At 30.6% G+C, this 288,358-nt stretch overlaps 22 protein-coding genes and 1 long non-coding RNA gene across 69 annotated transcripts in view; 16 read left to right on the top strand and 7 right to left on the bottom strand.

Moving 5' to 3' along the window:
- The window catches only part of LOC111678357 (structural maintenance of chromosomes protein 4), a 5,896-nt gene extending 5,684 nt beyond the window's left edge, over positions 1 to 212 (bottom strand). Inside the window, exon 1 of the mRNA XM_023439653.2 lies at positions 1 to 212. This exon is cut by the window's left edge and continues 403 nt beyond it. The gene's annotated coding sequence lies outside the window, so the exon portion shown is untranslated.
- A 1,920-nt stretch (positions 213 to 2,132) lies between these two features.
- On the top strand, positions 2,133 to 60,521 carry LOC111678368 (BUB3-interacting and GLEBS motif-containing protein ZNF207). 4 transcript variants are annotated; one of them, XR_006941622.1, is made up of 8 exons: positions 2,133 to 2,332; positions 2,631 to 2,938; positions 3,678 to 3,960; positions 4,035 to 4,443; positions 6,205 to 6,546; positions 13,619 to 13,760; positions 15,405 to 15,712; positions 16,170 to 19,119. XR_006941622.1 is itself a non-coding variant. In XM_023439665.2 (7 exons), the coding sequence occupies exons 1-7, from the start codon at positions 2,292 to 2,294 to the stop codon at positions 15,518 to 15,520; spliced, it is 1,641 nt and encodes a 546-aa protein (XP_023295433.2). In that variant the 5' UTR covers positions 2,133 to 2,291; the 3' UTR covers positions 15,521 to 16,117. The 4 variants fall into 4 exon arrangements, 3 of the variants coding, with proteins under 3 accessions (XP_023295433.2, XP_046812442.1, XP_046812443.1); XM_023439665.2 differs by lacking the exon at positions 16,170 to 19,119 and having other exon boundaries at positions 15,405 to 16,117; XM_046956486.1 differs by lacking the exons at positions 13,619 to 13,760; positions 15,405 to 15,712; positions 16,170 to 19,119 and adding an exon at positions 9,627 to 10,138.
- LOC111678361 (protein yellow) lies at positions 60,522 to 69,995 on the top strand. Its single transcript, XM_023439658.2, has 2 exons — positions 60,522 to 60,950; positions 68,628 to 69,995. The coding sequence occupies exons 1-2, from the start codon at positions 60,653 to 60,655 to the stop codon at positions 69,743 to 69,745; spliced, it is 1,416 nt and encodes a 471-aa protein (XP_023295426.2). The 5' UTR covers positions 60,522 to 60,652; the 3' UTR covers positions 69,746 to 69,995.
- A 2,808-nt stretch (positions 69,996 to 72,803) lies between these two features.
- LOC111678365 lies at positions 72,804 to 76,351 on the bottom strand. Of its 2 annotated transcripts, none has more exons than XM_046956500.1 (9): positions 75,934 to 76,351; positions 75,740 to 75,871; positions 74,368 to 74,527; positions 74,079 to 74,285; positions 73,869 to 74,017; positions 73,678 to 73,808; positions 73,463 to 73,616; positions 73,283 to 73,399; positions 72,804 to 73,220 (listed from the first exon to the last, which is right to left on the bottom strand). In XM_046956500.1, the coding sequence occupies exons 1-9, from the start codon at positions 76,033 to 76,035 to the stop codon at positions 73,083 to 73,085; spliced, it is 1,290 nt and encodes a 429-aa protein (XP_046812456.1). In that variant the 5' UTR covers positions 76,036 to 76,351; the 3' UTR covers positions 72,804 to 73,082. The 2 variants fall into 2 exon arrangements, with proteins under 2 accessions (XP_046812456.1, XP_023295430.2); XM_023439662.2 differs by having other exon boundaries at positions 73,283 to 73,396.
- A 1,744-nt stretch (positions 76,352 to 78,095) lies between these two features.
- LOC124419453 lies at positions 78,096 to 105,002 on the top strand. The gene is made up of 3 exons (XM_046949051.1): positions 78,096 to 78,205; positions 78,294 to 78,479; positions 104,508 to 105,002. The coding sequence occupies exons 2-3, from the start codon at positions 78,441 to 78,443 to the stop codon at positions 105,000 to 105,002; spliced, it is 534 nt and encodes a 177-aa protein (XP_046805007.1). The 5' UTR covers positions 78,096 to 78,205; positions 78,294 to 78,440.
- Positions 97,823 to 98,564, top strand: LOC124421465. Its single transcript, XM_046956721.1, has 3 exons — positions 97,823 to 97,928; positions 97,986 to 98,303; positions 98,368 to 98,564. Exons 1-3 carry the CDS (start codon positions 97,866 to 97,868, stop codon positions 98,539 to 98,541), a joined length of 555 nt encoding a protein of 184 aa, XP_046812677.1. The 5' UTR covers positions 97,823 to 97,865; the 3' UTR covers positions 98,542 to 98,564.
- A 16,275-nt stretch (positions 105,003 to 121,277) lies between the features above and the next one.
- On the top strand, positions 121,278 to 144,946 carry LOC111678371 (myosin heavy chain, muscle). 33 transcript variants are annotated; one of them, XM_023439676.2, is made up of 18 exons: positions 121,278 to 121,480; positions 122,671 to 123,051; positions 123,317 to 123,460; positions 124,842 to 125,222; positions 125,306 to 125,369; positions 125,449 to 125,547; positions 125,904 to 126,007; positions 128,999 to 129,406; positions 131,721 to 131,891; positions 132,452 to 133,041; positions 135,777 to 135,894; positions 136,420 to 136,683; positions 138,797 to 139,006; positions 139,278 to 140,164; positions 140,701 to 140,779; positions 141,153 to 142,328; positions 142,429 to 143,334; positions 144,526 to 144,946. In XM_023439676.2, exons 2-18 carry the CDS (start codon positions 122,848 to 122,850, stop codon positions 144,604 to 144,606), a joined length of 5,886 nt encoding a protein of 1,961 aa, XP_023295444.1. In that variant the 5' UTR covers positions 121,278 to 121,480; positions 122,671 to 122,847; the 3' UTR covers positions 144,607 to 144,946. The 33 variants fall into 33 exon arrangements, with proteins under 33 accessions (XP_023295444.1, XP_023295454.1, XP_023295453.1 ...); XM_023439686.2 differs by lacking the exon at positions 131,721 to 131,891 and adding an exon at positions 131,032 to 131,202; XM_023439685.2 differs by lacking the exons at positions 131,721 to 131,891; positions 135,777 to 135,894 and adding exons at positions 131,032 to 131,202; positions 135,141 to 135,258.
- A 146-nt stretch (positions 144,947 to 145,092) lies between these two features.
- On the bottom strand, positions 145,093 to 151,503 carry LOC111678370 (cytochrome b5-related protein). The gene is made up of 4 exons (XM_023439667.2): positions 151,253 to 151,503; positions 150,854 to 151,184; positions 148,705 to 149,087; positions 145,093 to 148,635 (listed from the first exon to the last, which is right to left on the bottom strand). Exons 1-4 carry the CDS (start codon positions 151,333 to 151,335, stop codon positions 148,131 to 148,133), a joined length of 1,302 nt encoding a protein of 433 aa, XP_023295435.2. The 5' UTR covers positions 151,336 to 151,503; the 3' UTR covers positions 145,093 to 148,130.
- Positions 151,504 to 159,094: 7,591 nt separating this feature from the next.
- Positions 159,095 to 163,681, top strand: LOC111678374 (cytochrome b5-related protein). Its single transcript, XM_023439712.2, has 4 exons — positions 159,095 to 159,723; positions 162,229 to 162,559; positions 162,633 to 163,015; positions 163,081 to 163,681. The coding sequence occupies exons 1-4, from the start codon at positions 159,557 to 159,559 to the stop codon at positions 163,598 to 163,600; spliced, it is 1,401 nt and encodes a 466-aa protein (XP_023295480.2). The 5' UTR covers positions 159,095 to 159,556; the 3' UTR covers positions 163,601 to 163,681.
- A 3,726-nt stretch (positions 163,682 to 167,407) lies between these two features.
- LOC111678366 lies at positions 167,408 to 176,200 on the top strand. The gene is made up of 6 exons (XM_046949049.1): positions 167,408 to 168,135; positions 168,197 to 168,368; positions 168,426 to 169,178; positions 173,727 to 174,487; positions 175,112 to 175,283; positions 175,367 to 176,200. Exons 1-6 carry the CDS (start codon positions 167,438 to 167,440, stop codon positions 176,126 to 176,128), a joined length of 3,318 nt encoding a protein of 1,105 aa, XP_046805005.1. The 5' UTR covers positions 167,408 to 167,437; the 3' UTR covers positions 176,129 to 176,200.
- Positions 176,201 to 177,208: 1,008 nt separating this feature from the next.
- Positions 177,209 to 177,923, top strand: LOC111678376 (U6 snRNA-associated Sm-like protein LSm7). Its single transcript, XM_023439714.2, has 2 exons — positions 177,209 to 177,290; positions 177,356 to 177,923. The coding sequence occupies exons 1-2, from the start codon at positions 177,270 to 177,272 to the stop codon at positions 177,671 to 177,673; spliced, it is 339 nt and encodes a 112-aa protein (XP_023295482.1). The 5' UTR covers positions 177,209 to 177,269; the 3' UTR covers positions 177,674 to 177,923.
- Positions 177,924 to 177,954: 31 nt separating this feature from the next.
- On the bottom strand, positions 177,955 to 185,550 carry LOC111678367 (chitin deacetylase 1). The gene is made up of 5 exons (XM_046956324.1): positions 184,969 to 185,550; positions 179,525 to 179,767; positions 178,989 to 179,460; positions 178,404 to 178,926; positions 177,955 to 178,244 (listed from the first exon to the last, which is right to left on the bottom strand). The coding sequence occupies exons 1-5, from the start codon at positions 185,276 to 185,278 to the stop codon at positions 177,966 to 177,968; spliced, it is 1,827 nt and encodes a 608-aa protein (XP_046812280.1). The 5' UTR covers positions 185,279 to 185,550; the 3' UTR covers positions 177,955 to 177,965.
- Positions 185,551 to 187,962: 2,412 nt separating this feature from the next.
- On the top strand, positions 187,963 to 194,771 carry LOC111678369 (serine-rich adhesin for platelets). 2 transcript variants are annotated; one of them, XM_023439666.2, is made up of 3 exons: positions 187,963 to 188,129; positions 188,936 to 190,563; positions 191,012 to 194,771. In XM_023439666.2, exons 2-3 carry the CDS (start codon positions 189,049 to 189,051, stop codon positions 193,787 to 193,789), a joined length of 4,293 nt encoding a protein of 1,430 aa, XP_023295434.2. In that variant the 5' UTR covers positions 187,963 to 188,129; positions 188,936 to 189,048; the 3' UTR covers positions 193,790 to 194,771. The 2 variants fall into 2 exon arrangements, with proteins under 2 accessions (XP_023295434.2, XP_046801835.1); XM_046945879.1 differs by lacking the exon at positions 187,963 to 188,129 and adding an exon at positions 188,430 to 188,568.
- Positions 194,772 to 195,379: 608 nt separating this feature from the next.
- Positions 195,380 to 197,026, top strand: LOC111686975 (chitinase domain-containing protein 1). Its single transcript, XM_023449381.2, has 4 exons — positions 195,380 to 195,798; positions 195,868 to 196,051; positions 196,116 to 196,719; positions 196,789 to 197,026. Exons 1-4 carry the CDS (start codon positions 195,520 to 195,522, stop codon positions 196,928 to 196,930), a joined length of 1,209 nt encoding a protein of 402 aa, XP_023305149.2. The 5' UTR covers positions 195,380 to 195,519; the 3' UTR covers positions 196,931 to 197,026.
- A 400-nt stretch (positions 197,027 to 197,426) lies between these two features.
- LOC111686974 (ovarian-specific serine/threonine-protein kinase Lok) lies at positions 197,427 to 201,444 on the top strand. Of its 2 annotated transcripts, none has more exons than XM_023449378.2 (7): positions 197,427 to 197,901; positions 198,061 to 198,218; positions 199,292 to 199,400; positions 199,468 to 199,724; positions 199,906 to 200,086; positions 200,148 to 200,382; positions 200,452 to 201,444. In XM_023449378.2, the coding sequence occupies exons 1-7, from the start codon at positions 197,691 to 197,693 to the stop codon at positions 200,756 to 200,758; spliced, it is 1,458 nt and encodes a 485-aa protein (XP_023305146.1). In that variant the 5' UTR covers positions 197,427 to 197,690; the 3' UTR covers positions 200,759 to 201,444. The 2 variants fall into 2 exon arrangements, with proteins under 2 accessions (XP_023305146.1, XP_023305148.1); XM_023449380.2 differs by having other exon boundaries at positions 197,430 to 197,847.
- Positions 201,445 to 203,534: 2,090 nt separating this feature from the next.
- LOC111686976 (ATP-dependent RNA helicase WM6) lies at positions 203,535 to 207,136 on the top strand. The gene is made up of 8 exons (XM_023449382.2): positions 203,535 to 203,694; positions 203,891 to 204,156; positions 204,218 to 204,438; positions 204,518 to 204,701; positions 204,938 to 205,056; positions 206,038 to 206,169; positions 206,230 to 206,632; positions 206,707 to 207,136. Exons 2-8 carry the CDS (start codon positions 203,958 to 203,960, stop codon positions 206,718 to 206,720), a joined length of 1,272 nt encoding a protein of 423 aa, XP_023305150.1. The 5' UTR covers positions 203,535 to 203,694; positions 203,891 to 203,957; the 3' UTR covers positions 206,721 to 207,136.
- Positions 207,137 to 209,537: 2,401 nt separating this feature from the next.
- On the top strand, positions 209,538 to 212,031 carry LOC111686977. Its single transcript, XM_023449383.2, has 2 exons — positions 209,538 to 211,275; positions 211,365 to 212,031. Exons 1-2 carry the CDS (start codon positions 209,701 to 209,703, stop codon positions 211,704 to 211,706), a joined length of 1,917 nt encoding a protein of 638 aa, XP_023305151.2. The 5' UTR covers positions 209,538 to 209,700; the 3' UTR covers positions 211,707 to 212,031.
- Positions 212,032 to 214,802: 2,771 nt separating this feature from the next.
- On the top strand, positions 214,803 to 238,697 carry LOC111686978 (sodium-coupled monocarboxylate transporter 2). 6 transcript variants are annotated; one of them, XM_046951307.1, is made up of 12 exons: positions 214,824 to 214,866; positions 215,929 to 216,123; positions 226,366 to 226,478; positions 228,319 to 228,468; positions 228,543 to 228,702; positions 234,347 to 234,412; positions 234,477 to 234,528; positions 234,680 to 234,747; positions 234,818 to 234,972; positions 235,045 to 235,303; positions 235,364 to 236,067; positions 237,580 to 238,697. In XM_046951307.1, exons 3-12 carry the CDS (start codon positions 226,366 to 226,368, stop codon positions 237,731 to 237,733), a joined length of 1,881 nt encoding a protein of 626 aa, XP_046807263.1. In that variant the 5' UTR covers positions 214,824 to 214,866; positions 215,929 to 216,123; the 3' UTR covers positions 237,734 to 238,697. The 6 variants fall into 6 exon arrangements, with proteins under 6 accessions (XP_046807269.1, XP_046807263.1, XP_046807257.1 ...); XM_046951301.1 differs by having other exon boundaries at positions 214,824 to 214,951; XM_046951298.1 differs by having other exon boundaries at positions 214,833 to 215,086.
- Positions 231,862 to 234,328, bottom strand: LOC124419978. Of its 3 annotated transcripts, XR_006940963.1 has the most exons (4): positions 233,995 to 234,328; positions 233,309 to 233,919; positions 233,050 to 233,172; positions 231,862 to 232,939 (listed from the first exon to the last, which is right to left on the bottom strand). It is a non-coding gene; the product is annotated as an uncharacterized LOC124419978 (long non-coding RNA). The 3 variants fall into 3 exon arrangements; XR_006940964.1 differs by having other exon boundaries at positions 233,050 to 233,789; positions 233,866 to 234,328; XR_006940961.1 differs by having other exon boundaries at positions 233,050 to 233,919.
- Positions 238,698 to 240,219: 1,522 nt separating the features above from the next.
- Positions 240,220 to 241,897, bottom strand: LOC111686979 (metallophosphoesterase 1 homolog). The gene is made up of 5 exons (XM_023449386.2): positions 241,302 to 241,897; positions 241,070 to 241,236; positions 240,685 to 240,891; positions 240,484 to 240,620; positions 240,220 to 240,419 (listed from the first exon to the last, which is right to left on the bottom strand). Exons 1-5 carry the CDS (start codon positions 241,730 to 241,732, stop codon positions 240,243 to 240,245), a joined length of 1,119 nt encoding a protein of 372 aa, XP_023305154.2. The 5' UTR covers positions 241,733 to 241,897; the 3' UTR covers positions 240,220 to 240,242.
- A 958-nt stretch (positions 241,898 to 242,855) lies between these two features.
- LOC111686972 lies at positions 242,856 to 243,987 on the top strand. Of its 2 annotated transcripts, none has more exons than XM_023449376.2 (2): positions 242,856 to 243,345; positions 243,416 to 243,987. In XM_023449376.2, exons 1-2 carry the CDS (start codon positions 242,980 to 242,982, stop codon positions 243,923 to 243,925), a joined length of 876 nt encoding a protein of 291 aa, XP_023305144.2. In that variant the 5' UTR covers positions 242,856 to 242,979; the 3' UTR covers positions 243,926 to 243,987. The 2 variants fall into 2 exon arrangements, with proteins under 2 accessions (XP_023305144.2, XP_023305143.2); XM_023449375.2 differs by having other exon boundaries at positions 243,404 to 243,987.
- A 2,094-nt stretch (positions 243,988 to 246,081) lies between these two features.
- On the bottom strand, positions 246,082 to 248,821 carry LOC111686970 (cleft lip and palate transmembrane protein 1 homolog). Its single transcript, XM_023449374.2, has 3 exons — positions 248,445 to 248,821; positions 247,222 to 248,193; positions 246,082 to 247,069 (listed from the first exon to the last, which is right to left on the bottom strand). Exons 1-3 carry the CDS (start codon positions 248,475 to 248,477, stop codon positions 246,143 to 246,145), a joined length of 1,932 nt encoding a protein of 643 aa, XP_023305142.2. The 5' UTR covers positions 248,478 to 248,821; the 3' UTR covers positions 246,082 to 246,142.
- Positions 248,822 to 250,508: 1,687 nt separating this feature from the next.
- LOC111686969 (ubiquitin-60S ribosomal protein L40) lies at positions 250,509 to 251,574 on the top strand. The gene is made up of 2 exons (XM_023449373.2): positions 250,509 to 250,660; positions 250,971 to 251,574. Exon 2 carries the CDS (start codon positions 250,971 to 250,973, stop codon positions 251,355 to 251,357), a length of 387 nt encoding a protein of 128 aa, XP_023305141.1. The 5' UTR covers positions 250,509 to 250,660; the 3' UTR covers positions 251,358 to 251,574.
- The last annotated feature ends 36,784 nt before the right edge of the window (positions 251,575 to 288,358 follow it).

The following is a 288,358-nucleotide window of genomic DNA, read 5'->3' as shown; positions in this document are numbered from 1 at the left end:
GGTCTTTTCTACCAAAAATACTGTTTTTATTACTGGTTATTACAACTAATTTAGGCTGATAATTAAATTAAATCGTCACTTGTTACATCTAATTAAAAAAACTTAATTTAACAACTATTTGCACAAACAAATGCTAACAAATTCATATGCAGTATAAAAAAAAAAACAATTGACAGCGGCGAATATAATAACGCTTCGATGAAGCGTTGATTTTTAAATATGAACGCCAGAGCCCTGCGCCGACAAACTGTATCGGCGTTGACGGCTAATAATAAAAATTCGGCAACGGCTTATAACCGGTTAAATTTTTATCTGTGTTTTTGTATAATTCGACGAATTATTAAATAAAGATATTGAATTTTGGAAAAAATATTTTTAAAATCGAAATTTTTTTAATTGTCTTTACAAAATTCGCACTTAGAACTTATGTCGGTAAAATCATGTTTGATGTTATTAATCATAAACAAATATTTGTTTACTTTCAAGTATACTACACTTATTTAAGTTCTCTATGAAAATTGTTAATATATTGTTATCCCTGTTCACACGATGCAATTATTCGTCATTTACACTCCTTTTCTCCCCCAATTAAATACTGAATTACATGATTCGCCATACATTTCAGCTGCGAATTACATAAGCTTATTCACATGATACAATTATTCGTCATTCACGCTCTCTGTCTGTTCAAAAATTTCGTTGAAAATTACACAAACTGTATGACCTGGTTCACACTGGGAAACTTTAGTTGAGAAACTTTTGATTTTGTGTATGAGAGAAAGAGATGGTTAATATTTCTTTCTTTTTCTCTCACACACAAAAATCAAAAGTTTCCTAAAAAAATTTCCTAATGTGAACCAGTTCTATGTAATTTAGTTTGAATTATCTACGAATTGAATGAGTTCCATCTCTAATTTTCATCAGGTATTTATTATAATCAGCTGTTTGTTTTCATTTGTTGGGGATAAATAATAATTAAATTAAAAATAATTGAAAACTATATTTCTTAATTTGTTAAAATAATGGAAATACTTATAACAAAAATATCACAGGATTACGAATGTGCCGTGGAAACGGTTTAATTGGTATGTAATTGTAATTCAGGGGTAGGGTTTTATAAATCGACGAATAATCGAAAGTCGACTTTGTAAATAAAAATCGAAAAGATGGAAAGTCGAAAAAAGTAGAAAAGTCGGCAAAAGTCGAAAATAGTCGAAAAAAGTCGGAAAAAGTCGAAAATAGTAGAAAGAAGTCAAATATAGTCGAATGTTGAAAATAGTCCAAAAGACGAAAATAGTCGAAGAGTTGAAAAAAAATTCGGAAAGTCGTAAAAAGTCGAAGAGTAGAAAAAAAGTCAAAAATTGTCAAATAATCAAAAATAGTTGAAAATCGAAAAAAGTCGAAAATCGTCGATAAGTCTGAAATACTCGAAAATAGTCAATAAGTCGGAATAATAGTCAAAAATTTGAAAATAGTCAAAAAAAGTCGAAATGTCAAAAATAGTCGAAAAGTCGAAAATAGTCAAAAAGTTGAAAATAGTTAAAAAAGTCGGAAAAGTCGCAAATAGTGAAAAAGTCGAAAAGATTCGAAAAGTCGACTATTTACAAAATACTAAAAGTTGAAAAGTTTAAAACCGACTTTTGAAAAATGTCGAAAAGTTGAAAAATCGACTTTGCATGAAATGCAAAGAGTCGAAAAGTGACTTTTACTTAAATGCAAAAAGTCGAAAAGTAGACTTTTCGTTTCAACTATAAAACGAATTACGATAAAAAATAATAAGTCATTCAGAAATGTGTTTTTTTCGGTGTAAAACAGTATAATCGATTTATTTTAACATCACAAAAATTATCATCCCTAATTCAGCATCTCATCTCTAGCAGCCGTACAAAATTCTAGATAATGCTACCACACTTAAAAAATGTATGTATTAGAAATACTAAAACTACATTAAATACACATAACTAAGTTAAAATGCTAATCTTATTAGTTTTCTTTACAACTTAAAAATATTTTTTAATAGAAAACGATTATGAAAAATTTTAAAATCTAAAAATAGTAAAATAATTTTTTAAAATCTGGCAACTCTTTGCATTTACAGATCAGAATGAAATATGTAAGCCATTTTGTTTTGTGTGCTGAATACAAGAAGAAAAAAGTATTTTTGCTGCTGCCGTTGGTGACCGACGTCGAAGAATCATATTTTTCTTCTGATTAGCAAATAAAAATATAAAATTAAATACAACTTTATAGATTATATTAAATATAAACTATATTAAATAAATCTACACAAAATGGGACGTAAAAAGAAGAAGGCATCGAAACCCTGGTGCTGGTATCCTTTTCAATAAAACAAAAAGAATTTCGTGAAAAAAATTATTAGTGAAAAAATAGCTAGGCGTTGTAATCTAATGAAAAAGTGTTGTGTATACTTGTATTTATATAACCTAAACTAAAAATACAATACACTCCGGGAGGGGGTACTGTGCTCTTGTTTACGTGTGTGTTGTGTTGGCTGTTCCCAGCAAAGAAATTTTGCGGGAAATTCTCTTTTCATATAAAATTTTAATTTTCAGCAACGTGTCTTGTTCTATTTTCTTGGTTGGTTTCCTTAATTTATTTTTGTTAAACAGGTATTGCAATCGTGAGTTTGATGATGAGAAAATTTTGGTTCAACATCAAAAAGCAAAACACTTTAAATGTCATATATGCCACAAAAAACTGTATACAGGTCCCGGCTTATCCATACATTGCATGCAGGTGCACAAGGAGACCGTAGACAAAGTGCCAAATTCATTGCCAAATCGTTCAAATATTGAAATTGAAATATTTGGTATGGACGGTATACCCGCTGATGATGTGCGTGAGCATGAAAGACAAAAGAATGGCGGTAAATCCGATTCGGATGATGATGAACCTCAAGCAAAGAAAAAAGTTGAAAGTAAGTGTAATGTATTGAGTGAATTTGTTTTATTTATTGGAAAACGTAATATTTGCCCACAAATGTAGACCAGTATTACTTAATAGTGTTCTTAGTGATGAGTATTAGCATAAGAGTAGGGTTTTATAGTGTATATATGTATAGCAAAAACTTGGCGGAAATAAGGTATAAATATAACTAAAATCTGAAATTAGAAAGAGATGTCAGGAAAACGTTTCGTACGGAGATTTCTTTGTGGCAACTAACAGAAGAATAAAGCGTAGAGAATAGATCATTTCTATTATTCGAATGAATTTGTGGCCTAAACAGTACTATTTTGGGAGAATAGGTATGTAAGTTTTGTTGTTGTAAGCGGCATGGGGCGACGAAAATTTCTCGACCACTCTTGATGGTGGATGACACCAGCCCAAATAAGAGTTGCACCTTAGTTGGATGGACATGGTGCAGTCGGTTTTGGCAAACTGTGGTCCGGAATTTAATTCAATTCCGCCACAGACCAAAAGGATGAGGAGCAGCAACGCCGGTATGTGTTGCTCCGCAGCAGCCGAATAATTCGGGTCATTCCGGTACATAAAACCGTCTCTCGGGGAAAGCCAAGAGATCAGGGGGTGTGATATACTTAGCATAAGAATGACACGTGTGACCTTTCTTTCTAATCGTTTAAATGCAATAAAAGCTATAAGAAAACAATTTAAAAAATAGTTGACAATCATTTTTAATATTTGTATTATTATTTTAGTACCACTTACGGCTCCACCTCCTCCTATGATGATGCCCCCTAATATGATCCCTCCACATATGATGGGTCAGTATGCTCAATACGGCATGATGCCGCATATGGCAATGCCACCATTTATGGGACCTGGTGGTATACACATGATGCCTCCGCATATGATGCCACCACGACCACTATTTCCCGCAGCCATGGCAACTACCTCGGCGGCTGCAGCAGCAGCGGCTCATGTGGCAGCTTCTGCGCATGCAGCTGCCGCTCAGCAAAAACCAACGTTCCCTGCATACAGGTAATTTTTAAACAAATACTTGACTTTTTAGAATAAACTCGTAACCTAATAACTGAATGTATGTTTGTTTTTAGCAATGCTACCATAAGTGCACCACCCACAACAAATAATCCAAATGCAGCTGCTCCTTCATCTACCACCGCCTCAGCAGCAGGCACATCATCTACAACGTCAGATGCCACCAGTACCACAAACAAAAATCAAGTGGTAACAAATGCTAGTGGTGTTACATCGAAAATTATGCATCCTCCCGAAGATTTGAGTTTAGAAGAGATAAAAGCCCGCAAAATTCAACATAGATTAAGTGCAAGTGGTGGTGCCTCCGCAACGAGGTCATCCTCTACCTCAACGCCTAATACAAGCAGTCATGGTACGAGTATTTACTCATCAGCCGCAACCACAGCAACATCAACGTCTTCCACGACGACATCGCAAGCCGCATCAGCTGCTGCCACTGCAGCGGCCATATCAAAGGCACAGGAAGTGAGTTCTTATTATAGATATAAAAACTATAGTCAATAAAAAAAACAAACAACAGATTTACCTATGAAAACTAGAAACAAACTGTTAAGATTTAACAACAACTACAACAACAAAAGTTAAAATATAATTCTTAAAAAAAAAGAAAACAAAACACAAAAAAATTAACATTCGCATCGGCAAAAATGCTCAAAATTGATAGCAAATGAAAAAATCTTAGTAATAATAGGAATGAAATTCAGTTTTTTGTGTAGGTCTTTTAAAAATTACTTATTAGTGGGGAATGATAGTAAACAAGTAAAAAGATATTTTTTTTAAATATAATTTTTTAACAATTTCAAGTTTTTGTATTTTCAAATGACGTTACGTTTTTGTATTTATTTCTAATAACAAGAAAATTAAATGTATTGCTGGTCATTTTGCTCTATTTTAGAAAAATTTCTTTCCATAACATTATTTCAAACTTTTACAAAATCTAAAGCATAAAGGTCTTCGCAATTGATATTGTTTAAAATGAATTTGACTTTTCCATTTTAGTTTTATACTAAAAGACCCCTCTTACTAAGGCTTTAAAAGTTGACAAATAGCAAGCCAAAAACAAATTTAAACATTTTAATACTGAATGAAATCATTAAACAAAAACAAATTTCCAAAAACAATAACAAAGTACTTACAGGCAGACAACATATTAATTGTTAGCAACAATTAAATTTTTATAAATATGCAAAATATAGTTTTATTAACATTTTCTCTTCTTCTGAAGATATCATTTATAGACTATAAGTTTTCTATGTAACTTCTATTTGATTCTTAGAATGCCTTCATGCATTTATTCCAAAATATTTAAAATATTTTTATTTTTGTTAAAATTTGTAAATTCTTCGTAATAAAGTGATTTCAAGGCATTTTATTCGCCTTTTTTTATATGTTAGCAACAATAACAAAATATTTACTTGAATAAATCTAAATAAATAAAAAATTGCGTTTTATATTCAAATTTTAAACATAACAATGTTTTATTTAGTTTTCAAAATGTTGCAAGTTTTGAAAAGTTTTTGCCGACATTAAACAAAAAAATTAAAAAAAAAACATCCTCATTTTTTTATAATAATATTTTTTAATATGTTTCTTAAAAATATTAATTTAAAAGATTTTTTTATATATATAAAACTTAACAACAAAACTACATAGTGTAAAGAAAACCTTAAAACAAAAACGAAAACAAAAAAAATATGTGTGTGTATTTTTTATATTTTACGAAAAAGGCAAAAAATTAAATTTTTATTGTGAAAAATAAAAAGTTTGAAATTTAAATTAAATTAAAAATAACTGAAAAGAAAAATAACAACAATAAACTTAAACTCATAATGAAAAACTAAAACAAATTTATGTTTCTTTTTCGTAATTTAAGATTTTAAAATAGAAACCATTTGAAATGATCGCCCTGGTAAAGATTTTAAAATGAATAACATAAAAAATACCCACCATAGTTCTGAGACATTTTTTTCAATAGTTTTTGATTGCAATTAATAAAACAAATCTTTACCCTCTAACTAGAAAAGAATAGAAAAATCAAAAACTACAACTACAAACAAACAACAAAAATATTTGTAATAATTTCTATACTTTCTTCTTTTCTCTTTTCCTGTTTTTTTTTGCACTCTCCATTCACTTACAAAATTTTTCCTCACACCTTTACATTGTGTGGGGCACGCGTGTGTGTATTTGCTAAAAAATATAAAACAAATCCTTATATCAAAAAAGGCTGCTACTATGGTTGCTGTGGCTCAGGCTCAGGCCCAGGCACAAGCTCAGGCCCAAGCGCAAGCTCAAGCCCAGGCTCAAGCTCAGGCCCAAGCGCAAGCACAAGCTCAGGCTCAAGTTCAAGCACAAGTACAAGCTGCCCAGGTTCAGGCACAAGTTGCTCATGCCCAAGCCCAAGTTGTTCAGGCGGTTGCCGCTCAACAACAGCAACATCAAAAACAACTACAAGATCTCAATCGTGCTGTCATGATACAACGCATGCAGGCCCAAGCAGCCGTTGATGCTGCTGTCGCTGCTCATGTTGCTCGTCCCGCTGGCCCAGCTGCTGCAGCAGTTGGTATGGTAAGTTTGGATTCCATTTTCATAAATTAACTGAAAATTTTCCAAGACAAAAAACAAAGTATAGAGAAAAAAAAGAAAGTTACACATATACGAACCATTTCTTCTTTGAGCATCATTGACAATTCTTTATACACAATAATGAACTCCAACGAAGTTAAGGAAGATTAGGAAGATTAATATAGGATATATACACATTGTATCTTAGGCCAGCTGTTAGGTAACCAGGGCGATGTATAATTTTTTTATAAATAATTGTTCAATTCACAATCGCTGTTGTACGGTTGTACGGTTGTATTGTGTATTTGTGTTTGTTTCAAAATATCTTATTTAAAAAAAAAATTTTGACATACAAGGCTACAATAATACGACATAGCTTGTGAATTGGACAAATGTTTTATGTTTATTATTTTTTAGAATTTTAAAATATTTCGTTAAACAAATCTCCTAATATTTTCAGCGAAAATAATAGAAAACTCCGATGAAGAGAAATCTTAAAATGTTGGAGATAATCAGAAGAATAGAATAGTTTGAAAGAGGATGTATACCACATCAAATCCGATGTAGTATACAGCCCTATCGGACCTGTTGTGCGCTCCTTATCATAAAAAAGGGAACTGATTGAATAATTTTTCAGTTTTCAGAAACTCAGTTTCCTGAACGTAATTCTAATGAATTTTTTAATCAGTGTTAGTCAGGAATGTTATTTCCGGAATAATATCACTTTCAAGATACTTTTCCTATACTTTCACTTTAAGATAAGACTTTAAGATAAAGACTAAGCAAATACAATTCATCAGAATCGGAATTTTCGATGCTATCTTCATGTGACTTTAAAACACTCTTGCAAGAAGTACTTATTCCAATTGAAAACATAGTTGCTATCAAATCACCATGTTAGACTCTTTATATTTGCAAGACAAGACTAATTGCTGATAGTTTTGGTAATAATTTCTTTCAGAGATCACTCTTAGTAAGTTATTATTAATGGAATTTTGTCGATTGCATCTAAGACGCTTAATTTATAAATGTTCTATTGACTAAATGTTCTAATGACTAAAGCTAATGTTCTATTGACTAAACTGGGTTGCTTTAACCCTCTCACAGACATACATACACAGCAAGTTTGTCAGAAATTATCTGTGTTTTCCTGATAAATGATAAACTTCCCTGCTAAAGTTATTGGAGTATATGATCCTTTTATGTCATCCAAAAACTACTCTTCTGTAAACATTATAAATGTACATTATCCATTTAGTACAGCTATGTTAATGCTGGCTGGTCCATAGCCTTCCTTACATGGGACCATGTTTCACGTAATCCCAAAATTTAAACAAGGGAGTAGTTTTGGGATTTACCACTGTAATTCATGGATACAAATTTTTCAAATTGCAATAAAAATTTTATTTATGAATATTTTTTAATGAAATTTTACAGTTAGGTAGATTTTTTTACTCAAAATCCAAAATTAAATAAAAATTTCGAATTTTCTTATTAGAAATCCCGGAATTTCCAAAAAAGTTTTAAAAAATCCCAAAAATGAGATTTTTTGGTTTTTTGCCTATTATATCCATACCAGGGGCGGGGTTATCGAAACCTGTTACAAAATGATTAAGAACATATTGGGTCATATAAAACAGGTCACTATAATTTGATATCGACTATGCAATTTGAGAATTTTTGCTCAAAATTGAATTTTCCATAAAAAATAGGGTTTTTTGGATGGACCTTGTCCCCTCGGTATGAAAAATTTTTAGGGTTTGTTTCATTTATCGTATTTTATGTAAAGTCAGCTTTCCAAAAAGTATAAATTCTAAATACATCTTCTTAGAAACTTTTTAGATAACTTAAAAAGAAAAATATACTTTTTTCCCAAAAAATGGCAAAAAATCGCTTTTTTTAATTTTTTAAATTAAAATGCCTATAACTTTGGACTCAGTCAAGATTTTTACATTATTATTTCACTGCTTGATATATAAACTTGGTGTTAAGCGAAAAAAAATGGCGAAAATCGGGAATATTTGGACCCGCTATTATCAAAAATCTAAAGTAAGGACGGTAAAAATTTTAAAATTTTAATTTTCAAATGCGAATATCTCCTAGACTATAAGAGATAATTTACTGCTACGACAATATTTTTTATAGTGCTCGATGAGGAGATTCTATATACGAAATTTTTTTAAATCGGAACTCAAATGAAGAAATAGGATCGTTTTAAAAATTTAACATAGCCTAGGTGTTCTAATTTGAGGACCCCCGCCGGGCCCCTGGTTGGCCTATAAGGTCCAAGTTTAAAACCTAAACTTGGCAACACCTCCTCTTTGTGCATACCAAATTCCATTAAAATCGGATTAACCGTTTAGAAGTTACCGAATTATTTCCCTCTTTTTTGTCCTATACCACTGTGTAGCGTTCGTCCTTCGACCAAAAAAAGAGAATGTGTCAAACGGACGGACATAGCTAAATCGACTCAGAAAGTGATTTTGATGATTTACAAACATCAGCACAAATGCATTATATACTCCCCACTGTAGTGGTGTAGCGTATAACTAGATCGTTCACATTTAGAGAAACCGATTCTTAAAAATGAATGGAAAAATTATAAGATTTGTGTATTTAAAGTTAATTTAACTATTTACCTTGATTCTATTCTTCTTAAAACTAAAACTTACAAATTGTAAACGATTTTTCTCATTGTTTACAAATTATAAACGATTTTGTTTTCATTGTTTACAAATTGTAAACAATGAATGAATTTAAAGTTACTTTAAGGATCAAATTTAAAAGAAAAATGTTCTTAAATTGTTTTTATTAGTTTTTCTAAAATCTGGTTTTAGTAAATTGAATAAAAGCAAAGCAAAGTGAAATTAAATTTATGTTAATTATTATATAGAATCTTATTCACAACAATTTATCACAGGTTAATAAGACCATTTTTAATATAAAAATTGTTTAATAAACCTATTGATAAGTTATTATGAATAAGGCAGATAGATAGTCTTCAAAACGATAGTATGTCTTAGGTAATTTCTTATAATAAAACTTTTATAATTAAAATAATTCATAATTGGTATAAATTGCAGAATAAAATAGTTTCATACCACAAGACCACTACATTTAACTAGCACAAACAGGGCCCAAAATGCAAAAATTGTATGTATGTATGTTTGTATGTACAGTAGTTTGATTCGAAACGAATAAAATGAAAAGAAAAGTAAGAGATAACCATAAGACTACTCTACTACTACTACAAATAAACAAAAACAAAGTAAGTGATTTAGTAGTGAATAATAATTAAAATAATTTAAAATACACACAGACAAGTATTAAATGATATGAAGTTGTTAAATATTTTTTTTAAATATATAAATCCAAATGCTAAATTAGCAAACCAAAGTAAGTACAATTTTTTCAAATTATTACTATTATTGAATTGTCGTAATGGTTGCTGAGTTGGTTGATTGATTGATTGATTGATGGATTGAAATGTCTTAAATTTAATTAAAAAAGAGTAATAATAATACACATATATCTAAATGTTTTTGTAAATTGTAAATTTTAAGCAAAATAATATTTTTTTGTATATGGGGCAGTTTTAGTGTAAACTTATTATAATTTTCTTTAAATGCATTTTACAAAAAAACAAAAAATTAAATTAAATCTCAATTAATATTTAGTTTTTATAAGATTTTCTCAAACTAAATAAATTATGCTTATTTATTTATGAGCAACGTATTTAAATTAAAACAAATTTTTTTGTTTTAAGGCAAAACAACTCATTAAAATCTCTTATCTCTCTCGCTCTCCAAGAATGAATATGAAAACATGATCTCTCTCTCTATCTCTCTACATGGTTACAGGTTTTTTTATTAATAATTATTTTTCTTTTATCAAAATTAATTCATTTAACAACATTTTACTCATAATTCATGCAAAATTTCTTATTTTCATTGTGAAATTTTATTTTCATTTTTAAATTTTATGCAGATATGAACGGTTTAAAGGGGTTTTACATATTGAAATGCACTTTGGATAATATTGTTTCGGTTAATTTGCATGTTTAGAATCAAATTATCCAGACGTTTAGTAGTGAAAAAGGAATGTTAGACGTATTAATATTCTTTTGTTATTTTTACTTCATTTTATTTAGAAATATGTCCTATTCACAATCGGTGTTGTACTGTTGTATCGTAGTATGTCCTAATTTTATTTATTATTAATTTGTTTTTGTTTCAAAAAATTGTATTTGGAAAAAATTTTATTACTTACAACTCTACAACAATATGACATCGATTGTGAACAATAGTTTTCTATAGTTATTTGCTCGTAAACCATACATTCTTATGAGTTTGGACGAGTCGCATATTCCAATTTATGATATTTCTCGACTCAGCTCCATCACTCCATCAAAAAAAGAACTTCCCGAGAAGCGAAAAAGACTACATTGCGGGTCTACGATTAATATTACGATGTGTTACAAACGGAGTGACAAAATCAATATACCCCCATCTTCCCCCCACTGGCATATTTCCTTAATGAGTGTCACATCATGGTGTATTGCAATCCGGGGGTACCAATACCTGTAGTCTTCCGCTGGTGTTGACAATTTACTGCCTATCCTCGCATAAATTGAAAAGAGGTCTAACCAGGGCACCACATAATCTGGAACTACGGTTGACCAGTTGCCCGCAGGACTATGTCATGACTGGTCAGTTGGTTGAGGTTCTGCCGAGATTCCCGTGGTTAAAACCCAAATCGCGGGAAGAGGGTGCTTGGTTAAAAGATTTTTAAGATACATTTCTATTATCGTTCCTTGATGCTGGAGCGGTACAAATTACAGAGCATGGCTGTGGACTAATACAATGTAGGATTTTAGCTAATAACGAAAAGATTGGGTATACGAAGTGGAGTTTTCTGGTATTTTTTGATGTTTTCTGATGCTCTCTTGCATTCTATAGAAAGAATGGAGTAACTGATGGATTTGACGGATGGAGTTGGTGAAACGATTTGTTAGATTGTATTAGTCTAGCAAGAAGGCAACGATGGACGTGGTGCAAGGTCGTCAATGCCCTCTTTTTGAGTTTCCTACATGGTTTAGTGTATGTTCAACTTATCACAGTGGATCTTAGTGACCACTGATATAAAGTCTTGTCAATTAATTTGATCCGTGTTTCGGACTACCAATTACATCCCTCTGGTTGGGCAACATTATGTTGGGGTAGATTGTGCTACACCTGCTTTTTCTTAAAGTAACTACTATGGCAAGAGATTAGATAGCAAAGTGCATGTACATGGACCGGAACATCCATATACAAAAATTGCAAACTGCGTGTAAGATATACAAAGGGGCAGTGATGACTTGTTCACTTTTTACCCACCCAGTGGTTGAAGAAGTACCAACGTGAGATAGGGCCACACGCCAGGTACTTACGTAAAGCACTTCAACTTCGTACCCCCATCTTATTTTGGTGGGTATACAGTTGTGCTCAAACACATACTATCATAGTTTTATTTGTGTTGTTAAAGCAGAAGAGAACAGAATTCAATTCAAAATAAAAATATACTAATAAAATTACTACAAACTATAAAGTATATGCTTACTGTCAAATATTATTGACAAGTGTTAATTAGCAACTGATTTGATTTTGTTTTGCATATTGAGAGCAAACCAACTGATATTGTTCCTAATAAAAAGGAGAAGAATTAAACATATAGAGTATGTGTATCAACTTAGAGTCAGCAGAATTTTCTCACCCTATCACGCGTGCTATGAAATGGCAATCTTGAGCATCTCTGGTATAAAAATATACCTTAATATATTCATCATTTTTACAAAAAGTAAATAAAATTCACTTAGTGCTACTTTTGTAATAGTGATAAATGTTGGATGTACTTTGTTTTATTTTTGTTGGGGATTCAAGAAACTTTTTGAGAAGGAATTCAAAATTTTAATTTCTTAATAACGTAACCAAAAAGATCCTTTTGTAATGTAATTGAAATTAAAAAAATCCTTTTATTATTCTTAATTAAAACCTATTCATATCTGTATAAAATTTATATTGGAAGTGTAGTATGTGATATGGAGATTATGAAGAAAACTGGTTAGTACACATTTACTATTTTATTTTATCACTTATAAGTTGTTTTATTTATATATATATTTTGTTCAGACATCATCAAAAGAAAAGAAACTTTTACATACATATATCATGTATTTCATAATGTTTTTCATCAAAATCACAAAATTTTCTAATGTAGAAAACTTTATGTTTTTAACTGACAGTGAGTACAATTTATTGATTTAAACAAATGAAAAAGATTCCTAAATTTCAAACACTATATGTCGCTTTCACTTGAAAAGACGACGAATAGTAAGTACGTTTCATATTTGTTTTACTTAATTTACATATGTATTCCAAACTTTTTGATTATACCTCTACTACTTACTACTTCTATTACCAAAAAAAAACTTATCAACTTTTTAAACAAACTGCCTTTTTTTTAAGTATTCATTGTAATGCGAAGCAATTTACTTTATTAAAAAAAATTATAATGAAACAAAAACCAAAAAAACTATAATACACTTCACTACTATTGAACTACAAAAAAAAAAAGAAAAAACAAAATAATTATTTACATAAATTATTATTGAATTAATATTATTATTGTTATTATAATTATTGTTCTTATTATTATTTATAATTTATTATCAATTCTAAGTACCAAAAACAAAAAAACAAAAATCTAAACAAAAAACAATCCTAATAACATTTAGAAATTTACTACATAATATTATAATTATTATAATAATTATTATATATATATTTTTTGTGTATAACTTAAATTTTTACTAGACCTCAAATTGTGTGGGTCCTTATTTTATTATTAATTTTTGTTTTTGCTTTTGTTTTACGTTTTACAACTGAGATTTCTATTAATGTCAAACTATTTTCTATATTTCTTTCGTTTCTTCGTTTTCATTTTGGTGTTTATGTGTGCTCGTCGTATGTTTGTTGATTGATTGATTGATTGATTGGTGGGTGTTGTTGTTGTTGTTAATACACAAAAAATATAGATGCAATTACCCGGTCAAATGCAATTAGTACAACCCATGATGCGACCTGCAATGGCAATTGCAGCCCATCATCCCCATCATCCTGCTTTACTTGGTGGTAATTTATTGAGAGCACCCTCAGGTATACCAGGAATGCCAGCAGGTGAGTTTTATTTCATTTAAAAAAAAATCCATTTTTATACCCTTCAGATTCGTCTGTCCATCTGTCTGTCTGTATGTTTGTTGAAATCAGTTTTAAGAGGACCCCAGAGGACCCGAGATCCGAATCTTCAATAATTCTGTTAGACATGCAAAATCGGTCCATAAATAACGGAGATATGAGCAAAAACTCTAGACAACTTCTGAAAATTTCATTAAAAATTGAGTTGTTTTTTTCACATGCTCAAACAGAAATTGCAATAAACATAAACAAAATACATAATCATATGGTAAATTTTGTTATTGTTCTCTTGTTTATAAAAACAAGGCAGAGCGTGAGCAGCAGAGTAAGAGTAGCAGAGCTAAAGCAGCACTAGTGTGTTGTTATTGGGTAGAGACATGAAATTAAGTATATATGGAGCCTGGCTTAAGTTGGAAGCCATAAAAGGGAACTTTTTGGTACTTTTGCGTTTTTCAAAAGGTACTTTATGATTTTACTAAAATATTGGTACTTTATGAATTTACTATAATATTAAACCTAGAAATATGAAATTAAGTATGTAGTGTCTGAATTAAGTGAAAATCCATAAAAGGGAACTTTTTGGTACCTCTTCGTTTTTCAAAAGGTACTTGTTGAATATTTTATAATATTGAACCTAGGAACATGAAATTAAGTATGTATATTCGGAATTAGATGAGAACCCATAAAAGGAAAGTTTTTGGTGCTTTTTCGTTGTTCAAAAGGTACTTTTTGAGTTTTCTATAAAAATGAACTTTGAAACTTGAAATTAAGTATGTAGAGTCGGAATTAGGTGAGAACACATAAAAGGGAACTTTTTGGTACTTTTTTTTCGTTTTTTAAAAGGTACTTTTTGAATTTTCTATAATATTGAACCTAGGAACATAAACTTAAGTATGTAGATTCGGAATTAGGTGAGAACACATAAAATTGAACTTATTGGTACTTTTTCGTTTTTCAAAAGGTACTTTTTGAGTTTTCTATAATATTGAGCCTAGAAATACGAAATTAAGTATGTTGAGTCCGGATTAGACGAGAATACGTCAAAGGTGATTTTTTGGTACTTTTTCGTTCTACAAAAGGTACTTTTTGAATTTTCTATAATATTGAACCTAGAAACATGAAATTAAGGTTGTAGAGCCCGAATTAGACGAGAAGAAATAAATGGGGGTTTTCGGGCCTTTTTCGTTCTGCAAAAAATACTTTTTGAATTACCTATAATATTGAACCTAGAAACATGAAATTAATTATGTAGAGTCGGAATTAGGCGAGAACCGGAAAAAATGAACTTTTTGGTACTTTTTTTTTTTTGTTTTTTTAAAGGAATTTTTTGAATTTTCTATAATAATAAACTTAGAAATATGAAATTAAGTAAGTAGATTCGGAATTAGATGAGAACCCATAAAAGGGAACTATTTGGTACATTTTTGGTTTTTGAATTTTCCATAAGATTGAATCTAGAAACATGAAATTAAGCATGTTGAGCGCGAAGTAAGACTTTTTTGACTGTTTTTTTTAACACACTATGATGAAGGGTATATAAGATTCGGCACAGCCGAATATAGAACTCTTACTTGTTTATATAATAAAATTATTAACAAAAAAAAACAACACAAAATTTTCTTTTAGGTCTTTTAGGTCCTATGCAAGCAATACCTATGGCCGGAATGCCAGGTGCAATACCCGGTATGGGGGTTATGTTGCCAGGAAATCACATGTTACAAATGATGCCACGTTTTCGGTGATCATATCCAACAGGACAACTATGTCTAGCGCCCGTTGCAAACGTGCCTATGTCATCAATCCTTTATCGAGACTACAAAGATTAATTCAGAAACAAAGCACTAATGGACAACAGCACTTTTTTTTAACCACTTTCCACCAGCAACGTTTACCAGATGTATGCTCGCGTTTTAGCTGACAGGAAGCCAACGCAAGTAAAACAAAACAAAAACTTAAAACGTAGTAATATTCTAACTTCAATTAGCCACAAAACATTGTATAGCAAGCACGCCTCATTAATAAGCTGAGTAATTAAATTAAACAAAGAAAAAATAGGCCAATTTAAACTAAACTTAAACATAAACAAAAGAAAACAGTTCAAACTAAACCTTCTACTACACATCAGTCTAAAACATATATAGACATTTTCTATATAAATCATCTATAGGAGTTTTTCTACTACAACAAGCAAGTTTTGAAACAAAATCTTTCTTTCTTTTACAATTTATGCAATAATTTTATATTGTTTATTATACTTTTATTTCTCACTTAATGTTAGTTATTTCTTCTTTATACATATACTATACATATATATATACATATATTTTAACTTATAACAATTTATATTTTTCATTTCATCTTTTATTTTTTTTTTGTTTTTTTTTTGGCAAGATTTTCTCTTAAGAAGCCAACATTGTTTTTACTGCAAACAAATGAACAAAAAGGCTGATTTCTTATTAGCAAAAAAAAAAACTTCTTAAAGTTTGAACAAAACAATGAACACAACCAAACTTTAAAGCGTTAGTATTATAATTAAAAACATAAATATATACAAAAAAAGAAAAAGAAAACCAAAATGAAAGGGTAAATATTAAATTTAATATTATAAACGTTTGCAATATAAAATAATTAAATTACTACATTTACTACAAATAATAAGGATAAGGGTGATTGATATATGCCAAATTTATTTATATCTACTACAAACACATATTATTACTCTAAACAATATTTAATATTTATGTTTTAATATTTTCTTTATATTGTTTTTTAATATTTCATTTTTGAACATTTGTCCTACCGCCACATACATACATATTTCTTTATATATTATTTTACTCTTAATATATAATAGTTTAAATACATAATTTGTATACATTAAAAAGTTTTCTCATATTATGTACTAACTAACCCCTTAATTACAAATCACAATTTGTTTAAACTACTGCTGTACAGTTCACATTAATAACCTATCATACACCTCCTCCGCCTATCTATTTTAGTCAACACCATTGTCTGTAAACCCCATTTTCTGAACATTAATATCCATTTTGTTTTATTTTATAAAGCTTTTTTGGTTTAATTCTCTTTTAGTTTCCCTCTCTCTCTCTTTTTAAACCTTCTTTTGTATTTGTGTGTTCTTTATCTCTTTTTTAGTTTTTGTATTGTAAATTTGTTTTATGCCACATATTTCCCCCACTATTTTTCCTTAATAATAAATAAATTACATAGCTTTATGTCTAATAATTAATATGATTGTTTTTTTGTTTGATTTTTGAAGATTTTTTAATTTTAAATCTAAATATTTTTATGAAAAAGAAAATGTGCGAAAATGTATGAAATGCAATTGTTAAGTTAAAGTTGATTGTTTGGCTCTGGCATTGGTTCTCTTTAATACTTCATTGGAAACTACTCTTGTAAGCCTTGCAAGTCTAGCAACTTGATTTAATAAAACATATGAATAACTATCAATTGCCACATTTGATGAAATTTAAAAAAAATTGTTAAAATATGTCTGGGAAACTTGATCTAATGAAATTTAAGTTCTCCTTTACACATTCTTGGAAACTACTATTGTAAACCTTGCAGGTCTGGAAGCAAGATCTAAATTTTTGAAATGATTCTAGAACATAACATAGCAAGGGTACTGTACCATAAAAAGGTGCACTTTCACTCGAAGACCATAAGGAGCATTGTGATTCCTATTCATAGAGATACAGACTAAAAGAAAACAAGAAAGAACGAAATACAATAGATAGAGTGAAGATTTGAATGTACACAAGTCTATTCGCAAAGGGATTTCAAACCAGAAACATTAACAAGTAAATTCCCTAAGTAAAATTCCCCTGATAAAAGCGAGTAGATCGTCAGGGTTGGGGATGTTTCTTTTACCACATAAATGTTAAATGACGAGAGTGCTTGTGTGCTTTTGTTCTCATTTTAAATTTCCTTGAAAACTACTCTTGTAAACCATTAAATCCTTGAAACAACTCTCAGTACTTAGAGGATGACATTTGCATGTAATGCATTGTATTGGCACTAGGAAAAAGGTTGTACCAGGTAGAATGATGTAGTGTATGTGTACATTCCATTAAAGCCCTCTCATATTGCAAGTGAAAAGAAATGCTACTTTAGGAAGTTTGTTTCACATGCGGACAGTTCGACCAAAGAATTGTTTTATAATTCTAGGAAATAAAATGTATAAAAAGGTGCACCTTCATTCGGAGACCATAAGACTATATTGTGATTCCCTTTCTAGAATGTAAAGATCAAAAGATAGAGAAAACATAAACACTAGAAGAAAACAAGAAAGAAGGAAAAGGGAGGATAGATGCTGTAGTGTTTGCAAGTAACAGAAAAGACTTCTGGCTGACGTTTAGTTTAAGAAAAGTTATGCACCACAAAACGGTGTACGGAGACCATAAGACCATATTGCCATTGCCTTATAGAGAGTGAAGTCAAAAGATAGAGAAACAAAAACACTAGAAGAAAACAAGAAAATAGGTAAAGAGGAGAGATAAATTTAAACAGTTCTATTAAAAAGAATACTAAAGAATGAAATATGAAAGATTTTAGTCTCGTTATAAAACCCAATAGGAGAATGAATAAATTCTTTTTTAAAACTTATTAGATGGCGAGCGTTAAATCCCGCAATTTCCCCCCATATCGTCATGGAATCTATTTCCTTTTTATTTCACCCGAAATTTCGTATTATAAGACTGTCATCTCTAGTTCCTCTGCATCTTGGCATTACCTGATATAGTCCGGTAAATTACAGTTCTACTTATTGACCACTTAGATCCCCAATTTAGCAATGCCTCGTTAGCATGCCTAGCAGAATACTTAGACTGTTTTTATCCAGTCCTATAAATATTCTGGTAGCCCTAATATCAAGTGTTGACCATAATGCCTTCGATATTTTGCAATTCATTCTACTATTCCAGGGCCGGTTAAAGATCATGACGGATTATCTCGAACTTTAGTTTGAATTATTTTAAATTGTTGCAGTTTAAAGATTACACAGGCCGACAAAATTTGCAGTTAATCAAAACTCTGAGACAAAGTTTTGATTCAGTGAGTAATCTCGAACAAGAATGAAGATATGTCAGAGTTATTTTAAAGCTTACAGAATAGACTTTCAGATTCCATACAACATATTGCAAATAAAGTTAACTACAACTAACATTACAACTAACAACAAAGTCTTAAGGATTTTAGTGAAAAGTGTTGTTGTTTTTATACCCTACACCACCTTAGTGAGGAGGGTATATTGGGTTTGTGCTGATGTTTGTAACGCACAATATTATTGGTCCTATACCCTATATAAAGTATACCAATCGGCTCAGAATCATTTTCTAAGTTGATTTAGCTATGTCCGTCCGTCTGTCCACATAAACCTTGTAATCAAACTTCAGGTCGCAATTTTGAAGATAGTTCGATGAAATTTGCTGCATGATCTTCTATTGTCCCAGGGACGAAGCCTATTGAAAATGGTTAACATCGGTCCTTTATTTCACCTAGCCCCCATACAACTGAACCCCCGAATAGGGCTCGAAAACCTTGTAATCAAACTACAGATCGCAATTTTGGAGATAATTTAATAAAATTTGGCACATGATCTTCTATGGTATCGTAGACGAAGCCTGTTGAAAAGCGTTTACATTGGTCCAATATTTCACCTAGCCCTGATACAACTGAACTCGCCGATTTGGTTTTTAAGTTTATTATTATGTTGAAAGGCCCCCATCAAAATTTCACTTAAATGTCCACAATTTTATTCAACAATAAACGGCATAAGTATTAGTGTTCTATAAATCGACTTTCGAATAATCGAACAATCGACTTTTTGTCGAAAAAAGTCGAAGTCGACTATTTTGTTCCAAAAACCTCGACTATCGTCTGTGAAAAAAGTCGACTTTGTTAATAAAAGTCGAAAAGTCTGAAAGTCATAAAGTAGTAAAAAGTCGAAAAGTCGTAAAAAAGTCGGAAAAAGTCGAAAATTGTAGAAACAAGTCAAAAATAGTCAAAAAATTTAAAAAAGTCAAAAACTCTAAAATAATCGGAAAAAGTCGAAAAGACGAAAAAAGTCGGAAAAAGTCGAAATGTCGAAAAAAGTCGAAAAGTCGGAAAAAGGCGAAAAAAGTCGGAAAAAGTCGAAAATTGTAGAAACAAGTCAAAAATAGTCGAAAATTTTAAAAAAGTGGAAAAAAGTCAAAAACTTTAAAATAGTCGGAAAAACTCGAAAATAGTCAAAAAGTCGGAAAAAAGTTGACTATTTATAAAATACTTATAGTCGAAAAGTCTAAAAGTCGACTTTTAATTAAATGAAAAAAAGTCGAAAAGTCAACATTTCAACTATAGAGCCCCAATAAGTATGTATATCTGTGGCAAGGTACAATTCAACTTAAATGCTTTATTATGGCAACAAAATCACATTTTATTTTTGTAAAAATTGTATAGTATTATATTGTCGGCCTCGCCTGAGTGTATTTTCTTACTTGTTTATAAATTGCATTCATATTTATCGTACATTTTGTTTAAATAAAAAAAATAAGTTTTTTATTGCCAAATGTCCTTCATGCAATGAATTTTTTTCAATTATTTTCTACTCCTTAATGTTGCCATTGTTGCTGTTGTTGTTACTAACCCTGTATGCTAAATGACAAATAGATAAACATCTAATCTAATAATTACATACATATAAACATTTAGCCTACACACGCTTGTACTTTTTTTGTAGTAGTATTAAAGAAATTTTAATCAAAACAAAAATTGTTTAATTAAATTAACATTTTTTAAATAACAATTATAATAAAAACAATCAAAATAATAACAATTTTATTTAATTTAATACTTAATGTTTTCTTCGTTTTTTTTTCGTTTGTTTTTTTTTTCTTTCTCCAGTAAATAGGAAAATTTACTCACACACTCAACAGGTTCCTACGAAAACTCTGCGTTTTGAATGACTTTCTAAAATTGAATTGAAATATTCAACTCACTCAATCCTAACTAAAAGAAAAAAACCAAATACAAAACATGAGTATTACTAATTTATGTTTTAAGCAGTGGATGAGTATATTTTTAAAAATTTCTTTTTTTTTCTATTAAAATAATACTTTGTTTATTTATTTTCCTTAAATTACTAGTTGTCGTGTATGTTTGAAATTTGAATTTTAGTATAAAAAAACTAAAAGTTAATTTGAAAAAAAGCTTAATTTTATTTAATTAATTTAGCAAAAACCAAATCAACATTAATACATTAGCAGTAAAACCTTTTTTTTTTAAATGTATAATGTAATCCTAGCGTGTTTTCCACCTTCCCCCACTAACTCTAGACTCTAGACGTTTGTGTTTGAAACTATTTCTTCATCCCTTTGTTCGGTATGTTAAAAATTAAATTTATTTGTATTTTAGAATTTATTTTGAAAATTTTTTTTTATTAATATTCCAAATTAGTTTTGTTTTATTATTTAAATAATTATATTGTTTTAAACATTAAAAACATTGTGGAATTTCGATTATTAAGAGAAGTTTTCATAATGTTTACTGCTGTTGTCTTCAAGAAAACGTATTGAAATGTGCCGTTTTTTTTTTTAAAAATATATCATTTTCTTTTAATTGTGTCGTTTTTTGTTTGTTCGTGTACTACAAAACCTTTGGAGGATACGTTACGTATATTTACGTATGTACGGTTAGTTATGTTAGTGATTGATTTATAATGCCTGGAGTGTTTTAATTTTCTTTTCAAATTCAGTAAGTTTTTCATTTTTATATTATTTTTTTGTCTTCATAATTTGCGTTTTTTTCTCTTCATTACATTTTTTTTTAAAAAAGAATAATTTCACTTTCTCACACACACACATACTGAATAAAAGGTAATAATTTTCATATTTTATATTTGTAACTATTTCTTTATTATTTTGTGGGTGTAAAAAGTATTTATCTAATTGGTTTTGGGTACAATGGTAAACATATCTTAATTCTAACAACGAAATTTTCACTGCAAGGTAATACAAATTTTGTTTTTTTTTTCTTTAATTAAAAACTCTAATTCTGTAGCATTTTATATTTCATATTCTTTATGAATTAATTTTTAGTTTATTTTAGGGATTTTAAAGTTTGACGCGTTATTTCTTAAGAACATTTATACGGTGGATAAATTTTTTATATGGAAATTATCATCCCAATTTTGCATTTCATTTTTCTGTTTGGTTGAATTTATATTCTGCATTTCAATTCGACACTAAGGGCTAGTTTCTTGCTACTAAGTTAAACTGGGTTTAAGCTGCTGTTATATTAAACTCGCCACAAATTTAGAGAGTCTTTTAACGATGATTGTCTTTGTCAGTAATGGATTTAAGTTCAGTAGTATTGCCAACTTTTCACTCAAAAACATAAACAATGAACAGCTGTTATTTTGCAAATAATGTAAAATGAAAAATTTCTGAAAAAAAAACTAAAAAATATATATTTAAAGCTATAAGTAACGTTACTTATTACTGAAAAACACAAAATATAGCTTTAAACAAAGTATGTTTAGAGAAAAATCCGCTCTAAGGGCGAGTTTCTTACTACTCAGTTAAACTCGCAACAAACTTAGGAGGACTTTAACCGATGATTGTGTTTTTCAGTTATGGATCTAGGATCAGTTAACTTTGTTAGTATTGCCAACCTATTTAACAATGAACAGCAAATATCACTTTTTTTAAAATGTAAAATTTTAGAAAAAATATAATAATATCGATTAAAGAAATCAAAAGATTACTATATACTTAAAATATTAAGTTTTTCTTCTTCCGAATTCATTATTTTATTGTTTTTGTTGATTGTGTGTTCTCACTTATAACTTAGGTTTAATTGGCCAATTACACTCAGTTAAACTAAGAAAATAAGTAAAGTTACGGATTACTGAAAAACACAAAACATATATTAAACCAGGTTTAACCAAATAATGAAGATTATCTTTATCAGAAAAACCCGCCCTAAGTCCCAAAGTCGTAGCTACAAACACGAATACACACAATCCTAAAACATTCTATTTCTTACAATTTTGTTTTTTGTTGGAAAACCCCTTTTTGAACCGCTTATCGAAATGCAGAATAGGTCGGTACATTGATTGGTTTTATAACCGTTTATATCAGGTTGTCTTTGTAAACTTATTTTAGTGAAAGAATTTCGGGAAAATGTAATTTATATTTTCCAAAAGAGAGATTTCGAATATTAAAACGATTCCAATTCTTTATTTATGTATTCGTTGTAAATCCATTTGGAAGACATAAGGACCATTATGATTTTCTTCCTAGAGTGTGAATATCCAAAAGTGGTTTCAACATGCAAGTTTTAGTGCCGGTCCACACTAGGAAACTTTTGTTGAGAAACTTTTTTCTTAATTCTCTTTTGAAGTTTCCTTAATGTCCACACATAGAAACTTTTGTTTCAGAAACGACGTATTAGACCTGGTTCACACTGGGAAACTTTTGTTGAGAAACTTTTGATTTTGTATGTGAGAGAAAGAGATGGTTGATATTTCTTTCTCTCACACACAATAATCAAAAGTTTCCCAAAAAAGTTTCCTAGTGTGAACCAGATCTTAATTGCATTGATTTTATGTTGTACGAACGAGAAGAATTACAAAACAAGTTTCCGAGTACGGGAAACTCTGTACCGCGAGAGAGATGAATGATATTCTTTCTCTTGCTCTCTCAAGCAAAATCAAAAGTTTCCCAAAAAAGGTTCCTGGGGTGGATTCAATTTACTAAAAAAAGACTTGTGAGAGAATCTGAATCTCCCTATAAAGTTAAGTGGAAGAAATGACTAATTGCCCTGATAAAACCTATTAAACCAGTTTGTAATGGAACCTCTTTTCAACCCATTTAACTCCAAAATTTTGTATTATATAACAGTGTTAAATTAGGTGCTCAACCATCTTTAATTTCTCCGCATAAACCTGGTAGTCTGCGAGGGTTGTATTCCGTAATTTTCCCCCACTTCGTCATGGAATATATTTCCCAGACATTTTGATATGAAATTCTGCATCTTCGCAACTAATCCGGTATGCTACTATCCCACTTACTGTCCCTAAATATAAAATCCATGTAGGTAGACTGCTCCTATATAATCCTATAAGTATCGTGGTAGTCCTCATACTAAGGCTGACTTCCAAAACGTACCAAAGTTTTAACACAAATTCACTGTGTTATTTAAATCTTCTACACCTGTACAGTTTCAAAACATTCTAAATATGATTTTTATATTTTCACGTTCTATAAAATGTAAAGTTTTGTTTCAGTCAGCTGTTTGTGAAGTTTCGTAATACTTGTCAATTTGGTTTTGAAACAAAAACCAAATTTGGTTATGAAACAAACTCTAAATGAAACACTCTACCTTGTTCGTATACAAAGCAACTGACGTTTTGAAAGTCTTCCGAAATGTTGGTCATAATATTGTGCAATCCATTCTGTTATTCCAGGACTGATTGATGAATTCTATCGAAAATCATACTATAATATAGACAAAGTTTAGTTCATGGGTAGTTTCGAACTACTTCGATAACCGTTTCATTAATAAACTATTTAATTAGATAATTCAAAATCAAGATATATAATTATTTATCTGCCGTAAAAAGTTCTAAAAACGTTTAATGAAAACATAACACTTTATCGTCGTTTATTTAAAAGTCGTAACACGCATATATTTAGTGGGTTTTACTCGAAATAAGTGCTAAATATATTTGATTTCTGTAAAATAAATCTAATAAATTCCTTTTGTAAGTACAATTAAAACAAATACATTTCTTTTTATAAGCGTACGTACGTTCATATATGTTTAAATAATGCTTGATTGACATTTTCACATTTGAATTATATTTCTACATTTGAATGACAAAAATCCTAAATTTGTTTTCGAACGTCCCAGCACTTTTTTTTCGCATTAATATGTAAAATAACAAGCAACATACATACATACATGCCCCTTATCCATCATTTGTGTATTATAGTTTATATCCAGTCCTCGCTTTCCCAACTAGTAAATAATCATCATCATCAATCATACACTTGTAATTGTATTGTTGTTCATTATTATTAATACAATAGAATAAATAAAATAAAATATTTAAAATTAGACAAATCACATGTAGAAAATGAAACCCTGTAGAGAAATGTAAACAATTAAAATTTAAAAATATACAAAAATAAACATAATTAGTAAAAAGTCTAGGTATGTAATAATTTCATCTACTATTTCCTATATATTTAACTATGTACATCATTCTCTTTTTGTCTCTGTAATGATCGCTCTTTTGCTCTTTATTGTACCATACATTGTTTAGTATGTATTTAAGTAATGCCTTTGTTAATTAACCAATTAATTAGTTTTCTTGTTTTTGTTTAAAACAAATAGCAGACAACAAAACAATGCAAAAAATTTTACTAACAATTACATTTCAATAACTAATTAGACCTGGTTCACACTAGGAAACTTTTGATTTTTGTGAGTGAGAGAAAGAAATATCAAACATCTCTCTCACACACAAAATCAAAAGTTTCTCAACAAAAGTTTCCCAGTGTGAACCAGGTCTTATTTTTATAACAAATACATTAGTAGTGTTCGCGTTCATTTTTGAAATGAATAGATTTTTATCATTATTGTCAACACAAAAGAAATCTGACTAAAATCTATTGCAAAGCGTATTAAGCTAAATTTCCAGCTTGATAAAGTGTTTTGAGTTGTGTTTTATGAAGTAAAATAAAAACCTTATTGTAGTTTGATTATTAGAAACCAAATTTAATGTTTAAATAGTAGAATTTTGAGATTAAAATCTTTTAAAAATTAATATTAAATCATGACCCCCAAAATCCATTTAACATAAGAATACTAATATTAAAAAAAAAACAGTGGTTTATTTGAAATTTTATGGATCTATTTACAGCTTCAAAATCAATTCCTAAACATGTGCCATAACTTCCTCATTTTCTACATAAGGAGTACTCCTCAAAATGACTACTTTTTATGGGCCTAATTAACTAAATTACTTTTAGAGGAGTTTATCTGTTGATTGCTTACTATTCTGTAGAGTTGACAATTCTATGGACTAGACGACCTACGTTTCTATGTATTAATCTGTGATCTAGGCTATGAACTGATATACAGTAGTCTTATCACAAAACATCTGATTATTCTATGAATTAGTCTATGGTCTAACCTCTGAATCAATCTTTGTACTAGTCTATACACCGATAACTTAGTTTATAAACAATTCTGTAGAATAATATAAAGTATGTCATGAGAGTAAACTTGTATTTTGTCTATTCGAACCATTAACAGGTTCATATCCACTTGAAGACCATAAGGTCCATTGTGATACTCTTCATAGAAAGAGCAGATTCAAAGATAGAGAAACAAGGCCTGAGAAAAAACATAAATGAAAACACTTAAGTAAAGAGGAGTGAGAAATGAAAAAATGTCGATTTCTAAGGGGTTTCAAAACAGAAAATTTACTTTCCTTAAGAAAAGAAAGAGATAGAATCTGAGTTTCTCTAAAAAACCGAGGGTCCTGGTCCCTAATCTGAGATTATGTATTCTAGGACAGTGGCTCGTTCATCTGTATTTCCTCTTCATCTTTGTTAATCTGCATTAATCCTATATATTTCTGTTAAACTTACTAACAGTGGCCCTAATTGAGCATTCTTGTCGGAATACTTAGAATGCACTTATCTAGTTTGATAACTATCCTATTAGTCCTTGCATCAAGTGTTGACAGCAAGGTCTTTAATATTTCGAAATTCTGCAATCCGTTTAATGAGGTTGCAGACTTTAAAGGTAAACAGCCTCATTATGTCTCTAAGGGCATTTCTAATTTTATATTATTTATTCTTTTGTTAAACCTGGTTTAACAACATATATCTTCGACATATATCTTCATATAGGAAGCTGGAAACCTTTAAACACTTAAGTTAAATTTGAGTTGTGAATGGTACTCCACCAGTAAATTTCAATAGCTTTAATGGTCGTCACCAGGGTATAAACAGTTGTGGTTTAATGGTCTTCACCAGGGTTTAAACAGTTGAGTTTTAATGGTCTCCACCAGGGTATAATCGTTTGAGTATTTTATGGTCTCCACCAATAAAACATAACCTCACTTGAGGTGATACGAAAGCACGAGGTTAATGTAGACAACATATAACTTTGAACAGTTATATGAAGTAATACACTACACCAGGGCGAGCGAGATGCAAAACTGTCGAAAGCCAGGCAACAAACACAAGCTTGAACGCGTTTAAGAAATAATCGCGATGACGCGAGAGTTGTTCCCCAACTCAGACCTGAATTACGACTGACAAAAGTATTATTTGCAAAAAACAGCTGTTCATTGTTTATGTTTTTGAGTGAAAAGTTGGCAATACTAACAAAGTTAACTGAGCTTAAATCCATAACTGAAAAACACAATCATCGGTTAAAGTCCGCCTAAATTTGTTCCGAGTTTAATTTAACAGCAAGTAGTAGACTTAGAGGTAATTATAAATCAGCGACTATTTGTCGTGTTAAGTCTGTTTTTACCCGATCTTTTTAAAACATTCTTCAAAATTTCATTTAAATTTCAATAAAACCACTGCTTAAGAAAGTAAATAACAAAAAAAATAAATAAATTCTAGGAGGTTGTAAAATGTAATTGATATCAAATTAAAGAAAACTTTAAATTGTATATTAATTAAAAGTTAAACACACAAAATTTGGCACGTATTAAGTAACCATTATTGTCATCTCTCTTTCACCCTATTTCTCTCTATCTATATCTCTCTCTCTCTTTTAAACTTCATTATATCTTCTTTACTAGTTTTGGGCATTAGAAAAAAAACAAAACTGTAAGGATATTGTTTGTTTTTGTTTTAATTAAACATTTTCTTTTGGAATTATACTCTCTTGCACTATTATAATATTTGTATGTCTTAAACAACATACAAATAAACACATTAGTATATAACAACAAAAACAATAATAAAAATTATCTTACTACATACAAACATATGACAATTATAATTATTTCTAATGATATATATATAAAATACATTACATACAACATTATTACATTATTATAAACATACTACATTTACTATATATACATATATTCTGTATTGTATTTCAATTTCAAGTGAAACAAATATGTGACAAGTGATTGCCATAGGTCATTTCATTCTTCTTAATCTACAATTATTTCTTATACATTTATTTTCTCTCTTTCTCTTTCTTTTTAGTTTTTTTGTGTAAATTTATTTACTTTTTAGTTTTTATTTTTTTTAGAATATCTATTATAAATTAAGAAAAAAATGTGTATAAAAGTTGAATGAATGCCTCTATGGCTTTGCGTAAAATTAATGTTGGACTTGAGGCAAAATATGTTTTTGTTAAGCATATTTTAAGCTGAAAGTACCTCAAAGTGTATTCAGACAGATTTGAAAAGGGGAAAAGAAAACAATTGTTAAATATTTGTTTTTTATATTTATTAAAAAATATTTTAATTTAATGATTAACAAAAAAAGCAATATTTGTTTATATTGTGATTTTAATCAATTTAGCACTTAAATTCTGTAAATTTTATCAAAATTTATTTGTTATAATAATGGTGAAGGTTTTTGTTTTAAAGTCTTGGTTTTATCTTATTTTGTGATATGTGTAGCTTGATTTTTACATAAAAACTTTATATTATTTTTATATATATTTTTTTGGAAATTCTTGTAGTTTCAGATTTATAGCTTGTTCTTTGTAAATTTTAAACTAAAATTTTAAGTGATTTGAAAGAATACTTTGAGAATAATGAGCAATGGACTTATGCTATATATACACGGTTGTTAGATCTTACAACGTAGACAGTAAAATGTGCAGAAAATATCTAATAAAAGTGTCAACTTACAAATTTTGTTTTCCAATATTGTCAGTAATGCTTTTTCTGACAACGTTGCAAAAGAAAAATTTGTAAGTTCAGACGATTGTTAGACATTTTTTGAACATTTTACTGACAATGTTGTAAGATCTGACAACCGTATATTACAGCTTTTAGTTACTTAAGACTTAAAAAGGTTACCCGTATTTTTCTCTGCCGTATCATTAAAAAGGTTATTATTTTCGGAATTATTGCTGCCAACCCCACTTTAAATCTGAATCACTTTCTAAGTCCCCCAATCTGTCTGATCATTAAAAAGGTTATTATTTTGAGAAATATTGCTGCCAATCCCACTTTAAATCTGAATCATTTTCTAAGTCCTCCAAACTGTCTGCTGTAACTGTAAATCTTCTTCACATCGGATCACATTTGAATCATTTTCTAAGTCCTCCAAACTGTCTGCTGTAACTGTAAATCTTCTTCACATCGGATCACATTTGACATTTACGATCGAAATGCTTTACGTGGACACCTGCCGTGTTGGACTATTTTACGGTGCTCAACCATGGAATGAGTTTTTTACGACTCACCATTGACCCATTGGCAATTTACAATTTAATGTAGAATTTCCAGTCTAGTATATGTAAACTTTTCACGAGATGTCTAATCTCTTGTCATATTAGCCCCGTTGGAGATTAACAGGTGTCATGAGACAAGCTTAATTGTGGCCCGACAAAGGTAGAGCCGCTAGAAGGGGCGTACCCAATATCAGGTGAGATCACTCCATTGGTGCTTTGAAAATGTTATAGGCCTTACAAACATTCTCATCATATTAAGACTTCCTGGACCTTATATGTCGCCCAACTATACTTCTGAACTGGCTTCGGATGTTTTGGCAACAGCACCTAGGACACATCTATATTTAATTAAGAGTCTAATTTCAAAGGCTATGAGTATGTTTAAAGTCCAACACACTCATCCATGAAGGACCGATAAATTAAAGATTAAGGTATTACAACCCCAAAACGTCTCAACCATCTTCATGCGACACTTCAATCATCACACCATTCTTCCTTCCGAAATCTCAACAGATACAACTTAGAATCCCTATCGTCCATCAGATACAAGTATCCGATCCAACACATACCCAATCTTTGCATAATCAGCTCAGTTCCAACATTTTATTAAACCACAGCCTTGTCCTGTGGTTGGTTCCGCTACTAGAAGCGGTAACAGAAACTTATTCCGAAAATGTATTTTTCACCGTGTATCAATATTTTAACCAAACACCCATTTCGTGCGAATTAAGGTTTAAACCACAGCTATTACGTGAATCCCCAAAGAACCTCAACCAACCGACTAGCCAGTACATAGACCTGCGGTCAACTGGCCAACCGTAATACCACATTATGTGGTTCTCTGGTTAGACCCCAAAATGTCAAATTATTCCAAGGACTGGACGAGAAGTGAAATGATTTCACCAGTTTACAGTCCCAGCAGACTGGAGGTACTTTTATCACGTATTTTCCCCGCGATTGCAATAACACCAAATGAAGTCATTCATGCCCCCGGGGGCAAAGCATAAATTTTATTTTAAATTAAATAATAATCTCTTAAATTCTATTAAATGGGATCCATTTCGTCTTTTTCGAATACTTGAAAAATCGCTTCATAATGATTTTAAATCCCATACTAGATATTTTTGCGCAATATAACTTAATTTCAAAAATTCGTTTTGATGGAATTTCGTAAACAGCTGTTCCCTACAAAATCAACTATTGTGAATGAATTGTGCACAACAAGTTCACGATAGCAAGTTTCTTGAAACACATTTGTTAGCAGAATCATTGAAGTTCTCTGTTCTCTTAGACTTGGTTCACACTGGGAAACTTTTGTTGAGAAACTTTTGATTTTTGTGTGTGAGAGAAAGAGAAAGAAATATCAACAATCTCTTTCTCTCACACACAAAATCAAAAGTTAACAAAAGTTTCCCAGTGTGAACCAGGTCATAGAACATAGTCCCCCAGAAAAAGAGGCAGATTAAAAAGTACTGAACAGTATTAGCGACGAACTCTGTTTTAGAATATCATCATCTTAGGCATCAGAGTTGGGAACATTTTTTTGAACTAAAGTATTCTTATCAAACACCTAAAATTTGTTAATTTCTTTAAATAATTTAAACAAAATTATGGTTTTTTGATTATAAATTTAAATTTCTTACGTTTCTCTCTATCTTGCTCTGTCTCTTTCTATTTTATTAGATTAATTTGTTTAGTGGAAATGTATTTTTGAAAAGTTTAATTTTTTAAACAGAATATGTATTATATTCTTTATGCTAATTATATACAACACATAAATATTTTATAACAAAAAAATACTGTCTGAATAAGCTCTGGGCGACACTTGAGTAAATGGTAATAAAAGCCTTATTATTAAAAGCCAAACTAAAGAATAATTAAATGTTTCATCACATCAAGCCACCAATATCACCAACAACCAATCACTACCCCTTTCACCCACCAACAGTTTAATAACAATAATAATATAAAAATCTTCCCAAATATGTTTTCTATATCTCTCTATGTGTCTGTACTATTTACGTAATATCTTTGTTACATTAAATCCTTACATTTGTGGAATATATAATACAACTCCCCTCCTCACATTAGTTAAAATTATACTTGATTATGGATTCAATGTCGCGTTTGTTTTGTATTGCTAACATAACGTAACGTAATGTAATGTAATTTAATTTAATGGCTTAATAATTAAGGTCTACCATATGAAAAAGTGTCACATTAATTTTACTGATCGACAAAGTTCCTTGCCCCTCATATTATTGAATATATTATAAAATATTTCAATATTTGAAGCAAGCGATGTGTTTCGAAACACATCACAGTTTGCTTATTCTCTTCTATTTATTTGTTTGTTTGTTTTAAACAAAATACGAAGACAATTAAGTAAAACTGTTGGATTTTTCGGTCCTTGTCACATGTTTTATTTTAAATTATTTGAAAAAAAACTAAATATATTTTTTTTCAAACTTTATCTGGTAAATAAACTCTTTTTACAGGTTTGGTTTTAAGATGCTTATTTAACCGTTTTAATTATTTGTAATATTAATTATATTGTTGAGAAAGAAAATAAGAAAAAAAGAACAAAAACAAAACTAAAATATTGTTAAATACTGAGTAAAAGCAGCCTGGTTTTTTAATTAAATTAAGTTTTACTAAAAAAATACCTACATATATATTGACACTTTATGATTTTGTGAAAATATTTTTTATTTTGTTTGCATTTATTTTAAGCTTTATTATTATACATATTATTTAGTTAATATAATTTTAATTTGAAAAATATAATTAAAACTGTTCTGTATTTCAAATGAATTAATATAAAATTTGTTGTTTTCTTTTTATTTTCTTAAAAAAATCATTTGGTTAAAAATTCAAAATCAAATTGTTTCCTTAGAAAGTTCGGCAACAAATTTTGTTGCCGAATATATTATAAAATGGTGGTTTAAAAAAATATTTTAAGTTAATGCCGATTCACACAGGGAAACTTTTGATTTTGTATGTGAGAGAAAGAGATGGTTGATATATATTTTTCTTTCTCTCACACACAAAAATTAAAAGTTACCTATGTGAACCGCCACTTAGATTTGATAAGGACAAAACGTTATTACAATGGGACTTTGTCTGGATCTATGTTAGATATCAGGTTTTATCAAAATTTGACAACAAGTAGACTTGTTTTGACATGATCTCACCACCCATCAGTAAATTATTTCTTTGATCTTATCATTAAAGTACGTAGTTGAATATTAAGGAGTTAAGTGCACTTCACATGATCACACTTTACGTTGGTAAAGTCTAAGTGAAAAGTAAATTGAAATTCCATCCGTATAACAAAAAAATAAAAAATAAAAGTCGTGTGATCGTGTAAAGTAGGCTTAAATAGTTTTTTAGACCTTAGTACAAACAGTGGAATATTAAGGAGTAATGGAATGAATAAAAATCTTCTGATATATTGACCTTTTTTGGATTTTTTTAATTAAATGGCTGAGCTCATAGAAACAATAACGCCAGAGTGTTCTATTGGTTTAAAGAAAATCCTCCAAGTTGTCCTATATCTTAATATAGGGAGCTGTCAACCTTTAAATTATATCCCGGGTTTTCAATGGTACTCTACTCTACCAGTAAAGTTTAAGAATTTTAATGGTCTCCACCAGGGTAAAAACGCTAAGATTAATAAATGATATAACCCGTATTTAGGCGTGATTCCACATGGGAAAAAGGATATTAATTTATGACTATATATATTTCAGGGTTTTATCTGTGATAGCCTGAAACATGGAAATTTATGTTGGTCCGTGGCTTCCGGTAGGTTAGGAATTTTTTTACAAGATCTACGAGTAAAGGTTTTTTAAAAGCGATAGCCCGTGACATGGAAATTAACCTTTGTTGTCACCAAAAATAGATCACAGATATATATATATATAGATATCTGTGATCTATTTTCTTAGAACATCCGAAATCTTAAACATTGTGTTACTTATTACATTTGGAAATAGCCATTATGGACTTCCAGTTGCATTCATCGATTTATAAATAAAGTTGTCTTCGTTCTTTTATTACGTCCAAAAATAGTATTTTATTTTTTCAAATTTCAGGACATAATATAAAAGATAAGGTGTAGAAATTTTGAGGTTAGATCCGGATTTAGCGTTCTTTAGTATAGTCAATCTGTGCTATTATATAAGGATTATATATGATAAGGATATTTGAGAGTTTTTATATATATGTTTGTAATTTCTATAATATAATTTTCCGACCCTATAAAATATATATATTCTGGCTCCTTATAGATAGCGGAGTTGATTTAGCCATGTCCGTCCGTCTGTGTGTATGAATGTCGAAAGATTAACGTGAGCACCTGCCTTGACAGCCTTATCTCACAGTGGTCCACCATGCGCCCCCTGAATTTCTCTATGAAGAACTCAGGTAGCAATTTTTGTACATGGATGTCCGGTCCATGTACAAGCAAATTGTTGAAGTACTCGAGCTATCTAATCTCTTGCCATATCAGCCCCGTTACGGAATGACAGGCCGCATTGGAATTAATCCGCATACCCCGACAAGGAAAAAGCAATCACTGGTCTAAATCAATAGAAGGGGGTGACGAGTCCCAACATCAGGTGAAATTAATCTTAAGACAATGCGGAAGTGACCACCCTTAATGATGTCATGAAAGAATGGCATTATTAAAAATGCAATCTCCATCATCTAATGACCCAATCCAGTGCATTTCTTAACCTCTTTAAGCCCGCGCAACCATAGAGACATATTTGGTAGTCCGAAATACTCAACAAAATGGATCAGGATCCCTCTTTTAGGAACCGATCAATGTAACAAAGGAAGTAGGATTTTCCAAAGTCAATTAATTTCAATATTTGCCCTGACAAATAGGCAACAGCACCGAAGAACTTCCCCGAAGCGTAAAAAGGCATACCAAATCAGTACTAATCTCCAATATATGGAGACTTTCCCGATCTTTCACCAATTTTAGCATCAGTTCCATTTCCATGATCATATAACGATCTACGGGATGACAGGCAACCATTGAATACTGACCTGACAATTCCCCAGCATATACTGGCGTCCCACTACACAAACGGTAAGAGATACCGATCGGGTTTTGGAATCTAGCATATGCTGCTTTGTACACAGACCTGTTCGAAGGATATATCAGTCCTTAAACCAACATTCTCTCCCCGCGATTTTGGGTATTAAACCACAGCCACTACGTGGATCCCGAAGGAACCTCAAGCAACTGACCAGCCAGGACATAGTCCTGCGGGCAACTGGCCACCCGCAGTGTCAGATTATATGGTGCTCTGGTTAGACCTCATGCTAAATCATTCCGAGGCGAAGCCAAGGATACATTTGACATCACTAGTTTATAGTCCCGGCAGACTAGAGGTATTGGTAGCACCTCTTTACCCGGGGGTTTGTAACACACCAAGGATTTATCATGGAAACAAAAGGTACTTTTTGAATTTTCTATAATATTGAACCTAGAAACATGAAATTAAGTATGTAGAGCCCGGATTAGGTGAGAACACATACTTTTTAACTTTTTTTGGTACTTTTTCGTTCTACAAAAGGCACTTTTTGATTTTTCTATAATATTGAACCTAGAAACATGGAATTAAGTATGTAGATTCTGGATTAAGTGAGACCCATAAAAGGGTATATAAGATTCGGCACAGCCGAATATTAAACTATTACTTGTTTTTTATATTAAAAGTTCCTAAAATTTTGAATTTTATGAAATACAGAACAGAAAGTCATAAAAGCTTTATTAAAGTTAAAACAAATTAAATTAAAAAAAGAAAAACCTAATATAATAACTTTTAATTTTGTTTTATCATGAATGTGCTAAAAAAATTAAAGCAATATTAATTATAAATTTAATTAAAATTTATTTTTTAAGCAGCCTTAGAGGAATAAAAAAAACAACAATTTCCCACAACTTGTTACACAATATTGTAAGCAATTTAAATTTATTATACAATTTCCTAATTAAAAAAACATTTGATTTTTTTTTAATATTATTTGTTTTGTTTTTTATTAAAATATATAAATATTACTTATTTACTTTATTAATCTTTTAGATAGTTTTAAATTAATTATTTGTTATATTGTTTCTAAAGTTTTCTTTTCTTTTTCACACTTAGTTGGAAACAAATTAAATGTTGTGTTTATTTTAGAAATATATAAAATTAAAAAAAAAAAAAACGAAAATAAAGGGAAATTTCTTAAAAGAATTAACAATTTATTACTCTTATATAATATTTAAATACAACCATTACCAACTCATAAGTAAGTTTAAATAATAAACTATTGCAAAGAATTATTTATTCACTTTAAATTGTTTTGTAATAAGATTTAAAAAGAAAATAAGAAACTTAAAGACACTTAATAAAAGTTCTTTAAAATCTAAATATATAATCATGATTTTGTTATATAACCCACACTTCAACTGTTGTTTTATTTCAATTCAAGTTTTATTTAAACAATATTTATTAAATAGTGTTTTTAATTATTAAAAAAATAAATGTTTTTTTTTAATTTATTTTTTTTTTTTTGGATTGAAACTATATTTGATTGGCTGCATGATTTGCATTTTTATTGTAAAAAACAAAATATTTTGAAAATTTATGGACATTGATTTACGATATTGAGGAAGTAATTATATTCAAGGGGTAAGTAAGTAGCCAATTTTATGTATAAATACTTTTTTTTTAATTGGAGAAAAAATATCATTGAAATATTTGTATGTAGATATTTTGAAAGCTTTTTGTGATGATTCACTTTCAAAAACAATCTACTATCATAAGAAGATATACCTGCCTTATCTGTGGTTTCCAAAAATTCCCAATTTGTTTAGGCGTTACTTTGCACTTAGATTAAGAAACAATTCCCAGCACTGACCACTTAACCGACCACTTGTGGTGGCCCTAGCCACCTGACTGGCCCAGGTGACCAACCATCAATAATCGTCACTCTACACCCTATAAAGAGATAGTCAAAAATAGTCAAAGGATGGTAATTTCCAAATGGGTTCTTGGAAGTCAGTCACATTACTATCTTTTTAACTGGCGCTACATTTCTTGCTATAAAACTAGGCATATTAGTAGAAAGTAACAATTATTTCTCCAAAAGATGGGTAAAATAACTACTTTCGGAAGTTCAATAAAACGAAAACAACTTTTAAAGAGTCTAATCTCTAGATTACTTGGAAACAATAAAGAGACAATTGCCTCCGCTCTCGCTTACAAAGGGGACACTATAGTAACGACTGTCTTCATTCTCGATTACAAAGTGTTTATTTGTGACGAAAGACTAAAAACATACGAATTGGAGTCAGCCAGGTGGTAAGATATTAATGAAACTAAAATTTAAAAATTTCAAGTGTCTACTCTCTAGAATACTATGGTACAATAATGTGACGATTGACCCGAAAGATATAAATTTGAGTCAACCAGATGGTGGCATATTAGCAGAAAGTAATAACCATTTATCGGAAGTAAAAAAAAACAACTTTTAAGAGTATAATCTCTAGGTTACTTGAGGACAGTAAAGTAACGACTGTCTTAATTCTCGATTACAAAGGGTACATTCGTGAAGAATGACCCAAAACATACGAATTACAATCATCCAGGTGGTTAACCATTAGTGGAAATTACTGTCTTTTTCGTATGCATTGACTCATTGTCGAACTGCTGGGTTTATTCGGTCTACGACACATTCGTAATTAGTTTTGACAGTTCATCGCCATGTTGTTTTTTTTTCATTCATTATATTGTCATTGTTTGGAATGTAATCGAAAATGAAGACAATCGTCACTTTAGTGTCCTCTTTGTAAGCGGGAGCGGAGACAGTCGTCTTTTTACTGTCCTCAAGTAACCTAAAGATTATACTCTTAAAAGTTGTTTTTTTTTTGTACTTCTGAAAGACAGTCGTCACTTTAGTGTCCCCTTTGTTAGCGAGAGCGGAGTCAATCGTCTCTTTACTGTCTATTTGTTGGTTGTAGAGTGACGATTGACTTTCTCGTACGACAAGCCCATGTTAAAATGGTCGGTCACCTGGGTAATCAGGTGGCTAGGGGCCACCACTAGTGCTAGGTTAAGTGGTCAGTTCGGGACTGTCTCGTCGAACTGCTGGGAAGTAATTCAAGTGAACGTGGTAATATAGTATTAGTTAGTCTTATTTTTGTACAGTGTATCATCTTTAGATTAAAAGTGTCATTGTATTAATACTCATCAAATTAAAAAAAATTAACTTTGAAATTAACTTTTTTTTAATAAAACGTATCTGTAATCTTAACAGCCCATTACTTATTAAAATTTATAATAAAAATAAAGTATTAAAATTATATATAAAAAAAACCGCAAACACATTTAATAGTACATAAATCTACCTACATTTAAATCATTAAAAAAATACCCAGATAAAATGATATTTGACAGTTTCAAACTAAACGAAATGACAGCTAACAACACAATTTTGGAAAACCCTATAGAAATAAATATAAATTTGCTAGATATTTTAATTAGATTGTAGTTAGAGTACTATGAATTAATTTCATAATTTATGTGGGATTTATGTTTTATTCTTTATTATTTGTTAATGGCCTAAATTAAACATAAAAATGTACAGCAAAAAATCGAAAAAAAACAGATTAAAATTAAATTAATTTCTAAAATGAATTTTAAATAATACAAAATGACCTTGAATTGTTTTGTAAATAATATTGACAACAAAACAAAATAAATGTGGGAAAGTTTTTTTGAAAAGATGAATTATGAATTTTTAAGTAGAAATTATAATTTATAACAGGTAGAGTTTTAGATGATACAAACAAATAAACGTCATTTTAAAGGATTTTAAATATTCAAAGAAAGTTTATATTTTTTATTCGAAATATATAATTTAATAATTATAATAATTTTTAATAAAATCTTTTTTTAGATTTGAGAGCTGTCACTTCAATCTTCTATTGTTTGTGAAAATCATTTAATTTTAGTTGATTCTTAACCTATAAAAAGATAAAGTTACGGTGCAGGGCCTAAATAACCTAGTACCGGCGGCAAGTGGTGATCCACTCGCGAGTAACGTATCGTCATCATCCTGCCATCGTGAGCATAATACTACTACGGAGAAAGCTCTAAATATACCACCGTTTATTCCCCCCGGGGCATGTTTCCATGATGTCCATCATAGTGTATTGCAATTCCATACCTCTAGTCTGCCGGGACTATAAACTGGTGATGTCAAATGTATTCTTGGCTTCGCCTCGGAATTATTTGTCATGAGGTCTAACCAGAGCACCACATAATCTGGCACTACGGGTGGCCAGTTGCCCATAGCACTATATCCTGGCTGGTCAGTTGGTTGAGGTTCCTTCGGGATCCATATAGTGGCCGTGGTTTAATACCCAAAATCGCGGGGAGAGAATGTTGATTTAAGGACTGGTGTATCCTATACCTAATGGTTTGGATAAATCTCTCTTCGAACAGCTCTGTGTACAAAGCAGCATATGCTGCTTTGTTTCAGAACATTTGTAACGCGACTACAGTGTGTGCCGGTTTACACAGAAAAGCTTTTTTGGAAAACTTTAAATTTTTGTGTATTAGAGAAAGATATATCAACCATCTCAAATGTTTCCCTGTGTGAACCGGCACTAACTTGTTAAATGAAAATAATATTTCAACTTTTTTGACAGAAGCCTATAACAGGTTGCCGCTTAAAACGCATATTGTATACTTCCACATTTAGAGTTTCTGTGACAGGTCTCTGAACTAAACTTGTTCCGATTTTGATTATCAAATGGTTACATTTATAATATTTCCAAGCCCCATTCGTATAATCAACAACAAACGAGCTAATAAGTATATTAATCCCTGTTAACTTAATACCTCATTAAAATACTGCAATAAGTCGTTATTTATAATTGCTTTAAAAGCAACATTTTGAAATTGAAAGTCAAGATTAATATATTGTACATTAAAATATTTTTTAATAAACGGGAATTACGAATGAGTCGAACACCAATTGAATTTATTACTCATTTTCAAATATGTTTTATTATTTAGTAAAACAAAAAAGTGGTGTTTTCTGTATATGAGTAGTGGGTATAAAACCACAACGTATCAATTTCTAAGAATTGTTCTGTATTTTATAATGAATTTGTTATACAAATACAAACATAAATACCGATGTATATATATTTAAATAAAGTAAATAATCGTGTTTTGTGAAATTCTAAACATAAGTAAAACTTACAAAATATATTTATTTAAAAACAGTTGTTTCATATTAATACTATCAGTATGTTTTGCACTCAGCGTTTCACGGAGTTTTGAGTGATATCATAAAAAGACGACACTACATGATAGTGAAACAAATAGAACAAGTAATAAGAAGTCTTGTTTAGATGTCAATTTTAAAATACTTCATGATAATAATAAAATCGGCAATGTATTTACTTAGGAAGTGGAGCTTAGGGAAAAGTACCTGACGAATGTTAAATCGTTTAACTCTACAGGGTTTAATTGAAAACAAGGGCGAGAGAATGCCATAAAGTCACTTTTAATAATGGAACAGAGGGTAGGGATACTAATTCCAAAGAAATAAACTTAACGAGAGGAGGACAACAATGAATGTGTCCAAATATTTTGGAAGCGATGTAAAATTGATAGAATGAAGTTAGTAAATTAGATAGATAGATAGATAGATAGATAGATAGGTAGATAAATAGATAGATAGATAGATAGATAGATAGATAGATAGATAGATAGATAGATAGATAGATAGATAGATAGATCGATAGATAGATAGATAGATAGATAGATAGATAGATAGATAAGTAGATAGATAGATATATTGATAGATAGATAGATAGATAGATAGATAGATAGATAGATAGATAGATAGATAGATAGATAGATAGATAGATAGATAGATAGATAAGTAGATAGATAGATAGATAGATAGTCAGTTAGTTAGTTAGTTAATTAGTTAGTTAGTTAATTAGTTAGATAATTAGTTAACTAATTAACGGTATAGTAATCGGTAGTCTGTCTGTGTGTCCGTGTAAACCTTGTGCGCACGCTACAGGTTGCAATTTTCAAGATAATTTGATGAAATTTGGCACATGCTGGTTCTATGACGACGCTATTGGAAATGGTTAAAATTAATATGTAGATAGATAGATAGATAGTCAGTTAGTTAATTAGTTAGTTAGTTAACTAGTTAGTTAATTAGTTAGTTAGTTTACTAGTTAGTTAGTATGTACATAAAGAGTCATAGGTAATATACACCTAGGACTCTAACGGGCCCTAACCAGGTGGGAATCGAACCCACCACCTCCGGTCTACCAGACTAGAACGCTAACCTTCCGGAGGATACATAGTTAAGTGGAAGACATGAGCCGCCACTTATTACCGAACGGCTCATAACTTTAGGCGATCGCATACTAGATACGCGATATAAAACGATCCTAGCTTTCAGACAAAAGTCCAAGGAATGGAATGCGTAAATTTTTGAAGAATAAATGTGGCGTCAAAACAACGAGGGATCATACGAGATGACCCTTGACTCCTCAAAATGAGCAAGTCTGAGTTTGGCATTATGCTACGTATTTTGAGTGGATGATCTCGAACGTGCTGATTCATGTGGTGAGGACAGTGAAACTCTAGAGCATTTTCTTTGTCACTGTCAAACTTTCGTTGAAATTTCGGAAGTTTTATTAATAATTCACGAATACGGTTTGAAAAATTCTTCAAAATTACAGTTAGGAAACTAAGATTTTGGACACAATTTTTTCCCGATTTTTATACTCCCAGAGTGAACAGAATTTATTTGTATAGTAGAATAAACCAGTTTCCATTTATGCGTATATAAAGTCCATCTATGTGTATATAAAAACCGATAGAAAATTATCAAAATTGATACAATCCGTTGATAATCACCTTTTTAATTTTACATCGTTGTCATTTCAACAACGAATTGTTGACATTTCTTTCTGAGAAATTACAAAATACTTTGGTGACAATCTGATATCAAATGTGTATAATTTTAAAAATTGTATATTAAACAGTTACCGTGTAGATGAATAATCCGCATTTTTTATCTCTTTTCCTATACAGCATTAATAATAGAAACACCCTAATGTTTAAATACACTCAAATGAATGTTTATATGTATTATAATGATATTCAAATAAAAAAGGAATATCCCCCAGTTTTAAAACTTTTACATTCACCCATTCATATTATTTATTGTAGTTCATTTTAAACATTATCATGAGTCAGACTTTATGTTTGATAATACACAGCTCAATCAGCCAGCCAGCCAGCCAGCTAGTCAGCCCGCTTATAGCTACATATTATGTAGTAGAGCTGATCAAACAACTTGACGTCATAACTTTATGTGGAGATTCCACAATTTACCACAAACATCTAAACAAAATAACGATAGAATTTTATTTTTATTATTATACCCTACATCATATATAGTGGGGAGGGTATTATGAGATTGTGCTGATGTTCGTAACATCCAAAAATATTGGTCATAGACCTACCTTAAAGTATACCAATCGGCTCAGAATCATTTTCTGAGTTGATTTATCTATGTCAGTCTGTCCGTCCGTCCATTTGTCTGTGTGTCCATGTAAACCTTGTGCGCACGCTACAGGTCGCAATTTTCAAGATAATTTGATGAAATTTGGTTGAAATCGGTATATTATTTCGTCTAGCCCCCATACAACCGTACCCCCGAATCGGGCATTTAAGGTTCATAATTACATTAAATGTTCAATTATGTCAAAAAAAAAAAATCTGCAAAACTTAGTTTTATAGAACGATAAATTATACTACTGATTTTAATAGTGATCGGGCCTCATTTGACCCTAGCCTCCATACAATCCCCCTTTAGTAAATTTTCTTGAAGGTCAAAATTCACATGAAGGGTATCATAAAGTCGGCAATGTTCGACTATACATTCATACTTGTTTTTTAATAAACTTTTGTGATAAAAAAAGAGAATAAACTAAACAACGTAATAATAGAGAGCGATAGAGAGGGAGAGAGTAAAAGTATAAAAAAGAGAGAGTTAACTATAGGGAGTTTAACCGTTAAGCTAAAATTGTATTTTTAAATATTAACCAGGGTTTACTGACGTTATTAGGAGTGCAAGTGAAATACAACTTTTAGTTTTATTGTGAACATTGAAAAGGTTGGTTGTGTTTTGGTCAATAAATCATTAATTAAAAAAATAAAAAAAATACAAAAAACTAATAAAATAACGTAAAGTTTACAAACAAAATCTGTTAAAATATATGAAAAAAAATGTTTATAGTGTTTACCAAATAAATAAAATAAACTTATTAAAAGTCATTTGGAAAGTGTATAAAAAAAAGACAAAACTTAAGTTTTTTTTTTAATATACATACAACAAAACCTAATATTAAGTAGTGCGTAAAAAAGTTAACTTTGTGTTGTTGCTGTTGTTGTTAGAGCAACATTTATTTAAATTATGGTCAATATACAAAACATTTATGTAATATAAATACAAATACAATACCAACTTATGTAGATGAACTGTTACCAGTGTTTTTTTAATATTTTAATTTACATTTTATTTATAAATAAAAGAAAACTTGGCAGACAATTTCAAAAAAAAAAAAAAAATAATAAGCTTTTGGGAAAATTGTTGGCCTTTTAAAATTTAGTTATTAACATGTTTAACGAAACAAATTATTTAGCTCATTAACACCTTTAAGGTGTAAGATATTCAAACAATAACAAAACTGTTAATTGAACTTCTTTTTAAATAGTTAATTTGTTTATTTTCTATAACAACAATAATAATAAATACTTAATTGTTGTTACAACTCATTTTAACAATTAGCGGTGTTTTCTTTACATTTTCTCTTCTACAGCTTGGCCTCCTAAGTTTCATTATTTAGAAACTAAATACTTTAGATGGTTAGTTAGTGACTGAGTGAATGAGTGAGTGTATAAGTGAATGTTTGTGTATTTCACCGGCCATTATTGATTGAATGGCATAAACAAGTGAATGACTGAATTAATGAATGAATGCAAGCAAATATATACAGTGAATCAACTAAGTTTTTTGCCTACCATTTTTTTAATAGAATTTTGTTTTTTATTCACAAATAAAGTTGGAATAAACAGATGAAAAGTAAATTTATGTTTTCGAATTAAAAATAGATAGTGTGTAGAATGGGAAAACCGTGAAAAACTATAAAAATACAAATTTTGGTGGATTTATTGTAGCATTTTATTGCTTTCCATCTGAATTTGCATGTCAATAAAGTTTTTCGCATTTTTAGATTTCCAGTTAATTTCGTTGGGTTTTTGAAATTATTTTTAATTTATTTTAAAAATTGTTAAGTGTTTTTCAATTGCTATCTTCAAAAATTATACAGAAAAATTATTTATGAAAAATGTTTAAAGGAAAGTAATGCCCCAATTCCGATGTAAAATATTACTTTAATTTTTAGAATAAGTGTAAATCAATGAAATACAATTATGAAATATTTATCAAAATCATTATAAAATATTAAATAAAGTAATTGATGAAATAAATTAAGGAATTATAAGAAAAAACACATTGAGTGCTCCTTCAAAATCTTTAACTACCACAGAGGAAAGGATTGTATCCAAGAAAAACCATTGATTTATCTTATCCAAAGTCTATATACGAATTAGGAAAAACACTATGTTTAGATGTTATTCTCTAAACAGACCTTCGGAATTCTTCCGTCGATGATCTAAATCTTCTACTGTCTCTTCGACTACCTGACACCTGCACGGTCCATCCATATGCCATCTATACTGCCGCGAGAAGAATCCGGGAACTAAATCTCGAAAGTTCGACTAAACATATATACTTGGACAGCCTTGCATTAATCAATTCTCTTAACTGTAATGTCATTAAGTCGGGATGTCTTCTCAATTGCATTCAATCGTTGGCACAACTGACACAACATCACGTTGAGTTAATATGGGTTCCAAGACATGAGGGCAACCGTGTAAATGAAATATCTGATAAATGCGCAACCAAAGGTTCGTCCCTGAACTTAACCATTGTGCAAAAGTATATTAACGCTCCCCTGACGACCCTATCAAAACTGATAGATAAATGGGCTCTGAATAAGACGAAACTCAGGTGGTCAAATATCAGCACTTGTAGAATATCGAGACTTCTCTGGCCCAATCTGACAATAGATAGGACTAGGACTCTCTTATATCTTGATAAGAACTCGATTAGGCTTCTAACTGGTATAATTACTGGGCACTGTATGATATATGTCAGAACGTATGGGCTATCAAATTTATAGCTAGTGTAGAAGATGTTTGGACGAAGAGAAAGTGGTATCTATGTGACTGTAAAGCCTTACAAGAGTACAGACTACTATATCTGGGTAGAGCTCTTTTTCATGATCAGTTCTATTAAAAGTACAGGTTGGTTTACATGAAGACCAGGATTGTCGAGAGTTTTAACGTGAGCACCTGCCTTGACGGCCTTATCTCACGGTGGTCTTTTTCATCCACTGGGTAGAATTGAGAACGGTCTACCATCGCCCCTTTGTTCTTCAATGAAGAACTCAGATGGCAATTTTTGTACATTGGCTTTGACCGGTCTATGCACAAGTGCTTTGCTGGAGTACTCGAGCTATCTAATCTCTGACCAGTGGATGGCCTCTGTTGATTTGGTAACAGCACCTAGAGACGTAACCGGTGGACCGAAGTACGATCCATCAATAAGCCGTAGACATTGGTCTTACTCTCAGGGACACACTGGGGTAATTCTGATATGAATAGATACTGTGAACATATCTGGACAAGGAAGGAAAATTCAATGGTATCATATGTATGTATATGATACCTTTCATCCATCATCATTCAACACAGCACACATCTCATTCATACGACGCATTCATAAGAGAAAAACATACGACACATTCATTAGGTAGACGGCGCGCCGAACCTCACATTCATCCCGACCCTATACAATTAAAACAAACTCATTTCCGACGCTTAGTCCCACAGTCACTTCATCTATGGGATATCTGTTGTTTTCGGCAATCAAAATATAAGATATTCTTAAAGAAATAAAATAATAAAATTATTTAATTTTTCTAAAAATAATTGTTTAGATAAAGATTTTTCTAAAAATTTGAAAAATTTTACTTAGGCAAATTACTTAGTTGATTCACTGTATATACTATGTAATAATTATGCATAAATGTATATTTGTATAAGTTTTTTTAAACAAAAGTACGGATGTGTGTAACAAAAAAAAAACAAATTAAAAATCTGCATGCAAATGTATGTGCGTGTGCTAGTGTGACAATGTTTGTTTAAATCAAAAGACTTAAGTAACAAACTTGATGAATATTATTTTCTATACAACAATTCAATGGACGACCAAGTTTTGTTTTTGTTTTTTTTTGTTACGAACAATTTACATATAATTTTTTTATTACCTTTTTTTCATATTTGTACATACATATTTAGTTATTGTTTGTTTTTTTCTTTAACCGCACACTGCTTACATACATATGTATGTATATACAACAACAGTTCATTTTGATTTGATTGTTAATTTTCAAATACATATGTTTATATGTAAGTTTCAATGTGTGTTTTCAATTTAAGTATTTAGTGTTTTTATTTTTTTTTACTTTTTTTTCTATGATGCAATCAATTTTATTGGCATTTGTCTATTAGAGACCGAAAGAAAGTCAGTGCGAACAAATAAAAAAAATGTGAATGTTAGTTCGTTTGAATGAATTTTAATAAAAAGTATTAAACCCTAACCTGTAAATTGAAATTAGGGTGCCATTTTCTTTGTAGATTTATAGAAATTATATATTGATTGATTGATTGATTACACTAGTTTACAACGATTTTGCTCATTATATAAAACCTATATGGATTTCTTTATTTTGTCCGTCTAAGTCCAGAAAAAATAATTTAAAAAAATCTACAACGTCAAATATTTAAATTATTCATAAAGTGAGAAAAGGCTATAAAGATTTAAATTAAGAGGAAAAAAAGTATTTAGGAATGTATTTAATTTTTGCACAAAAAATTTTATTAGTCTTCCTCACAACTCTCTAACAATAGATTCCTATCACAAAAAAATTACGTTGCAATATGACTCACACTTCCAAGAGCTTTTCGGAAAAAGTATAAGTGAGAATGTAAGAAATGATCTATGAGGCATAAATTCAGATCCGTAAGTTTGTAATTCAGGAATAAAATTTCAATATTTTTATACCCTACACCACTATAGTGGGGAGGGTATTATACGTTTGTGCTGATGTTTGTAACATACAAAAATATTGGTCCAATACCCACCTTAAAGTATACCGATCGATTCAGAATCATTTTCATTCGATTCAGAATCATTTTGAGTCTATTAAGACATGTCCGTCCGTCCGTCTGTCCGACTGGCTGGCTGTCCATGTAAACCTTGTGCGCAAGGTACAGGCCGCAATTTTCAAGATAATTTGATGAAATTTAGACCAAGCATGTTTTTTGGCACAGGGACGAAATTGAAAATGGTTGAAATCGGTCCATTATTTCGCCTAGCCCCCATACAACCGTACCTCCCGATTTGAACTTTTTATGCCATAATTACGTCAAATATTCTATTATCTCTCTAAAAATTGGCACAAATACGTTTTAAATAAGTATAAATGACACTGCATGACTAGCCCACATACAAACCCCCCTTCAAAAAATGTCTTAAACGTCTAAAATTGACTTGAAACCATTTGTATCGCAATGAAACTCAACAAAACTAACTGTTATTTAAAAATATATTCTTTTTCATCAAGGCATGTAGGAAACTTAGTTGTGTGCGACATTTTATTTAGATACAATTATATATTACATAATTTTGATCTCAAAAACCCTTTTTGTGGGATTCAGTTGTATGGGGGCTAGGTGAAATAATGGACCATTTTCGCCCTTTTTCTTGCGACCTGTACTTTGATGAAAACGTCTACATGGACGTTCATCCGGATCGACAGACATTGTTTAATCGCCCCAGAAAGTGATACTGTGTCAATGGGTACTAATATTTTAGTGCGTTACAAACAACGACACAAATGCATAATACCATTCCCTCTATAGTGGTGAAGGGTATAAAAATAATAATTATATGTTTAGAAAACATTATGATCATCACAACCATGTTTTTTTTGCTTGCAAGAATGTATTGTTGGTATTTGACTCTACAATGATCAGTAAGCAATCTTGTTAGTACTCTGAGATCCACCGATCATTGTCAGTGTGACGTAGTATGAAGTCAGTTTGTTATGTTTACCCAGCATCCTATAATAATGTATATTTTGTTTTTGAAAAAAGAACACTAATTTTCTCACATGAACTGTAATGAAATAGAATTGAGAACTGATCAAACATGATCATGTAGAAGCTAACTATAGAAAAGATAGAAGCGATAGAAAAATCTATAACTTCCAAACTATAAGCCCATTTTCAATGAAATGACACGTAAATAAAGTAGAAATGTTGCCGAACTTAAGTATATAATTTGGGCCCCATCATTTTTAAAGTAGGTCATCTCGAGTACATCAAATTATTTCTACTTTTGTATTCCAATTTCAAAAAATATATCAAGCTTGAAATCAGTCTGTCGAGTACTACGAAAAATACTTATTTAAGCAAAATCTTTATTTTTTGAACGCCTCTAATGTATATTTGTGTATATTTTCATTTAGAATTTAAACAATTTCTATGATCTTTTGAATTTTAGATGCAATAAAAAAAACTTTACGTTCTAAATCGTTAATTACTCCATTGGATGTAAATAAATTAAAATTTTTTTATAGTTTATGTTAATTTATGCTTGTCTGTATGTTAGTATTAGAATAGAACAGATTTACTATTTAAAATATTTTACAATCCGGTTTGTTTTGAGATATTTTCTACACAACATCTTTTTAGTTGTGGAAGAGAATATTCTTGGGTTTTTTCACTATTTCATTCTAGTTAAAACCACTTAAATTCTTAAAGAGTTAATTTAAATAAATAGTTGGTTATTATAGGAAACCTTTATAATATTTATGTATTTATTTATTGGTTTTAAATATTTTGCTACTTCAAAAAACAAACATCTTGGAGAAGCTAGGCATGTGTGGGTTTTAAGTATATTATTTTCTAAAAATTACACAGGCCAACAAAATTTTAAAAAAAAGTCAAAATCCAGAGAAATATATACACTTTTCTTGAGGAATAAGAATAAGTAGAATCAAAATCTGGTCTCTCCATTACATCATGTTTTCCAGATATCGTTTCATAAAGATTAAAAGCCTCGTTTTTGATCATGTTTCAGACGTTATATAGGAGCGAAGATATCACCATACGATATCTCAGAATGGTCAAAAACAGGATTTTTTCCAATTTTAAGTACACTCTAAGACCAGATTTGCTGTTTGAATTTAAAATTTGTTGGCCTGTGTTATTTTTACATTATAAATTACCACACCTTATGAAAAAAAGGATTATACATATTTAATGCGAAACAAATATTATTCAATTTAAATTAATTATGCATTTATTAATTAATTAGTCATGCATTTAATTCCATTGATTAATAGCGTTTTCATTATACCTATTCAAGTTTCAATGGAAGAAGAGAAAACTTAAACTTCCGACTCTGACTTGTACAAACATTTTTCTCTGGGTTCAAATACATATTCTGAACATAAATCTTATTAGATTTATTAAGATTTCAAACACCGCCAGCAATTATTGCTTTTGGCGCCGGTAATACTTTATCTCGAGCTTTATCAGAGATCACACTATACGTGTTGTTATAGATGGGATCCCATCAAATGAGTTCAATATTAATTCAGGTGTACCTCGACGTTTCGCTCTTTCCCCAACTTTTATTTTCATAAACGAACTTCCAACAAACTTCCAACTCTATCTACTCTTTAGTCGATGACAGCATTATCTACCATTCAGATTCATTCAGTTATAGGCCAAGCCCTTTAGAGATTAGAGCAATGAGGAAAAATATGAATGTATCGCTAAAGAGCACTTCACATGATCACACTTTACGTAATGAAAAAGTATAATGAGATTCCATCCGTATAATAAAAAAGAAAATAAAAGTCGTATGATTTATATTTTCTGTGTTTACACGATTGGTATTAAACAATAACAAAGTGAGATGAAAACAGCTGTTTTGCTTTTTTTGTATATGTTTACATAAAAATACATCCCTGATCTAATGCGACCTGCTTGTTTTCTGAATCATTTCAAAAAATGAAGAAAGCCAAATTTTTCATCCGTATTCTCTCTCAATGTGTGATGGTTTCATTACATATTGCGTTTAAACGATCCCATCGGTACTCTTCTAATCAAAATGTTGACTGATCATATTACTTATATGATGGTGTAAAGTCGGCTTAAATCGTGACTCTGAATGGGGTCGTATTAATAGAGTAAATTTCAAAGCCCGCAAGACTTAATATAGTTTTTTAGCACATAAGCGCATGGCAGATAATGTTGTTTATGTTTATGGATGGTATAAATATTAAGGAATCGGAAGTTTTAGGCATGAAAATACAGTGCGATATCCGCTGGACTAAACATATTTTTAAGTGTCAAAAGATGCATTCAAGTATCTGGGTTTTTTTAAAATGGTCTAAGGTTTACATCGCTCCATAAGATCTCCTTACTATTTAAATAACTTATATCGGACCGAAAATAGAATACAATTCTCATATATGAGCCGGAGCTTTAAAGTCTACTCGACCGCGTACAGGAGACGGCGAAAGTACTTATGGGTGACAGTAGGTTATCTAGCTATATTGATTCACGCGGACTGAATTTTACTGTTCTATCGATATTACAATGGAGTGTGTTCCTTTGAAATTAGGAAACTTGTTTCCGATACCCATATATTTTTGCGCTACACACGACTCTTATCAAGAACACACCCATTCGTGATCGATATTGAGCCGCACAATGAATTAGAGAGAGAATTAATTCTTAAGCCGATCGCTTGTGGAACAAACTTTCTGTATAAGTATTACCTGCCAAATATTGATCACGATAGGGTTCCAACAAAGATATTTATTACCTATATGTAAGGTTTGTTTGATATTGAAAATGGGCAATATCAGTCCACGTTTTCGTATAGCCGCCATAGAAGTAGCGTTCCGGAAAACAGTTTTAACAGTCATAACTGGTTTAAAAATATCAGTATAACGATGTCTCATGTGGACTTGAATCTTGAAAATGCGAGTACAGCGATGAAATGCGACATAAAAGAAGTTTTGTATGAGTCAACATGTCTAAACTATCTTTTGTGTGGATTGGTATATAATTCACCCTACTCCCATAAAAGGTACTCTTCAGAAAGTTGTTTTAACGCTGACTTAGAAATGAGAGAAATTCGACTTAAAAGAAGTTTTGTATGAGTCAACATGTCTCAACCAACTTTTGTACCAATCGGTCCATATTTGTCCTAACCCCCGTAAAAAATCGCCTTTAGAAAATGACTTCAAACTACACTACTGGCGTAAAAATACGAGTATGGCAAAGACGAATACAACCCATTTATTTGTTAAAATTGGAAAAGTTGTAAGAAATTGTTGACATTTTCCCCATTTTTAAAACTTTTTAAAAAGAAAATGTTTGAATGGGTTTAATTTTCAGTTAGGAAATTTAATACCAAGTGTCTCAGTTTTTCTATTATAAAGAAAAATACGTCTGGAGTATTTAAGAAATAAGTTCAAACACCTTTTATGTTCTACATTTATCTATTGATTTATAATGTAAACAAATCAGATATGATTCTGTAAACTGTTATTTTAGTTTGAAAACTTGTTTATGTTTAGATTTTGTTTTTGTCATAAATCAATAAAATAAAAATTTAATTATAGGTTTTAACACTATTTATGTGTGTTTTTAAATGTGTAATTATAATGGGCTTGTTTCTAAATGTTAATATATTCAAATTGTTAATTTGAATAATGCAATGAGTGAGAAACCAAATAATTACAAACATGCAAGTAAATAGTAAAAATATCAAATAAAATTAAACTTTTAACATTTTAATAATGCAACAAAACTTCCACAGTATTAATAATTAATATAAAAAAATCTCAATTTCACTTTCATTCCAATCTTCTATATATTTAGCATTTAAATTTAAATTCTTTCAACAACTTTTAATTTCGTATTTTATCAAGTACATATGCACTTGTGTCTCACTCACCGTAAACTTGAATTGAAATCTTGTTAAAACTATAAAAAGTTTGTTTTAAATTATAGTTAAATAAACTACTGAATTGCCAACGAAAAAATTAATTTGTGTCATAAGAAATCAAATTAAATATAAATTAAACGCGTTGTAAAATTCGAAAAATGAATAAACTTAAGAATTAACGTTTTAAACAAAGTGATTGAAATGAATACGAATAATAAATAAAAGAAAAAAAAATAACAATTTAATTTGTTAAAATACAACAAAGTTTCAAATTCATCAGTAAATCTTAATAACAAGAATTCATTAGAGCAGCACTACTACTTACCGCACTATTCACCTCATTATCTTCAGTTTCAGCGACGTAATTATCACTACAGGGTGTTACAAATATTATAAAATTCATATGAAATATATAGTCTATAGTCTAGTCTAAAGTTTAGTCTAAAGTTTAGTCTAAAGTCTAGTCTGAAGTCTAGTCTAATTCTAGTCTACAGACTAGTCTATAGTCTAGTCCACAGTCTAGTTTATAGTCTAGTATATAGTCTAGTGTCCAGTCTATAGTCTAGCCTAATATATTGTATAGTATAGTATGTAGTCTAGTCTATAATCTAGTTTAAAGTCTAGTCTGTAGTCTAGTCTATAATCTAGTCTATAGTCTAGTCTATAGTCTAGTATATAGTCTAGTCTATAGTCTAGTCTATAGTCTAGTCTATAGTCTAGTCTATAGTCTAGTCTATAGTCTAGTCTATAGTCTAGTCTATAGTCTAGTATATAGTCTATTCTATAGCCTAGTCTATAGTCTAGTCTATAGTCTAGTCTATAGTCTAGTCTATAGTCTAGTCTATAGTCTGGTCTATAGTCTAGTCTATAGTATAGTCTATAGTCTAGTCTATAGTCTAGCCTATAGTCTAGTCTATAGTCTAGTCCATAGTCTAATCTATAGTCTAGTCTATAGTCTAGTCTGCAGTCTAGTCTATAGTCTATTGTATAGTCAGTCTATAGTCTAGTCTATAGTCTGCTCTATATATAGTCTTGTCTAGTCTAGTCTATAGTCTTGTCTATAGTCTAGTCAATAGTCAGTCTATATTCTAGTCTATAGTCTAGTCTATATTTCAGTCCATAGTCTATAGTCTAGTTTATAGTATGGTCTATAGTTTAGTATGTAGTCTAGTTCATAGTCTAGTCTATAGTCTAGTCTATAGTCTAGTCTATAGTCTAGTCTATAGTCTAGTCTATAGTATAGTCTATAGTCTAGTCTATAGTCTAGTCTATAGTCTAGTCTATAGTCTAGTCTATAGTCTAGTCTATAGTCTAGTCTATAATCTAGTCTATAGTCTAGTCTATAATCTAGTCTATAGTCTAGTCTATAGTCTAGTCTATAGTCTAGTCTATAGTCTAGTCTATAATCTAGTCTATAGTCTAGTCTATAGTCTAGTCTATAGTCTAGTCTATAGTCTAGTCTATAGTCTAGTCTATAATCTAGTCTATAGTCTAGTCTATAGTCTAGTCTATAGTCTAGTCTATAGTCTAGTCTATAGTCTAGTCTATAGTCTAGTCTATAGTCTAGTCTATAGTCTAGTATATAGTCTAGTCTATAGTCTAGTCTATAGTCTAGTCTATAGTCTAGTCTATAGTCTAGTCTATAGTCTAGTCTATAGTCTAGTCTATAGTCTAGTCTATAGTCTAGTCTATAGTCTAGTCTATAGTCTAGTCTATAGTCTAGTCTATAGTCTAGTCTATAGTCTAGTCTATAGTCTAGTCTATAGTCTAGTCTATAGTCTAGTCTATAGTCTAGTCTATAGTCTAGTCTATAGTCTAGTCTATAGTCTAGTCTATAGTCTAGTCTATAGTCTAGTCTATAGTCTAGTCTATAGTCTAGTCTATAGTCTAGTCTATAGTCTAGTCTATAGTCTAGTCTATAGTCTAGTCTATAGTCTAGTCTATAGTCTAGTCTATAGTCTAGTCTATAGTCTAGTCTATAGTCTAGTCTATAGTCTAGTCTATAGTCTAGTCTATAGTCTAGTCTATAGTCTAGTCTATAGTCTAGTCTATAGTCTAGTCTATAGTCTAGTCTATAGTCTAGTCTATAGTCTAGTCTATAGTCTAGTCTATAGTCTAGTCTATAGTCTAGTCTATAGTCTAGTCTATAGTCTAGTCTATAGTCTAGTCTATAGTCTAGTCTAGTCTATAGTCTATAGTCTAGTCTATAGTCTAGTCTATAGTCTAGTCTATAGTCTAGTCTATAGTCTAGTCTATAGTCTAGTCTATAGTCTAGTCTATAGTCTAGTCTATAGTCTAGTCTATAGTCTAGTCTAGTCTATAGTCTAGTCTAGTCTATAGTCCAGTCTATAGTCTAGTCTATAGTCTAGTCTATAGTCTAGTCTTTAGTCTAGTCTATAGTCTAGTCTATAGTCTAGTCTATAGTCTAGTCTATAGTCTAGTCTATATTCTAGTCTATAGTCTAGTCTATAGTCTAGTCTATAGTCTAGTCTATAGTCTAGTCTATAGTCTAGTCTATAGTCTAGTCTATAGTCTAGTGTATAGTCTAGTCTATAGTCTAGTCTATAGTCTAGTCTATAGTCTAGTCTATAGTCTAGTCTATAGTCTAGTCTATAGTCTAGTCTATAGTCTAGTCTATAGTCTAATCTATAGTCTAGTCTATAGTCTTGTCTATAGTCTAGTCTATAGTCTAGTCTATAGTCTATTCTATAGTCTGGTCTATAGTCTAGTTTATAGTCTGGTATATAGTTTATAGTCTAGTCTATAGTCTAGTCTATAGTCTAGTCTATAGTCTAGTCTATAGTCTAGTCTATAGTCTAGTTTATAGTCTAGTATATAGAGTACACAGTCTAGACTATAGTTTGGAATATAGTGAAGACTTTTCTATCCTACATTTAAAACTATGGTCCATTTAATAGTCTAGTTCTGGCGCGAATACACGGGCAGAAAAAGTGAAACTACAAATATCATTTTGAACGAAATTCCCAATATTTGATATACCCGTTTTATAGTACAACAGCACAGGCAACAAATCGGTTTAGATATGGCAGCTGTGTTTCGCAGTAATTTATTGCAACAATAACAACCAAAAAAGCCGGCTTTTTAACTTCTCCCTCTACACTTGTTAACAAAACGGTGTGTGGAGTTTGCAAATTTGGACAAAAAAAAATTATATACAATTTTTTTATAATGGTCTTGGCAATGAGTGAGTGAATTGTGATGAAAAGGTTGCATTTAATATTTTGGCAATTTTTTTTGTGGAATTTTAAAATTTATGCTAAAAAATCAAGTTTTTGAAGTTAGTGTTTATTGTACACTTAGAGGAATTTTTGATTAAAAACCAAAATAAAATTTGTGAACTAGAGATAGTAAATTTATGTACATATTTTTTTAAGATTTCTATTAATTCTAGTATTTCATTTGTATTCTAGAAAATTTTTATAGAATTTCTTATTAAACGTGTTTATTATTTAAAATCTTCAAATTTATTTATTTGTTGAGTCGTACTTTATAATTTAAATATTTGTTTAATTACAAATCCATGTTTTATAAGGAATTTAGATATATACAACCTAAATGCGAAAGGTACTAAAAAAGTTTAAGAAAATTGTTAGATCTTACAACATTGTCATGCTTTTTCTTATAACGTTTTAAAGCAAAAATGATAAGTTCACACGATTGTTAAACATTTTTTGAACATTTCACTGCCAACTTTGTAAGATCTGACAAGCGTGTTTCATAGATTTTAGTATTTTAAGTTCTTAATCTTATAACATTGTCATGCTTTTTTTGATAACGTTTTAAAGCAAAAGTTATAAGTTCACACGATTGTTGGACATTTTCTGAACATTTCACGTTTCACGTTGTAAGATCTGACATGCGTGTTTTACAGATTTTAGTGTCAAAAAGCATTAATATATTATAAATCTTGGGCAAAAGTTTAAAACCACTTAACTCTAATTTTTAACGATTGTTACACATTTTCTGAACATTTCACTGCCAACGTTGTAAGATCTGACAACCGTGTATTACCGCTTTTAGTATTTTAAGATCGATATCGAAAAGCCTTAAAAGAATAAGGTTAAAACCACTTAACTCTAATTTTTAACGGATATAGTAAAATGATGTCAATTATCTTCGGTATTGTCTCCATTATATGGAATTTGAAAATTATGTTAGTTAAGTGATGTTAACGTTTTACCAGTGATTTTTTGCTAAGTGTATAAACTGTTTTGGTTTCAAGTCATAAAAAATTTGTTTTTTTTTTTGCAATGTATACCTGATGTATATTTACCTTCATTATTTACCCGCTCGTAAATCTACAAATACATGTACATTGTACATATCTCGTCAATATTATTATTAGAAGTTGTGGTTTTTCGTTATAATTTTTTTCAACGTTATTTCGGGTAATTGAAGTCTTGTTTTAATATCTGCTATACATTCCTCCTCTAATACATTGTTGAATGTTCAAAATCTGTTATTTACTTTTTAAAGGTCAAATAACTTAAGAATCACTTAAAGAGTTAATGATTTTAAAGTCTAACTACGTAGATTTTTTTGTTGATTCAAACTTTTTTTGTGCGAAATAAATTTTGAAAAATTAAAATAGTTACAAACAAGTGTTCATGAATATAAAATTTTCTTACATATTTCTACTGACATTGACAACTTGAATGAATAGTTGTTGTCGTTTGATTTATTTATTTTTTTTCTGTAATTTAAATTTATATTCAATTATTGAACAGTATTGTGGTTGTGGATAAAAGAGTTTATTTTGTTAAAGGGTTCTCTACTGGTATGATAAATCTAAGAAATTTACATATTTGATGTTTTAAACATTTTATTAATCATAGCTGCTGGTTATCTACCTGAAAATGATTCATAAAAACTTCTACGAAAGAAAAACAATCAGAATCAATCATATTTCCAATTCAGTTTTGTAAGTCATCTTCTTAAAAAGTTAATACGCAATAATAATCAATACTAAACACTGTGTTAAATTAAATTTTTGAGCTTTTAACTACTGCTGTCTATCGATCGTTAACACTTTGGCAATATTTATCGTATTGTGTAAAATAACTACATACAAACATATAATCAACTTTTTTTCAAATGTGATCATGTAATAGTTACATGCAATGTAGTGCAAAACTGAGGCAACAGTTATAATTGATTAAGCAGATTTCTATTAATTTCTATTTGTAGTCATGCGTAACAAAATTTTATTTAATACAAACAATAATTTCTTGGTTATCAATGAAAAAGTGGTTATTCATTAATTGCACTTAAGCAGTAGGATGGCGTCATTTATATAAAGTCAACAATTTCGATCTTAAATGTATTTACATTTAATGTGAGTTCACTTTTAAAGATCTTCTATATATTCTCTGAGAGAGTACTTTTAATTACTTTAAGGGCCAATCTTTAGGTGAAGGATTAGGAATTAAATTAAAATTAATCATTGAAAGTTGTTTTTGAATACTCAATCAGCTAATTATGTTTAATAGTTTAAGCGCCCAATGGAGTTAGTTTCAACTTGAGCAAGAAATGCAAAAGTGTAAACAGCTGATGCAAAAAAAATTAATAAAATTTTTATTAAAATAAACATAAAAATGTTTGATTTATCGATTAGTATAAATTATGGAGACTTCACAATATATATTTTTTAGTTTTAAATTGTAGTTTTCATTAATTTTCATTATTTATTTACTATCTTCTTCTTCTTTTTTTAAACGTGCATTGTTTTGATAACAAACAGTGACGTTTTCTGTTGTTTTGTATGGCAACATTGCGAAGTTTAATCTTGTACTCAAAAACATCAAAGGGGATTAACATCAAAATCAATTTATTTTTAGATTATTCTGATTATTAATTGGAATTTGATTGCGAACTCATATAACCGCCCTAAATTAAAAGTTCATTACTCCCAGATAACCTGATTTACACCAGGCGCAATTTTTTGATTATCTATGAGAAAGAAAAAGACAAAAAGAAAATATGATTCTTCTTTTCTCTTTTTCCTACAAACTGATTTACAAAACATGTGCAGGAACAGCGTTCCTTTCAATATGTATATTTCTTACTCTTGTCGGATACATTGATAAATTCAGGGGATATGGGAACTATGTATTGATAGCTTTTCTTGACATATAAGATGCTTTAATTGACGTTGAAACCATTTGCATCTGTCAAAAAGACAAAACATATGAATTTTCTCTCCTCTTTCTCCTACAAACTGGCTTACAAAACATGCGCAGGGACAGTGTTCCTCTCAACATGCGTAAATCTGTTGAGACGGCTCTTCAAACTTTGGAATACTTTGAGAAATCCAGGGGTTATGGAAACTATGTATTGGTCGCTTTTTCTGACATGTAGGACGCTTTTAATTACGTTCAAACCACTTCTATCTGTCAAAAAGACAAACAAAATTGTTTTCTCTCCTTCTGCTCCTTCAAATTTGTTTTAAAAAAAATGAGCAAGTGCATATTCGCAATATGCATACACCAAGGATAAATCTCTTGAGACAGCTCTTCTTACTCTTGTCGGATACATTGAGAAATCCAGGAGCTATGAGAACTATGTATCGCTTTTCTTGACGTTGAGTCCACTTCTATCTGACAATCTTTCTCTTTCTTTACAGAGTTTCTTTCAGAGTTTTATTATGAATCCTCTTTAGGTGACACACTTATCTCTTAAAGAGTGATAAGATATACTCCAGGGTGGCGTACTTATGGAAAACTGCTATCAATAGATATCTGATAAAAGTATACTCTCTTGGCCGACAATGTAGGATTCGCGGTATCAGCCGATTACCTTGAAACTGGATCACAATAGTTAGAACAAACTCGAAAGATCGTAAGCTCATGGAATGTTAAAAGCGAACCTAGTGTAAATGCAAGAAAACCTAACATGAGCTATTCTTCGGAAAGTACAAGATCCTTAATTTTCCTTTTTCTAAATGGCGAAGTGTTAAAGCACTCGGATAACGCTTAAATATCTTAGATAAGAAACAATCTTGGAGCACTAATAAGCTCTCTGAAGCATCTGAAGCTATTACGGCGTTATATGTTTGTAGAAAGGGAATTAGAACATGCTGTGAAATGCCATTGTATGAGGCAGTTGTCTGGTGGTATGTGCTTGAAAATACTTTACACAGACAGCACCATGGAAAGGTTATGAAATTTAGAGCAATTCTCATAACTGGTGATATAAGAACAAGTCCTTCTTGTTCTGACTTCCAGTTGATCTTATAGCTAAACGAAATAATATGTTTACTACCGCCAAATTGAGCTTAATAGTTAATTGTATCTCTTTAAGACTCAATGATGCCTGCAGTATCATTCAATCTGTAGGATCTCAGTGGTAAAGAGGGAGTCGAATTTTCTAAGGTGCAATTGGATATCTAACAGAGATATCACAATTTATACCGATAGTCAAACTGTTAAGATGCTAACTGGTGTGTTTATTCACATCTAGAAATGTCCATGAACGTCTCTGAATAAGATGGCGAGACATTCGAACATTACCATAATATGGGTCAAAGGACATGGGAGTATGACAATAGTATTGTTAAAACAAATAGATCCACGCAGGTCTAATTGTTTTTAAGTCTTTATAAGACCGTTTATCGACTTTTGTAGAAATTAAAAATGATAATGAAGTAGATACTGTATCTCATCTTCTCTGTATCTATTCTCCCTTGGAAGAGGTTTGAAATCGAACTCTTGGGTCGGCCTACTTTGGTGATTTATTCGAGTTATAAAATGCGCTATGGACCTTATAGATTCACGCTGATCTTACTATTTCCTTACCCGCATATTCATAAATGCTTAATAATGTTATTGATGATTTATAGTGGGAATTTTGTATGGAAAATGCTCGTAATAAACCTAAAATAAGCGATCTCATTTTCTATGTATCTATCCTCTCTTGGAAGAGGTTTGAATTTGGATTCCTGGTTCGGTCTATTTAGGCGATTTATTCGACTTATCAAATGTTCAATTAGAATGTCTTATGGCGTTCGACAGAATAAGTGTGAACGCATCTTTATAACTCGTCTTTATTCTATGTTGATTTTGTCAGTTTCTTCAGTCTTTGTTCTTTCTGTCTTCTCTATTCTCTCATTCCATTATCTCTATTATTCTTACAGGAATTTTAATGTTCAATTACAGGTGAATTATTTATTTATGAATTTAGATAACTGCAACAGAATTCCATTCTGATCGAAAGTAAAATTTCTATCGAAATTTCATTAAGTAATGCAACCGTTTTGAAGTTGTCAAATTAAATTTTCAAAACTATTTTGGATTATATTTTCCAAAACTAAAAAAATCATTTTCTAAGAAAATTTTATTAATTACTTATTTGTTTTGCTCTCCAGTGTATGTATCAAGTAAAATACTGTTGCAAATTTACCAGTCTATTCAACCAGACGTTGTGTCTGTCTTTTAATCTATGTGTCTGTATATATGTTTGTTTGTCTGTCTGTCAGTTTTTGTATGTTGCTGTCAAGTTTTATGATAAACCCGAGGTTTCTGAAGTGATTGTCAAGAGCAGTGTTTTTATTAAATTAATAGATTAGAGTTTTAACTATTATATAGTTTTAGTAAATGCGTGTGCAAATGATTGTGTGTGAGTGTATTTTAGAGTTTATGAAATTTTGTCAGATTTTTCAAAATCAAAACAAATACAATATCAATATTTTTTTTTGTAGAAAACTTGATCCGGTATTTGAAGGTTATTTGTATTAATTAAATAATAGCAAATATGATAATAATACCATCAAAACGATTAAATATTAAAAGTGTATAGAATATTTTTAATATTGAACTAAATTAATTTGAATATTTTTAAATAAACGTTATAAATTAATGTATATAAATAAATTTAGTTTTATTTTTTACTAATTATTTCCTTTCTCTTTTATTTATTTTTTTCTTTTGCAGATCAATACAAATCTGTGATAAACCAAGAATCCACAAACAACAAAAAGCAGACAAATTTTTCAAGAATTAAATTAATTTACAAAAAAAAAAAAGAAATAAATTAAAAATCTATAGAGAAATTATTATTCATGTATTAATTGATTTATGTGCATTTTGTAAATTTTTACATTCCAACAACAACAACAAATAGTAATAATGACTAATTTGTGGACAAGATCAACAACGACAACAACAATATTGTTTGTCATTTTGGCAACACATTTAATCGGCCATGTGCATTCAAATGACAATTTGCGTGTTGCATACGAATGGAAAGAAATCGATTTTAAATATGCCAGTGCTGAGGAACGTTGGTCGGCCATTGAAAGTTTTGAATTCAAACCTGAAAATGTCATACCATTCGGCATTGAGGTATATCAATCAAGACTGTTTGTAACTTTGCCACGTTGGCGCGATGGTGTGCCGGCATCATTGGCCTACCTTGATCTAAATGGTAAGTTTGTTACAATGTTTTATGGCTCTTTAATTGGTCGTTGAACGTGAATTTTTGAAACAACTCAATTAAATTCGCTTAATAATAGAGTATTTTGTTTTTGTTAGTAAGACAAAAAAAGTAATTAGAAAATTTAATTACTTTACTTTAATTATACAGGTATTTAGCAGCTATTGCAAATGAAATAAATCAAACAAATTTATAACGATTAAGATATGTATGTACGTGTACATATGTATCTGTTTAAATAATACAATTCAGTATTATTATACTATTTTTTCGATTGATTAACATAGTTTGGCTAAATTTTAAATAAACATTTGTCCTATTCACAATCGGTGTTGTACAGTTGTATCGTAGTATGTCGTAATTTTTATACCCTACACCACTTTAGTGGGGAGGGTATATTGTTTGTAACGCACAATAATATTGGTCCTATACCCTCCTTAAAGTATACCAGTCGGCTCAGAATCATTTTCTAAGTCGATTTAGCTATGTTCGTCCATCCATCCATGTAAGCCTTGTAATCAAACTACAAGATGCAAATTTCCAAAATAATTCAATGAAATTTGGCACCTGATCTTCTATTGTCAAAGGGCTAAAACCTATTGAAAATTGTTAAGATCGGTCTATTATTTCATCTAGCGCCCATACAACTGCACCCTCGACAAAAAGTTGCAAAACCAAGTTCTATACTAGCCTTGATGACCCTCATGAACTTTATAATTATAGGGCCTTAATTGCTAGGGTCAATATATAATTTCATTCTTATTTTATAATTGAATTGTTTTTGTTAAAAAAAAAAAAATTATTTGAAAAATGTATATGACATACAACGCTACGACATCGATTGTGAATTGCACAATTGTTTTTTGTATTTGAAGAAAGTTCTAAAAAGACCTAAATGGTCTAATTGGATGTTTTAATAAGATTAAGAAGAAAGAAGGTATAGTCACATTAGTGAAACGATATAAAAGTATATAACGCATATATATGCAGAATTTCAATGGGTTAATAACATTTATTAGTCAATTATCGACGTTGTAAGTATTACCCGGAAGTGTATTCTATATGAGAGGTAGAATGAATTTTTCATACATTTTTTCCATATAGCGATTCTCAAAAAGTCAGTTTAGAGGTTTTGGCTAAGAAACTTTCTTATGTCGAATTTCATCTCTATTCTCGTACTATTTTGCCAATAATAATCGTTAAAGAACTTTTCTGAAGAGGACCTTATATGGAACGATCCACAAAAAATTGGTGATAAGAAACTTACTTATGTCAAATTTCATTAATATACTCGTATATTTAAACCAATTAAAGAGCATTAAAGTCATTTTCTGAGAGGGCCTTTATTGAGGGGAATACGACATGAATGATGGGGGTATACGGTGCTTATCCGCTCGTATACCTTGTGTGAGTCTGTTGTATGTTGTTCTCTTATGAGTGTGTCGGATAAATGAAAAGTATGCTGGATTGAATGGTGATGGATGAAATGTATCTTATACAATTGATACCATTGAATTTTTCTTCTGTGTTCGGAGTAAACTATGCTCATATCAGATTTACAACCGAGAACGGGACCAGAAATTCAATATACGTAAATTGCCACCGGCGTGAAGAAGCACAAGGGGACGTTGGTGAGTCGCTTATCCACTAGTTAAACAACACCACGTTAAGCACATCAATATTAACCGGGACTATAAATTGGTACAGTCTACTGCCTGACGTAGTCCTTGCATAGATTGAAAGAGGTCAAACCAGAGCACCGCATAATCTGGTACTACGGGTGGCCAGTTGCCCGCAGGACTATGTCCTGGATGGTCAGTTTGTTGAGGTTCCTTCGGGATCCACATAGAGGCCGTGGTTTAAACCCAAATTCGCGGGAAGAGTAAGTTACGGTTAAAGAACTGATGTAAGGTAATGTCAATATTTTGGATAAGAGGAATGACTGTGGGACTAAGCGATGGAAATGACTTGGTATTAATTGTATATGGTACGGGATGAATGTGGGGTATCTGGTGGGCCTCACCCACCCCTCTACCTATAATAAATTTGTCGTATGTTTTTCTCTTAAGAATGTGACGTATAAATGAGATGTATGCTAGGTCGTATGATGATGGATGAAAAGTTTTATATACAAATGATACCGTTGAATTTTCCTACCTTGTCCAGATTTGTTCAGAGTATACTCTGTTCATATCAGAATTACCACAGTGTGTCCCTGTGAGTTAGAATAAAATTTTCGGCTTATTTGATGGATTCGTACTTCGGTCCACCGGTTACATTTCTAGGTGCTGTTACCGAATCAACAGAGTCCATCCCATCTGCGTGGTTGTATACGTAAGTAATGTTTTACATCTCGGAAGTTAAGCAACGAAGCAGCAATGTTCTGAGATTAGATAGCTCGAATACTTTAGCAAAGTTCTTGTACCATGTACAAAAATTGCCAGCTGAGTTCTTCATGAAGGGTTCAAGGGCGATGGTTGACCGTTGTTCAAGTCTACCCAGTGGATGAAAAAGACCTCCGTGCCAGGTACTCATGTAAAGAACTTCGACATTCATTCATTCCTGAAATCTTGGGACCATGAACAGATTTAAAAATATTCTCAATAATATGTATAAATCCTTGTAAAAATAAACCAATAATGAGTCTACAGATCTATTAAGAATCGTACATTAACTGCAAAGAACCAAATAACTTTGTTCTAGAAAACAAAGTTATATGATTCGTACGATTAAAATTTACACTTTCGTCAAGAGTAAATTCTGCTTGACATAATATTTATTAAATTCTATAATATTTTCATGATGAGTAATTTAGCTAATTTTAAAAAGTCTAGTAAATTTTGATTTTATTGAGGAATTTCATAATTTTTATTTTCTCCTAAAATAAATTATTTAAAAACAAACACTTTTTTAAACCATAATTTGTTTTCTTAAATAAAATTTAGATTTTTTTCATTAATTAATAGAAATGCCGCTACCAACACCAACACCACCACCTACATACAAACATTTTAATGTAAAATTTTTGAAAAAAATATTTTTTAATAAAATAAATATAAATGAATGTACAAAAATTTCTTTTGATAATTCATTTATTTATTTAAGTTGTTTTTTTGTTCTTCTAAAATAAAATTATTAAAAGAAGAAAAATAAAATTAAATTGTTTGGTGAGCACACCACACACCTTAATTTGGAAAAAAAAGTTCAGTTGCCTTGATCTAAAAATGTTTTATTTGTAATAAAAAAAAACGAAAAAATAGAAAATAAAATAATTTTAATATTTCAATACAATTTTCTTTGGTTAATTTTAGCATAAAAAATTGTTTTAATTGAAATGAAAATATGGGCAGAAAATTTTTTATTTTTCACAATATTTCTTTTAATGATAAATATTTTACTTAATGCTAAATCTTTCAAAAACAATTTGTCATTTGATTGAAACTTAATTGAAGATGCTCAAAATTTTTATACAAAATTTAAATATATTTTGCGGATATTTTTTTTGAAATATTTGTTTACTCAATCATTGTCTTACTAATTGCGCATATTAAGAAAATTATTTAAAACGTATTATGTATTTTTTTCAATTCATTTATTTTTAATAATTGTTTGTGATTTTAGATTTAAACTTAATACAAAAGATCAATCACCTTTTTGTAATCAATTTATTTGCACTGACTAACAGTCATTTTTATAAAGAATACTGAACTGGAATATTTACGACTATTTATACGCTAAACGATTAGTTAAACTCTCGTAAATTTTATATAATTTGCTAATTAGTTGTTTAAATATAACAAAAATTATTTGAACCAAATAAATATATATTTATGTACATATATATGCATGTTTACATATTTACTTTCATTATTATGCTAATTTATTTTATTATTATTTGTTTGTGGTTAAATGCAATTTTAACACAATTTTTTAACACAACAATTAATTTTATTGCCATAATTAACATTAACAAACATTATTTAAAACATTTATTTGTATTGAATAAATAACAATAACAAATCTTAAACAGAAACATCTTAAAAAGTTTGGACAAAAATTTCCTAGATTTAGTCATTATTAAACTGAATACTTAAAAAAATTTACTTGAATTATTGGGGTTTTGATCATGAACTTGTTTTCTTATTCTTCTCTATTTGGTTATATCTATAAATAATTGTTGTTATTGTAATTTAATATAGAATTTAGTATAGCTGATGGTTGTTATTATTAGTAATTTTTTTTTTTTGGCAAAACATTCGTAAAAAAAATAATATAATATTCTGATTAATTATAGATTTGGTAGAAAATTTGTTTTCTTAACATTTCTTAAAGTATATTTTCACATGTGTCTTCACAAATATGGATAAATCGAAAGACTTTGTAATTACACTGGACAACGATAAAAAACTTTTTCCAATAAAAACAAATCCTCATGTCTGTCTACTTGTGTTCCAAATGTTTGATTCTGTAACTTGACTGATTATTGACCGTCCCTGCACATAGTCTTTAAGTTGTAATACATGGTTGTCAGATCTTACAATGTTGTCAGTAAAATGTGCTGAAAATGTGCAACATTGTCAGAAAAAGCATCACTGACAGAAATGTCGAGAGTTTTAAGTGAGCCTTGACGGCCTTATCTCACGGTGGTCTTTTTCATCCACTGTGTAGATTTGAGAACGGTCTACCATCGCCCCTTTTTTCTTCAATGAAGAACACAGGTGGCAATTTTTGTACATGCACAAGTACTTTGCTGGAGTACTCGAGCTATCTAATCTCTGACCATTGGATGGCCTCTGTTGATTCGGCAACAGCGCCTAACCGGTACACCGAAGTACGATCCATCAATAAGCCGTAAACATTGTTCTTACTCACAGGGACACAATGTGGTATGAACAGGGTATACTCTGAAGATATCTGGGCAAGGAAGGAAAATTCAGTGATATCAAATGTATATGATACCTTTCATACGACACATTCATAAGAGAAAAACATACGAGGCATTCATTATAGGTAGACGGGAAGGTGAGGCCCGCCGTACACCTCATTCATCCCGTACCATATACAATTAATACCAACTCATTTACAACGCTTAGTCCCACAGCCACTCCTCTGTGGGTTATCTGTTGTTTTTTGGCAACAGCACCGAATTTATCCCGAAATATTGACTATTATCATGCATCAGTCTTTTCTCCCCGCGAATTTGGGTTTAAACCACATCCACTAAGTGGATCTCGAAGGAACCTCAACCAACTGACCAGCCAGGACATAGTCCTGCGGGCAACTGGCCACCCGTAATACAACATTATGCGGTGCTCTGATCTGACCTCTGGCAATCTATGCAAGGACTAAGCCAAGCAGTAGACTGTAAAAAATTTTTAAGTCCCGGCCAGACTGGAGGTACTGGCCACCTTTTTATACCCCGGAATTGCAATAACACCAAGGCGGAGGTCTCGCCAAGGTAACATGCCCTTGGGCGGAGTATCACTGACAATGTTGCAAGACAAAAAGTTGACACTTTGTTAGACATTTTCTGCACATTTTACTGTCAACGTTGTAAGATCTATCAAAAGCGGGTGCGGCACCTCCCATATGATATAAGTACACAAATTCGTATAACAGGTAAACAATCAAAGATAAACATTTTGAATTAAGAGAAATCCAAATTTTTGGATTAGGAAATAGCTGGATAATAGAGGGTTTGACACTTGTCATATGAAGTAATGGAGTCCAATAAATATATATATTCACATTTGTATATAGAGGCGACTCCAGTAGTTTTCACCAAAAAAGATAATATGAAAAATCCTAAAGAATTAATTATCTATTTTGCGATTAGGGCATCGAAGCATACTTGATATAGGTTAGGTTATCACATGTAGCCGTTTCGGCTTTACTTGGGTCCATGTTGATCCCTTTGTAATAATACCTGTAAGAGAAGAAAGAGAGATATAGCAAGTATTTGTTCAAAAATTGTGAACTGGGAGCCAAGTTTATCTGAATGAATGTGATATAAATCTGATTTATAGATTTTCCCAAGAATTTTTCTGACGGAGATCGTATTAATATGGAAAACAGCTATAAAGTGACACTTTATGTTGATAGTCAGGTAGATCTTAGAGTTTTGAAATTTCATACGTTGCATTCTATCTTGGTAACTAGATGTAAAAGAAGTCTAGAAATCATATATTGTATCATGAAAGCAGTCGAACTGGCTAGACATGTCTCGGATCAGGACCTTAATAGTAAAGACTAATCTCCAAAAAATTCCGTTATAGTTTCTACGCACTATAGCCGAAGTTAAAGCAACCCGATTAATTAGTATTGGACAGTAAGAGTATAAGGACTCTAGTCCTATAACATGCAGAATTTATGTAAGTTGTGTGAAGACAAAGAAAAGTAACGGAGGGATATAATTTTTGTTATTATTATATAGGAAGTATATTCCACGTAGAACTAGAAGATGTGAATTAGGTGACTCTTTTGGTTTCGTTATTTAGGTAACAGAGATTTCCATATTATGACCATTTTCTTCTTTTTTTACCATTTGGAGGGGAAATTTACTTTTCACATCTATCGCTCTCTTAACATTTTGATTTCTTTCCGTATTCTTTGCTCTTTTAGAGCGGGTTTTTAAGTTGGCAATCAAATGCCAATTAATAATAAGATTAGATAATCTAAAAATAAATAGTTTCTGATGTTAAGGCCCTTTGATGTTTTTAAGTTCAGCTGTGTACACTTTTACATTTCTTGCTCGAGTTTAAACCACCTCCATTGATCGTTTAAACCAGCAAACAAAATTAGCTGATTGAATATTCAAAAACTACTTTCGAGGATTAATTTTAATTTAATCCCTAATCCTTTGCCTAAAGATTGGCCCTTAAAGATTCACCACTTTCACATCTATTGCTCTCTTAACATTTTAAATTCTTTCCATATTCCTTGCTCTTTAAAGGATTCACTATTTTGGAGACCTTTAAAATTCTTAATATTAAGTCTAAAACGTTTTTTGCAAAATTGGCTTTTGTTGGTTTCTGTAATTTATTTAATAATTTATATTTCCACAAATATTTATCTAAAATATATTTTTGTTTACTACAATTTTTACGCATTCCAGATAAATATATATTGAATGTGTTGGTACATATGTATGTGCATTTGTTTACAAATTGTATTTTTAATTTTGTAAATTACGTTTTTGTTTCAACAAATTGTGTTTTCCATTTTTGAAAGAATGCGTTACCAACCTATCTTGTTGAATGCTGTCAACAGTGTTACCGTTGTCTGAACAGTGTTACCTTACACTTGTTGTGATCCTTTTCTAAAATAAAGGAAATATATCATTTTGTATTGAAATAGGATCCATTTCCTTACCATCAGCTAAAAAATAATTTGATAACAATATTCCCGTCAGTATGCTCTCCAACAACAATGTGAGTGTGACTTACTTTGTCTCTGTAATCATTCGAAATAATCAGGTCTGTCAGAATTCCATTCCGATTGAAAGTGGAATAACTAAATTAGAGTATCTCTATTCTCAAACTTTATAATCATACCCAAAAGGTTCGATAGGACGTTTCTTAGACATTAAATAATAGATTATATTTTTATTTGACTAGATTATTATAAATCTATATATAAAATAATCGCCCTTTCTAATTTTCTTTACAGACACTGCAACAAAATCCGCCGCTCTAATACCTTATCCCAGTTGGGAAGCACACAATCTCAATGAAATGAATCCAGAATTGGTATCACCCTTTCGCATGCGTGCCGATCGTTGTGGACGTTTATGGGTGTTAGATTCTCGTATTTCCAGTGTATTAGAGGAGACCATGCTCTATGGACCTGCTCAGCTTTTAATATACGATTTACACAATGACAATCTACTCAGACGTCACATTTTCCCCGAAGATCAAGTTAAAGAAAGTTCATTTTATGCCAATTTGGCCATAGAAGATGGTGACTGTGATAACACCTTTGCCTATGCAGCAGATTTGGGTAGCCCTGGTTTAGTGGTTTATTCGTGGAAACAGGAAGAATCTTGGAGAGTTCAACATAATTATTTCCATCCCGATCCATTGGCTGGAAATTATAGTATTGGTGGTCGTGATTTTCAATGGGATGATGGTCTCTATGGTTTGGCTTTAAGTAAAATGCAACAAGATGGCTATTCCACATTATATTTTCATCCTTTGAGTTCGACCATGGAATTTGCTGTCAGCACCATGATTTTACGCAATAAAACTTTAGCCATCGAAGGTCAAATATATAAAGAATTTAAAATATTAGGCTCTCGCGGACCAAATGCTCAGGCGGGTGCTTCATTTTTGGATCAATTAACGGGAGTTTTATTTTATGCTTTGCCCAATTTAAATGCCGTTGCCTGTTGGAAAACTTCTAATCGCGCCTACACCATCAAGTCTCAAGGTCGTGTCTATATGAATCCCATTGAAATGGTTTTCCCCAGTGATATTAAAGTTGATGATCAAGATCGTCTTTGGGTGTTATCAAATCGTTTGCAGGAATATCTCTACGGTGAACTCTTTCCAAATTCCGTAAATTTCCGTATTTTAACAGCTCATGTTAAGGATGCCATTGAAAATACCGCTTGTGATATTAAAACCAAACCTCTGCCGGAAATCATTAATAAATTAGGCGATATTTTAAATACGGCCTCAAATAACAATAGAAACAACAATAATAATAGATCAACATCTGCTGGATCACAGGTGTTGTTGGCGAATTTGCTTCTTTTGGCAGCAGTTCTAATGTCGTTGTTGAGGTGATAAACCTGTTGGAAATTTGATCTTGATAATTGTTTTAGGTTTTAGTTTTTAAGGCCATTTAATATTATTTTAATTATATACATATTTTATTCTAGTTTTTGTATAGTATTTGTTGTAAATTTATTGAAAAATGATTTATTTAAATGTTAAAAATTACCTCAGTAGTAAACTAAATAAAGTATCTGATTAATTCGTATTTTTAGAGAAAAATTAAAAATAAATTAATAAGTTATTAATAATATAAATTTAATATTATTGTAATTAATTTTATTAGAGTTATCGTAACAAAGTTTAAACGCACCTGCAGCAGAGATATTTTTAAGTTGATTTACAGTTTATCGGGTTCGTAGGTGAAATGGAGCCAGTGGGTACTCTCTACGGATTTATTTTTCATAACACTAAGATCCGAATGATGCAAATTATTGCGTCTATTTTTGTTGGATATGTTAAATATATATAAACATGTCCCTTTAAAATGTTAAAGGCTTTTTCACTTATCCCGTCATTCCAGTTTTCAATGATTTTGTTGATGTTTTCTGATTATATGTATCTCTCGAATGGCTTTAACGATATTAACCTTATAATTTGGATTGTTTCAGTTTGCAAATAATTTTGCATTATTTCCAAACTTTGTTCAAGTATAAATTGATTTATTGTAGCCCACTGATATAGAATTAACAATTTTTTATGATCAGCACAGAAGATGGACCATGTTCATTTAGAGCATTGTGTTGGAACTAGAAAAAATAGGAAGTCTGTTCCACATACGAACAGAACGGCTGAATAATGAATTTTCCCTGTAATGTGTTGAGCAATTCACTGGGCAATCGAACACAAACGAATGTAGTATTGATGAATGTCGAATAATAAAACCTATTGCCCAGATATCAAATGAACACATTTTATTGTAATATCGATAGAACTCGATTTAGAGAGTGAATACAGTTAGCTACTCTACTTTCAAGTCATCTATTGTAAATAATGATCAGATGGAGAGAAGTATGTCTTACTTTAGTCCAGAAGACATCACACTGTAATTCAAAAGTTTCTGATTCCTTACTATATCCACTCATAGATAAAGATGGAACCATACTCATATTTAAGCTAATAAGCTACATTGAGTCTTAGGGAAGTTGAAATCGAATCTATTAGCTGGACAGGATAACTGACTGATTCCTTAAGATAAAGATGGAACCATACTCTTATTTAAGCAAAAAAGCAACATTGAGACTTAGGAAATCGTTGAAATCGCATCCATTATCTCGACCGAATAAGAATAGCACACATTGCTTGAACTCGTTTGGTGAAATTCCATCCGCGTATAACAACTCGTGTTGGCCTTATTTCAGGATGGTATTATTCAACAACTGGGTGACCTGGGTTACTTCTTTTCCGTTTACAACCACGGAATCAGCTCTGTTAAGTCGGCCGCTATATCGAAAGTACAAACTGTGGTAAATCTGGCATTAATAGAGTAAATATATCTGAACATGAAAGGAAAATTCAATGGTATCAGTTGTATGAGATTCCTTTAATCACCATTCAACCTTTTCCCATTCATTTGATACACCCACTCTAGAATATCCCTACCGTATACCTTACATTCATACCCTGTATCATATACACTTAACACCAACTCATTTCCCACAGTGACTCCTTTGTGGGGTATGTGTTAACTTCTGCAATAACACTGAATATATTTCCAATTATAGACTTTATCCCATATCAGACTTTTAACCAACATTCCCTTCCCGCGATTTTAAATTTAAAACACAAACCAGCCCATCCACCTATCTAAAACAAAACAAAGTCTCAAACTCGGCCCTGAGGTCTTAAGATTTTGTAGTTTTCATTGCAATGAAAGGCCGAGGATACAGTTGATCATCATTAGTTTATAGTTCCGGTAGACTAGATTTATTGTAGCTCATCGTTTCCTCGGGCTTGCAATAACACCAAGATGTAGTTTTTCATCAATGTGACATATCCCCGGGTGAACAAATCGTATTGTATGTTCTCTGAGAAATCGAGAGAAAAGCTATTAGTTTTAATAGGTATCCACCATGTCACACTCTTTCAAATGCCTTGGAAATATACAGAGCTATTACTTTTCTTTAGCCAAAAGGTTATAGAACATGTCAAAAATATATACTGGACCTAGTGGAACATGTCAAAAATATATACTGGACCTAGTGGACAGCTATATACAAACACCAGATGACCCTATCGTTTATCAGACATACAAATCGTTTTGAACTGTAAGACATTGATTGCAGTTAGGAAATCGTAGTAAAGCTTAATTATAGAGCTATAAAGTGACAGTCAAAACGGGTCTATGGTTCTATCTTAAAAACACAGAAACTATCTACCTATATACTACACAAATATTCAGAATAAAGTTCTTACCATCACGGTATGCGTAAAATAATTTCCGACTGCTAAAACAACAATTTGAGCGATATCAACCTTGCATCGTAGGGGTATCAGAAAACTTGATTATAATCGGGATAATGAAAGGTAGTTAAACCCAACCCAAAGGTAGAAAACAATATTGTTCTATTATTCCAAATGCTAATATTTACTGAACATTAATATTAGACAAATTTAAATATTTTTATTATTAATTAAAATTTCCAGGAAAATTTGTATTAGTTCTACAACTAGTTCTAGAACACATGATTTTAGCCTGAACTAGTTCTAGTTTGGCGTTGAGACCAATATTCTTTTTTAGCGTTTTTTTGAAATTATTAAGATTAGGAGTAATTTTGAGAAACTGTTGTGGAATTTTTACTATTGTACCAATGTTATTTACAAAACTTACATACATATACATTTTCTTACGTAAAATTTCATATAATACTTCCGCACCTCAAATTTTTTAAATATTTTTTGTAAGGTTACCATTTACTTAGGAAGCTCTTTAATATCTTGTAGTTCAGTGGAATGCAAAAATATACATTTGAACACGTTTTCTATTTCGATAAAAGTTTATAAATTTTGATTTTTTTTTAATTTTTTCAATTAATTCCAAGAAGTTGTTTCAAAACTAGTATGCGTTCCATTGAACTAGTGCAGTAGCAATGTATAACTAGTTTCAAAGAACTAGTTCCTTGAAAACTATTTAGAAGTATTTAAGAACCACAACAGTATTCTAATCAGCGGGTTCCAGAATTAATGGCGACACTACTAGATCCAAGACTGTTGTTTAAGAATCTGAAGTGGTGCTGTTTTCACTCGTTCTAGAACTAGTAGTTTTTAGAACAAGTTCTAAAGTTTTTCCTGGGTTATTACATTTACAATATTAATAAAAATATATTGGGGCTATATGTTAAACAACATTTTAATATTTAGCTTTATAAATAGTAGCGATATCAACTGTAGTTTCTGAATCTTTATCCAACTCTTCATGGTCCTTAATACGTTTTTCATTTTTATGTTGCATTTTCTTAATGACCCCACCGCATAACAAGAGAGTTATCTGTAAATATTTAAAAATTAATATAAAAAACATAATTAACATTAAATAACAATATAAATTACATGTTCTAAAATGCCAATTAAACCCAAGACAGATAGACCCAAGAGGAAACCCAAAGAACCGCCAACATCGGCTATAAATTGTGTTGTATCGTAACTTGGTCGCTCTTCGATCATCTGCTAAATAAAAATTTACATTATTTTTTTATATTTAGTAAATAGTAATTTACAATAAATCGTTACGGATATTAATTTTGTGGTATAATATATATAGATTTGAGTATTGGGTTCGGCATAAGCAAAACTTTTACGATTTTGAATGTAAGCGGAAAATATTCTCGATTCACAGGGTTGTGCACAATTACAGTCGACACGATCATCATCGCTATCATAAACTCTGAAAAAAGGAGATTGTTAGGCGATACATTTTGTAATAAAACTTATTTCGAAAGTCTCACTTTCCATATTCGCCAATAAGTTTCATCATTGTCTTGTAATTCGAACAGTGAGGCCAATGAGCATCAGGCATCCAGGGTCCAGAACAATTTGATTTTCTACCCAATTCATGCCAAATACAAATTTCACCACACTTTAAGCAATTATTTTATGAATTATTATTTATAATTGTTATGATCGTTTAATAACTCACCTTTAAATCACTGTAGCCCTCTTTTCGATTACAATAATTTTGTTTCGTTTCAATATTTGAAAAATACTGACTCTGTAATTTAATTTCGATATCTTCATTTATATCGGCAAATACATATTCCACCCGACCCGAAGCTTTCATATTTATCTCTAAATAATAAATTACTCAATATGTTATTACAATTTGATGACTTTTGAATTATTTTTATACCCGTAAAATTTTCTCTCATATCATGTATATATAAATGCCAACCTGGCGGATTTTCAAAGAATCCCGTCTTTATTTCTTCTTTAGTAAGATGGTGTTTTAACGTAATCGCATAACCGGTCGATTTACTTGCTCGTTTGAGAGATATTTTTGGTCGTATCGTATGACAACGTCCCATATAGAAATGTAAACTATCCGTGATTTCCACAACTTGTTGTTGTTTTATTTTATATAAAATAATTAGGAATCTAAATTATTTAATTGATTTATTTTTTCTCCCACAACTACTCACATTCTTCGAATCCATTTAATCCATATTGGTATTTGGAAAATGTTTCACTTTCATTAAAAGTTGTATTTGTAAAAAAATCCAATAATTCAACATCATCATAAGGATAATCAGACCAACAACTGCTATATTTTGGATGTGTACAGTCATTACCGGATATTTTCTGGAATTTTTTTTTATCAAAATATGAAAAAATAATTTTAGATTTTGTTCGGTTTTATTATATGATAGAATTGCGGAACGCACAGAATGCTAGTGAGATTATCATTTGGAAATCTTAACTATTCAGTGAAGAAAGTATTTTTTGTTCAGACATACGCTCTAAGCAACTCTATAAAATAAATATACAAATATATGATAGTATGGATCTGTGGATCTTAGTTATCGATTTCCTTTTGGGTTACAATGTTTATTTGACTATTCGGAAAGAATATTATAATGTCAGTGCGGTATCAACGAAATCCCTTACCGGAACTAACACTGTAGGTGCTAAATGACTATTCGGGAATGTTGGAAATTTTTATTAAGTATGGAACTAAAACTGAACTAGAACTGAACTAGAACTGAACTAGAACTGAACTAGAACTGAACTAGAACTGAACTAGAACTGAACTAGAACTGAACTAGAACTGAACTAGAACTGAACTAGAACTGAACTAGAACTGAACTAGAACTGAACTAGAACTGAACTAGAACTGAACTAGAACTGAACTAGAACTTAACTAGAACTGAACTAGAACTGAACTAGAACTGAACTAGAACTGAACTAGAACTGAACTAGAACTGAACTAGAACTGAACTAGAACTGAACTAGAACTGAACTAGAACTGAACTAGAACTGAACTAGAACTGAACTAGAACTGAACTAGAACTGAACTAGAACTGAACTAGAACTGAACTAGAACTGAACTAGAACTGAACTAGAACTGAACTAGAACTGAACTAGAACTGAACTAGAACTGAACTAGAACTGAACTAGAACTGAACTAGAACTGAACTAGAACTGAACTAGAACTGAACTAGAACTGAACTAGAACTGAACTAGAACTGAACTAGAACTGAACTAGACCTGAACTAGAACTGAAATAGATCTGAAATAGAACTGAACTAGAACTGAACTAGAACTGAACTAAAACTGAACTTGAACTGAATGGATATACAGTATTACTTAGAGATCGTACATGGGTAATCCGAGCATTCCAGAATTTTTGTCTCTACGAATAGTTAGAGGACATTAATTGGATCCCTGAAAAGTCTCATTGTAGATTCACTTGAATATCAGAATAAATTTTAAAATTATACATTAAAATATAGATCCATATTTTATATATTTGTAACTAATATACATAAGTATAACCGAAATTATTTTACTCACTTTTAATTCTTTAGTTTTATAGGGAGGATCACGACATATTGTTATAGCTGGCATTTCAATCGTTTCGTTTAAATTGTAATAAGAATGTGTGGATATTGGCGGATTATCCAATTTTGAAAAACACTCATATAACTACAAGAAATATTTTTTAAAAACTAATATTTTTAAATATTTATTTTTTTTTAAGAAAATACCTGCACAATAACAATAACACAACAGATGAATAGAACTAAATAACGAATAAGTTTTGCCGGGTCCTTTAACAGCCAGGCTTTCAATTCCGACCAATAGCCCATTGAAATAAATGCAGCTACTAATTCGAACCTTAGCTACAGAATTGAGTTTAAGAACTGAATGTTAGTTTGATGCAAATCCATTACCATTAAAATTGCTTCGCAAAACATCTTGTTGAAATTCCCACGTAGAATATTGATAATAGATAACATTTGATAACAAATGTTTTTCTCCCGTTTTTCTACTTTTATTGATTTATGCTCGTAAATGATTTTTTTATCAATTTAACTGTAACTATATGTTGTACTAGATAAATCGAAATTTGAGTCGATTTCAGGAATATACAATAATCGATGTCCATGCCAGACATGATTTACATGATTTTTCACGAACACTCGTGGATAACTAAGTACAAATAATTGGGAAATATATTGAACTTTTTTTGTACACATACCGAAGATGACACTTGAACATGGAAGAGATAAATGGGAAAATTTATATGCTACGGTATTTTTTTTATAAACCGTATCATTGATAAAAATAATATTTGTATTATCTTTATTATTTCCTACATCACTTTAGTGGAGAGGGTTTATTGGGTTTGTGCTGATGTTTGTACATACAAAAATATTCGTCTTTACCCACCTTAAAGTATACCAATCGGCTTAGAATCGTTTTCTGAGTCGATTAAGGTATGTCCGTTCGTCTGGCTGGCTGCCCATGTAAACCTTGTGCGCAAGGTACAGGTCGCAATTTTCAAGATAATTGAAACACACTCTCTTTTTTGGCCCAAGGACGAAGCTTATTGAAAATGGTTAAAATAGTTTTTAATAATTCGCCTAGCTCTTATACAACCGTACTCTCCCAAATAGGGCCTTTGGGCTCATAATTAAGTTAAAAATTTTGTCAACAAAATCGGAAAAATTCAGTTTTATTGAACGTTTACTAATTTTGTAATGATCGGCCCTCATTTGATCCTAGCCCGTAGACGTGAGTTCCTCTATAATCATTTAAAACGAATGGCCCATATTTTCCTCTACTCCCCTTTGAGCCCTTATGTAAAAAATCTCTTTTTTTGCCAAAAAAGTGAAAATATTCCGGAATAAAGCTTTTTTTTAATAGTCGTCATTTTTAACATACTGGTGTAGGGTATCATATGGTCGGCTATATCCGACTTTACATTCATACTTGTTTTCTTTTTGTAATCGATTGTGAATTTAGTTTGTGTATAAAACTAGAGCCACAAGTTAAAATTATCTTAATATACATACTACATATTTGTATATATGAAAATGTCAAGAAAGCTCAAGTTATTATTTTCTCTAAATACATGTGCGATAATGGCAGTATTTTTTGGACGTCGGTTTTTGAATTTGTAAGTTCATACTTCGAAAAAAGTATTCCTTTCATTAAGAGCTAAAGGCACAACTTTCCGTTATGTTGGTTTTTAATCGTCCATGTCCTATCTATTTATTATGGGTATAAATTATTTAATTGATTTCACAGATAATATCTCCATAAAATGATTGTGTTAACTAATATTTATTACTTTACGTTTCGAATGTAATCATCCGTAAATATATATATATATATATATATATATATATATATATATATATATATATATATATATATATATATATATATATATATATATATATATATATATATATATATATATATATATATATATATATATAATATATATATATATATATATATATATATTTTATCATTCCCCCCATAAAAAAACCGATTGTAAACAAGAAATACTTAGTTAACCTATAAACATTAGAGTTTCCCCATCAATAGATTAACTCTAAATTTAAACAAATCCCATAACCAAATTATAAGCATGTTTCCCTAAGAGCGAGTTTTTGAGATGACAGTCAAATGTCAATTAATAATCAGATTAGTTAATCTAAAAATAAATTGATTCGGATGCGTTAATCCTCTTTGATGTTTTTGAGTACAAGATTAAACTTCTCAGTGTTGCCATACAAAACAATAGAAAACGCCACTGTTTTGTTATCAAAACAATGTATGTTTTATAAAAAAAGAAGACAACTGTAAAAAAATAATGAAAATATATTATGAAGTCCCCATAATTTTAATGTTTATTTTAATAAAATTTTTTTCGGCTTCACGTTGGAATGATTTGGCATGGGTTCTAACCAGATCACCAGATAATTTGGCACTATGGGTGGTTGTCCGCAGGACTTGTCCTAGCTGGTGAGTGTGTCAAGGTTCCTTCGGGATCTATGTAGTGGCTGTGGTTGAAGGACTGATATATCCTATACCTAATTCTCTCTTCAAACAGGTGTGTGTACAAAGCAGCATATGCTGGATTCCTAAACCCAATCAGTATTTCTTACCGGTCGCGTTTTAGGACACCAGTATATTCTGGCGAATTTTCAGGTTATTATATAATGGTTGCTTGTCATCTCGTAGAGCGATCTTTGTAATCATGGGAATGGAACTGATGCAAAAATTAATGAAAGATCGGGTAAGTCTTTGGAAATTCCTATTTCCTTTGTCACATAGATCGGTTCATAAAAGAGATACTGATCCATTTTGTTGGGTATTTCGGACCAAATATGCCTCTAGGTGCTGTTGCCGAAACAACAGAGCCATCTCAGTAGTGTGGTTGCGCGGGCTTAAAGAGGTTAATGAATGCACTGGAATGAGTCAGTAGATAATGGGGATTTTAAATAATGCAATCTTTCATAGCATCATAAGGGTGGTTATCTTGCGGTATATCCGGAAAATCGATTTTACTTGATGTTGGAGTTTGTCTTCCCTTCCATTGACTTCCAGTAATTGCTTTTTCCTTGTCGGGGTGTGCATTAGGAATGTCTGTCATTCCGCAGCGGGGCTAGTATGACCAGAGATTAGAAAGTTCGAGTACTTCAGCAAAGTACTTATACATGGAGCGGCACATCCATGTACAAAAATTCCCACCTTAGTTCTTCATTGACGGATTCAGGGGCGATGGTAGACAGTGGTCAAGACTACCCAGTAATTGAAAAAGACCACCGAGAAATGAAGGCTGCCAAGGCAGGTGTTCACGTTAAGCACTCGACATTCGTGTACCCTGTAGTAGTTTGATATTGTACTTTTTGTTCAAAGAACTCCGCCAGATTATTGAAGCATAAGTTTGAATTACTCTAATTACAATTTTATAAAGGCTATGTGTCGCCAAGTACCGATGAGCCTTGTTGATCATATCCTCTATGTGGTGTCTCCATTTTAATGGATGTTATAGTGAAACTTAGGCTTCACTTCTTACCTATGCTTCTACCACCTATCACCGATGTCTTGTTGGTTCCATGTAATGTCTAAATTTATTGTCAGGGTTTTAGCTTATTACAAACAGGATGAAGTGTATTCAGGTATTTTTGTCTTTCTTGAGAAAAAGCAGATTCGGGTTTCCGAAATCGTGATGATGTTGTTGTTGTTTTTAGCATACAAATTTGTTGGAACTATCCAGTGTATTAGGTAGGGCCGTTTGAAAGACGTTGTCAAACTTAAACTCTATTACCCGATATTTGGCGACTGCTAACAATAAAATCAACCCTAATATGTATATCAACTAATATCAACAAGTGAGATATGATATCACGTATGAATATATGCATGTACTACATATGAACATTTGGCTTATAACGAAAATGAGGCCCTGTCACTGTGTGGTAGCTAGTAGTGTTCTAATAACGAAGACCTCTTTCTCGGTATATTTTGCTGCAAAAATCTTCCGCGGCGAATCAATTTTCTAAATCCATTTAAAAACAAATTTTAAACGAATTATTAAGAAATATTCAACCTATAGGTAGTACCGTTTTGAAATTTTCAAACATTTTATAAAACTTATAACCCTAATGAAGATACAATGATTGAACAAATGTTTGTACACAAGTACCCTTGTTTTTTGTATCATGCCATAAATATGAAACAGTTATAATTCAAAAACAGACAATGGCTAGTTTATCCATTAAACTATGTAGTGTCCATTATTTAAAACATTTACTATAATTGCATAAATTAAGATATGTTTTATCTGCCACATTTGTTTTCAAAAATCTATAAAATTTATTATTTACAAGATTATAAATCGCTAAAGGTAAAATACAATATTATAAATATGTACTTATGACATAATTTATATTTAAATGACCCATATTTTAAAGAAAAAAATGTTTGTTTTTTTTTTTTTTTTGTATAAAAATAGAATATTATGTTTGTTCATTTCAAAAACACAATTCTTAGTATTCAATGAAACAAACAAATTCTAAATTTGGAAACAAAATGTAGATAAGTTATCCATTAAAAACGGCCTGTGATCGGAACGTATAATTGTATATACAATGTATGTTTATAATAGAAAGAAAAATTTTATAAAATATACACCAGAAATATATGCATTTCTTATATGAATTATTTAAGTCAATATACTCTCGAGTCCAACAAAACATAGCAACAACAGCAGGCAGCAATTGAATTTTTTTAACACCCTGTAGGAATTTCACATACTAAAACATTTTGTTTTGGTGTTTTTTTTTAAATTTCTTTTTTTTTTAAATATGTATGAAATCAAATACTCATGGTGTTTGTACATATATACATTAGCATGATTCCAAAAATATGATTACTTTATAAATTTATTATAATTTTATTGTCATACGCATTCAAAAATTTAAATTTCCTCATATTTTGATCGTCTTATTTAAATAGTAAATTAGAGAAATTCCATTCATCCACAAAAACTTTGAAAGCAAAGTCGATTCTTTGTCCAAATTAGAAAATTTATTAATTTGAAAAAAGACGAAAATGCTAATTATATTGAAACCTGCTTCCTGGCCAAGAATATACTGGCTGCCGACAGAGTTAAGTATTAAGGTTTAATCCTTGAAATAAAAATGGATACATCACATAGAGGATATGATCAACAAGGAGAAGCATAGCTATTATATTTCGCCCTATGCATAGGCGTGAAATGGGGACTTAGTCCTTCTATGACTCTATGGCTATAATAAGCGTGATTAGACGTTATGGTTTGGAAAACAAGTCTAATATGAAACATGCCATGAAGTCTCCATAGGCGTGAAATGGGGACTTAGTCCTTCTATGACTTCATGGCTTTATATAAGCGTAATTAGACCAATTCTCTCTTATGGATTAAACAAAAAGTCTAATATAAAACTTATATGGGGGTTCACATTGTTATGCTATACGCAATCTTCGGGCGTACCCTATGCGTTAGGGCAGACACAGAAAATATCGGAAAATTTGAAACACTAATCCCAAATAGAACGTTATGGTCATGCGGAGCATTAGAACAAATCAATTGTTACACAAATGGCTCTAAATTTGGAGACGAAGTGGTCCTTGAGGTTCTATTTTAAAGAACCAGAAACCGAAACATACCATCGTTTTGGCTGATCACAACACTAGCTTCGTGGCAGAAGTCCGAGCAATGACGGAATGCGTAAATTAGATCAGATTAAATAACCCATTTAAGCCCATTAACTATTAACCGACAGCCAGATAACATTAATGACGAAAGCAGCTGATAACGTTAAAGGTTAGTCTGATGGTACCTACTTTTAAGGGAATGTATGTCAATGTAAAAAATGGCTATTTTACATTGAATATTGTCCTAAATTAGCCTGTACCTAATTCAAAAGTATTTGGAAACCTTTTGTAATTGATTAAATAAATTTGTAAAAACAATTTAACTTGGAAAAAATCTAAATTTTAATGATCGGTCTAATGTATTTACACTACAAACATTTATGTATCTGCTTATTATGTTATTTGTTGTTGCTGCATTGTTGTTTTGTTTTATTTTCTAATGTGAATCTTGGAGTGATTTTTTTGTGATTATTTGTTGTTGTTTAGTCTATATTTAAATGTATTAAACAAAAAAATAAGAAAAGAAAACAATTAAAAAAGTTTAATAGGTCAAAAGCGACTATTAAATGACTTACACTAATTGAAAATAGGTTTATCTATCTATCTATCTATCTATCTATCTATCTATCTATCTATCTATCTATCTATCTATCTATCTATCTATCTATCTATCTATCTATCTATCTATCTATCTATCTATCTATCTATCTATCTATCTATCTATCTATCTATCTACAAACCCCTTGTACCCATTCACCGATAGTGTAGTGTATAAGAAGAAACGCAAAATACATATGAAACAAAATGATATCTACTTAGTACAATTAGACATGTTTGTGTGTGTCGTGTCATTTGCAACACTTTATATTGTCACCTGGAATTCAATAAATAAACGCATTTGCATTTAACTAAAAATCGTAACATTTCACATTCTTAAAAAAATCTTTTTAAATGTAACGAGTGGGATTATTGCAAAAGTTGAAAATGTCATCGATACAAATTACAAGTCCGGTTAATTTAACAGGTGCTTTTGATGTCAAAGTTTTCGAAAAGGTATCTGTATTTATGTTTCCGACATTACAGTACTTGCAATGTCACCACCGTTTTAAGATAATGAGTAAAAATATTAATGAAGAAGTAATAGAAAGAGGGTTACTTTTTCGGTGTTAGTTTTCCACAATCTATCATCCGAGTGATTCTTCTCAATTTTTGGACATTTTAAAATTTTGCTTTGTGTAGGGTATATTATATGGCCGATACCCCCTTTATATCATTGTCTTTTTATTTTTTCTTATTTAAAATAACAAAATATTTACGTGTACACTTAAGTATATAATTTAAAAAAAAAATAAATATATAAAATAATATGCTGTCTAAATTTGACAATAATTTATTATCTAAAATATATATGTATGTATGTATGACGATTATATATAATTGTATTTTCACAAACAACTAATTTAGTGGTTGGCATCCGTTTTAGCCTTTCTTTCTACTAGATTGACCTGTAATTTTAAGTTCATGTTTTTTACTATGCTAAGTTTTTTTATATAGAACTACCTTTTTTAATTCCGGCGTTGTCCGAGGTTTTAAGTGGTTTCATAACACTATACATTCTTTAAAAACATATAAACTTTAACAAGCTTAATGGAAAATATTTTGGCTTTAGTAAGGAGAATAATTTTCACCCATTTTTACCCTCTTTGAATAGATCTACCAATGTTACAAATTTCAAGAAAATCGGTCAAGCCGTTTAGGCGTGATTGACGAACAAACAAATAGACTTACAAAGCGATTTATAATATATATTAGGATTTAATTAGTGTATATTTAGTATAAATAATAAAATTTTGAGAATTATTTGTTTAAAATCCTTTTATAAATAACGGAGTTATGGGCGAACAATCCATGAAATTATTGCTAAACAAATATGAAATTAAAATCGGGCGTGGTCGACTATACAATACCCCAAATCAGTTATGGGAATAAAATATGATGAACTTTTCATAATAAAGAGCTTTAGTACCTTGTCTCTGATATTAGAGAATTATGGTTATTTTAGCCATTTTCTTAAAGGTACTTTGTATTAGGATTAGGGTTAATTGAGACCCGATTATTATAAAATTCGGTAATATCATCAAGGCTAGTATAAAACAAAGACTAGTGGTGTAGAATGTATCTATCTATATCTAAATATAATGTGTGTTTGAACTTTAAATGGCTGGGCCGATTTTTCATAAAGTGACAGTGTCGTTCTGTAAATATAGGCTAATAGGCCTATATGTTCAGGCCTAGCCTAGATACAGACGCACCTTTCATATAAAGAAAGGTAGAGTCGGACTAGCAATAGTGGGCGTGGGTAAATATGATTGGAGATTTAATTTTAAAATTTTACACAAAGACAATTAACGTGCATGTCATAAAGGTCTTGGTACCTCCCATACGAATTGAATATAACCATTTACTGGATTAACTGGACTTCGTCCCTGGTCTAATAGAAGATCATGTATCAAATTCTATGAATTATCTTAAAAAGTGTGATCTGTAATTTGATTACAATTTTTACTTGGACAAACAGATGGACGGTCATTTGCATCATATCTTATTTCTCAATCTTAAAATATAAAACTGAAATTCAAAAAATCTGGTAATTTTTTTCTTTTTCAAATGAAACGGCAGGTTTGAATGTTTACTTGGACAAACAGATACATCATATCTTATTTCTCAATCTTAAAACTTAAAACTGAAATTCAAAAAATCTGGTAATTTTTTTTCTTTTTCAAATGAAACGGCAAGTTTTTCTACGAAAAACAAAGAAATCTACTGATCTGGCAAAAAGCTGTCCTGGTTTTTAATAAATAAATGAATATCGATCAGCCAAGGAGTTTCGATTCAATTTCCTAAAGAAACTCAAAAAAATAAAGGTTTCATTCAACACTTTCAATTCTTTTTTGTTTAACAAGTTATTAGTCCTTTAGTAAATCACAATTTTGGTTTTTTAATATAATTCTCTTTGAATTATCCTTTTAGAAAAACAGGAAACAATCATCTACATGCAATCATACACTACAACCAGTGGCAGTTGGAATACTGACAACTAATTCAAATTTGCTTAACGGTCGATTCTAAAAAAAAAATAAATTAAAAATACATAAAATCATATGAACGAGAATAGTTGACTTATTCTGATATAAAAGACAAAAGAGAGTGAGAGTATTGTTTTTTTTCTAAAATAGAGGGATCCAAAGGTAATAATTTTAGACTTTAGGCATAAAATTTTGGAGAGGAAACTAAACAACAATATTAATGAGATCAGTGGAATATTTCTATATGGATATTTCCACAATTATAATTTTCTTTATATCACTCTCTTTGTTAGAAAATAAAAAAAAATTATTTAAAATAAATAATTTTTGAGTTTTGTCTATGTAGTGGTATGAAAATTTTGATCGTTTTGTATTTATTCTAGTTATTTTTAGTGTCAAATTCTTTTTTGTAAATATTTTCTTAAAATTCTAGAGAAAACTGAGTAAAAAAAAATACATCAACAACAACAAGAAAAAAGTATTCAATGTTTTTACGTCATTACCAAGGGAATTTAACAGTTCGACTGGTTGGTTCAATTGTATTCATAAATTTTGTTTCCTTGTATGAGTTTGTTTTTCACTTTTTTCGATACAATTTTATATCTTTTCACCAAAGTGTTTGTTTTTATAGAATTTCCTATTAAATATGTTATTTTTGTTTTTAAAAAAAAGTAATAGATATTGGAAAAAGATACAAATAATATTTGATTATACATTTTCAATGCGAGTACAGATTTAATAGATAGCAATATGTTTGGATATTTTGATTTTGCAGTAGTATATGATGATGACGTACTTGAAATTTACTGCTTCGATATAAGATTTTTAACAACTTTAACAACATTTTTAAAAGATTTTTTAAAAATAGAAATTTTGAAAATTTGAAAAAAAATATATATAGAAAACAACTTAATCATCAATGAAAATTGTGTTAAGACATTTATGTATTTGATGACTAATATTTTGTGTGTAATGTGGAATTTAAAGTTGTTGATAATTTAGAAAAAAGTTCTCCAAAAAAAGAACTTCCAAAGAAGCGAAAAAGAAGTAGAATTTACTCCATGGAAGTACTGAAAAAGATCTGAAAAAGTGATGATTTTAACAAAGGCTTGTCCCTTTTTATTTGATACCAAATTCATTACATCTGAAGTCATTTTCAGGAAGTAATTTTTATGTTCTTTTTTTGGAAGTTATTAAGAAGTGAAATTGTAGTATTATAGAATACAACTAATTTGACTTAAATAATATTAACTTAAATAAATAAATTACACGCATTTATAAATCAACTTCAAAATGAAATGGGATAATTCAAAAAATTTCATTACAAAAAAATTACAATTTTGAAGTCAAAAAACAACACTTCCACAGAAAGTTAAAGAATTCACTTAGTGGAATATACACTCTAAAAAAGTTTATTAATCATTTTCTGTTTCTAATAAAACTAGTCACCTGTATCGATCTTTATCAGCCCTCTTACTTTACATTGGAATAAAATAAACAAAACTGCTCTTTCTTTTTCTTACATAGAAATTACTTAAATAATTGTCTGAATTTAAAATACGTATAGATCTCTACCATGATTATGGGTCTACCCAATATTTCCGGATTCAAAACCAACTCTTACTCAATGCTCTACTAATAAGTTATTGTATCATTCAATAGAATGGTTTTTACACAAATGTAAAAATCGATATTTCCTTAAAAAAAAAACATCTAATATCGACTAGGGTTAGAACTGCTAACTAATTACTTATTAAACATACGCTATAGATAATTGGAAAACGACCACTTATTACAAAGTAATACATGAAATAACTACATTACTCATTACTAAAATATATTACTGGAAAAGTTGACAAGAGGAAATTAATTCTTATTTTTATAAAAATTAGAAGAATATTTTAACAGAATGATAGGTAGTTTTATAGAAAGTCTTTATATTGATGACTTTCTGTATACGGCCTTAGGTTTTAAAGTCTACATTGGCAGAGAGTAAAAAATAAGGTCTCTTACTGGTTTAAATCGTTTTTTATACATGTGTCAGCATATATGCGTGTGGAATTAAGAGTGTAAGAAAGCTCTTTGCCGATCAGGGTTTTAAAGGATTAAGGTAGTATACTGACAGTGCGAAAAGAAACCAATAATATTTAATGAATCAGGGTTTTAAAGGATTAAGAAAGTATACTGACAGTGCGAAAAGAAACCAATAATATTTAATGAATCTGAAGGGACTTCGTTTAAAACAAACCACCTGTCAGATGTATTATTATTATTTAGTTTTAAATCCAGCCTTTAGCCGTGAGACCTTTTAGGATTTCATTAGGCCTAAACCCAAAAATCTCAATTTTCACTTGATATGAGAATACCAAAAGAAATAACATACGCTCACTGCTGCGATATCATTCGTTGAAGTTGACGGAGGGGAAGACATCGTAAAGTCGAATCAGGAAGCAATTTTAAGCCGATTAAAACATCTTCAGGTATTTCCAAAGCATAATACCCTCTGCACAATGAATATACCAAAAACAAAAACCAGTTTTTAAGCTTTAGTTGAAGATGTCTCGAAGAAGAAGGAAGACATGTCTGATTTTAAGCCTCAATAGAATGGGCTTTCAGATAGCATATAAAGTTGTCTTGACGCTGTTATAACGTCTCATAAAGGGTGATTTCTCAAATTTCAGGTTACGATATCTAAAATCCCAGCTGCTCAATCTAACAGGGTCCTGGGTTTCGATGTTTTTCAAAATTTTTCGGATTGTGTTATTGCGGAAAATATAATGATGACGAAGCAGACTTAAGAATACATACTTTGTCATTATTCAGATTTTAAGTTTAGTACAAAAAGTTTTTGGTCATTGAAAACTTAGTTACATAAAGCTGCTACTATTATTACGATATGATGAAAATTTACGTACATTTTGCGACAGCGATGTGACACAAAAACGACATGTCGAGGAGAGTTAGAACAACTAGTGTCATTGAAAAGCTTTTATAACAAATTTATGATTCAATCTAAACTAATTTGATACTTGAAACAAATAGACGTGGAAACAGTGATTTCGCCATTACTTTTAGAAATATTTCTAGAACTGTTCTACAGAAGGCGAATATAGTTCTAAAGCTACCCTAGAACTTGTTCAGAGGGTGACAAAATCTTACAAAACTCATAAATGAAGTACAAAACCGAAGTTGACAATTATGAACAAATTACTCTCAGCGCTAAAGTACAACGAATACAATCTAAAATCAAGAGTTTTAGAACTAGTTGTGGAAGTAATAAATTTTTCCTTAAACCAAAAACTATATTCAATTATAATAATTTTTTTTTTAGAATGATGTAATAATTTTTTTTAATTTCTTAGTTGGTGACTGAATTACTGTAAAATGTTTTCCTGGTATAGATCATGCCCATCTGTGAACGTTGTATATTCACATAAATTTACAGATATAATTAATTTTGAATTAAAATGTTTATTAATTGTATGAAATTATTTACACACATATTTTTGACAAATAAAATTCACAGACAACTAAAGGCGATGACGATATTTTTTAAAGTTTTTTTTTCTTCTCTGTTTTAATTAATTTTTGGCGATGCTATATTTAAAATAAAGTCTAATGAGATTAGATTAATTAGTACGAGCGATAGTTTTGATCCCTTAACTCTTTTACGTATACGTGAAAGATTTTGAGCGTAATTTTGAGTACACAGCTAAAGTAAATCTTTATTTACAAAGAAAAATATGTTTTACAATTTGATGGCACTACATGCTAAAAAGGATGAAAAAGGAAAAAAATATCCTGTGATATCCTTCGAAAACAAAATAAAGTGTGTCGTGAAGTCATATCCAAAAAATATCCAGCGGTTTAGTTTTGTGCGTGAAAGGGTTAAAGGGAGGTATACAGTCTTAGTCTTAAGATCGGTTAATATATATAAAGTATATTTTATTTATTGAGTTACTTCACCCCCAGGGGGCATGTTATCTTGGTGAAGCCTCCACCTTGGTGTTATTGCAATCCTGGGGTATAAAGAGGTGGCCAATACCTCTAGTCTGGCCGGGACTAACAAATTGTTTATAGTCTGCTGCCTGGCTTATTCCTTGCATAGATTGAAAAGAGGTCAGACCAGAGCACCTCATAATCTGGTATTACGGGTGGCCAGTTGTCCACAGGTAGCTATGTCCTGGCTGGTCAGTTGGTTGAGGTTCCTTCGGGATCCACGTAGTGGCTGTGGCTTAAAACCAAATTCGCAGAAAGAGTAAGTGACAGTAAAAAGACTGATGTAAGGTAATGTCAATATTTCGGAATAAGTTCGGTGCTGTTGCCGAAACAACAGATAACCCACAGAGGAGTGACTGTGGGACAAAGCATCGGAAATGAGTTGGTATTATTTGTATATGGTACAGGATGAATTTGAGACACGGGGGGCCTCATCCCACCCGTTTACCAATAATGAATGTGTCGTATGTGTCATATGTTTTTCTCTCATGAATGTGTCGTATGAATGAGATGTGTGCTGTGTTGTATGATGATGGATGAAAGTTATCATATACAAATGATACCATTGAATTTTCCTTCCTTGTCCAGATATGTTCAGAGTATACTCTGTTCATATTAGAATTACCACAGTGTGTCCCTGCGAGTAAAAACAATGTCCTCGGCTTATTTGATGGATTCGTACTTCGGTCCACCGATTACGTCTCTAGGTGCTGTTGCCGAATATTAGCTAGCTCGAGTACTTCAGCAAAGTGCTTGAACATGGACCGGTCAAATCCAATGTACAAAAATTGTCACCTGAGATGTAACAAATAAAATGACAAAATAAATACACCTTTAATTTTAAACGTAATTCAGAAATTTATAATATTTGTATATATATCATGGATTTGTTTTCTCTTAAGATGTAATTATTAAAAGAACAGAAATATATGAATGTCTGTCTCTAGTATATGTTAAAAATTTTGTAATAATTATTTTAAATATATTTGTTTTTACACGACACTGTGAGTCATAAACATATTCATTTTAGGTTCATAAATTTGAGTTTTTTTCTTTTGGTGACTTTTAGTGAAAGAAAATTTTGCTAAAATACACACATTCTTCATGCCTCTAAATCAGCAAATACGGGTGTAATAAACAAAGAACTATAAAATATTTTATAAAATTAATATTTCTCGTTAAAATCATGACAAAATTTTGATTTATCATAAATAATAATGAATAGTATGAAATATGTATTAAGATTAATGAGTATATATGTATTTATGAATATATGTATGAATGTATACATAAGTATGTAAAAATTCATCATCTTTAATATTTAAATAAGAAAATATTTAGACAATTATATAACGTCCGTTAATCTCAAAGAAGTGTAAAAACATGTTTAGTTCGCAGTAAAACTAAAACGAAGTACTTCCTGTGTTAAGCCTGTGTTAAAATCATCACTTCTTAAGGACTTTTTCAGTACTCATTTTTCATTGTCATTTTTCTCTTTTGTATGATTGATTGTGATTTGTAGGGAAAGGAAATAGTAGGTTACTGTGGTATTCCTTTTCAAAACTGAAAAGATAATTCTAATGGCTATAGATCAATAAATTTGTCATCTTATTGCTCTGGTCGGCGTTCAGGTCTGAATAATCTATATCATCTAACCTTTGCAAGGTCCAAAAAAACTTAAAGCAAGATATGTCAGTATAAACACAAGTGCATGACTTCTATGTTCGAAGATACACTCTGGTGCTTCATAAATATAGTCTATGAAGTTAAGTACTTGCCCAATGAATAGTAGGCAAGCAAAGTTTTGATTAGGGGCCCAACATTTTTATGCAACATTATAACTTAAATAAGTACTTTTCAGGGACAGTAATATAGGTACCAAGATAATATCAGATGTTCACGATCCTTATCGAAGCCATACTATAATATATCACATGGAATCAGTCGTTTCTGAACGATCTAGTCAAAAATGATCTAGTTTCCAACCCGCAATGACAGAATTGGTATGTTTTACCAGAATATAATAAAAAAAGCTTCCAGATTTAAAACTAATTCGACTGTGTAGAACAGTTTTGACATTTTTTATGAAAGCCATACATTCTCTCTCGTGGAAACGTAATGCTTAGAGTCGAATGAATAAAGCACTATGTTCATCGCGGTCATAAGACCTATTTCGATTGTTGGGGAGCGGTGGACATTCAGATTCAACATTCTATTCTAAACAAGGTACAAAGATTGCAATTACTGTTTTTATGAACTATACCACTCAGGCTAGTTTAAGATACGATGTTTACTATAAATCCCCTTTGATATACGCATATATCAAATACACATCTGCATTTACGCCTTAAACTAAGGGACAATGTGATCTTAATCTTTACTGATGCTTTAAAGATAGAAAGAAGCTTGGAAATTTTCTCCTATTGCCTAGACCTTTTGTTGTCTCTTCGGCTTCTAGATATCTGTACGGTTTCCTCGCGGAAAATTTGACTATATATTTCTACTTGGACAGTCTTTTAATAATCAAGGCTCTTAACTCCAACGTTATTAAGTACAAATGTCTTATCTGCACAACTGACACAACCTCACATCGAGTTGATATAGTCCCGGGGCAAGTGGGTATCCAGGGAAACTGAGTATCTGATAAATGCGTAACCAATGGGTCGTCCCTAGACGTAAATCTTTGACAAGGTCTCTTAGTGACCAGTCAAATCGGAACTCAGTTAGTCAAATTACATCACTCTTTATTCCTCTGGCTCACTTTGTCTTTTAGTAAGAATTCGATTTTGACTCTCACAAGTAGAATCACTAGGCTGTGTGTTTGGATTGGACCCATGTTGAAACGTATGTGTTACCCACGTTATAGCTATTACGGAAGTTGTTTTGATGATGAGAATGAGGAAACGGTACAACACCTTCTATGTGACTATCCAGCATTACAAGAGCGTAGACTAGAATATTTTGGTAGAGCTCTTTTTCACAAAATGGACTATCTCCGAAATGTGTCACTAATAAATATGTGTAGATTTATTATACCATACACCACTCTAGTGGGGAGGGACTTAAATGGACGCAGTTTTTTCTTTTCAACAATAAATGGCTTAAGTATATCTGAGGCAAGGTAAAATTTCTTCTTGCCGCCCATTATGGGGCCTCCGAGTAAACTCGCCTTATTTTAGACTACAAGCTCTTGAGAAAATATAATTCTACACAATTTTACTGTATATTCTGAGAAGAAAACCTTCAAATGGATTTTTAACACTTACTTTGTAAATAGGATGTATACAGCGGTAATAAGACATATACATTTGTTTGCTGTCTTGTTTTACTTTGAACAATGATTAGAACCTTGCTCGTCTTGACATTACAAGATCTATGTGCTCTACGCTCGGTAAAGCCTAGAGGCAGTGTTTGGCGAACCTGCCCTCTTTGTAAGTAAGGGCAATCTTGGGGCAGTTGGCGAAATATATTTAAAAGACAGTTTTGATGTTTCAAATCAATGAAATCGGGGACCAGCTGATATTTTTAAAAAGTATAATTTTGTAATTTAAAAAAAAATCTATATAAATTCATTGAAAAATTTTGTTTGTTCAATGCATCTTAGAAACGTCTAATGCAAATAAAGACGTGTGTAAATGTTTAATAGAGCCCATAATTAAAAATCGAATTATTCTTAATTAAAAGCATTTCATTTCATAAATATTAATGCGACTGAATGCCTACGAATACGGGTACATATAGAAAACAATTAATATATTGAACGGTCTATTTAAAATGATTGTGAATGGCAGGAGGTTTTGTACTATTCGAACTCATGCTACGGACAGATGGACAGAACGACGGATACAAATGTTTATAGTTTCATGTAAAAATTCTAAATAATGTCGTGTGTGTTTTTTGAAGAGCGATAAACATGTTGTGCCTACCGTGCAGCAAAATTTTCATAGTTTTTTTTTACTTCTATCTATAGTTCGTTTCAAAGCAATGTATTCAAATGGACGCATAAATAAATAAGCAAAAATATATATTCACATTATTGGGGATTGTAATGACCACACGTTACCCATTACGAGAGTGCAGTACAAATAAAACAGCAAAAGTGTTGCACATTTGAGAAAAGTAAAAAATAAAGAAGAAAATAATCAACAAAACCAACATGTAAATAGACTCGTGGTTACAAATGAATTAATTTACACTTAAAGAAAAAAACTGAATTAGTAATTTAATTTGTATAAAAATATTTTTAAAATAATTTTTATATTTCCAACTTACATTTAACATTTCTATGTATTAAAATGCATTTAAAACTATTACAACATTATATATTTAGTTAATTATTTCTTTAAGTGTATTTAGTAGATATTTTTCAGATAGTTTAGTTTTTAGCTAATGCATTGGATGCCATCCAAATTGTTAGTTTATAAATACTCATGATCAGGATCGTCGTCGGTCAGCATCGTACAGATTTTTTGTTCTATTTTCAAACCTCATCATGCCCTACAACTGTGTATACGTTTCTTGTCTTTTATTTGCTAAAGTTGTTGTTATTGTATGGTATTTTTATAAACTGAAAAATACTTAAATTAAATGTTTTAATTAAATTTCAAAAACAATTCAATAGATATTTGTTACCAAGGCGGACGCATGATTACATCTGTTTTTTCTTATTACTAAATTTAAACGATTTGCTACAACAGCAACGAACTCGTTTTCTAAATTCAACTTCCTCATAATTCCCTTCCTTTCTTTATAAATATATATGTGGTTCCGCATTAATGCTTAATTGTCTTTCTTAATTTAACAAATTATTATTAGATACGAATTAACAAATTAATTCATTTATTAATTTTCTTTGTTGAGAAATTGTTTAATTATAAAATTTACAAAAGTTAGTCCTAGGATCGCCCTACCTTAATCCTTGCTCAAAGTGATATTCACACTCCCTATCAAAATTGTTAGATGACTGGGCTTTGAGAGTGACGTAACTCAGTTGATTAAATATCACCACTTGTAGAATATCGAGACTGCTCTGGTGCACTCCGCCAACAGATAGAACTTCGACTCTCTTGTCTCTTAGTAGGAACTCGATGAGGCTTTTAACTGGTATAGTCGCTGGGCAATTTACGATTGGATATATGTCAGAACGTATGGGCTATCCAATTTATAGCTACTATTGGTACAGCTCTTTTCCATGATCTAGACTGTCTCAGAGATGCGTCACTAGTAAACATAATTAGTTTTATTAGGAAAACCGGCTGGTTTTCATAAAGACCGCAAGAACCAAATAAATGATCAGGGATATTAGGCAGGGAAAACATTCTCTTAATACGAGGGAAGGGCAAATTTTAAGGGTATCATAATGGGCCACAAGGCCTCCGTGGGTCTACGGTTAGCTTCTGATTCTGAGCAATGAAACCAAGCGGAGCATTTGCCATTTTAGTGCCTTCAAGTAATGTGTTTAATTTTTACTGTTCTCAAGTAATCTTAAGCAACTATTACAAGGTCTTCAATCTGTTGGTCCAGTTTATAAATTTCATTTCAAATTTTTAACAAGTTATGATAGAAAATCCATAGAATTCCTTGACTAATATCAAAATTCAGATGGAGTAAAAACCTACTATAGGCAAACGAGAACATTTGTATATATAACTCTAATCAAATTTCTCTTTTAGAAGGGATGAAGAAGCCATGAATACTGCCTTCAGCTGTGCTCAGCTATTAAGATCCACGTTTCCTGGGATAAAGATAACGGTGACCAACAGTGTTATGTACTTAGGTGTAATACTTGGGGGTACCACATGAAGGATAATAACAACTAGGGTTCTATAAATCGACTTTTGAATAATCGAACAATTGAATTTTTGTCGAAAAAAAAGTCGGAAAGTCGGAAAATAGAAAAAAGTCGGAAAGAGTCGGAAAAAGTCGACTTTGAAAATAGAAGTCGGAAAGTCGGAAAAAGTCAAAAAGTCGAAAAGTCTAAAGTAATCCAAAAAGACCAAAATAGTCAAATAGTCGAAAATAGTTGAAAATCGAAAAAAGTCGAAAATCGCCGACAAGTCTGAAATACTTAAAAAGTAGAAAATAATCAAAAAGTCGAAAATAGTCAAAAGGTCGGAAAAAGTGAATAATAGTCGAAAAAAGTCGGAAAGTCGAAAGGTCGAAAATAGTCAAAAAGTCGAAAAAAGTCAAAAAGTCGAAAAAAGTCAAAAAGTCGAAAATAGTCAAAAAGTCGAAAATAGTCAAAATGTCGAAAATAGTCAAAAAGTCGAAAATAGTCAAAAAAAAAAATCGAAAAAATATCGGAAAAAGTCGAAAAGTCTACTTTTTCAGACTTTTCGAAACCATTTGAGCTTAAATCTATAACATCCATGTAAACAGTTTGCGGAAGAATGGGCAGGCTTTCATGAGATTAACTTGCCACACCCAATATGAATTAAAAAACAAAAATTCATGTACAATTAGAGCTAGAAACCTCAAGTTTGCACGATGAACTGTGACATCCATGTGAACATTTTCGATAAGTTCTCGGGCTTTCAGCACCTTCCATTTAATTAAATTACAAAAATTCACATATCGGGGAATCTGTTAAAACTAGAATCTTCCAAAATCATAAAGTAGGTTTTTTATTTATATACACTTTTGGCTAGGAGAAAGTACACTGGCTATAGCTAGTATTTAATAAAAATAATAAATTATTTTAAACAACATTATCGCATATTAAAGTCTTTAGGGTGTTCAGTAAAAAAAGAATTCTTAAGACCAACATAACCAAAAATTATTTAAACAGAAAGTGTTCCAATAAAACGTTAACCAAATGTCATATTTCTATATAGAAAACTATATTTTAAAATCTGGTTGTTTTTTTGAATCGAATACCCTAATTTGAATACTTTGTATTGAAATTTGCGTATTTTTTGTTATATTTAAATAAAAAAAATTTCACATAATATTTCTGCAGATGTGACAAAGACAGTGGATCAAATAAATAAATCTTGAATAGGATGTTGAATACGACTGTTAAATTTGTTGAGGTTTAAGTATATATAGGGTATTCAATTTCCAGTCGATTTCAATTCAAACTATTGAAAATAAATAGAGATATTTGTAAATTTTATTATTATTTTTTTTTTGTTTTTAATTTATGGATTAATATTGTGAAAAAAATTTCAATTTACTATATTTTGCATATAGAAAAGAATGAATTAATGTTTTTTGGGATTATGTGTGTCTGTATTTCAAAATATTGAATTTATATGTTAAACATTTTTATACCTATGCTGTCTAAAATTCAACGAATTGAATTTTTGTACGTGCCAACCATATTTCTACAATACTTTGTAAAACATGCCTTTTAGAAAAAAAATATATATAAAATTAAGAAAAAAAATCAAAATATAGTGTGAATTTTATTATGACATTTTTGTTTATCATACAGCCAAACAAACTGATATACGTACATATACATATTATATATCACACATACATATGTACAATTTTTTTTTAAAATTTAAGCAACATCAAATATTTCTTTTTTAAACATTTAATTTATTTTTTTTTTTTATAAAAAAATATCAAATATTTATGTTCAAATTTTATGAATTCAGCAATTTTGTTGCATAAAGTACATATCTGTCATGGTTCTTTATAATTTATTTTTTTTTTAAATTTTGACCAATAAATTTGTATGTATAATATTTCAAAAGTTCTACGTCTTTTTTGATTTTCTAGAATTTCTTAAACAAAATTTAACAAATAAATATTATATACCTAATTGAATTATATCTTTTAAATATGTCACACAATATGTTTCCTTTGCTATACAAAAAAAAAAACTGACCTAAAATAAATCTACATCTAGAGAACATGTTCAAAAATGGCAATTTTTCAGTTGTTCAGATCAATTGTTTTGTAAATTCATTTCATTTCTCTGGCGCTAAAATTAATTTTAATTTCAAAAATACATTTTTTTCTATATTATATTTGTTCATTTTAAATTTATCCTACTTAAATATGGGTCCAATCGTCTGTCTTGGATGTCATTTTGCAAGACTTGCGATATGGTGCCGTTACCGGTTGCCAATTGTTTTAATTGCTTAAATTTTTTTCAAAAATATTTAAAATTCTCACCGTAAAAATAATGTAAATAAAATATCTGTATTTTATTTTGTTTACTCATCTGCATCAGAAAATACCATAAAAAGATTAAATATATAAATTATTTTAAAAATAATATGAATTTTTCTCCGCCTTACCAATGAAATACATACTCTATGATTACAATTCATTATTACCTAAAGGTATAAACATATAATAAAGACATTCCCAATGCGATTACTTCCACATTATATAATCTTAATGTAAAAAAAATTACATAATTGTCCCATTCACAATCAGTGTTGTATGGTTATAGCGTAGTATATCGTATTTTTTATTATTGATTTGTATTTGATAACCATTTTAATTCGAACAATTCGAAATCGACTATAAATTGATATTTGCTGCTTTTATGAAATGGAAATTTAAAAATCTAGTCTATAGTTTAGACTATATACTAGTCTATAGTCTAGTCTATAGTCTAGTCTATAGTCTAGTCTATAGTCTAGTCTATAGTCTAGTCTATAGTCTAGTCTATAGTCTAGTCTATAGTCTAGTCTATAGTCTAGTCTATAGTCTAGTCTATAGTCTAGTCTATAGTCTAGTCTATAGTCTAGTCTATAGTCTAGTCTATAGTCTAGTCTATAGTCTAGTCTATAGTCTAGTCTATAGTCTAGTCGATAGTCTAGTTTATAGTCTAGTCGATAGTCTATTCTATAGTCTAGTCTATAGTCTAGTCTATAGTCTAGTTTATAGTCTAGTTTATAGTCTAGTCTATAGTCTAGTCTATATATGCACTTATCTATCTTCTACGAATGAGAGTTAATGAATAGTTGTAAAGTCTTGTGATTAGTCACCCAACCAATTTCTTTAATAAGTGAGCTTAAAAACTTCCCAATAATGACGCCATTATTATGGATACAAAAACTTTCGTAAATTCTATGAAATCACAATTCAAAAAAAATATTGTTTTAAACCTAAATGTTTTTGTATGCATATTGAATTGAGACTACTCAATTAGTGTTAACGTTGTATTAACTAAAATATATAAATTTGTAGTAGTAGTAGTAGCTTTTTTTGCGTTTTTATGATCAATATCAATAATGATTTAATAAAGTTAATAATTTTATGACAAAATAATGTGCATATGTGTATATTATTTTAGCCTTTAAAATAATTCACAATTAAAAATTGTTTACCTAAAAATAGTTTACCATATAAATATAAATTTTTTTTGAAAAGGTAATAATAAAACAAAACGTTCAAAATAAAATAATGTTATTTTAAAAGTTTAGTGGAAAATGTTTAGCGTTTTAAAGTATTTCTGGATTTTACAAATTCTTTATGTGGTCGACGCAAGAGTGGTACGTTTTATTTACTATTTTATTAATTATTTTCTTAACAAAAATTTATGTCTCTAGATTGATGCCTATTATGAGGGTGTGAAATGTGATTCTTACAATAGAAATATTATTGCTAAAATTGAATGTTGGCTCTCGACAGATGCCAAAGGCCAGAAAACGATGAATGCAATTTTAATTTTGAAAGTAGATTTAAATGAAATTTTAAATCATTATAAATTTCTATTGACAATAAAAAACAACACAAAAACATATATATCGTTAGAACTTAATATTTGCGAAGCTTTGGGAGCATTATTTACTAATCCAGTTACTCGAATGATGTCAGAGGAAATTCATCGTGTTAGTAATTTTCCATATGAGTGTCCCATAAGGAAGGTGTGTATGTTTTTATATAATACATACATAGAAATAATTTCATTTTATTTATATTTCAATACAGGGCATTCGATATGTAATAAATAATTTTACCATAAACTGGAAATTGATTCCATCTTTTACACCAGCTCTTAAATGGTATTCAAATTCTATATTTTTTATTGGAAAGAAACATGTTCTTACATTTGATGCCTTTGGTCGTGTTGAGCATAAAAGGAAAAAGAAAAATAACAAGTAAGAGTGTTTCTATTCTAAGAGTGTTTTGTGCCGTAAAAATAAAGTAAATCTCGTTTATTGGATATATGCTAAATTTTACTATTTGAAATTAATATAAACATCAGATTATCGGAATAGGACTTTTAGGTAGAGTTATGTTGATATAAAACTTGTTTATGATAATCATCACCACTAGATTGCTATTATAAAGCCAGTTGTGAGTGTTAAATGAAAGATAGGTTCAATTATGGACCGATGAGTAACGAGCGTTAAAGTCTTTTTAAGGGGACCTTATATAGGGAATAGGGTCAATAATGGATTGATCCTCACATAGTATTTGGCAGAGCGATATAGTCTTTTAAGAAACTTATTTATAATCAATTATAGGTCGATCCTTATAAAATTTTACAATGAGGTTCCTATAAAACATATTTATATATGCTTATTTTAGCCAGTTAAAGTCATTTTCTGAAGGATACCTTTTATGGGGGCTAGGCGAAAGCGTGAACCAATATTGCCTATTTTCAGTAATGAGCATTAAAGTAATTTTCTGAAGGAGATCTTATATGGGGGCTAGGTGAAATCGTGGACCACCCTCAAACAAAAATGAGCTGTATTGCCAGCATATTACTGCTTTATCTCCTTGTTCTTGTTATACCATTCATCTTCGTGAGAACAGAACAGCATTCAGACATACAAACAAACAAAATACACAGCTGAATCAACCAAATACATCTCCACACGCACATGTACATCTTTATTCAATTCACAGTGTTGTTGTTGCTTTTTTAACAAAGCATGAAAAAAATTTGGCTTTTTTGATGAAATTTTTAGAGGTTGTCTCGGATTTTTGCTCATATCTCCGTTATTTATAGATCGATTTTGCTGATTTTAAATAGCGATCTTCTCGAAAGCACGTCTAACTGAATTATTGAAGATTCGGATCACGCCGATATCTGGGGACCTCTAAAAACTGATTTCAACAGACAGACGGACAGACGGACGGACTGACTGACAGACAGACGGACATGGCTTAATCGATTCCGCTATCTATAAGGATCCAGAATATATATACTTTACAGGGTCGGAAAATTATATTATAGAAATTACAAACGGAATGACATTTGTTTAATATGTATAATAACGTTGAAAATTGCTTTCGTCGTCTTAATTGTGCGTCAATAGACGAATTTACGCAACGAATATTTGTTGATCTTTTCGTCGTGTAGAACGAAATTCGTCGTTCGCCCCAATTGTGCGGATACCATTAATGTATGTATAATAGAGTTATAACTTTTATATGAAATTACAAATCAGCCTAAATCCATTCCACAAAGAGCCCAAACATTTACAACGAAAAAGTATATAACTTTTTTCCTGAGCTTTTAAAAAGTTTCCGCGGTAAATGCTTTAAAGTTTGCTAATACAAAGATGGAAATATAAAACCGGGGTAAAGCGGTTTTAAATTGAAGATTTGCTTCTAAAATTTATTAAAAAATCATGAAAATTTTTTTGAGAATGGTTTTAGAAAATCGATTGGCTGATAACCTGAGAAACAGGTTTTCGTAATCAGAACACTACTGGCTACTACGTAGTTATAGGGCCTAATTTTGGTTATTACCCTAATAAATATATAGAATTGAAACGACTCAATTAGTGTTAATGTTGTATTAAAAACTATTAATTTTGTAAAAGTAGTAGTAATTTTTTCGTTGTTATGATCAATATCAATAATTATTTAATTTTGTTAATAATGTTATGACCAAATAATTTATATATGAACATAAATATTTTAGCCTTTAAACTAATCCGCAATTAGAAATGTTTACTATTTAAAAATAGTTTGCCATAAAAATATAATTTTTTTCAAAAAGTATTTATAAAACAAAACGGTCTTAATAAAATAATGTTATTTGAAAAGTTTAGTGGAAAATGTTTAGCGTTTTAAAGTATTTCTGGATTTTACAAATTTTTTACACGATCGATGCAAGAGTGGTACGTTTTATTTACTATTTTATTAATTAATTTTTTAACAAAAATTGATGTCTCTAGATTGATGCCTATTATGAGGGCGTGAAATGTGATTCATACAATAGAAATTTTATTGCTAAAGTTGACTGTTGGCTTTCGACGGATGCCAAAGGTCAAAAAACGATGAATGCAATTTTAATTTTGAAAGTAGATTTAAATGAAATTTTAAATCATTATAAATTTCTTGTGACAATAAAAAACAACACCAAAACATATTTATCGTTAGAACTGAACATTTGCGAAGCATTGGGAGCATTATTTACTAATCCAATTACTCGAATGATATCGGAGGAAGTTCATAGTGTTAGTAATTTTCCATATGAGTGTCCCTTAAAAAAGGTCAGCATATTAATTATATTATATATATATATATATATATATATATATATATATATATATATATATAGAAATAAATTCATTTTTTTTGTATTTCGTTACAGGGAATACGATATGTGGTAAATAATTTTACCATAAACTGGAAAATGATTCCATCTTTTACACCAGCTCTTACGTGGTATTCAAATTCTGCATTTTTTGTTGAAAAGAAACATGTTCTTACATTTGATGCTTTTGGGCGTGTTGAGCATAGAAAGAAGAAAAATAAAAATAAATAAGAAGTTACATATAAGTGTAAAAATATTGAAATTTTCTGTGATTTCACAATTTGATTAAAATTTTGTTCATGGTCTACAATGTTCTTTACTACATATTGAATTTGTTGGTTTTTTACATGTTTAGACCAAAATGTATATAGACTAGACTATAGACTAGGCTATAGACTAGACTATAGATTAGACTATAGGCTAGACTATAGACTAGACTATATACTAGACAATAGACTAGACTATAGACTAGACTATAGACTAGACTATAGACTAGACTATAGACTAGACTATAGACTAGACTATAGACTAGACTATAGACTAGACTATAGACTAAATTATAGACTAGACTATAGACTAGACTATAGACTAGACTATAGACTAGACTATAGACTAGACTATATACTAGACTATAAACTAGACTATAAACTAGACTATAAACTAGACTATAGACTAGACTATAGACTAGCCTGTAGACTAGACTATAGACTATATTTTCCAGTTCTGCTAATATAATCGGCGCCTTAATTACTGGTTCATCTCTCGTGTCATTCACAGTTTGATTAAATTTTCAAAAATCATTTAATTTGAAAAATCGTTTGTTAAAAGTTGTTGTTGTTGGATTTCATTTCTGTCATAATTTTATGTAAAAATTAATAACAAAATAATGTTAATTTAATTTTAATTAAACAATTTATTTTTTTACCCTACACACAAGTTATTATATTTCATTTTTAAAACACATTGTTGAATCTTATAGTTTCTCTTCATTTAATGTTTGAAAAGTGGAACTGCTGCTAAAACCGAGTTTAAAATATTAAAATATTTAAAATATTTACCATGCATCGCTGAACTTAAATATAGACTTAACAGTTTGTATTACTAACTAGCGATAACCAGTGTTCTTCGCTACCCTAGAAACTATATAATTAAAAACCTTTTACGTTCTTTTATACCCTACACCACTATAGTCTGGAGGGTATTATGCCGACTTTCTGAGTCGATTTAACTATATCCGTCTGTTAGTCTGTCCGTATGTCATGTAAACCTTGTGCGTATGCTACAGATTGCAATTTGCAAGAAATTTTAATAAAATTTGGCACATACTCTTCTTTTTGTCCAAGATCTCTTCTTTTGCACTCCAAATTTTATAGTTTCCCAGATAAACGAGTCTCTGTACTAACATTATTTGGGGGGTGACAAACTCAGGGGTAACCCTAAGTGGTAGTTGAAATAGGTATTTCGGGGCTGAAGTTTCTCCCCTGGTATTCATATATGTTATAGACTAGGACTAGACTAAAGAATATTTCTAAGATAAACAACTTTTTTATATTTATTTAGTAAGTGGGTGTGACATCTCGCCAACTTAGAATTTTAATAGCCATTTAGACGGCTATAGACTTCAAACTAATATACATACACATACACATATACATACACATACACATACATGCAAACTGACACACATTAATATTTACCCAGCTAGCATTTGGAAGATTGTTGGATGACTAGTGAGTAAACTGAGTAATTTTTGACTCTTTTTGATGACTTAAAAGTGACTAATAAGTTGAGCGCTTATAAAATGATTCGAAAATCAACCCGATATATTATTGAACAAGTAAGAAGTTATAGTCGGGCGAGGCCGACTATATAATACCATAAATCTGTATATGAATAAAATTTTCTATAAATTTCCATAAATGCTATACTTAAGCCATTTATTGTTTAATAAAACTGTGGATATTTAAGTAAAATTTTGATGGTGGTTTTTTATAGGGGTTAGGGTCAAATGAGGCCCTATAATTATAAAGTTCATCCGGGTCATCAAGGCTAGTAAGGAACTTGGTTTTGCAGCTTTTTGTCGAGATACGAGTATATTAAACATAATTTTGAACTTAAAAGCCCTATTTGGCGGATTCATTCATTCATTTGGCGGTTAACTATTTTCAATAGGCTTCGCCTACAGTACCATAAAAGATCATGTGCAAAATTTCATTGAATTATCTCGAAAATTGCGACCTGTAGTTTGATTACAAAGTTTACAAGCTTTATTCGGGGGTACAATTGTATGGGGGCCAGGTCAAATAATGGACCGATCTTAACCATTATCATTCACCCAAATAAAGTTAGTTAGCTTCGTTTCAGGGACAATAGAATATCATGAACCAAATTTCATTGAATTATCTTTAAAATTGCGACCTGTAGTTTGATTACAAGGTTTACATGCACGGACGGATGGACGGGCGGACGGACGGACGTAGCTAAATCGACTCAAAATGATTCTGATAAGTTTTAAAAACTTATTTTGAGATCATATTTCAAGCAGTTAGAAAATCTGAAGTGTTTTCTTATGTAATTGTTTTTGTTTGAAATGAAACAGCAACACGTGCACTTAAAAATGAAAACGATTCAAAAATGATTCGAAACTGATTAGAAAAGGAGCTCAGAGAGGACTCTTTTAGAAGAGTTAGCAAATAATTTTGTGTGGACTAAAATGAGTTGATATAATTCTGATTTTGTTTATATATAATTATTTCAATTAACGTGGTATTTATAAAGTCGATTTTTTGCCAAGGAAATTTAAATTATATTATGCTCATTTATGACACAAATAAGATTAAAAAATGAGTCAGAACTGATCAGATGTGGGGCTCATAAACGACTCGTTTAGAAATGGTACCCTATCCGAGTCATAAATAACTTGAAGAGTCATAAATAACTTGAATGTGATCAAAAAATTAGAAGTGTGGCGGGTAGGGTACCATTTTCTACCGACGAATGTATCATTTATGATCAGAAAAATAGCGCATATATGATCATTTTGATCGTGCAGAAGAGTCATAAATGACTCAAATGTGATCGAAAATTTCAACAAATGCCAGCTGGGTATACTGATAGATCAAACATATGCATTGTAGTTATGCAAACAAAAAGTCTTATGTGCATTTTTTGGACTTTCATTTGTAGTTAAAAATATTTTCAAAAATACTCAACGGTTGTAATGTGATTAAATCCTTAACTGTATGGGAATTTTTTTAAAGCATATTACTACAAAAATACTCTTTTCTGAAAATTTTAAAACAAAAGCACATACGACCTTTTGTTGCTAAAACGAAACGTTAAATGTTGACAAAATGTTAATTATACATACTAATGTTAAACGGAAAACTAACGTATTCATTAAATGTATAGTAATAACCTGATTGTTTACTAGTTCTAAATAACAATTCAGTTTGAAATGTCTATTATATTAAAATATTTGTTTTTGTTACAAATTCTTCGCCTGATCAATGCTAGAATAGTATTTTATATGACGTCAAGTTTTCATTTCATTAACTAATAACGGCTTTTTCAGATTAACGCCTACTTTGAGGGTTTGGATTGCACCAAATATGATAAGGATTATTTGGAAAAAGTCGAATGTTGGTTGGCAACAGATGTCAGGGGTCAAAAAATGATGAATGCAGTTTTTGTTTTAAAAAAAGACGCATTGACTCTTATAAATCGATATCAATTTCTGATACAACTTAAAAACAATAACAATTCATATATATCGATGGATGTCGATATTTGTAAGGCCTTGGGGACATCATTCACTAATCCGGTTACCCGTATGGTATCCGAAGAAATTCATCGTGTTAGCAATTATCCATATGGTTGTCCATTGAAGAAGGGTAAACGTTATGCTATTAATAATTTCTCCATTAACTCCCGTCTTATACCAACATTTACACCAACTCTTAAATGGATTTCAAATTCCGAATTTTATGTAGGTCCGAAACATATCTTGAGATTTGATGCTTTTGGTCGTGTTGAGCACATGAAGATGAAATCAAACAAAAAATCTTAAATACATATTTAAAGTTTAATTTTAATAAATCATTAATACACATATTAATAATTGTTTCAATTAAATTTTAAATGGATTATTTGTCAAATGTTTGTGCATTTTTGTGGTAATTAAGTCAGTGGGTTTAATTATCTAATTTATATAATGTCATTTTAAGTCATTGGGTTTAATATTTAGTTTATATAATGTCATTATAATTGCATCAATTCTGAATCGGACAACATGTTTGGTACAGATATGTTCGAATGAGTACACATACATACATAATCTGTAAAAGTACTACATACATATGTACATCCATATGAAAAAAATCACTTCTAACTACGAGGCTGGTATACATCAAGATTAGGGCTTCTTTGAACTGAATTAAAGTCCAATTTGTTAATTAGGAAGATTTGTATTTAAAAAAACACCAAATTACTATTGTTGAGTAATTATTAAATTTTCTTTATTCTCAAGCATCTTGAATAGTAATTAGCTTTTCTGGGTCCTTAGAATTCTATGTACATAATTGCCAAACTCTTGAAGGTCTAAGTCTCCTTTTGTGAATATTATCATTACACGTAGTCTATTTCTTTGACGTAGTATACATTTCCTTCTACCATTTCCTTATACCGTTTACAAATCGGATGATTTTCTTAGGATCATATTTATCTATCTATCTATATATCTATCTATCTATCTATCTATCTATCTATCTATCTATCTATCTATCTATCTATCTATCTATCTATCTATCTATCTATCTATCTATCTATCTATCTATCTATCTATCTATCTATCTATCTATCTATCTATCTATCTATCAATCTATCTATTTTTTGGGTTTAAATTAATTTGTTGAAGTTTATTTGTTGAAGTTAATTTTATCGATTAACTTGGTTAAAAATATCATTCATTGTAATTAAAAAAAAATAATTTCGTTCTAATTATAAACACGTATTTTCATTAAATTGTTCAACAATTTTGTAAATTTATCGATAGTTTTCGTTATACTATTTTTAGAACATTTTATTTTTCAACCTGCAGCATTGTAGTGTTAATGACCTTGATAGTATCAGTCAGTAATTATTAGTTTATATAACAGAACTATTTGAATACCTATATATATATTTTTTAAAATTTAAACGATGAAAAAAAAATACCATAATAAAATATTTTTTATTCAAATATTTAATTTAAAACAAAAGAAATTTCGTATAATTTAAAATCAATCAAAATTTATGAATTGTTTTTGAGAAAAAAACCAAAGTAAACGAAAGAAAACTAGTAAAATGAGTGGACGAATGGATGGATGTCTTGAGCAATTACGCGTATAAAAATAGAAATAATTTACCTTCTCTTTTCATTTTTTGTTTTACTCTCTTAATTATCATAATCATAGAACAACCATTTTGTTTGTTTATTTCTTTGTGATTTACACGTGTATGAGTAAATTTTATATTGGCTAAATGCATATGTGTGAGTGTGTATGTTTGTGCTTTATTCACGTCCATGAAATTATAACAACAACAAAAATTAAGAAAACACAAAAAATTTAAAAGTAAATATATAAGAAAATTCTAAATAACGAAAAAAATTTTTAAGAAAATAATTTTCCCCAACAACAAAATGTTGCAAAAGTTGTTTTGTTTAAAACAGATTTTTTTTTAAATATAAACGGTGAAATATTTTAGTATTTATTCATAACAAAAATATTTTTTTGTTTTTTTTTTCAAAAAAATAAAATTTTACATAAATTTACAAACATATATAAACTTACTCATGTGTGTATATGTATGCATGTATGTTTTTTCAAAGAAATCAAAGGAAAAAAAATTGAAGAAATAAACATAAAACGAGCTAAATTTATTTATTTTTGTTAAATTAAATCTAATTTAAATTACATTCACTAAATTGTGAGAAACAAATAAAATTTGCAGAATTAGCAACAAATACGAAAAATTCTGCAAAGAATTTAATTCAAAAATAAAATGTTCTTGAAATGTTTTCAGTATTTTATTATTTATTGTAGTTATTATTGTTGTTATATATAGCTGAATAGAAAAAATAATAAAAAAAAATCGTCGAATTTCACAGAACAGATAAATTAGTTTTTTAACATACAAAACACTGATGATCGAAAAACACACATTTTTTTATTAAAACAGATTGTTTTAATAAAAAAATTTTAGAAAACTTAACTAAAACAAAATCTCTTTAGTTGCACTTACTTTTTTGATCAAATTTGTGTTTCATGTAGTAATAAGTGCTTTTTATACGTTTTTTTTAAACTATAACTGGACTACAATGCGTATGAGTGTTTGCATAGTGTTTTCGAATAAAAGTTAATTATTTCACATTCCTTTTTCTTTACAAAAATCTAAAATATCAGACAGATCACAGCAGCAACAACAACAAACAAACAGCCAACTGCAACTACAATTACACCAACAACAACAACAAAAGTTACATAAAATTGTCTCATAATTTCACTTCAACAAATAATTAATAAACAAATTGCCAACAAATTCTTCTAATGCATATGAATGTGACAACAACAACAACAACAAAAATATAATACAAAAACTTTACAAAATTATGTTTTTATTACAACAAAACCTCATCGTTGTTGTATATTTTCCTAAAGACATTCGTAAGGCTCTCAAAAGACTAGACATGTCCGACATACATGTGTAGCAACAAAAAAAAATGTCATATGTTGCTCATACGACATGGTTGTCAATATTTATTAAGATTATTGAGAATGGGTTTTTAAAAATTTTAAATTATTTCTTTCTTTTTTTGTGATGTTGTTTGTTGTTGTTGTTTTTGTCTATCGAAACTAAAGCGTATCAAAAATGAATTTATATATATTTTTTTCCTTTGCAACATTTATGTATGTTAGTATGTTGACATTCGGTTTACATTTGTTAGGAACGTGTTTGATGATCGCCAAAAGATTTGACCGGCCGGCAGTGATGTTAATTCTACATAGACAAGTACATATTCGCATACAAATATAAATAGATAAATATTTATGTTTTGATTTAACATTGAAAAAACTAAATTAATAGAATATTTGTGAAGGACGACGAACAGAACAACTAATAGTTTAATACTTATGAATATAGAGGCATGTTGCAGCCTCTTTCCTAAATAATTGTAAATAATTACAATTACAAAGCATTTTAATTAGCAAAATGTCTATTACAAGTAATTGTATTTTGGTAATTGATTATTACTCAATTACACATTGCAAATAATTGTAATTGACCGTGTAATTATTTACTTAATGAAATCATTGCCACCAAGCCTGTTACTCGTTATTACACACAGAGCAAAAACATAGTTCAACATGGTTACTATAACTAAACTATGCTCACTGTAACAACAAATTTGTTATCAACCACATTTAATTGTTATTTTAATTCTATTTGAACAATATTATTGTTACTGTAATCATTTTCATGTTCATGGCAATTATAAATTTGAATATAATTCTCTATAAAATTGTTGTATTCAATAACGAAATAACATATTATGTTACTAACAAACATTTAAACTTACAAATAACCATTATATGTTATGTTGTTCTGTGTATGTGGGTAAAACAACAAAATAACTTTATGTTGTTTAACGCTTCAATAAAATGAGTTGAAAAACTATTAGAGCTACAATCCTCAGCTTTGACATTCATGTGCGAACTAGCTATATTAATCAATATTTGGTTCATTTGGAAACTATAAAAGCTGGATTCTAAAAAGGATTTTAACATCTCTCTAAACAATATTTATGGGGACTTGAAACCTCTCATATGAATATTCTACATTTGGAAAACTAATTGAGCTAGAAATCGAAATCGTAAAGAGGGGTCTTGTTTAAGTCTACACAGAGGTGTAAAATTTTACATACTTGTTACCACATTGACACATAAGTGTTTATAATTTATCAAAAACATCCGCTGTCAAAGTATGTGCGGATAGTGGTCAACTCAACAACAAAATATAAAAAAAATATTTATTTATTTGTCTTCGAATCTTTTCGGAATGAAACCGATGTGACAATGCTGTCAAAATACGCAACGATGCGCATGTTGAAATCACAATAAAGCATTGCTAAGCGTAAAGCGTAATCCAAATGACAACAATGCGTTGTTGCAATGACAACGATGCGTTGTCAAAATGATAAGTGGGTGTTTTTAAAATGTAATTGTATATTATAATATAACAATACGGTAACGTGTGATAAATTTCACAGTTGCAAGATAGAAGAAAGAACGAATGGTCCAGGCTTTGTATTCATGGTTGTCAGATCTTACTACACTGGTAGATAAGGCAATGTGATGGTAATGTACTGACATTGAAAAATTGTTAAATAGTCAGTTCAAACTTCGAAGTTCAAACGGTTGTCAGATTGTTATCTGACAAATGTTGGCGAATCTTATTTGAGCTGCATATGTTCTTGTTATGCACCGTATTGCGAATAGAAAACATTTATATGACAATGATGCCATTGTCATTTAAATTTGACAATGCTTTTTCTAACAACGACGCAAGACAAAAATTGTAAGTTTACACAGTTATTGAAATTTTTTGAACATTTTGAACATGTTGTAAGATCTGACAACCTTGTCCTGAGCTGCATATGTTCTTGTTATGCACCGTATTGCGAATAGAAAACATTTATATGACAATGATGCCAATGTCATTTAAATTTGACAATGCTTTTTCTAACAACGACGCATGACAAAAATTGTAAGTTTACACAGTTATTGAAATTTTTGAACATTTTGAACATGTTGTAAGATCTGACAACCTTGTCCACATACATAAAAACATGCATACGTACATACGTACATACATACATACATACATACATACATACATACATACATACATACATACATACATACATACATACATACATACATACATACATACATGTTGTAAGATCTGACAACCTTGTCCTGAGCTGCATATGTTCTTGTTATGCACCGTATTGCGAATAGAAAACATTTATATGACAATGATGCCAATGTCATTTAAATTTGACAATGCTTTTTCTAACAACGACGCATGACAAAAATTGTAAGTTTACACAGTTATTGAAATTTTTGAACATTTTGAACATGTTGTAAGATCTGACAACCTTGTCCACATACATAAAAACATGCATACGTACATACGTACATACATACATACATACATACATACATACATACATACATACATACATACATACATACATACATGTTGTAAGATCTGACAACCTTGTCCTGAGCTGCATATGTTCTTGTTATGCACCGTATTGCGAATAGAAAACATTTATATGACAATGATGCCAATGTCATTTAAATTTGACAATGCTTTTTCTAACAACGACGCATGACAAAAATTGTAAGTTTACACAGTTATTGAAATTTTTGAACATTTTGAACATGTTGTAAGATCTGACAACCTTGTCCACATACATAAAAACATGCATACGTACATACGTACATACATACATACATACATACATACATACATACATACATACATACATACATACATACATACATACATACATACATACATACATACATACATATATACATACATACATACATACATACATACATACATACATACATACATACATACATACATACATACATACATACATACATACATACATACATATATATATATACATACATACATACATTCATATATACATACATACATACATACATACATACATACATACATACATACATACATACATACATACATACATACATACATACATACATACATACATACGTACATACATACATACATACATACATACATACATACATACATACATACATACATACAAGAACAGAATGTCGAATGACAACAGAAGCAAAAGAGACTCTAGGTTGGATTTATCAATTTTTCTTCCTGCTAATATGTAGAGAACATACTTTAAACGTACAATTGAACTATGTACTATATCTTTTATATTCAATAACAATTATCAAATACATATTGAAAACATAATATAAACATTAAGTTTTTAAATAATTAACAAGATCAAAACTTTACGTATATGAATTATTAGCATAAAAATTGTTTAATAGACTTTAAATTATATTTCACACCAGGTGTTACAAATAGTTAAATAAGAATAATTAGATTACATTAGGATACATTAATAACTGTTTAATATATATCAAATATCTATAAAGAAAAGAAGCAATATAGACTTGATAAAAGTTTAATATTTCCTTTATTTATTATTTAATTTAAAGAGAATATTTAATTCATTTTAAAATACAACTACATGCATACATACATATGTGTATAATTTTAGAAAAAAAATTTATATATTTTTGTTAAAATTAAATAAAAATATTGACGCATTCTCTAATACAAACACATACTACTATCTATCATGTACTAAAACTGTGTGTATTTGTTTAACACTGATATCGTAGAGAATCGTTCGTTTGGTTTGTTCATTTTGTTTAATAAATTCCCACCAATACTAAGACAATGAATAAATAAATAAAAATAAAATAAGTATAATAGTCTATTTTATTTTATTTGTTAAAAATTTTGAGGCAAAAATAAGAAAAGATTTTCTAAAAAAAAAAGTTCACTTTTGGCTGATGATAGATAGAAAATTGTTTAGAGAATAGATAGATAGATACCAAATTAATCGTACTACAGTACAGAATACAGAATATGAGGAACCTCATTATCATGATCATCCTCAATCGCGGCATGTACCACGAACTAACTGTGTAAAAATAACACACAACAATCTCCTCAACTCACTCCCATAAAGACATTTAGTCAGTCACTTGGGCCGGCAGTCAGCCATTTAGTCAGACAATCACTCGTTTTTTTCACAATTCTAATCTATTCTAATATTATTTCTTCGTTCATTTGATTTCGTTTTCAGTATTGTTTTGTATTCCATTCGAAACTGAAACACATACGATAAACATTTCGATAAGAAAATCTTAATGAAGAAGCAGACCGAAAAAGCAAACGGACAGACAGACTTTATTCAAATAAAGAAAATTTTCAAATTTTGAATAAAAAAAAAAATTAGAAATTTAGAAAAACATCACACACAATTTACTTGTGCTACTTTTATTTTTCTCAATTCATATGTGGGTTGAGACCTGAAAACTTTTTTTTTTTCTTTATAGTGTTATTTTTCGGTTGAGTTTCTTTTTTTTGTTTTTTTTTTTTAATTTTTTTATTAAAAATACAAATATTTAGTAGGTATTTGTTATTCTTAAATACGTCTAAGACCCAGAAAATAGTATTATATTTATATATTTCATGTACATACCACAAATACATTTATATATATTTTACTTATGTATGTACAAGTATATAGATAAAATAACAACAACAACAACAATTATATATATTAAATATACCTTTTGTTTTTAAGCATTTTTAAACTTTTATGGAAATTCATTAAATTCTGTTGGCTCTTAGTGGATTTGGAAAATTCACACACAATACAAATCCTTACCATATGTGTTATTGTTGTTGTTGCTATAGGTTTGTTTGTTTGACTCTGCCAAAAATAAACATTTTATAAACAAATTCTAAATCGATTTGTTTTTTTAATATTTATACGTGATTGTGATCATAAAATTCACTGATATTTTGATGAATGTCTTGTCCATACATACGGTAAAAATATTGATTTATGTATTTTACATTTTATTAAGCTATTAAGCCTTTAAAGGAAATTCTATAAGAATTATTTTCAGCAAAAAAGGAGTTATTTTGAAAAAAGTAATGAAATAACTATTTAAACTCCATTGGAAAATTTCCTCTAGGACCTATAGGTGAAAAGATACACTTATTTGAATAAGATCTTATATGACCAAAATGTCAAATTTTTTACTTTAAGTCTGGCAGTTTTTAGCCAAAAGTCCTGGCCTATTATCCAATAGTACTAACCTTGTTGCAAAATTCATCTAAATCGATGTTTTGAGTTGGGTCTCTTGACATGATATTGCCCTAAAATGAATTATTTTACTAAGAAAGTAATTTGTGGTAAGAAAATTTCATTATTTTCAAAGTCCACTAGTAGGGTAGAAGGGGGATCATTCGCCATTGGGGCACATCTGTCAATGCGAATAACTTGAAAATCGAGTAATCGATTTTATCGCATTATTAAATTTTGTTTTCGTTTATCGATTATTTATCATCCCTGAAAATTTGAAACATTAACTTTACATATGATTAAGGGGGAGGCAGACATGATTAATTGTTTTCCAAAGGGCTGTGAAAATATTTCACTGTGTGAACTTTTTGTGCTAACTTTTTTAGTTTTTGTGATAGAAAAAATATATTGGTCAGTATTAAAATATCAATAATAGACATAATAAAATTTTCGATAATATAATTTGAAGCCCGAAAAAAAAATTGAAACTAAACCCCAGAACTGTCCGTGGGGCACATGCGCCAAATATATGTAATGCTTGTGATGTAGAACAAAATTTGGTTAAAATATAGAATATCAGTAATAATTTGTTTTAATTTTTTTGTCAAGTTTTGTGAAATAAACAATAAATATCTGAATTATTATACTTAGTTTAATGAATTAATGTATAAAACAGCAAAATAAGTTTTTATTTTTGTAATTTTTTATTTTTTTTTACTAATGACAAATCTGCCCCATCCCCTTGGCGTATTTACCCCATGGATGGTGCGGTATCGACGTTTTTGGTCATTGCGGAAAAGTTAAAAAAATATGTACATAAGGATGACTTAGGAAAAATTGAAAGGAATAAAACTAAAGCCAACATATCTAAGTATCCGAACCAAGAAAAAAATTAAGAATATGTATTGTGGTTTTAATTTGAGGCCGCCTCAAAAAAAAAAAGTGGTGTATGGTCCCCCTTCTACCTTACTATATAGGATCATATTCCAAAATTATCTTTAAATATTTTAAACATGTAATATTGTGATGGATAAAGATATATGACTCAGCATAGTAGTTTTATTTGTATGAATTTATTTAATATAATTATAGGTTTTTGATTCTGCTCTTTCGTTACCTCTAAGACATCGTTACTTCTAATGCTATATATACACGCTAGTTAGATCTTACAACGTTGGCAGTAAAAAGTGCAGAAAATGTCTAATAATACTGTCAACTTACAAATTTTTCCTTGTAATATTTGCGGTAATGCTTTTTCTGACAACGTTGCAAAAGAAAAATTTTAAGTTCAGACAATTATTAGACATTTTCTGAACATTTTACTGACAACATTGTAAGATCTGACAAGCGTGTGTCATAGCTTCAATGCCTCAAAACGCTGGCCAAACTTTTGTTTATCAAAAGTATATATGTATGTATATTCTGGATGCTTATTAAATTTAAATTTTTAAGACGATCTAGCCATATCTGTCCGTCTGTCTGTTGAAAGCACAATAAAGTCCGAACGAAATGAGCTAAAGGGTAGAAATGTTCCACAAATATTTCCTATAGGTAATGACAAAATTTAAGAAAACTGTCATCGATTAATTAGAACATATTTTTGCATATTATACCCACTATGGTGGTGTAGTGTAATTTTTTGTATTATTTTACTAATGACAATGTTTTACCTCATAGATGGAGCGTTTAAAACATATGTTCATTAATATGACTTAGGAAAGATCAAAAGGAATAAAACTAAAGCCAACTCATCTAAGTAAACGAACCAAGAATAAAATTAAGAATATGTGGATTTAATTTAAAGCCCCTTCAAAAAAAGTGGTATATGGTCCCCTTCTATTCTAACTGACGTCAGCCATACATAGAAAGTCCCCTTCAGTAAATTTCTTCTATTGTAAATTACAAGCTTGAAAACACGAGTACAGTGAAGAAATTTGACACAAAAGTTTGTATAAGAACATAATACTTCATAACGAAATCGATAATGTTGGAACTATAACTGACCCTTGTCCCTATATAAGATCATCTTCAGGAAAGCATTTTCCTTAATAAAACAAGTAAGAAATTATATAGAGGCCGACCATTACCCTACAAAATTAAATGTAATTTAGATTTCATTATAAAGCATTGCCCGATATATTTAAGCAATTTATTGTTGAATAAAACTGTGGACATTTAAGTCATTGTATGGGGGCTATGTGAAATAATGGACCGATATTTACCAATAGGTTTCGTCTCAAGTACAATAGAAAAATCATGCGACAAATTTCATTGAATTATCTTCAAAAAAGCCCTATTCGTGGGTTCAGTTGTATGGGGGCTTTGTCCTAGGACAATGTATTAAAAATCATTGCATTACAAATCTATGCAGACTATTCACAACAAAAATAAAATGAAGTACTTCGAAAAGAATAACATTTATCACCACTTCCAAAAAGGCACTAAGTGAATTTGTTTAACTTCTGTGAAAATAATGTTTTTTGACTTCCAAAGAAGCAAAAACAATACAATTTTGTTAAAAATTAAAGGTATTTTTTTTAAATTAAACTCATTTTATTTTGGAGTGAAAAAAAAAAATAAAATTACTTCCTGAGACTGGCTTTAGATGTAGTGAATTTGGAATCAAAAAAAACATCCCTCCTATGTTAATCCAGTGTAAAAATTAATCACTACTTTTTAAGTACTTCCATGGAATAAATTCTACTTCTTTTTTGCTTCTTTGAAAGTTCTTTTTATAGTCACTATCATTCCGTTTTGTAACACATCGAAATATTGATCATAGACCCACAAAAGTAAAAGGTCCTTATTAAATTCTAAGACGATCTACCCTTGTCTGTCTGTCCGTCCGTCTGTCTATCTGTTGAAAGCACGATAGAGTCCGAAGGAAAAGAGCTAGAAGGTTGAAATTTTACACAAATATTCCTTATAAGTATGTAAATGAAATTGGACAGAAATAAGTTTTATAAAAGCCAAATTCTCTCTACCAAATTTTATATGGTCCTCTAGAAACTGACTTACTGTATACGGTTTGATAAAGCAATAAAGTTAGAATCATATAAGTAAATCTATTATCCAATTCACAATCGGTGTTGTACGGTTGTATCGTAGTATGTCGTATTTTTTTAATATTGATTTGTTTTTGTTTTAAACAATTTTATTTGAAAAATTTTTATGACATATAACGCTACAACGATACGATATCGATTGTGAATTGGACATATATTTTTTTTATTTTCCACAAACAGATTCCATCATAGACTTTGTATTGTTCTTGGCTAGTTTTGTTTATATAAACAAAAACAAATTATGTACAAAAACAACATTTATCATTGTTGTTGTAGTTTTTACTTTTTTATCAAACTATGCATAACAAATTCCTTTTTTTGATAAAATTTTTTGCTTATTTCAAATTGGAAACTTTTCAAAAGCATTAATGATGTAAATATCGAGGTGAAGGATCTCATTGATGCCTAGAATCTGCAGAAAATTGTTTCCAAAAGACACTCAGACAGACGGACATGGCTAAAACGACTACGCTTTTTATAATGGTTAAGTGGAACGAATCTAAAACGAAAATAAAAACAAAACAACAAAAATATGTTGTTTGCAGCCGTTAATTGCTTGTGCATAAAACTACTTGCAACAAAATACATATAACATGAAGTTGCATGTTTTTGTTGTTGTATTTTTAATGACGTTTTTGGTAAAAAGTGCGTTCCATATGATCATGTCTGTCAGAAGATTTATATTCCGAAGATATCTAAGCTGCTCAGAAAATTGAGTTTAGCAAACAGAAGATGAATAGATAGACGACAGACAGACAGACAAACGAACATTGCCTAATTGACTTTTTTTATAGGGTCAGAAAACTATATTAAGGCAATTGTAAATGTTAAAGGTATAAGGATAAGTCGAAAGGAATTTTGTAATTTCGTTTGAAATAAGACGTACTACATCAATCCACAAAAGTGTATGTGGTCTATACGACTGTCTAGCAATGCATGTCCGTCTGTCTTTTGATAATACGTTAAGGTACCTAAACGTTTATTAATAAGATGTTAGATATAGATGACGAATATATAATGATTAAATTTTTGATAATTTTTTTTTTTTAAATTAACTTTTTTAAATTAAAATAAAAAAACTTTATTTGTTGTTTTTTTAATAAATTTAATTTTATTGAATTTTTGAATCCTTATTATATAATTATATTTAATTTTTTTTACACAAAATTTTCACAATTTTCTTTTTTTACACTTAAAATTATTTAATCAAGATCAATGTCAACAAAATTGATAACAGGACCGACCACTTTTTGACGATTGAAGCAATTAACAAAAAAAATCAGCTGTTTGTTTAAACTTTAGCTATATGTATGTATATATAGAAAAAAAAACAAAAACAACCACTTTTGAGAAATATTTTTTTTTATTTTTTCTTAATAGAAAGCACTAGAACTTTTTTTGTATGGAATCCCCAGAATTATTGAGACAAAAAAATTTTTTTGAAAAACAATTGAATACGGCGCCGTCAGCAAACACACAAAAAAAACAACTACAAATTAAATTTAATCAAAAAATGCATTATATTTTGAATGCTGCCAAGTTTTTGTTAAATAATTATTTACTGCTGATATTAGAATGCGAATTTTGATGAAATAGGATGAGATGACATGAGATCAGTTGAGTTGAGATAATTTAGATAAATAAGAAAAATGCGTTAAAGCATATAGCAACAACAGCAACACTTATGCAAAAACACCAACAACAACAAACTGAATAATAACATACATACATATGTACATATGTAAACACCTTGACGAAAAGAAATTGTTATTTTTTTTTGTATTATCTATTTTATAGTACCTATTTACCTCTATATAAATGAACTTATATACATGTTATATAGAGATATATGTATGTACATAATTCTATATGCCAGAGTGATTATATACAGATCCACTTTATAATATGAACCGACCACGATCATCACCCACTACTATTTTTCACTCATATTATTGTTATGTTGTTGTTCCTCTTCCTCCGTTCATTCCTGTGTATTGGTTAGAGAGATATAAACTTTTTTGTTTTTTGTTATATAGCTATTGTTGTTGTTGTCGGTTGGTTGCTTGGGGTTATCAGTGTATGTGTGATTTGTTAATTATGGCTAAAATGACTAGACCAACGCAGTCAATGCCAACAAGATGGCAACAACAAAAAAACTTTAATTTTTCTTATAAATTTGTTCATTGTTTTCTTTCTAGTTGCTTTTGTCATATTTGTTGTTGTATATTTTCAACAATATCAAAAAAACAGCAGCAACAACTACAACAATAAAAAGTAAAAGACCATTTTTTTTCAAAAATTTTCATCATTCTTATTGTTATTGTTGTTTAGCAACAACAATAACACTTTTCTTATGATTACCAAATTTACTTATTCATGAATATGAAAATAATCTGAAATTTGATTTAGTTATGATCATTTAATATCAACCTAAAAAGAGAGAGAGAGAGAGACAAAGAAAAAAAGAGTAACTGGTTTTTTGGATTTTGCTCTCTTGTGCTCTATTATTATTATTTATAATTTTACTAAGAATCCTTGAAAGGAATTCCATGTATGCATAGATTTTGCCATTTTTTGTCATTGAAATATTGTCTAAAGTTTAGAGAGAATAAACTTTCTCTCTCTCTCTTTGGCTATTTATCACCCACACATTTAAAAGAGAACATTTCATACTAATCATTAAATGCGTGAGTATAGCAAATGCGCATAATGCAATGCGCAAAAGAGTTTCTGCTGAAACGAGAGAGAGAGAGCAAAAAAAGCTTTTTCATATTATGTACTTATGCTTTCGTAGCTACAGGTCGCTCAAATATCCTTTTCCGTTTATTTTTTTCTATACTCTGTGCTAACTTTATACTAAACGCAATCGATTGCATCATAGTCAGTCATAGCTGGTGGCTAACAAAATACTTCTCACACCCATACACTCAAACACACACATACACATCTAACTGATCACCTACTAACTGACTCATAAAATGATCTTATGCTAGCATCCTATACTAGACAATCCAACAAACAAACAAACACATCTACATGCTATTACCAAATCAACTATTATGTCTGCCTCCAAACATGAGAGTGATGATCACGTGTGTATGTATGTGTGTGTGTGTATTATGGGGTGTTGTTAGACGATAGTATTGGTGTACATAGATGGAATGAATAGATAGATCATCTATAGCGTTGAAGCAACGCCAATGTGTACATGTGTGAACCGAAAAAGGGAGCGAAACTAATTTTACCACCCCCTTAAAGGGGGGAAACACACCTCACACACTAACATAGCGGAGCGGTGTAAAGAGGGTCTAGAATCGCCAGTGTACGATCGCTTTAGCAGAGATCGTGGCAAATAAACGGTATCAAATTGCCTCATATAAAAAGGAACGTTACCGGCTGTGTGGGTCAGAACGGCTTTCGAACGCGTAAGTGCAACACCTGATGTTGATAAAATTTTCAATTTTTTTTTTTTGTTCAAATATTTTGGATATTGGTTTTTTTGTATCTGCAATATTGTTACTGTAAATCAAGCTGAAAGAAAAAAATTCTGAAAAATTAACTGAAGAAGAGGGAAAAATTTTCTGCGTTTTTTTTTTGTGGTGGAAAAGTGTGAAAATATTAATTTAAAAAAAAAATATTTTTAAAAATTATTTAGTGGTGTATCCTGTTTGGAAGAAACTGAAAAAAAAAACAGAAAAAATAGAAGGTCCTAAATAATAACCTTCATTATAGAAAAATTATTTTAATAAAAAAAGAAAAAAAAGTTTTTAAAACCAAAAAAATAAATTAACTGAACTATAAAAAACATTTACAAAAAAAGAAAAGAAAATAATTAATAATTAATTTATTAATTAGGAGAAATTCTTACAAACAAAAAGTGACTTTAATTTATTATGAAAAGAAACTTAAACTCAATATAGCGGCCAGCAATAACCATGGATTACCTAAACGATTTTTATTATGGATTACCTAAACTGGATTAATTTCTTTTCGAAAACTACAAAAAAAAAAGAAAACTTGAAAACAGAGAACACATAACCTCAATTTTTAAAGCAAATATGAGGCAACGCACAAAAAATAAAAGACATCTTGTGTAACCAGGCGTTTTATTAGAAAAAAGTTTTTTTTTATAAAAAAAGTTTTGAAATTATTTTTTTGCAATTCTTAAGCAGTTTTGAAATAGTTTTTTTAATTAATTAATTAATAACAAATGACATTTTCTTATAAAAATGAAAACTAAATGACATTTTAACTTTAAATTACATAATAACTTTCCATTGAGAAAACTTTCATTTAACTTTAACTTTATATTACATAAAGTTTAGAATTTGGAAAAGAAAAAGCTTTTCTTTATTTTTAACAAAACTTTTAAGAAACTAAACTTTTAAGCCATTTAAAAACTAAAAAATTTTCCTTATTCTAAACCAAATAATTTAAATAATTTTAAAAAATATTTTTACAAAAAAAAAAATTTTTTCTTAAATAATTAAAAAATTTTAATTGTTTGCAATTAAGAAAATGTTTAAATAAATAAAAAAAACAACAATTTTAAAGAAATGCCATAAAGAAACAGTTTTGAAAAGGAAATGTCACATAAAATGCAATTTTTTTTTATTTTGAAAATAGCATGAAAGAATTATTGGCTTAAATCCAAATCTCTTGAAAAAAATTGAAATATTTCAATATTTTTAAAATGTTTAAAAAAAAAAACTATTTAAAAGAAAATTGAGAATGAAAAATATACATAATTTTTGAAATTACGTTTAAAAAGAAAATTTCAAAATTTTAATTTAAGGCAAAAGACAGACAGGCGACTGACAGTTAGGTGAAGAGCAAAAAGAAAAAGCTTTTTTTGCGTTGATTTTTTTTCTATATAAAATTGCTATATATACACAGATGTATAATATATATAAAAAGAAAAATTTTAACTAGATAGGTCAACCAGAAAACAAGAACAAATACAGAGAGTTTTAACGAGCCAAACACCGAGAAAGAGAGGGAGAGGTTATAAGAGAGCTCTTTATATATACAGATATATGTATATATATAGATATTTGGTTATACTTAGATGTGTGTCTATAACTAAAAGTTTCGAAATCATTTCGAACCAAAAATATATACATATCTATAGCTACATACATATATATATGTATGTATGTATGGATATATATGTATATGTGTGTGTATATAGAACAACAACAACAATAATAGAATATTTAAAAATAAACTTTATAGACAATTTGTTGAAATTTTTAAATGCTTTCAAATCATTGCGATCTCGCACTTCGGTCGTTTTAGATCCAATTCCTTTGGCGGATGTTTTAACGAATTCTAACGGATTTTCAAACGAAATTTTTTTTCTGATTTTAACTGAAAACGAAGCGATAAATAAAAGGCTTTTTTAGTCCTTTACAAAATAAAAAGAAAACGAAGCTTATTTTTTGTGTGCATATAGACAATTGTGAATTAAAGTTTAACCAAACTCTAGTAAGTGCAGTGTATGAGAAGTGAGAATTTTCAAAAAAAAATTTGGATTCAAAATAATTTAAATAAAATTCCAATAAATTATTTTGGAATTTAAATAATTTTTCAACAAAAAAAATAAATAAAAATAAATAAAAATTATTTTTGAAACAAAAATTTTTGAAAAAAATTCGAAAAAAAATTAAAAAAAAATTGAAAAAAAATTAAAAAAAATTTGAAAAAAAAACTTTTTTGAAAAAAAATTGAAACATTTTTTTAAAATAAAAAAATATTTTTAAAATAATTTCAAAAAAATATTTTTAAAATAATTTCAAAATTTTAAATTAAAAAAAAAAATTAATTAAAAAAAATATTTAGGGAATTTTGTAATAAAATTTTATTTTACGTAATGTTTGTAGTGAAACCGTTAAGCAGATTTTGAATTTGAAATATTTCGTTTAATTTTCTCAATGATTTGTGTTAGTGGTTTTTAAAAATATTTTTTTTTTTTCGAAAATTAAACGCTTGCGCCTACAAATTCTTGCTGGCACCCATCCATTCACTCACTTACTCACTCAGTCACTTGTTTATTTTATGCCGATCTATAATTAGTAACAACCCACACCTTTAGTATTTTTTTTTTTTTTTTTTGAAATTTTTACAAATCTATCATGGGGTGGCACGATCGGTGGTTTGGTTTATACCAAACGTTTAAAATACCAGCACTAATACCCAATCAAATAGCAAAATATTTTCTTAAACATGTGTTAGTAGTGTGTCTGTGTAAACTTACGCACAGTAAAACTACAAAAACAAATGTTTTTCTTTTCGAAAATTAAAGAATTTTCTTTTTATAAATGAAAATACTATCCAATTACCACACACACTTACACACACACATACAATTCAAACTCAAAAAGAAAGAGTAAAATATATAGAAATAGGAAAATTTACTTATTTGGAATTTCGAAAAATTTATTTCATTAATTTTGTAGAGGTAAATAACTTTAAGAGAGAGAGAGCGAAAAAAAACAAACATATAGAAAATCCACGGGTAATCCATAAGAAATTAGGTCACCACTAAAAAAACAAATATAACAAAATAAAACCAATAACTAAAATATTTATAAAAAAAAATTTTAAATTTTTAAAAATAAAAAAAAATAAAAAAAAACAAAATTAATAACTTTTTTTTTCTTTCATTTCTCTTACAGGGAAGCATTTGGGCTGAGACGACGAGATATTAATTTGTTCATTTTATTTGAATTCTAAAACTATATTAAAAAAAATAACAAGAAATTTTGCGTTTTTGCAAAAAAACTCTAGCCCTATCTCAAACGAGTTTTTTTTTTAAATTCAATTATTTTTTAAAAACCGAAAACTAATTCAAAATGCCGCGTCCAATTGCTAGCCAAGAAGATGAGGATCCAACCCCATACTTGTTTGTATCGTTGGAACAAAGGCGTATCGATCAATCGAAACCCTATGACTCTAAGAAGAACTGTTGGGTTCCCGATGAGAAAGAGGGTTATCTCCTTGGTGAAATTAAGGCCACCAAGGGTGATATTGTCAGCGTTGGCTTGCCCGGCGGTGAGGTAATACAAATCGTAACATTATGACAAATTCAACAATACAACAACTTTAAAGACAAATATCGTGGTTTATAAAAATTTTATAGTTTTCATTACATACTTTAACATTGTACCCAGAAATGGCAACAAAATGTTTAATTTCTATTTAAAGCTAAATTTTTTTTAATGGATCTTTCCTGTCCATTATAAAATTTACTATAATTATGGATCTTAAATACATTTTGTTGTTTAGTTAATGAAAATTCTAAAATTATTCACTATAATATAGGTAAAAGATTTTAAAGCCGATAAAGTTGAAAAAGTCAATCCACCAAAATATGAAAAAGTTGAAGATATGGCTGACATGACTGTCTTGAACACACCTTGTGTCTTGCACAATTTGAAGCAACGTTACTATGCCAAACTTATCTACGTAAGTGTCCCACAACAAACCATACTAATCTATGTTTTTCTTTCCTTCTATTTCTTTCTATCGAACTATCTATCAAAAAAAAAAATCTTAAAACCAAAAAAATCAAAAAAATCTTCTAAATTGGGGTGTTTGTTAAACGTCATGGGGTTGTAAATATTTTGCATTTAAAATGATAAAATAAAAGACCAAAGATTTCAAGAAAGATCAGCTCCAACAAGTCAACCCTCCCAAATACGAAAAGGCTGAGGATATGTCTAACTTGACATACCTTAACGATGCCTCCGTACTCCATAACTTGAGACAAAGATACTACCACAAACTTATCTACGTAAGTATGCCGGGCAAAAGCTTATAAATGTTAAGCTTTTTGTTAAAGCTTTCAATGTTTTATGTTTATAATCTCTAACATCTTAGGTCCTCAAATAGTCTTATTAAACAATATCATTTAAAACTTTTGGAGAAACTCATTTTAACTGCTCTAAGGCCTTTTAAAAAAATTATAAATTTATTAAAAAAAAGCTTTTAAAAACACACTAATTGGCATTTATTTGGAAAAAATAAGCTTTTATCTGCTTTAGTATCATTTCAATTTCCCCTTTATTTGTTGTGTTTAGGTCCAAAAATTGGATCTTACGCGTCCAGGGTCTAATTGTTGTACCCATTCATTAACAAATCATTTGTATGGGAAATTTATCAAAATTTTTACTTCATTTGAAAATGTTGTAATAATGATCATTGCAATTGTCATTAATACGCCTTAATAAGCTTTACACAATGCTTGCTCTAACTTAAACGCTAAAACTTTGCTCCTCTTACCACCACCAGTCTTGAGAACTTCAACTGGCCGATATTCCCTTAAACACACACACACACATGCACAACAACTGCATTCATAAATCGGTATAAAAATGAACTCCAAACAAACTGGATCCAAAAAAAAAATACCAACATGCGATGAATCATATAAAACTCTTCACAATCACATAAAAAACACTTCGTTAAAATAGACAAAAACGAAGATAAACGAAGAAAACCAGCATATAACAGTAAAACTATGACTTAACTGAGCTGAGATTTTCATCATACTTCAAATCTAAAAAAAAAAATATTCCCACCCCCAAACCCAACCAAAAAAAAAGAAAGATAAAATCATTTAAAACATGATCTTTTGTTTTTACCCTCCCTGTAGTAAAATTTTTTATATATATGAAAAACTACAGAACGAAATCTAAAATCTGGAAGTAAATTTCGTTATATATACGAAATTATTCACCAACTTAGATATCGTTCTATAGCAGGTTTTTCTTTAAGGAAAAACTAATGTAATTTCTTTTTTTTCACCCTTTTTTTTGTTACAATTTAAAAAACTATATATATACAGACCTACTCTGGTCTTTTCTGCGTTGCCATCAATCCCTACAAGCGTTACCCCGTATATACCAACCGTTGCGCTAAGATGTACCGTGGTAAGCGTCGTAATGAAGTGCCACCCCATATTTTCGCCATTTCTGATGGTGCCTACGTCGACATGTTGACCAACCACGTCAATCAATCTATGTTGATTACCGGTGAGTCTGGTGCTGGTAAGACTGAAAACACCAAAAAGGTAATTGCTTACTTTGCCACCGTTGGTGCTTCCACCAAGAAGGATGAAAGCCAAAAGAACAAGGGTTCCTTGGAAGATCAAGTCGTACAAACCAATCCTGTTCTTGAAGCCTTCGGTAACGCCAAGACCGTCCGTAACGATAACTCTTCTCGTTTCGTAAGTATTAACTTGTTGGATATTTCTCTTTGTTTCTCTTATTAATACAAATTTTCTTTATCTCTCTCTCTCTTGGTACTTAGGGTAAATTCATCCGTATTCATTTCGGCCCCACTGGTAAATTGGCTGGTGCTGATATTGAAACTTGTAAGTATTTGTATTTGTTTTAAATAAACTTTTTCGCTCTTTACTTACTGTCTCTCTTTTCTTTTCTCTTTTCTTATAGACTTGTTGGAAAAGGCTCGTGTCATCTCTCAACAATCTTTGGAACGTTCTTACCACATTTTCTACCAGATCATGTCTGGTTCCGTTCCCGGTGTTAAAGGTATATTCTTATGTTTACATCATTATCACTCAATCACTTTCTTATTCTCTCTCTCTCTCTTTATACATATATCTATCTATCATTCTCATTTGTCTCTTTTATTTTTACGTATATATCTGTCATTTTCATTTGTTGGTCTTCTCCATGTTTAGATTTTAGGTCAATCGATGACCTTTACTCATTTACACATGTTAAAAAAAAAGAACATTTGAAAACTACAGTTAACTTTTTTCTCTCGTGTCTTTTAAACAATTAGTTAATACTCTTTTGTTTAGAATTCCATTGCAATTTTTATGAAAAACATTTACGACATCAAACACTCACTCATCCATAACATTTGTTTTGATTTTATATAGAATACTGTTTGTTGTCCAACAACATCTACGATTACCACATTGTCTCTCAGGGCAAGGTTACTGTTGCCAGTATCGATGATGCTGATGAATTCTCCCTTACCGATGTAATTTCCTTTTACTTTTATATATATTTTTTATAAATAATTTTTTTTTTTAAATCTAACGCCTCTAATGCAATCTAAGCAGCAGCAGCAAATCTTTAGTAGTTCCAACAATAGTGAATAGATTCAAACGAAAGCGATTAGTATTGAAAAAAGCTTTAACATTCTAACCAATCAGTTGATTAGTAGATATAGCAAATGAAATGAATAGTTAGTTTTTTTTTTTGATATACAACTTTAGGTTTCTTTTTAAACTTTTGATTTCAATCACTCACCGAAACTTTTACTTCTTCTACTTATGGTCTTACAATATTTGTATATATATAGAAAAAAGTATGATATTTCAGTTGAATTTTTAATTTAAAACTATTTTATATAAATATATATATTATGTATGTATTTTATATGATATAAAGAGATGACATTTTTATCACCACATATTGGTGATTATCCCGGAATATGTCAGGGTAAAACCAGGATACCCGGTGTCAACGATGGTGAAGAATTTGAATTAACCGATGTAAGTTGGGTTTGACTAAAACGCCATAAAAAACCAAACCAAAATCAATTCAACCCAAAAAACTTCCTAGAGCCCTTAACTTTTTTTATACATATGAAAAAAAACCAAACTTTTGAAAATATTTCTATATCCCTTAAGCCTAGAGCTTTCATAAAATTTTTCTTCTCTTTTCTTTCTCTCTCTGTCTCTGTCTCTTATATTTTATATATATATATATTCTTTTGGAAAAGCTCTCTCACTTTTCTTTAAACACCAGTTTGTATTTGTTAATACAATATATAAATATTATAAATTAGTAAATATTTTATTTATCCCTTTTGTATATAGAAATAATTTTCGTTAATTATTCCGGAATTTCTATCTCTTGAATTATAAATATATCAAGCTCCGTTTGCCGTAACAAATATCTTTCTCTCTCTCTCTCTCTCTCTTTCTTATACACATATCTTCTTATTTCTATTATCTTTCTTCTAAAACTTTCCTACTCTTACTCTTTAACTCTATAATGTGTCTTTCTACACACACTTACACACTCGGTCCCTTGCAGTATGTAAATACACCCTTTAATAGTTTTGAATCTGGTTAGGAGCAGGGCTCGGTTTTTGGGGAAAAACTTACAAAATTTAATTTAAAATTCTTCTTCCTTACTGAGGCACTGGGTTTTTTTTGGATGTTTTACTGTAGTTAATAGAGAAAATGAAAACCATTTCTAAATAAGAACATGCCCGCTCCTAGCTTGGATTTATTATATTGAATCCTTGTAGATACACTTTGAGTTGATCATGATAAAAAAAACACACACACTCTCACACAAACACTCACCTATATAACATTAGCATTGTGATTGTTCTATGGAAAAAATCATAAAAATCTTTTTCCATTTAAACGAGCGTTTTGAGTGAAAATAAACAACAACAAAAACATGGACGTTTCGTACTTTTACATATTGTTGTTATTTCTTCATTGTTTAAGCAAAAAAAAGAAAAGAGAAAAAAAGAACTTAAAACTTGAAACTTTTTCATGACTTAGATATGTGCTTCTTGTCTGACAACATTTACGACTACTATAACGTATCCCAGGGTAAAGTCACTGTACCCAACATGGATGACGGTGAAGAATTCCAGCTTGCCGATGTAAGTTCCACCAAAATGTCAGGATATTAAATTCAAGAAAACACAACTCCCTCCAATACCTATAAAAACCAATACCAAATTTCCCAAAATACATACATATACATATACATACATATGTATACTGGTATTTAGAAAAGGCCAATCTATATGTGATGGCTACAACCTACACCTATTACTTAATACCCCTACAAAACCCCCTTAAAACACATACACACTTACATTTAATTTTCGATTCGATTCTGTGTTTTCTTTTTTTTATTTTAAAATAATTTTTTTTGTACTGTGTATGGCCTGACCTTTTTCTCTTTGTTCCGAACTCTTGAAGTATTTCTGTCTGTCTTTCTCTCTCTGGATGATGAAGAAGACAATGAATCAGATTGAAAAAAGAAGAGTTTTATATTTAATGGATTTGATATCCCTTTGTTTCAATCCCCCTAATGTTTGTGTTTGTAAGATTTGTAGGACTTGACTTGGTTTGAAGCTCCAATAAAAGATCTACAAATCATTGACTAAAGTGGAATGAGAATGTTTGGTTGAAAAAAAAAAATAAATAATAAATGGCATGTTGAACAATATCAAAAACCTTTTAAAATATTGAAATAATTTCAATATTTAAATTCCCGAATTTGAATAGAAACCAACGACTGACCATCAATAGAATACTTGATCGTGTCGTTTAAAATTTACTATAATTTTGTGTTGATTTTAAGTTATTTTAAACAATTTCATACATTTGACTATAGAATGCACGTTTTGATTTAAATTCATAATTAATTCGATCTAAAGAAAAAATTTGTAAATTAAAAAACCTCTCCTCCCCATCCCCGTCATTTGTTACTTTTTCCAAAGTACATATCTTCATCTTTAATTCCGGAATATATTTGTACTCATTTCTTTTGTAATTAATGTAAAAAAAACAATCAAGAAATTAAGGAATGTTAGTTAAAGTTATTAATAAAAATCCATAAAAACGGATTTAATTGTTAAGAAATTTAAAAAAACAGTTTACAGGAATGTTAAAAAAATATGTTTAGGTGTAATTTTGCTTTAAAATAAATAACATTAATTAACCAAAAAAAAAAACAAGCTTGAAAATAACTAAAATTATTTATAAGAAATAATACTAAATAAATAACAAATAATTTATAAAAAATTAAGCATGCAACTCACAGAAAAGAAACAATTAAAACTCACCTAAAAACTCAACTTGAAAAAAAAACGCTTACAACTGGCTTTTTTTAAAAAACCCACAAAATGAAACAAAAACCAAAACTAAACAAAAATTTTTAATGTATAATTTCTCTCCTTCTACCTATTCCTAAAATGAAAAAAAAACAACAGCAAGCCTTCGATATCTTGGGCTTCACTAAGCAAGAAAAGGAAGATGTCTACAAGATCACCGCCGCTGTCATGCACATGGGTGGCATGAAGTTCAAGCAACGTGGTCGCGAAGAACAAGCTGAACAAGATGGTGAAGAAGAAGGTGGTCGTGTTGCCAAATTGTTCGGTTGTGATACCGCTGAATTGTACAAGAACTTGTTGAAACCCCGCATTAAGGTCGGTAACGAATTCGTCACCCAAGGTCGTAACGTACAACAAGTCACCAACTCAATTGGTGCTCTCTGTAAGGGTGTTTTCGATCGTCTCTTCAAATGGTTGGTCAAGAAGTGTAACGAAACTTTGGATACTAAGCAAAAACGTCAACACTTCATTGGTGTATTGGATATTGCTGGTTTTGAAATTTTCGACGTAAGTTTTCAGTATACCAACACAAACACATATTAACATTCATACATATACATATACACATTTATCATCTAAAAAAAGCTCTTAATGAAAATTTTATTAAATGTTATTACTCTTTAGTAAAAGAGTAAAACTTTTAATAAAGATCTTTCATCCAAGAGCAGGGTTAGGTAAAGAAAAGAGTTTACTCTCTTTTTCTTTTTGCCTAACCCCAACAACAAATTAACACTCCTACATATATTTATACACAATTGGGCATAATTTAAAAAAAAGAAAGAAAAACTTCACACTATCTCTTATACTACGAGAGAGAACTTTCAATGACTTGCTCACCTTAATCTCTCGATAGTACAACGGCTTCGAACAATTGTGTATCAACTTCACCAATGAGAAGTTGCAACAATTCTTCAACCATCACATGTTCGTATTGGAGCAAGAAGAATACAAGAAAGAAGGTATTAACTGGGACTTTATCGATTTCGGTATGGACTTGTTGGCTTGTATCGATTTAATTGAAAAGGTGCTTAAATGACAATTATGACATATAGTTCTGTTAGTTCTGTCTCTCCTCAATGTAAAAACCCATTTTGTCTTCGCTAGATGTATTAGTTGGAACTGTTTTGTACAGTTCTAAAAGCACTGTAAAGTTAAATTATACAAACTTGCAAAAGCAGTATAGATTTGACTTTACAAAGCTTTTTTTTGTCTATTAATGAAAAAGCTTTAGCTTTTTTTGAGAAATCTATCCAATGAATGTATGTCAGCACCATATTTTGTTATTTTGTTTGTTTGTATCTATTTAGTAGCAACTAAAGCTAAATTTTATTTAAAATTTCAAATGTGAACAATTTAAAGGGGAAAAACAGGTAAATTTTTTGTAAAAATTTTGCACTTTTGCACACTGAACGAACTTACATCCAAGCACAAACATTTAAATGCACCTAATAGTATGTATTATTTGTATAAATGAATGTTCACATAATTACACATGTATCCAAAATTATAGTACAACGGTTTTGAACAATTGTGTATCAACTTCACCAATGAAAAGTTGCAACAATTCTTCAACCACCACATGTTTGTGTTGGAACAAGAAGAATACAAGAAGGAAGGCATTGACTGGGCCTTCATTGATTTCGGTATGGATTTGTTGGCCTGTATCGATTTAATTGAAAAGGTTTGTCTTATACAAAAAAACAAAAAAGAGAAACTTTAACTAAAAACGGCGGGCCGCAAATTTTTCTTCTCTTTAGTTACTTAAAAATCAAATAAGTAATAAATGAGATTATTAACAGTATTCTCTGGCACATTACTTGGAATTGAAACTCTAGTAATGTGTTACTTCTTCTTCTGACACATTTCTGTCTTTCTTTCTCTCACTCTCTCTCTCTCTCTCTATCTGTGTGTGTTTTCTGCACGATCTTACACGTCATATATACATCAACACAAGGACTTTATTTTACATTTGTTATGTATCCTTAAATATCTTTAGCACAATCCTTTTTATTATGTATTGTTTTTCATTTGAATTTCTTAAAATTTTTCTTCCATCTTGGACTATCTATACTGTCTCTACCTATAAACAAAAAAAAAAAAACATTGTCTCGAAATCCTTGAACCTTAAACAGTACAATGGTTTCGAACAATTGTGTATCAACTTCACTAATGAGAAGTTGCAACAATTCTTTAACCATCACATGTTTGTGTTGGAACAAGAAGAATACAAACGTGAAGGCATTGACTGGGCCTTTATTGATTTCGGTATGGATTTGTTGGCCTGTATTGATTTAATTGAAAAGGTTTGTCCTTAAAAAATGAAATGAAAACAAAAATTGGCCTTAAATTAATCGAATGCAATACAACAATGGAATGTTATAAACAAGCTTGATATTATCCTAGTCTATTGTCCAAAAGGATTTATTCTCGCTCACATCACTGAAACTTAAGACTTAAGTGATATCTGTGTATGTTTGGCTTTATTTCCAACAAAAAAACTACAAAATCCTTACAAAAACACCTAAACGTTAAAGAAACTTGATAAATCTAATTATAATGAGAAATCAAGTTTATCAAAAACTTTCCAACCTCCCTCCCCCCAACGAAAAGAAAAGTGCTTTTGAAAGCACTTCCAAATTCTCCAAATTTCATCAACGAAATAAAAAGCGAAACAAAAACCCATGTATGTATGTATAATAACTAACCTCAATAATATCACCCTCATCTACATCACATGAAAAATATATATATTCCTACATCCCCCCTACCCCAAACTCATGACTAATTTCCAAAAAAAAATTGTTCTAATTCCGATATACAGTACAACGGTTTCGAACAATTGTGTATCAATTTCACTAACGAAAAATTGCAACAATTCTTCAACCATCACATGTTCGTTTTGGAACAAGAAGAATACCAACGTGAAGGCATCGAATGGACTTTCATTGATTTTGGCATGGATTTGCAAATGTGTATTGAATTGATTGAGAAGGTATAAACTTAAGAGAAAACTGATCACTGACTACCGATCAGTGTTACACTTTCTCACTTTTCTTAAACAAAAACAAAAAACTACTACATACTTACTAGTCTTCTAAACAAAAAGTAGCATTGAAAAGTAAAACTAAAGCTTTTTACTAAAACAAAAGCTATAAATGAAAAAAAAAAACTGTAAAATCACACTATCACCTTCTAAATCTATATCCTAACCATTTTCCTTAACTCTCTATCACTCCAGTGCTCTAACTAAGCTAGATATTTGTTATTGTTAATGAATAATCATAATTTTAAGTATTTTCTTATTGAGCAATTAAAACTCTTAGAACTATCTCTCTCTCAAAGCTTTCTAAAAGAAAAACTAACCCATTTCTTTGGTATTGGTAAGTACCGTTAAATAAAAAAAATCTTGTGCACTAAACCTCTAGTAAACGTGGCTCGTTAAAAAAATGTAGAAAATCTAACCCTTTTAATCTTACAGCAAAAAAAACAAGAACTAATGGAAATTTTCTCTCTCTCTCTTTTTCTCTTCCTTCGTAACTTGCAAAACTATAGCCTATGGGTATCTTGTCCATCCTTGAAGAAGAATCTATGTTCCCCAAGGCTACTGATCAAACCTTCGCCGAAAAGTTGACCAACACTCACTTGGGCAAATCTGCTCCCTTCCAGAAGCCCAAACCACCAAAGCCCGGTCAACAAGCTGCTCACTTCGCTATTGGCCATTATGCTGGTGTTGTAGCCTATAACATCACCGGTTGGTTGGAAAAGAACAAGGATCCCTTGAACGACACTGTTGTCGATCAATTCAAGAAATCCCAAAACAAATTGTTGGTAGAAATCTTCGCTGATCACCCTGGTCAATCCGGTGGCGGTGAACAAGCTAAGGGCGGTCGTGGTAAGAAGGGTGGTGGCTTCGCTACTGTATCTTCAGCCTACAAGGAACAATTGAACAGCTTGATGACCACCTTGCGTTCAACACAACCTCACTTCGTCCGTTGTATCATTCCCAATGAAATGAAACAACCTGGTGTTGTAGATGCTCACTTGGTTATGCATCAATTGACTTGTAACGGTGTACTTGAAGGTATCCGTATTTGCCGTAAAGGTTTTCCCAACAGAATGGTATACGCTGATTTCAAGCAACGGTAAGTTACAACACAACATGCTCATCAGTCACAAATGACAACAGAAACAAAATCATTTCTGTGTATTTAGGTTTTCGCAAATAGTTTACAGGTTAATGGTGTTAGAACCTATAGCCATGTAGTTAGAAACAATTGGATAGGAGCTCATTTCATTTTAAATATGTCGTTATGAAATATTTTATTAAAACAAGTTTATTTTTTACTCTTCCTCATCGAACAGTTATATGATTTTGGCTCCAGCTATTATGGCTGCTGAAAAACAACCCAAGAATGCCGCAGCCAAGTGTTTGGAATCTGTCGGCTTGGATTCCGATATGTACCGTATTGGTCACACCAAGGCACGCAAGCTATATGAAAAATATATCCCCCTACTTATGTAGTGAACTCTCCTCTCCCCCCAATGTAGTTTTTATCCACTTATGTGTAGTTTTTGGTGAACCTTGGTGCTGTACCTTGTGTACTATTTTTAATTTGTATTTCACTTGTCTCTCTTTAATGAGTTTTATGTTTATTGATGCTCCCTCTCTTTCTGCCTGTTGTTTACACTATATGATAGTGTTGACAATTGCTGATGGAGAGAACGAGCTTGGTCATTTTCATGTTTTCTGTAGAAATTGTTTTATACACTTATGTAGAATTTTCAACATCTTTTAAAACACACCTAGTCCATATTCACAACCCCCCTACCCCCTGTAAAATATTGGTTTAAATGTATATTTTAAACAAATTTTTAACAGTTAAAGCACTTTTATTAACTACACATACATACACATACATATTTGCACAGTTTTCAGTTCAATTCCCATTAATAAACTTTAGAAATTCTCTACAGACTCAATCAATGTAGTTGATTACAGTGACCTTTTAAGGTCTTCGTTTTACACGATGAACCTTTATCACACTCTCACCGAAATGTTTGCAATATGTTACACTCTCTCACTTTATGTTAACACACTCTATATTTGTGTTTGTGTTTCACAGGTATCAAATTATTAATCCAGGTGGCATTGTAGGCGTTGCCGATATCAAGAAGCAATCTCAACTTATTCTTGAATCTACTCCACTAGATCCCGATATGTATCGTATCGGTCATACTAAGGCATGATATTTTGACTTATTTTAGATAAATTGAAATTATGCCAATTTGGAAATTTTCGAATTCCCCCCCAAATATCGTACTACCAACCGTTATATAAGAAATAAACGGTGTTAAATGAAAATGTTGAGAATGATTAGGAATGTCTTGCATTTGTCACTTTACTCTCTTGTTTGTTTCATGTGCATGTGCGAAATGTTGATCTTCATAGTTATGACAGTCAACAGCCACAATCACACATACAATTTTTACATTCTCTATTATTTGACTACAATTTATCATAAATTTCTTTTGTTTTATTATTATTTTGATTTCTTTTAATTTATTATTATTTTGATTTATTAATTGATTTATTATTTCTCCTCCTTATCCCCGCACCCTACCATTAGTTACCAAATTTTGAATCCTAAGGGCATTAAGGACCTTGAAGATCCCAAAAAATGTTCCAAGATTCTCATTGAATCCACTGAATTGGACTCAGATCTTTACCGTCTGGGTAACACCAAGGCATGTTATCACAACAATATTTTTCACTTGTCGCACAACAACAACAAAAAGCAAAGCAAACAAAAACACTATTGTAGAAAATTTTGCAAACATTACCAAACGAAGAGACCTTTTAAAGCACTTGAAAGTGTTGGTTATCTTTTGTTATTTTTAGTAGTTTTAGTAGTTTCTTTGAACAGACACATAGAGTTTCTTGAAACACTCGAACAGTGGAAACTCTAGTCTTTATGTTTTATATACACATCGACACTGTTGGACTTTCTATTAGACCTAATCAAACGTTTTTACTAACGTGGTCCTATAGAAATTAGGGTTGTATGCAATTTGTACTTCCCCTCCACCTTACACAAACCATAAAACATTTTACACATACAATTGTAGTAGATTTGATTTATTTTTTTATTTTTTTCTTAATTATTTATTTATGTATTTATTTTATTATTATTATTTAAACACTTTAATCACACATCATTATTACACTATTGCCATTATGTAGTTACCAGATCCTTAACCCCAGAGGTATCAAGGGCGTTGATGATCCCAAGAAATGCACCAAGATCTTGATTGAATCCACTGAACTTGACGATGATCAATATCGTTTGGGTAACACTAAGGCATGCATCTCCAATTTTCATTTAAAACAATATATACCGCTACTTCCAAAAAACAAATGAAAATTCTTCATACAACACACACACAAAACATAATTTTTATATTATTATTACTGCCTGCCTGCCTGTGTCTCTTTACCTCTTTAGCTCCCCAAGCACCCGCCCCTTTAAAAGGAAAAGTAGTTTGAAACAAGTTTGTAAACTTGCCAATACTACTGGGCCCAAAGCAATAAAATATTGTACGGCCATCTCCTACCCAAGCCATTTATTTATTTTATTTAGTTAAGCCAAGAACCCTAAGAGCGTAAACAGAAAAACCTTAGAAAAAAGGTCATTACAACTCTTTGGGGTTTTTTTAGGTTCATTCCTTTTATTATTATTTGTAGTATTAGTAATTGATTTTATTTATTTATTTAACACTAACTTTTTCTTTTTACATCCTACATCCACCCAACATACACACACACACATTAAATGTATACTTAATTTATTTAAATACATGATCGCAAAACCCAATACAGCTACCAGATCATGTGTCCTACACTGCTTAAGGGTGTTGATAAACCCATGAAGGCCACCGAAATTATTATTAAATACATTGATTTGCCCTCAGATCAATATCGTCTCGGTAACACCAAGGTATATAATTGACAATATACTTGCCAAACAACAACAACAACAAAAATCAAATCAAATTCATAACATTTGTACATACAGCATTAGAATAGCAATAGAAACTAACAACTCATTATTGAAAAAAAAAACTAATAAATTATTATTAAATGTTGTGTTTGTTATCTGTTTCTAAATTAACTTTCCTTAGAAACTCTCCTTAAAAGGGGAGAATTTACTAAACTCTCTCTCTCTCTCTCTTTCTACAAGAGAGCAAAAAAAGTGTTTTTGAAGAATTAAGCTTAAGCTAAATGAAAAAAAAAATATGTTTCAGCAAAGTAATTAACTAAATATATTGGAATAAGAAGATTTTTAAACCCTTTAAAACTTTGCTGGAACATAGTAAATGTTGCTTACAAAATAACGCTAGAATATTAGATATTAACATATTATTTATTTCTCTTTTCCTCCAACCTTGCCCTGCCAAAAAATTTCGCTTTACGAAATTCTTTCTTCGTTTTTGTGCCTTTCGTATGTTTGCAAAATCTATAGGTGTTCTTCCGTGCCGGTGTCTTGGGTCAAATGGAAGAATTCCGTGATGAACGTTTGGGCAAAATCATGTCCTGGATGCAAGCCTGGGCTCGTGGTTACTTGTCCCGTAAGGGCTTCAAGAAATTGCAAGAACAACGTGTTGCCCTCAAGGTTGTTCAACGCAACTTGCGCAAATACTTGCAATTGCGTACCTGGCCCTGGTACAAATTGTGGCAAAAGGTCAAGCCTTTGCTCAATGTATCCCGTGTTGAAGATGAAATTGCTGTAAGTATAAGTACAAAAAAGAAAAAAAAAACCGAAATGAAAACAAGCTGACGAGTTATTGCTTAAGGAGCTGGTTACACGTATGGCAGCCACAAATCAAATTATTTGAGTGAGATGAAGAAAATTAAAACTACCAAATTATAAATTTATTAATAATATTGAGGTGCTGGCTTGTTGCTTTAAATATGATTTGTCATTTTAAAAAATTAAGTGAACAATTCACTCAATTTCTATAAAACACACACACATATATACATACACTCAGAAAACTGCTCAGAAATTGAAAAATTTCTCTAATGACTAAGGAATTCTTTTTTGCTGGCAACGCACTTATAAGATTTTGAAGATATTTGAAAAACAAGACCCTCAAATATTTGAAATTTTCGCGTGGCACTGCAAAAACAAATCATTTTTAAGCAGCTGTTGTGGCATATAATATGCATCCACTTAATTATCAAATGGTTATTTCAATTACAATGTTTGTTGAACCGCCCTCCCTCATACCCCTCGATTTCCTAAATTATATATAAAAGAATTGAGGAAACCAAATCAAAATCTTAAGCCACCTACACTATTGGAATAAATAGATAAATTAATCAGTTTGTTGATGATTTATTTCTGATGACTAAATTATTATTGATTTGGTGTTACAAAATATGAAATCTATTTTAGGAACTACCACTCACTCATACACCTAAATCCTTAGTAAATCTAAAATAATAAAAATGGCCTACATTCGCCATTACTATACACACACACGCACACACACACACTCAAAAACTTACACAGATTTTTATCTGGAATATATTTTTCAAAAATTGTTAATTAATGAGTTAAGGAAATGTTAGTTCTGTTTAAGCATAGCCAAATTATATTTTAGAAAAATTTTGGCATCAGAATCCTCTCGAATCCATATAAAATATGTCTTGGCCATATTTGTATGGGTGTAATGAAATATTTATGGCCTAACCTCTGGTGATTTGTTTTTCAAATCTGTTGGCTGCTATTAATTAATTAACAGAAGAAAACAAGTGTGATGTAGTAGTTCTTACCCCTAGTAGTGGGTCTGGCGCATTCAATTAACATAAACATACTACTCTTGCTTGCCACATATTCCACTCAAAACAAAAACAACAAAAAAAAAGAAGAGTAAAAATAAACGCAACAATTTGTTTCAAAAGATGAGTAATTAATAATTACACACACACACATACATATAAAGAAATATACAAATTCCTCTATAAAATGAAATTTAATAAATCTTTTCATAATTGTGTGCTAGTGTTAGTGTTTCAATTGAATTCTAATAATTTACATATCCATCCATGCTAAATGTGAAAAAGAGATGGCAAGAAATGAAATTGAAAAAATACACCTGTGTCAAATCGATCGTTTAGCATGATCGTTAAAAGAAATTCTGAAAATGATGAAGCATACCAAGTGTGCATAAATTGTGAGTAAGTACTCAACACACACACATATTAACATTATTCAATATGATTTGATATAATTGTTGGGCGTTGCTAATTAAAATTAATTTGAATTTTGAATTTGAAAATTCATCGAGCACTTTGCAATTGCAAGCATTCCAGTTGTTGACCAGTAGCTAAACGGATCTAATAGTTACCTGGGCTAAAGCGAACACATAATTCATACTTCATCTAAACGATTTAAACGAACAACAAGCAACTATAGCTGCAGCAAATTTAAACGATAATTAATTCAAATAAAATTTTAAATACAAAAACCAAACAATTTCAAAAAAAATTTTGCAAAAGTAAAATTAAAACAAATTTATTCAATAATCTCAAAATAATATTCATTAAAAATGGCTGAAGATAAAAAAGTGAAAAAATCGAAAAAATCTGAAAAAAGTGAAAAATCTGAAGAAGTTGGCTCAGCTACACCACCAGCTGAAGCAAAATCAGATACTGCCAGTGCTGAGGAAACTCCAGCAGCTGCAGCAGCAGCAGCAGCAACTGAAATTAAACCCGAAGAACCAGTGGCTGCAGAAACGACACCAGCTCCTTTACAAGAACCCGAACCAGCAATGCCAACACCACAAGCTGCAACATCTGAAACCACTAATAAATCTTCTAATTCTGATTTACAGCGTCTTGAAGAGAAGGCTAAGAAGGCTGAAGAAGCTCATGCTGCCGAAGTTAAGGTACGCAAGGAATTGGAAGCCCTTAATGCTAAGTTGTTAGCTGAAAAGACTGCCTTGTTGGACTCCTTGTCTGGTGAAAAGGGTGCCTTGCAAGATTACCAAGAAAGATGCGCTAAACTCCAAGCTCAAAAGAACGACCTCGAAAACCAATTGCGCGTAAGTATTTTCAAATTTCCTAAAAAAAAAAATTAAAACAAGCAAAAAATCAAGATTGTCAATGAATTGTGGAAATCAGTGAAGCAAATATGGTCATCAAAAACTCAACGAACGGAATCATAATTTAATAGAAAAAATGACTAATTATGTGCTTTGATTTCCCAATAACAAAATTTATGGCAATTTTGTTTTTGATTTGTGCTAAATATAGATCTTAGCCAATTCATATCACTCACACACGACATTTATTATTTACCCCATATACATATAGGACATCCAAGAGCGCTTGACTCAAGAGGAAGATGCCCGCAACCAATTGTTCCAACAGAAGAAGAAGGCTGACCAAGAAATCTCTGGCCTCAAGAAGGACATTGAAGACTTGGAATTGAACGTCCAAAAGGCTGAACAAGATAAGGCCACCAAGGACCACCAAATCCGCAACTTGAACGATGAAATCGCCCACCAAGACGAACTCATCAACAAGTTGAACAAGGAGAAGAAGATGCAAGGTGAAAGCAACCAGAAGACTGGTGAAGAACTCCAAGCTGCCGAAGACAAGATCAACCACTTAAACAAGGTCAAGGCTAAGTTGGAACAAACCTTGGATGAATTGGAAGACTCCTTGGAACGCGAGAAGAAATTGCGTGGTGATATTGAGAAATCCAAGCGCAAGGTTGAAGGTGACTTGAAACTTACCCAAGAAGCCGTCTCCGATTTGGAACGCAACAAGAAGGAATTGGAACAAACCATCCAACGCAAGGACAAGGAATTGTCCTCCATCACCGCCAAATTGGAAGATGAACAAGTTGTTGTTAGCAAGCACCAACGCCAAATCAAGGAATTGCAAGCCCGCATCGAAGAATTGGAAGAAGAAGTCGAAGCCGAACGTCAAGCTCGCGCCAAGGCTGAGAAACAACGTGCTGATTTGGCTCGCGAATTGGAGGAATTGGGTGAACGTCTTGAAGAAGCCGGTGGTGCTACTTCTGCCCAAATTGAACTCAACAAGAAGCGTGAAGCCGAACTCAGCAAATTGCGTCGTGACTTGGAAGAAGCCAACATTCAACACGAATCTACCTTGGCTAACTTGCGCAAGAAGCACAACGATGCTATCGCTGAAATGGCCGAACAAGTTGATCAACTCAACAAATTGAAGGCTAAGTAAGTATTCTAATCACTTGAAATCTTTCTTTTCAGTTTGTTTCTTCCAAAGTTGTAGCTGTGGAAAGTAATGTTTGTACTGCCAGTCGTGTTTGTCTGTGTTGAACGTGTCTTAAGTGTTTTTTTGAAAAACAAATATTAAAATTTTCTTAAAATTTCTCCCTATAATAACAGGGCTGAACACGATCGCCAGACTTGCCACAATGAGTTGAACCAAACTCGTTCTGCCTGCGATCAACTTGCTCGTGATAAGGTAATGAATCCTTTCGAGGATCATCACACATATTGCACAAATTACACAATAAAAACCCTTCTTTGTACAAAACCTCCCAAAAATCACACACACACAAACAAAGTATAATAAATTCCTTTAATTCAATTTAAAAAAGATTTGAAAAGCGGCATTTCTGTCTTTCTCTTCCGACGGCTACAAGATGGATTTTCAAGAAGCAACGTTTTACTTTGATTAATATTTCCCTACACACACATTTAACACATTCTAACTAAAACAAAAACTTACTTTATCACCAATCTAGGGCTGAAAAGGAGAAGAACGAATACTACGGTCAATTGAACGATCTCCGCGCTGGTGTTGACCACATTACCAACGAGAAGGTATACATACATTTGACTCCTTTAATTAGAAACGAAATAAAAACGCCGCTGTACATTTTGCTGATTATTATTGTAGATTTGAGAGAGTCAGTTTGGGAATCCGAAGGATTCTTGAACAAATCTCTGATAGCTCTGCTTTGAATCTAATGAATCTCAAGGACTTGTCTTGTATAAGGCCTGTGATTTTAACATGTAGAATATTTGTGAAAATACTTTACTACCGCACTAATCCTTGCCAAAATATGTAGAATCCTTGCTAACAAAAAACTAATTGTACATAGTACACACAATTGCCAAATACAAAATTACATTGTCCCAAATATTTCTATTCGTTACTAATAAATTATCCCATTATCAATCGTTTGAAATATAGGCTGCCCAAGAAAAGATTGCCAAGCAATTGCAACACACCCTCAACGAAGTCCAATCCAAATTGGATGAAACCAACAGAACCCTCAACGACTTCGATGCCGCCAAGAAGAAGCTTTCCATTGAAAACTCCGACCTCTTGCGCCAATTGGAAGAAGCCGAATCCCAAGTTTCCCAATTGTCCAAGATCAAGATCTCCCTCACCACTCAATTGGAAGATACCAAGCGTTTGGCTGATGAAGAAGCCCGTGAACGTGCTACCCTTTTGGGCAAATTCCGCAACTTGGAACACGACTTGGATAACCTCCGTGAACAAGTAGAAGAAGAAGCTGAAGGCAAGGCCGATTTGCAACGTCAACTCAGCAAGGCTAACGCTGAAGCTCAAATCTGGCGCAGCAAGTACGAATCCGATGGTGTTGCCCGCTCCGAAGAATTGGAAGAAGCCAAGAGGAAGTTGCAAGCTCGCTTGGCCGAAGCCGAGGAAACCATCGAATCCCTCAACCAAAAATGCATTGGCCTCGAAAAGACCAAGCAACGCTTGTCCACCGAAGTCGAAGACTTGCAATTGGAAGTCGACCGTGCCAACGCTATTGCCAACGCTGCCGAGAAGAAACAAAAGGCCTTCGACAAGATCATTGGCGAATGGAAACTCAAGGTTGACGATTTGGCTGCTGAACTTGATGCCTCCCAAAAGGAATGCCGCAACTACTCCACCGAATTGTTCCGTCTCAAGGGTGCCTACGAAGAAGGCCAAGAACAATTGGAAGCCGTCCGTCGTGAAAACAAGAACTTGGCTGATGAAGTTAAGGACTTGCTCGACCAAATCGGTGAAGGTGGCCGCAACATCCACGAAATCGAAAAGGCTCGCAAACGCTTGGAAGCCGAAAAGGATGAACTCCAAGCCGCCCTCGAAGAAGCTGAAGCTGCTTTGGAACAAGAAGAAAACAAGGTATTGCGCGCTCAATTGGAATTGTCTCAAGTTCGTCAAGAAATCGATCGCCGCATCCAAGAGAAGGAAGAAGAATTCGAAAACACCCGCAAGAACCACCAACGTGCTCTCGACTCCATGCAAGCCTCCCTCGAAGCCGAAGCCAAGGGTAAGGCTGAGGCCCTTCGCATGAAGAAGAAGTTGGAAGCCGACATCAACGAATTGGAAATTGCTTTGGATCACGCCAACAAGGTAAGTTTCTTAACACACACAAAGCTTCTCATATATACAAGAGCTGTCCTTATTACGAAACTATTTTACTAAATACTTGTATTTATATCATTATAATTAGGCTAACGCCGAGGCCCAAAAGAACATCAAACGCTACCAACAACAACTCAAGGACATCCAAACCGCCCTTGAAGAAGAACAAAGAGCTCGTGATGATGCCCGCGAACAATTGGGTATCTCTGAACGTCGTGCCAACGCCCTCCAAAACGAATTGGAAGAATCCCGCACCCTCCTCGAACAAGCCGATCGCGGTCGTCGCCAAGCCGAACAAGAATTGGCCGATGCCCACGAACAACTCAACGAAGTTTCCGCCCAAAACGCCTCCATCTCCGCTGCCAAGAGGAAATTGGAATCTGAACTCCAAACACTCCACTCTGATTTGGATGAATTGTTGAACGAAGCCAAGAACTCCGAAGAGAAGGCCAAGAAGGCTATGGTTGATGCTGCCCGTCTTGCTGATGAACTCCGCGCTGAACAAGACCACGCCCAAACCCAAGAGAAACTCAGAAAGGCCCTTGAACAACAAATCAAGGAATTGCAAGTCCGTTTGGATGAAGCTGAAGCCAACGCCCTCAAGGGTGGCAAGAAGGCTATCCAAAAATTGGAACAACGTGTCCGCGAATTGGAGAACGAATTGGATGGTGAACAAAGAAGACACGCCGATGCCCAAAAGAACCTCCGCAAATCCGAACGTCGCGTTAAGGAATTGAGCTTCCAATCCGAAGAAGATCGCAAGAACCACGAACGTATGCAAGACTTGGTTGACAAACTCCAACAAAAGATCAAGACATACAAGAGGCAAATCGAAGAAGCCGAAGAAATCGCCGCCCTCAACTTGGCCAAATTCCGCAAAGCCCAACAAGAACTTGAAGAAGCCGAAGAACGTGCCGATTTGGCTGAACAAGCCATCAGCAAATTCCGTGCCAAGGGACGTGCCGGTTCCGTTGGTCGTGGTGCCAGCCCCGCGGTAAGTGTCCAAACCAAAATCATCCATCTCTAAATTCGAATGCTTTTTTATCAACTGCCAACCATTTGCCAAATAATAACGATCATTTTCTCTTTATTATTCTATTTCAAAACAAAATCTCTTGCAATTATTACCACATCCAGATTTAAATTACGCAAAATGGCACTGTAAATGATTCACACGGTCCACATAGAGATTCAATTAGAAAAAAAAACAAAAAGAGAAACTAGATCATAAGTAAAAGCTTTATGCATCTCTTTTTCAACAAAAGAAATGCAACATTCAACATTCAATTTATTACTTTAAACCAAATCGAAAAAAAAATATATTTAAAAAAAATAAAAAAAAATAAACAACCAGCTTACAAAACCCAAACTATTTCATCACCAAAAGCATCAATCTCATCGCAATTAAAAAAAAACAAAAAGTGTCATAGTCAGATCAGTAGAAATCGAGCTGAATTAGAAATATCTCTGCTTTTTTTATAACGATATAATATGATAATTTTATTATTATTACAACTATACTACTACTACAACAACAATTACTACTACTATAATAATTGTATATGTATGTGTGTGTGTACAACAACAATAGCCGGCAGCGTCTAAAGGTGGTCGCAAAAGTGTGCTGGACCAGTAAACAATCTTTCATTACATTTGTAAGTTTCGAAGTGGCCAAGAGGCCCATTTTTCTCAAATCCTGCAAATCCCGAACCCAAAAGAAAACAGCCAATGTTGCGTGTCAAATCATTGAATGAATACACACACATATATGATGCATACATATACATTGAATTATCATTACTTGCACTTGTAACGTGTTGAGTTGTTTGTTTTCCTCTCACCACCTTGTCTTTCATTCTCATTTTTCTGTTATGAGAAGTTTAAAGAAACAAAAAATACAAATTCATGATCCTGTCATTTCACTTTCCAAAACTCGATCATTCGAGGAGAAATTTATTTCTCTTTCCCTTTCTCTATACAATATTCCTCTCATTTTGAGTTTTGTATTGTAAAGTATTCAGTAATATCTTGTTGTTATTGTTGTTCTCTTGGTGATGTATTTTTTTTTCATTTATCTCTCTTTCTCTCATTGTTTGTTTAATCATGCATGCTTCATTCTTTTTAACCTTGTGTTGAAATATATTTATATTTAATAAATTCGTTTTGTCTCTCTTCCCCTCTACAGCCCCGTGCTATGTCCGTGCGGCCACAATTGGACGGTATGGCTTTCCCACCAAGATTCGACCTTGCTCCCGAAGATTTCTAAATGCCATTAAAACATTTTAATTTATTTTATTAATACTATTTCATAATTATTTTATTTTACTTTAATTTATAAATATTTTACAACACTTTTTGTTTTTCTAATTAAAAAAAGAAATAAAAAACAATTTAAAAAATTTATTAAAAAAAAAACATCAACAACTATAAACAATCGAACGACGGGAGGATAAGAATGCACTTAGGCATAAATATCACAACAACAAAAACTCAAAAACCAAAAATAATATATATACTAATACTAGAGATAGTATCCAACTAAATGTATTTTGTAAAATACCAACATAAGAAGCCTAACAAGGACAAAACAAAAATAATGATGAAAAGTGGAAAGAAGAAAGAATGAATTTTCCTAGTGTAGTAACTTTCGCCATACATGCTCTCTGACATCAGAACACACAACCTTTACTCATATTGTTGTAAATGAAAAATTAAAAAAAAACACAAGAAAAATGTTTAATTTTTTTATATATATATATATAAAATTATAATAATTTTTTGTATTATGAAAAACATGACTTAAGCCCCGTCATAAAACTTAATACTATCCATACATATGTACGTTTAGGTTTAAATCTAGTTGTCTAGTTGTCTGTGTCGAAAGTCGAAAAAAGAGAAATTTATAATAAAACAAAACACACATTTACTACACATCTTCAATAAATAAGAATATTTAAAAAAAAAAACAAAACAAAATAAAACCAAAAGAAATGTTATTTATTTATGTATTTATTGTAAAATGCACACTTTACACTCACACATACACATTGATATTTGACTGATATTGGAGAACGAACACATGCATTCATACAAAAGGACTCCATACAGTTTAATCAATAAACAACTTTTGCACATTTTACTTCTATTTCTACCCATTCTCTTTCTCTCTTTTACACTGACTCAATCAATCAATCACTCACTCACTCAACATTACAACAACACAGAGACACAAACACAAACAAACTAATAAACACCCTCATCTTATGGCGCTTATGTTTATGTTATTTTTTTAATTAATCAAAACATTTAAATTTAAATAATTTAAAAATATACATAATAATGATAATATTTAAAATATAAAATAAATTAAAAGAAAGGAACAAGTATACAAAAAAGGAACAAAATAAATGTAAATCAATTAAAAAACAACTATATAAAGTCTTTCAATTAAAACTATGAAATACGAATAGGTAACAAAAGAAAATTGAGATATTAAGTGGTGGAGGGTATATTGGGTTTGTGCTGAAGTTTGTAGTTAGTTCGTTAGTTTGAAAGGAGGATGTATACACATCAAACCCGAAGAAATACATTTAGGACTCTATTGGGCCTGTTGTGTGCTCTTTAACTCGTGACACGGGTGGGAATCGAACCCACCACCTCCGGTCTGCCTGACTAGAACACTAACCATTAACGAACAAAAAAGCCCCCTTCAAAATTTGAAGCAGCAAAACTAAGTTATATACTAGTCTTTATGACCCTCTTGAACTCTTGAATTATAGGGTCTCATTTGACCCTAGCCCCTATAAAAACCCACCTTCAAAATTTGACTTTAATGTCCACAGTTTTATTCAACAATAAATGGCTTAAATATAGCTGAGGCAAGGTATAATTCAACTCAAATGTTTTATAAACTAAATCACATTTTACTTTTTGAAACAGGTCCGACTATAATTTCTTTTAAATAAATAGAACTAAAATATGAGTAGTTAGACTAGATCTGAAAATACAAGATTGATAACCCTTCAGAACTTCAAGTGATAGATTTCTTCAGATAATTATAATTTTGTTTTTTTTTTAACCAGATGTTAGAATACCAACAATAGGAAAATTACGCAATAAACATTTTAAAGAACTTTTCGAAACCAAATACCGACAAGACATAACTGGGGTGCATGAACTGAGCTTCGGGATAGTGCGATAACAGTCTACACCAAAATATGGGACTTTGCCTCGATAAGTTTAAAATATCTTCCAATTTGATCTCAAATCTGACATTTCACAGTCGCAACAATACGGGTTCTAGTGCATGAGGACAATAGGAGAAATTAAATTGCAGACTACCCGGACATTGATATTGATCTTGATAAAGATATGTACATGTCAGCTTGCTACTCAGCTAGAATTTTTTGAAAATGTTGATCACATTCGAGTCATTTATGACTCTTCTGCAAAAATTAAAATGATCCTTAATGCACTCATTTTCTGATCACATTTGTATGGAGAAAATGGTACCCTACCCGCGAATATCCTAAAAGACTCTTTTATGAGTCCCACTTCTGATTTTTGCATCTATTTTGAGTAATTTATGAGTCTAAATACTGGTCGTTTTAGAGCTCATTTTCTGATCATAAATGATACATTCGTCGGAAGAAAATGTTACCCTACACGCGATTTTTCTAAAAGAATCTTTTATAAGCCCCGCTTCTGATTAGTTCCGACTCACTTTGCAAGCCCGCAAGTTATTTTCGGTCACAATAGAAGTAATCCTTTGGCGAGTTGATGTTTAGGTATCAGCTAACTCTTTTCCAAAGGCATGGAAACCAATAAATAACATTAATATATAAAGATTCATAGTATGCAGAGCTACAATATTGTAAGAAGAATGACATTGTATCATCCGATCCGGATTAGCTTCTAGACTTAAGCCGAGAGTAGGTCAAGTAGTTTAAACAACTATTATGTCATTCCAAAACACTCCAAATTCTTTACAAATAACTCTTCTCAAACTGTAGTAACCAACTGAGCATGGTTAAGGGAGCAATCAAGAGCTTTGCTTCTTATAAAGCTGCAGGGCCAGGTGACATTTTTTCGGCAGTTTCCCTACATCTGTCACAGATATTCACTGCATTCTTAGAATTGACATATAACCCATTTAAATTACAAGATCCAAGGTTCATATTTATACCAGAACCAGATAAGTCTTACGTCCTTCCTACTTAAAACCTTCCTAGACAAGAAGATAACGGTGACAAACAAAGTTAAGTACTTAGGTGTAATACCAAAATTTAAAATGGAAACACCACATAGAGGATAGGATCAACAAGGCACACCAGTGCTGGTCGATATGTAGGAAGACTATAGTGTGAAATAGGGTCTTAGTTCTAATATGACGATTTGGCTATAAAAATGGATGACTGCTTTGGAACCAAAGTGTAATATCAAACTACCACAGGGAGTTTAGAGTACATGCAGATTGGATATAAGACGTGCAATGCGTTCATCGTATATCAGACACAGAATATGATCTGATCCCAGATAGAATGTCTTGGTGAAGCGGTAAAAAGTGGGTCTGAGGTTCTATACTGAAGACCCAGAAACAGAAATATAATGTTTACCTAACTATAACACAAGTTATGATATCAAAAAATGCTTCAATAGGATTAGCAACACATGGAAAGGTGTATCCTTTAGCTGATCCCCGCAGAAAAAATAGATGAGACCACATTTTTATAATATTTATTATTTTTAAAACCTAAATTTAATTAACTTATCAAAGAAATTTTTTCAAATCTATTTAGAACCCGGAGGTTTAGGATTAGTTTCAATTCTCAGTAACTGTTTGTGTTGACCAATAATATGTTCCAAATGATTAATTTCTCTTAGTTCACATTTAAATTCCTCCAATGTTTCGTAAAGTACAGGATACAATTGAGGCAAAATGCCATGATCTAATGTAGGGAATAAATGATGCAGAACATGATCACCAAAGTGGGTCAAGACCAAGAACTGAGAACCTTTAAGATCGCCACGATCGATTATAGTATCGACTTGATAAAGACCCCAATCACGATCTTCACGATTGGCATCACCTTCATGGAATATTTCCGGATCATGATGGGCGGCATTTAAGCCAATAACACAGAAAGAAAAACTAGCTATGGCTGTTATAAAGATCCATTGACGCAAACACCAGAAAATGGAATAATTCGAACATAAATACATGGATAGAGGCAAAGAAAGACAGATTAAATCATGCCAGTACATAATATTCGTCTTACGTAGGGAATAAAAAATTCTGAAATTATACAAAAAGAACAAAGTTATTCTGATAATATTTCTGAAGTTTCGTAATTAAAATACGAACCTTGTTAGTAGTTGCAGGAAAAATGCAATCATATAGGCAAACGGCTCAGTTACCCACGATACATAGCGCATCATTTTACTTTTTATATGTGGACTTGGTACCCAACACAAAAGTGGTTCAAACATTGATAGTTCCAGATCAATATATGAATTTGGATAGATGTGATGTGATAGAGAATGGGATATACGCCACGCTGTAAAATTCATCATACTTAAATTGAAAGCATACATTTGCCAGTTGTCACGTTTGTGAAAGTAGTTGTGTGATACCACTGTGGTCCAAACTAGAGCTGCACCCGCTAATGCCATAAATATTAAACTATCGTATTTAGCACTGGCCATGGAGAAAATAAAGGTACTTAGGAGTAAACCTAAATGGATTGCCTGTAAAAAATGGGAAAAATTAAAAAAAAATTGTTTAAACGATTTGAGCTGAATATTTCCTTCTAATAAAAATATGAATATCCAGAAGAACGATTTTCATATATTACCACCAGACCGGTGAATTCACCGGATAAAATATGCAGAACAACGTTTTTGATATACATACACCTTAGGGTTCAAAACTTTCTACCGATCCTCTGGTTTTAGCCTCGTAGACTAAATCGAATCCTTAATCTAAATGTAATTAAGATACTTGATAAAAAGTCGGTCCATTTATACTCTCTGTAAATGACCTACATTAATATAGTTCATAATTTTCAAAAATCGGTTCATGACTAACCCTTAAACCCGAAAGAAGAGTTAATCAACTAATCGGTAATGTATTTATGTTGGTATTAAGTAAAATTTCAATGTGACCTAGAGATTACTTCGGAAAATCACATAAGGACCTGTCTCTCACATAAGGACCTGTCTTCCATATAAGGCCATGTCTCCTATGTAACATTGGCTAACAAATTGTTAACCTAGAGATTAAAGGATTGACCTGACCCCGAAAATACGAATTTCTCCATTACATCAAGTTTGACAGCCCGAAAACATTTGTTATGCCATCTGAAAAGTCCAATTTGTGGACTTTAAAATAACCTCTGTTATACTTGCTTCAATTTTCCAGATATTGTTTTCTTGTTATTTAAAAATTTTTTCAATTTGCTGAGATATATTTTTTGGATAGTAATAGTTCTTTCTAACTTTGAGTTAAGAAATCTCGAAGTTGGAAGAAGATCGAAAGATTAGTCTTTTGGAGGATATACAATTTGTAAAACGCTTAATAATATCTTAAATATGACCAAAAAGGTGGTCTTTTAATCATAATGACACCATATCTGGAATAGTGATGGATAAGTTCTAAGGCCAGATTAGGATTCAGCGCTATTCAGACCATTCAGGTTTTTAAATTCTACATGTAAGATTGTTGGTCTGGAAATCTAAAACACATGTCATTCAACAATATTTAGACCTTTATGGGTTTTATATTCTATTGGCCTGAACAATCTAGATGTAGGATTATTGGTCTGGAAATCTAAAACACATGTTAACATTCTGCGATATTCCAAACTTTCTGGGTTTAAAACTCTATTGGTCCAAACACTCTTTAGATTATTGGTCTAAAGATCTAAAACACATGTTATTCAGCCGATTCTCAACATCAGCAATATTCAGAACATTCTGGGTCGAAGTGCGTTACGTGATAAGCTAGCGTTGAGCCCTACCTCACGTGGCTACTTTTTCAACCACTAGGTGAGTAAAAAGTAAACAACTCAACACTGCCCCTTTGTGTATCTTACACGCAGGTTGAAATTTTTGTACATGGACGTTCCTATCAATCCTCAATCTACCCCGACATAATGTCGCCAAACCACACTACTAATGAAGGTACCTGAACCAACTGAGCAGCCAGGACATAGTCCTACGGGCAACTTCCCACCTGTAGTACCAGATTATGTGGTGCTCTTCATAGACCTCCTTTCAATTCATCTAAGCTCAAGCCAAAGATTGAATTGTAAACAGCAGTTTACCTTTTTACCCCGGGATTGCAATACATCATGATGTGACACTCATCATGGAAAAATGCCCCGGGGAGTATGAACTTTCTGGGTATTAAATTCTATTTGCCTGGAGAACTCAAATACATATGTATTATTCAACCGATTCCGAATATGTATATAATTTTATAAAAACAACTACGCCATTATCGATAGACTTACATCAGAGATTTTCTTTGGTTTATTATCAATCGTTTTCATCTTCTCCGCCACTCTTTTCTTCAATGTCTTATAGAAACCATTCTCATGTAAGGTCAACGTGTAGATTCTTGGTTTTGCAGCCTCGCGAACTTTATATTTTTCAATCATTTTAGCAGGTGCCGATGTCAAATGATGAGCTTCAAATGCTTCAGTTATATCAAGTCCCTTTGTTTCTCTTATCCAAAATTTACCACCCGGATGTTTATCAATGAAATCGGTAAAATCATATAAGGAATCATAAATACGCCAAAGACCTTCAGCCTCATCATCTTTGCGTTTTCCCTCTATCCAACTGTGAAACAATAATGTGAAATTTTCAAAATGTATCCTTGTAATTTTTATCCTTGCAGGAATTGTTACCTTTTGGTAGTCACTAAACTAGAATTTCTATATGTTGGAAATTTTGTAGCTATACTACATTTTTTCCACTCCTCGGTAACCATTTTCGTTTAAACTGTTTGTATTTCGTTTTTATTTTTATTCCGCCAGGACTTTGATTTAATAAAATATTTATTTTTTCTTTTTAATTTCACTTCACTTGACTAGTAACGTTTAGCCTGGAAATTTTTAAAGGCACTTTAATCAACAAATTATAAACTTAAACTAATTCAGAATTATTATTTTATTTTGTTATTTATTTCTTATTATTTGTTAATCTCATAATATTTGTGATCTGTATTCATTATCTCTATTAATTAATGACAATTGTTAACATTATTTTATTTGACTCTACCTCAGTAAAATCTTTGCAAATTTCTTCATTTTTTTTAGATTATAACTACGTAATAAATTTCTAAATATACAGTCGAATACAGCTAAAGAGAACAAGTATTAAGAAATTATATTATAGAAATTTATAATTTTGTAATTTTCTGTTGGTATTTCAAAAACAAATTCCAATTGTTTTTAATATCATGTACACAGAGTGAGAAAGAAATATACACTCCTGGTACCAAATTGACACCAAAGTGTTCGTAACATTTAGACAACGAATGTGTTTAAAATTAAGATTTCGACAACGAATGTTGGCGTACGCATGTAGGGTAGAAGGGGGATCAAAGCCACTTTTTTTTTTGAGGCGGCCACAAATTAAAACCACAATACATATTCTTAATTTTTTTTTTTTTGGTTCGGATTCTTTGATATATTGGCTTTAGTTTAATTCCTTTCAATCTTTCCTAAGTCATCATCATGTACATATTTTTTTAACTTTTCCGCACTGACCAAAAACGGCGATGCCGCGCCATCCATGGGGTAAATGCGCCAAGGGGATGGGGCAGATTTATCATTAGTAAAATGAAAGAAGCAAATACAAAAATAAAAACTTATTTTGCTATTTTATACTTTAATTCATTAAACAGAGTGTAATAAACCAGATATTTATTGTTTATTTCACAAAACTTAACAAAAATAATTAAAAGAAATTATTACTGATTTTTTTCAATATTCTAACCAAATTTTGTTCTACATCACAAGCTTTACATATATTTGGTGAATGTGCCCCACGGGCAGTTCTGGGGTTTAGTTTCAATTTTTTTCGGGCTTCAAATTATATTATCGAAAATATTATTATGCCTTATTCTCCACTATTATTGATGTTCTAATACTGACCAATATATATTTTCTATCCCAAAACCTAAAAAAGTTAACACAAAAAGTTCACACAGTGAAATATTTTCACAGCCCTTTGAAAAACAATTAATCATGTCTGCCTCCCATCATATGTAAAGTTAATGTTTAAAATTTTCAAGGATCATAGATAATCGATAAACGAAAACAAAATTTGATAATGCGATAAAATCGATTACTCAGTTTTCAACTTATTCGCATTGACAGATGTGCCCCTATGGCGAATGATCCCCCTTCTACCCTATATACTTTGACAACGGATGTTATTGAAAATAACATATTGATGTTTCTAAAATATAAAAAAAAACGTATTCTTGAATTTCAATTGTATTTCTTACAAGGATATTAATTATTTCATTATAGCCATGTTCAATTGTATTAAAATTTTTCACATATCACTTTTGCAATTGACACTTTGTTTTTTAATAATCATACACGAATAATTTTTATAATTCTTATCAATTGTAAATATAATCCGAAACATTCAGAATCACTTGTTATAAGAGTGAAATAGAACTAGCTATGCCCAGTATGCTTTGCTACCCTTAAAACAATATAAACTAGTAAGAATGTTCAGTCGGGCGTGGCCGAACATATGATAGATAGATTTCTCCGCAATATTAGTGTTAATAAGTGAATTGTGAATATTCAAGTCACTTTCTGAAGGGGATTTTGTAGGGGAGCTAGGGTAAAATGAGGTCAAGGTCATAAAGGCATGTTTATTGAGATACAATTATATTTTACATAATTATGAGCTCAAAAGCCCTTTTCGGGGGGTTAAGTTATATGAGGACTAAGTCAAATAATGAACCGATTTTAAAACAAGTAAGAGTTCTATATTCGGCTATGCCGAGTCTTATATATCCTTCACCATGGTGTGTTACTGTCGGTACCAAAAAGTCCACTTTTACATCACTTACTTCTGGCTTAGCATGCTTAATTCCATGTTCCTTGATTCAATTATATAACAAAATTTCAAAATAGTACTTTTTGAAAAACGAAAAAGTACTTAAAAGATCGTTTTTATGGGTTCTCATTTAATTAAGACTCTACATACTTAATTTCTAGGTTCAATCCTTTATAAAAAAACAAAAAAGTACCTAAAAGTTAACTTTTTCCGGTTCTCAACTAATTCCGACTCAATACACTAAATTTCATGTTTTTAGGTTCAATATTATAGAAAATTCAAAAAATACCTTTTAAAAAACAAATAAGTACTTTACACTTTTTCCGGTTCTCACCTAATCCTGACTCTACACACTTAATTTCATATTACTAGACTGTACATTTTTAATTTAATATTTCAAAGTTCAGTATTATGGAAAATTCAAAAAGTACCATTTGAGAAACAAAAGTGTATTGCACTTTTTTGAGTTCTATATTATAGAAACTTGATGAATTACCTTTTGAAAATCTGATTTCAACAAACATACAGATAGACAGACGGACGGACTTGGCTTAATCGATTCAGTTATCTATAAGGATCCAAAATATATTTACTTTATAGAGTCGGAAAATTATATTATAGAAATTCTAACGAAGGTGAAAGGTATAATTATAGGCTTCGTCCTTGGGTCAAAAGTAACGTATAGGCCAAATTTCATCAAATTATCTTTAAGATTCCGACCTGTACTTTGATAACAACGTTTATATGGACACACGGACGGTCGGACATTGTTCAATCAACTCAGAATGTGATACTGAGTCAATCGGGTGGGTATAGTACTAATATTTTAGTGCGTTATAACATCAGGAAAAACTCATAAAATGTAGTCTTTACACTATAGTGGTGTAGGGTATAATAAAACCCACTTTGTGATTGTTGAAGATTCTAGCTGTAATGGTGTTTTCTTGCAAAATTTAAGGATTTAAAGCTCTAATTTAAACGATTTTTGCATTTAAGTCATAAGGAAGGGACTCCGGCCGCTAATTCTATTCACTATTCCATCTCTTTACTACTCATTGTTTACAATTTTCCAGACATAAACATTTGTGTAATTAATTCATATGAGAAGTACTACACTCAAACCGCCAATTTAGCAATCAAATGTCAACACTGATGTCAAAGTTTTTTATGCAAATTCTAGCTCCTATAGGTTCACAGATATAAGAATTTTTTGTATTTAATTCATATGGGAGGTACCACGCCCCCTATTGATAGGCCGGCCATTATTCCATAAATGATTTATGTGGATTTTAAAGTTTCCCATACACAATTTAAGAATTCTAGCTGTAATGGTTTGCCTACTTGAAATTTCGAAATAAGAGGTCTATAATTCCTACCAGACATACAGGAACATTTTTTTTTTAAATTTCAATAAAATCGGTCTAGTCTTGAGACATAAAATACATCAACAAACAAACACACATTAATTTTTATATATAGATAGATTAATCATTAAATTCTTTATTAGAGAAAGACATTTATAATGGACCAGACAAATGTTGTTATAAAAAAAAGACAAAATTATTTTGATTAATTAATTAAAAATTTGGATTTTTTAGCATAAAACCTGTTATCAGCATAACTTAATGAGAAATATTCTAAAGATGTTTACCAACAAATTAAAAATTATAAAACTCTCTCATTCTTCATTTAACCCACAATTACGAACTGAATTACATTAATCGCCATATTAAACAAAAAAAAATAAAAACAAAAACAAACAAGTAGGAAAGTATAGTCGGACATGGGCGACCATATAATACCCTACACCATGAGTATATTTTTTTTAAAATTTTTACTTTTTATAAAGAAACTTTTATGTTGAATATTATTCCAAAATATTTAAGCAATTTATTGATAAAAAAACTAAAATTTCTAAATGGGCTTTATATAGGTCAAATATGGGCCGATCTTCTGTAAATTTGGGAAAATGACATATATTTTTAAATAACAGTTAGTTTTGTTGAGTTTCATTGCGATACAAATGGTTACAAGTCAATTTTAGTCGTTTAAGACATTTTTGGAAGGGGGTTTGTATGGGGGCTAGGGTCAAATAAGGATCGATCCTTACGAAAACCTGAATTGTCATTTATACTTATGTAAAACCTATTTGTGCCAATTTTTAGAGAGAGATAATAGAATATTTGACGTAATGATGGCATAAAAAGTTCAAATCGGGAGGTACGGTTGTATGAGGGCTAGGTGAAATAATAGACCGATTTCAACCATTTTCAATAGGCTTCGTCCCAGTGTCAAAAAACATGTTTTGTGAAAATTTCATCAAATTATCTTGAAAATTGCGGCCTGTACCTTGCGCACAAAGCCAGCCAGCCAGACGGACGGATGGACGGACGGACGACATGTCTTAATCGACTCAAAAAATTATTCTGAATCGATCGGTATACTTTATTTTTGTATGTTACAAACATCAGCACAAACGTATAATACCCTCCCCACTATAATGGTGTAGGGTATAAAAAGCGGTAAACTGTCAAAACGAATTACGTATGTATGTGTCGTGGCAACGGGTTAATTGGCTATTGCAATTCAATAGACGAATTAAGTAATCCAACTCGTCGTGTGAACATTGTATAATCGATGGATTTGACATACATTTTTATACAAAAATTACTTTTTAAATCAAAAAATTTAATTTGCGATATTACTACACTTACACTAAATATTTGAAAAAGTTAAAAATATATTAAATATATAATTTTAATTAATTTCTAATAATAGGTTCATAGTTCAAACACGCTTAACTTTAATGATCGGAGCTTATTAATAAACATCATGTTTATGAATGATATTACAATTTTTTGTTATTTATATTAATTGTTTATTAAAATCATTCATATATTTTGTAAACAACAATCTAAATCCATCATTACATGTAGTGCCTTTAGACTATGACACTTTACGTACGACTTTACGTATGGAAAACAAGTAATATTTCTATATTCGGCTGTGCCGAATCTTATATACCCTTCACCAAGTATGTTTTAAAAAACAGTTTTTATTTATTTTGTATCTCTGCACACATGTCACTCATAACATACACACAAACAAATATAAACTGTAGCAGAAAGAAAAATTAACCATTGTACTGTAATACCACCGTCAAACTGTATTACCACCCTCAAACAAATAATATCTGTATTACCAACATATTACTGCTTTATCTCCTTGTTCTTGTTATACCCACTTACCTTCGTGAGAACAGAACAGCATACAAACATACAAAAAAATACACAGCTGAATAAAACCAAATACATTTCCACACGCACATGTACATCTTTATCCAATTCACAGTGTTGTTGTTGCTTTTTTAACAAAGCATGAAAAAATTTGGTTTTTTTGATGAAATTTTCAGAGGTTGTTTCGGATTTTTGCTCATATCTCCGTTATTTATAGACCGATTTTGCTTATTTTAAATAGCGATCTTCTCGAAAGTCTAACTGAATTATTGAAGATTCGGATCTCGCCGATATCTGGGGACCTCTAAAAACTGATTTCAACAGACAGACGGACATGGTTTAATCGACTCCGCTATCTATAAGGATCCAGAATATATATACTTTATAGGGTCGAAAAATTATATTATAGAAATTACAAACGGAATGTCAAACTTATATATACCCTTCTCACTAAAGTGAAGGGTATAAAAAAGAGAATAAAACTCGTATGTTTAATACTTTTAGGTTCAATATTTAAATGAAAGATTAGCGATTAAATTTAACATAATTAAACATAATGTTGTTTTTGAATATTCGATTAGTTAATTTTGTTTGCTAGTTTAAGTACCCGGTGGAGGTGGTTTAAACTTAAGCAAAAAATTCAAAGTGTAAACAGCTGATGGAAAAAAGAAATAATATAGTTTTTATATAAATGAACAGTAAATAGTTTCATTTCTAGATTGGTACAAATTAAAACACAAAATTTATGTTTTTAACTTAATTTTTCGTTAATTTTTACATTAACATCAGATTAAATTTACTTTTAGATTAACTTATCTTATTTGGAACAGCTGTTTCTTTTATTCTTGTATGTGTTTACATAAAAATACATCGCAGATTTAATGAAACATTATTGTTCCTTGAGTCACTTTAAAAATCAAGGAAGTCTTGCGATTGTCAAAGTTTTCATTAGTATTCTCCGCCTTCTGTAATGGAGACGTCATCTATGTATATTGAACACATTGGAAGCCTATACACAATGATCGGACGTGTCTTGATCTTGGTATAATGAAATGGTGCGTAGAACCACAAACATCCTATGCGACGACCCTGATGAGATCAAAACGAGAAATCTTCTCAAAATCAGTAAGTCTTAAATTACTTACATAATTACAAAACTGGACGTGCAAATTTTTTTTGAAAATGAGCGCACAAAAGGCCCGATAGTGGCCTATGTGTTTACCCCTTGTGGTATTTTTTACTCAGAGTATTGTTTTGTACATTCCCTCATTACATGTAGAACCGTTCGGTGCAGTAACGATTAATAGAGCTGGAATTAGCGCATTGTAACCACCGGTATATTAAAACCATAATTAATCGATAACTTGATTTTAAGAAATGGTTGTGTCAATTGTGCAGTTTGGCACATTTCGATTATTTTCAGTGGGGTCACGTAAAGTCACTAGATTCTACTGATAAACTAGAGAACAATTGTAGTCTTAAAGAACAACATTGTTTGTTTTATTCATGACTGTCATGACATTCAGTTAAGCCGGCTTTTCGCGATCACACAAGTAATATGATCTGTCAAAATTTTGTGTAGAAGAGTACGGATGGAGAGAGAATACGAAATGGAATGGAAAATTTGACAGTCGTATGGCTCTCTTCATTTTTTGAAATGATTTAAAAAACAAGCATTAGATCAGGGATGTATTTTTTTGTAAACACATACAAAAAAAGTAAAAAAGCTGTTTCCATCTTACTTTGTTATTGTTTTATAGCAATCGTGTAAACACACACTAGGAAACTTTTTCTGGGAAACTTTTGATTTTCCGTGAGAGAGAAAGAAAAAGAACATCATTCATCTCTCTCGCTGTACGGAGTTTTTCGTACTCGGAAACTTGTTTTGTTTTGCTATTCTTCACATTCGTACAACAACAAATCATTGTAATTAATACGTAGTTTCTGTAACAAAATTTTCTATGTATGGACATTAAGGAAACTTCAAAAGAGAATTATGAAAAAGTTTCTCAACAAAAGTTTCCTAGTGTGGACCAGGTCTAACTGATACGACTTTTATTCTCTTCTATATTATACGGATAGAATTTCATTTTACTTTTTCATTAGAATTTACGTACGTAAAGTGTGATCATGTGAAGTGGCCTTTAGCAATATTCGAAAAAGTAACAGAAAGTTGAATGTTCAGAATATACTTATGTGTAAAATTACTCTTGTTGTGTTTTAAGTACTGTTTTGTTACACATCGTGTAAAAGTACCCCAAACTGTTATGTGGAGTAAAGCTAAGAACATAATCATTAATTGGTTTAGAAATTAGATTTTAAATAAAATTCATAATTTTTTTCTTAGCACTTTAATTGCCAACGACCATTAATGAAATTAGTATCTCAGTCAGTGAGCTCGTTCTCAATATTTTGAGTGTTTTTTTTTCGAATGTATGGTGAAAATGTTTGTGTTTATATGAAGATTTGTTTCTTTATTTATTGCTAATCTTTTGTTAGTCTCCTAAATAATAAAAACAAAGCTTTATCAAAAGAAATAAATAAAAAAAATATTTCGTAGACACACACGCTCGTATGTGACGTATAATTAATTCTCCCCAGAACTCTGGTTTTCGATCAAGCAAAACAATCAGTACTTTGTGTGTAAACAAACTAGAAACATTGTTTTCTGAATACTCGATCGGTTCAAACAAGCGACGAAGAGTTAATGCTCCCAACCGGCGAAACAGCAAAAACAAAAAAATAAAAATAAAACAATAATTTAGATTAAACATGAATGACCTCTCTAGTTAATGAATTTATTAAAATATATATAAATATACATATGTATGTAGTTGTGTTGTGTTTTAGAAATTATAGTCAGCAAAACGAAATATTATTGAAAATACTTACATGAAGTTGTCGAATTTATGGAAAGTTTTATTTAAAAGAATAAAATCTAAAATGTCTAAAGTTAATAAGGAAAAATCTAACAAAAAATTTACAGACGATTGGAGACGATCGAATATTTCTAGGACAATTCCATCCTATAGAAATCATCCATTTATAACAACTGAAAGGTAAAGGAAAATTATTTTTTTATAATTACAGTTTGTTTATCTGGTTATTTTTTTTAATTACTAACTAATAAAATTAATTAAAATTCAAGTGAGAATTTGCGAAATGGAATATTTTTGGAATTTTTGTATTCAAAACGCAATACGCAAAACAAAATTATTTACGGCCATTATCATATTAAGTTATTTTATAATCAATCGAAAACTCAAAAGAACTTATTAATCTAAAAAAAACTTCAGTTTAATTTTTTTTCAAAAAAAACTTATATTTTGACATACTTTTAAGACTTTCTATTTATTCTTAGTTCGTTGCGAATGATTGTTAAAACTTGCTCGAAATGCTAAGTGGTTCGAATGCTATTCTGCCACCCCATTATGCAGCGATCCAACAAATATAGTTTTGTCCAGTTTAGTAGATCACAATCATAAAAGAAAACTAAAAATTAACAAATATATTAACGGTTATACGAGGTCTTCGTTAAAAGTATTATTTGTCTCAGAATTGATCGAAAACTATAAAGAGTTGTTCATTATGTGTTTTTCTCTTAATCATATTTTAATGTGAATTAATTAAGAAATGTTATGCGTTTATTAAGATATTTGTAATATCTTAATAAACGCACACTTTACGTACATAAAGTCTAATGAAAAAGTAAAATGAAATGCCATCCATTCCATAAATCAATAAAAAATTAAGATGGAAACAGCTGTTTTACTTTTTTTGAATGTGTTTACATAAAAATACATCCTTGATCTAATGCGATTTCAAAAAATGAAAAGAGCCATACGACTGTCAAAATATATGTCTCTATTCTCTCTAAATTTGAGTACGGATTGACACTTCTACACAAAATTTTGACAGATCATAATACTTGTGTGATCGTGTAAAGCCGACTTAACAATAAACATTCATCTACCCGCCCAATAATTGATAATAATATTATATGTTTACATTAAAATAACAACAACAAAAGTTTAATTCCATTTCGCTGTGAGTTTAAAAGAAAATAATAACTGAATTAACTCCATAATAGTTCGAAACTTAAGTAACTTTTTGACCTTCTTATGAAAATTGTTGGTCCTATTGAGTTTCAAACATCTTTATGGAAAAGATTAGTTACTAAAGTACTTCGTAATGAATCCCAATCGGATTTTAAGCCAGCTGACATGTTTTCTGCTAGACTAGACTTAACTATAGACTAGACCATAGACTAGACTAGAATATACCCTAGACTATATACTAAACTATACACTAGACTATATACTAGGTCATAGACAAGGCTATAGACAAGACTATAGGCTAGACTATAGACTAGACTATAGACTAGACTATAGACTGGACTATAGATTAGACTATAGACTAGACTATAGACAAGACTATTGATTAGACTATAGACTAGACTATATACTAGACTAGACTGTAGACTAGACTATATACTAGACCATAGACTAGATTATAGACTAGGCTATATATTAGACTATAGACTAGACTCTAAACTAGACTATAAAGTAGAATATAGACTAGACTATAGACTAGACTATAGACTAGACTATAGACTAGACTATAGACTAGACTATAGACTAGACTATAGACTAGACTATAGACTAGACTATAGACTTGACTATAGACTAGACTATAGACTAGACTATAGACTAGACTATAGACTACACTATAAACTAGACTATAGACTAGAGTGACTCAGCCCCCATACAACTGAACCCGCCGAATAGAGCTTTTATGTTCATAATTATGTTTAATATACTCGTATCTCGACAAAAAGTTGCAAAACCATATTAGCCTTGAACTTTTTATTAATAGAGCCTTATTTGACCCTAGCCCCAATAATAATTCCGCTTCAAAATGTCCACAATTTTATGGCTGAAGTGTATATCTGAAGCAAAGTTCAATTCAACTTAAACGCTTTATTATGAAAACTAAATGAGATTTTATTTTTGTAACAGGTGTAGTGTATTATAAGATCGGCTCCGCCCGACTATAATTTCTTACTTGTTTTTAAAATTTGTTTAATGTTTTTAATATCTATTATTATTTAATATTATTTATACTAAATCGTACTTTTGTACTGTAACTTTAGATTAAAATTATCAAGTAAATTTTTAACAACATTATGGGATTACTTCGTATCTATGTTATTTACAAGTACATATGTATGTACAGAATATATATAATAATTGAATTTATAAACAATTAAAATTTAAATACAAATTCAACTTTATTAAAGCTATTTTTATTATAAACAAGTTTTAAATATATTAAGATCATTAATAACAAGCTGGTTTTTATATTTTTTCAAAGCAAAACTCTTCGATCAAAAGTGAATTATTTCAAAAATTGCTTTTAAGAGCAAACTGGTAAAGATGTAGATCTTTCTAAAGAATAGGGTCCACTTACCTATAAACTTAGAAAATAGGGGTTCTGAGCTATTAAACGTCTACTTAATTTGTATTAAATCCATTTGCATTCATATAATTTCAAATCTCTTGCAGCTGGTTAGAGGGTAAACACACTGACGATGAGGCTGAAGGATTGTGGCGTATCTACGATACATTGTACGATTTTACACCATTCATTGCCAAACATCCGGGTGGTTCATTCTGGTTGGAAAAAACCAAAGGTACCGATATTACAGAACCATTTGAGACTCATCACATTAAGGGAATTTCTCCACTACTATTGCAAAAGTATAAAGTACGCGAGGCACTGAAGCCAAGGAATTACACTTTCACCATGCGTGAAAAAGGCTTTTATAAAACACTTAAAAGTCGAGTCGCTGAAACACTAAAGGATTTAGATTATACACCCGTTAAAAAGTCAAATGTAAGTTTAGAACTCAAGCACGGAAACTTCAGTGTATTTACTTAAGATTTAATAAAACTATTTCTTTTTTCAGTTATTCCATTTAACTCTTCTGATCTCCACATTAGGCTGTTCTATACTATCGGCCCTTAATGCTGGTATAATATTTGAACTTATTGCCGCTTTATCTCTATGTTGGCTAAGTACCTCAGCTCATAATTATTTTCATCAGAAGGATAATTGGCAGATGTATACTTTTAATTTTACACTAATGAATTTTGCCGAATGGCGCATTTCACATGCGATCTCTCATCATGTTTATACCAATTCATTATACGACTTGGAAATGTCTTTGTTTGAACCCTTCTTATGTTGGATTCCCAATGAACATATTTCATCTAAAGTTAAACGTATTTTATCGGTGATAATACAACCCATATTTTATGTTGCCATATTTCCCTTTCACTTTATACAAAGGTGAGTCCAAAAAAAGTTAAATATTTAAACAAATTGAAAATATTTTCCCCATTATTCTCTTTCAGATTATTACGTTCGATTTTTGTGAAAAATGAACTATTGTGGCATGATGTTATCGGTTTCTCGTTACCGCTCCTAATGCTTATTTGCTCCAACTCTTCTCTAGCCAATGTTTTACTGCATTGGTCTCGCATTATTGCTATCGGTAGTTTTCTATTCGGTTTAATTGGTCTTAATGCTGCCCATCATATACCAACCATTTATCATGATGGTGATGCCAATCGTAAAGATCGCGATTGGGGTCTTTATCAATTGGATACTGTTATTGATCGCGCTGACATTAAAGGATCTCAATTTATGGTTCTTACTCATTTTGGTGAACATGCTTTACATCATTTATTTCCTACTCTAGATCATGGTGTTTTACCACAACTGTACCCAGTGTTTAGAAAAACTCTTGAGGAGTTTAAAGAAGAGCTGCGAGAGTGTACATTTTTGGAACATATTATTGGTCAAAATAAACAGTTGTTAAGAACAAAACCAAATCCAGTGCCACCATGCGAAAGAAATAAGAAAAGTAATTGAGAAAAGAATCAAGTGTATATAAGGGAAAGTGAGAAAAATGGTTAAGGTGTGATAAAAATAAATTTTTTTTGTAAAAAATTTTAACTTTTATTTATTTAAAATCTTGATGTTTGAAATTATGGTAAAAGTTACGACTAGTAAAGGTGTAGAACCAATATATTTGGGAATTGTATTCATAAATTTATAAATGGCTTATTAAGGGTTTATTAGACAGTTTTCCAGGCAATTATGGATACATGTTTTGGCACTCGTTAAGCCGCCAGCACATGAGCACACAAGTAATATGATCTGTCATAATTTTATGTAGAAGAGTATAGATAAGATCGTCTAAACGCAATATGCAATGAAACCATCACACATTGAGAGAAAGTACGGATGGCAATTTTGACATTCGTATGGCTATATGCATTTTTTGAAATGATTGAAAAAACAACCAAGTCGCATTAAATCAGGGATGTATTTTTATGTAACACACATACAAAAAGAAGCTGTTTCCATCTTACTCTGTTATTGTTTTATACCAATCGTGTAAACCCAACATCTATAAATCATACAACTTTAAGTTTCTTTTCTTGTTATACAGATTGAATTTCATTAAACTTTACGTACGTAAAGTGTGATCGTGTGAAGGGCCTTTTATTAATTGTATATTATTCGTACGCCTTTATTGATTATCATACAATTATTTGGGAAAAAAACGCAAGTCATTTTAATATTAAGATACAAGTTTAAAAACAAAATGGTATTTTTCAAAACAACGACTAAATTTACATCATTCCCAATTTCAAAACCTTAACGATAAGATTATTTTCTCACACTGAGAGTAATTATTAATCTACAAGTACTTATACGTTATAAATAAGCAATTATGATTGATAATGACTGACCATACGATACCCGATATCAATTTTTAGAAAATTGTCAAGTTAAATTTTGGAAGAAGTACGAATACGGTTATTTATGAGTTATTGTATGTTTTAAGCTTTATCGGTACTTGTGGCTGAATGACATAGAAAGAAATTTGTATACCCTACTCCACTTTAGTGGGGAGGATCATTTTCTGAGTCGATTTAGCTATGTCCATACGTCTGTCCATCCGTCCATCCATGTAAACCTTGTAATCAAACTACAGGTCGCAGCCTATTGAAAATGTTTAAGATCGGTTCATTATTTCACCTAGCCCCTATACAACTGAAACCCGGAATAGGACTTGTAAACCTTGTAATCAAACTACAGGTCGCAATTTTGGAAATAATTCAATGAAATTTAGCGCATAAACTTCTATTGTCACAGGGACGAAGCCTATTGAAAATGGTTAAAATCGGTCCATTATTTTACAACTGAACCGGCCGAAAAGGGCTTTTAAGTTAATAATTATGTTTAATATACTCATATCTTGACAAAAAGCTGCAAAACCAAGTTCTATACTAGACTTGATGACCCTCACGAATTCTATAATTATAGGGCCTTATATAACTCATATGAAAAGCCCTCATCATAATTTCACTTAAATGTCCACAATTTTATTCAACAATAGAAGGCTTAAGTATATCTGAGGCAAAGTACAATTCAACTTAAATGCTTTATTATGACAACTAAATCACATTTTATTTTTCTAAGGGTGTAGGGTATTATATGATGGACCTCACTCGATATCCTCGATGCATATTTGTATGGGGGCTGTATGAAATAATTAAGGTAAATCACTAGTTAGTTAGTTATTTAATTAGTTAGCTAGTTTGTTAGCAAGTTAGTTGGTTAGTTATTCAGTTAGTCAGTTAGTTAGTTAGTTAGTTAGTTAGTTAGTTAGTTAGTTAGTTAGTTAGTTAGTTAGTTAGTTAGTTAAGTAGTTAGTTAGATAGTTATTTAGTTAGTTAAGTTGCTAGTTATTTACATAGTTAGTTATTTAGATAGTTAGTTAGCTAGTTATTTAGTTAGTTAGTTATTTAAGTAGTTAGTTAGTTAGTTAGTTAGTTAGTTAGTTAGTTAGTTAGTTAGTTAGTTAGTTAGTTAGTTAGTTAGTTAGTTAGTTAGTTAGTTAGTTAGTTAGTTAGTTAGTTAGTTAGATAGTTAGTTAGTTAGTTAGTTAGTTAGTTAGTTATTGAGTTATTTAGTTAGTTAGTTAGTTAGTAAGTTACTTAGTTAGTTAGTTACTTAGTTAGATAGTTATTTAGTTAGTTAAGTTGCTAGTTATTTACATAGTTAGTTATTTAGATAGTTAGTTAGCTAGTTATTTAGTTAGTTAGTTAGTTAGTTAGTTAGTTAGTTAGTTAGTTAGTTAGTTAGTTAGTTAGTTAGATAGTTAGTTAGTTAGTTAGTTAGTTAGTTAGTTAGTTAGTTAGTTAGTTAGTTAGTTAGTTAGTTAGGTAGTTAGTTAGTTAGTTACTTAGTTATTAAGTTAGTTAGTTAGTTAGTTAATTAGTTACTTAGTTATTAAGTTAGTTAGTTACTTAGTTAGTTAGTTGGTTAGTTAGTTAGTTAGTTGCTTAGTTATTAAGTTAGTTAGTTAGTTAGTTACTTAGTTATTAAGTTAGTTAGTTAGTTAGTTAGTTAGTTAGTTAGTTACTTAGTTAGTTAGTTAGTTAGTTAGTTAGTTAGTTAGTTAGTTAGTTAGTTAGTTAGTTAGTTAGTTAGTTATTCAGTTTGTTAGTTAGTTAGTTCATTATTAGTTAGTTAGTTAGTTAGCTACTTAGTTGTTAGTCAGTCAGTTAGTTAGTTAGTTAGTTAGTTAGTTAGTTAGTTAGTTAGTTAGTTAGTTAGTTAGTTAGTTAGTTAGTTAGTTAGTTAGTTAGTTAGTTAGTTAGTTAGTTAGTTAGTTAGTTAGTTAGTTAGTTAGTTAGTTACTTAGTTCGTTAGTTGGTTAGTTAGTTACTTAGTTGCTTAGTTATTAAGTTAGTTATTTAATTAGTTAGTTAGTTAGTTAGTTAGTTAGTTAGTTAGTTAGTTAGTTAGTTAGTTAGTTAGTTAGTTAGTTAGTTAGTTAGTTAGTTAGTTAGTTAGTTAGTTTGAAAGCAGGATATACTTTAAATCAATACAAATACACCTTGGCCTTAATCAGGCCTATTGTGTGGTCCTTAATCAGTACCTTAGGTAGAAATCAGAGCCACAGACACTTTACTACCGGGCCAACGTATAAAGTGAAAATTTGAGTTGACTGTATAACTAATATTTGAGGATACAACAAACACCAGTACAAAAGCATTACACCGTCCCCATTGTAGTCATGTAGGGTGCAAAAATGATCGTAGTTACACTTTATAATTGCATTAATTAAACACATCTATATATTTGATAATGTTATTGAAATTACTTTCCTAAAACGTAAAAATGAGAACGAATATGAGAAAAGTTAAGAGAGAGTCTCTATAAAACCGATTAGATAAACAATTAATAAAGAGATTAAATACTATCACATATATAGTCTTTAGTCGGTGACATGTTCGACATTTGAATACCCTTAATTAATACTTATTTATTAATACTTTATTAATAAAGTAATTTTAAATTTTACAAAGATTTATGCAACTAGATATTTATACAAAAATTTATTTCATAAATTAAAATAATCATGCATTAATTAAGATAACAACATATTTAAAAACTTCCTAAAGAGTTGTATTTATTCGTATGTTAATGTCTACCAAAGCCGACAATAGCTACAGAAATATAGTAGTACGTGAGAATAATTTAAAAAAATAATATAATTATTTTTTCTCAATTAAACACTCGCTATACGAATGCAATTAATAATGTATACATTTAGTATATAGAACCTTTTAATACATATAAATTTCAGTTTATTACAATAAGTCGAAAACACAACAACCACGGACTGTAATGGGTCCGAAAAAAGTAACGTTTTTGAGTATTCTCCTGACAGTGTGTGTGACATGGCAAATTGGTCAAGTAGATTCGGCCAATATATTGGGTCTCTTTACCAGTCACAGTCCCTCACATTTAATAGTTCATATGTCAGTGGTTAAAGCTTTGGCGAAAAGAGGTCACAATATAACCGTAGTAGCGTCTCAAGTACCCAAAGTTAAACATGATAAAATTCATTTCATCATCATACCGCCTACCGAGGAACAAGAGCAAATACTTAATAAAGAAGTTTCTGGAATGGCTTTAAAGAAAAATAATATTTTTACAACGGTCAGTAACTTTTTTGGCTCACTGAAACTGCTGATCGATATGCAAGCGGATATATTGAAACATCCCCGTTTTACGGCACTTTACGAAAATCCAGATACAAAATTCGATTTAGTTATAGTGGGATATTTTATGAATTCATTTGAATATGGTGTTGCAGCTAAATTTAAAGTACCTTTAGTTATAAGTTGGAGTGCCTCTTCAATGTTATTGAGTGATATAATGGTGGGTAATCCCAGTGAAGTGTCTTATGTACCGGGTATGAATATGGCCGTTAAACTTGGTGAAAAAATGACATTTTTACAACGAATTCAAAATTTCTTTTCAAATTTATTCTTTCATCTAGTGAAAGAATTACTAGATATACGTATGCGTTCTTTTTACCAGTAAGTTTAATTGTCAGCTTTCAGAAGAACAACAAATTATTTGTTTTATCGATTTTTTTAGTGACCTGTTCCCCAGTGACGGTTCATTTCCCAGTTTAGGTGAAATGGAAAGGAACATATCATTGGTATTTTGCAATGGACACTTTAGCGAGGGTCCTATTAGACCCAATGTACCAGCTGTTGTAGAAATTGGTGGTATACAAGTCAAAGATACCCCCGATCCACTACCCGAGGTAAGTGAATACAAAAACCCAAATAATAAAAGCAACTAATAAATTTATTTATTTAAGGATATTGCTAAATTCCTTGATAGTGCCAATGAAACCGGTGCCATACTCTTCAGTTTAGGTTCAAATCTTCAAGGTTCCAGTATTAAACCCGAAACTGCCACTTACATTTTCAATGTCTTGTCAAATCTGAAACAAAAAGTAATTTGGAAATGGGAAGATTTAAAAAATACTCCTGGAAAATCCAATAATATTCTATACAAAAAATGGATGCCACAAGATGATATCTTGGCACATCCCAACATCAAGTTGTTTATTACACATGCCGGTAAAGGAGGCGTAGCTGAGGCTCAATATCATGGTGTGCCCATGGTGGCTTTACCCGTTTTTGCCGATCAACATGGCAATGCTATGAAAATGGTTGCCAATGGTTATGGCCAGTATTTAGAGTTGTTAACACTAACTGAAGATCCATTTAGAAAGGCTATACTGGATGTTCTAAACAAACCACAGTATAGAGAAAATGTTCAACGTTTTTCACAACTTTATCGCGATCGTCCCCTAACAGCTCGTGAAACTGTTGTATTCTGGACCGAATATGTTTTACGTCATTATGGCGCTGCCCATATGCAAAGTCCTTTGGTGCACATGAATTTCATAGAGAGTCTAAACTTGGATGTGTACTTGTTCATAATGATTATACTATATGTGATTTATAGAATTTTCAAATTCATTGTTCTCTTAATTTTTGCCAAAGTTTGCAAAAAAGGTTCTGCGGTGGCCTCAAATAAAAAGGCTAAAAAAGTTAAATCACAATAAAATAAAATGAAGTAAAAGCCCTATAATCGACTGGGTCGACTTTTAAAGAGCCTTCAATAAACACCCTAAAATGTTAGTTTTAAAAATACAATATATAGTTTTTATATTTTACTAATAAAAATGATTTTTTTTATTGTTTTAAGTGCGTTTAAGAAATTTTCGAAAATTGACCTTTTATGGGTCATATTCAGGAAAAAAATGTAGAAGTGATTTGTATTCACAAAAAACTTTTTGGAAATTAATCTTTCATGACAGGCATTATCAATTCATATAAGATCAGGGTGAATACTTTTCCAATATCTTTATTTGCTCTTAAGTGGTTTTCGAAAGTGGACCATATACGTAAGCTATTCGCAATTTTGGACCAAACCGGAAAAAACTTCTAATATTGGTTTGTATGTACTTCCAACTCATTTATGACGAATTTTATTCTGATATCTTCGTTTAGTATTGAAATATATCCGAATACGTGGTTATCGGAAGTGGGTCTTATATGGAAGCTCTAACCAATTATGGACCAATACAAAAAACATATTTATGTCTAATATTATTCAAATATCTTTATTTTTTAATTAGTTTTTTAAATTTAAATAATTTTTAGAAGAGGATCTTATATAGGAATTATGACCAATTATGGACCAATTCAAAAAAAATTGTTCATTAAACATTTTCATGACGAATTTTATACTTAAATCTTCGATCAGTAATGAAATATGTCCGCTTTCTTAGTTATCGGATATGAGCCTTATTTGAAAGCTTTGACTAAATATGGACCGACTAGAAAAAATATTTTTCAGAGAAAAATATCTTTATACAAGACATATTTGTGTCGAATATTATTCCAATATCTTTATTTGTTATGTGCATTTAAGTGATTTTCAAAACTTTCCATTATACAAGATCTATTACCAATTACCGATACGGATCTTGCTTCACAATATAACTACTGTTCGTATTATATTAATATGTGGAGATGCCGACATTTGTATAGAAGTTATTAACGATACATCTTTTTCCGAAAATATGTATCATTGTATGGAGTCTACGGGAAATTTTGAATCTTGGTTTTTTTCGAGGTTGTCTAAAAGTTTGAATCATAACTTTTTACGTTGTGAACCAATTATTCTTATTTTAAATAGCAAACTGCTTAGGACAATCGTCGTTCGGTTAGTTAGTGATACATTTAGTGATACATTTTTGACAAACCTGACTTTATATAAGATCTATGACCAATTATGGACCGATACGGATCTAGGTTCACAATATAACTACTGTTCGTATTATATTAATATGTGGAGATACCGACATTTGTATAGAAGTTATTAACGATACATCTTTTTACGAAAATATGTTTCATTGTATGGAGGCTACGGGAAATTTTGAATCTTGGTTTTACATTTTTGACAAATAATAGCTCAAATAAGTTTCTATAAGTTTCCCAGATAAAATATTTTTTGTATTTAATTCATATGAGAGTTGCCACGCCACCTACTGATAGTCCGCCAACTTTTTGTCCTAACTAATCATATTGACACTAAATTGGTTCTGACAAAATTTGAGAACTATAACTGTAATATTTTCTGAGATATTGATTTAATAATTCCTTAATATGGAAGCTTCCGCCATATAGTCCAAAATTACACATGCAAAAATTAAGGACTCTAATTGTACTCTAATATACGTCTTTTAATAGCTACTTAGTAAGTGGGTGTGGCACTTCGCCCATTTAAAAGTCATAGCCATACGACTATCAAATTTTTCATCACTTTTTTTCATTCTCTTTTACACAATATTTTTACATATCATATTAAGACGGCTTTACACGATCACTCAAGTAATATGATCTGTCAAAATCGTCTAAAAGTAATATGTAATGAAACCATCACACATTAAGATAGAATACGAATGGAAAATTTGATAGTCGTATGGCTCTCTTCATTTTTTGAAATGATTTAAAAAACAAACAAGACGCTCAGGGATGTATTTCTATATAAATACATCCAAAAATGTAAAACAGCTGTTTTCATCTTACTTTGTTATTGTTTTATACCAATCGTGAAAACACAAAAAAATTAAATCACACGACTTTTTTTCTCTGTTTTTATACGGATGAAATTTCTTTTTACTTTTTCATTAGACTTTACGTACATATAGTGTGATAGTGTGAAGGGCCCCGATAGTCTCTAGAATATTACTTGAAACTAAAAATTATCTAACATAACCGCGCTTTTTTTAAATAACCTAAACCATAACCTTCCCTAAAAAGTAAAGAGAGGTTTTTCTCTAGTCATGATTATTGTTAAAAATATAAAAATAGTTCATAAAATGATGATAACAACTGAATGGATTTGTGCAGAAAAGCAGGTAACTTTTATCATAATTTAGGAATATATAGTAATTAAAAAATCAATGTTGCCATCGTTTAGAAATTTTTTGAGTAACATTTTCTTAATATTTAAGAACTAGTTCGCCATAAGCCAATCTTTACGTAAAGAATTAGGGATTATATTAAAATTAATAGTCGAATATTGTTTTTGAGTACTCAATTAGTTTGCTTGTTTAAACGTACAATGGAGGTGGTTTAAACCTTAGCAAGAAATTAAAAATTTAAACAGCTGATCTAAAAAAATCACACAATTTTTATTAAAATAAACATTAAAATGTTTGGCTTGCCGATTACCTTTACAATTGTCTTCTTCTTTTTTATAAAACATGCATTGTTTTGATAATCTTACACTTCCTCAGCTTACTTCACTGCAATTCCGCTCAAATTGCGAAGTAGATACAAGATCCTCAAAGCGCTAGTCGGTAGCACTTGGGGTATAGATAAAGAAACCTTGTTGGATATATATAATTATCTGCTCCAGTGTGGTCACCTTCGCTCAGAGATACCCCGTGGAGAAACATTCAAAGCTGCCAAAATGCCGCCTTAAGGACTGCAACGGGCTGCCTACAAATTACCTCGGAACATCACCTGCACGAGGAAACGTTGGATACTGACCCCGATGCATGTGAGGAAGAATCTTCGTATACACGAGGAAAACATATGCAGAATGTGCACGATCCACTGAATCAGTCCTCGTATTCGGCAGCTTTAAACGACATTCAAAGAGAAGCCATAAATTCAGCGGTCGCATGATACCGCATACACGGAAGAAAACCTGCCGCGGAAAACTAAGATCGTAACGGAGCAGCAGGCTTAAGGGCTACTGATCACGTATAAACCGTGCCGTCTCCAACGAATGTCCTGCATGTGGTCAGGGCCCTCATGACACCCACCACATATTCAACTGCTCAGCCAACCCTACTTTACTCTAGCCAATGGATTTCCAGTTGAAGTAGTCCAATTTGTAGTCCTGGACATTTTTATAAAACAATCATTGTTTTGATAACAAATAGTGGCGTTTTCTTTTGTTTTGTATGGCAACACTGCAAAGTTTAATCTTGTACTTAAAAACTTCAAAGGGAATTAACATCAGATTAAATTTATTTTTGGATTAACTAATATCAATAGGCATTTGATCATACGCTCAAAAACCCGCTCTTAGTTATAGAAACGCATGGTAACCCTACTGATTTTGTAAAAAAAGTATAATTGATGAAATAAGTCAAAAATTTTTTTCAAACGTTTAAAAACGTACAAAACGATAAGATAACCGATTATCAACCTTTCAAATTTTGAATATTTATTTTAAAAAATCGACGAGAAATTTATGTTTATCGTAGAGTTTGTAACATTTACTCTAAATATGAAAACTTATACTATTAGAGCATCTCGGCTTTTTAGAGAGTAAAAGCCGTGATACACGGTTGTCAGATCTTACAACGTTGTCAGTAAAATGTTTAGAAAATGTCAAATAATCGTCTGAACTTACAATTTTTCTTTTGCAACGTTGTCAGAGTTGTAGAGAGTAAAAGCCGTGATACACGGTTGTCAGATCTTACAACGTTGTCAGTAAAATGTTTAGAAAATCTCAAATAATCGTCTGAACTTACAATTTTCCCTTTGCAACGTTGTCAGAAAAAGCATTACCGACAATTTTGCAATACAAAATTTGTAAGTTGACAGTATTTTTAGACATTTTCTGCACATTTAACTGCCAACGTTGTAAGATCTAACAACCGTATATACATAGCAATATAAGTTTTTTTTTAATCAACGACTTTAGTTAATTTCTCGATTGGACTCATATTGATGTAAAACTATGTAAATTATTTTAGACTTTTCATATAGCAGTTGATTTCTTGTACTTTTCCAGTTGGTCACCTTGTGTGTTCCCATAAAAATCGGTTCATCCTTCCTTTTTCTCTAAATAGCAAGGAATAGTACTTTAAGTTTAAAAAAATTCCAGAATGTAGGGGAGATCGTAAAATTAAAGGCATATTACATTATCTTTTTACCATCGACACATTTTCGTTACACTACTTATCGTTAACTGATAACACCATCTAAGTATTGTATAGAGTGCACATATACAATTCACTGATAACTTACCCACAAAATAAAGTGTTAACTTATCGTTAGAAAACACACAAAAACCCTAGGTAGCCGGTACAAATTTCAGTAGTTTTTCTAAAATCGTACGAACGTCAACACGCGCCATGACGAGAAAAAGTTCAGCGGCGGCTTTTGGCATTCTCTTGACAATATGTTTCTTAACATGGCAAGTGCCACAAGTAAATGGAGCCAATATTTTGGGCATCTTTACCAGCCACAGTACCTCGCATTTGATTATACATATGTCGGTGGCAAAAGTTCTTGCTGAAAGGGGACACAATGTCACCATAGTTGCGTCTCAAGAACCCAAAGTTAAGCATGATAAAATAAACATGATCATCATACCGCCCAGCTCAGAAGTAGAAGAGTTAATTGGTAAAGCCATGAAAGGAATGGCTACACAGAAAACCACCTTTTTCACTACCGTAGGCAACTTTTTCGGTTCTTTAAAACCCATGATCGATATGCAAGCTGAGATGCTGAAAGATCCTCGCTTTACAGCGCTTTACGAGAATCCTGATACGAAATTCGATTTAATTATAATGGGTTATTTCATGAACTCTTTTGTACTTGGTATGGGTGCTAGATTTAAGGCCCCTCTAGTCATCAGTTGGATGGGACCACCAATGATATTAAGTGATATATTTGTGGGTAATCCAAGTGAAGTGTCGTATGTACCCGATATGAATATGTCTATTAAAGTGGGTGAAAAAATGACATTCTTACAACGTCTTCAGAATTTATTTATGAATATGTTCTTCAGACTTTTTAAGCAAATATTGGACATACGTATGCGTCATTTCTATAGGTAAGTGAGAGAGGTAATGTTTTGAATTTGTAATAGTTAGAGCATGTTTTTGAGTTGGCAATCAAATGCCAATTAAAGATCAGATTAGTTAATCTGAAAATAAATTGATTCTGATTAGGATTCTATAAATCGACTTTCGAATAATCGAACAATCGACTTTTTGTCGAAAAAAGTCGAAAAGTCGAAGTCGACTATTTTGTTCCATAAAAGTCGATAACTCGACTATCGTCTATGAAAAAAGTCGAAAAGTCGACTTTGTAAATAAAAGTCGGAAAGAGTCGAAAAAAGTCGAAAAGTCGAAAAAAGTCGAAAAGAAAGAAAAAATTAAGTAAAATAATAATAATAATTATAATAATAAAGTCGGAAAAAGTCGAAAAGTCGAAAATAGTCGAAAAATCGACGAAAAGTAAATTTTATAATTTTAATTTTTTAATTTTTTTTTCTGCATCAACTGTTTACACTTCTGCATTTCTTGCTCAAGTTTTAAACCAACTCCATTGGGCGCTTAAACTAGCAAACAAAATTAACTAATTGAGTACTCAAAAACAAATTTCGAGGATTTTAATTTAATACCTAATTCTTCACCTAAAAATTGGCCCTTAATGTCTTTTTTTTTATTTACAGTGAGCTGTATCCTACCGATGGTTCCTTCCCCTCCTTAAGTGATATGGAAAAGAATGTTTCTTTGATATTTTGCAATAGCCATTTCACTGAAGGTCCTATTAGACCCAATGTTCCAGCCGTTGTTGAAATTGGTGGTATTCAGGTTAAGGATAAACCAGAACCTTTGCCAGTGGTAGGTGTTTTTGAAATTTGTGTTTTTTTTTTTTTTTGGTTAGAGAATTCTTCTAATATTCAATTATATTTAATTTATTTTAGGACATTGCCAAATTTCTTGATACTGCCAATAAAACCGGAGCCATACTCTTCAGTTTGGGTTCCAATCTAAAAGGTTCCAGCATCAAACCCGAAACTACCACACATATTTTTAATGTCTTGTCGAAACTAAAGCAGAAAGTTATTTGGAAATGGGAAGACTTAAATAAAACACCTGGAAAATCTCCCAATATTTTATACAAAAAATGGATGCCACAAGATGATATTTTGGCACATCCCAATGTAAAATTATTTATTACACATGCCGGTAAAGGTGGTGTAGCAGAAGCTCAATATCATGGTGTTCCTATGGTGGCTCTACCAGTTTTTGCCGATCAGCATGGTAATGCTAAGAAATTAGTCGATGCAGGTTATGGTAAAGATTTGGAATTGTTAAAATTAACCGAAGAATCTTTGTATGCCGCCATCGTTGAAGTTCTCAATAATCCAGAGTATACAAAAAATGTACAAACATTTTCAAAGCTTTATCGGGATCGTCCTCTAACAGCACGCGAAAATGTTGCATTTTGGGCTGAATATGTGATACGTCATCATGGTGCTGCCCATATGCAAAGTCCTTTGGTGCATATGACAACCATAGAAAGTTTAAATTTAGATATTTATTTACTTTTGTCAATGATCATTTATATTATTTATAGATTATTGAAATTATTGGGATTATGCGTAGTTTGTAAATTGTGTAGAAAGTCTTCAAAGACTATTACAAAGAAAGCCAAGAAATCTAAAAAGGTTAAAGCGCAATAAAACTTTAATTATATTTATAAACTATTATTATATTTATAAAAGCTTATTATATTATGAATTATGTATATACAGTGAATCAATTAAGTAATTTGCCTATGTAAATTTTTATAAATTTAAAGAAAAAACTTTATGTGAACAATTATTTTTAGCAAAATAAAGCAATTTGTTTGTTGTATTTTTTAAAGAATATCTTATATTTAAATTTTCTACCATAAAATGTAAAATCGTTATATTAATTAACGAGATTTTTGATAAAATGTGAACGTATTGTTAATTTTTTGGGTCAATAAAGTATTTTGCATTTTTAGGATTTTTGTTCATTTTTTTAATATTGCTGCATTATTTTATAATATTTAATATTTTTATTACTCCTATATATTAGAATAATATTTTTTAAATATTTTAGTAGTGGAACGACATTTCTTAACCGATTTATTATCCTATATACCTATCAGAATTTATCAATATTTGACTTAACATGAAATCTATCGTTTCTTTCATTAAATTTCGAAAATAATAAGTAATTTTGAATTGGATACATGATATATTAGATAATCAATGGATTTGGACCTAGAAAAAATGTTTTGTGAGGTATAAATCTATATATTATAACAAAAAATCCGGGTTTTTGGTTATTTTGTATTGATAAACAAAAACTACATTACGGAAACTCCATCTATTTGGGGAGTTCTGTGTAAATTTTATTTAGAATTGTATAATATTGATTCTTATTCAAAAAATCTAACACTAAGTACCATCCTAGCCACTCTAAGTATGGGTACATCACCATATACAACTATAGAACTATTAAATGCTAAATGCAATTACATAAAGCAAACATTTACAAAAAATCGTAATATAGATGTGAAACCTAATAACGCGTACAACGCGTGGTATATACTACCTCCTTTTGCCTGATGAAGGCGGTTTTAAGCTGCAGCCCAACATGTTAATCTTATTCGACGCCGCCTTTTAAAATTATTGACACATGTGTCTGCTTGACATGCCGCTATAAACATCTGTCAAAAATTAAGCAAAAAAAATATTAACGTTGTAAACAAAACGTTTTAGATTATTTGCAAACAAATATCTGATTAATTTTATTACTCGTATATAATTTATAAATAAAACTCTTAGCAAAATGTCCGAAAATAAACAAAAGGTAAGTGTAGTCTAAAGAAAACTTTGCAAAAATAAATTATTAATTAATTTCGATTGTCCACAAAGGGAGGCGGCGGTAACAATGATGGCAAAGAGAAACGACGCAAAGAATCTATTTTGGACCTATCCAAATATTTGGAAAAACAAATACGTGTAAAATTTGCCGGTGGCCGAGAAGCCTCTGGTATACTTAAAGGTTATGATGCCCTGCTTAACTTAGTATTGGACAATACTATTGAGTATTTGCGTGATCCCGATGAACCTTTCAAACCCTCAGAGGATACCAGAAATTTGGGTCTGGTTGTGTGTCGAGGCACGGCCTTAGTGTTAATATGCCCACAAGACGGTGTTGAGGCTATACCAAATCCTTTTATAACGCAATAATTGTGTTTTATATCAACCTTTTTCTTTTGTTAAGATTAAAATATCTGGCATTTTTTTTATTTAAATCTTTTAACATTTTACCTTAAATTAATAACAATGTTAATAAATAATGTAATTATATTTTGATAATGAAAAACAAGTACATAGTATGATATAAAATTTCTTAAAAATACTTGATAAATTACTAATGAATTGTAAAGTAATTAGTTGTATAAATGAATGAGTATGATTATTTAAATGAATATAACAATAATGTATTTTATGGATTTCAATATATTAATGAATCCGCTGCTCAATCTAAACCAAATTCATTACGTATCCAGGGATATTGTGCTGGGCACTCTTTACAGGTGTAAAAGTAACGATCCTGTTGCAGGACTCGACTTCTTAACTTGCAAGTATTCGATAGGGTGCATACCATCTCGTGTTTATCCAATTGTTTTGGTTTACAACCCCAGGCACTGAATTGATGTATATCAGTGTTCGTAGTGGGCTGGCGTATCCATTGTATAGCCTGCTGATTTGTGACAAAATAAACGTCGGGCAGTTTTTGTAAGTCATCCAAAAATTTCTATAAATTTAAAGAAAATATTGTTAGTTTTTGAATTTAAACAAAAAAAGGAATTTAACATTTTAATAACGCTTTAACAGATAATTCAATTAATTGTTAGAAAATTCATTCTTTTAAATATTATTTTAATTGTAATTTGATTATAATATTTTTACTCACCAAAAATGCATTAAGATAATCAGCTTTCTTGAACCAGGTTGCATGAAAATATAAACCTAATGGTGCACGATTTGAAAGATAATGACGTTTAAAATTATGCGTCAACATGCGATAAATATCATCGCCACTCAAATGCGGTGGACAACTATCGATCATTGTACAGGTAAAATCTCCAGCTTCCAATTGATTGATAACAATTTCCCAAATGCCCGGATAACTACGGGATGGACAATTTTGTTGACTGCCGGTGCAAGTGTGAGGCATTTTGTAGTCCAACGTATAGGGCCATAAAGGCGGATTGGAAAAGGGAGCAACCATAGATGCATCATAGACAAAACCAAATTCTTTCATCATTAAAAATTGACGATTCCAGCCCACTCGCAAGAACGGTACACGCATACCTCTTATCTCCTCCATACGTACACTGGCAAAGCGATTTAAAATATTGGCCTGACCCACCATTTCATCGAACCAATCTTCAATGGTGGCATTATGCGACCACCACATTTCAGGACCACGATGACTTTAAAATTAAAAAAATACGTTAAAATAATGGTTATTTCTTATTCTTCGCTTAAAACTTACGTCACTGAATGTACCGCCATTTCATGACCATCATTCCATAATTTCTGTACGTATTGATAGTTGGTAAAGGGGTGAGAAACAAAAAATGTTGCCTTTATTGGACAACCATTGGGATTACGTCGGTGTCCTTTGAATAAAACTTGAGAAAACAATTCCCAATTTTCAAAGTTGATGGCATCATCAAAACTCAACAAAATCATTTGTGGCACCGACTGCGGCTCCAAACGTGCCGGTATTTGTGTACCATCTTTAGAGCAATAACAGTCAGGCAGTTTACATTTGCGCGGATCACATGAAGCTGCGGCATTTGGATCATTTTCAGCATCACACCAGCCCTCATCTGATTCATCGGGACAGTCGACTGAACCATCACAAAAGTATTCGTTCGGCAAACAAGTACCATCCCCACAGCCCCAGTGGTTTTCTTCCTCACAGATGGCTTCATCTAATAAAGGTTTAGGCACTGGTGTTTCTAAAGTATAGAGAAAATCATAACTTTTATCTATATATTGGAAACTTTCTACTAAAATACCAACCCGCAGTTATATCGCAGTTATCAACATTCTGTTTAAAATCGCATATTTGTCGTACCACATCGAAAAGTAAACCCTCGGAACATTTAAAATTAAATACTTCTCCCTCCAGACACAAATAGTATTTCGAACATTCTGAACTGGTCCATATTTTGTGAACAGGTCTATTTGGATCTCTATAGAAACGTAAATCTTCCAAACAGTCTACACTATTCGATAAACTCCTTTGCGTATGATTTTGACCACCTATAAGTAGTTGGACGATTTATAAATTAACCAAATTTATTAACATTGATTTATTTTTTTTTTCCACAACATTAAAAACGTAGCTTTTCCACCAATGGATACGAAATTGGCAAACAACAACAATATCAAAAAGTGGTTTAACCATAATTTTTAATGCATCGTTTAACATAATACGAATTTACATTAGAGGAGTATACATCAATAAAATAATACACTTTGTAATGCATTTGCAAGTGCTGCAATCGACGACCAAAGGTGAAATAATACGTGTAGTTCACATAATTCTTATGTTTACAGTGGACTTATATTATATTCACTTATATTGAAATTTAAAATTTCTAAGACTTTAGGAAGACACCAGATGTATGCTCTAATTTAAAATATATTTAGGAAGTGCTACTTTAAAATTTTCTTTAAAAAAACATGTAGGGAAGAACCTACACTATGTATAAACATTCATATGTTGGAATTTATTAGTCAGATTGAAAGAAAAACACATCTAGGGCTCCATCTCTTTTTCTAAACTCTATGTTGGGAAGCGAACCCACTACACGGGAAGCGAACCCACTACACCGATCGGAGGCACAGATTCGAATATTAAAAATTTTAATCTGCTTAAGTCTACTGTAGTTAATTTTGGTTCATTCATACTTTTTAATGATCATACAAACATACATATGTATGTATGTACATAATAGAAATAGACCGACTCACTCTTTACTTTATGATGTTTCATAAAACAGCATTCGAAAAAGGTATTTTTAGTGGTATTTCTTAAATTTGTAAAAGGATCTTTTTCTTTATCTTTAGGATAGTTTTTTACAAGCGGCCAAGCTTACAATCTGTTTACATTAGCTTTTGAGAAGAGAACCTACAGCATTATTTTATGCGAGTCGGTCTAATGTTTATACATAACGCACGCACAATTCATACATATACTGATCCAACAATATCAGCAATGGGCATATTATAAAATACTAGCTATACCTAGTGTAATTTGCTACCCTAAAAGCAATATAAACAAAAAAACCCACTTAGCGATTTTGAAGATTCTAAAATAGTTTTCCAGATTTACAATATGTTACATATGAGAGATGTCACGTAAGTTCACCCATTTCTAACTACTGCCAATTTATATCTATCTATGAAAAATTCGAATAATCTATCAGTTTCCAAGATATGCGAAATTGTGTATTTAATTCATTATTCTCTAAATGTTCTCAAAGTACTTTATGTAAAATTTAAAAATTATAGCTCTAATAATTTCTCAGGTACTTGAATTTTTCTATTTAATTCATGCGGGGCTTCAACCCTCCTAGATAAAAATCTGCCCTTTATTCTTCAAAATATTCAAATGAATAATAAAGTAATGTTTGTATAACTTGAAGAATATAGTTCAATTAGTTCCAAGAAAATCAATTCAGCCGTTCATGATTCAAAATATTTTTATCGATTTTTTTTATTATTTGCATTCTTGACTGAGCTCATAAGCAAAATGCCAGGGTGTCCCACGTTGGTTTAAAGGAAATTCTCCAAGTCGACCTACTATATCTTCATATAGGAAGCTGGAAACCTTAAAACACTTCAGTTAAATTTGAGTTTTAAATGGTACTCCAATAAATCTGAAGAGTTTTAATGGTCTCCACCAGGGTATAAACAGTTGAGTTTTAATGGTCTCCTCCAGGGTTTGAACAGTTGAGTTTTATTGGTCTCCATCAGGGTATAAACGTTCGGATATTCTATGGTCTGCACCAACAAAACATAACCTCAATTGAGGGGAAACGAAAGCACGAGGTTAGTATAGCCAACATATAACTTTGAACAGTTGAACAGCAAAACTGTCGAAAGTCAGGCAACAAACACAAGCCTGAACGCTTTAAAAAATAATCGCCATGACGCGAGTGTTTTTCCCAACACAGACCTGAATTACGACTATCAAAAAATTTTTAGCATATTAACATTAAAACAGGCCTACGATGAATACTTTTTTTAATAATTTTCACTAATTCGAATCGACTATAAAAAAAGTCGTATCAGCTATCAATTTTCCACATTTGTATTTTTTTAATCCAAAAATAAAAATATTTCAGAATCCCTGAAGAGTTTTCAACAATGTGTGGAAAATGGAATGTGACTGATCCTAATGATTATTCCTATATTTATACTGAATAGACCATTAATTGCCAAACTTATCCTACACACAACTTAAAGTATACCAATCGGATCAGAATTACTTTCTGAGATAATTTGATTAAATTTAGCTCTTCTTTTGTCACAAGGACGATCGCTATTAAAAATTGTTGAAATAGGTTGTTGTAACAGGTTGGCTGTAACTGGATGTTCTTCCCTAAGAGAAAAAACTTTCGGTTGATACAATTGTTGCTGAGTTGACAATCTTTGGCCGATTAAGAATCGGGTCATTCCGGAGCGGAGATCCAATTGTCGTAGGAATGGTTTGTTGAAATAGTTTGTTGTTGTTGTAGCAGCAACACGTGTTGATAATCCTTGGTCGTTGTTCGTTGAACTCCGAGTCGTTCCGGTGCGAAGAACCGATTGTCGTGGGAACGGTTGAAATATGATACAACCGTATCGGCTGTATGGGGCTTTTAGGCTCATTATTATTTTAAATGTTTTATTGTGTCAACAAGTCGTCAAAACTTACTTTTAAAGACGTTTAAATGACACTGGCGATTTTCGTAATGATCGGGCCTCATTTAACCCTAGCCCCCATACAAACTACCCTTCAGAAAAAGTCAAAAAATTTATAAAGATAGGCCCATATTTACCATTATCTCCCCCATATAAGCCCTCTTATAGAAAATCTTTTTCTGGTCAACAATAAGTTAAAATATTACTGAATTAAGCAGAAACCAAATTAAAAGCGTTATTATTTAAAAAATAATACACATTTTATTATACTGACTAGTGTAGAGTATCATATGGTCGGCCATGTTCGACTATACATTCGTAATTGTTTTATTTTATAAACGCTTTATAAATTAAGTTTTGTACGGAAATTTTAAATAAAATGTTGTTTATTAAAAAAAGGGAGTAAGTAGATACAGCATTTTGTATCTATGTATGTACCAACACTAACATACAATTTTTAACTAGTGCCCTCCACTGACCACATACGTACATATGTATCTATCGATAACCAGTTGCAATACACTCAACTATGCAATGAAAATCAAAGAAGAAAATATTTAATTTTACGTCACTACTTGCACTATTTCATACAAGCAAATGAATATGAGGCAACAAGTACGACCACATAGATGATGATTGGAGCAATAAGATACCAATGATGGTGCGTGAATGAGTCTGCATTAAAAAAACTGTTTAAAAAAACTTTAAATTAAACTTACGCACCTGTTGTATAAATAGATAGACAAAATCATGGTTATATTAATTAGAATTATTCCACTTTAATAATTAATTATTTATCTATAATCGTAATAATAAAAATGTACAAACATACATATATGTATATATTTGACTGTATATACATATGTATATTACTTGGAACCTTAGACGATCCGATTCGGAAATATAATATCGGTTAAAACACAGACAAAAAAGTCTTCGGATGAAGAGCATCCTTTTTGATGCAAAATTTTAAGTTCAATTTTCTAGGATTGTTAATTTACTCTGAGCATACTAACGTACAATGAATAAAATACGAAAAAGTATATTCTATAGTATCTCATACAGTCTACTAATCTTTTTATGGCTGATATCTAAGCCTGAAAGTCGTTGGATAGATCTTGTAACAAAACAAGTGTTCGACCTCTTCATCCTTGTTGATGCAACATTTAAAGTTCAATCTATTAGGACCGTAAATCTACACTAAGCATAATATCGAACCTCACCCAGTCTACTGATCTTTTTATGACAGATATCTCAGCCTGAAAGACGCTCATAAACTGCCCAGCAGTTCGACGGGACAGTCCCGAACTGACCACTTAACCTACCATTTGTGGTGGCCCCTAGCAATCTGACTACCTAGGTGACCAACCATTTTAACATGGGCTTGTCCTACGAGGAAGTCAATCGTCACTCTACACCCTACAAAGAGACAGTAAAGAGCTTGCCTCCGCTCTCGCTTACAAAGGGGACACTAAAGTGACGACTGTCTTCATTCTCGTTTACAAAGAGTTTATTTGTGACGAAAGACCAAAAACATACGAATTGGAGTCAGCCAGGTGGTAAGATATTAATGGAACTAAAACTTAAAAATTTAAAGTGTCTACTCTCTAGAATACTATGGGACAATAATGTGACTATTGACCCGAAAAATATAAATTTGAGTCAACCAGATGGTGGCATATTAGTAGAAAGTAATAATAATTTCTCCAAAAGATGGGTAAAATAACTACTTTCGGAAGTACAACAAAAAAACTACTTTTAAGAGTATAATCTCTAGGTTACTTGAGGACAGTAAAGAGATGACTGTCTCCGCTCCCGCTTACAAAGAGGACACTAAAGTGACGACTGTCTTCATTCTTGATTACAAAGGGTACATTCGTGATGAATGACCCAAAACATACGAATTACGATCATCCAGGTGGTTAACTATTAGTGGAAATTATTGTCTTTTTCGTATGCATTGACTCTTTGTCGAACTGCTGGGTTAGTTGAATTACATACATATGTATGTGCTTACATCAATATGAATATTTGGGAGGTAAGTTTTCAGAATTATTTTGCTACATTTCTTTGCAAATATTCTAAAAAATTTATGCAAGTTACTAATTAAATTTAAAACTATTTGAACATCTTTTAAACTCATTATCCATCTTTATGAAAAATAATTTAAATTCACATAAGGTGTAATTTAGCATTATGCAATAGTGATGTTGAATTAAAAAAGAAAAAAAACTTTCACACCCAACAACAATGTATTTGTTTAATCAAATTTAAAGCGTGCCAAGAGAACGTTAAAAACATTTTAAAATTTTAAATCAACTTTACTTAAATTCAACACAAAACAAACCAACAAATATTGCAACAAAAACAAAAATAACACAAAATCATTTAAAGACATTTCATTAAACTAAATCCATGCATGTATTCATTCATTCACTTATTTTTTTTATTAATTCATTCATTCAGTTATATTCATCGATTCATTTGATTAAAGACATTTTTTGTTTTGTAAACAAAAATAAAAACAATTCAAAATTGTTTGGAGAAATTACCGATTCCCATGACAGTGGTGATCATTAATGAAAAAAGTAACAGCTCAATATAAATTGAACTCAACAGACCACTTTGTTGTAATTTTAAACGTGTTGGAGAAGTTATTGTTGTTGCTGCAGCTGCTGCTGTTATTGTTGTTTGTGAATATGATTGTGCGCCAGCTCTTTTTGTTAACGACTTTTTAAAGCGACCGGAAAGAAGACAACGGTAACAAATGTCTTTTACATCATACAGTTGCTGGTAACCATGACCGACCTTGACTGCAAGAGACCGACTTGTCGCATTTCTCATTTTGCAATTATTATACATTTTCTTTTTAATCACAAAAAAATATTTTCCTTTTTAAATATCCACTCGTAATACACATAAAAACACTTTATTGAGTTTAACTACGTTTGGTGGCTGGCTGTTTGGTTACTTATTTCTTTCTTTTTTTCCCACAAAACCACCTTAATAGTAATACATTTTATTAGGAAAAACTGTTACACTTTTTAAACACTACTACTTTCTATTATTTCGTTTTCACTGGATTTTTCTTCTTCTTAAGACGACTGCACGATTTAAAACACGAACTATAACTAAAATCATTTGTTGAGGCCACAATACTTTTATACGTAAGCTGCTGTCTTACTTAGGTCGGGTTTCTTACTACTTAGTTAAACTTGGCTTAACTAGCTTCTAGATTAAACTCTCAACAAATTTGGGCGAAGTTTAACCGATTATTGTGTTTTTCAGTTATGAATTTACGATCAATTAACTTTGTTAGTATTGCCAACTTTTCAGCCAAAAACATGAAGAATGAACAGCTGTTTTTTGGAAATATTACTTTTGTAAAATGAAAAAATTATAATAAACGTTTTAAACAATAATATTAATAACGCGAGTTTTTCTGATAAAGATAATCTTCATTCTTTGGTTAAACCCGGTTTAATATATGTTTTGTGTTTTTCAGCTATCAGTAAAGTTACTTATTATCTTAGAGCGGGTTTCTTACTACTCAGTTAAACTAGGCTTAACTTGCTGTTAGATTAAACTCAGAACAAATTTAGGTGGATTTTAACTGATGATTGTGTTTTTCAGTTATGGATCTAGGATCAGTTTGATCCATAACTGTATTGCCAAACTTTTCAGTCAAAAACATAAACAATGAACAGCTGTTTTTTACAAATATCACTTTAGTAAAGTGTATAATTTTAGAAAAATTATAAATAAACATTTAAACAATAATAATATCTATAAAAGAAATCAGATTTCGGGAGAACAAAAACATAATATTTTAAGTAAATTGCAATTTTCTGATTTGTTTTGTTTTATTAATTATTGTTTTAAATGTTTATTTAACATTTTTCCAAAATTTTCTATTTTACAAAAGTATTGTTTGCAAAAAACAGCTGTTCATTGTTTATGTTTTTGAGTGAAAAGTTGGTAATACTAAGAAAGTTAACTGAGTTTAAATATAAAACTGAAAAACACAATCATCGGTTAAAGTCCGCCTAAATTTGTTCCGTGTTTAATCTAACAGCAAGTTAAGCCTAGTTTAACTAAGGAGTAAGAAACCCGCCCTAAGTATAGTTATTTTATTCCAAAAAAGTCTAATTATTGTTGTCATAGTTTTATTAAGATTCCACGCGATCATGGATTACACTTAGGAGTCTTTTAACCCTGTTAAAATCTGAAATTTTAGTGACCAAAAACTAAAGCCTCCATCGGGCTTGTTTTACTTTTCCCTAACAGTGTCTTTGGAATGAGTATCTGGTCTTACAGACAAGAACACTTAGCCTTCAAATTGAATAGGGCACATTTTCCAAATTAGGATTTATACCTTTAAAATAAATAATGTAGTGTATGTTATCTTCAACTATGCCCGACAATGTTTATTACTTGTTTATTAATTTAAATTTTTCTTCTGCAGATAAAGAGAAATTGACAATGCACTTTTGAAATTTTTATGCTGGAAAACAAATACAGATTTAAGAGTAAAAACTGCTGTAGTTGATGAGATATCGACATATACACTTCTCACTTAGATGAAGGGTAAACATTAAATGAGTTGAAATAGGAGTACTTCTTGTGAGTTTATGTATAAAATAAAATTAATAAATAAATTCATGAACGCAACAATCTCTTACTATAGTAGACAATTCAGATTTATTTTTAATATTTACTTTCAAAAATCCACCTTTAAATCTCTAGGATTCCGTTTTTATTTAAAATGATTGAAGATTTAAAAACTTAGCCGGCTTACTGTCTATTTTAAGCCGCCGCCGAAAGTTTTAGTGGCAGACGACGGTAATATATGTCGGCGCAGGACCACAGAAATAGCCGTCGCGCTATAGCCGTCAATGTTTAGCTTGCCGCAATACCGCCGATTCAAATATTAATATATTTCTTAAAAAAATTAACTGAGTTGCCATTTTTTACATACAAATTGAAACAAGTTGCCATATCACATAGTGTTCATGTTGTATTGCAAAACTCTGTTAGAGACAATTTTTTAATAAATAACTGTAATAATGACGATTTTCTTTTAAAAAGATACTTTTTTATCAAACACACCAATATAATTTATGTTTATACTGATCGTCAAAATATTGTGAATAAAGTGCAAAAAGTTTGTTTGGTATGGAAAATGGGCAATAGTCCCCATACATGAACAAGTATTATGTGATGAGAAATCTATCTAACAAATTTCATAAGAATCGTTCCATAATTAACCCTTCCTTTCATATATGATCCATTTGGAAAATAAATTTAACGCTCATCACTGGGTTAAAAATGCGAAAGGATTCGGCATGTGCGGAATGACACTCTTATTTGTTCTATAAAAACAAACAAATATACATATAGCAAATGTTCTAAAAACTCTACAAATTCTCAGCTTAGATTAAGCCGATATTTTAGCCCCCGCCGTTATATTTTATAACAAGCTATCGCCGCCGACCACAAGTTATTGAGCCGCTGCCAATCATTTTATATCGGCTTGTATCTCTGCGCAGGGCTCTGCCGACGGCTGCTGGAAAACAAAAATCGCATAATTTTTTTAGTTTTACGGCAATTGAGTTTAATAATACATAATTTTATACATAAAAACTGATGACTACAATGGGAGCATAAAATCCAAAGGCCACACCACAACCCATTTTAAACAATTTTGGCTGCGGTAAGCAAAATCAATTAGTGACACAAGTTTTATTTTTGCAGCTATAAAACATGGCTGGGTTTTTTCTTTCTGCATATCAAGGGGTTTCTTGAGTAGATAAAATTTGTTTGTGAGTGGAATGAAAAAAAATTGAGCAATAAGGAAAAAATATGAAAACAGAGGAAGACGCGTAGAAGAAGTGTTGTAAAGTGGTTTATAGACATTAAATAAAACAACAGAAAATACTTTGTTTGAAAACTCGAAAAAATTCACATATTGCAAAAAATATTTTTTTATTGTACGTGGGCACAATCAATATTTTGTATCTTTCGTGGCGTTGAAAAGTGAGTACTTATTAACAACTGCGCATTGTCAGCGAAAAACATTGGTATTTAAACACAAAGAATAGCAAAAAAACACCCGAATGAATACGAATAAATTTATCCGTCAGAAATGAACAGTAAGTATATTTATTATTCCAGTGCATAAACAGCTGTCAAATGAGATTAAACAGCTGACTTGTTTACGTTTAATGTAGATAATGGTGTTGCCATCTATTCATCGTATTTTGTAGTAAAAGTTGGTAACTCAACTTTTTTCGTTAGGAATAGTGGGTTATCAAATTAATAGATATGTAGTTCAAAATTAAAAACAAAATTAACGTTATTTCGAAACCCAATCATATCAAAACCTTACCGTTCATTTATTTCCGTGTGACTGTCACTTAAGGAACGAAAATAATAAATATAAATTAATTATAATAATAAATTAAAATATAAATTATTTACGATACGCTAAATTTAATTTATGTATTAATAACTTCACAGGGGCTTAACTAAATTTGAATTTCCTGCTGGTCCAACATAAAAGCTATTACAACTTTTATCAAACAACATCTCTTAATACATTCATCATTGGGGTGAAAGGCTATTTTAAAAATATGCCGAAATCAAGTTCCGTAACTTCATCGAATTCAGTTAATTCGAATAAACAGAACAACAACCATTCAAATGTCGATAATCAAGACTCTACATCGTCGGGCAATTCCTCAGGCTTTTTACACAGTCATGCGTTGTCGAAATATCAGGGCCAGAAATGGCAACAGATGTTCGATGTCGAAAAAGTACTCAAACAAATCCGCATGGCGGAAAAAATTCACATTAAAGGTAAAGGCTCGAGTGGAAACGACAACTCACACAAAAGTTCCAATAGCAGTAACAATTCTCCGCCCAACAAGTCAAGAAAAAATCAAATACGACAAGTGCAAAGACTGAATGGCACCGACATGCATTACTATGGCATTGTACCGAAACAGACGGCATTAGATGTGGTTGTGTGTAGTGTGTGTTCCGGCATATACACAAAGATGGGTTTAAATAATCATATGATGTTGCAACACCCCACGGTTTGGACCAGTGTGTCATCGAAAGTTACGCCACCGGTAAATGATACAACATTGGGTACAAATGACAACAGCCAAGACAGTTTAAAAGGGAGTGAATCGGCATCTAATGCTACGGCGGCGGTCACCGCTCAAAATGAGTTAATGGGTTCACCATCGGATTTGTCTGGGACAATGTCGACGTGCTCAAATGCTTCGTCTTGTTCAACATCCACATTGTCATCGGCAGCGCCAGCTTCCAACTATGTTGCGCCTCTACCGACAACCACAAGTTCCCGCCAGAAAAGTAGCTCAAAAGCTGGGAGTAGCTCGGGGAGTAGCAGTGGCAGCCGTTCCCGCAGCAAAAGCAAACACCATAGCTCTTCCAATGCCACAGCATCTGCGTCGTCAAATGCCAATGCGGAAGTGTCGCATTCTTCAGCAACAGCAGGATCAACCTCAGCTGCTACAACAACGTCCAGTAAAAAGAGCTCATCAAAAAAGAGCTCTTCCAGTTCATCGTCTTCAAACGCAAACAGTTCCTCAACAACAACAACAAATGGTGGTGGAGTTACAAACAACAACAACAATAACACCAACATCAACTCAGCATTGAACACTAAGGAAACAACAGAAGTAAAATTAATAGCTAGTGGAACGTCATCTACAGTATCCACTGCTGTAACCACAACATCAATAACATCGTCGTCATTAACAACGGCAACAGCCACAACGACAATTTCAAACACAACCACAAGCTCATTGGATGTTCCTCAAAACACTACTACGATCACTACAACCAATGCTAATTTATTCGGTTCATCTTCATCATCGTCATCATCTTCCTCCTCTTCGTCATCATCGTCATCATCTTCTTCGTCTTCATCCAACTCATCGTATTCCTTGCCCCCTACACCTAAAATGTTGGTAAACAACACTCCACAGGATTCGCAGCAACTTTCCAATCTTACGACAATTGCGGAAAATACCTTCTCGCCTGGGGTCCTCGATAACAAAGACAAGCTTAATTTAAACGCAAGTGGAGAGAGTATTACTACAGCAAGCAAGAAAAAGGTAAGAATTTATATGTAAGTAAAATGCAAAATTTCTTTAAAAATTTCATTTATAAAATCTTTAAAATTATTCTAAAAACTGGTTACATTAATTATCTGTAATGGATCTTAACTCAACGTAGAATTAGACAATGTCCGATATATAATTAAAATAAACTTTTCATAGAACAAGCTTATATTACTAATATTCGTATGTTCTTCTTCGTCCTCAAAATGACAACTATTAGAGTATCCATTTAATAGTATAATGATATTCCAGTTATCATAGCTATAACATAATTTCCTAAAAATTCAAACAACAACAATTTACATACTAGATTTGATTTGACTGAAAAATTTGACCATACTTAATTATTTCTTATTAATTCCAGAGATGCTTGTGGTATCTTAAAATAATTTAGGATTTATTTTTAACGTCAAAATTCATATTTATTGTTCTTTATTCACAGATCAAAAGCTCTGTTACACCCTTTTGTATACCCGAAAATGTTGATGCTATAAAAACTGAAACAACAGAAATGCCACCACTACGAATGGTGGCAGCACAACAACCACTAAACCAATACGAAGCCCAAATAAGTGAGCTTGATCAAGCAGTTTCTTCGATCACTAGTAGTACTAATGGTCCTTCAAATAACAATGAAAACAAAATTGAATCAACAACCAGTGTAGTAGTAAATAACAACAATAACTCATCATCATCATCATCTATGGGTATTAAAATGGAACAAACTGAGTGTTCAATTCTAACTGGCACACAGCAAGACATTCAGCATCAGCAACATCAACTTCATACTGAAGATGGACAAATGGTGCATAATACATCCGATGATAGTGCCATGTTGAATCATGTTTTGGACGTAATGCTCGATAGCAAGTTGATAAATGAAATTCTAAATGCTGAAACTGATTTAAATTTCGATGAAAATGTTTTGAATGATAGCACGTCAACGGGACAACACAATACAAATCAGCAACAAGCTGTTTACTTGGAACAACCACTTACCAAACGCATGCGTTTCGATGAATCGTCAAACATGGGACGCCTTCAGCAACAACTTGCTACTGGAAGTCATGAAATTACTGGTGAATTTGCCGTATTTCCGCAACAGCAACAAACTCAACAGCAGCAGGCAAACCACCCACCTCAAGCCCAGTATGCCCAATACGATGGCTCAACAATGACTGGTACACTAAGCATGGATGGACAATATCAAACTCCTATCGATGCAATGCAATTGCAACAAATTTTATATCAGCAACAGCAGCAACAACAGCAAACTATTGATGCTTCTGCCTATGTCGCTGGTAATTTAAACCTGGGCAATCATCAACAGCAACAACAGCATCAGCAACTTTATGATCCAAATGCTGGCACCATAGTGGATACAAAACAGATTTTAGAATTATGTGGAGGAACTGTTGGCGTCCAAACGGCCGGCAGTAATGAATTGATAAAAGCTGAAGAGTTCGTAACATTACCCGAGGATGTTTCTCATCAATTTCAAATTTTCAATGTTCCATCTTTGACTGACGACATGGAACCCGAGCCACAGCAACAAGTAACACATCACATTGTGGAGCGTCAGTATGTAATGCCAGGTCAAGAAGAAACTGAAGAACAATTAATTTACGAAATAACTACCAATAATTCTTCGATGTCCTCTATGAGTCAACAGCATCAACAACAAGTTTTAGCAGAGTTTCTTAATCAGGCAGCCTCCTCGTACGAACAACAGCAACATCAACAATTACAACAGGTTTCGTCGCATCATCATCAACAGCAGCAGCAACAGCATCAGCATTTTGAAGGAGATAACAGCCATAAGACGGATAACTTTTATGATGAACTATTAGATTTCGACTACAGCATGATTGAGACTGTAAAATCGCTTAGTTCATCAGGAAGCAGTGGCAGTAGCAGCAGCAGTAGTAGCAGTAGCAGTTCAAATAGTGGCAGCAACTCGAATGCGCTGGTTAAAAGTGAACGTGATCATACTCCTAACTCATCTTCGTCCTCCTCCTCGTCATCATCATCATTTAAATACCACGAAGACTTTTATTTCAATGTGTTCTTTTATGCGGGCATTCCCCGACCACTTGCCATCAATTGCTTTGGTCTGATAAAACTACCTCAAGGGGTGGCCACCACTTTTCGCAAGCACTTACTTACCACGCGTAAAGCCAATAATAGTCTGATGTCTTTAGGTGGTGGCTCCCTAAACGGTGTAGTGGGACAAAGTTCCTCGGCCTCTACAGCCGGAGCTGTAAGCAGTCGCTTTAGTAATTCCAAACAATTGCCCAGTTATTTCACCAATCTCGCCAATAATGGTGGCAACAACTCTAATATGAGTAATGAATTTTCCATAGGCAGTATAACCATAACCAACACTCCTTCTAATATACAACAGCAGCAGGCATGCAATAATGGTACCCAACAGCAAAACAAACAAAATAGTGGTGGTGGTAGTACATCGAATCCTCTAGAAATAAATCTAAACAATATAAATGGTGGAATCTCTGCTACGTCTCCTGTGTCAACCCAACCAAGAGGACGCACCAAGTCGGGGGGATCAAATCATAGTACAGGATCTTATAACAGTACATCATCCAACAATCTAAAACATAAATCTTTGGGCAATTTAGGTAATTCGACAAATGCTGCTCGTGTCACTGTGGGAACAATAGGACCCTACAATGCTAAAACTATTTTTGTTAGTAGTTCAGCTGCTCTAAGCGCCGATCGAAATAAATTTATTAAACGTAGTCTTATAGCCAAGGTTCAACATGAACCAACACGAGTCTCTCAGTCTCCGCAACAGTTTACAAGTAAAAAGTTGAGTGACATGTTAAGTGGCAAAAAGTCATGTAGCTCGCTGAACAACAGTGATGTTGTGGGAAGTTCGGGTCAAGAGATTAGTTCAGAAACTGCTGTTGCTGCTGCTGAGAAACAAGCAAAATTAAATCGCGTAAATCGTTTTTACGAAAGACGTCGCAAATTAATGACAATTACACAACAGCAGCAGCAAAACCACAGACAAACGCCGTATCAAAACAGCCAAGTATTACGACGGCAGCAATTGGAACACCAATTGCAGCCTCAACAACAACAGCAAAAATTATTAAAGCAACAATTATTGCGTAGTTTTTCGGACTGTGGCATTAATTCAACATCGAATACCAACGTTGCATCAGCAGATTCAAATGTAATGCGAGTTTTTGTCTGAGCTCTCTTAAACTCTCTCTTATTATTAGCTCTTATTGGCTTTCTAAAACTATTTTCACAGATGAAATAACAACATAGGTGTTGTGATTAAAAATCTATAGCACCACAACATATAAACTACAAAAACAAAAAAAAAATAAATATTTATCATCAAATGAAGGTTCTTATTCACCGTTAGTGAATTGTCTCAAGTTTATTATACTATTTCTATTAAATTTTCTCTACACTCTTAAACACAACAACAATCTTTTGTACTGCTCTTTTCTTCTTTCTTTTCCTTAACTCTTTACTTTTAATGCATATAATACATTTGTAATTTGAAAAGAAACACTTTTATTTTGCTTTTACAATCTTTATTCCAAAACCTCTACAAATTTAGTTTGTAATTGTAATTTTAATAAACTTTGAATTATTTAAGTTAGAATTTATTTTATCTCTCCTCTATTTAAATACATAGTTCACATAGTGGTAAAACAAAACAAAAAAATAATTTTAGTATTTTTTATTTCAATTTTTTCTTTAAATTATTTAATACATTGTATACTATTAAAATATTATGATTATTTTTATTTAAATTCATTTCTATTCAGAAAAAAAAACATATAATTGTGTACGCTTTTCCTTTTCGTATCATTTTTCATCAAATTGGTAATAACCAATCAAACAACCATTTGCACTATTCAATAACATTTGTAGTATATTACATTTTCATACAACTACATACATACATACATATATGGCATATGCTTTTTTTATATCAAATATTTGTGTAGTTTACTTTAAGTTTTTAAATCTTTTTATTTTAATTATTATCATTGTCATTCATACATACAAACAACAAACATAAATATTACAATTATTATTTTGTGAGTATCAATGATTATTTTATGATCGAAGATCTACTATATGCTATATTAATTTATATTATATATATATTTAAACAAAAAAATAATAAAAATAAAACGAACAACTTTATTATTTAATAATAATATTTGTTTTAATTAAACTTTGTCGTATAGACAGAAAGTATTTTAATTTCACAAATATGTAAATAGATTTAAATTACTAACGTATACATTTTTAAGGAGTATGTGGACTGCCGGTCCACACTAGAAAACTTTTTTCATTTTGCTTGAAAGAGAAAGAGAATGAATATTATTCATCTCTTTTCGTTTACCAAATAGACCTGGTCCACACTAGGAACCTTTTGTTGAGAAACTTTTTCTTAATTCTCTTTTGAAGTTTCCTTAATGCCCACACATAGAAACTTTTGTTTCAGAAACTACGTATTAATTGCAAATAGACGTTTAGGAAACTTTAGGCGCAAGCAAACGCACAGAATCTATATTATATATACTATTAAAGTAAATTTTTAGAGTTACGTTTCATTTTAATTCTATAAAATACTCTTATTATAGAAGACAATTTTACAATTTTAAAGTGTTTCACTAAATTCTTTTTCACACTTAACCTCCAATTTACCTTAAACTTCAAAACACAAATTTAACGTCAGAGTGTATGACAAAATCACTACATGGGTAACACATATTAAGAAAACAATCAAAGAAACAAAAATAATAAAGTTGTTTACGAATCTTTCAAAAACAAAACAACAAAAATAATTGTCCGGTCGTTATTTACGTGGCCTTAATGAAGAAAATCAACAAAGTGTTGATGAAGTTCATAAAATTCCAATTAGTTATTGATTAACTTATTTGTTTCATTACAAAAATGTTAACAAAAGAAAGGAAGATATTAAGCTTAAAATTGATTATATGTACTTGTCTTTTAGTTGGTAAAGTATACGCTACCATATCGCCAGGAGATAAATCTCAAAAACAACCCAAACCACTGAAAGTTAAAACCGGTCCAAGAGATGAAAGCGTTTTTGATTTGGACTTAATCGATATAGAACCTTCGGCCAAAGAAATACTTATTAATAGTGGCTCATATTATAAAGATACAACTGCTCGACGTTTCAATGGAACTGTATTGGGTTTTGTGACGCCGGTATGTAATTAGGATTAAAAAATATTTTCTTTTTAATTATTGATTATTTCTACATTTAAAAAATCACAGTGGAATTCACATGGCTACGAAATAGCAACAACATTTGCAAAGAAATTTGACGTCATATCGCCGGTATGGTTTCAAATTGTCAAACAAGAAGGTAAATACAAAATAAATGGACTCCACGACATTGATGCCAGATGGATGAAAGATGTGCGAAAAAAAGGAATAAATGAACAAAGATCTATGCAATGTAGGTTAAAACTAAAATATTTCGATTGAGGAGACACTAACAAATAATTTGTATATCTCTATAGTCTTTCCTCGTTTTTTATTTGAAAATTTTAGTGATAATGACTTTACCCAACTACTTTCATCCGATCAAGAGATATCCAAAGTCTCCGAACTATTAAGAAAAACCTGTGTACAGCACAAATTTGAAGGCATTGTTCTCGAATACTGGCTGCAGCTTGGTGGTCGTGTAGCAAATAAGTTCTTACAAAAACTTGCCATTTCGATAAGCAAGGCATTAGCTAAAGATAATTTAAAACTTATTTTAGTTATTCCCCCCTATCGTCCTCAGCTGGTTAATATGTTTAATGATTATCACATGGATAAATTGTACCAGCATGTTTATGCCTTTTCATTAATGACCTATGACTATTCCACGGTGCAACGACCTGGAGCAAATTCTCCTCTGCATTGGATTAAACAGTCTATTGAGCACATAGCTCCCGACAACACAAACGATGTGATGGTAAAACGTAAAAAGATCCTTATGGGTTTGAATATGTACGGTAATGATTATACGCCAGATGGTGGTGGTCCAATCGTTGCCGGTCAATATTTGGATTTATTGCGCAACCTTAAAAAACGTTTAACTTATGATGAGAATGATGTGGAAAACTTTTTTGAAATAAGGTATAGATGACTATAATATATGTTTTTTATCGATTTATCTAATAACGTTTTTTTTTTGTTTAATTGCAGAACTAATACTGGTCGTCATTATGTGTTTTATCCTACACTGTACTCCTTAAATGAGCGCATTAAACTTGCACAAAAAATGGGTGTTGGTATATCTATTTGGGAATTGGGACAGGGTTTAGATTACTTTTATGATCTATTTTAAGTAGTCTACATAGTAAAAAAACTATTGCAAGAAAAATAAATGCTTATAATTGCTTTTTTGCAATTAAAATTAAAAAAATGGGAATTGTTTATTTGGCAATAAAGTGGGACATCTTACCGACTTCAATGAGATATAAATAGTATTCATTTTTTAAGCACTGTATAAGTACATACAGTCACACAGACCTGTGGTATTTTAGAGCATATTTTTTCATATTTTGTAAACATACAAACATTTTCAGTTTTTTTACATAAATTCTTAAAAAACGAAGTTTTTCTGTTTTAATGGAAGTTTTTTTTTTAATAAATATTAAAATGTAAACAACAAACTCTGACATCAGTATGTACCACTCATGAGAAGAAACTATAATCACCTGATTAAATAACACTACCTTATCTGAATTCGCCTTGACAAAAAAAGCAACTCTACAAATCTAATCAATACAATCAAATTTGGCGGCATTTTTTATTTTCATCTTCAACTCTACTTTTGTTTGCTGCTTCTATTTTGTTGTACTTAAAAAAAAGCGATTGCCAAGAAAGAAGAAAAACATCGAAATAAAGAAAAAATACATAGCAGCATAACTGCGAAATTGTAAACAGTTATTTTGTGTCGATCTTCTATGTTGCAAATATTGTTTAAAAGTCGCGAATTTATGCCTTAACTTAAAAAAAATTAAAGAACTTCATATAAATTTCCAAAAAATTATTAAAATTTTGAAACTTCAAGTTGTAGTTCAACAAAAAAACGAGTAAGCCAAATGATGGTACGCGAACGGGAGCCTGTAGAACAGCCACAAACTCAAGGTGCTACACAGAGCCAGGCTTCTAATCTGTGGAGTCAAGTGGAGAGCCAGCCCATGGACAATATAGTTTGGGGCCGTTTATATGGCAAAAATATTAAAGTTAAATCATTGGGTACGAGCAACAGACCCTATAAAATACTCTATCTGAATACGTCTTTTTCTGTTGGTAACATTTATGTTGTGTTTGTGTTTTTTTCTTTGGTTTTAAGTGTAGTGTTATTTTCTTAAAAATATTCATTTGTATATATTAAACTGATCCATGTGATGATTTTGTCCTTGACAAAAATATTAATATATAACTTTTTTGTCACTTCCTATTGTATAGATTTGAATGTTGAAACTTTTACGGCCGGACGAGGAGAAAACAATGATCTAATATTGACACTCAACGATTTGCCGGAAAAGATTTTATGTCGCATCTCCAAAGTTCACTTTACCATTAAACGCGCAGATTGTGATCTTTCAAATCCAGTTTATATTGAGGTAAGCATTAAATATATACCTTTACATACATATGTATTAGTAGTAGATACATATCCCAGCAGTTCGACAAAGAGTCAATGCATACGAAAAAGGCAGTAATTTCCACTAATAGTTAACCACCTGGATTATCGTAATTCGTATGTTTTGGATCATTCATTACGAATGTGCCCTTTGTAATCGAGAATGAAGACAGTCGTCACTTTAGTGTCCTCTTTGTAAGCGGGAGCGAAGACAGTCGTCTCTTTACTGTCCTGAAGTAACCTAGAGATTATACTCTTAAAAGTAGTTTTTTTTTGTATTTCCGAAAGTGGTTATTTTACCCATCTTTTGGTGAAATGATTATTAGTTTCTACTTATATGCCACCATCTGGTTGACTCAAATTTATATCTTTCGGGTCAATAGTCACATTATTGTCCCATAGTAGACACTTGAAATTTTTAAATTTTAGTTCCATTAATATCTTACCACCTGGCTGACTCCAATTCGTATGTTTTTGGTCTTTCGTCACAAATAAACTCTTTGTAAACGAGAATGAAGAGAGTCGTCACTTTACTGTCCCCTTTGTAAGCGAGAGCGGAGGCAATCTCTTTACTGTCTTTTTGTAGGGTGTAGAGTGACGATTGACTTCCTCGTAGGACAAGCCCATGTTAAAATGGTTGGTCACCTAGGTAGTCAGGTGGCTAGGGGCCACCACAAGTGTTAGGTTAAGTGGTCAGTTCGGGACTGTTCCGTCGAACTGTTGGGATTTGAAAGGACCATTTAAAAGTGAGATAATTTGATTTTGATCTTGAGGTACCTATTTTCCAAATGTTTTTGAACTACAATAGTAGAATGTTTTTAATACCTTAAAATTATAAAATTTCATCCAAATAAATTAAGCCTAATTGGTTATAGATGCTTTATATGTAACTTTATATTAAACTTTCATATCAATTCTTTTCATTCTTGTTTTTGTTAAATAGTTTTTATATATTTTTGGTTCTTGAGAAAATCTTGAGCACAAAGATATGTCCAACAAACTTAATGTATTATGTTTATTTACGAAAAATTTTGTATAATTAAAACATTTTAGGACTTATCTCGAAACGGTACCTTTGTGAATAGTGAAAGAATTGGAACCAACCGACGACGCATACTACAAAATGATGATATAATCTCACTGTCACATCCCACTTATAAAGGTTGTAAATGTTTTTATATAATTATAATGCAAATATTCCTTTATTACAAAAAAAGAATACATTTTAGCTTTTGTTTTCAAAGACCTCAGTCCAAATGAGGCCATGGGCCTACCCACAGATATCACTTCCAATTATTATGTAAGTCGAAAATTAGGTTCCGGTGCCTGTGGTTTAGTTCGTCTAGTCTACGATCGACGAACATGTCAACAGTATGCAATGAAAATTGTTAAGAAAAATATGCTGGCAACTAGTACAAATCCAAATCATTTAAATGATCCAAATCGGGTAATGAATGAGGCTAAAATTATGAAAAGCTTGGAACATGTAAGAAACAGACATACATACGTTAATATTTGTAGTTGCTGTTCTAAATTCCGAAAAAGTTTCATATGAAAAAATGAATTTGTAATTCATTTGTGTAATCGGAAATTAGAAGGGGACACAATCACTAATCTATTATATAAAATTATTAAAATAATGTTTTTTTTATGTTTTTAATAAATAGCCTTGTGTTATTAAAATGCATGATATAGTTGACAAGCCCGATTCTGTGTATATGGTTTTGGAATTTATGAAAGGCGGAGATTTACTCAATCGCATTGTAAGCAATAAACGTTTATCGGAGAAAGTATCAAAATTATATTTCTATCAAATGTGCCATGCTGTTAAATATTTACATGATAAAGGTTTGTTTATATTTTCAATATCTAGATTATATGCTAAATTTCTTCCTATAAAAAAAAACAGGCATAACTCATCGAGACTTGAAGCCTGATAATGTATTACTTGAAACTTCCGATGAAGAAACATTATTAAAGGTTTCTGATTTTGGTTTGAGTAAGTTTGTACAGAAAGATTCTGTAATGCGTACGCTATGTGGCACACCTCTGTATGTTGCACCAGAAGTGTTGTTAACTGGTGGTCGAGGAGCCTATACCAAAAAAGTTGACATTTGGAGTTTGGGCGTTGTTCTATTTACTTGGTTTGTAATAATATGTGACAAATTATTTTACGCACTTAATTCTATCTAATTTTTTTATTTATTGTATAGTTTGAGTGGCACTTTACCATTTTCTGATGATTATGGTTCGCCAGCCTGTGATCAAATTAAAAAAGGACAATTTCGCTTTAATCATCCCTCCTGGAAACAGGTTTCTCAGCGCGCAACTTCTCTTATTAAAAACATGCTCAACGTAGACCCTCAGCGTAGGCCTACTATTGATGATGTTCTGCAAAGTATGTGGCTAAAAGATCCAGTCATGTTACGCACTGCTAACAAACTTATGAATATCGAACCAATGGAGACAGAAGACCAAGAAAATTTCATAGAGCCACCCACTAAACGATCAAGACGATAAACACTTTACGTTTATGTTATTTTTTTTATACTTTGTTATAGTTTTAAACAAATGTATTAATGTTGTGTTGTTTATGTCTATCTCATGTGGCCAAATTTATTATTTATTAGTTGTAGTTTTAGATTAGTTATACATCTGCATTTATGTTTTTTTGTTTTGTTTTTATTATTACATATAATCATAATTCATTTGATATGAAGTTGCCATGAAATTTATATACCAGAACAATCACTTTTGTGATTATATTTTATTTCCTTGTTTCCTTTGTATTTATATTACATTTCCAGCAACATAAACACTTTTCTTTGTTCTTAAAAAAAATGAGTTGTACTCAAACTATATTTTGTGTTGTTCGAAATGTTTATGTCTATTTAAAGAAGTTAAAACTAAGAAATTTTATTATACATTTACATCAAAAACTAAGAACTATTACGTATTATTGAAAATTTACAAATTTCTTTAAACTTATTTTAAAAAATGTAATAGTTTTTGGTTTTATGCCACAATTATTATAAACTTGTATTATTTTTTGTAATTGTCATTAGTATTAATTTACAACTTTTAGTTTACAATAAGCTGTGCTTATATAGCTTTCCTTTTTTATATATACAAATCTGGATAAGAGGCTGTGATTTGCCTTGATTTGATTAATAAATCGACATAATTTTTAAATTTTACAATATTAATTATATTTTTTTATTAAATTACTAGCCATTCGATTAGGAATGGCTAGTAATTTAATTTTTCATGGATTAAAAAGCATTAAATTAGTCAGGAATCATCACTGACGCCAGATGTAATAGGCAATAGAAAACTGCAAACATGACAAGTAAAGGAACACAGCTTTTATATGAAAAGGAATTTAAAATGCCCATAGCATTTATATTTAGTTACAATTGTATTAAAAAACGCAGAAAAATATTTATTAGAATAAAATTACATTCGATTTACTTTCCACTATAATTGTGTACTCGGTTTTAATAAGGGAAAATTTATGCGAATTCGTTTTTAAACGATAAATTTGTTCGACTTTTAGTATTTTATAAATAGTCCACTATTTCCGACTTTTTGACTATTTTCGACTATTTTTTTTTTACTTTTTTTAAGTTTTTCCGACTGTTTTAGAGTTTTTTTTACTTTTTTTTCACTTTTTTAAAATTTTCGACTACTTTTGACTTTTTTCGACTAATTTTTTACTTTGTCGAGGTTTTCCGACTATTTTAGAGTTTTTGACATTTTTTCCACTTTTTTAAAATGTTTGACTATTTTTGACTTTTTTCTACTATTTTTAAATTTTCGACTATTTTTGAATTTTTTCTACTATTTTCGAGTTTTCGACTTTTTCCGATTTTTTGACATTAATTTACAAAGTCGACTATTCGGCTGTTAGACTATAGTCGAGTTATCGACTTTTTTTTCGACAAAAAGTCGATTGTTCGATTATTCGAAAGTCGATTTATTAACCCTAGTATTGTTGTTATAAACAATAGGTCTGTTCGCGTACTAACAATTGTTACTGGATTCCGTTCGCGTACTTGTGAAATCGTGTAGTGAAAGGATAAGAGAGATTAATATACATCTAGAGTTTTATAGTTGAAACGAAAAGTCGACTTTTCGACTTTTTGCATTTTATGAAAAGTCGACATTTCGACTTTTTGCATTTAGTTAAAAGTCGATTTTTCGACTTTTTTCATTTAATTAAAAGTCGATTTTTCAACTTTTCGACTTTTAATATTTTATAAATAGTCGACTTTTCGACTTTTTCCGACTTTATTCGACTTTTTCCGACTTTTCGACTATTTTCGACTTTCCGACTTTTTTCGACTATTTTCGACTTTTTCCGACCAGAGTTAAAAATTTATAAAGTTGCCAGAAGCGAAAATTTGTAATGTTGCCATTTAACATTATATTATTATTATAATTTTAATTATAATTATTATTATTTATTATTAATAAAAAAAATTTATTTATATTTTTTCTATTTTTTGAGTTTTTTCGACTTCTTTCTATTTTTGACTTTTTTCGACTATTTTCGACTTTTTCCGTCTATCCGACTTTTTCCTACTTTTCGACTTTTTTCTACTCTTTCCGACTTTTCGACTTTTTTCTACTCTTTCCGACTTTTCGACTTTTATTTACAAAGTCGACTTTTCGACTTTTTCATAGACTATAGTCGAGTTATCGACTTTTTTGGAACAAAATAGTCGACTTAGACTTTTCGACTTTTTTCGAAGAAAAAGTCAATTGTTCGATTATTCGAAAGTCGATTTATAGAACCCTATATTCAACTATCGATTTCCATTCACGTTTGTAGCGTTTTAAGTTTTAAAATATTAAAAACCTTAACATAAAATTTTACAGTAATAAAACATTAATTAATATTAGAAATTTTCGTTTTAAATGTATTTTACATAGTAAACGTTTTTTTTTTTAATTTTTAATTTTTTAATTTTGACAATATTTTTTTAAATAAATTTTCTGCGATTTTTATTAAATAATAATATTTTTAAATTGGCGTTCGAGTACTTTTTAGATAATAATTTTTGATTGAAAGTAAATTACTCTATCATAAAGTTACTGGATATGTTTTTCTGGAAAGTACGCGAACCCAAATATATTTGCTTCCAAAATCCCATTTTCTGATGTCACGAATTTCGTGTTTATTTAAAATCGTTGAAAATTTAAAAACTAAACGTAGTTGAATACATAGCCGACTTACAGTCAATTCTAAGCCGACGCCGACATATTTAGTGTCAGTCACCGCCGCCGTTAATATTTATCGACGCAGGGCTCTGTAAAGAGTTCATTTTGAAAAGTAAAAAATACCAAGCCGTATACAACACGCTAAAATTATTGTGCTTGCGTAGTTATTAAAAAAAATTGCGAAATTAATCTTAAATAATTAAAGAAATTATTGACAAAGCATTTATTTCAAGGTAAATATTATTAATAATAAACGAATGCTAAAATCGCGAAAACAAATTCAGAATAATATAACATGAAAATAAAACAGTTTCACTGCAGCAGACATTTTTTTCCTAACCTCATGTATTTTAAAAATGGCGTCTGCCGGTGCTAATATTAAAAAAAAACACATAATTTTGGTAAACGAAATTTGTTTGTCTTTTCTAGCACAAATAGCGGCTTTATTATTAAATATTTCAATACAGTTGACGCAAACTAAAATAAACAAACAAAAATGGCCGATAATGATGATCTTTTAGATTACGAGGATGAGGAACAAACCGAGACCACCGTTGCCGAAACACAAGAGGCACCTAAAAAAGATGTTAAAGGTACCTACGTATCTATACACAGTTCTGGTTTCCGTGATTTTCTTTTAAAACCTGAAATTCTAAGAGCTATTGTTGATTGTGGTTTTGAGCATCCTTCGGAAGGTAAACAAAAATATCCTTAAAATTTAGAAAAAAAATGCTAATAATATTTTTTTTCGTTTAGTACAACATGAATGTATTCCCCAGGCTGTTCTAGGCATGGATATTCTCTGCCAGGCTAAGTCTGGTATGGGTAAAACAGCAGTATTTGTGCTTGCCACATTGCAACAGCTGGAACCCACTGAGAATGTTGTTTATGTTCTAGTCATGTGTCACACTCGTGAACTTGCATTCCAAATTAGTAAGGAATACGAACGTTTTTCCAAATATATGCCAACAGTTAAGGTAAATTTCATCATTAAACAAACAAAGTGAATCAATAATTAAAATAATAAAAAAATTGTTTTTTTTTTTTTTGCTCTAGGTTGGAGTTTTCTTTGGTGGCTTATCCATACAAAAGGATGAAGAATCTTTGAAAAATGTTACACCTCATATTGTTGTCGGTACCCCTGGTCGTATTTTGGCTTTGATTCGCAATAAGAAGTTGAACTTGAAGCATTTGAAACATTTTATTCTGGATGAATGTGATAAAATGTTGGAACAACTTGGTAAGTACAGAACGTCTAACTATAAATTAACAAATTAAAACTATCATATACCCACGAAAATAAACAAAGTTTGAAGTATATTTTTATACATATAAATTTAGTATAAAAATGAATTTGGACCTGAAAACTTACTCCCTATTCAAAAATTACATTTTTTTTAATTTTCTAATTTCATATGTATATTATTTTCCACAGATAGATAACAATTTGTTTCTGTTTTTCTTTATTCATTGCAGATATGCGTCGCGATGTTCAGGAGATATTCCGCAGTACACCACATGGAAAACAAGTTATGATGTTTTCCGCTACTCTAAGCAAAGAAATTCGACCGGTTTGCAAAAAATTCATGCAAGATGTAAATATCAACGAGTTTATAGTTCTATCAATACTTCTACCACTACTACTCCAATTAGTTGTTCTACAAAATACTAATCGTTATGCGCCACCACTAAGCAAAATCTCAAATTTTATCTCCTGACTTGCAAAGTAAAAAAAATTCGAGCGACGATTTACGGTTTCAATAAATTTTGTACTTTTCACATAACATGAAATATAAAGCCGGGTAAACATATAATTAATGAAATTGAAAAATATTTCTAAACGGATACTATTTCAACAATCGTTTAAGAGCATTCAAATGCTTATAATATATCGTGCATTAATGTTCGGGTTAAACTTTGTGATATGACAAAGTTATAAACTATTATAAAAACTAAACGTGGTAACTAAAACGAAGAACAATAATAATAATAAATTATTACCTATAAACAATTAAAATAACTGCGGTTTATAACACATTAAATGATAATTGATACAACAATTCTTAATGATCCTGAGAGAAAAAAATTAAATACTAGTTAATTTTTCAACATAACTAAAAGAATTTCATCGAATTTAATTACATATTTAACTTCGCTTTCTTAAACGATAGTTAAACTTCGGCTTGGTGAATGAAGATTAAGTTCAGCCAAAAAAAAAGTTTTCAAATTCTATGTTGGAGTCCATCCAATGATGTGAAGTCTCATGCAATGACAATCTCACACAGACAAATATATTAACATCTTTTGCTCAGGCATTACTACATAAAGTCTGTTACCCTAGGCTTTTGTGTCTGTGGGCGGCATTTGCTAACGAAGTGCTTAACGATCGAATCGAAGCCCCCTTTCGAATGTGAAAGACTTGTTTTGAGAACGTTTTGGTGGTAGTGTGGCCGTATGTAGAGTAAAATTAAATTAAAATGACAATAATAGTTAACTTGAGTAGAGCGAATATTGTTAAATAAATGAAAAGTTTAATTAATTTTAATTCTTTTGATTTCTGTAACCTTAATTTTTAGCCCATGGAAGTGTATGTCGATGACGAAGCCAAGTTGACATTGCATGGTTTGCAACAGCATTATGTTAAGTTGAAGGAGAATGAAAAGAACAAAAAACTATTTGAACTTTTGGATGTACTAGAGTTTAATCAAGTGAGTTAAATAACAAAAAAAGAAGTCTATAGTTTAAACTTTTAATTTCCATTTTTTAAGGTCGTTATTTTCGTTAAATCTGTACAACGTTGTATGGCTTTGGCACAATTGCTAACTGAACAAAATTTCCCTGCCATTGGTATTCATCGTGGCATGACACAGGAGGAGCGTTTAAATCGTTACCAACAATTTAAGGATTTCCAAAAGCGTATATTGGTGGCCACCAATTTGTTTGGTCGTGGTATGGATATTGAACGTGTCAATATTGTCTTCAACTATGACATGCCCGAGGATTCCGATACCTATTTGCATCGTGTGGCCCGTGCTGGTCGTTTTGGTACTAAAGGTTTGGCCATTACCTTTGTTTCGGATGAAGCTGATGCCAAGATTTTAAATGAAGTCCAAGACAGATTTGACGTTAATATTACCGAATTGCCCGATGAAATCGATCTGTCATCTTACAGTATGTTCAGCATTTATTTCCTACAAATCAAACTAATTCATATCTTAACTCATCACTTTCTTACTTTTTTACAGTTGAGGGCCGATAAATTTTTAGCAATTAAGTGACAGCTGCCAATCTTACTTATTCTAATAACTATTAATAGAAAAAAAACAAATTTTCCAGAAATGAACTGGTGGATATAACTATGGCAGTTTATGAATGTAAACAATTATTAAAACTAATATGATTTACAACACCCTGAAGAAATTTTCAATAAAAAATTATTCAACTCCAAGAATAGCAACAATAATACCATACTCACCCAACAAGAAGAGTTTTTTTTCTTATTTATTTTACTTATTTTATATGAATGATTTACACTAATTTTAAATTGCTTAATATCAAAGCAATTGGTCATTAGAAAAAAATTACTGATTTTTTTATTGTAGGATATAAATAAAACAATAAATTACTACTCTGTCGTCATATTTTCATGGTGATTGTGGTAGAAAAGTAAATATAGTAAATGGAGTTTCTTTTTGTCGAGTCGTGAAAGTTCTAAATGTTGCTGCAATAGGACTGTAGTAAAATCTACAATACCTAGCAAGGGTATATTAATCGTGGTTGTATGGCGATATGGGTGATTTGTTGTAACAGGTTGGCTGTAGGTTCGAACCTTGATATAGATGACAGGGAAAGGATGGTAAAAACCACCCATTTGTCACTATAATAGGTTAATAATCGAAAGAATCCGCGACTTCATTAACCTGTCCTGGATTGGATGGCAAAATATCAAAGGCCCTGTGGTAAAAATTGATATGGATGCTACCAAAATATTTGTAGAACTGGACAGACGCAGTCTAAGGGCTCTGATAGGGATTATATCTGGACACTGCTCAGTTAGAACCTTTGTCAGTAAGTGGAACAGTAGTGTACCGGACTATTGCAGGTTATGCGAAGATGAAGTAGAGACGATCGATCATATCATTTGCCAATGTCCTAGGGTACAAAACCTCAGGATGAAATGGCTAAGCTATAGGTTCCATGGCGAACTGGGGTAAATTGCGGCACTTAACCCTTGCATTCTACTAGGTTTTATCAAGGGAATTAGTAGCTTCTTTGACTGGGTTTTGTAGGGGGAATAGGGATTTCCTTTATTATATATATAAAGGAATTATCTGTTGTTTTCATTCTTGTGTTGTGGTAGTTTTGGATTCTCTGTTTTCTGAATCTCCACGTTATTGAAGGGAATCACAATGAAACCTTATGGTCTCCGAGTGGACATACATACGTCGTTTTCTAACCTAACAGGTTGGCTGTAACTAGATGTTCTTTCCTGGGGAAAAACTTCCGGTTTTTTTACTTTGAAACTTTGTAAAGACCCATAAAAAAATCATTGGATTTTGATGGAGACCATAAAACTTATTAGCTAAGTCTAAGCGATCTGGCTTCCTATACAAACGTATAGGTCGTTTCGGTATTTCTCGGACAAGGCTGTATTGGATTGTTACCCTGGCATTATGCTTGTTTTATGCGGTGTCATTTAAATTTTCATCAAATCCGATGAAATACAATTAGGCGTGTATGTTCTACCAAACTAGAACACTAACCTATCGGAGGCAACATATATGTATATCCATAAAAAAAAAATCTTTAAAATTGTATTTTTTTTTTTTTTTTTTTTGGGTTTTGATTAGGATGGCGGTGCATCAAGCACTCATATTGCCAGGTTATCACACGTTTGTCCAGAGAAAACCCCACCAACCGACCTATATCTTCATATAGGAAGTTGGAGCATCCGGACTTGATTTCATCAAAAGTATTAATGGTCTCCACCAGTATATATTTGAGTTTAAATGGTCTCCACCAGGTTATATCGTGAGTATTTTATGGTCTCCACCAGGTTATATCGTGAGTATTTTATGGTCTCCACCAGTTAAAAACGTTTGAGTATTCTATGGTCTCCACCAATAAAACATAACCTCACTTGAGGTAATACGAAAGCACGAGGTTAATGTAGACAACATATAACTTTGAACAGTTATATGAAGTAATACATTACACCAGTGCGAGCGAGACGCAAAACTGTCGAAAGCCAGGCAACAAACACAAGCCTGAACGCGTTTAAGAAATAATCGCGATGACGCGAGAGTTGTTCCCCAACTCAGACCTGAATTACGACTGAATTGTATTTTTGAAGATGCTTTCAATTTCAAAAAGTAATTTTTCTTTTTACGCACCGCCCTACTATTAATGCCGACACTAGGGTTCTATACTATAGAATCTATAGTTGAAACGAAAAGTCGACTTTTTGCATTTTATGAAAAGTCGACTTTTTGCATATTATGAAAAGTCGACTTTTCGACATCCGACTTTTTGCATTTAGTTAAAAGTCAATTTTTCGACTTTTTTCATTTAATTAAAAGTCGATTTTTCGACTTTTCGACTTTTAATATTTTATAAATAGTCGACTTTTCGACTTTTTCGACTTTTTCCGACTTTTTTTGACTTTTTCCGACTATTTTCGACTATTTTCGACTCTTTCCGACCAGAGTTAAAAATTTATAAATTATTATTATTTATTATTAATAAAAAAACTTTTCTCTATTTGTTGCATTTCGACTTTTTCCGTCTTTTCGACTTTTTTCGACTTTTATTTACAAAGTCGACTTTTCGACTTTTTTCATAGACGATAGTCGAGTTATCGACTTTTTTGGAACAAAATAGTCGACTTCGACTTTTTTCAACAAAAAGTCGATTGTTCGATTATTCGAAAGTCGTTTTATAGAACCCTAGCCGGAACATATAATTTCAAAAGAAGCGAATGGGTTAAAAACTGTTTAAATAATTAAGCGATTTTTTTCTTTTCAAATAAAATATGGTAACATTAGAAGAAAAAACAATGTTGCCAATAAAAAATGAAAAGTAAAGATAAAATATAACGGAACTTTTGCAGATAAATAAAATTTGTTTAAAATAGTGTGAATTAAATTTATTTTTAAATAAACACTAATTATTCCCTCTCTGCTTCTCATATGAAAGCAAAATAAAGCAACGAAAATATAGCAAAGTAATAAGATAAAATAATGGAATCGAATAAAGAACAAATGCTTATGATGCACACCATGTGTCGAAATGAATTAAGTTTGTTAAAAATAAATCTGGAAAAATTCATTGAAGAAAGCGAACGCTGTCAAAAGCTTCTAAATGATTTTAATGCCATCGGCGGAGGAGGAGGATTTAATAACATTTTTGGCCTGATTGTTTTTGATCGTTACATGACACAGTTGGTCACTGTCTTGAATATGGCTCGCAAATTTAACATACAGCTGGAAATTAATAATTTGGATCAGACCGTGATAAATGCTGCATCCAATGGTTGTTTAGACGATACGAATTTTACCCAAACACGTTTACTGAAAGATTTTATCGAATGGAGAAATTCTATTGTGCAAGATGGTGCGATTCATGATAGCATTAAAACTGGTAGAATCAAAATGACTGAACATTTATTCGAAACAAATGAAGATACTTTACCTAGTAATGATAAAGCCCGAATGTTAGAATCTTTACTGAGGCATGAGAATAAAAGTTTGCTTAATCATCATAAGCAGCCACAGAGCGAATGCTTTACTAACAATTCCAAAAAGAATACAATCAATGATTTATTAGATATTATATTGCCTTCAAGAAGTCTTGATATCTTCCAAAAAGATTACACTTTTCATGCTTATATAGTTTATGTGGGAGACTATAAAAAACGTGAATTTTTTATTTGCCAAATGGATGACTACAAGACTCTATATGATATAAGCAGCAATACAAATTTCAAACCCATTCCGAGGGAGGATCTACCCACTGACGATTTGTTTTGTGTATTAGAGATAAAAGATACGACCCTGAGAAAATGTGTATGGAGAGCAGTGATTGTACCAGACGAAAGTACAACCTCTGAATCTCAAAAGTATGCTTATTTAATCGATTTTGGTGAAGTTATACCAATAACCGATCAATGTACAACATTCGAAGCACCTTTACTCTACAGACAAATACCTCCGCTGGCTATAAAATGTATATTAGAAGGCGTTCAGGAAAACCACTCGAATTGTGTTATTAAAGATAAAAAAAAATGTGAGCAGGCCTTGCATAAAAATGAATTTGAAAAAGTAACATTTCGTATGTTACATCAAGACAACCGAGTGCTACATGTAGTCATGTTGGAAACACCCACGAAAAACGACAACAATTTAATAATGACAACAAATAAACAATCAAATCCATTTTTAGATTTTGAAGATTTGGAAAATGATGATGAAAATTCAAGCAAAAACTCAGCTGCATTGCAATTGCCCAGGTCATTGCTAAAACAAGCTTCGCCTACAAAACAGCCGAGTTTAAATATTTTCAACGAAGTTGGTGATAAAATTCAACTAGTTGTAACACACATTGTCAATCCAATATCGTTTTATGGAATCATACAGAATGATTATTGCAGTGACTATAAAACGTTCTCTTGGCATGATCAACAAATATCACCCTTACAGAAAGAAATGTTTCCTCCACCACAACTAAATGATATTGTTTTATCGCAATATGTTAAAGATGATTATTGGTATCGTGCTAGAGTTATAAATATTGATACGAAAAGGCATCTTTATGAGGTAAATATTAAATAATTTTGTAAATATTTTTTAGTACAAAATCAATATGTAAATACTTTTTGCTTAACTTTTAATAATTATCATTTTAGGTTTTTTATGTTGATTTTGGAAATACTGAAGTGGTAACTCTAAGTAAATTAGCTAAATGTTCTAAAGAACAACTTAAAGATCCCTTGCGTGCGGTTCTCTTTCGTTTGTCTAATCTTTCTATTGTAACGATGGCAGATGAAAATAATGAAACAAATTCGTATAGTATGAAAAATCGTTTAAAAACTGCAATCGCAAATATGGTCGTTACGATACTTGATCAAATTCTAAATGTTGAAATTGTTCAGCGTATTAACAATGACTTGGTTGTGCGTTTAATTGATAGTCAATATGCCGATATACCCAAGATGCTCGTTGATATGGGCGTTGTTGAGGAAATCTAAAATGTTATATATTTTTTTTAAATTAACTCTTGTTATATTATACTTTAAATTATAAAGTATTTTACTTTTTATACTATTTTTATTATTAATTAATTTTTGACTTATAGACAAACAAATAAATGAAAAAGTTCGCAATATTTCGATTAAACAGTTGTTTACAAAGGCATTTATAGTGTTTGGAGTTTTCGATCTTTTTTACTTTAGTTGTTTGTACTATACGTTCTATAAATTTAGTAATTTATGAATTATTTTATATTATTTTTCTCTACTTTATAGATTTTAACATTTTGATTTTGTTATTATTTTTTAATAAATTGATTTTAAATTAAAATTTTTATTTTTTATTTGCTTTCTTTAAAAATAAAATCTTACATTCGGAAGACCGTTGTGCGTCTTTGCCATTATTGCTTAAGGGTAATAAGGTCGTCCTTTTTGCTCTGCCTTCGAGAGTTTTACGTTTCAAATAGCATTGGCCAATGTGTGACGTCAAATAACTGTACCAAGTTACGGGTTTTTGAGGTACATGTTAACCATATGCAATCGTGTTAACTTAACCTAAGTTTTTAATTTTGATTATGGTGGAGAACCAAAAAAAAAAACAAGTAGGAAATTATAGTCGGGCATGGCCGACCATATAATACCCTACACCATGAGTATATTTTTAAAATTATAAAGAAACTTTTATGTTGAATATTATTCCAAAATATTTAAGCAATTTATTGATAAAAAAACTAAAATTTCTAAATGAGGCTTTATATAGGTCAAATATGGGCCGATCCTCGGTAAATTTGGGAAAAGGATATATTTTTAAATAACAGTTAGTTGCGATACAAATGGTTACAAGTCAATTTTAGACGCTTAAGACATTTTTTGAAGGGGGGTTTGTATGGGGGCTAGGGTCAAATAAGGACCGATCCTGCATTGCCATTTATTTATACTTATATAAAACTTATTTGTACACATTTTTAGAGAGACGTTATTATGGCATAAAAAGTTCAAATCGGGAGGTACGGTTGTATGGGGGCTAGGTGAAATAATGGACCAATTTCAACCATTTTCAATAGGCTTCGTCCCTGTGCCAAAAAACATGCTTGGTCCAAATTATCTTGAAAATTGCGGCCTGTACCTTGCCTTGTACAAGGTTTTCATGGACAGCCAGCCAGACAGACGGACGCACGGATGGACATGTCTTAATCGACTCAAAAATGATTCTGAATCGATCGGTATACTTTAAGGTGGGTATTGGACCAATAATTTTGTATGTTACAAACATCAGCACAAACGTATAATACCCTCCCCACTATAGTGGTGTAGAGTATAAAAAAACTCAAATTGGTATTCTGGCCAGTGAATCAGTGATTCGGCCAAGATAAGTCGTAGCTACAGGAGCTAAGCAAAGTTAAAAAACAAACAAACAAAAAAACTTTAAAATTAGACAAATTTAAACATTTTATTATTGTAATTGTTGATAAAAATATTAATAAAACAAGTATGAATGTATAGTCGGCCATAGCCGACCATATGATACCCTACACCAATCGGTATGTTCAAAATTTAAAAAAAATTAAGCATTTGATTTGTTTTTTAACTTTTTCCGGAATATATTTACTTTTTTTTTGGCAAAAAAAGAGATTTTTTACAAGAGGGCTCAAATGGGAGTAGGGGAAAATAGGGCCCTATCCTTATATATGTTGGTAGGGGAAGTTAAGACTACTTCAAAGTTAATTATGTAGAATTTAAAAGTGTTATTAGTGTTTGTAAGTGAATTTTGACCTTCAAGTCATTTTCTGAAGGGGAGTTTATATCGGGGCTAGGGTCAAATGGAGCCCGGTCTTACAAAAAATCGGTAGATTCATTTAAAGTTCTATAAAACTATGTTTTGTCGACTTTTGTTGACATAATAGAACATTTAAGTTAATTAGGAGCCCAAAGGCCCTATTTAGGAGGTTCAGTTTTATGGGTTCTAGTCGAAATAATGGACCGATTTTTACCATTTTGGGCCAAAAGAAGTGTGTGTGCCAAATTTCATCCAATTATCTTGAAAATTGCGGCCTGTACCTTGCAAACACAAGGTTTACATGGACAGCCAGCCAGTAAATTGATTCTGATGTTAATCCCCTAAAAGTCGACTTTTAGACTATAAGTATTTTATAAATAGTCGACTTTTCGACTCTTCGACTTTTTCCGACTTTTCGACTTTTTACTTTTTGACATTTTTCCACTTTTTTAAAATTTTTTACTTGTTTCTACAATTTTCGACTTTTTTCGACTTTTCGACTTATCGACTTTTTTCGACTTTCAGACTTTTTGACTTTCAGACTTTTCTGCTTTTTTCGACTTTTATTCACAAAGTCGACTTTTCGACTTTTTTCACAGACGATAGTCGAGTTATCGACTTTTTTGGAACAAAATAGTCGACTTCGACTTTTTTCGACAAAAAGTCGATTGTTCGATTATTCGAAAGTCGATTTATAGAACTCTACCTTTGATGTTTTAGAGAACAATATTAAAATTCGCAGCGTTGCCATACAAAACAACAGAAAACGTCACTGTTTGTTATCAAAATAATGCATATTTTATAAAAAAGAAGAAGACTATTTTGAATTTAATATGAAAATTAATGAAAACTTTAATTTAAAACAAAAAAATATATTGTCAAGTCACCATAATTTATACTAATCGATAAATATAACATTTTAACGTTTATTTTAATAAAAAATTGTAAAGTCTGCCAAAATTTGTCCCGAGTTTAAGCCTAGTTTAACTGAGTACATAGTAAGAAACCCGCCCTTAAAGAAGTCTCAACAAAACAATTAAAAATGTGTAAATGTATATTTTAAATACAAGTTTAACGACTTTTTTTAATTAAACATTCTGAAATTTCTTTAATCGATTAACAGATTAAAGAAATTTCACAGCACACGTACTCAGATGAATAGAAATACAAAGCTTTTTCTCTTATCATTTCCACTTTAACAGCCCTCATTAAGAAGCTTTTATTTTTATTATTTTGTATATTGGGTTTGAAAAAATCTCCCATCGACCTACCACACAACTAACTCATTCATTTGGCTGCAATATATAAACGGTTCGCTCTGTGATCAGTGCAATTTCAAACGTACAACTAAGTGGCTGGTAAACGGAAAAAACGGTAAAAATTGTGAGTGTGTTTCACTAAAAAAAATTTATATGTAAATACTTTATAATTAAAAAATAAAAAACAAAAGTGAATCGAATGAGTAACGGTACAAAAAAATTAAGAAATTTTCTACTCTACTCACCACCAACGTGTGTCGCGCTGTTTTGTTTTGTTTTTTTAATATTGGCTGAGAGTACGAATTGTACAACTATTAAATACATATACCAGATTATTATTAAATGTATAAATGATTTGATTAAGTTTAACAACAAAAATGTGTTTCTTGATTGCTTTTTTTTATTTTTTACGTTTATTTATTTTGTAATTTCTTTTATCTCAATTAATTTTATTAATATTCATTTATGTTAACATTTGCATAATCAACGTGTGTAATACAAAATAAAAACAAAAAATATACATATGAAATATTATGATTATTTATGTATGTATGTTTGCAGAGTACCATTGTCATTAAACAATAATATTTACATATAATTTTCCTTTTCAACACTCACACCTATTGAACAAAAAAAAAAATTGCGCTAAAAAAGAAACGCGTAAAAAATGAAAATGACAATTTTATTATTTTTTTCTAAATACAAACGAATTTTTTAAAAATATATTTATTTATTAATGTTGTTGTTTTTTTTTTGTACGAAAATAAATAAAACAATAGAAAAAAGAATGTAGTACCTACGGAACGGAAAAATACTAAAAGAAGACCAAAAAGTGTCATTTGTGTATTTTGCAATCACTTTGTTTTATTTATGGATTTCTGTTTAGATATTATAAATTTTCCATTGTAAACAAATGAGAATTTACAGAAATATGTAAATGAAATAAAATGAAAATAATTTGAAAACTAATAACTCTATTTTAAAATAAATATTTATTAATAATTCCATTTCCTAAATTGTTTATTTTTAATCAAAAGAAATTGATACTAAAATAAATAAAATGTTTTGTAATGGTCTTATGTAGATACAAGAAAAAAACAAAACAAATCACAAGAGAAATTTCCCTCCCAATCGCTCCCTTCTGTAAATTGTTTCTATATGTGTAATGCTCTCTTCCATCATAAAGCCGGTCTGTCAAAACATTTAGTAGTGAATCAAGTTGTTATAGTTGTTGATATTTCAAATTAACATACATAAATCAAAACAACAAAAAATATATACATACATTTATCGTGGTTCGAATCGAGTTTAACAACAACTGAAACAATAACAAAAAAATAATAATAACAATAAAATTAACAATAACAACAATCAGTAAAAGGTAAAAGTCCACTATAAAGTTTTAAGTACTTTTAAGTTATGGTCACATTAGGCAAATATTTAGTAAAATTGGCTTAAACAAATTGAATTTTCTTTTAGTTTTATTAAAATATTTAATTTTTATAAAACTAATTGCAATATTTACTACATTTACTATGTACATACAGTGAATCAACTAAGTTTTTTGCCTACCTTTTTTAAGAGAATTTAGATTTTTATTCATAAATAAAATTTGAAGCACTGAGTGGTGCTTCAAAATCTTTAACTGCCAAAAAGAGGCGACTTGTATCCATGAAAACCATTGGACTCCTGATTTATCTTCTCCAAAATCCATATACGAACTAGGAGGAACACTATGTTTTAATTTAGACCTCTACACAGACCTAAGGATGCTTGGAACCAATGTAAAGTAAACTGTCGTGTAGTACAGGAAAAATATTTAATTTAGATATTTTAAAATAGAGGTGGTTATCATACCCTAAGGTCAACAAAAGCAAAAATTTTCAGCTAATACACTTATAAATATTTAGAACCCCAATCAAGAATAACTATTCAGATTCTAATACGCCTACTGTATCTTATTCATAAAATAAAGTATTTAAAATATGAGATTGAAAATCAAGATTTTAGCATTTAATAGTTATATAGTGGTATATGGTGATGTCCCCATACTCAGAGTGGCTAGGATGGTACTTAGTGTTAGATTTATTGAATAAGAATCAATATTCTACAATTCTGAATAAAATTTACACAGTACTCCCCAGTATAATGGGGTTTCCGTAATGTAGTTTTTGTTTATCAATACAAAATGACCAAAAACCCGGATTTTTTGATTTTTGTTAATATATATAGATTTATACTTCACAAAACATTTTTCTAGGTCCAAATCCATTGATTATCTAATATATCATGTATATAATTCAAAATTACTAATTATTTTCGAAATTTAATAAAAGAAACGATAGATTTCATGTTAAGTCAAATATTGATCAATTCTGATAGGTATATAGGATAATAAATCGCTTAAGAAATGTCCAAATTTAGTCGTTTCACTACTTAAATATCTAAAAAATGTTATTCTAATATATAGAAATAATAAAAATATTAAATTTTATAAAATAATGCAGCAATATTAAAAAAATTAACAAAAAACCTAAAAAAGCAAAATACTTTATTGACCCAAAAAATTAACAATACGTCCACATTTTATAAAAAATCTCGTTAATTAATATAACGATTTTACTTTTTATGATAGAAAATTTAAAATATAAGCATATTCTTTAAAAAATACAACAAACAAATTGCTTTATTTTGCTAAAAATTATTGTTCAGATAAAGTTTTTTCTTAAAATTTATAAAATTTTACATAGGCAAATTACTTAATTAATTCACTGTACATATACATGTTTGTATTTTCAATTGAAAACAATTTAAGACCAACAAAATGTTAAACAAGTTGAAACCCCGGTAATATATTTACCCAGCAAAAAATAATTGATGTCATACTTTACAAACTATGTACATCTTAATCACATCTAAAAATGCGATTACATACTATTCACTTTTTATAAACCAAATATTTTCTTACAAGTGAAAATCCAATAAAGAGTAAGAAAAGAGATGTAGAAAAGTCATTACAAACAACATATTTGAAGTACATTAAGTTTTGTTGAAAAACCAGTGAAATTTTCCTAAGAGTGTCATTAAAAGAAAGTGTTTTATTTTTGACATCCAAATATCGGATTTTAATTGCTTCTTGAACTATGATTAGATGTCGTTCAAAGTTACCAAAAAGTAACAACATTCCTCCAATGACACACTAATATTAAATTCATTGGTTTTTCACCCGAATTTGTGGCACTTCGAGTTAGACCTGGTCCACACTAGGAAACTTTTGTTGAGAAACTTTTTCTTAATTCTCTTTTGAAGTTTCCTTAATGTCCACACATAGAAACTTTAGTTTTAGAAACTACGTGTTAATTGAATTGATTTTTTGTACGAATGAGAAGAATAACAAAATAAAACAAGTTTTCGAGAACGGGAAACTTTTTAACTGGTAGAGACCATAAAATACTAACGATATAACCTGGTGGAGACCATTTAAACTCAAATATATACTGGTGGAGGCCACTTAAACTCTAGAACTTATTTCTGATTGAGACCAACTTCCATTATGAAGGTATAGATCGTTTGGTGGGGTTTTATCTGGACAAACGTGTGAAAACCTGGCAATATGAGTGCTTAATGCACCGCCATCCTATTTAAAACCAAAAAATCTGATTATTAATTGGCATTTGATTGTCAATTCAAAAACCCACTATAAGCGGGTCACATGGATCCATCTATTTACGGTCCCGTTGTGATGCCCTATGGGTCACAGTAGTCTTTTCATACAAAACTATTCACTACTTTCAGAGTAAAACCAAGATTTATCCCGGATATATTCTACATACAAGAGAGAACTGCAGATCCGAAATAGAGTTCCTTGTACTCATTAAATATTCAATATCGCATAGAAACAGAGGAGATGAGATATAGTTTCCTCCTTCTCATTGTGACAATTTCTGCAGTAGTCATTGTACTAGAGCCCTATTCTCCTATACAAAACTTCTCACTACATTCTGAATAAAACCAAGATTTATCCCGGATATATCATCCTTACAAGAGAGAACAGCAGATCCGAAATAGAGTTCCTTGTACTCATTAAATATAGTTTCCCTCTTCTCATTGTGACAACTTCTGTAGTAGTCATTGTACTGGAGACCTATTCTTCTGTCGTGATTGCTTTTAACACAGTGTTCACTTTTTATCAACAGCAGCTTAACAGTAAGCTAGACATAGGGGCATCATATAGAAGGTTGACCTCGAAGTTAGATAAGTGGTTTCACTTAACTATATAATTTCAGCCATTTCATATAGTTCATTTTGAACAAGTGTCTCAGATTTGCCGTTTCTGGCAAGTGAGCAATACAGTTCCCTAAATAATTACAGGAATATATATTTACGTTATCCTAGAATTAAGAGATATTATTCGGCATTCTTATGTTTACCTATATATCGTAAAGACACCCGTTATGCTTTTGATTGCAGCTTTGCTGTTCGTATATATACGTTATCCCCCGATATTCGATAATACCTCAGCCAATTTACCGGACGTTTCATAGAAGATATCTTTGCCTGTAGAATGCTACCACCAATCCTTTTTGATCCATCTGTTTTCTTGCCATTTTTTATATTATTAGTCACGTTCAAAATTTCCTAATTAGCCTCACTTTAATAGCTTAGACCTATGTCGAATATACATAAATATCAAAAACTTCTTAACAAGAGACAACCTTTTAAAGAATGAAATGATTTAAATAGTTTTAACAAAAATAAATTAAAATTGAACACGTAATCTTTAAAAAATGTTTTAATCTTTTTCGTTTAAAACGAATGACAATCGTTTTAGTTTTAGTGGAAATTTTTAATATTTTAAAGTCACGACACTTTAAACGTGTGGAACAAATAAATAGGCAGTTAGTTTTCCATCTTTTTCGATTTAAGTTTTTTTATAACTACATTGTAAATTTAATATTATAATAAAAAATTATTTAATTAAGTTAAAAAAAAGAAAATTAAATTTTAAATTGAAAAATTCTATTGCTATACAGTCACTCGCAAAAATTATTTGCCATTTTCACTCACAATGCTTAAAAATTACAATTCAAATTAAATATTTGTGTGCAAACAATTTTTTTTGGTAGAATAAATATTTTTACTAAAATTGTTACCAATTGAGTTATTTTTAATGTGATTTTTTTATTTTAATTGTTGCAGCAACAAAACATTTTTAAAACAATTTGTTTTATTAGGTTGTTGGTTGATAACACTTATGTCGTCAAATTAACGAAACCCACATTGTGTTAATATGTACTTCCGAATTTGTTGTAATTTAGCATGATGACTATACAAATTCAGAAAACATTTTAAATTATTTTAAAATAATAATTCTTCATATTCATTGGTTTGTTATGAATTCACTCTACAGCAGATACTTAGCTGTCGGTTACATAAACTAAAACATACGATTCGTTTTAACAATAAATTTGTTGCTTGTTATCGTACAAATTTGTGCTATTAGTTTTTTATAACCAATTGTTATTTTAATTATTAGTCTTTATAACCTAATGAATATTTATGTTATAATATGGATACGCACTAAAATTAGCGAAGCATAAAAGTGAGCAACATTTGTTCATCTATAGTTAAGATTTTGATTAATTGAAAGTCTGTGATTTACGATTAAGAAAGGTTAAAGTCCGTTAATGATAAATTGGAGAAACATAATACGAAGTCAGTAAATTTTCTAAAAATGTTATTAGAAGAAGTGAATTGGATAAAGATGTACATGTGCGTGTAGAGATGTATTTGGTTTTATTCAGCTGTGTATTTTTTTTTTGCATGTTTGGACGCTGTTCTATTCTCACGAAGGTGAAGGGTATAACAAGAATAAGGAGATAAAGCAGTAATATGCTGGTAATACAGCTCATATTTGCTTAAGGGTGGTAATAAAGTTTGACGGTGGTATTACAGTACAACGGTTAGTATTTCTTTCTGCTACAGTATATATATTTGTGTGTATGTTATGTGTGACATGTGTGCAGAGATACAAAATAAATAAAAACTGTTTTTTAAAACATACTTGGTGAAGGGTATATAAGATTCGGCACAGCCGTATATAGAAATATTACTTGTTTCATTAAATAAATGTTTTGGTTAGGTTCGTTGCGTCTGCGACCGTATCTTTATCACTGAAATTAGATAAGATCAAGATGTGAAGAGTACCAGAATACAGGACCTTACTTTACCTCAACTTCAACATACAGGATTTTGCAGTCCTTATGTTGTAGCCCGCATACCCGATCCTGGTGGATCCATGGTTCTTGGACCATTATTAGCTCCCCCCCCTCTGCGCCACTCAGAGGAGCAATGTGGTTTAGAGTGGTGTATATTGATTTTGGGATAGACCCAGAAGGTCTTCATCGTCGACCTTCTAATCCTTTCGAGTAGAGAGTTTGCTCTTCAATTCAGAGACAAACTGAGCATCATCTCTCTCGGTAGGATTAGGGGTTGTGTTGCAAACCGTGCATCTCGTCATCCACCTCCACCTCCGCATTTGGAATCGCTACGATAAACGTGGAGGAAGATCGTTCCGAAGCCGTAATAGAAATTCCCTTTTGTTTCTCGCAGCGGTTCCAAGGATTTCTTACAGGTCCATCAGCTACTGAAACCCTTACAACTTTCCAATCATTTGTTGGGAGCTGAGGGTTACAGCACTTTAGGATCTCCAAGATCTCTCCGGGAGTGGAGGGTTCAGACGGTATTTTGGCGATGAAACGAGGCCTGCGTGGTATCTCCTCAGGAATTACCACATCATCGCATACCTCACCCAATAGTGAAATGGGAGACTTGAGCAGCAACGCTGAGTGTTCGTCTGCACATGACATTAATTTAACGTGACCCTGGAACCATCCAGCGTCATCTCATTGAGGAGGAGTGCCTGGGTTCTCTTTGAGAACTTGCCAGAACACGCCCATGAGTTTTTTCTCCACCACATCCCAGTTAGACTAGGATATGTATCCGTCAACGTCGCTTCGGTCAATGACGGCTGTCTTTGGCAACCTCACTTCTGCGCCTGTTTTGGACGTTTCGTCCCTAGCTGCTGGCTTGCAGAAGCTGATTTCTCCTCTCACTTCGGCGGGAGAAGAAGCATTGTCTGGCAGAGATCTGGCAACGGGAGGGAAGCTGATTGCTCCGTAGTGAGTTTCTCGGGTGGTTTGGACCCAAGTAGCTCAATAATTCTAAAGGTGGAACTCCTTATAGTTGCCTCCCGCTTAGAGGGTTTATTGTGCCGATTCGATTGTTCATTGCCGGACTTGGCAGAGGGTGGTACATCTCCAGGACAGGAGGATACAGTCTCTGAACTTGAAGGTACAATTGGCACTTTGGAAGCTGGTGTAAGAGACGGCTTAGCCGACCCCTTGTCATCAGATTTCGAAGCAGGGTTTCTAACCGTCTTCGCGGTTTGGGCTACAGCAGCACTTGATGAATAACTACGAATAGTTTTAAATTTATTACATTCAGCCGGTCTAGTTGTACCTAACTGGCCTCCCCCCGGTGTGGCCGCCTGACTAGTCTGGAAAACAGGCGCATTCGACTTTCACACAGCTCATTACCGTCGCTGTGGAAGTAGGGTCCAAGGAGATTATGACACACCTGTCCGGGTACGCGGGGCATCATAGTTTTGTCATAGTGATAGCAGCATTTTTAACCTACTGCCAGGTTAAACTGCCGACCCCACACGGAAAACAGACGGAGACCACCAGCCGGCCAACATGGGAACAGACGCTAGTGGATTCAGACGGACGTTACACATTCAAGTGTATGGTTCATTAAACCAGCTGGACGACCACCCCTCTCAATCAGGGGAGAATAGCCGTGGAAAGCATCTGATAGCCGTCCCATAGGGAAACAGAAGATACCAGACAGGGGAGAGGGTAGTTTTTAATTTCCCGCTCAAAGGTCACATTGTCCAATTAGTTTTCCGAAATGTTATTCGATTTAGAAGGAGGCCAATTTAGATTGAAATTGAATGCTGTTCCGAAATTCTAAAATCCGCAATTTCTTTTTAAGATTCAGATAGTTTTGTCTAATACTTCTTTTTAGATTCTCCTGAGAAAAGTAGCTTATTACCTAATTTAAATACATACATACACAAATAAGTTTCTAGTATTTTGAGTGTCAGGTGTTGTTCTGAAAATCTTATATTAAATTAAATATTTCTGAAAAATAATTTCTGCAATTTATTTTTAAAGAACTGATATATAATAAGAAAAGGTCTTATTATTTGAAGGGCTAACTCATACGTAATTCCATTTTACTTTCCCTTCTAAAGCAGACTTGCAGTAAAAATATTTGTCTAATGCAAACGTAGACTAGTTTTAATAATACGTATTAAATTATTTTGCAAAATGCTTAAAATATTTTTAAATTGCTTATCAATAGAGTAATTGCAAAATAAAAAAATGTTGACAAGAATTAAAAAAAAAAACGTATACAATACAATTGTTAATTAATTTCTTAAATGATCTATGAACAAACATTGTCAAATTAAACAGTTTACAAAAGTGTTTTTAAAACGCGCCTGTGTTCAAATAGTACTAGTTAATATTTTTACTTTTAAATTCTTTATTAAATACATGGATAATATGTAACACTTTTTGGTTATACATTAGTTGTAAATTAAATGTACATGTTTTTAATTTTTTCTTTGTTTTCCTACAATATTAATGAATATTATAATTCGCCTTTAAAGTTTTAAACATACGGAAAGCATTGTTATCTGTTATTATTTTTCGATGTAACAAATATGTATATACCGACGTGAACTTTGAAGTATTGCATGTTAATTAAATAATGTATTTTAAAAATCTTTATTTATAATGTAAACAAAGAAACTTTACATTGGTGTCTAAAGTGTCTGAATTGCTTTAAATTTTTTGTTTTCAGCAACCATTTAAATATGTATATATTTTGTATAAAAACTGACCTATACTAAAATTACTTGGTTAAGGTATTTTACAGAAGAAATAGTGAAAGTTGTATATACAATACATACATATTGGATTTTCGTATTAAGATGTAGATTACATTGACTTGATTTAAAATAATCCAGGAAAATATTGATATATAAGGGGAATTTTACTTAACAAATCGATTTTAACGAAATTTGTACTAAGGTTAATACCAATAATTTGTTTAAAACCCTGTATTATCAAAATGTCCAACTTTGACCACCTCTGACTCCGGCAGTTCTTGACCGATATAGTTGGTCTACTATCACATAGTACTAACCTTGGTGCAAATTTACTTGACACGAAATTCTCCAAAACATTAAAATTCTCATACTGCTTCTCCTTAACATTACTAGTAACAGATTAAGGGCTAATCTTTAGGTAAAGGATCAGGGATTAAATTAAAATTAATCCTCGAAAGTTGTTTATGAGTACTCAATTAGTTAATTTTGTTTGCTAGTTTAAGCGCCCAATAGAGGTGATTTTAACTTGAGCTAAAAATACAAAATTGTAAACAGCTGATGCAAAAAATTAATAAAATTTTTAGTAAAATAAACATTGATTTATCGATTAATATAAACTATAGGGACTTCACAATATAATTAATAATTGGCATTTGATTGCCAACTCAAAAACCCGCCCTTAGTATGTTAAAAATACACAGAAAATCGTCGATACACCTAAACTTAATTTTTTATCCTAGAATCTAGTGGCATACTTGTTTTGATCACTTATTTAAAATTTAAAAAAAAACTTTTGGGTAGAAGGGGGACCATACGCCACTTTTTTTGAGGCGGCTTCAAATTAAAACCACAATAAATATTTTTAATTTTTTTCTTGGTTTGGATACTTAGATATGTTGGCTTTAGTTTTATTCCTTTCAATAATTCCAAAGTCAACTTCATGTACATATTTTTTTAACCTTTCCGCACTGTCATTAGTAAAATAAAATAAAAAATTACAAAAACAAAAACTTATTTTGCTGTTTTATACTTTAATTCATTAAACAAAGTATAATAAATCAGATATTTATTGTTTATTTCACAAAACTTAACAAAAAAATTAAAACAAATTATTACTGATTTTTTTATATATTAACCAAATTTTGTTCTACATCACAAGCATTACATATATTTGGCGCAAAAAGTTCACACAGTTAAATCATGTCTGCCTCCCATCATATGTAAAGTTAATGTTTCATATTTTCAGGGATGATAGATAATTGATAAACGAAAACAAAATTTAATAATGCGATAAAATCGATTACTCGGTTTTCAAGTTATTCGTATTGACAGATGTGCCCCTATGGCAATGATCCCCCTTCTACCCTATAGCTGAAGTCTGGCTTGGTGTGAATTCTTCTCTAAACATGTAACCTTTGGCCGAGAATTATTCAGCTTAGCATACATAAATATATACAGCAGAGTGTACAAAATTTGCACTGCGGTGTCATTTTATATTTGATTTTGTATTTTTTAAAATGTCAGTAATCTCATCATCTTATTTTTGCTATTTATTCTTAAAACTTGCAGCTTTCAAATAAGCAACATTTTGTTCCAATTTCTAATACACAAAGTTGAATAGTAATTAGTATTATAATAACAATTTTATTATGTTTTTCCTTTGATAACGTCATAAAATGCTTTGCCTAAGTAGCTGCATATATGCTTTCTAGTAGCGAACAAATTCAGATTTAACCCTAGTCATACCTTTCGAGAAGTTCAGGGCCGTTTAATTGACGCCCCCTTTTTGCCAGATAGTCAGTCCGTTCATTGCCAGAGTGATCTTCATGGCCAGGTATCTATACGACTTTACTAATAATTTTCGTGAAAATTGTTGTCTTTTACAATCAATTGTTTGGTATGAACATAGTGGAAATTCCGAATATATTAATGATTAATTATTATTATTTTGGCAGTTAGAAAATAAATGATATGTACATATATGTTTTAATTAAATATACATTCATATTTTTTGTTTAATTTTCTATAAAAAAGTATGGCAGAGGAAGGTATTTGTTTAAAGAATATTTAAAAAGAGAATAAAGAATATTTAAAAAACAATTAAAAAATATTCACAGCTGTTTATCATGCCATTTGTTATGTATTTTTATGCACTTCGCGTAGGATTCACTGCGGAGAATACGTCATATTTGCTTCTGAATTTTAAATAACAATTATAGTGCTCTTTAAATTAAGTGTTTATTTAAATTATTTTTAATCAAAAAATAATTAACTTTTGGTCTACATTTCGGAATTTAGAAATGATGTGATGCACTTTTATTTGGAATTTGGGTTTTATGTCAATCACTTTTACAAAGCTAATAAATTTTACATTGTAGGTAATTAATTATTATTAAGTCGAAAATGTGTATATATAATTTTTTTAGCATTAAAGATGACAAACATATTTTTTACAAAAGCTTTTAAATAAAAAAATTATTTAAAATAATGCTTGTAATCAATTTCTGAATAAAGATGTTTCAATTGAATTGAATTACTGATAGAAGATCTAGTTTTTTATGCCTGAATTACTTTTTATATTGAAATATAAAACTTAAATAGTTTTACATTTAAGCTTTTTATTTATATTTTAATAATTTTATTTGTTTTTTTTTAATTTTCCAGATGAAGGAATATCAACAATTTGAAAAGTTCCACTTTCATTGGGCGGATTACTTAGTATTTATATCTATGATTCTTTTATCAACCAGTACTGGTATATATTATGGATATTTCAGGTAAATACAAAAAAATAAATATATACAAACCAAAAATTTTGCTTTTTTTACTGACTAATGCTATGTTAGATCTTACAACGTTGGCAGTAAAATGTGCAGAAAATGTCTAATAATACTGTTAACTTACAAATTTTGTTTTGCAATATTGTCAAAAATGTTTTCTCTGAAAACGCTTCAAAAGAAAATTTGTAACTTCAGTCGATTGTTAGATATTTTCTGAACATTTTACTGACAACGTTGTAAGATCTGACAATCGTGTATCACGGCTTCAAGTACAAAAAAATATTTATTTAAAAAATTTCGCCTTAAGAGTGATCTTTTGTAATAAACGTCAAAATTATTTGAACATTTTTAAAGTAACAACAAACAAATCCCGTTTTATAGGCTATCACTTACTCCAGGCTCTACATACTTAATATAATGTTTCTACTTTCAATAATATAGAAAATTTAAAAAGTACCTTTGAAGCAAGAAAGTACCAAAAAATCCTCTTTTATATAATCTTATTCAATCCGGTCCATACCAAATTTTTAAGTCCAATATTATAGAAAAATCAAAAAATACCTTTTGAAAAGAAAAAAAAATTATCAAAAAATCCCTTTTTATTCGAACGATCGTATTGGAAAAAGTTTTCTATGAAAAACTGTAGATCCTTAAATAACACTCCAATTGAGAAAATTGTGAAAATCTGTGATCACTCATATTTATATTAAAAACTTGAAATCGGCTGTAGATCCTTAAATAACGCTGCAAATGAGAAAATAATGAAAACATATGATCACTCATATTTCCCACCAAAAGTCAAGTTTTATATGAAAAACTTAAAATAGGTTGTAGATCTTAAATAACGCTCTAATTGAGAAAATAATGATCATATGTGATCACTCTTATTTCCCACCTAATATCGATGTTTATAAGAAAAACTTAAAATTTGCTGTAGATCATTAAATCGTGTTTCGCACCAAATATCGATAATCAAAAAATCCCTTTTTATTCGAACGATCGTATTGGAAAAAGTTTTCTATGAAAAACTGTAGATCCTTAAATAACACTCCAATTGAGAAAATAGTGAAAATCTGTGATCACTCATATTTCCCATTAAATATCGAGTTTTATATTAAAAACTTGAAATCGGCTGTAGATCCTTAAATAACGCTGCAAATGAGAAAATAATGAAAATCTGTGATCACTCATATTTCCCACCAAATGTCGAGTTTTATATGAAAAACTTAAAATCGGCTGTAGATCTTAAATAACGCTCTAATTGAGAAAATAATGATCATATGTGATCACTCTTATTTCCCACCAAATAACGATGTTTATATGAAAAACTTAAAATTTTCTGTAGATCATTAAATCGTGTTTCGCACCAAATATCGATAATCAAAAAATCCCTTTTTATTCAAACGATCGTATTGAAAAAAGTTTTCTATGAAAAACTGTAGATCCTTAAATAACACTCCAATTGAGAAAATAGTGAAAATCTGTGATCACTCATATTTTCCATCAAATATCGAGTTTTATATTAAAAACTTGAAATCGGCTGTAGATCCTTAAATAACGCTGCAAATGAGAAAATAATGAAAATCTGTGATCACTCATATTTCCCACCAAATGTCGAGTTTTATATGAAAAACTTAAAATCGGATGTAGATCCTTAAATAACGCTCTAATTGAGAACATAGCGAAAATATATGATCACTCGTGAGGTAAGTTAATGTAGGTATTCAAAAAGCCCAAACCAAAGTTATACTTTAGCCCAAAACCATTTTACATATATTTCTCAATTTATTACAATTAATTTGATTTACTCATAAACTTTATTTAATTCCAATTACAGAAAAGAAAAAATCGTCAAAGAATTACAACAAGAAGATGTTGACAATAAAGATAAGATTAAAACCGATTTCGGTTCAACAAAAATGAGTGAATATCTATTGGGTTCAAGAAAATTAAAAATATTTCCAGTTGCAATGAGTTTGGTCGGTAGGTAAGTGATATATTTTCTAATGAAACTCTCATACAATAATACTATGTTTTTTTATTTTATAACCCTTTCAAAAGTTATGTTTCTGGTGTGACTATTTTGGGAACCGTATCGGAAATCTATAATTTTGGCACCCAATACTGGCTAATAATTGTGTCTATATTTTGTATGTCAATTGTTGTTTCCAAAGTTTATTTACCAGTTTTTGCAGCACTACGTGTGGGATCTTCATATGAGGTAAGTTAAAAGTTAAATTGAAATATACAAAAATAAAACAAGTCGGATTTCTATATTCGGATGTGCCGAATCTTTTATACCCTTCACCAAGTATGTTTTAAAAAACAGTTTTTATTTATTTTGTATCTCTGCACACATGTCACACAAACAAATATAAACTGTAGCAGAAAGAAATATTAACCGTTATACTGTGGTAGTACTACTGTACTACCACCCTCAAACAAATATGAGCTGTATTACCAACATATTACTGCTTTATCTCCTTGTTATGGTTTTTATGCTTTTTTTATAATATTTTGAGGAAATTTTCAGAGGTAGTCTCAGATTTTTATCCTTATTATCCTAAGCTAGTTGGGTTACTTGCCACGGCAAATTCGTAAAAAGTGACCCAACTTTTAAGCCCATGTCATCTGATATGGATGAAATTTGCACTGAAGTTAATAATATTGGACAGTAGACGAGATAAAAATGCCCGATAGAGGCCTAGGTGCCTCCTTTCAAACTAACTAACTAATGAAATTTGTTAAGAGCGCAATAACATGTGTTTTTTTTAATTATGTAAATGGCTTATAAATACTATGTTATTCAAAATGTTTTGCTGGGTAATTGTTCAAATTTAGGGTACTCATAACTAAAGGGCACTCATAATTAAAATCTATATAACGAAGTCATAATTGTTCTTTATACAATTTAGATTTACTTGTCAATTCTGTTTAATTGTATGTAGTAATAAAAACAAAACAACAAATAAACACAATATTCAAGTGGAGATACAATCTCGTGATGGACTTTGCTCGATTGATGTATAAGATATTGTGTTGATACTACAAATTTGAGCGTCGTCTCAGACATTATTTATCAGGGATGGCAAAATTGGTACGATGGTACTTTTTTGATACTATTTGATGTACAAAAGTACCGTGATACTCCCGAGTCTTATTTGATACATTCACAATCTCAATATCCGATTATCGTTCAACCTGTAGTAATTCTTTTTGTATGGGAACTTTCAATACATCGTTTCGAAATAAAAAGAGATTTAGAATATGGGGATAAAGGTTTCTTTAAATTTTAAAATAATTTTTAAAATTTTTTTGGCACTTATTCTCGAAAATGCATCAAATAAAAGTTGTAGGAAACAGCTCTATAACTTTAGTAGCTGTTTCTTTTCAATACTAACACACAAAATGTTAAAATAGTTGAAAACCTGAGACTAAGTTAAACGCTTCTATAAGATTAATCAGCGCTGAGTTCGAATATTACTTCATATTTTCTTCATCACATCTGGAATCTGAGATATTATGTCCTGAGTTTTGAGAAAACGCAATTTTTATCTCTTTTCGAGATTGAGAGAGAATCCCATAAGACCACTTGGAATAATGAAACAGTGGGTAGAACCACGAAAATCCTATGGGTCACACCCCGGTGTAAAGCAAGACGAAAAATCTCCTCAAAATGAGCAAGTCTGAAGTTAGTACGATAGTACGTATACTAAGTGAACACACAAGATTACGAGCACTTTAATGCAAAATTGGACGTGCGGATTCAGACGTATGTTGAGCATGTGGAGAGGACAGTGAAACTCTGGAGCACATTCTTTGGCACTGCCAGGCATTCGTCGAAGTTAGATCATAGTATCTTTGAAGTGATGTTATTCCAGAAATAACATTCCTGATTGGAAGATTCTTTGGAATTACGTTCAGGAAACTGAGTTTCTGAACACTGAAAAATAATTCATAAAGTTCCTTTTTTTCATGATAAGGCCCGATTATGGCCTAGGTATATTTCTTCAGATTTAATGTAGTACACATCATCCTATCAACCTAACCTAACCTAGGTACTTTGAGATCCAAAATAGTACTCTCTGAAATATTTTTTGATACTGAAAAAAATCACTTTTTCCATCCCTGTTTTTTATCATTATACTACAAACAAATGTATGTATGAATATATGTATGTATGTATGAATGTAGTAATTAGTGATATTTAATTGAAACGTTTTGACACAGAAATTTCATAAATAAAACTAATATACTCACATGTTTCCTTATAGAAATGGACTTTGTTATTGTTTATCCATTGCTAAACAATCAATCAAAACAAATTTATTTAAAAATATTCAAACAATTTTATCAAAATTGTACTGCAATTATGATAAAATTGCAATACTATTTGTGTGTGTCGACAGTTTTATATTTTTATCTATTAAAGAAAACATTAACGATTAAAAATAAGTTCTAAACAATATTTCATTATCAGTCCCAAGCTATAGACTCGAAGATGTATTATGTTTTATTTTATGAATCAAGTAGATAAAGTAATTTTTTTATTGAAGCTAATTAGTTTTTATGGATTTATTAACGCCTTTGCAAATTGGTTATGTTTTTCGGCTATATTTGTTTAGGGGTTTTTTTTGACTGTTAATACATATAGAATGTTGGACCCAGACTCATGTTGTTTTTAATTTATTTTAGACAACACGTGTCTTTGTATTTTTTTGTTACCTTTGATAATTCTATGAAAAAATATTTAAATTATACAAAAGAAATGTTTATAAAACTTGTGGATTTCATGCAAATAAGAATTAAAATTATCCAATGAGGTAAATGACATTGGATTTGAAGTGTTAATTCATGTTTTTTACAAAGGAAACATTTGAAATTTGGGGGTTTTGTGAAAAAAATCATTATCTAGAGAACAATGTTGTTAATTGTGATTCCCGGTTTAATACTTAATAAGATGTGAAATGTTTTATTAAATTTGTTTCAAAAATATTGTCAAATGACTGTGAAATCTAACACTTTATTTCTTTCAAAAAATATCTGTTTTGAAAACAAAAGATTTCTCTATTGTAGTCCTTAATATGCATTTTAGTCATGAATATTTTTTTTATATAAAATGTATCTATAACCACGTAATAAAAAGTTCTAATAGAAGAAATCTTCCACATTAAATGTATGTCAAGTCAGGTTTTTTGAGGCCCGAGATATGATCGGAAACCAAATCTTAGATTATTCTAAGTTTTTTAAGTGATAGGGCATAATTTTGATTATAGGCCTTATGTCTGGCTTAGAAATTTGTTTAAATATTATGCACTAACATGTAATGTTTTTCAAATCAAATTTAAATTTTTAATTTTCTATTTATTCATACGCTGCAAAAAAATTTCATTCGAATAAAAAATGCATTTAAAATCAACAATGAAACCAACTAACAGTGGTCGAGATACACAAACGTACTAAATTATTAATTTCGACTTAAAAAAAAGTTAATAGATACATGGCCTAAATGTCTAGAAGAAATCGTATCCCTAAATTGTTGAATCCCTACCTCATTAAATGACGTCAATTCAAATTGAAATTTTCTCCGTTTGGCAACTTTGGTATTCTGCATTAAATACAGATTATACGCAATCGTAAATTATTAAAATAAAATGGAATTGCTCCTTCTTTTTCTCTCGATTCCTTTTTTTATTGAAATACCAATTTTCCATCGTTGCGTAATTAAATGCGGAAACTTAATCGAAATACAGAATAGAAGTGAATTTTGTAGGTTAGGGCAATTATAGACAGATCCTTATAAAATTTGCTGTTGTTGTAACAGCTAGACTGTGGGCGATAGTTCTTTCCTGGGGAAAAACTTTCGGTTGATACAGCTGTCGCTGGGTTGACAATCTTTGGCCGAGTATGACTCGGGTGGTTCCGGAGCGAAGATCCAATTGTCGTGGGAACGTATAAAATTTGTTGTTGTAGCTGCTAAAAACATATAATCATCTAGTTGAGGGGTTCTACATCAATGTCTAGGCCTTAAAATTGTGCTACTTCAACAGAATGTGATCACAAATACATTGGAGAAAGTGAAATGAAGAGTTGTCTGAGCAGTTGAATTTAGAGTGGTTTTTAATGGAGACCTTGGCAGCATGCTGATCACGACCTATAAGTGACCATTATTCTTTATGTTTATTGCCATTCCGATTTTGTTGTTCCAGAACTATTCTTGTTTTAAATGACAGGTTTTCTTCTGCGGGCACGAGGTATTCTTCGAATGCGGAATTGATGGCGCCTCTACAGATCTATTGGATTTTCCACATAACTTCGTATGTTCGCCCCGTATGCCCCCGCGCATATTATCCTTATTGACAGATCCCATCTTGGTGTATTGCAATCCGTAGGTAAATAGGTGCTACCAATAACCTCTAGTCGGCCGGGACTATAAATTGCCTCACCCACCCGTATACCTATAATAAATGTGTCGTATGTTTTTCTCTTATGAATGTGTCACATAAATGGGAAGTGTGCTGGGATGACTGATGATGGATGAAAGGTATCATATATAAATGATACATACCTTGTCCAGATATGTTCAGAGTAAACTCTGTTCATATCAGAATTACCACAGTGTGTCCCTGTGAGGTCTCTAGGTGCTACGTTGCCATATCAACAGACGCCATCCCATCTACATGGTTGTAAACTGAAGTAAACATCTCGGAAGTTAAGCAACGGGACAGCAATGTTCAGAGATTAGAAAGTTCAAGTACTGGAGCAAAGTGCAACCTGCGTGTATGATACACAAAGGTGCAGTGGTGAGTTGTTTACTTTTTACTTACCCAGTGGTTGAAAAAGTACCACCGTGAGATAGGGCAACACGCCAGGTATTCACGTAAAGCTCATCGACTTCAAATTCGAAGATCCTTCCTGACATGCCTCGATTGAGGCATCTAACTATGTGATGTTAAAGTTAGGATGACTCCTTCGATGAAATCCGAGGAAGAACTGTTTAATCAACATGACATTATGTTCCTTGAATGGGACGACCCTCGTTTCCTCGTGTAGACAATTTATTTAAGACAATTCATTACAGTCTTTAGGACAGCTTTGAATATTTCTCCACTGAATATCACTGGGTGAAGGTGACCATTCTGGAGCAGTATAGTTAACTACTGCTGCCGGCTAGCGCTTTTAGGATCTTATTTATACTTCGAAATTTATGCAATCACGGAAATAACACAGAAAAACTCCGAGACAAGTAGACTTAATTTTGGGTCGTAGAATTTTGTGACATATTCAATTCTGAAAGACTAGCTAAAACTAAGTTGATAAATCTGTTTTTAACTTGTATTGTTTCAGAAGAAAGTATGTAGTTTTGTTTAACAAGATCTAATACCATGATACAAGCATAGAAAGGTAGAATCATTAGGGAGAGTTGTCAATTTTCTGCCTTGTTACGTCAAACAAAAAAGAATTAAAAAGAGAAAAACTTCAAAATCTTCAAATGAAAAAGCACGAAAAATACCATGAAATGATTCTTGAACGGCACTCGCAAATAGCATTCTACACTTTTGCATCCTGATTTTTATTGGTTTTACAATATTTTTTTTTTTATTCAAAATATAAAATTTTATTTTATTCACAAAAAAAAATTCAATAATTTTTTTTCTGATGTTTCTTTTATATTTTTTAAATTCCTTTTTTGTGACAATTCAAGGCATATAAAATTGAGAACGTACTTTTCTACTGATTCTACCTTATTATTGTTATACGTTATTTTTGTATTATTTAAAAATTTATATAATTTAAACCATTTAAATGTTATTGTATTGTAACTAACTACATAAAATATGTTTTTGTTTTATTTTTTCTTTCAGTATTTAGAAGTGCGTTTCAGTTCCGCTGTACGCAGTATTGCCTCAATAATGTTTGTAATGGATGAGGTAGGTACATATTTTTTTTAAATAAACGAAAACAAATTTTTAAAATATTTACTTTTTTTTAAAGATGTTTTTCTTGCCAATTATTTTATATGTACCTGCGATAGCATTTAATCAAGGTAAGTTGATAACACCATTAAAAAACAATTTAAACAATTGTTTTGATAAATGTAATAAAGTTAATTTTTTGTATTAGGCTTTGTTAAAGAATATAAGAGTAATTGAGAAAATATTTTATATAATTTTATTTTAAATTCTTTTAAATTTTAGTAACCGGCATTAATATTCACATTATAAGTAGTGTGATCTGTGTAATATGTGTATTTTATACACTAATTGTAAGTATAATTGTTTAAAGAAATTTTCAAATTTTCTTTTTAAATATAATTTTTTTATGTTTTTCTTCAGGGTGGTATCAAAGCTGTGGTCCATACTGATGCTTGGCAAATTTTGGTCATGTTTTTATCAGTTTTGGTTGTAGTTATATTTGGTACTGTATATGCTCATGGCTTTGGTAATGTCTTTCAAAGTGCCTCCGAAGGTGGCCGCTTAATATTTGCCAAGTATGAATTTTAACTTCAAAATTTTTATCTAAATACAAATATTTATTTTTAAAATATTTTTCCATTTTGTAGTATTAACCCATCGCCCTATGATCGCCAGACGTTGTGGGGTGTTTTGATTGGTGGCTTTTTCTATTGGACTTCTTTTAATTCGGTTAATCAGACAATGGTGCAACGTTATATGTCTTTGCCATCCTTGAAAAAGGCTCAATGTTCGATAGTTATTTTTACCATTGGTATTGTGCTTTTCATATCGGTGTGTTGTTTTGCCGGTTTATTGGTGTATAATTTCTATAAGGATTGCGATCCCTTGTCATCCGGCTTAATAACGGTAAGGTATTTAAAGTTTGCTACTAGATATAATGTTAACATTTTTTTACTATTTGTGCAGCATGATGATCAACTTTTACCCGTATATGTTATGCAAACTGTGGGAAGTCTACATGGCATACCAGGTCTGTTCATAGCCGGTGTCTTTGGTGCTGCTCTCAGCTCGCTTTCGGTAGTTTTGAATTCAACAGCTTTGGTTATTTTGGAAGATATTGTTAAAGGCTGCTTCCACTTGAAATTATCCGAAAAGGCTTCCTCTATATTGGTAAAGAGTTGTATTATTGTTCTTGGAGGTGTGGCTGTATCACTTGTTTTTGTCTTAGAACAATTAAGCGGTATATTAAGTGTGGCTACTTCGGTAACTGCTATTGCTGCTGGCACTACTTGTGGTATATTCACATTGGGCATGTTAGTGCCATGGAGTAATAATAAAGGTGCTTTGGCTGGTGCCTTGGCAGGTGCTTTAATGTCTGGCTGGATTTCATTTGGTTCACAAATTGCCTTTGCCCAGGGTCAGGTGACACCTGTAAAACTTCCAGTTTCCGTGTCGGATTGTCCTATTAGTGATTATCCATTGTTCGGCAACAGTACTTCGAGTCCGGTAGATGAATCAGATGTATTTCCTTTATATCGCCTATCATTCCATTGGATTAATCCTATTGGTGTACTTACTACCGTTCTAGTGGGCACAATAGTTTCATTCTTAACAGGTCCAACTGTTGTGAAGAAATTAGATGCTGATGTCATATCGCCAGTGATTCACAGGTAAATTTATAGTTCTAATGGTGGGGGATTTATCCTTATCATAGAACCTTTTTTTGACTTAACATTTCACTGATTGAATTGACAAGAATGATCATGCTAATTTTTTAAATCCTTTGATTAGAATTGCATGATCTTGCAATTTTAATTTAATTTTCAACAACGTAATATGTTTTTTTAATTATGCGGTTAATGATTTTTTTAATTCAATTCGTAGTAACTGAATGCGAACAAAATGATGGAACATTCTATTGAAATTGATTCATCATCAAAGGTGTTAATAAGTTCTTGGAATTTGGTTGTTTTAGATCTGGTTCATTTAAAAACTGATTATTTTTTATAAAATGTTTTATAATTTTTATACAAATAGATGTTTGTTTACAAAAGTAATTAATGATTTTTTAAAAGATAAGTGAATTAAAAACAAATTAGAGCGGGTTTCTTACTACTCAGTTAAAGTAGGTTTAACTTGCTGTTAAACTCGGAAGAAATTTTGGCGAACTTTAACCGATGATTGTGTTTTTTAGTTTTGGATTTAAGTTCAGTTAATTTTGTTAGGGCAGGTTTCTTACTACTCAGTTAAACTAGGTTTAACTTGCTGTTATATTAAACTCAGAACAAATTTAGGCGGTTAGATGATTGTGTTTTTCAGTTATGGATTTAAGTTCAGTTAACTTTGTCAGTACTGCCAACTTTTCACTCAAAAATATAAACAACGAACATCTGTTTTTTGCAAATAATACTTTTGTAAAATGAAAATTTTTAAATAAACATTTAAAATAATAAATTAAACAAAACAAATCAGAAAATTGCAATTAACTTAAAATATTAAGTTTTTGTTTTTCCGAAATCATTGTTTTATTGATTTTGTTAATTGTGTTTTCTCACTTATAACTTGAGTTTAATTGGCCAATAACACTTAGTTTAACTAAGATAATAAGAAACGTTACTGTTTACTGAAAAACACAAAACATGTATTAAACTAGGTTTAAACAAAGAATGTAGATTATCTTCATCTGAAAAACTCGACCTTAGTATTGCCAAATTTTCAATCAAAAACATAAACAATGATTAAATGTTTATTTAACATTTTTCCAACATTTTCCATTTTACAAAAGTATTGTTTGCAAAAAACTGAAAAACACAATCATCGGTTTAAGTCCGCCTAAGTTTGTTACGAATTTAATCTAACATCAAGTTAAGCCTAGTTTAACTGAGGAGTAAGAAACCCACCCTAAGTTTTCCTTCTTCCGAAATCATTGTTTTATTGTTTTTGTCAATTGTGTTTTCTCACTTATAACTTAAGTTTAATTGGCCAATAGCACTCAGTTAAACTAAGATAATACGTAACGTTACAGTTTACTGAGAAACATAAAACATATATTAAATTAGATTTAAACAAAGAATGTAGATTATCTATATTTGAAAAACCCGCCCTGAAGCAACTTAGACTCATAAAACCAATGCTTTTTACAATAATTATAACAACAATTTCTTTTTCATTTCTATTAACAGGTTTTTACCAAAAGAATGTTTTCCACCAACTAGTACAGGCGATGGCGATATAACAAGAGAAAATACTGCGCAAACATTAACCTATCTTTTAAGCGATGGCAGCAGCAAGATAACTGATCTGGACGGAAGTACAGACAATAGTGAAAAATATTAAAGCGTATAATTAAAAAAACTATTAGAAATACCTTGCCAAATTTAGGGTTAAAAGCTAATTGTAAATTGTGTGAATATAATCAACATGTTAATATATTATTGGCCACATACAAATTAATTATTATACAACTAAGTAATAGTAATAACTAATTATATAAACACATGCTTGTATACAAACAAATTTCTTATTTTGCTAATTTTATAAAGTGCAATTGTACAGGTACAATCAAAGTCTATAAATAGTACATAATTTAAAGCTTTTATTTTTTCTATTACCAATCTTATATAGATTATAAATTATGCTGTTTAGTTATAAATTTGTTTAATAATTTAAGTAATTTTTCATGTTAAATATTATTTAAGTTTTACACTATATTTTAAAAGATTAGTTGATAAAAGAAATGGCGTTTACTTAATAACATTTAAGCTTATTTTTAATTGGAAATTTGTTTCATGAATTGTTTAATTGAAGCTTGCTATTTTATTAATAAATTGTAATAAAAATTATATATTTCCTCTCCACAAAATATGTTTAAAGGAAGGCAGCTGCCTTTTTTTAAATGTTCAAAATTTATAACTTTTTTAATAAAAAGCATTTAATAGGATAATACAGGGAGTTATCTTAACAGTAGTTACTGTCTTCTTAAGTATAACATATGTTATATAATTATAATTGACCTCATTTCTGTAAAAGCATAAAAAAACGCTTTTAAAGAAACTAAAAATGTGTTAAACTGTTACTATAAGTGCAATATTAGTTATAATATTAGTAAAATTTTAATTTCAAATTGTTCGTTCTTTTTTATTCATTTGAATCACAGAACTACTTTGTGAATTGAACAGTTTTTAATTATTTTCTTTTTTCTTAAATTGTACTTATTGTTTTAGTTATAATTATTAAGTTAATTTTTTATTCTAATTTTATTGTTAATTTCCTTTAAATGTAAATCCTTTAAAACATAAAACTAAATAAAGAATTAAGAAAGCCAAACTTTAAATTGTAAATGTATCTGTGTTTTACGTTTGTGCAAGCCTGTTGTGTGTAGTATGAGGTTGTTTCGTGTTTGCACAAATGTTTGCGGTTTGTTCAAAATTTGCTTAATTTTTACACAAACTTATTGGATTTTTGTTAATCCATTTGTATTGTATAACAAAAAATACATTTTGAAGGGAAATTTACATGTTTGCATCTGCATGTTTGCAAGTCCACAAACAAACGTTAAAAAATCGGTGATTATACGAGCAATGTTTGTGTAGTCTGTGTGGGAATGAAAAAAGTATGTTTGTTAAGCCGCTTATTTAGTCTATTTGGGTCTTTAGTCGACAACTTTTGGAAAATAAAATTACGCGTGTTTGACCCTTAAGGCCCAAGCAAGCGGCTTGAGAAACTTACTAGTATTTTTCGCTGTGTAGTGTATGAGAGTGTTTCGTGTGTCCACAAATGCTTGCGGTTTGTTTGATCAAAAAAAATGTTGATTTTTACACAAACATATAAAATTTTTGTCAATCCGTTTGTATTGTTTATATTTATAAATAATTATTTTTTAGAAAAATTACATTTTGAATGGAAATTTACATCAGTATCTTTGCAAGTCCATAAAAAGGTGAAAAATTGGGTGATTGTACGAGCAATGTTTGTGTAGTGTGTGTTGGAATGAAAAAAGTATGTTGTCAAGTCGTTTGTTTAGTCTATTTGACCGTTTACAGAATTTGCTTTGAACTGACACTTGTTTCAATAGCACAAATGGTATAAATTAAAATTAAATGAATATTTGTATAAAATCTTACCTTACCGAAATATTGTTATCTGCTTTCAATGAATTATGGGCAACTCCTATAGTAGTCGTTATATTCGAGACACATTATTCTGGCGTGATTGCCAATAGTACAGTGTTCTTATCTGTTCCCTGAGAATACTTAATATGATGCTCGACCTGGGAGCATCATATAGACGCCAAATAGACCTCGAATTGAGACAGGTGGTTTCACTGGTTCAGTCTAAACCAGTAACTTACAGCATATGCATCGATTTCATCTTCCAAGATCGCCAACTATACAGTTTACATGACAAACCTAACAATTACTATGTCCAGGGACCCATATAAGATTTACAACTTTTATAAAATTTTAGAACATTTCAAATCAGCTCTATACATTTCACATAGAGTTTAAAAAAGTACGTTGAAAAAGTAAGTAACTTTTACCCGAGCGTAAAAAGTTTCCACGGCAAATGCTTTAAAATTTTTGATATGTGCTCTAAACAAATTTTAAAGTTTTTAATACAAAATATGAAATTTTTCATATAAACAAGTGTCATTGCTTGCCCCATAACATCTACAGGATGAAAAAGCCAGGATAGCGGCTTCGGTTAAGCCGTTATCCCTTGTAGATTATACTATTAAAAATTCATGCAATATTTTTGTGAATTATTTTAGAAAATCGATTTTTCGCGGAAGGGTTTCCCTCTAAAATTACTCAAGAAACTAATTCTCGCTATTAGAACACTGATTTTAATTTATTTTATTCTTATCTTTTGTTTTCACACACAAATTCTGTAAGATTTTTATGCAATCCCAAATAAGTAACAGCGCTAAAACAGCTAAAGAAATTATATAAGTACTATAAACTAATTGCTGCTCTAGCATGTTACATTTGAAAACCTCATGTTTTGTGGGAGTAATAGAAGCCTGTAAAATAAAAAAAAATATATATAAAATTCGAATAACTTATATAAAACTTGGCATTCTCTACCATTAGAAAACTAGGATTAACTTTATTGCGCCAACTAAATGAAGCCACTGTATACTCTTCAATACCCCAACGATTTATAGAATAGCAATAATTATGCGTATGACCGGCAAACGATAAACGAGGATGTAGTAATTTTCCTAAATTTAATTGTGCAAATAATTAGGGATAAGTTTGTTTAAGCTTAACGTTTGATTTTCTTACCCAACCAATCTGTCGAATTTTTTGATAAAACTTCCCATTTTTCACGATATTCTTCAATGTTAGGAGCATCATGTTGCCTACATGATCTATCGGATACTCGATAAGTGGGAAAATGTTGTAAAACTATGGGACGACTATAGAGCTGGTTGTCTTTAAGAGTTTGGGTTTTAGAACATTTTTTAGGATTTTTAAAACAGCTTAATTTATCTAAAATATTATTAAAATATAATTATTTAGAAGTAAACTTTTCTTTCCGACCATCACGCAAAATTGAACCCAATTAGCAAATTTTTTTTCTTTAGATTCTAATGTTTAGACTTATAACTCCAAGTCAAAACTATTTTCTGATGTCTAATCTATTTTTCATAAAAAGCTAATTACCCACCTGCAACATTTATCAACTCCTTTTTAGCATTTTCACAAAATTCGCAACCATCATTCTCCATGGCCATTGAATTAATAAAGACGAAGTGATTATCACGTATGGAGTACATTTGAACACCGGTATTATTGAAATTTCTCTCAAAACGATCAATAAAATATGGATGCATTCTGGAATATACAAAAAAAAAGCAAATATTAAATAAAAAATAATCTAGTATAATATTATTACTAACTTGTAATGGAAACCAACATCGTGATTACCAACCGCACTTATCACTGGTATAGAGGGTGGAGCATGAAAATGACTGTGGAATCTTCTTACATACTCTTCAAAGTCTTCATGATCCACCATATCACCTTCATCGAATAGATCTCCCAACACAAATACCACATCCGGTTTATGTAGGAGCATAGCTGCCTGAAATGCTCGTCTCATATGCCATTCACGATACAGTTTATCCAACCAATGCCCTTTCATGGGACCCAATAAATGGGTATCAGCTATTAGCATAGCATGCAATGTATTGGAATTGATATCGTTTTCTTTTGAGCTTTCTGGGTTTATTTTTGGCCATTGACAAGTCCAAAGTGTATTAAAATCTCCAAGAAATTCACAAAAAACTACTGCAAAAGTAATTATAAAGACGTACCGCCGCCACTGCATTTTTCTTTAATATTTTGCCGGGCAACTAATAAAGATGGAAGCAAGTCAACAAGAGAGTTTATACAAATATGTATTTTCTAAAGATTCTGTTAAATCCAGCAAGTTGTTTTTATTCTTTTTATCAATTTTTATTTTACCGGTTTGAAAAAAGAAAAACAAAAAATGTCAGCTGTTTTTAACAGTGAATGGAGATGGTAATCTAGCAATTTTAGCATAACCCAACAAACATTGATTCAAACCTTTTGATTTTTTTCTTAACTAAATAACAACAAAACATCTCATAAAACTATGCACGTTTATATGTATATCAGAACTTAAATTAAATTTATCATTCGGATTCGTTATCGATATATTGACTTAATTATCGGCTGTGTAGAATAGGAGTACTCCCGAATTGAAAAAGGCACTTTCTGAAGTTGTCCTACGGACTTTTATAATTAATCTAATAAACGTCAGGGTCAATGTAGTATTGGGTAGGATTGAAACAACAATTGGTGTATGGTAGTGATTCTGCTGAGATCAGTTCTATAATAATAAATATGTATCCTTGTGGTTACCCCTAGATACGGCAATCAGCGTTCGTCCATCGCCTTAAGGCGATAACATACTATGAGTGACAACCACCCCCAAGGTGACTAGTTATTTTAACATTGGCATGTCCTCTTATGGATATATACAATTGCCACTCTCTTGTGGGCATCATGACCAATACCATCATGATGCCTCCTCTTTCTTAAAAAGAAAAAGGTTCTTTAGAAGCAAATACTTTTTCTCTAAACAATTACGTTGTTTTCAACAACAATATTATATATATTTTATAATTTAAAAAAAATCAAAATTTTCAAACTGAAGTGTAATAAAATCCAAAATTGGCCCAAAAACATGCAGTCCGTGCAAAAAATCTCTGAATTTTTCCTTCAAACTGATTTTGTTTGATGTCCCATTTTAAATACATATGTTTGACGACCTTGAAAATTCGGTTTTATCAAACAGCAATGTATTGTTCGTATATTGTGTTTGAAGCAAACCACTTTTTTGTTTGAAGCAAACAGCGACTAGCGCGTAAACATCTGGCAATACTAAAAAAAAACCTTTATGTATGGCAATGCATTCATTTAAACAGCTGACGACTTGTTTACAAGCTAAAACCAAAACACGATTTATTGAAAAACATTTTTAAAATATAATTTTCTTAATAATATAAATATATATATTAAGATTGAAAAACCTAAATAAAAACCGCTAAAATGAGTAATTTTTCCAAACAACATTTTGGTGATATAGATATTAGACAACTGATACACCATTACAAACAATACGATTGTTTATGGAACTTTAATAGTCCTGACTACAAAAATAAATCATCCAAGCAGGAAGCTTGGTCAGAAATAGCTAATTATTTTCAAAAAGATGTCAATGAAGTGAAGCGAAAAGTAAAATATTTACGTACAGCCTATGTGGCAGAGAAAAAGAAAGTGGAAGCATCAAGAAAATCTGGCAGTAATACTCCCTATAAGCCTTCCTTATTTTACTACAAAGATTTAAATTTTCTAGAAGATGTAGTAGTTTGGCGTAAATTTGGCAACGACATGGAACATAACGAGTTGGAGTTTGTAAGTAAAATTTTAATAAAAACAATGAATTGAAAAAATGATTGTTAAATTTTATTAGGAAAATTTTCAGATTACCGCAGAAGCTGTCGAAGATGAAGAACTTATGAACTATGTAAATGAGGAAGAAGATGTGGATCTTAAACAGCCAACAATTAATTGCAAAACCGAGACCTACATCGATCCTGAAACGGAATCTTCACCACCGCGACAAATAAGAAGTACTCCTAAAATTTCACATCCACGTACTATAGCAGCTCGGCCGCTTAAAAGAAAAATTAGTCCTGAAACTAAAGTAAATCGTTCAACCAGCAACATTGTAACAACCTTTCCAACAGGCAGCAATTCCCAATGTAAAAATTTGTATATATCATTTGGAAAAACTATTTCTTTGCAGTTACAACAGTTACCATTTGATGTAGCGATAGAGACAATGTCGGAGATACATAATATGCTTGCGAAAAATACATTAGAACACTTAAGATCCACAGCCGTAACAAACGGTCATGATTCGTATACACAATCGGAATCTGAAGATAGTTATAGTGAATTAATCGAAGAAGCATTAAATGATTCAAGTTAAATTTTAAGTAATTAATTTTAGTTTTAATCTATAAAAGAGAAAATAAAGTTTAATATGTATAATTTTTCTGATTTATTTCTAAAATGTATTATAGATGTCATGTCGGAAAAAAAGAGTTTTGCAATAGTAATTACGTATTTTGAATTCATATTTATGTTAAATACTGAATTTCTTTTCGTTTTTCTTCATGATACACAAAGTTATAATTGTAAACAACATATACATAATATACATAATTATATTTTGTGTTAAATAAAGAGTTTTTCTTAGGGTCGAATTTTAGCATTTTATAAATAGTCGACTTTTTTGGCTTTTCGACTTTTTCTTACAGTTTTCGACTTTTTGACTATTTTTTACGACTATTTTAAAGTTTTCGACTTTTTTAAAATTTTCTACTATTTTCGAGTTTTTGACTTTTTCCGACTTTACAAAGTCGACTTTTCGACCCTTTTCATAGACGATAGTCGAGCTATCGACTTTTTTTTATAATCGAACAATCGACTTTTTGTCGAAAAAAGTCGAAAAGTCGAAGTCGACTATTTTGTTCCAAAAAAGTCGATAACTCGACTATCGTCTGTGAAAAAAGTCGAAAAGTCGACTTTGTAAATAAAAGTCGAAAAAAGTCGGATAAAGTCGAAAATAGTCGGAAGAAGTCGAAAATAGTCGAAAAATTTGAAAATAGTCGAAAAGTCGGAAAGTCGACTATTTATAAAATATTAAAAGTCGATTTTTCGACTTTAGTTAAAAGTCGATTTTTTGAAAAAAGTCAAAAAATCGACTTTTAACTAAATGCAAAAAGTCGACTTTTCATAAAATGTAAAAAGTCGTAAAAAGTCGAAAATAGTCGGAAAAAGTCGAAAATAGTCGAAAAAAGTCGAAAATAGAAAAAAGTCGGAAAAAGTCGAAAATAGTCGAAAAGTCGACTATTTATAAAATATTAAAAGTCGAAAAATCGACTTTTAATTAAATGAAAAAAGTCGAAAAGTCGACTTTTCGTTTCAACTATAGAACCCTAGTATGTATAATGTTATAAAACCAATTAAAACCTCGGGCTACGCCGGGTATAAAAATCTAGTATTTACATAATCTTTAGATCAAGCAGATTTTTTTCGAAAATTTATTTAATCAATTATTCGAAACTTTAAAATACATATTATAAAAACCTATAGTAGTAAACTAAAATTTAATTTTTGGCGGGAACATCAGCTCCCCATAGTATTAAAATAGGATCAAAAGTAAAAGTGATTGAGAACTACTGTTTATTAGTAACTAATACAATTACATTTCATCATTTTATTGCAAACTCTGTACGATATTAACTAACATTGTTTATCTTAAACAATCAAAATAATCTGTGAACCTTAACGTAATTTTCGTTAATTTATTTAACTAAAGATTATAATTTTGTATTGTTTATTTAATGCAAGACTTGTGTGACAAATGATTAAAGCTGTTGTTCAATTGTAGAATTGTTGTATTTAGTACAAACTTGAAATATTTTAAATTTCAAATCATTACAATTCTCCAGTAAGTTTGTATAAAGTATTTTTGTTGTAGACAAACAATACTACGATAAGGTCTTGTGCTAAGGCATATAGATAAGATTAAATGGTTTGATTAACTAACTACTAGTAACTTCATATTTAATAGAATGAAATATTTTTGGTTAAGTTCATGTTATTTTATTTTCGTTTAATTTCAATTTCAATATATTTTATTTATACATAACATGTAAAGAAAGCCATCATCATATCATCATCATCATTACAATACATATTAGTGGTGGTTGGTTTTTTTTATTTGTTTTCCTATGTTTTGTCTTTTAAATAGTCTAAGTGTATAGAAGTTATAAAATAATGAATGCTAACAGATATGCTTTAAATATTCATTATTTTATTAAATTAACATAAGAAAACGAAATTAAAAAAAAAACTATTTTTATAAATTAGACAAACAATAAAGTAATGTAATACAAATTAAGAATTTCTTCTATATATATATATATATATATATATATATATATATATATATATATATATTATAAAACTACAACAACAAATTGTAGGATACTATGAGAATTAAGTTTTAAAGTTAAATAAAAAGATGAACTACATTTGTTTGTATTTACGTTTAAGAAGATTTAAAAAATAAAAATCTCTGACCTATATAAAATTGTTTTATTTAATATACATTTACTAGAAAAGAAAATGCTTAAAATTAATCCTGCTTCTTATCTGCTGCTGATTTGGGTTTAGCAGCTGTCGCTGGTTTTTCCTCTTTCGGTGTGTCCTTGAGAGCTTGTGTCGTACCCTCGAGTTTCTTTTGTGCAGCCTGTTCAGCCATTTCGCCGGAGAAACCGAATTCATTAACACGTTTAAGATCAACACGGTATTGCCAGCGTTGATAGAGGAATATAAAGAACACAATATCGTCACGGAAGCAACCCAATCTATACATTGTTGGCATTTTAATAACAAATGCAAAAATGTCGTCGATAAATGTGTTTAAAAATTTATAGGTCATCATGCGCCATGGCATATGGGCAACCGATTTTAATTTATAATTAATAAACAATTGTGGTGTCATCATGATAAAGCCAAATGTCAGCAAATAACCATATAACATGTTCAACAAAAAGGAATACCAGCCTTTATGTTCATTATAGACCATGGAGTAAATGAAATAACCGACTAGAAGAGGGAAACAAATCCAACCGAGATATTTAAATGCTAAATTATCGTAAGCTTTTGTTTCGCTTTCGGAATATGAGCCCTTATCCTTAAAGGAGATTTTTGGTAGTACGCCAAATATTTTTTGATCGGTATTGTAATTGATGTCGACAACTTTGTGAATTTTCCAAACTTCAATGCCCAAACCAATGAAACAAGATACACGAATCATAAAGTTTGTTTCATTATCGAGAACATAAAGTAAAACGATTAATGCCTGGAAAACACCGAAGAATACTGAACGTACAGAAAGACCTTCCAAAGACTGACGATTATTCCAAAATTGTATGTCATTTTTGAAGGCCAAAAGCTCAAAGATTGAATGTAATATAGAGATAGCGATAGTTAAACCCAAAAGATAGATATTTGTTTCCAACATAGTTTCTTTAAGGGAATCCTGATCTTCATCGTTTTCCTAGAAAGTGAGAAGAAAATTTATTCCTTATTAAAACAAATTATTATTGAAACATTTCATTTCATTAATGAACTTCAGTTCAAGTTCTGTTTTAGTTTTAGTTCAGTTCATTACCACTACTTTCAATGGTATAGAATATATTAACAACTTACCTCACCGCCACCGGAAGCCATCAGTTCACCCAAAACATTACCGGCAAATTTGTTTTTCATCTGCTGGGCAGCATACAATTGCCATTTAAACATACCGATAGGTTGGAAAGTCAAATGTAAAGGTAGCTCAGGGGTAGTCTCATTGATGGGATAATAATCACGCTGCAGATTCCAATAGTCATTAACAAAAACAATGGGTAAATAAGTTTTACCACCATCAACAAATTTCACATATTCATCCAATGGTGGAGGTACTGTGCCTTGAGCCCAATTTGTTTGATCTACAACAACGTTCAGGGTTAAATTTGGATGCCAATGTGAGACAATGGTATCTTTTAAATTTGCCTGGGCCAATTCAAATGCCAATTTCTCTTGCTCACTAGCCAAAAGATTATAATTCCGATTAACACGTATTTTCTTGAATTTATTCAACTGTTTCTGTTGATAACCCATTAGACCATTTTTGGCAAAATTTGGCGCTTTAGGGTCTGGTGATTCTCCGGATTTAGTAACGAAAGCGTGCAGATAAACGGAACCATTGTTCATAAGTTTTGGTGTGGCTTTAATGGTCACTTGATGATGGAAAAGGCCATCACGATTGGGTCCTGAGGACCAATCGCCATAGATGAGATCTTCTTGGAGCCATAGTAAATTTGAAGTTTGTTGGAAGTTGACATCATCGGCATTTTCCGAAAGCCATACGTGTAAATCGAAAAGTGTGCCATTTTCAAAGTAATTCCAGGCATGGATTTTAGGACCAGTTGCGGGGGATTTTTCATTTGGATTAGCGGCAGGTGGTGGACCTCTTCTAAAGAAGGAGGACACAAAGTATATAATAAGAGCGCGGAGTATCAGAGACTTGGTCATGGCAAAGAATGACTCCATTTTGGACTGAGGTTGTTGCTGCTGTTGTTGCTGACCTTCGGGTTGGCCTTCAATGGGTGCATTGGCATCACCATTTTGTTCAGCCACCTAAAATAGAAATTTAAATATTATTTACAAAATCTCTTTACTAATTTATGAATTACATGAAATCTTATTGAATTTCTACAGCCTATTATGCATTCACATTCTAATTCATTCAAAAAAAAAATTAGCAGAATTCAATCAACTACGTGTTCATTTGCATTACATTGACCTTAACATCATTTTTTCATAAATCAGATTTCTTTTTTTTTTACACAATTGTTTTTATATGCAGCAGCACCTGTTCCAACTCTTACCTCATTCCCAGCAGTTTGTGCTTCAGTAGACATGTTTCTTTGTTTTTATTACTTAATAGAATTCTTAAATCTTCATGTAGTTTTAATAATTTTCTTGTTTAATTTGCATATTTTCTTTCCAACAATAATTCAATTCAACAATTTGCAGTGATTTTTTTATCTTCCTTCGTTCTTGTTTTCCCACCACGTTGACTTTTGTAATAAAAAAAACAATACGTGTTCCTTTTTCTAAAATACTATTGCTTTTTTTTAAATGAAAGTGTATCTTATTGCTTCATACTATACGGGTTTAATTAATTAAAGTGAACTATTAATAATTAGAACCGTCTAAGCGGCTTCAAAATATTCTTGATTGAAAAAAAAAAAAACGAGAATGATTTTGCTTAAAAAAATTACTCTCTCAAAAAGTGGTGGAGAAATTTTTTTTGCTTTTCGTGGTGGATTTGTCTTATGGTGAATTTCTTATCACATGTTGACAACAATCAAATGAAGTTGGTTGTAGTTGATGAAATATATTTGATTAATTGCCAACTACAAGTACAATATCAATGGGAAATTTAACAGTAATGGCATCGAATTTAAAAATTTAAATATTTGGTTAAACAAATATTTATAAATATGATTTTATTTAACTTGTAAAAATTTATAATTGATTTCTTGACTAGTTCTCATAGCCCTATTTGGTTAAAATTGACGCACAATTTCGATAATTGAATGTTGATATTTTAAAAATGCAAAAAACTGGTTTTTACATATCTTAAGATATGTTCTTTTTATACCCTACACCACTATTGTGGGGATGGTATTATGCGTTTGTGCTGAAGTTTGTAACAGCCAAAAATATTGGTCCTAGACCCACCTTAAAGTATACCGTCTGTCCGTCCGTCTGTCTGTGTGTCCATGTAAACCTTGTGCGCACGCTACAGGTCGCAATTTTAAAGATAATTTGATGAAATTTGGCACATACTCTTTTTTGGCTCAAGGACGAACTCTATTGAAAATAGTTGAAATCTGTCCATTATTTCTCCTAGCCCCCATACAACCGTACCCCCGAATCGGCCCTTTAGGCTCACAATTACGTAAAATGTTTTTTAATATCAACAAAAATCTGCAAAAATTAGTTTTATAGAACAATAAATGACAATACTAATTTCCCCTTCAGAACATGACTTGAAGATCAAAATCAACTTATAATTACTAATAAAACGATCAAAATCTACATAAACGACTTTGAAGTAGACGTAAATTCATCTACCAAAATTTAAAGGGATAGGCCCACATTTACCCCTTCTCCCCTATGAGCCCTCTTGTAGAAAATCTTTTTTTGTCAACAATAAGTAAAAATTTTCACAATAAAACAAATTAAATGCTTTATATAAAAAAATCCACAATTTTAACATACTGACTGGTGTAGGGTATTATATGGTCGGCAATGTCCGACTATAAATTCATACTTGTTTATTTTTGCCACAGATCTGAAGACAATATAATATTACGTTCGAATTCTTAAAATTCAATGCTAAAATTTGTTATTTTCAAAATTGTATTGTAAATTTTATATAAATAAAATAAATTTTAAACTTCAGTCGTACATCGTGCCATTTATTTATTTGGGAAATTGTAAAATAATTTTCTTTAAAAAATTTTTCTGTGAAATATATCAGGTGCTTAATTTTCTTGTTTTACATTCCAATAAATTATTTCAAAAAAAAGGAATAAAGAAAAGTTTTATCAATCAGAAGGCATTTAATAAAAATTTATATCAAATTATTATTCAAATATTTTCTTAAAAACTTCTCAAAATAAATCAAAGAATTAAAATTGCCTTAGAATATAAAGTTTTTGTATACAATTTCCTGTATATAGTAAAATATCAATATAAATCTCAAAATTTTTTATTAACATAACTGATATCTTGAAAATGATGCAGCGGATTTAAAGTTCCCCTCATAAAAATTAGATAGGATATTAAAATTGTTTAAATTTTAAAAATACTCTAATATTTGTAGTTAATTTTAAAATATTACGTTTTACTGCTTGGTTAAAATTGTACCTTTTAATATTATCAACTACACTGTGTCTTAAAAAAACATAGTAGTTGGCAAAGCGAATGATTAACAAAAATTTCCCGCAGACAGAAAACGTCAATAATTTCCCGCCATCTTGGAAATTTCCTTTTTGATTTTTGATTAGCATTTGACTGCACGTTTCTTAAGGTAAGAAAAAATTTATTTAAAAAAATTGTGAAATTTATTGGAAAAAAATTAAGAAAAATAGTTTAATTATAATAAAAAAGTGTACGTTGGTGAAATAAAATAAATTAACATGAAAATTGTTGAAATTAAATGTATGAAAAATGTTTTTAACAAAAAACAAGGCACATAACCTAGAAAAATGTTTGCAGTCACAAAAAAACACGTCGCAAAAATACATTTGGTTTATTTGGGATTATTTTTTTTTTGTTTTTATGATGTTAAAAACTATAAAATATGAATTTAACATAATTTTTCTTTCTGTTTCGTATAGATGCAGATCTTCGTCAAAACTTTAACTGGTAAGACCATTACCTTGGAAGTTGAGCCTTCCGACACCATTGAAAATGTCAAGGCCAAAATCCAAGACAAAGAAGGTATCCCTCCAGATCAACAACGTTTGATCTTCGCTGGTAAACAATTGGAAGATGGTCGCACCTTGTCCGACTACAACATCCAAAAGGAATCCACTTTACATTTGGTACTCCGTCTTCGTGGTGGTATCATTGAACCCTCTTTGCGTATCTTGGCACAAAAATACAACTGCGACAAAATGATCTGCCGTAAGTGCTATGCTCGTCTCCATCCTCGTGCTACCAACTGTCGCAAGAAGAAGTGCGGTCACACCAACAACTTGCGTCCCAAGAAGAAGTTGAAGTAGACTACTGGAATGTGGATGGATATCACAATCAATATGCTGCTGTGGGAGAAGCACACACTATCATCATACTCCCTTTTTTTTCTATGTATACATTTAAAATTACATGTTAAGTTTTTTTAATTTTCTATATATTTAGTTTAAATTAAAATTGCTATAACATCAAATTTCAACCAAATTTTTGGTAAATATATGGAAAACATTTTTTATATAAAAGTGAGATACATAGAAAATATGTTTATTTTATTTATATTGTGTAAAATGATAAAAATCCGTTGATATATGTATATTTTGATCCTATTTCTATTAACTTATTCAAATTTATTTTGTTTATTAATAATGTTTTGGTATTTAACAATGTTTTGCTGATTCTGAAAATTTGTCTACACAAAAACAATAGAATGTAAAGAAATATGTGAAAGGGTAGGTTGGAATTTCTCAAGATCTTTCAAATTATGGGTTTATTAGAATCTTAGAGTCGTTTCTAATTATTCAGTTTAACTAGGCTTAGCTTGCTGTTAGATTAAACTCGGAACAAATTATACGGACTTTGACCGATGAATGTGTTTTTGAGTTATGGATTTAAGAATTTACTTAAAATATTAAGTTTTTGTTCTTCCGAAATCATTGTTTTATTGTTTTTGTTAAATGTGTTTTATCATTTATAACATAAGTTTAATTGGACAATAACACTCAGTTAAACTAAGATAATAAGTAGCGTTACTAGGTATTTACTGAAAAACACAAAACATGTATTAAACAAGGTTTAAACAAAGAATGTAGATTATCTTTATCTGAAAAACCCGCCCTAAAGTTCATCACTTCTAAATAAGAAGGTATTTACCTCATACAAGTTTGTAACCTGTCTATACGTTCGTCACTTCAACCACCACACCCTTCGATTCGGGGTTTTGGGATATTAAAAACAAGAAGAAAAGTATAGTCGGACATGGCCTATATGGTCGGCCATGTCCGACCCTACACGATGAGTATATTTTTAAAATTTTTATTTTTCATAAAGAAACTTTTATGTTGAATTTTACCTTAATTCCAAAGTATTTAAGCAATTTATTGATAAAAAACCAAAATTTTCTAAATGATGCTTTATATAGGCCAAATGTGGGTCGATCCTCGGTAAATTTAAGAAAAGGATATATTTTTAAATAACAGTTAATTTTGTTGAGTTTCAGAGCGATAGAAATGTTTACAAGTCAATTTCAGACGTTTAAGACATTTTTCGAAGGGGGGTTTGTATGGTGGCTAGGGTGAAATAAGGGCCGATCATTACGAAAATCTGCAGTGTCATTTACACTTATATAAAACTTATTTGTGCCAATTTTTAGAGAGATAATAGAATATTTGACGTTATTATGGCATAAAAAGTCCAAATCGGGAGGTACGGTTATATGGGACCAGGTGGAAATGGAAAGATTCAGAAATTGATACTGAACCTATACTTTAAGGACCAATATTTTGGACGTTACAATTAGCAGCACAAACTCAAAATATCTTCCGCAATATTGTAGTTTTTAAAATTAAATAAAACTATGTAAAATTGCATTTCATAGAACCTAGTATTTTGTGGTTAAATCAAAATTTGTTGATATTTATTTTTAAAAAATAATACAAAATTAATTAATACCAAATTTGTTGTAAAAATATGAATTACTAAGAAAACAAAACAATTTGTTTTAGATAAATTAAAAAATATGCAAAATATGCTATAAAAATGTTGAAAATCTACAAATTTAAAGCAAAATATGCAATTTATGCATTTATAACAAAATATGCCATTTTGTAGCAAATTCTTTGATTCGAAAAGAAAACTAGTTTTAAGTTTTGAGTTACTGTCTACAAAAATGCATTTGCATAGAAATCCTTGGCCTGCTAATAAGGCAATGGGTGTCATATCTAATTTTTATTTTAATCATTTTTTTAAGGATCGGGCCATAAATGAACCTATCCATTCTGAAAATTACTTTAAAGCACATTACTTGCTAAAATATACGAATATAGTAATTAAAATGTTATACAATTAAAATCTCTTTACCAACATTTATGTGGATAGGTCCATTATTGACCCAATTTTCATTATTGGCTTTACTCAAGGAACTGGCTTTAACGATCATAAATGCCTTTAACATACGAGTGAAGCGATGAAATGCGACACACGTAACTTTCTTACGAGCCAAAACCTCTGTTCCATTTTTTTTGATCGGCCCCCATTTAAGGTCCTTCTTTGCAAATGGCTCTAATGTTTATTACTGGTTAAAAAATATGAATTTACTGACGAAATTTGACACACATTAGTTTAATGCTAGCCAAAATCTTTCCAATAAATTTAGGAATGATCGGTCCATAATAATCTCTCTACCAATTTGTATGTAGATCGGTCATAATTGACCCCACCTTCAGAAAATTACTTAAACGATCATATTACTGTCCTTAAAATATGAGTTATGAAATACGGTTATGAAATTCGGTCTAAATATCATGCGGAATGTGTTCGTAATTCACCATACCCCCATATGAGCCCCCATTATAAAATTACATTAACGCTAATTACTACCATAAAAATGCGATTACAGCGATGATATTCAATGAAAACATGTTTTATATAAACCAAAATCGGTCTATAAAAAGTTATGAGATCAACTTTAGAAAATTTGCTTATACACTCACGGTATTTAAAAATTAATATTTTATTATTAGTTCAAAAGAGCTCGGTCCATAATTGACTTAAGCCATATTCCAAATATCACACAGATGTTTATAGGGGAGCATTCCTTTTACGGCATACGGTTTGTTTGGTGGGTATATGAGATTCGGCACATCCGAATATAACACTCTTACTTGTTATTGGTAGGGGACAAACAAATCTGAACTTGGTTTTAGTTTCATAAACACATAAAAAGTTTTATGCGTGAAAGGGTTAATAATAGGTGAGTGTTTCGGCTATGATGTCGACAACTACAATCGATTTAGCAACGTCACAAACCATTATTTCTGAAAACACATTGCTAGAAAATGAAATGACAGATTATGAACAGACAATGAAACAGTGAATTTAAATAAACGTATTGAAGAAACTTAATAACTTTTATTAAAGGTTTACATATACATCAATACAAAAAAATACATATCAAGAATAAAACTAGAATATCATGTAAATTGTATAAGAGTTTCATCTTTTTTGAATTAAATATATTCGGCATTAAATATTTAAGAGTATTTTTAAAAGCTTCATGTTGCAAATACACCACAAATACGATTTTTTTTATCTTATTCTCTTCTCTTGTGTTAATTAAAAATTTGAAAAAAATATTCCTACAATTGAAGAATAAATAATCTCAAAGGAATTTAATATTTCAACAGACAGAAACAATCCATACACTCCCCAGCAGTTCGACGGGATAGTCCCGAACTAACCACTTAACCTACCACTTGTGGTGGCCCCTAGCCACCTGACTACCCAGTTGACCAACCATTTTAACATGGGCTTGTCCTACGAGGAAGTCAATCGTCACTCTACACCCTACAAAGAGACAGTAAAGAGACGATTGCCTCCGCTCTCGCTTACAAAGGGGACACTAAAGTGACGACTGTCTTCATTCTCGTTTACAAAGAGTTTATTTGTGACGAAAGTCCAAAAACATACGAATTGGATTCAGACAGGTGGTAAGATATTAATGAAACTAAAATTTAAAAATTTCAAGTGTCTACTCTCTAGAATACTATGGGACAATAATGTGACGATTTACCCGAAAGATATAAATACGAGTCAACCAGATGGTGGCATATTAGTAGAAAGTAATAATCATTTCTCCAAAAGATGGGTAAAATAAATACTTTCGGAAGTACAACAAAAAAAAAAAAAAACAACTTTTAAGAGTATAATATCTAGGTACTTGAGCACAGTAAAGAGATGACTGCTTCCGCTTACAAAGGGGATACTAAAGTGACGACTGTCTTCCTTCTCGATTACAAAGGGTACATTCGTGACGAATGACCCAAAACATACGAATTACGATCATCCAGGTGGTAAACTATTAGTGGAAATTACTGTCTTTTTCGTATGCATTGACTCTTTGTCAAACTGCTGGGTCACAGTTGACGTAAAAATTGCAAATATGTTAGTAGTATCAAGTACTAAATGAACGTAAAAAGGTACTTTTTTCTACAACAGTTTTTATTTGAAAGAGAATATAATTTTGTAACCGGTTCCTATATAATCAATTATACATCAGGTTTCATTAGAACCGCTTCCTTAAAACATAATTTCCATCATATTCGTATGCAAATTGTACCAGATTTCACTTTCTATCGCCCACTATTCGCACCACTAGTGGGAGAAAAAAATTAAAAAAAAAAACAAAAACATACAGATGCATTGTGCCTAGTGGCTGCAATTCATTAAAATTGTATAGAGCTTGACTTGTAAATTGGAATATTTTTGTTTTCATATCGGAGTACAGATTTATGTTACACACAGACAAACAGAATATTAAAGAATTAGCAAGTAGTACAACAAGAATTGAAAGGAATGTAACCAAAACAAAATATTGTGCCCAATAAAACCTGAATATATAGAACAAATATAAAAAAATACAGAAAACAATGGGTAAAAATTAAACATAAAACCACAGTAACTAGTACTTGTATTAAATATAAAAACATACATATACCAATGATCAAAATAATAAGTACACTTTACTTTGTGCAGAAGTTTGTAACACCCAAAAATATTGGTGCTAGACCCAACTTAAAGTATACAAATCGGCTCAGAATCACTTTCTGAGTTGATTTAGCTATGTCCGTCCGTCCGTCTGTCTGTGTGTCCATGTAAACCTTGTGCGCACGCTACAGGTCGCAATTTTCAAGATAATTTGATGAAATTTTGCACATACCCTTTTTTGATTGAAAATGGTTGAAATCGGTCCATTATTTCTCCTAGCCCCCATACAACCGTTAAATTACGTTAAATGTTTTATAATGTCAACAAAAATCAGCAAAAATTAGTTTTATAGAACAATAAATGGCAATACTAATTTTTATAGTGATCGGGCCTCATTTGACCCTAGCCCCCATACAAACTCCCCTTCAGAAAATGACATGAAGGTCAAAATTGACTAATAATTACTAATAAAACGATCAAAATCTACATAAATGACTTTGAAGTAGACTTAAATTCATCTACCAAAATTTATAAGGATAGGCCCATATTTACCCCTTCTCCCCTATGAGCCCTATTGTAAAAAATCTCTTTTTTGTCAACAATAAGTAAAAAATTTCACAATAAAACAAATTAAATGCTTTATATAAAAATCCACAATTTAAACATACTGGCTGGTGTAGGGTTTCATATGGTCGTCAATGTCCGACTATAAATTCATACTTGTTATAATAGGCATATAATCAATATTTTCAAATCAAGACATTTTTATTTTCGAATTGATTTGAAGAATAACAGTCAATTTTATTACAATAATTTTAAAAAAAAAAACATATTGTTATTTTTACACCTATCATTAAAAAATATTGTCATTCCGTTTGTAATACATCGAAATATTGGTCAGAGACCCATAAAAGTATATATATTCTAGGTCCATATCAAATTCCAAGACGATCTAGCCATGTCATTACAATAGGGCCCACAATAGGGCCCACAAGGGAGGAGCTAGACAGTTGAAATTCTATTCTATCTAAGGTTTATATGGTATTGGAAATAAGCAATTTAGGTCCACGTTTTCGGATAGCCCCGATACAAGTGGAGTTCCAAAAAACAGCTTTAACGGGCATAACTGATTTAGAAGTACGAGTATAGCGATAAAATTCGACATAAATAAGTTTCATATGAGCCAAAATCTTTCACCTAAATTTTTTGAGGATCGTTCCATAATTGACCCTACTCCCTATATACGGTCCCCTTTAGAAAAAGACTTTAACAGTCTTTACTGGCCTAAACATTCGAGTATAGCTATAAAATTCGACATAAATAAGTTTCATATGAGCCAAAATCTTTCTAATAATTTTTTTGAGGATCGGTCCATAATTGATCCTACCTCCGTTTAAGATCCCATTCAGAAAATGACTTTAACACTCATTACTGGCCTAAACATTTAAGTATAGCGATGAAATTCGACATAAATTAGTTTCATATGAGCCAAAATCTTTCTTCTAAATTTTTTGAGGTTCGGTCCATAATTGACCCTTCCCTTCAGAAAATAAATTTAGCACGCATTGCTGTGGCCTCCGGTAGGTTAGTGGTTAGTGTTTTAGGAGGTGGTGGGTTCGATTCCCACCCGTGGCACTGGTTGAGGAGCGCACAACAGGCCCGATTGAGGCCTAGATGTATTTCTTCGGATTTGATGTGTATACATCCTCCTTTCAAACTAACTAAAACGCATTACTGGCCTAAACATTCAAGTATAGGTATGAAATTATGTATAAGCAAGATTAGGTATCTAGCTACTTTTTTTAGTGGGGATCGGTCCATAATTGATCATACAAGGTTCCCTTCAGAAAATGACTTTAACGTTTATTACTGGTTAAAAAATACAAGTATAGCGATCAAATTAGACACAAGTAAGTTCCTCGCCAGCCAAAAATCTCTCTTACAAATTGTATGTGGATCGGTCCGTAATTGGCTCTAACCCCTATATAAGGTCCCCTTTAGATAATTATTTAAACGATCTCTGCGGTCTTAAAAATATAAGTTATGAAATTCGACGTTGGAAACTTTAATACGAATCTTGGTATCGAATTTCACGCGGAATGTGGCGGTAATTCACCCCACCCCGCATAATTACTGGCATACAAATGCGAGTACATCAATGATATTCAAGTAATTCTTCATTCCGAATTTATTGAGGACTGATCTATAACTGACCCTAGAGCCTATCAAAGGTTCCTTTAGGTTATTAAAATACGAGTTTTCCTTATTTCAAATACGAGTATTACGATGAAGTTTAACATAAACATAATTGACGCCTTTATATGCGTCAATTATGTCCTCTTCAGAAAATTACTCATACGCTCACGGTTTAAAAATTTAACAAAAATATTTTTTTTTACAAATTAATATTTTGCTAGTTCAAAAGAACTCGATACAAAATTGACTTAGGTCATATTCCAAATATCACCCTGATGTTTATAGGAGAGCATTCCTTTTACGGCATATGATTTGTGGTGGGTATATGAGGTTCGGCACTTTCGAATATAACACTCTCCCTTGTATAAATTTTAAGTGTGACACTCTTAGACACAATTCAATAATTATTGCTGGACAATAGGATTTAAAACTGCTTTATTAATAATTTAAATGTCACAAGTATATATTTGTCTACTAACACCATTATATAGCCAGCCACCAGAAAGTGTACTTAATTTTATGATCATAAGTGTATTCAATTCTATACGAGCATTAAGTGCAAAAGCTAAAGTAGTAATTTTATAGCATCACTACTAAGACTTCCAACAGTAAGAAACCAACGGCAAAAACAAGCTGAAACCTATATAATCCAGAAGAAGTAGATGGCAAACAAATTAAATAAAAACTATAAAATAAACGAAAAAACAATGTACATAAAAAGACAGAACTGAATGAATGTAAAAAGTAGAGCCTATTTCTGTTTGTAAACAATTTTAAAAATACATAAAATGAAGAGGAACGTAAGGAAGCAAAACCGCAGCCTGTGCTGCAAGGAAATGATGTAAGGAAGTATTTTTTTTTAAATTGACATACAAATATTGATAGTATATTAAATTTTTCATTCCGTTTGTTGGGACTATGACCAAAGTTGTAAATCTCTAAAAGGAGGTCCTAAAAATTATCCGGCTGCCAACAATTTATATATAATCTGGGCCCTTTTGAAATTCTGAGTCGATTTAGCTATGTCCGTCTGTCTTTCTGTGTAAAACACACTCACTTTAAAACTAAGCTAAGGGTATCAAACAAATTCAACGAAAATATTTATTGTTACAATATACAGTTTGGTATTAAAAATCAGCAAAATCGCTTGACGACGTAAAAAGTTATCAGTAAAAATTCCGGGCTACCTCGAAAAAAGTGCGTTTTTTCTCAATTCTTCAGCTCTTTTTCTCAGAAACAACAAAAGATAATTTGATGAATCATGGTAATTAATTCAAAATTTTCCATACCCCCATACAAAGGTACATATTCCCGGGAATTAGTTTATCGTTAATAACTCCATCATATATATCAGTAAAACAAGTACGAAAGTATAGTCGGGCATTTTTATTTTTTATAAAGAAACTTTTATGTTGAATATTACCATAATTCCAAAATATTTAAGCAATTTATTTATAAAAAGAACTAAAATTTCTAAATGAGGCTTTATATAGGTCAAATATGGGCCGATCCTCGGTAAATTTGGGAAAAGGATATATTTTTAAATAACAGTTAGTTTTGTTGAGTTTCATTGCGATACAAATGGTTACAAGTCAATTTTAGACGTTTAAGACATTTTTTGAAGGGGGGTTTGTATGGGGGCTAGGGTCAAGTAAGGGCCGATCCTTACGAAAATCTGCAGTGTCATTTATACTTATACAAAATTTATTTGTGCTAATTTTTAGAGAGATAATAGAATATTTGACGTAATTATGGAATACAAAGTTCAAATCGGGAGGTACGGTTGTATGGGGGCTAGATAAAATAATGGAGCGATTTCAACCATTTTCAAAAAACCACGCCAAAAAACATGCTTGGTCCAAATTTCATCAAATTATCTTGAAAATTGCGGCCTGTACCTTGCACACAAGGTTTACATGGACAGCCAGCCAGCCAGACGGACGGACAGATGACCATGTCTTAATCGACTCAAAAAATTATTCTGAATCGATCGGTATTCATTGAATTTTAAATTTATCTGGATAAAATTCTACCTTAATATGTTTTATGGGCACATTAATCATTCTACCAAATTTTTTTCCAGATCAGTCTATTATTAGTCATAGCTCTCATATAAGGTCCACTTCCGAAAATCACATAAACGCATATATTTCATTAAATTTTAAATTTATCGGGATCAAATTCGACTTGAATATGTTTTATGCACACATTAATCATTATACCAAATTTTTTCCGGATCGGTCCATTATTGGTTATATTTCTCATATAAGGTCTAATTCCGAAACTTACTTAAACGCACATATATCTTTGAATTATCAATTTATCTGGATAAAATTCGACTTGAATATGTTTTATGTACACATTAATAATTCTACTAAATGATCGGTCCATTATAATTAATAGCTCTCATATAAGGTCTACTTCAGAAAATCACTTAAACTATTATTATAAATTGTAAAGGTATGAGGATAAAATTCGACTTGTATATGTTTTGTGTACAATAAATCGGATCGGTTCCTTATTGGTCGTATCGTTTCATTTTCCTAATTGTTTGACATCTGCATGATCGTTCCATAATAAGTTATTGCATCCGTACGAGGTCCACAACCGAAACTCAATATACAATTTTCTGGACTTAATTTGGAATTTTGTCGTGTTATCTAATCGGGTTTTAATAGAAATAAACTTGCTGGTGGAGGGTATTTAAGATTCGACAGCTATGATCATCAATGTCATTTTCTGAAGGACTCATTTTATGGGGGTAGGATCAATTATGAACAGATCTTTAAAATTTTCTGTGTAGATTTCGGTTAATATGTATTAAATATGTTTATTACAATCAGTATGACAGAAATACCTAATCATAGTATGTATGTTATTTGGAACTATAGTTAAAGGATGTTACACACGGAAAGTAATATTTAAAATACCACAACATTTGGTGATATACATATAACAGCGAATTAGTTATTTCAGAATATAGTGCTTTAACAGCATTTAACTAGCAAGATTTTTTGGTTTCCAAATACTCCATATATGCGCATAATAAAAAATTCCACAGCAATGCAAAAAAAACAAAAGTATAAAATAAACAAACTAAGATTCAAGATTGGATGAATGGATGCTATCGAAAGGCATATAGGAACCAAACAGGGAGAAAAAAATTAAAAAAACAAATATAACAAACATTCGGTTATAAAGGGAAATTCAAGTAGTGTTATGATGGTCAAGTTTGTAAAGTTATATACATATGTATATAACCCTTACTTTTACATACATACTAAGTTAGGCACAGTGGGAAAATTTAAATTTCATATATCTTTTTTAATAATATCAATATAAAACATGTAAGAAGTTATAGTCGGGCGAGGCCGACCATATAATATCCTACACCTGTATACGAATAAAATGTGATTTAGTTTTCATAATAAAGCATTTAAGTTGAATTGTACCTTGCCACAGATATTCTAAAGCCATTTACTGTTTAATAAAACTGTGGACATTTAAGTAAAATTTTGATGGGTCTTTTTAGAGGGGCTAGGGTCAAATGAGGCCCTATAATTATAAAGTTCATCAGGGTCATCAAGACTAGTATAGAACTTGGTTTTGCACCTTTTTGTCGAGATACGAGTGTATTAAACATAATTATGAACTTAAAAGCCCTATTTGGCGGGTTCAGTTGTATGGGGGCTAGGAGAAATAATGGCCCGATGTTAATCATTTTCAATAGGCTTCGTTTATGGTATAATAGAAGATTTTGTGCCAAATTTCATTGAATTATATCCAAAATTGTGACCTGTAGTTTGATTACAATGTTTAGAAGCCCTATTCGGGAGTTCAGTTGTATGGGGGCTAGGTGAAATAATGGACCGATGTTAATCATTTTCAATAGGCTTTGTCTATGGTATAATAGAAGATCTTGTGCCAAATTTCATTGAATTGTATTCAAAATTGTGACCTGTAGTTTGATTACAATGTTTACAAGCCCTATTCGGGGGTACAGTTGTATGGGGGCTAGGAGAAATAATGGCCCGATGTTAATCATTTTCAATAGGCTTTGTCTATGGTATAATAGAAGATCTTGTGCCAAATTTCATTGAATTGTATTCAAAATTGTGACCTGTAGTTTGATTACAATGTTTACAACCCCTATTCGGGGGTACAGTTGTATGGGGGCTAGGTGAAGTAATGGACCGATCTTAACCATTTTCAATAGGGTTCGTCCCTGGGACAATAGAAGATCATGTACCAAATTTCATTCAATTATCTCAAAATTGCGGCCTGCAGTTTGATTACAAGTTTTACATGGACGGACAGGTAGACAGACAGACAGACAGACAGACGGACGGACATAGCTAAATCGACACAGAAAATGAAATTCTGAGCCGATTGGTATACTTTAAGGTGGGTATAGGACCAATATTATTGTGCGTTACAAACATCAGCACAAACCCAATAAACTCTCCCCACTAAAGTGATGTAGGGTATAATAAGAACTATTAATTGGAAACAAGGACTATGGAATTCTAGTTATTAAAATTTTGGGCTTAAACGATCCTTGTGGCCAAATACTACTTTTGTCTATTAACATATTAGATTCCACTGTGCAACAAGTATTATACTTGTAAACCATATTGGGTCTTTGGTTGATAGGTTGGTTTTTATATTTGAATCTTCTTGATTTTTGGTCGACTGTTGGCATGTAATTTTATATGCATGAATGGAAAAACATATATACATCAGTATCTATGTATATGAATTGCTGTGGTGTCATTGCTGCTTTTTTGTAATTTTGTTGTTTGTCTTTTTTTGCCATTATTTACCCAGTTTCAAGAAATGATTGAATTTTTTCCTGCTCGTTGTGGTTTCTTGTTATAAAGGAAATCTTTTAATAACCGTTATTGGAAGTTAAAAAAGGGAAATAGCCAAAAATGTATGTTAAATGTGGTAATCGAAAAAAAAGAATGCTCAACAGACATTTAGTTGAAGAAAATATCGCATTTAAAGAAAAGTAATGTTAGTGCAGTTAAAACTCGTTTGAATTATAAATTACTATTAATATTTATAAAATCAATAAATGTGCCAAATTTTGTATTGATATCTTGTGATACTTTGTATGGGAGCTGTGATTAAATATGGTCCGACCGTAAAATTTTCTTTGTAAGAATTCTATTGACATTCTAACGGAAGTAATTAACAATAAACACATTTTCTGGGAATTTGTGGTATATAAAGTTATGAACCAATTACACCAATTTTCAACCGGTGTCAATCCCTCATGTCGAAACAAAAGTGTGCTGATTTTTATAGAATTATATCGCACAGATAAAAGGCGTAAAAATGCGAAAATTTTTCGCAGTTTTTTTAATTATTGATTCATAACTTTTCCCGATGTGAAGCGATGTTCTTAATTTTGAATATCAATCAACTTAAGAAAATAAAGAACCTTTTAGGTGAATTTGTTTAAGATATATTGCTTCGTTTAATAGTGAGCGAGTTTTCATGTAAAATTTAAAGATACTACAGTTTTTCAGATGAACCATTTCTTATTCATGTGAGGACTTTTATGTTTTCACTCAAAAAGTACGTTTTTAGTATAAAATAAAGTGATCACAGATTTCGCCAAAAGGTACGTTTTTAGTATGACATAAAAGTGATCACAGATTTTGTTTGTTTTTGCTCTATCTCTTACAGTTTCCGAGAAAAGCGTACTTTTATGTTTTCTCTCAAAAAATACGTCTTTAGTAGAAAAAAATAAATGTGATCTTAAAAGTCCAGAAAAACGGACTCAAAAATTACGTTTTTAATATGAAATAAAAGTGATCACAGATTTCGTTTGTTTTTGCTATGAAAAAAAAAAACTGATCACAGATTTCACTTGTTTTTGCTGTATCTCTTATAGTTTTCCAGAAAAACGGACTTTTATGTTTTCACTCAAAAAGTACGTTTTTAATATGAAATAAAAGTGAACACAGATTTCGTTTGTTTTTGCTCTATCTCTTACAGTTTTCGAGAAAAACGGACTTTTATGTTTTCACTCAAAAAGTACGTTTTTAATATGAAATTAAAGTGATCACAGATTTCGCTTGTTTTTGCAGTATCTCTTATAGTTTTCGAGAAAAACGGACTTTTATGTTTTCACTCAAAAAGTACGTTTTTAATATGAAATAAAAGTGATCACAGATTTCGTTTGTTTTTGCTCTATCTCTTACAGTTTTCGAGAAAAACGGACTTTTATGTTTTCACTCAAAAAGTAAGTTTTTAATATGAAATAAAAGTGATCACAGATTTCGTTTGCTTTTGCTCTATCTCTTATTTCTTATCTCTTGTAGTTTTCGAGAAAAACGGACTTTTATGTTTTCACTCAAAAAGTACGTTTTTAGTATAAAATAAAAGTGATCACAATTTTCATTTGTTTTCGCTCTATCTCCTACAGTTTTCTATAAAAACGGACTTTTATGTGTTCACTCAAAGAGTGCGTTTTTAGTATGAAATAAAAGTGATCTTAGATTTCGCTTGTTTTTGCTCTATCTCTTATAGTCTTCGAGAAAAATGGACTTTTATGTTTTCACTCAAACAATATGTTTTTAGTATATAATGAAAGTGGTCACAGCTTTCGCTTGTTTTTGCTGTATTTCTCATAGTTTTCGAGAAAAACGAAATTTATGTTTTCACTCAAAAAGTACTTTTTGAGTATGAAATAAAAGTGATCACAGATTTCGATTGTTTTTTCTGTATCTATTATAGTTTTCGAGAAAAACGGACTTTTATATTTTCACTCAAAGAGTGCGTTTTTAATATGAAATAAAAATGATAACAGATTTCGTTTGTTTTTGCTGTATCTCTTACAGCTTTCGAGAAAAACGGAATTTATGTTTTCACTCAAAAAGTACGTTTTTAATATGAAATAAAAGTGATCACAGATTTCGCTTGTTTTTGCTGTATCTATTATAGTTTTCGAGAAAAGGGGACTTTTATGTTTTCACTTAAATAGTGCGTTTTTAGTATGAAATAAAAGTGATCACAGATTTCGCTTGTTTTTGCTCTATCTCTTATAGTTTTCGAGAAAAACGGAGTTTTATGTTTTCACTCAAAAAGTACGTTTTTAGTATAAAATAAAAGTGATCACTGATTTCGCTTGTGTTTGCTCTATCTCTTATAGTTTTGAGAAAAACGGACTTTTATGTTTTCATTCAAAGAGTACGTTTTAGTATAAAATAAAAGTGATCACAGATTTCGCTTGTTTTTGCTGTATCTCTTATAGTTTTCGAGAAAAGGGGACTTTTATGTTTTCACTCAAAAAGTACGTTTTTAGTATAAAATAAAAGTGATCACAGATTTCGCTTGTTTTTGCTGTATCTATTATAGTTTTCGAGAAAAGGGGATTTTTATGTTTTCACTCAAAGAGTGCGTTTTTAATATGAAATAAAAGTGATCACAGATATCGCTTGTTTTTGCTCTATCTCTTATAGTTTTCGAGAAAAAGGGATTTTTATGTTTTCGCTCAAAAAGTACGTTTTTAATATAAAATAAAAGTGATCACAGATTTCGTTTGTTTTTGCTGTATGTCTTGTAGTTTTCGAGAAAAAGGGACTTTTATATTTTCATTAAAAAAGTACGTTTTTAATATGAAATAAAAATGATCACAGATTTCGTTTGTTTTTCCTGTATCTCTTACAGCTTTCGAGAAAAACGGATTTTATGTTTTCACTCAAAAAGAACGTTTTTAGTGTGAAATAAAAGTGATCACAGATTTCGCGTGTTTTTGCTGTATCTATTATAGTTTTCGATAAAAGGGGACTTTTATGTTTTCACTTAAAGAGTGCGTTTTTAGTATGAAATAAAAGTGATCACAGATTTCGCTTGTTTTTGCTCTATATCTTATGTTTTCACTCAAAAAGTACGTTTTTAGTATAAAATAAAAGTGATCACTGATTTCGCTTGTTTTTGCCCTATCTCTTATAGTTTTCGAGAAAAACGGACTTTTATGTTTTCACTCAAAGAGTACGTTTTAGTATAAAATAAAAGTGATCACTGATTTCGCTTGTTTTTGCTGTATCTCTTATAGTTTTCGAGAAAAACGGAGTTTTATGTTTTCACTCAAAAAGTACGTTTTTAGTATAAAATAAAAGTGATCACAGATTTCGCTTGTTTTTGCTGTATCTATTATAGTCTTCGAGAAAAGGGGACTTTTATGTTTTCACTTAAAGAGTGCGTTTTTAGTATGAAATAAAAGTGATCACAGATTTCGCTTGTTTTTGCTCTATATCTTATAGTTTTCGAAAAAACGGAGTTTTATGTTTTCACTCAAAAAGTACGTTTTTAGTATAAAATAAAAGTGATCACTGATTTCGCTTGTTTTTGCTCTATCTCTTATAGATTTCGAGAAAAACGGACTTTTATGTTTTCACCCAAAAAGTACATTTTTAGTATGAAATAAAAGTGATCACAGATTTTACTTGTTTTTGCTGTATCTCTTATAGTTTTCGAAAAAAACGGACATTTATGTTTTCACTGAAAAAGTACGTTTTTAGTATAAAATAAAAGTGATCACTGATTTCGCTTGTTTTTGCTCTATCTCTTATAGTTTTGAGAAAAACGGACTTTTATGTTTTCACTCAAAAAGTACGTTTTTAGTATAAAAGTGATCACTGATTTCGCTTGTTTTTGCTCTATCTCTCATAGTTTTGAGAAAAGCGGACTTTTATGTTTTCACTCAAGAAGTACGTTTCAATATAAAATAAAAGTGATCACAGATTTCGCTTGTTTTTGCTGTATCTCTTATAGTTTTCGAGAAAAACGGAGTTTTATGTTTTCACTTAAAGAGTGCGTTTTTAGTATGAAATAAAAGTGATCACAGACTTCGCTTGTTTTTGCTCTATCTCTTATAGTTGTCGAGAAAAACGGAGTTTTATGTTTTCACTCAAAAAGTACGTTTTTAGTATAAATTAAAAGTGATCACTGATTTCGCTTGTTTTTGCTCTATCTCTTATAGTTTTCGAGAAAAACGGAATTTTATGTTTTCACCCAAAAAGTACATTTTTAGTATGAAATAAAAGTGATCACAGATTTCGCTTGTTTTTGCTGTATCTATTATAGTTTTCGAGAAAAGGGGACTTTTATGTTTTCACTCAAAAAGTACGTTTTTAGTATAAAATAAAAGTGATCACTGATTTCGCTTGTTTTTGCTCTATCTCTTATAGTTTTGAGAAAAATGGACTTTTATGTTTTCACTCAAAAAGTACGTTTTAGTATAAAATAAAAGTGATCACAGATTTCGCTTGTTTTTGCTGTATCTCTTATAGTTTTCGAGAAAAACGGACTTTTATGTTTTCACTCAAATATCGGTTTTTGATATGAAATAAAAGTGATCACAGGATTCGCTTGTTTTTGCTCTATCTCTTATAGTTTTCGAGAAAAACGGACTTTTATGTTTTCACTCAAATATCGGTTTTTGTATGAAATAAAAGTGATCACAGGATTCGCTTGTTTTTGCTCTATCTCTTATAGTTTTCGAGAAAAACGGACTTTTATGTTTTCACTCAAATATCGGTTTTTGATATGAAATAAAAGTGATCACAGGATTCGCTTGTTTTTGCTCTATCTCTTATAGTTTTCGAGAAAAACGGACTTTTATGTTTTCACTCAAATATCGGTTTTTGATATGAAATAAAAGTGATCACAGGATTCGCTTGTTTTTGCTCTATCTCTTATAGTTTTCGAGAAAAACGGACTTTTATGTTTTCACTCAAATATCGGTTTTTATATGAAATAAAAGTGATCACAGGATTCGCTTGTTTTTGCTCTATCTCTTATAGTTTTCGAGAAAAACGGACTTTTATGTTTTCACTCAAATATCGGTTTTTGATATGAAATAAAAGTGATCACAGGATTCGCTTGTTTTTGCTCTATCTCTTATAGTTTTCGAGAAAAACGGACTTTTATGTTTTCACTCAAATATCGGTTTTTAATATGAAATAAAAGTGATCACAGGATTCGCTTGTTTTTGCTCTATCTCTTATAGTTTTCGAGAAAAACGGACTTTTATGTTTTCACTCAAATATCGGTTTTTGATATGAAATAAAAGTGATCACAGGATTCGCTTGTTTTTGCTCTATCTCTTATAGTTTTCGAGAAAAACGGACTTTTATGTTTTCACTCAAATATCGGTTTTTAATATGAAATAAAAGTGATCACAGGATTCGCTTGTTTTTGCTCTATCTCTTATAGTTTTCGAGAAAAACGGAGTTTTATGTTTTCACTCAAAAAGTACGTTTTTAGTATAAAATAAAAGTGATCACTGATTTCGCTTGTTTTTGCTCTATCTCTTATAGTTTTCGAGAAAAAGGACTTTTATGTTTTCACTCAAAAAGTACATTTTTGGTATGAAATAAAAGTGATCACAGATTTCGCTTGTTTTTGCTGTATCTATTATAGTTTTCGAGAAAAGGGGACTTTTATGTTTTCACTCAAAGAGTGCGTTTTTAGAATGAAATAAAAGTGATCACAGATTTCGTTTGTTTTTGCTGTATCTCTTATAGTTTTCGAGAAAAGGGGACTTTTATGTTTTCAATCAAAGAGTGCGTTTTTAGTATGAAATAAAAGTGATCACAGATTTCGCTTGTTTTTGCTCTATCTCTTATAGTTTTCGAGAAAAACGGACTTTTATGTTTTCACTTAAAGAGTGCTTTTTTAGTATGAAATAAAAGTGATCACAGATTTCCCTTGTTTTTGCTCTATCTCTTATAGTTTTCGAGAAAAACAGAGTTTTATGTTTTCACTCAAAAAGTACGTTTTAGTTTTTGCTGTATCTCTCATAGTTTTCGAGAAAAACGGACTTTTATGTTTTCACTCAAAAAGTACGTTTTAGTATAAAATAAAAGTGATCACAGATTTCGCTTGTTTTTGCTGTATCTATTATAGTTTTCGAGAAAAACGGAGTTTTATGTTTTCACCCAAAAAGTACGTTTTTAGTATAAAATAAAAGTGATCACAGATTTCGCTTGTTTTTGCTCTATCTCTTATAGTTTTCGAGAAAAACGGACTTTTACGTTTTCGCGTTTTTAGTATGAAGTAAAAGTGATCACAGATTTCGTTTTTGCTCTATTTCTAGTAGTTTTCGAGAAAAAGGGACTTTTATGTTTTCACTCAAAAAGTACGTTTTTAGTATAAAATAAAAGTGATCACAGATTTCGCTTGTTTTTGCTGTATCTATTATAGTTTTCGAGGAAAGTGGACTTTTATGTTTTCACTTAAAGAGTGCGTTTTTAGTATGAAATAAAAGTGATCACAGATTTCGCTTGTTTTTGCTCTATCTCTTATAGTTTTCGAGAAAAACGGACTTTTATGTTTTCACTCAAAAAGTACGTTTTTAGTATAAAATAAAAGTGATCTCAGATTTCGCTTGTTTTTGCTGTATCTCTTATAGTTTTCGAGAAAAACGGGCTTTTATGTCTTCACTCAAAGAGTGCGTTTTTGTATGAAATAAAAGGGATCACAGATTACGCTTGTTTTTGTTGTATCTCTTATAGTTTTCGAGAAAGACGGACTTTTATGTTTTCACTATAAGAGTGCGTTTTTAGTATGAAATAAAACAGATTTCACTTGTTTTTGCTCTATCTCTTACAGTTTTCGAGAAAACCGGACTTTTATGTTTTCACCCAAAAAGTACGTTTTTAGTATGAAATAAAAGTGATCACAGATTTCGTTTGTTTTGCTGTATCTCTTATAGTTTTCGAGAAAAACTGAGTTTTATGTTTTCACTCAAAAAGTACGTTTTTAGTATAAAATAAAAGTGATCACAGATTTCGCTTGTTTTTGCTGTATCTCTTAGAGTTTTCGAGAAAAACGGACTTTTATGTTTTCAATTAAAAAGTACGTTTTTAATATGAAATAAAGGTGATCACAGATTTCACTTGTTTTTGCTGTATCTCTTATAGATTTCGAGAAAACCGGATTTTTATGTTTTCACCCAAAAAGTACGTTTTTAGTATGAAATAAAAGTGATCACAGATTTCGCTTGTTTTGCTCTATCTTTTATAGTTTTCGAGAAAAACGGAGTTTTATGTTTTCACTCAAAGAGTGCGTTTTTAGTATGAAATACTTAAAAGTGATCACAGATTTAGTTTGTTTTTACTATATCTCTTATAGTTTTCGAGAAAAACGGACTTTTATGTTTTCACTCAAAAAGTACGTTTTTAATATGAAATAAAAGTGATCACAGATTTCGTTTGTTTTTGCTGTATCTCTTATAGTTTTCGAGAAAACCAGACTTTTATGTTTTCACTCAAAAAGTACGTTTTTAGTATGAAATAAAAGTGATAACGGACTTTTATGTTTTCACCCAAAAAGTACGTTTTTAATAAGAAATAAAAGTGATCACAGATTTCGTTTGTTTTTGCTCTATCTCTTACAGTTTTCGAGAAAAACGGACTTTTATATTTTCACTCAAAGAGTGCGTCTTTAGTATGAAATAAAAGTGATCACAGATTTAGTTTGTTTTTGCTGTATCTTTTATAGTTTTCGAGAAAAACGGACTTTTTTTGTTTTCACTCAAAGAGTGCATTTTTAGTATAAAATAAAAGTGATCACAGATTTCGCTTATTTTGGCTGTATCTCTTATAGTTTTCGAGAAAATCGGACCTTTACTTTCACTCAAAGAGTGCGTTTTAAGTATGAAATAAAAGTGATCACAGATTTCGTTTGTTTTTGCTGTATCTCTTTTAGTTTTCGAGAAAAACGGACTTTTAGGTTTTCACTCAAAAAAAACATTTTTAGTATGAAATAAAAGTGATCACAGATTTCGCTTGTTTTTGCTCTATCTCTTGTAGTTTTCGAGAAAAACGGATTTTTATGTTTTCACTTAAAGAGTGCTTTTTTAGTATGAAATAAAAGTGATCACAGATTTCGTTTGTTTTTGTTCTATCTCTTATAGTTTTCGAGAAAACCGGATTTTTATGTTTTCACCCAAAAAGTACGTTTTTAGTATGAAATAAAAGTGATCACAGAGTTCGCTTGTTTTTGCTCTATCTCTAATAGTTTTCGAGAAAATCGGACTTTTATGTTTTCATTCAAAAAGTACGTTTTCAATAGCAAAAAAAAAGTGATCACAGATTTTGAATGTTTTTATAGTTTTCGAGAAAAACGGACTTTTATGTTTTCACTCAAAGAGTGCGTTTCTAGTATGAAATAAAAGTGATCACAGATTTCACTTGTTTTTGCCCTATCTTTTATAGTTTTCGAGAAAAACGGACTTTTATGTTTTCACTCAAAAAGAAAGCCAGACTTTTATGTTTTCACCCAAAAAGTACGTTTTTAGTATGAAATAAAAGTGATCACAGATTTGGCATTTTTTTGCTGTATCTCTTATAGTTTTCAAGAAAAAGGGACCTTTATGTTTGCACTCAAAAATACGTGATATAAAAGTGATCACAGATTTCGCAATTTTTTGCTGTATCTCTTATAGTTTTCGAGAAAAAGGGACCTTTATGTTTGCACTCAAAAAGTACGTTTTTAGTAGGAAATAAAAGTGATCACAGATTGCTTGTTTTTACTGTATCTCTTATAGTTTTCGAGAAAAACGGACTTTTATGTTTCACTCATAAAATATGCGTAGTGTGCTATGCAGTGTGCTGTCAGTCTGAGTGTTGTGGGTTTGATTCCAACCAGATACTCTAGACTGCTGCCTACAACGGGCATATAAATTAGGGTATTATATAATTTGTAATTGTATTGTAACGGATAAAATAAATAAAATATAACATGTAAGAAATATAATTTAGTTTTGCAGCTTTTTTCGAGATACGAGTATATTAAACATAATTATGAAATTAAGAGCCCTATTTGGCGGGTTTAGTTGTATGGGGCCTAGGTGATATTATCGACCGATGTTAACTATTTTTAATAGGCTTCCTTTACGGTACAATAGAATATCATGTGCCAAATTTCATTTAATTATCTCCAAAATTGCGATCTGTATTTTAATTACAAGTTTACAAGCTCTATTCGGAGGTTCAGTTGTATTGGGTTGTATCTGGTCCTATACCCACCAGAATCGTTTTCTGAGTCGATTTAGCTATGTCCTTCCGACTTTCCATCCGTCCATGTAAATTTTGTAATCAAACTACAGATCAAAATTTTCGAGATAATTCAATGAAATTTGTCACATGATCTTTTATAGCACCGTAGACGAAGCCTATTGAAAATAGTTGATATCGGTCCATTATTTCACCTAGCCCCTATACAATTAAGTTAATAATTATGTTTACGTGATGTGCTAAAAAGTACCAAAATTAGAGTTACTCCGTATTTCGATCGAAAGAAAAAGTTTAAAAAACCGATGATGAAACAGTCAGTCAGTAACACTTCTCTTTCATATATACATATGTATGTAATATAGAACATTCATATAAAAAAGTGTGGTGATTTTTGTAAAGCAATAAGTAAGTATTTGAAACCCCCAATGTTAATTTATTACAATTTTGTTAACGATTTTTTGTTTGCTTTTATTATTGTTCATATTTTTAGTGTTTTATAACCACACACACACACATACACAATACTATTGTATTTCTGAATTGCTATACAATTTGTTTCATGGACAAATAAACTATATATAAATTTTTAGATTATAATTTTTATTGGTCAAACTACATTGCAATTATAAAAGATAGATGGTATTTTTTAGAATTAAAAAATAATTAAATAAATAAAATAAAAAACATATTAAAATGTTGTAAACATAAAATGTTTTCAATAATTGTTTTATTTGTATGTACATATGTTTATCTGTAGGAAGTACTTTGTATTTGTAAAAGTTTTTAATTAAATTTACATACGAATAATTGTTTAACCCCATTTACTAGTTGGATATTTTTAAGTGTTTTTTGAAGCTAATATATGGTAAATTGTACTAAGTTATCTTTCAGATAATTATAAAGTTACTTTCATTATTACTTTCTAAATACTTACATGCCAAACATCACTAGATAAGGGTCGTTTTAGATTTGATGTTAGTTATTATTAGTATTTTCTATACACGTATTCACTTTTGTTTTTCACCCTGTCAAATCTATCATTCAACGAATGATAACTTTTGACATACAATTTGTTTCATTATTATTATCATTCTTATTCGGAAATACTTAAACAGGCATACATCTGTAAGTCCTTAACAAAGTTAAAGTAATGAATACTTGTAAATTTGCTACGCAATAAAAAAAAGCCCCAAACTTGTTATCGTATTTTTATGCAATCCATAGTACATATAATGATACTTGATTATCTTTATATATGGTCAACTGCATATAAACTGAAAGCCCCTCTCCAATCATTAATTAATGATAAAGGTAATTTCCACAAATTTACATAAAAGAGGAGATGAAAGTTTTAATTGATTATAAAATAAAATGGAATACAAACTTATTCGCAAAATATAATATTATACAAACTTGCACATATTGTGCAGAGTAGGTATTTTTGTTTTTTTTCTCCTCCTTGTACGAAAAATTTATTCCTTTCCGTCTGACTGATATTGATTAATATATAAACAATAAATAACACAAGTTTCGAGGAAAAATCTACGATAAAAATACAACAACTATACATAAAATATATTGTAAAAAAATGAAATTAAATGAACATATAACATTGCACATTTACAAAACGATAAATCTTTGGGTTCAAGTAAAACGATTAATTTTCGCGTAAAATAAAAAAACAATGTTATATAAAAACTACGAAAAAAAGGTATGAATTGTATTGAATGGACAATACAATAGATTCAAGGTAAAAGCCTAGAATGAGTTGCATTAAGAGCTGAGGAAAACAGTAGCAGCGCTACTGTGCAATTCGAAAAACGACAGACAGAATGAGAATAAAATAAAAATGACCCCAATGGTATTAAGTATAATTAATTAAAAAATATATCGAACCGAAAACGAACAGCATACCTATACACTTTTCATTAAAAAAAAGAAATATTGAGATTCATGGTAAAAGGGGATTTTCATAAAAAGTGTTACACACTTTTCAATAGTGATAATATCTAAGAAAGTTTGCTTTAAAGGGTAGATAGATAGATAGTTAGATAGATAGATAGATAGATAGATAGATAGATAGATAGATAGTTAGATAGATAGATAGATAGATAGATAGATAGAAAGAAAGATAGATAGATAGATAGATAGATAGATAGATAGATAGATAGAAAGATAGATAGATAGATAGATAGGTAGATAGATAGGTAGATAGATAGATAGATAGATATATATATAGATAGATAGATAGATAGTTAGTTAGATAGTTAAATAGATAGATAGATAGATAGATATATATATATATAATATATATATATATATATATATATATATATATATATTATATATATATATATATATATAGATAGTTAGATAGTTAAATAGATAGATAGATAGATAGATAGATAGATAGATAGACTGACAGACAGACAGACAGACAGACAGATAGATATATAGATAGATAGAAAGATAGATAGACAGACAGACAGACAGACAGACAGACAGATAGATAGATAGATAGATAGATAGATAGATAAAAGGAAAAGTTTTATGTTTTAACTTACAACATAAATAGTTACAGAAGTTTATTGCAGCTTCCACCCGAACTCTTGAACTTACCTACTAGAAGAACCTATGGACTACAATTTCTCCAGAAGAAATGTTGGTTAGTTAAATGGGTGCTTTTTCTGATAAGACTAAGGTATTCGCTGAGAGTTTAATAGAATTTACCGGGGCAATAGGTACTTACGTTCACCATCGTTGTTCATACAGATGAGCAAATTTTCGTCAAATATCTCTGATATAAATATTTGTCGTGACCTTGGGAATGATTAAATATTTCTTTAGAACCCTTAAATATATATTTGTATTTAAATGTGTATTTAGTATATCGATGATTTTAATATATATTTACAAATTAACTACTCGCATATCTACAACTTAAATAACAACACACTAAGCAATACTTTGCTTTATAAATTGTTCCAACGGCATGACTGCAAGGAAATTTTGAAGATTTGTATATATTTTTTTTTGTTTTAATAAAAAATTACATATGTATGTATTTACTTTAATATACATACAAAACAACATACATATATATACATACAAACATATACAAACATACATTCTTATACATTACAATGCAATATAACCGTTGTGCAATTATACTAATGCACTCATTAAGTAATTGAAAATTGTGGTGATTTTCGCAAAAAAAAAGAAATCCACAACAAAAACGACTAACCAACAAATCTACAAACTAAGTTTAGTGCGAATTCTCCAACCATTGCCAGTCATCAGTTACAAAGAAGGCAAAAGGCTGCTTATTCTCTTATATTCACCATGTTGTCGTTGTCCTTGTTGTTGAAATATTATGCATTTACAGATTGTCGGGAAAAAAGCAAAGAACTACAAAAAATAAATGTATATAGCGTGAAATTACAAAACATAGAGGATGGAAAAAAAATCAAATGAATAATCGTTATCGTCTGAAATATATGAAATGAATTGGAAAAAAAGTAAACAACCAAACATCCTACCAAAAACTTTACACGGTAAGTAAGAAGCAAGGAGTGAAAGTACTTACTTCTTGAATGAATAACTACTTATTTTTATTCGGCAAGGTAATTGATGATCTACAATCGAAATTATTTTGAAAAAATAAATAGATCTTGTCCCACTGTGTATTGCTACATCACCCTAATATGTGTTTTCAGATATTGTATACTTATTTTAATTTGTTAGCATATGTATTAGTTATTTTTTGTTATTATTACTTAATGGTTTTTCCCTCTTACTTCAAAATTCAATTCATTACAGTCCATTTAAGTAAATAAAAACAGATTGACAGTGTTGCAGTTCTTTTTTTACTCTGTTTACACCATCTTTGTTTAAGTTTTTTTTTTCAACATTTTACTAAGCGTAATTAGTACAAGTAAATATACAATAAACTATTGCTATGTAATGTAGTAAAACGGAAAACTATACACCCATTGTCAATTTACAATATCAGCAAGTAATTTTCAAATTAACTGCAATTTATAGCATGTAAAATATAAAGAAAAAACAGAAAGATGTAACTGCAATTTTAGCATGAAATACTTAAGTGTAAAAACGTGTATGAGTGCTAATGTTTTTCGTTTGTTTCTTTTTCTTTCTCGGCGATTTCTTGTATTCCTTTAGTGCGATAGTGTAAATCAGTGGTGCTCAAACACATACTTCCATAGACTATCAGAGTTTTATTTGTGTTGGTAAAGCAGCAGAGAACAGAGTTCAATTCAAAATAAAAGTATACTAATACAATGACTACAAACTATAAAGAATATGTAAACTGTCAAATATTTTTTATGGATATTGACAGCCATCGTATATCAGAGTCTATTCTCCCATGTTTTTTTATATTAATTCGGCTTTCTCAAAATGTTGTTGTTGTATATGTGTGTGTATTTTAAAACCATTGCGCACAGACCTTGCTTCGAAAAGTGCTGATCAGCAACTGATTTGATTTTGTTTTTCAAGTTGAGAGCAAACCAACTAATATTGCTTGTTATAAAAAGAAGAAGAAATAAACCTATAGTGTATGTGTATTAACTCAGCGTCAGCAGAATTTTCTTACCTTATCACGCATGCTATGAAAAGGCAATTTTGAGCTCCTCTGGTGTAAATAGAAAGCTGTTTTTTTTTCAAGTACATAGATAGTACTTTAGTGCGTTTAATTAATTTCATTTAGTTTTAATGTAGTACAATAAAAAATAAAGAGTCTGCCAAAATGTCTAAAGTATAAGAATTTAGTACGTGCAATTTATTAGTCAATAAAAGTGTTTAATCAAAATGTTATATTGACCAAGTGCATTTATTAATTAAGTAGTATTGAAATTAACTAAGAATTTACTGAAAATGAGTGTGTTCTTCATGAAAGAGGTTTGTTTCAAAAGATCTCATACATTGCAATGGTGTTCCAGTGGATATCCTTTTGTAACTCTCTATAATGTACTCCGAACTATACATGCTTAGAACTGTATTATTTGTTTTATCTATAAACGAGGTATGGGGGTTTAAAGCGATGCAAAATAAAACCTTGACATTGTATTTTGTTTCCAAACATTGTCGACTAGTATTAGAAACGCAGTTAAACGAACCATCTAATCTCTGACCATAGAGAAGTAACCGGTGGACCGAAGTACGAATCCATCAAATAAGCCGAGGACTTTGTTCCTACTCATAGGGACACACTGTGGTAATTCTGATATAACACATTTATTATATGAAGGTGGGGTGAGGCCCGCCGTACCTCACATTCATCCCGTACCACATACAATTAATACTAACTCATTTTCAACGCTTAATCCCACAGTCACCCCTTTGTGGGGTATCTGCTGCTTCGGCAACAGCACCGAACTTATCCCGAAATATTGACTTTACCTTACATTAGTTTTTTAACCGCCACTTACTCTTCCCGCGAATTTGGGTTTAAACCACATCCCGAAGGAACCTCAACCAACTGACCAGCCAGGACATAGTTCTTCGGGCAACTAGCCACCCGTAGTACCAGATTATGCGGTGCTCTGGGTTGACCTTTTTTGAAATCTATACAAGGACTAAGCCAGGCATTAGACTGTAACCAATTTTTAAGTCTCGGTCAGACTAAAGGCATTGGCCACCTCTTTATTCCCCGGTATTGCAATAACACCAAAGTGGAGGCTTCACCAAGTTTTGAAACCTTACATGTGTTCAACATTTAAATACAGCAATGAAATTGTATTTAAATTTTGTATAAGTATGTTTTGGAAGTCAGCCAATTAGAAATAAGGTAGCAGCCTTCCAACATAATAAAAACTGCCAAAGAGATTAGTTAAAGGGCAAGCTTTCAAAGAAGAGTACTACTTCAAGATCAGTGCCGGTGTGATATCTGCTTAAATAGCAAGTTTTAAATACTATATTCAAAAAGAGTGCTTCTACATGGACCGCCAATAATCATGTCACAAATGGTCAGTGGAGCCGAAATTTATTGATCTTCAAAGTTTCAAACGTACAGATTTTCATTGATTTTTAAAGTCTACATTATGAAAAAATTTTACTTTTCCATATCTTGAAAGTTTGCTTCGCTTTACTCTTTACTTCTTGTATACTTATGTAAACATTTAATAAAATTTTAATAAGTAATATAAAAGTTTTAACATAAAAAGCCTACAATTTTATTTTTATTCTGTGTTTCTTCTTTTATTAAATCTTTTACATGATATAAACAAGAAAGTTATTTTCTATTACTTTTACATCACCCACACTAAACTAAGCTCTTTTTTATAAGAAATAAAAAAAACAAAAATTTTATTGTTTTATTTACTTTTCTTAAACCTACAATGTTTTGTACGATGATGCTGTTACTGTTTTTATTTTCGGGTCAATCGAAAGGTTTTTTCTTCTGCTTGTTTGTTGATGATAATTATTCTAGTCACATCTGTTTATGCTAAATACCAACCAACCGAACGACCAAAACAAGCGAACATTCAACCAACTGTAAACGTAAAACTTCTACAAAAGGACTAATAAATAAATACGTATACGAAACAAAAATACAAACACATTACGTATACGTATTTGCACTGACTCAAACTTTAATATCAAAGAATAAAAAATATTTATACCAGTAAAGCAATTTAAGAACAAGTCATTTCCATTCAAGTCGAAAATTAATAGGGAGGAGTCGAATACTAACATAAATGAAATGCTAAAACAAAGATGATGATGTTGTTGGTGACGATGATGTTGGTGGTTACGTCAAAAACGGACATGGGCAACGAATGTTAATGTTAAACATACAAATTATTTTTCTTGTTATTTATTTGTGTCTTAAAATTAAAATAAAATGATAAAATTGACAGTGCAGTAGTTATAAAAAGCATGTATTAAATATAATTAATAACTTAATAGTTTCTGGTTTTTAATCAATTTACATCTTAGTAACTCAAACATGTTTTTTTAAGAGAACTAGAACTGAACTAGAACTGAACTAGAACTGAACTAGAACTGAACTAGAACTGAACTAGAACTGAACTAGAACTGAACTAGAACTGAACTAGAACTGAACTAGAACTGAACTAGAACTGAACTAGAACTGAACTAGAACTGAACTAGAACTGAACTAGAACTGAACTAGAACTGAACTAGAACTGAACTAGAACTGAGCTAGAACTGAACTAGAACTGAACTAGAACTGAACTAGAGCTGAACTAGACCTGAACTAGAACTGAACTAGAACTGAACTAGAACTAAACTGAACTAGAACTGAAATAGAACTAAACTGAACTAGAACTAACCTAGAACTGAATAATAATAACTAATATTAATAACTTTTATTTCATTGGCCACTTTGCTTCTTTAATATTGAAAAACGAATGTTTTAAAAACAAAACAACAACAAAAATGAATAAAAAAATCAAAATGAATAAATCCCGAAAAATTCTTACCAACCGTTGTAAAAAAAAAAGAAATCTTTTCTTTATCAAGTAATTCTTTATTTTAATGTATTGTGGCAATGTTTTGGTTAAACAAAATTTTAATTAATTTTCCTCGTCATTTTGTTGATGTTTACGTTATATTTCCTTGTCATATACTGTTTATGTAGACGCAGGAAAAGCGGCATCTTTTGTTTGCCTTTTTATATACTTTTGTATGATATAATTTCTTTTTCATTATATCCTTTATCTGTTGTTCATTTTGCTGTTACAAGAAACCCTTTAATTTGGTCAGCAGCATGTTATGGAATGTGTCATGTGTTTTTTTTTTATTTCATTTGCAATATTTAACTTAAAATTAGCAATAAAATTGAAAATATGAATGTTAATAGTAAACAAATTACTTTTGATATTTACGGGTTAAAAAGAAATGTAAAATGAAAAATAATTTAATTAAAAAAAATCCTTTTTAACTTACCATAAAGTGGATGGATGTACATAATTATTTTTTAAACAGCATTCCTACAGCTTCTTAGGGAGTTAGTTGGATATTTCGTTTTTCAGCTTTCTGAAAAATATACTGATTTTTAACGATACTCTTGAGTATTTACTTTTAGACTTTATTAAAATTTCTTTATACTCGTTGTCGTATTTATCAACAGCTTGTGGGCATTTCAGTTTTATTTTCCTTCATAAAAATAACAAAAAAATTATAATTTTTTTTTGTCTTTACAACATATTGTCACCTGAAAAGTTATTAAGCTCAATATTAATAAAGTTATTTAACAATCTTTTTTTCATAAACTAAAGATATATAAAAACAAGAAAAGGTTACTTTGGCTAAACATCCTTGGATATTAAAATTTTAAACTAAAAAAAGGGTTTCGCTCTTCTTGCCTTATAATCTTAATTGAATATTTGGCCTTAAGGTTTAGATTGGATTAAAGAGAAAAAATAAAAAAAAAAACACAAGAAAAGAAAATTTGACTAGAGTTTGTAAATATATTAAAATACTTATGTATTTGTGTGTTTTTAAGTATTTAATCTGTTTTACATTTTCCTTAGTTATATAAGACACAAAAAAGGTAAAAGAAATATGTATTAAAATTATAGACACACCTACCTTTTAAAATGGAATTTTACTTAAGTGTAAATGTCGTTATCACTTTTAAAGATACTAAGTGATAATCAGTTTTTAAAATTTTAACGAAAAATGTAAAGAAAAAAATTTTTAATAATTGGATTTGGTGTTTAATTAAAAGTTTGGAAAATATAAAAATTTATATAAGAAAGAATGGATATTTTCAAGGTCTCTAGAGGGAGAAGTGTAATAAAGAGTATTAAATTTTTTAGCAAAATTTGACCATTTATATTTTTAAGTCATTAGGGAAATTATTGTGATATTTGAAAAGAAGAATATAAATAAGATGAAGTAAAATTTTCTCTAAATCATTGAAAACTTTTTAATGGAGGAAAAAGCTGTAAATTAATGTTATTAACATATTAGAAAATAAGTATAATTTAATTATTAAATTTCGGTAGCAAATAGAAAGAAACAATAAGAAGGACGAAAAGGAAGTAATCACTTTTATACACTTTTATCACTATAAAGATACTAGGAAGAAAAGGATCAAAATCTGTGTTCACTTTTATTTAATTCCCTCCAAAGTTTATTATTATTTTTTTTTTGAAAAACTTAATGTCTATTTTCAGGCTTAAGGAAAGGAGCTAGAAGGAAAAGGATGAAAATCTGTGGTCACTTTTATTTCCCAACAAAACTTTATTTTTTAGTGAAAAACTAAAAGTCCATTTTCTGGCTAAACTAGAACCGCTAGAAGGAAAAGAATGGAAATCTGTAATCACTTTTATATCTCTCCAAAACATGATTTTTTTAGTCAAAAACTAAAAGTAAATTTTCTGGCACTAGCAGGAAGAGGATGAAAATCTGTGATCACTTTTGTTTTTCGCAAAAACTTGACAGTAAAAAACTAAAAATTGATTTTCTGGCTAAACGAAAGGCGCTCACTTTTATTTCCCACCAAACTTAATTCTTTAGTGAAGAATTTAAGTCCATTTTCTGGCTAAACGAAAGGCAATAGGGTGAAGAGGATATTGCCTTTCGTTTTCGTTGGCAATAGGGTGAAGAGGATAAAAATCTGTGAGCACTTTTGTCTTCCATCAAAACTTGATTTTTTTTTGTAAAAAACTTAAAGTCCATTTTCTGCCCAAACGAGAGGCACTAGGGTCAAGAGGACGAAAATCTGTGATCTCTTTTATTTCCACAAGAACTTGATTTTTTAGTGAAAAACTAAAATTCCATTTTCTGGCTAAACGAGAGCTGCTAAGAGGAAAAGGATGAACATCTGTGATCACTTTTGATTTCCATCAAAACTTGATTTTTTCCGTCTAAACGAAAGGCGATTTTTTTTTTGAATAACTAAAAGACCATTTTCTGACTTAATGTGATCACATTTATTTCTCTCCAAAAAATGATTTTTTTGTGAAATACTAAAAGTCCATTTTCTGGCTAAACGAGAGACGCTAAGAGGAATAGGATGCAAAACCTATGATCACTTTAATATTCCTCCTAAACATGATTTTTTGTTAGTAAAAAACTAAAATTCAATTTTCTGGCTATTCAAGAGGCGCTAAGAGAAAAAGGATGAAAATCTGAAATCACTTTAGTTTTCCATCAAAACTTAATTGTTAAGTGAAATACTAAAAGTCTATTTGCTGGCGCTAAGATAGGATTTTTTAGATTTCCATTTTTTTTATAAATTAAATAGAAAATTCACTGAAAATTATTTATCTTCAAATTTTAATAGTTTTCTTAACAAACTCAACTAATCCCATATGGACATTTACTTTAATAAAGTTGAATGATCTAAGGCAAACAATTACAACATCTTCAATTAAAATTGAAACTTGATTTTAGAAGTAGGCATGACTTAAGTAGTTGATGAGAAAATTTTACTTACTAGAACTTTAAAACAAAAAAAACTAAGTATTTGGTCAACAATCTTACCTCAACATAATCATCTTCATCATTACCATTAACATAATAATGCGTAATAATAACAAGTGTAATAATGATTAAGCTCTTGCTAGATGCTTTAAATGACTACAACAACAATGACTGTTAGTATGAATATGTTGATGCTGATGATGATTACAGATGATACGAATAGGTAGATGTAAACAAAAAAAAATCATGTTTTACTTAAAGTTAAGAAAGCATACATACATATTCCAAATACGACTACAAGTTTTTGTGCTGCTGCTGCTACTTTAGTTGAACAACAACAACAACAATAAAACTAAAGGAAATTGCAACAAAAAATAGTAAACAAGATGAAAATTTTCATCTTTTTTCAAGTAGAAATTATATATGTAACATCTAGTTTCTAGAATTAAAAGCCTGAAATACTCTCATACAAGTGCTTAGATAACAACATCGTCATCTTAAAGAAAACTTTTCAAACAGCAACAATAATATCACAAGAAAACAAACCACAAACAATGTACAAGTAGGTTGTAGCAGCACAGATAGTTGCTACAGTAGCAGCACATCGTCTTGTTAATAGTCAGTAGCTGCAACAATAGCTGTTTCATACAATAACAAAACAATTCCATAGAGTTGATAATTTTCAAGAAATGAAAACATGCGTCGCATCTTTTAGTTGACTTCCAACTACCAGTTACTTGTTCTTGTTTAGTAGGAGTTTGTAAAAACAACTTTGATTATGTAATATTATTAAATATATAAGAGAAAGCAGCATACACTCGTGCGTACAAAAGTTTAGAAAATTATGTACGTACATATAAATAATAGGGTTTCTTTTACCCAAAAATTGTGTGGGTCCTTCTAAAATGCATTAAATCTGTTCTACAAATAAACAAATTCACCGCAAATTATCTTTAAATATGAAATTTATCTTAAATTTTCTATAAAAAGAAAAATCATTTCAAAATAGTTTATCGAGTTTATAAATAAAATTAAATATTTTTGCTTTGAAAACCCTAATAACAACGTTCTTATTTAATGTATGTAAAAATTATTTCATACAACAATTTAGATACAAAAAATATTTTTATGTAAAAATAAATTCTTATCAGTTTAAAAACACACCTTTAAGAAATTTCCTATTTTTCTTGATTTTGTTTTTTCTTAACAGAAAATACTTGTTCTTGAAGCAGCATACATATCATAAACATGATTTATAAAATATAATCAATGGCATACAATTTGAGAAAATATCAACTAAAACATATTTTTAAATGTTTAATTGAGAACATTTAAATTTCACTTTTTTCCCATCAATGAGTTGATTTCTAGCAGTAGTGGTATTCACTTGACAACTAAGTTTTTTTTAGAGTAAAAGATCTATAAAAACGAAATTGATTGATTGTGGTACGGATCCTGACCCATTGCTGTATATCGAGACGGTGAGAAGCTAATGCAGACTGGTTATTTAGGTAGCATGTTCTAATTGTAATACTCAATAAGTAGAGCTCTTGTAACTTCAACGGGACTATGATTATGGATATGGGGCTTCTCTTAAAGCTAAATATATACCTAAGGCACTTATAAATGTAAAAATCTAAAATACATTTTGACACTTATCCCCTACTCGTGTCTTAACTTCTTCCTTATTGGTTACATAGATAACTTCCTATTTTACTTTAATCATACAACAGTTGACATAAACATCAGCAGTTGACAATGTTTATGTTGCAAGTGTGTATTTGTTGGAAGAACAACAACAACAACAACAAAAAAGGGAAAAGAAGCAATAAAGCTTAAATAACAATGTTTATAAGACATGTCGCCTCAAGAACCTGACAGACTGACTTGGAAACTGCGTAAAAACTGGTTTTCCAAAAGCAAAAAAAAAAATAAATAAAAAAACAAAATATCAAGTGGATATACTAATAGCAAATTTACCCAAGTTTTAGATCTTAAACAATATTTACCTAAAGAAGAACGTGTGTCTCTTAACTTTAATGATAACTATCTTAAACGTGTTGCATCATCATGTCTTAACTTGCCTGTACATGATGATGGCGATACAACGCTTACTGCACTATAGTAATATTCCAGTATTCTAGGGAATCATTTACCCAGATGGTTTTGTCATTTTCGTTTAGTACAAAGTTTTTGTTTTATTTTTATTTCCAACAATGTGACAATGTAAGTGAGCACATTTCTAAATCTGCAGATAGATAGATAGATAGATAGATAGATAGATAGATAGATAGATAGATAGACAGATAGATAGATAGATAGATAGATAGATAGATAGATAGATAGATAGATAGATAGATAGATATATAGATAGATAGATAGATAGATAGATAGATAGATAGATAGATAGATAGATAGATAGATAGATAGATAGATAGAGAGATAGATAGATAGATATCAAAATAGATTTAAAAGGTTGTATGAATTATAATATTTCCCTCTGTTTGCACACTTAACAGTATGGGCATAAATACCACTTCCTCCAACCATTAGCAAAATTACAAAAGAGTTTTCTACTCTTCCTGGTTGTAATATTCTTGATGTTGTTTGTAGATTTTTTTTGTAGCTGTTGCTTTACTTTTTAACTTGACAATTTTCTAACTAGTTTTATTTAAACACTATCATTAGAAATTGCACACAGATACACATTACAGGATATAAACACAAGCACACACTTAAGGGAAATAAAGGTTATTGCAGTGAGAGTAAATAAAATGTAATATTAACTTATTTTCTCAGAGTATAACGGGAACTTTATTTCATATTTAAAAAAACTTTGATTACTAAAATGTCTTAACAAATATTTGTATTTATTATATTGAAAATAATTAGTACATTTTATAAATTTTTCAAATAACAGATTTTTTAAACTAACCCTTTTGCTGTAGTAGAAACAAAGCGACACTAACGTCCAAACAGCTACAAAGAACAGCCAAGCATTAAGTAAACTGTTGCAAGTAAACATTATAGAGTAAAGATAAAATTTCAAGCAGAAATAAAACAACAAAAATATGTATTAAGTATTACTTTAAAAATTCTTATGATAATGGTCTTATATGGTCATTATTATCATTAGTCTCATGATCATTATTATCTTTATCGTCGTCATTGTTATCGTCATCATTTTCATAACTGCATTTAAGAAGAAGTATGACAGCCATAAGGCGTTTGTTGTAAGGAAAAAAACTGTAATTTAAGAATATTATTATTTTATAAATACATATTACTTTTACTCTTCTTTTTGTTCCTGCTCTGTGCTTTAAAATATTTGCGGTTACAAGTAATAGGAGGCAGTTTAGTAAATTATATTTATGAAAATATAAATTTATTTTGTCGATATTAAAATATCATATTTTTCAAAACATTTATATAGAAAAATATTTTTAAAGATTTTTAAATATAGGTTTTTAAGTGCAAAATATATAAACAAATCTGTCAAATATGAAATAAACAATAAATTGTGTAAAATATGTTTTAAAATGTCAGGCTTAAGTTTTTAATTATTACTACTAATAAATCCTTTCAAATTGTTACAAACATTACGCCACACTAAATATAACTGCATTTTTTGATAGCAATATTAATAATAGTAGTGATGGTGGACGTGAGTATATTTACTGGAAAATTTTATATTCTATAATAAACCATTGTTTTAATTTAGTAAGAGGAATAGACAAAAAAAATTTATTCTTGCAACTAATGGTCATGTTAAAAGCATGAAAATTATTCGAGATAAAAAAAACTTGACTTAATGTGTGGAAATTATAAAAAATCAGAGCAATTGTTAAACTTAAATAGGCGAAAAATAAAGAAATACAAAAATAATCTTTATTTACAAAATATTAACTTTATTATATTTATTTTACCATTTTGGGCAAGGTACATACATATATAACTAGGAAACAAGACCTCAATGGGGTCATTACCTTTTGACGTTATAATTAAACTAACTTTTGTTACATAATCCTTATATTATAACTCATTATTTAAACACGACAGTGTCATTGGAAACAAGTACATACCATGCTCGCTTACTAATAAAGACTTAAATAAGTCATTGCAAAAAATAGTCAAATAAGTTTTGTTTTTATAAAAAAATGTACTTACTAACGCATAATGATAAAATTCATTATTTTAACATGGTGATGACATTGGTGACAAGTACTTACCACAATCGCATATAAGTAATTAGAAATAGTTAGATAGATGACTCTTGATTTAGAAAATATTTATGTAACATATTATTAATAATACGTTATTAGATTATTTCTATGTAATCAGTACGATATGTGGAAATAATTGAAACTTATGCTAATACGTAGAGGGACCTTCACACGATCACACTTTACGTACGTAAAGTCTAATGGTATAAAACAATAATAAAGTAAGATGTAAACAGTTGTTTAACTTTTTTGTAGTTGTTTGCATAAAAAACAATCCTGATTTAATGTGACTTGCTTGTTTTTTTATCATTTTAAAAAATGAAGGACCTCCAAAAAACTGTTTTAATTAGCACAACTGCTCTCTTTCAAGCACAAAATTAACTAAAAAGTGTTTTTGAAGGATATCGCAGGATATTATCCTTTTCAGCATGTACTGACATCAAATTCTAAAAACTTTAGTGGGGAGGGTATATTGGGTTTGTGCTGATGTTTGTAACGCACAATAATATTGGTCCCGTACCCACCTTAAAGTATACCAATCGGCTTAGAATCATTTTCTGAGTCGATTTAGCTATGTCCGTCCGTCCATGTAAACCTTGTAATCAAGCTACAGGCCGCAATAATTGAATCAAATTTGGTACATGATCTTCTATTGTCCCAGGGACTAACCCTATTTAAAATGGTTAAGATCGGTCCATTATTTTACTTAGCCCCTATACAACTGTACCCCCCAAAAAGAGCTTGTAAACATTGTATTAAAACTACAGGTCGCAATTTTGTAGATAATTCAATGAAATTTGGCACATCATCTTTTATGGTACTGTAGACGAAACCTATTGAAAATGGTTAACATCGGTCCATTATGAACTTTATAATTATATGGCCTCATTTGACCCTAGCCCCTCTTAAAAGCCCCGATCAAAAATTTACTTAAATAAGTATCCACAGTTTTATTAAACAGTAAATGGCTTTAGTATATCTGTGGCAAGGTACAATTCAACTTAAATGCTTTATTATGAAAACTAAATCAAATTTTATTCGCATACAGGTGTAGGGTATTATATGGTCGGCCTCGCCCGACTATAACTTCTTACTTGTTTTTCTTTAGAAATAACCTTTTACTGTAGCTGTGAACTAAAAATTATCCTCTATATAGAAAAAAACGTAAAAAAAATCTTGGCATACCGGTGTTCCGTATACATGAGTTGAAAGCACGAGTATAGGGGTGAAATTCGACATAAATAAGTTTCATATGATCCGAAATCTGTCTACCAATTTTTTTCAGGATTGGTCCATAATTGACCCTACCCCCCATATAAGGTCTCCTGGAGAAAATTTCGTTAACGGTAATTACTGGTTGAAAAAAATTACTCGCGGGCCAAAATCTCTCTACAAAATTGTATATGGATCGGTCTATAATTGACCCTAGCGCCTATATAAGGTCCATGTAAG

The sequence above is a fragment of the Lucilia cuprina genome, chromosome 2 (genome assembly GCF_022045245.1).
Source record: "Lucilia cuprina isolate Lc7/37 chromosome 2, ASM2204524v1, whole genome shotgun sequence".
NCBI lineage: Eukaryota > Metazoa > Arthropoda > Insecta > Diptera > Calliphoridae > Lucilia > Lucilia cuprina.
The sequence above is the reverse complement of the archived record's forward strand: the minus strand, read 5'-3'. Positions and strand labels throughout refer to the sequence as shown.

Bases quoted from the DNA above. Each gene is read 5' to 3' on its own strand.
- LOC111678368 (XM_023439665.2), top strand. From the start codon at position 2,292: ATGGGACGTAAAAAGAAGAAGGCATCGAAACCCTGGTGCTG. The intron at 2,333-2,630 runs GTATCCTTTTCA...TTTGTTAAACAG, and splicing joins GCATCGAAACCCTGGTGCTG to GTATTGCAATCGTGAGTTTG. The intron at 4,444-6,204 runs GTGAGTTCTTAT...ATATCAAAAAAG, and splicing joins CCATATCAAAGGCACAGGAA to GCTGCTACTATGGTTGCTGT.
- LOC111678361 (XM_023439658.2), top strand. From the start codon at position 60,653: ATGACTAATTTGTGGACAAGATCAACAACGACAACAACAATATTGTTT. The intron at 60,951-68,627 runs GTAAGTTTGTTA...TTTTCTTTACAG, and splicing joins GGCCTACCTTGATCTAAATG to ACACTGCAACAAAATCCGCC.
- LOC111678365 (XM_046956500.1), bottom strand. From the start codon at position 76,035: ATGGGCTATTGGTCGGAATTGAAAGCCTGGCTGTTAAAGGACCCGGCA. The intron at 75,872-75,933 runs GTATTTTCTTAA...TATTTCTTGTAG, and splicing joins GTGTTATTGTTATTGTGCAG to TTATATGAGTGTTTTTCAAA. The intron at 73,400-73,462 runs GTAACGATTTAT...ATTTTTATTTAG, and splicing joins ATACCACAAAATTAATATCC to CAGATGATCGAAGAGCGACC.
- LOC124419453 (XM_046949051.1), top strand. From the start codon at position 78,441: ATGGGAATGGAACTGATGCAAAAATTAATGAAAGATCGG. The intron at 78,480-104,507 runs GTAAGTCTTTGG...CGGCTTTTTCAG, and splicing joins AAAAATTAATGAAAGATCGG to ATTAACGCCTACTTTGAGGG.
- LOC124421465 (XM_046956721.1), top strand. From the start codon at position 97,866: ATGTTTAGCGTTTTAAAGTATTTCTGGATTTTACAAATTCTTTATGTG. The intron at 97,929-97,985 runs GTACGTTTTATT...TTATGTCTCTAG, and splicing joins ATGTGGTCGACGCAAGAGTG to ATTGATGCCTATTATGAGGG. The intron at 98,304-98,367 runs GTGTGTATGTTT...ATTTCAATACAG, and splicing joins ATGAGTGTCCCATAAGGAAG to GGCATTCGATATGTAATAAA.
- LOC111678371 (XM_023439676.2), top strand. From the start codon at position 122,848: ATGCCGCGTCCAATTGCTAGCCAAGAAGATGAGGATCCAACCCCATAC. The intron at 123,461-124,841 runs GTAAGTGTCCCA...ATATATATACAG, and splicing joins ACTATGCCAAACTTATCTAC to ACCTACTCTGGTCTTTTCTG. The intron at 129,407-131,720 runs GTAAGTTTTCAG...TCCGATATACAG, and splicing joins CTGGTTTTGAAATTTTCGAC to TACAACGGTTTCGAACAATT.
- LOC111678370 (XM_023439667.2), bottom strand. From the start codon at position 151,335: ATGGTTACCGAGGAGTGGAAAAAATGTAGTATAGCTACAAAATTTCCA. The intron at 149,088-150,853 runs GTAAGTCTATCG...CATTTTTTACAG, and splicing joins AACCAAAGAAAATCTCTGAT to GCAATCCATTTAGGTTTACT. The intron at 148,636-148,704 runs GTTCGTATTTTA...GTATAATTTCAG, and splicing joins TTCCTGCAACTACTAACAAG to AATTTTTTATTCCCTACGTA.
- LOC111678374 (XM_023439712.2), top strand. From the start codon at position 159,557: ATGAAGTTGTCGAATTTATGGAAAGTTTTATTTAAAAGAATAAAATCT. The intron at 162,560-162,632 runs GTAAGTTTAGAA...TTCTTTTTTCAG, and splicing joins CACCCGTTAAAAAGTCAAAT to TTATTCCATTTAACTCTTCT. The intron at 163,016-163,080 runs GTGAGTCCAAAA...ATTCTCTTTCAG, and splicing joins CCCTTTCACTTTATACAAAG to ATTATTACGTTCGATTTTTG.
- LOC111678366 (XM_046949049.1), top strand. From the start codon at position 167,438: ATGGGTCCGAAAAAAGTAACGTTTTTGAGTATTCTCCTGACAGTGTGT. The intron at 169,179-173,726 runs TAAAATAAAATG...CAAAAACCCTAG, and splicing joins CTAAAAAAGTTAAATCACAA to GTAGCCGGTACAAATTTCAG. The intron at 175,284-175,366 runs GTAGGTGTTTTT...AATTTATTTTAG, and splicing joins AACCAGAACCTTTGCCAGTG to GACATTGCCAAATTTCTTGA.
- LOC111678376 (XM_023439714.2), top strand. From the start codon at position 177,270: ATGTCCGAAAATAAACAAAAG. The intron at 177,291-177,355 runs GTAAGTGTAGTC...TTGTCCACAAAG, and splicing joins TGTCCGAAAATAAACAAAAG to GGAGGCGGCGGTAACAATGA.
- LOC111678367 (XM_046956324.1), bottom strand. From the start codon at position 185,278: ATGTATAATAATTGCAAAATGAGAAATGCGACAAGTCGGTCTCTTGCA. The intron at 179,768-184,968 runs GTAATTTCTCCA...AACTACTTATAG, and splicing joins CACCACTGTCATGGGAATCG to GTGGTCAAAATCATACGCAA. The intron at 179,461-179,524 runs GTTGGTATTTTA...TCTATACTTTAG, and splicing joins TAACTGCGATATAACTGCGG to AAACACCAGTGCCTAAACCT.
- LOC111678369 (XM_023439666.2), top strand. From the start codon at position 189,049: ATGCCGAAATCAAGTTCCGTAACTTCATCGAATTCAGTTAATTCGAAT. The intron at 190,564-191,011 runs GTAAGAATTTAT...CTTTATTCACAG, and splicing joins CTACAGCAAGCAAGAAAAAG to ATCAAAAGCTCTGTTACACC.
- LOC111686975 (XM_023449381.2), top strand. From the start codon at position 195,520: ATGTTAACAAAAGAAAGGAAGATATTAAGCTTAAAATTGATTATATGT. The intron at 195,799-195,867 runs GTATGTAATTAG...AAAAAATCACAG, and splicing joins TATTGGGTTTTGTGACGCCG to TGGAATTCACATGGCTACGA. The intron at 196,052-196,115 runs GTAGGTTAAAAC...ATATCTCTATAG, and splicing joins TGAACAAAGATCTATGCAAT to TCTTTCCTCGTTTTTTATTT.
- LOC111686974 (XM_023449378.2), top strand. From the start codon at position 197,691: ATGATGGTACGCGAACGGGAGCCTGTAGAACAGCCACAAACTCAAGGT. The intron at 198,219-199,291 runs GTAAGCATTAAA...AAAACATTTTAG, and splicing joins CAAATCCAGTTTATATTGAG to GACTTATCTCGAAACGGTAC. The intron at 199,401-199,467 runs GTTGTAAATGTT...AATACATTTTAG, and splicing joins GTCACATCCCACTTATAAAG to CTTTTGTTTTCAAAGACCTC.
- LOC111686976 (XM_023449382.2), top strand. From the start codon at position 203,958: ATGGCCGATAATGATGATCTTTTAGATTACGAGGATGAGGAACAAACC. The intron at 204,157-204,217 runs GTAAACAAAAAT...TTTTTCGTTTAG, and splicing joins TTTTGAGCATCCTTCGGAAG to TACAACATGAATGTATTCCC. The intron at 204,702-204,937 runs GTAAGTACAGAA...TATTCATTGCAG, and splicing joins TAAAATGTTGGAACAACTTG to ATATGCGTCGCGATGTTCAG.
- LOC111686977 (XM_023449383.2), top strand. From the start codon at position 209,701: ATGGAATCGAATAAAGAACAAATGCTTATGATGCACACCATGTGTCGA. The intron at 211,276-211,364 runs GTAAATATTAAA...TTATCATTTTAG, and splicing joins CGAAAAGGCATCTTTATGAG to GTTTTTTATGTTGATTTTGG.
- LOC111686978 (XM_046951313.1), top strand. From the start codon at position 226,366: ATGAAGGAATATCAACAATTTGAAAAGTTCCACTTTCATTGGGCGGAT. The intron at 226,479-228,318 runs GTAAATACAAAA...TTCCAATTACAG, and splicing joins ATATATTATGGATATTTCAG to AAAAGAAAAAATCGTCAAAG. The intron at 234,413-234,476 runs GTAGGTACATAT...TTTTTTTTAAAG, and splicing joins TAATGTTTGTAATGGATGAG to ATGTTTTTCTTGCCAATTAT.
- LOC111686979 (XM_023449386.2), bottom strand. From the start codon at position 241,732: ATGCAGTGGCGGCGGTACGTCTTTATAATTACTTTTGCAGTAGTTTTT. The intron at 241,237-241,301 runs GTTAGTAATAAT...TGTATATTCCAG, and splicing joins GATGTTGGTTTCCATTACAA to AATGCATCCATATTTTATTG. The intron at 240,621-240,684 runs GTAAGAAAATCA...AATTAAATTTAG, and splicing joins AAATTCGACAGATTGGTTGG to GAAAATTACTACATCCTCGT.
- LOC111686972 (XM_023449375.2), top strand. From the start codon at position 242,980: ATGAGTAATTTTTCCAAACAACATTTTGGTGATATAGATATTAGACAA. The intron at 243,346-243,403 runs GTAAGTAAAATT...AAATTTTATTAG, and splicing joins AACATAACGAGTTGGAGTTT to GAAAATTTTCAGATTACCGC.
- LOC111686970 (XM_023449374.2), bottom strand. From the start codon at position 248,477: ATGTCTACTGAAGCACAAACTGCTGGGAATGAG. The intron at 248,194-248,444 runs GTAAGAGTTGGA...TTTCTATTTTAG, and splicing joins CACAAACTGCTGGGAATGAG to GTGGCTGAACAAAATGGTGA. The intron at 247,070-247,221 runs GTAAGTTGTTAA...CTCACTTTCTAG, and splicing joins TGGCTTCCGGTGGCGGTGAG to GAAAACGATGAAGATCAGGA.
- LOC111686969 (XM_023449373.2), top strand. From the start codon at position 250,971: ATGCAGATCTTCGTCAAAACTTTAACTGGTAAGACCATTACCTTGGAA.